The 232,824-nt window shown below is 42.7% G+C and overlaps 5 protein-coding genes across 12 annotated transcripts; 3 read left to right on the top strand and 2 right to left on the bottom strand.

Moving 5' to 3' along the window:
- The first annotated feature begins 16,860 nt into the window (after positions 1-16,860).
- On the top strand, positions 16,861-92,938 carry CABLES1 (Cdk5 and Abl enzyme substrate 1). The gene is made up of 10 exons (XM_075141989.1): positions 16,861-17,393; positions 53,985-54,056; positions 56,331-56,423; positions 63,501-63,578; positions 73,848-73,947; positions 75,474-75,630; positions 76,405-76,508; positions 86,405-86,511; positions 87,437-87,644; positions 89,214-92,938. The coding sequence occupies exons 1-10, from the start codon at positions 16,861-16,863 to the stop codon at positions 89,352-89,354; spliced, it is 1,593 nt and encodes a 530-aa protein (XP_074998090.1). The 3' UTR covers positions 89,355-92,938.
- A 13,269-nt stretch (positions 92,939-106,207) lies between these two features.
- On the bottom strand, positions 106,208-164,578 carry SLC35D4 (solute carrier family 35 member D4). 2 transcript variants are annotated; one of them, XM_075141987.1, is made up of 15 exons: positions 164,425-164,578; positions 162,027-162,073; positions 159,338-159,415; positions 154,874-154,955; positions 151,567-151,644; positions 150,134-150,159; positions 148,654-148,705; positions 147,437-147,485; positions 144,304-144,349; positions 143,237-143,272; positions 136,814-136,848; positions 135,476-135,545; positions 132,690-132,783; positions 110,334-110,398; positions 106,208-106,890 (listed from the first exon to the last, which is right to left on the bottom strand). In XM_075141987.1, exons 1-15 carry the CDS (start codon positions 164,494-164,496, stop codon positions 106,830-106,832), a joined length of 891 nt encoding a protein of 296 aa, XP_074998088.1. In that variant the 5' UTR covers positions 164,497-164,578; the 3' UTR covers positions 106,208-106,829. The 2 variants fall into 2 exon arrangements, with proteins under 2 accessions (XP_074998088.1, XP_074998089.1); XM_075141988.1 differs by having other exon boundaries at positions 150,134-150,156.
- Positions 164,579-167,965: 3,387 nt separating this feature from the next.
- RIOK3 (RIO kinase 3) lies at positions 167,966-179,207 on the top strand. 4 transcript variants are annotated; one of them, XM_075141983.1, is made up of 13 exons: positions 167,966-168,167; positions 169,256-169,377; positions 170,204-170,349; positions 170,477-170,581; positions 171,119-171,228; positions 171,953-172,096; positions 172,926-173,053; positions 174,216-174,404; positions 174,901-175,060; positions 176,050-176,130; positions 176,219-176,308; positions 176,660-176,767; positions 177,887-179,207. In XM_075141983.1, exons 1-13 carry the CDS (start codon positions 168,105-168,107, stop codon positions 177,986-177,988), a joined length of 1,548 nt encoding a protein of 515 aa, XP_074998084.1. In that variant the 5' UTR covers positions 167,966-168,104; the 3' UTR covers positions 177,989-179,207. The 4 variants fall into 4 exon arrangements, with proteins under 4 accessions (XP_074998084.1, XP_074998085.1, XP_074998087.1 ...); XM_075141984.1 differs by having other exon boundaries at positions 167,967-168,167; positions 174,219-174,404; XM_075141985.1 differs by having other exon boundaries at positions 168,165-168,415; positions 174,219-174,404.
- Positions 179,208-181,881: 2,674 nt separating this feature from the next.
- Positions 181,882-198,632, top strand: RMC1 (regulator of MON1-CCZ1). Of its 2 annotated transcripts, XM_075141980.1 has the most exons (20): positions 181,882-182,284; positions 184,577-184,653; positions 186,337-186,421; positions 186,792-186,848; positions 187,918-188,004; positions 189,205-189,345; positions 191,008-191,111; positions 191,588-191,677; positions 191,786-191,891; positions 193,263-193,374; positions 194,479-194,523; positions 194,941-194,994; positions 195,310-195,438; positions 195,775-195,881; positions 196,582-196,701; positions 196,883-196,960; positions 197,123-197,227; positions 197,313-197,381; positions 197,524-197,749; positions 198,455-198,632. In XM_075141980.1, the coding sequence occupies exons 1-20, from the start codon at positions 182,114-182,116 to the stop codon at positions 198,532-198,534; spliced, it is 2,043 nt and encodes a 680-aa protein (XP_074998081.1). In that variant the 5' UTR covers positions 181,882-182,113; the 3' UTR covers positions 198,535-198,632. The 2 variants fall into 2 exon arrangements, with proteins under 2 accessions (XP_074998081.1, XP_074998082.1); XM_075141981.1 differs by lacking the exons at positions 181,882-182,284; positions 184,577-184,653; positions 186,337-186,421 and having other exon boundaries at positions 186,787-186,848; positions 187,940-188,004.
- Positions 198,548-227,062, bottom strand: NPC1 (NPC intracellular cholesterol transporter 1). 3 transcript variants are annotated; one of them, XR_012672356.1, is made up of 26 exons: positions 226,837-227,001; positions 219,625-219,747; positions 218,260-218,366; positions 217,487-217,662; positions 216,386-216,553; positions 215,494-215,743; positions 213,458-213,534; positions 212,422-212,792; positions 211,816-212,042; positions 211,175-211,275; positions 210,112-210,214; positions 208,953-209,142; positions 208,357-208,539; positions 207,484-207,598; positions 206,537-206,664; positions 206,308-206,448; positions 205,653-205,742; positions 205,352-205,542; positions 204,443-204,558; positions 203,737-203,866; positions 203,144-203,344; positions 202,036-202,267; positions 200,801-200,914; positions 200,340-200,510; positions 199,841-200,003; positions 198,548-199,160 (listed from the first exon to the last, which is right to left on the bottom strand). XR_012672356.1 is itself a non-coding variant. In XM_075141979.1 (25 exons), the coding sequence occupies exons 1-25, from the start codon at positions 226,918-226,920 to the stop codon at positions 199,078-199,080; spliced, it is 3,864 nt and encodes a 1,287-aa protein (XP_074998080.1). In that variant the 5' UTR covers positions 226,921-227,062; the 3' UTR covers positions 198,548-199,077. The 3 variants fall into 3 exon arrangements, 2 of the variants coding, with proteins under 2 accessions (XP_074998080.1, XP_074998079.1); XM_075141979.1 differs by lacking the exon at positions 200,340-200,510 and having other exon boundaries at positions 226,837-227,062; XM_075141978.1 differs by lacking the exons at positions 200,340-200,510; positions 200,801-200,914.
- Between the last annotated feature and the right edge of the window lie 5,762 nt (positions 227,063-232,824).

The following is a 232,824-nucleotide window of genomic DNA, read 5'->3' as shown; positions in this document are numbered from 1 at the left end:
AAAGCAGCAATATTTACAGAAGTTTCTCCAGCTCGTGCACAGATGGTCTCCTACCGCTTGTGCTGTGAGAGAGCTCTCAGCGTGAGCAAGAAGTGCCCTGAATGGGGGAATGGCTCAGGTTATTACGGGGACAGTTTGCGTGCTTAGCTTCGGGTACTAAACAGTACAAAATAAAGCAGAGAGTATTTCCTACGAGTCCCAACGCATCTGTTTACTCTGAGCATCAAAACCATAAACAAGCACAGGGAAAACCTTCTTGCGAAAGCAGAGCAACAGAAAGCTTTCAAACCCTTTAAAATTCCTGAGATCATTTAAAATTACCCAGATCCTTTAAAATTCCCTTGAAAATTCCTGAGATGTGGCATCAAGCGGAAACGTCGCATCAGCACACGCCAGGATGACTGGCTGGGTTGGCTGAGATGCTGCTTGGAACAACAGATCCACTGCCCGACTGAGCGGAGACGGCAAACTCCACAGGTGATGCCTTGTGTCCTCCCACCAGGAAAACAAAAGACACAGTGGAAGCAGGTCGGCCTTACTGACTTGTCTGCCTTTTGGTCCCAAGTGAGACAGTTTCACTTTGCAAGCATTGCTAAGCGTGAATAGCTGGTCCACACTCTCACTTTCCCCTGCAAAGTAGCTTTTTTAAGTAACCTTTTTTAAGCGACGCATTGATATGAGGCAGTCCTGTCACATGAGATGGATGCACAGCTGGGGCTGTGACACGGTCCTGGGCTGAAGGTTCGGTTGCAGCCCTAGGTTGAAAAAAAGGGTAAGAAAAAAAAAAAATCCTTCCTGATTTCTAATGCTCTCCATGAAAGATGTGATGGGGAAAAAAATAAAAGGCGGCAATAAACGTGTCACTTCCAGAGGGCTGCTTTGGAGGTGTCCTTGGGGACAAGCTTGGGTTTACCTGGTGATGTTCGCAAGCCGGGCAGACAACATCACTGGGCCTTCTCTTTTTCTCCTGTTTGCTTCTGTCCAAGCTGTGCTCCTGCAGGTGCTTCGATAGGCAGAAAGCTCACTCGGTCGGAGTCCTGCCTGCAGGATGGGGACAGGCATCCGTCCCCATCTGCATCACACCATGCTGACATCCACCACCCACGTGCGGGTGTGACTATTGCTACTGCAAAGCAGGAATGTCCTCTGCCTCAGAGAGCTGTACCAGCAGGAATGTGGAGCACATCTCAACATGGTGGTCCCTCAGCAGAGACCACTTTTCAGCCCTCACTGACATTTTCAGCTCCCAGATGGATGCGAGTCAGGATTTAATTCCACCCAACAGCCTCATGATAAGAAAAAGATTAAAAGAGGTTATGTCTGGACCATAGTCTGGACGTATACTTACTCACACCTCACTAAACCACAGCTGTGACTTAAAAAGAAGAAAGAAAAAAGAAAGAAAAAGTATAAGAAAAGTATAGGAAAAAAAAAGTATAAGAAAAGAAAAAGTATAAGAAAAAGTATAGAAAAAGACAGAGGTAAAGTATAGCAAGCTGTTCTTCCCGCGGCACAGCATCCCGGCTTCCCACAGTTCGGAGATTTCCTGCACCAAAGGTTATGTCTGGACCATAGTCTGGACGTATAGCTTACTCACACCCTCCCCATGGAGGAGGGAGGCTTGTTCCCATGTGAAATAAGCAGATATCCCATGGAAGTACTAATGAGCAAAAGGTCTCTCTGGGACAGTGCTGTCTCACATGCCCCGACAGTGAGGGTTGGGAGCGTCCTGCCACCCTACCAAAGGGTCCCAGCTCGGAGCCAGCTAAAGCTCCAAGTCAGTAACAGTATCCCTGTGCTGGGCATTAAAGGAAATATTTCCATGTTTTCCTTTCCGACTGTGTTGAGATTGCCTCTGTGCTCTGGGGCTGCCTTAGCAATGCTTGCTCATGGCAGGCAAAATCCAAATCTCAGGTGATGTTACGTCCCTCCAAGGTCTTGCTTTAGGTCCCATCTTCATCAAGCAGAGGGAATGAGCTGTACCCCCAGCAGCAACTTGAAGGACAAGGAGCAGGCCAGCAAAAGTTGATGGTGTCCACATGGACTTGGGACCAACCTGGAGGTCCCAGTAGGATCTCAGGAGGCGGGATGGGGTTCAGCAGTAGAGAAGAGAGGTGCTTTTCTCCCTGCAGACTACACGGCCAGCACCACGCTTGGCCACTGCTGCTTTCTGCCAGCTGAGCTAATGTTAAAAGCATAGACTGTCTCCGTGAAAAATCCGCAGAGAAAGCGAACTTCTGCCATTACGCCGAGGAGGAGGAGGAGGATGCAATCCCCAGGGAAGCTCTGCTGGCAGCTGAAGTCTGCGCACCAGCCCTTACTGGCCGGGTTAGGCCAGGCAGGGGAGGAGGAGGGCTTCCTACGGCTCTTTATCCCCTCGGTTCGGCACGTGCATGGCTTCAGACACAGGCTTGGGTCTATGAAGACTAAGATTTGGTTTTAATCACGTCTTTAAGAGAATGTAACAAGAAGTTGTGAGCATATTGGTTTGAGGTATGAGTACCTAATGGAGCAAATACCAACCAAAACCGAAAGTGCTGTAATTAACTACTGTGTAACATCGGTTCATCATCACAGTACTTTTTAAAGTAGGGGGTTATCTACATATAAATCATAAGGGTATTTTTTAAAAAGGTAGTAATCCTAGAACATCTTGATTTGCTCTAGTGACGCATTCTGGAAGTCAAATTTCTATTTATTTATAGACAACCAAAATGAACATATTATGTCTGTTTTCATGTGGCAGGCTTAGAAAACAAAGAACAGCCACGGGAAAAGCATTTGTGAGGGAAAGTTACTGTCCTCTCACTGGGACTGCTCAGTCTGTGAGAAGAGAAGGAAAGGGGAGGGCAGGGCTATACATATATATATATATTTATTGAGAGAGAGAGAGAGAGATAGGGGTGTGTGTGTTTATTTTCATATATATATCTTTAAATATAGAAGTAAGAATCATAATCTCAGGAGAAACCAATATGAATATTTTTAGTTAACATGAGAAGAAATAATACTGTTTCTTAGGCTAGAAGGGAGCAGTGTGTGCTCCACGAATGCGCATGTCCTTGCTGGGAGCTGGAGGCCTGGACATTAGCAGTTCGTGAGGGCACGAATGACAGACAAATAAATCCAGGCCCCGGCTCCCACCACCATAGCTCCCAGCTACGTCCCCAGGATGCAGAGGGTGGCTGGGTACGGAGAGGTGCGCGTGGGGGGCCCGGGCGCTCCCCCAGCTTTCCTATGGGAAGCCTCCAGGGAGGCTGTGGGCTCTATAGGAGCCTTATATGCTGTGCTCTGCATTTGTGAAAAGCAATTATAAGGTCAATTACAATATTTTTCTTCTTTCCCTGTAACAAAGAGCATCCCTAAGAGAGAGCATCTCTTCCAAACTCCTTCGCTCTGCCGCATCCTCCATTTCGCCAGCTTTGGCTGAGCCATTCCTGAACAAACACCAGCCCCGACCCCCTCCCCTCTCCATCTGCCCCAATGGCTCAGCACCTCTGTAAGAAAATCTGTCATCACCTTGCATCACAAAAAATCAGCATCTAAAAATATCAGCTGGTGCTTTTATAAATAAGAAGGGAGGCCCGTCAGATAAAACCCGTCGGAGACCCGGCAGATGCTCAGTGCCCGCGAGTGTGGGCGGACGAGCAGTGGGCAGCGAGGCAAACCTCACGTGCAGCAATGCTGGCCGCCTTGTGGAGAACAAAACCCTCCACCAACTCTTCCAGAAAAAAAAAAAAGCCTTGAACAAACCAGCCCCGGGCCATTTCAGCCAGCGACAAAGCTAACAAGCAAATCAAACAGAGAAATATCCCAGCAGACCTCAACTGGCTGAACAAACAAACAGAGAAACTCAGGTTCCAAAGAGCAGGGGAGCTGGGTTATGAAACAAGATTTTTGACACAAAAGGAAGCTTACAGCTATCTCTGGTGATTAGACACGGAAGAGAAAGGTCGCTTTGGGTGTCAGGCCACACTTCACACGCACGGAGATTATTCAATCAATATTTGTCCTGGAATCACATGCGGTGGAAAAATTTGCAAGTGAATGGTCAGCAGAATTTAATGCTCGTATTCATTCATGTTGTGCTCTTGGACAGACATGTGTTTTTAAATCTAGCACAACCTAAGCTTTAGAATCCAGCAGGTTTTTAACCAAAATATAGGAAAATGTTGGAATTAAACACTGTTATTTGTATATGCCTTTCAACTACATCTTCAGCAGAATGAGGACCCCTCATCTATGATTTTAGAAAGGGATCTGTGGTAGGAGGGAGATTATTTGATTCTCCAAGTTCTGGACCTAACGGGAGAAATAATTTAGTTAAGGCTCCAGGAAGACAACCCTGTCCACAGAAATCTTCCCAAAGCAGAAGGGAGGAATTTGTTCCTGCCATCACTGTGTTCCATGGCCACGCCGCTGCAATGGCATTAGAGGTTTTATTTAGGGTCACAGCAGTAACAGCGGGAAGATACAATCCTCTGATGAACAGACAGCTGTTACCCCCTGCCTTCGTGAAAATGATGATCTCAGGTTGAGGATATTGTTGCCTTGAATCATCATATTTTTTTTATCCCCCCGTGAGTTCGCCTCAACAGATTGTTCGCTTATGTTCAGATCATAAGGTCGTGCCTCAATTCCGTTCCCCCCCAACAAGAGTCAAAGGAAATTTGACCGTAGGGGCCCTAACCATGGACTTTAGAATTTGGCTGCAAATAATGATGATTAAAACACAAACAAAACAAAATAAAACCAGACAAAACCCAACCCTCTTGCCTAGTGACTTAATGACAAAATACGCGCAAGGCACAGCACGACATCCAGTTCACTTCAGGTTGTGATATAGCTGATAAATATCACAGGGGCAGGACACCTCTAAGTCCTTAAAATAGTGGTTTTGTGTGAGTAAAGTGAGGTATTAGTGCTCTCTAAGATTGCGTAGGGGGTAATTTCAGCTGCACAGGGGATAGCCTGGGAGAGGAGAGCCCCATTCAACAGCACAGAGGTTTATAGAAAGAAGGCAAATACAGAGGCAGGGTGGCTGCTTCAAGGCAGAAGATTTTGGGAATAAGTTTATTTTAATAGCCTAGCTGGAAATTCACTGGAAAAACAGCTCCATCAGCCTTGGTCAGGGAGAGTGAGGGCAGAGATTGTGTTCCTCTGGCAGTCTGTCCTGCCGAAGCCCCCCCCGTGCTCCAGCACAAGACAAAGCATTGCCATCTCCCACATCCGATGTGCTTTATTCCTTGTGCGGCTAATGCAAAAGAAAAAAGCCTCTAAGCCGGTCACACTGTGTTAAAAGATCGCTTTGATGGGCTTCAAACAGCCTGCTGAAATCATCCGCTGTGCATGCAGGGCTGTGGTGCTTCCAGAGGAGATGCTGCAGGAGGGCAAAGGGATGAGCGGGGAGCACTGCCCAGGTCAGGGACCACATCCAGGGGAAAAGCTCTTTGTCCACATGGTGGGTGGAAACCCAGCAGACCTCACGCCAAGGGGACTTGGGTGCAGTCTTGCTTCTCTTGCAAACCATTCCTCTTCCACCTCCTCCCCTCCAAAAATGCTCACCCTCAGGGCAACGCTGACCCACGCCACTGTTGTTTGGGGAGAGGAAACTCCCTATACAAAGCAGGGCACCCTGGCACGGAACAGGGTTTATCCTGTGAATGGTGAACAGGGCTGGCACGTTTCACCCAGGGAGTTGCTCTTCCTAGGTTTCACCCACACAAGGCTATCGCATTTACATTTTGTAACACTTGCAAGGGAATATTCAAATGGAAGAGGGAAAAGAAAGATCTTCCCTGAACATGATCAGAACACCTCCCTTTTCAGAGCTCAGCCTGCTTAGCACCGAGTGTTACAGTGTCCTGCCTCACCGCGTGCTGTCCTCTGGCTCTGAATTGGGGCAAAACTGCATAGATTCGGGCACAATTAAAATGATGTTTCATGGGAGTTGCTCTTAATGCTCTGTAATGTACTTTCTTAAATAACCACACATTTGGCCTAAAATTACTTCGCTTGATGCCCTTTAAAAATATCCACTTTGGAAACAATTGCATGCTGAATTTGAGCACTTGAAGTTCTGGGACAAGTGACCCTACCTGCATTTGTCATCCTCTTACCTTTATGGGCCATCATCCTCCTGCTTCTCTCTGCAGTCCAGGTATGCTTCATATAGAGCAATAAAAGCAACATATCCCTCACCTACCTTGTTCTGGTTGGCAAGCAAATACTAAAGGCTCAAGACCAGCAGATGGTTATTCAAACAAATTCACATCTTATCAAGCCTACAAAGGATTAACACGCCCATGTTTTCACTGTGTGGTTCTCCTGTGAGCTATAAGACAGAAACTGCAAACGGTTGTTTCCAAGGGCACAGTATGCTTCATGATATATTATCACATATTATATTCAGTCCACTGAAATGCTGATTAGCTGTCAGTCAGTTTAAAATTCCTGTACCTTCTTAAGAACAGAAATAGGGAGCAGTGGCAGTGTTTAGAGCAGTAGGAAATTTAAACCAGGACGTTTCTTGAGATTAGAAAGAGGAATTTCAACACTAATTGAAGTTCTGCAATTTTTAAACCTTTCTTTACAGTCTGTTCCTCTTCACTCCTTTTTCTCACAAACATGTTTTCCACCCCAAAAAATAAACAATCACTCAGGTGAAACCGTACAGGGAGGTGGGACCTTGTGGCCCCTTGTGAGGTGCTGAGGTGACCCGTAACACCAGTACCGCATAATCCACTGCAGGCAGATCTCTCCTGAAATGTGCTTCAGGTTTCTCAACACCAAGCCCTTTTCTTGGAGGTTTTCACCGGTGTCTGAAATCTGCTGGGTCTTAGCACCTTTAGGACTTCTTAGGGTCATCTCACCATCATCCGTCCTAAGGATGACACGGGAACTGGCACACACAAGGTCCCTGTGCCTTCAGCAGATGGATGTATCACCTTGGCCACCCTCTGCACCTCAAGTGAGGTGCAAAAGGAGTTGTACTGACACTAGAGAATCAACAAGGGAAGCCAGGACTACGCCAGCAGAGACAAGACATAGACCAACTAAGAACAGAGCTAGAGAAGTTTCAGCAGTGGTTACAGGAAGGATAAGACCAGGACTGGAAGATACAATTCTGACATCCTTGTTTCATTTCTTTCCATGAGGAAACTGGTATTTCTGGACTCATAGTACCGGATGGGACATGATGGGACCACACTTGAGGTTTCATTTACATCTGTGCCCTTGATGTACAGCACGTCTGACTCCATTTAATTCTGTATTTCCCCCAACTTAGAAGTTTGCCTTGAAATTCGAGTCCCAGCCTACTCGTAACTTAGAGTCCGTTCATTCATTACCTGCTGGCAAAAAACTGCAGGTTAAGTTCTGTCTCCTTCATATCACTTACGGGCATAACAGCTACTTTGCTGGCAATTTTAACAGCTTGGAGTTAAAAATAAAGCACAGATACATTTGATCAGCTTCAGTTCAGGGAATGAACACTCAGGATATTGATTCAAAGAAGTATGGAGCTAGCTGCAGCGATCGTTCTGGTCTCTGACTGACTAGTCAGATCGACGCTTTTCTTCCCCAGAATCCCTTCTTTTCAAGTCGTATTTGACAGAGCTTTGAAGTTCCAGGGTTTTCTTCTGTAAGCATTGCTCCTGCTGCAACTCAACATTAAGGCAACATAAAACTCTACAATATACAACACAAGACCTTCTTTTTCAGAGGAGAGAACGCATTTAAGGCAAACATTAACATCAAGCCAGATTCTAATATGCTCCCTCACAAAGAATAGTACTTTAGTACTATTCACTAAATAGTACTACTTTAGTACTATTCACTAAATAGTACTATTTAGTACTATTCACTAAAGAATAGTACTTTAATCCAGCAGTAGTCCCATTAAAGCCTATGGGATTACTCTTGCAGTACGGTGCTTTTCAAAAGGGGTATCATCATTAGGGTGCATCTCTGGGAAGTAACACCATGGTTGCAAGAGGGTGCGAACAAGCTTTAACTACTGAAGATCTACTAGTTAGTCCTAATGATGGTTTGAACGTGGCTGATTGATTGATTGCATCTTGCCTCACTGGCAGAGTAGAAAAGTACTCTTTCAATTAGTTTTGCAAATGAGTGAATTTAATCAGAATATTGCAGAATACTTGATATTTGCAGAATATTTAGCTTTGTGCTAAACCACAAGTTTTTAGCCAGGAGTCACCTACTCTTGCTATAGAAGCCTCTTGCTTTGAGGCAGCCTGTTCCCATAGGAACACCGTCACACTGGCATCATGGAGATGGCTAAAACATTTCCGAAAACAGCCAGCAGAATAATTCTGCTATGTGTTCCTTCTCCTGCTCTAGTTTGAGCATATGTATTATGTCCTATTATATCTAGTTGGAATTACATCCCCGCAGGGCAAAGTGAAATATATATATACACACACACATATGCACACACACATACATTCATATATATTTTAATATATATACACATCCAAAATCTTGTTAATTCCTTTTGGTGTATCTCTCAACATTTCCTTTTTTCCTGAGGGACTGGCAAAAACCAGCCAACTCCAAAGACGTTGCAGTAAATTATAACTAAACTTTGGAAGGTTTAGTTGCAGTAAATTGGAACTAAACTTAAACCTTCACTTTGGAAGAAGGAAACACCAGTGTGTCAAGCTTCCCAACAGAAAGACCTGCAGAGACACCATATTTGTACCAAATGCCACATGCTAAGAGAGCTGCTCCCTCCTGCTATGTTGCCGTTTCTTTCTATTTGCTTTCTGGCCCCTAAATAAGTTTTATTTTGTAATAAATTTTACAGTGGATCTGACAGACTCTTTCCATCACTTATTTCTTCACAGTTTAATGGATATATCCTTTCCTTGGGGCTCAAGGAGGCTTGAATTTTAGTCTTTTGATTTGAATGCCGTCTCTCCTCCCTTACTTCTACACTTGAATGCTTCATTTATTTAAACAGCCTCATTGATCTCAACATGAAGATTATTACACCGAGGTGCTATTCAATTTGAGCAGAGACAGCAGAAGAATTTGGATCTGTCTTGCCAGGGGATCGCCTTTCCACTTATGTCATTTCCATTTGCTGCTTACAAAACTTTCCTGCTCAGAGGAGAAACGTATCCTGTTTAGACCAATTTTTAGCAGCTTTAATTTCTATCGGATTATGTGAGACGTGCAAGTTACGGTTATTCGGGCAGGGGTTGAGCTGCTGGTTTCCCCCCCGATGGCAGCAAGCCGTCCCCTGCCCCGAAGGCAGCCAGCTGCTCCCGTGGGCCCCAGCGCAGAGCTGGGGCACCCATGGCCATTCCTCTGCAGGTGAATTTGCTGTTCCTCGAGCCGGGGGCTGGACTCCCTCCCCTCCCAACATGAAGGCAAGCAGGAGGATTTGGGAAGTGCAGGCAGCAGCCCCAGACGAGCACCACGGCGGCGGCCCAGGGCTGCAGGGAGCCATGGAAGACCTCTGGAGGGCTGTGGTGGGAAGCCCGCGACCTGACCCAGCCTGCGATGAGACACCCCCCGGCCGGGCACACGCCAGCATCGGAGCTATTTTGGCAGCTCAGAGATTTTTTGGGAGAGGAGCTGCCCGCCATCCTCCTCCAACCCAGCCCGCAGCCGAGGCTGGCCCCACGTCCCCCCGCCACCAAGGCTGCCGCCATTTCACCTTCCTTCTCAACAGCTCAGTCGCTTCTGCCAGCTTTTCTGGCCGCTCTGTCACAGAGGCAGAGCTGACCTGGCTGGGTTTTACTATGCTAGAAATTTGCTGGTGGCAAATATTTACCCAGGAGTATTGCTCGGAGGATCCAGGCAGGACCCGTGCCCTGTCTGGGGGGCAAGGAGAAGCGGCTGCAGACCTCCCGGGCCCCCATGCAGGTGGCCCGAGGTGACAGGACACAAGGGTGCAGGCACAGGTTTTATTTCTCCCCTCTGGTTGCCTGCTTTCCACATTGGCCTGCGATGAGCACTACCCGCTGAGGATCTCCCGAAGTTAAAAGGGCTCTGAAACCTTCCCTGAAATTTCGGAGTGAACCGAGAGCAGTGCTCACAGCAGATCACGTTGCATGCAGACCAAAAAATGCCATTGAGCTGAACGCAAAACCCCAGCTCCCGACGCCAAAAAGTTTTCCGTTTGCCTCCTTCCTTCCCCTTGGAGTCACACTCCCTGAACTTAATATTTTCAAGAGGAGAAAAAAAAATCCTTTGAACTTTTTTTTCCTTTTTCTTGGATATTAAACATTTCCAGTCAAGCTGAACTCATAGGAGAGTCTCTGAACTGAAACACTCCACCAGCACGTCCCTCTGGGAACTTCAGATGTTATTTATTTAATGTTTTTACTCATTGAAGACTGTGTCTTAGAAGGTGTCAACAGCATTTTCACTCTCACCCAGCTCCTCTGTCTGACTGTCCTGTGAACTGGAGGATTTTCCTACCCTTGGCAGCCAGCAAACTGAAGGACTTGCTCACATGAATGTTTCAGAAACCTGCAGCCTGTTTTAAAATTATCCCGAGGCGATTAAAAATTAACAGACGCCGCGATGAAGACGGATGTTCTTCCAGGCTTCCCTCTAAAATCTTAATGTCCAGTGACTCTGTACTTGATTCCAAATTGTCTCAAAATGGTAAAGAACAGGATAAATCACAGCTGTCACTTAATGAAAACCTTAAAAAAGCTCTTTTTAGCGACCAGTCATTCTGTTCTACTGCAGTTACAAGTTGCTTTTCATTTACGCTGCTGCTTAAGTAGATTTCCAGGCAGACAGGACATTTGCCCATTCCTCGTTTCAATAAAGACTACTCCGTTTTGAACTTCACGCCTATGTTAACTTATTATGATACTGCAAAAAAAAAAAAAATCCTGTTTCACAGAAGAAAACTGCAGCAAGACAAGGACAAACAGAGACAGGGGTTGTTTTCTGTACAAGTGCCCACAGTTTTTGTTTTTCAAGGGAGGGAGGAGCAATGTGGCCCTGTTCCCGTTTAATCACTCCAGTAGGAGCCAGCAACAGCCACGTTCCAGTTGCAGTTCTGACATGGGCACCTTCCTTGTTTTGTCTAGCTGTCCTGCAAGCTCAGAGGCAGCAGCACCCAGTAAAACAGAGCTCCCGGTTTAGCGTGGGTCTTTAGGGAATCCAATAGCATACAGAGCTAACAAACAGCAGCAGCAACAACAAAAAAACTCAAAGCCAGCTTAAGTTGCATGAGGAACTTCAAAAATTCAAGCATGCAAAAAAAAGTGAGGAGGAATTCATGTTGGATGTGTAAGCCCTCAGCCCCCCCCATGTCTGTATGCATCAGACCCGAGGATGGTATCTTTTCCTCCTGCAGCTGCTTCCCTCTCCACATCCAAACAGGCTGGTCCCTCCTCTGCTCCGCTTGCCCGCTCTGCACCCGTGGTCCGGCAGCTGCCTCCGCCGCGCCCCAGAGCAGCTGGGAACAACCCTCCTAGCGCTCCTGTAGGTCTGGGGTCTGCATGTGCTCAGCCGGTTCAGCAAATGCAGAAGGTTGAAGTTTGCTCCATGAAGATATATCCTCACTGGCAGTTTTAGCTGCTAGGCAGGAATAAGTCCCCAGCTAGCATATGCGAGCTATGATTCAAAGGCTTAAAATTGGACAGAGGTGGGTGGATTTTGACAGGAAGGGCACCCCCTCCTCCTTCCCCAGCCCCACCTCAGAGACAGAAGCCCACCTCCTGAATTCTTGTCTCGGTGCAGGGATGCTGGGGTATTTCAAAGGAAAGGTCACAAGAATTTCTAATGTGGGCGAAGTGATGTGTTTTTCTTGGTCTTGCCCTTGGGGCTGGCATAACCATTTTGACCAAAGTTTCCCAAGAAATGTTTGGCCTGAATTGGATCTAGCATGGATCTAGCAATGGAAAATGTTAAGTATTCTTAATAAATGGCTGTTGCCACCAGGCTCACCTAAAGGCACTGTAAGCTGGAGTAATGATACAGATTCCAGTTTTGATTTAACTAGACTGCCCTAATTTCTCCAAGAGACAAACGACTATCAAATTGGCTCTACTGCCCATATGTGCACTACTAGCTTACTGAAGATCTCAGGAACCTTTCAACGCACACACAAACACCACGCATGCCGCACCTCTGACATGCAAAATAACTGGCAGGTTGGGTGCCCTGACCATCTACACCTCAGCTGGTCTGCAGAGAGACCGCTTCATCTTTGCTGAGGGCATCTGCTTCTGCACGTCCTGCCCCACAGTCACACACACTACTCCAACCATGATGTTAGGCGATCACAAATCTCTCCCACTTTCCCACTGCCATATATGAATTTGGTTTTACGTTAACTTGGTAATGTTGGCACCTACCCCGGAACGATGCAAGCAAACAAAGTTAGGTTCTTCATAGAGAGAGGCAAGTGTGGACCTACACCTATCCAAGGAACGCTGCTCTTCGAACAAGGTGACACTCATGTTAGTGTCAAGCTTTTACGTTTCCATTAGCAAAGGTGACTCTCAACAAGTAAAACACTCAGGCTCCTGAAAAATCACCAATGGGAAGCACAAGTACTTAGCATTTCTGGGAATCAGGCTAAATTTACAACAGACTGAAGGTTAGGGCCTGGCACCAAAACAGGCCTTGCTATCCAGATGCCGTATTAGTCTTTTGTAAAGAATTTGTACTGTCTTTATCCAATTTCCATTCTTAACTATGGCTCTCTGTGAAATGTGTTCAAACTCCCTCTACTTTTTTTCTGCCAGACACTCCTTCTAAGCAGAAGGATTATTAAATTCATATTCCAAGTCTTTCTCCAATGTTACAACTGCTTTCCTCTTTTGAAGTGCAATTCTCTTCCAAAAGGGACGCTGGGAAGCAAAGAAAAAGCCGTGTATAAAGATCGCACATTTCTTGTTTCTCCAAAGTCTTGCACAGCAAGAGTGCTCACAGGCTACGGGAAATCTGCCTGACTCTTGGGATCTGATAGTGATATCCATGACCACCGGTAATAATGATCTCTGATCTCAACTACAGGAGTGCAGAAGCATTATCTCGGACTACATCTTTGCCGAGCTTTGCATAACAGCATTACCTGATTGATCCTGGCAGTCAGAAAACAAGCCTGTCAAAATTACAAGAGGCAATTGCATTTTCTTTTTCTTCCACTAGCTGCCTCAGTTCTGCAGCTCTAACAAGTATCAGTGACAATAAGAAACTTGTTTTTGTCACTAAAGCAGGCAAGCACTATGCTGGGGCCACTCAAGAACTGGCCTGGTGACTCACGCTGGTGGCTCAGGACCAGTTATTCCTGTGGAGTTAACTCTCAGTATAATAAAAATCTTGCCTCTAACTCAAATTCGAGGTGAAGTGTTCGATTCACCTGCAAAGATATTCGCTTGCATTGCAGCAGGACTGCCCTTACACTAGTTACAGGAAAACCAAGACAATGTGAGGCTTCCACACTTGGATTAACTTTCCTCCGAAGGCAGGTGCACAGAGGCACCATTTCTACAATATAATTTCTCAGATTGGTAAATTGCGGAGCTTTCATTTTTGTCCAAACTCCCTCTACCCTCCTCAAGCTCTTTAAACCCACTCACCTGTGTTGACCGGCCCCGCAAATTCCATGTTGTCTCTGAACACCCACAACTGATGGGTCTCTCTCCCAGCTCTTGGGGCACTGGGTGAAAAAGCCATCATGCTCTACCACTCCTATTACCACTTCTCATCCCACTGCTTACATAAGCCTGTGACCTCTGAAATAAAAACATTTGCTTGCACTTGGGTAGAGCTGGTTGGTTGGAAGAGAATTCGGAGAGGGAAATGATTGAAAAAACAGTCACAGAAGCAAGCTTCCAGAATATGTCCTTTTGGTTTTCCTTTCAACTTTGCTATTTCCTCTAGTTAACCACTGGTTCCCCATCAAAGAAAAAAGTTTCAACTGGCAAAGTCAATTTGTTTAACATTTCCATATATCCTCCAGCAGACAGGACTACTGTAGCGCACGCATCTATAGTTTTGCTAAGCACAGATCAAAAGGACATAAGTAACTGGAAAAAAACATTCACCTTAGGTTGTGCACATTCATTTAAATTCACTACTAAATGTATAAATAGGTCTAAAGAACCTGGTATTTCTAAAGTGCCAATTATCTTTGCACTGTGGTACCCCACTTGCTATCAAAAATAGCTTCACTTGAAAAAGCCATGTTTTTCTTCTTGCATGTGGCTTTCTCAAATGGGTTTATTCTCATGTGCAGCGGAAGGGATGTTTTAGCCCACCTTCAACGTGATTTTTGGAAAAGGCAGTCCGTGCACACACAGTACCCCCAGAGGCGGCTGTGCATGTTAGACCACAGGCATCAGTTTAGGTCCACTGAGGTAGTTAGGCTGGTGAGCACAGACATGCACTTTGCAAAGGTTGCACTGGGGGACAAGGTGAGCTCAGCTGAATGAGCCAGGTTAGCAAAGACCTACGATTTACCCCGACCCCTCTAATTTGGATGCAAGAAGGCTCAATAAGCTCAACCATTCACATGAGCATTCCTGATCTCAGAGACAGTATTGTAAAAATCAGGTGCCAAAAAGCATCTGGACACAACTGTGGACAACGGGGGGTAACACTTTCCTCTGGACAGCTCTAGAGGAGCTCTAGAGCACAGGTCGTGGCTCCATTAAAAATAATGCTTATAACAGAGAGTGATTTATCCCATCACAAGGGTAATTTTGTGAAAGGCGTGCACACTTCTGCACTCATAAAAATTGTCCCAAGTTAGACCAACCTCTGGAACTCCAGCTGGGTTTGGTGGTGGTTCTCTTTCCCAGACCTATCTCTCGTGAGAGGCTGGATTTGGAAAATATGCTCCAGGACTCAGTTGCCATAGCAAGCTTTTGAGCTCCAGAGAAAAATACACACTGTGGCTGCTTCCCCTCAGAAATGCAAGAGGAAAAAAAATCCCAGTATATACCTTACTCGGCTGTAATGTGGGAGGCCTGAGTTTCATGACCTATCTACCATCTAGTCGTAGTCCTTGGACCAGAGGTCAGCATCCAGGGAATGCACTGTCCATCACACTACAGAGCTGTGACACTTTGGTGTGGCCCAGAAGCCCTCCTCCAAAAAGTCCTGAGTCCTTTTAAAAGCAGTACTGTCTCAAAAGGAGCCCGGAGCTCCTCCACGGGAGCTAAGTGCATCATTGCCCCAACACCAGACATCCTCCATCATTTCCCCTTCCCTTGCTCAGCACTTCCTGCTCAGGATGCAGCATTCTTACCGTGTAAGGAGCCCACCCCAGGGACTTAAAAGTTCAGGTTTTGTGGCACTCAGTGTCAGTAAAGGCCAAACTTTCAGAGATCAATCCAAGTCACAGAGCTCAATTCTAAAGTCACTGAATGCTCAGAAGGTCAGTTTTGAGAGGAATACAAACCTGGGTCTATAGCTTCCTCCAACATTAGAATTAGGTCCCCCTCTCTGACCAAACAATCTCGTTTCTTTATCAAATCAGCAAACTTCTGATAAAATCGTAGGGGGCACTGCAGTATTTGTGACAGTTTGGGATGACTGTAAATCATCCACCAACTATAACTGGAATATAATACAAGTCATTGTAATGCTTTATGAAGAAGGCGAACGTTGCTATCTTGCAACAACCATATGTTCTGCTGTTTGTATGTATCTGTTATCCAACCCTTACATAAGCTGTCGATGAAATTATCAATCCAGGACAAGAACACTTGTAGCACGGTTGAGTTGATCAAAACAAAGTAATGAAGAAATGAAGGAGCTTTATGCTGAGGTGGGACTGGCCGCTCGCCCTCCCCAGCCACAGCTGCAGGAGGAGAGAGCATGCAGACCTGCAGTCAGCCGCACAACAGCCATCACTTCGGAAAAGACAGAGAATACACAAATTCTGGGGCTTGGGCTACATACGAGAGGGCAAACTAAATACCTGCACTTTCCCTGCTGCAGGGGAGAGGGAAGGGTTGGGGAGGGGGTTGAGGGAAAGGCTGGGGAAGGGGTTGCCTTAACGGCTTAGGGAACTCCTGAGATGTTACACGCACACGCACGCCTTCCACTGCAGCAGGCCGCCCGTGCGAGCAGGGGCAAGCCAGGCTTGCCGCACCGGGGGACGCGCCGGGGGACGCGCCGCCGGCAGCCAAGCGCATCCCCGGGGGCTGACCTCCCGCCGCCCCGCCTCTCCCCTCCCGCCCGCCGGGGCGCCAGCGCCTGCCCCGGGGCACTGGCCCCCACCCGCGAAAAACAGCGGGGCAGCCCCCGGGCCGCTCGCCTCGGCGCGGCTGCAGCCCGGTGCCGCTCCAGCAGCCGCGGGCGGGCCGGGTCGAGGGGCAGCCCCCGGGTCCGGTGCCGCCGGTGCCAGGCTCCGAGGGCCATGTGCCGTGTACTACGGGCACAGACTCCACCTTCCCCGGCTCCCGCCCGCCCCCACGCATCCAGGAAGGGAAAAAGAGGAGGAGGAGGAGGAGGGAAGGGGGTGAAAGGGAAAAAAAAAAGAGAGAGGTTGAAAGGAGGGAGCTCGGCGAGACCCACCCTTCTCCCTCCTCCTCCTCCTCCTCCTCCTCCTTCGGGCTGCTGGCCGGGCTTTTGTTTTCCTCCAGCTCCCCGTTTCCCACACGTGATTGCCGTGGTACTGCACAGGGCGCTCGGCGGCGCGGCTGCACCTATAAATACGGAGCGGGCGGGCGGCGGGGGCCCGGGGCAGCGCGGCGCGGCGCGGCCGGGCGGAAGGCACCCCCACGCCACCCCCATGCACCCCGGCGGGCCGACGGCACCCATGCCCCGCCGCCCGCCCGCCTAAGGGGGAGGCAGCGAGAGGCAGCGCCCGGCCAGCGGGGAGGGCAGGGGAGGGGGAGCCGGCCGACAATGGCGGCGGCCGCCACCGCCGCCAGCCCCGGCAGTCCCGCCGCCGGGCCCCTGCCGCCGCCGGAGCCCTGCCCCAGGAAGGGGCCGCCGCCGCCGGGGCCGCCGCAGCCGCCGCCGGCGCGCAGCGACCCCCGCCGCAGGCAGGCCGCGCTCTCCTTCCTCACCAGCATCTCCCTCGACGGGCGGCCTCCGCCGCCGGGCAACGACGGCCCCGCCGCCAGGCCCCGCCAGGCCCCGCCGCCGCCGCCGCCGCCGCCGCGGTTGGGCAGCCCCCCGGCGGCGCCCGCCGAGCCCAACCGGGCCCAGGAGGAGGAGGAAGAGGAGGAGGAGGAGGACGCCTTCGCCGCGGTGCAGGTGCCGGCCGCCGCCTTCCTGGGCGCCGCGGCGGCGGGCAGCCGCGGCCGCCTCAACTCCTTCACGGCGGGGGTGCTGCCGGCGCCCTTCGGCCGTGCCAGCCCCCAGGGCTCCGCCGGCGGCGGCGGAGAGCTGGGGCAGCCCGGCTCCGCCGCCGCCTTCGAGCTGCAGCGGTCCCGGTAAGCCGCGCCGCGGGGATGATGGATGCGCGGGCTGCGGGGATGATGCGCGGGCGATGGGCTCGCCCCTCGGGAAGGGCGGGCACGGCAGCCGGGCGGCGGGGGGCAGCCGCGGGGAGGCCCGTTAGCCGCGGGGTGGGAGCGCCGGTGGCGCGGAGCCTCCCTCCGCGGGGCCGGGCGGGCGCCTGGGCGCTCGGCTGCCGGCTGCCCGGGGGGAGCGGCGGCAGCGGCGGAGATGCGCAGGGGCAGGTCTGCGAGGGTGCCCGAGGCTCCTGGGCGGCAGCGGGTTATTCACGGCTGGGCGCGAGTGACTGAAAGTTTCGCTCCTGCTAAGCAATGCAGGCGTAGGGCTGCACAGCCGCCGTCCCTTACTGCAGCCGAGCACGGCTCCGGAGCAGTTGACACCCCTTTCTGTGGCTGGTGGCGGATTCAGCCCGCCGTGCCGCCTGTCTTGCAGGCAGCAGGCTGGGAACCAACCCTGAGCCAAGTGCACTGTAGCCAGATTTGTAGCCCACAAAGGGGAAGGAAATCTTTCCATCGATGTGCATGGATTACGGTGTACGCGCACGGTGTAAGCAGCGTCTCACTACCTCCCTAAATAAGCTCTTTATCTACAAGCACTTCATGTTCCTCTGGGTTGTTCCTTGCCGCTGGGCACTCTTTTGCCTTTTAATTCCCACAGGAATAACCTCACCTGCTTGAAAAGCTAAGACTTTTCGCTAAGAAGGTGCAATCATGTAAAAATGCGCAAATGCATATGGATTAATTGCTCCACGGGTACAAAATCATCTTCCTTCACTTCTTCAACAACATACTCAGATATCAAAGGCGGGGGGTGTGCGTGAAGAACCAGGGAAGAAGCTGGAGGAAATGACTGCGCTCCCCAAGCCCACATCAGTCGCCACTCCCGCATTCCCCATTTGCCTCACTCCCTTCTTCTTTCTCCCTTGGACAAATAGGTAGACTTTGAGTCATATGTTATTGCAAGGGTTTATAAGGGTAATTGAGCATAGATCGCTGTAGAAGAATCCCTTTCAGAACCAACCAGCTTGGAGAAATTGGAGGTATTCCAGGAGAAAGTTGTCTTAGCTGTGTGCTCCACCGTTGGTTGTTTTTTTTTTCTTCCACGTGGATTGTATTGGTGGCTTTTTTGAGCCCCTTTTCAGGTGCTGTGCTAGGGAGCACCGCCTTCCCAAGTAAAATGCCTGCTGGTGGGTCCATCTCCTCCCAGTTATGTTTCTCTCAAAACATTTCCTGCAGTGATAACCCTCTAATTGCGGTGTGGATCACCAGCACAGCAACATGACACACACGCGCTTGTGCATTTTAGCTTGACATGGTCCTGCACACTGTTGCCCGTGGCCTTGTGAGTTAGGAGTGACCCACAGGCCATGATTTGGGAATTGCTTTTCTACTCTTGAACTTTTTACTTGTTGGTGATAATGTGCTTGGTGTTAGTGTTAGTGTTCTTAGTTAGTGTTCAAGAGACTGGATTCTCCTTGGCCTTCCAGTTAGTGAGTTTATTATTCATGCAGGATTCCTATGTCATCTTTCTGGATTCCCAGTGATCCTCCTTGGTTTTCCTTGCTTGCACGCTTTCATCATGCACTCAGTTCTGGGAAGAATGCTCAGATCTCACCTGTATCACTTCTTCCCTCCACCCATCATTGTTTTCACTTGCCCCTGTTTGCCACTCTCTGAATTTTTCCTTCCACAACCGATGCTTTTTTTTTGTTACGTGAGAACAGTGTGGAGTCTAAGAGGGAAAGGTAATTACTGTTTTTGTTTACAACCTGGAAATCCAGCATTGTGCAAATTTGGCTGTGCTGCTAGCATGCAAACAGGCTGAATAGATAGGCCAAGTCCATGGCAAGGGAAATCACCTAATGTGATTGTCAGGATGCTCCTCCAGTCCTGTAATGGGCTTCCTTTGTGCTGTGTATTTTCTTGTGATGTAAGATGTAAGGACAGTGCTAGCTCTTGAGAGCTAGATTTAACTGTGGAGGAGATTTCATAACTCCACCAACAAGTGTGAGGGTCTCTATTGTAGCCCTTGCTTACAGCTGGTGCTGGTGCAGGAGAGCTCTGGGTTATGCCCCTGGCTTTGCTGACTGCCGTGATGCTGCACATGTGCAGCCTGGGGCAGACTTTGGCCTGCCTTCAATAGATTTGTTTCTGTTCTGGAAAAGGTATGTATTTTTAAACATCAGGAACGGACAGCTGCGGACCATGGAAGTTGTATTGAGCGTTTGCTCCTCATCATCTCAATGGAAAGACATGGTAGGGACTCTGATTGCTGAGTTTGCTCTTAGCTGCACAGAAGATAAATTGCAGGCATGCACAGGGCTGGCGCAAGCCCAGGGACGGAGCAGACCTTCTGCTGCTCTCTTAATGGAGAGGAAGGAGCCAAATGCCCAGCACATGGCCTGCCCTTCTCGGCACGATGGGGTGGGAATCACAGCAGCTGCCCAGAGACAGGCATTAGCTCGCCTGAAGAGGATGCAGAGCGGAAAAGCAGAGAAATTTTTTTTGTAGTTCGTGTCTGCATCTGCTGTCTCTCTTCCCACCCTTCCGCTCTCCTTGCAGTGGGCTTGAAATTGAGTTTGATGCATCGTTTGACAGACTAGTCCTCTGTGCTGAGACACATAAGTTATGTTGTAACGTGAAACCGTTTTCTACTACAGTATCAGGCAGGACAGACTGCCTTATGTTGTTGTTTTTATTTAGTTTTGAGAAACCATTGTGAACATATAATCAGAATTTCCTGGCTTTTTTGTTTGTGTTAGCAGTTTGTATAATTGCGTACTAGTTTATATTTAACAAGGTTATCATTAATGTGGTTTGGGTTTGTGCTCTATGTGTATTCCCAAGAAACAAACGATACAAAAAAGGAACATGGAGCTTCTAGTGTTCAGAGGCTAGTATGTAATTATATATAAGTGGAAAAAAAACACGCTTGTTCAGAAGTCGGCTTGTTGATGCCAAAGGCTCCTGTCTAGTGCAGAAGGAGTTTGTTTCAGCTTTGTGGTGAATGGGTGGCTGAGGACATGAGACTGCTGGAAACTAGGGCCAGGTTCTGCCAGGTTTTCCTTCATGTCAAATTATAATTCGTTTTAATAGCTTCATCTTAAATTAGCGAGGAGCTCTATGGAACAAGATTTCAGCAACACTGGTTTAAAATAATTTCAGATCCTGTAGATTAGGTGATGGTCCCAGGTAGTTGTTTTTGTGTACGCCTAGAATTCTTGTTGCCATAGTTTTCTTCGGGAAAAATACTGCTGTTTCCATTCGTGAAGTTTCCTTTTCTACATAAGGCCTTTTCCAGCAGGCCGGGTGGCTAGAAACAAGTGCATGCTTTTTTGTGTTGGTTTTTTTGGTTTTTTTTTTTGCTAAGGAAGCAAATCACTGATTGGATTTGGGGTTTAAACATCACTTACAGTTGCATTTGTCTGTGTCGCTGTGTCAGGCTTCAAGGCAGATGGGCAGGAGAATTCCTTCTGGGAGCATCTGGTGCTGGGAAGGAAGCAGAGAGGAGTATCTGCTGAGTAATCACTGGGGGAGAGGTCCGCTCAAAAGGACATTGAAGTTATCGTGGTCCAAATAGATTTATCTTTAGAATTTGAAATTGACCTACAAGATAAGTCTCGTTTCCTGAGTAATTCTAAAATTAATTTATGATTAGTAAAGCTTGTGAAGATTTAGTTTGTTTCTACCCATTAGAAAATACAGAGCTGTGTATGGCCTCACTGTTCATCTTCCGGAGAGATGCAGTGAAGGGGGATGCTGGAATGGGTTGACTTGCCTGGTTTTTGTAGGGCTTGCAAAGTGCGATGGGTTGTTGGAGGTTGGAAGGCTCCAGGATGTTGCTGAGGAGCTGAATCCCACCCTTTAGTTTCATGGTGGAGGGCTGTGAGGTCAGAGCCCGGTCCTCCATGGCCTTGGGCAGGCAGTGCAGGCTCAGCCCACCACAGAAGATGCATCTGAACTGAACACGCCGGAGACAAAAGAAGAGTCTGTCAGAAACAAGTGTCTTACAAGAAGAGTCCTAAAAGAGGAGCAAAACAAAGAGCTGGGGGCACCGTCCACCCTGCAGGGTCATCCCAGCATCAGGAGTGGGCTTGTGAGAAACTGGAAGCACATCAGACCTTTTGTGTGTGATGGAGCCTCTGCTATTCACTGAACCTAAAGCCCTTCAGGCAGCCTGAGTTTCAGAATGATGTATACAAGAATAGCGTGAAAACAGCAATTTAATGGTCTGAGAGGTGAATGGGAAGTGCACATGCTGAACTAAGTCTTTTCATAGGTGTGTGACCTTGTATACCACTGACGGTTGCTGTCTTTAAAGAAGGGGATGCTTATAGACTTTAGCTGTCACTTCAGGAGGGTAAATGGCCTTCCTGCGCCACCCTGAAGAGGGGATGTTCAACAACAGGGTTAAGACTCAGGTAATAAGGGCTGTTTCACTGGTTGCGCCAGTGTCCTGCTGCATCTCTTTGGGCAGGTCCCTCATGGCCCATTTTCAGTGCTATAGGCCCTGCGTAAGTCTTTGACTCTGTTGCCAAGGGCTGCGCTGCCGAGAAAAGGACTTGCAGTCCCCATGCACGCTTGCAAGCTCCTCCAGGAGTCCTGTGAGGGACCCTGAGTGCACCCATGTCCTTTAGTGTGAGCACGCTGAGAAGCTAGGTCCTCACAGTCGCTTCGAGCTGTGCAGGAGCGGTCACTGACAGCCAGTGGGCTTTCTGAGCTATGCACGTGCTGAGCACGGCCAGCCCCACATCACGCTGACCGTCACCCATCGCTGTTGGTCTCTGCCTGCCTTTTCCCTTGTTCAGGGCACAGGTTTGTGCCTCCTTCTGTTGCTTCCTTTGAAATTTGTGGAGATGTGGTCATCTTCCAGATGTTAGCTGAAGTTGACCAGTGGTTCAGAAATCACTGCAATATGACGATGCACGGGCAGATGGACAGCATGGATGCATCAGCCTTGTTCCCTTAATACACAAAGCTTTTGAAAACAAATCCCACAGAAGTTTGCTCTGGCATATTTTAGGCTGTTATTATACTACTTAGCAAGCATCGCTGGCAGATAAAAAAGGTAATATTCATCAGACAAGGAAAAAAATCCTTTGCTGTCAATTCTGAAGAGGAGCTGGGACAGAACGTAGCGTTCATGACTACTAGGGAGTTAATTAGACACCTTCATAGAGGGCCAGACGCTGAGAGGGAGCTGCCTCTGCTGAAGCTCAGGACTCGGCAGGTTTCAGAGTGAGATGGCCTTAGAGCCGGACGGGTGAGAGGGCTCTGCCTGGGTGGGTGCTCATTAGCCCCCGTGAGAAAACCTGAGCTGGTGACACGTGAAGAGTCGTGTTCGTGTTGGCTGCCTTCGCTGGCCACCAGTTCAAAGCTTTCTAGGTCCGACCCCGCCTCGGGAAGTCCCGTGGTTATACTGCGCAGGTGCCTAGCTGGTATGCGGTGACCCCTCACTAGCCGTCAGGAGGGCGGAGGAGCGAGACATTTCAGCAGGTTTGTTTATGTGGTCGGTGCATTTCCATTACTCAATCTTCCTTTTCACCCTTTTCTTTACCGGCAAAGCTCCTGTGCAGGCAGCCAGACTGGCCCTTTTCCTTAGGAGCTTGCTACACAGCTTTCCTCTGCACAATACTGCTGCAAGCAGCTTGAAATGATGGAGGTGGGTAGCAACCATGTGAGTCACCAGCCCTCCAGACCATGACAAAAACATAGTTTGATGGTAGATAGATGGGATAATGACAGATCATAGTTTGATGACAGCTTTTGGATAGGAAGTATGCTTTAATCTGTAATTATTATGACTTTGAGAACTCTTCTGGTGGAGGATATAGCTTAGCTTGGAACAGTTCAAAACAGTTAAAACACAAATATGAGATTCCCAAGTGTGCTCTCTGAAAGGAAAAAAAACCCAACCCTCTAGTAATTCTGTGGCTTCCTCGTTTCAAAGTAGTTAATACCAGATGGGCTGTCCAGAGGCTCTGTAGAGTGGCGAGTGTGACAGGAGGTAAAGATGAGAAGCAGAACCAAATCCTGATTATTATTTTTTTTATTTCCCCCCCCCCGATTTCAGCTGTTTGTAGACTCTCAGGCAAGATCTCCACTACATGAACATAAAGGCTCATCTTCATAATTTAACCTGAAAATGCAGAAATTTGGTTTACATGTTGGGACTTCTGTACATTGAAACTTCATTAGACACCAACTTATCCCATGATAAATATGGGAAATCAGATTCTATTTGAGCCGTGCAAAAAATATCCACGAAATTCACCTCTGAAGATATGCTAATATTTCCAAAGATGTAATCAGTCCTTTCTGACAAACACTCTCTTCTACACCCAGGATTGCTATTGATGGCTGTGGGGCTGCCACCAGATACCAGGCTTAGCAACACAGCAGGTGCAGCAAGACACAGAGCTGGCTCTTTTCATAACCCAACTGAAAAAACCCGTGCCAGTTTGCTGTAAGAAGTATTATTCCTAGAAAATGGAAATGACATAATTTGGCATATGGAGAGTATCTATCTGCTGGCCTGCAGTTTGCAAATAACACGCTGAGAAATTTAAGGAATGGTATTTGATTTCATAAGAAGGGCTTAGCAGAAGTTTTATTTGCTGCAACGGTAGGGTAAAGAGCTCGGCAAATCAGTTAGGAGAAGAAAATTTCACCGGTGGTTGGAGAAAACACGATGTGCCAGTGGGAAACTTTTAGGACTCTGGGGGTTTGCTTTTTGGGCTGCAATATGCAGATTTAGAGAAGTACATATTTAAGGAACTGCAAGGTTCCTTTACAGGGGCTACTGTGTTATATTGGTAGCAACTGCTTTCCTGTCATGAATGCTAAATGTATTTTCTGTTCTCATGATGTATTTCAAAGTCAACACTGCTCTTAGCAGCTACGTTGCAGAGTTTTTGCCTAAGGAAGGTTTTCTATTGTGGAAAATTTAGAAGTGAATGAAAAGTGAAACAAAGGCTACCTTCCTTTCTAGAAGTAGTATTTTTTTTTAAAAAGCCTTTCACCCTGTATATGAATATAAAGGACAAGCATGTGTTCTTTGCAAGCAGTTGTGTTTTCCTCCATGTTGTTATAGATTACGCTAGCAATTTTGTGAAATTGAGATTTGGGGAAAAAAGATTCACTCACCACAACTGAAATGTGTTTTCCCCTGCTTGTCTTGGATGGCAGAGGAGGGTATGTCCTTTCTGACCCAGGATCCTGCAAAGCATGAACTGTACATTTACATATGTATAAAATTACTCAGTTAAATCAAGCACCAGTCTATAAAGTTATGCTAGTAAGTAAATCTTTGCAATATCAGGGATTTTACTGTATAATATTGGTAGGATTAAAAAATAGAAAGCTAGATAACTTTATTTAATAATTTTTCAGACAACAACGGATTGCATTTTGGTGTTCCTACAGATAATCATATTACCAAGGTAAATGTGATTAGGTTTTCAAATCTACATGCTGTCAAGGCAGATCAACATAGGCACATCAGTTTATGGGTAAAGGCATTCAAAAGAAGGATAAATTTTCCTGCAAAGAAAAAAAAAATCCCCTGATTTTGTGTAACACAAAAAATCTGTAAGGTGAATTATGCTGATTTCTTTCTGCACCACATCATGCAGCTGGAACTGAGCCACATGGAACGAACAGGGATGAAGCTCTTCAGCTTTCCCTTTCTCTGGGTTTTGGGTAGGATGCTGAGCACCAAGAAGTCAGTAGTGCCACTCGCTTTGCAGCGTGCTTGCAGGTAACTGTTTTTTTCAGCCATCTGCATGCTGTCTGCTGTGTGTGGCCTCGCCCATGACCGTACAGGACATATCTGCACATATTTTTTGTGTAGATACAAGGGACAGAGAAGCAATACTGGGATGCGGTGGTGGTGCCAGTGCAGCCTCAACAGGTAGCAACCACCAGGCGCTGTTGCTGTCCTTGGAGTTGAGCTTGTGCCTTCTGCAGCGTGGGAAGGCTGGTGATGGGTCTCTCTCTGTCCTTTCCCCTCTGTGGGGCATCTTTTCCTTTCCCATTTCAGGATGGAGAAAGAGCCACTGCAGGTAGAGGGTCAGCAACTCCCGGTAAGGAGAGCGGTTGGGAAACATGCGGGAGGCTCCAGCATTCCCAGCATCGTTGTTTCTGGTGGGTCTGCCATGCGTGGAAGTGCAGGGAGAGGTCCCAGCCCTCCAACAAGATTGGATCACACAGAGGCTGATATACCAGAAGGCAAGAGGAGGAGGTGAGAGACCCCAAGCTGAGCTGTCTCCCTGTCCGACAGGACGTGTACGTGCCAGCACGGTGGCATGGATTTTAATTTCATCACGATGAAAGGTTCAGATGTTATTACCATTGCTTTTTACAGAGATAACTCACAGCACTGGAGCAGCCTGTTCCCCACTGCGGCTGCTAGCAGAGGGGCGGGTTATAACCCCAGGGTGGTTGGTGTGCCCTTTGAAGGGTGCAAGCAGCACAGCTTCGCCAGCCTACTTCAGAGAGAGATCTGCTGAATTTTGGTTTCCTGGGTGCGTGGTGCTGGAGGAGGGGAGAGCAGAGCCTCACCACCCCAAGGACCTAGGATGCCTTCGGCACTCAGGGAGGACCCTTGTGTCACCTGGAGGGATGTCTGGTTTCATTCAGTACCCCCAGCACATGGAGAAAGGGGAACCAGGAGATGAATGTCACATAAGGCTCTTTGCTTTCAGGCCTGCATGGATCACATACATTTGTGTGTACATAAATACAGTCCATACCTACAGTTGAAGAAGCTCTCGCTATTCCTTGTTCACACTAGCATGTGCTAGGAACCTGCGTTTCCCACCCCACTGTATTCAGCCTGTCTGAAGAATGTAACAGAAAGCAGAAGCTAGATGTTAGCTATGGTCTGAAATGTGTCTTGAAAACATCTTATTCTTTTTTTTTTTTTATTTTACTCACCAACTTTATTCCTTGTGTTTTGTCTGTCATACTTCTTTACAGACAAAACTTTTATTTTCCTGCTGCTTCTGCACTTGCGTTAGTACCTACAGATCCAACAGAACAGGATATTAATTTCTTCCTGTTTCAGTCGAGGTTGCAATCAGCTACACCCAGGCAAATGCAGGGTGACAGAAGGATTGCCCATGTGTCCGTGGGGTGCGGTGGACTTGCACGGCAGGGAGTGAAGTCCTCGTTTAGGTGACAGAGAGCTACGTGAAAATGAAGACTCCATCTTGATACTTGGGACGTGGGCAGAGTTGAGCAGGCTTGGTAGTTACAAGCAAACATCGTAGTTCTCCGAATTGACTTAAGTGAATGATACTGTTTCCAGCTCTAAAACACGGAGGTGTTTTTTGGGTCACAGGAAGAGAGGAAAAACAGCTTTCAGATGCTACAGCGCAAAGTACGGTTTAATCGCTTGGGTAGGTGAGTCGCGCAGGTGCTGCAGCAGGTTATGTAAAAAGGCGTGGAAAGCTCGCCGTCTGCTATTAATAGTCTTGGAAGCATGGTCTTTAAAACACAAAGGTGTAATTACGTTTTCTAAAATGGAGTTCATATAACCTCCCGTCTTCAACCCATTTTGTATCTTAGGAATCTCCTTAATTTTATGAGGCTGTTCTCTTAATTAAAGCAAAACTGGGTTTGATTTTTAATTGCTGGTGTTTATTGTTTTGTAGAATGCCATCTTTTAGCATAACCTAATCCAGAAGAAGTGGCAGCTAAGAGGTGGTTGCTTAAAAAGGCAGAATTATTTACAGCAGAACACAAAGTGCCACTGTCAAGTACCTCCATCGTGACCTTTGAGATTTGTTTGTAAAATCCGTATTTTTCTGTGTGCATGACTCGCATCAAGATAAAATGCTTTCTATTTTAGAAGGCACTCCAGGTACTGCAGAACTCACGAGCAGCCACGCAAATAGTAAGTGTCTGCGCACATTTGTTTTAAGGAACGGACTTCACTGTCCAAGGTTTTTTGCTTCTGTTTGTCTTAAAGAGATTGTTATAAATACTGGTTTCTTGTTTGTTCATTAGTTTCCTTACTGATGTAAGGCTATTCAAGTCAAAGATAGTGCTAGGGTGTAACAAGGAGCAGAGTTGGAGCAAATGCATTTAAAAGTAAAAAATGCAAATTGTATGAATTTGCCAGCACCTTTAAATAGGCGCTTTCAAGGCAGTATTTTCTGTCGCTATCCTCATGCTCTGTGTGAAGGCTGAGTGGATGATGTGAAAGGAAATGTCTATCTTCTCGCAGTGAGTTCGTGAGCTCGCAAGCTTCCTTCTCCTGGAAGGATGTAGCCTTGCAGCAGGAGCGAGGATATTTTTTTATGGTGTGGTACCGATGCTGTGCTCAGTGCTGTACAAAATGCCGTTACTCCTCCATATCTCTTAGGAGCTAAGCCCAAAGCCCACGAACTGTTTTGTGCAACAGGGCACCGCGCAAGGGCGTGTGGGTTGTAACTGGAATTCGCTCCCTTGGGGAGGATGGGGTGGGAGCGAAGAGGCTGGAGTGAAAAAGCCCTTGTGAGCCACTGTGTGTTTGCAGAGGTCGTCGAGGCATCTGAAAACGAACAGGCTCTGAATTAATTGCGGGGTTGCTCAGGTACAAATGAGAACAGGATTAGGCCTGTCTTTTCTATTTTAGGTGCGGAGGTAATATTTCCAACCTGTCAAGCAATTGCGTATCTCGAATATCTTGCTGGATAAATAAATGCGATATCAACAGCTGAGGGTGGCACGGTCTTTTGTGTAACCGGTACTTGTCTCGCCGTTGTTGCAGTTCTCTGTTTTGTACGATCCCCAGGAATATTTCAACATGGTCTTGTCTGGGTTTTTTTTGTGTGTGTCATTTACATGTGTTAGAAGAAACACAGCTTTTGAGGGGCTCTTGACCCTCACATCCACTTTCCCAAGATCCAAGGTTATGGTAATGAAGACTTGACTTCACTTCTCCAGTGTTTGTTCTGAATTAGATGTCCGTCTTGTGTTATTCCAGCTAAAGAGAGCAGAGCAGTTGAGCAATTCAAGCTGGGATTTTTGAAGGAGCCTCTGAACCATGAATTTTGAGGAACTCTCTGAGCTCCTTTGCAAATCTCACTTTGAAAAGACAACATGTGCTTTTCCTTTACGGGTTTTCACAAATTTTGCTTACCGCACTGTCCAGACCTGTTCCTATTTGTATACTTGTCCTCCCTGGCATTTTTTTGAGGAGCAGTTGGCGTTTTTGTTGCGGACTGTAATTGTGTATCTGCTTTTATTTAAGTTAGCAGCACACATCTGGTTTAATCAGTGGGTCAGAGAGCTTGCTTTGTGCTGACACATTAATAGAAATGGACAAAAAAGCTCTTTATAAAACTTGAAATGTGACTTTGGAGGCCACAGCACTACTAATCCTTTGCATCTTAGCCCGTGGAGGGACGTGGGCCATAAGAAGCAGAAAATTGAGGTGCATGTTGTGCTTTCTGAACACAATGTGATTGCAATTCTCTGATTGCTCTTAAAGCTGTTGTTTCCACAAACTCAGAACAAGAGCAAAATTGGAATAAAGAGACACCTCGAAGGCTTGGTCGGCTCCTCACATGATGTGCCCGTACCATGCTGTGGGGCGGTGGTCAGTCCCACCGGGCTGCACTCTTTCTTGTTTTGCCCGAGCTGTTTAAACATCCAGTGCGCTGAAACAAAGCTAAACAAGAACCACTGGCACTATAAATTATTTAAACCTGGAGCCTTTGGGAGAGAATTGGGCCTTCTCCATCCAGAAGGGCCGTGTCTGTGTCAACACGCAGCACGACCCAGCAGGAGCGGGTCAATAGAGCCAGGAGCTTGGTGCTGAGGACCAGATGTCCACACTACGGACGTTCAGACCAGCTCTAGCCTGGACCTGTGGACTGGACACCCAGCAGTAGTTGGAGGACACTGTGCTCCTGCAGTGTGTCACCTGGCTTCCCGCCGTCGGAGGGGAAGCCCTCGCGCTGCGGGGCTGCTCCATGCTGCAAAGAAGAGCATGTCGTAAGCGGGCATGGTCGGGAGACTCGCTTCAAAAGTGTGCTTCTGATCCAAAGTCAAACATGGTGGAGATATGCCCGTAGAGTCTCAGTTCCCTGTTCTAGGACAAGGGGATTCATATTGAGCTAATTTAAGTTTCTCACACCCTTCCTTCCACTTGGGTTAATAGAGTTTTTGTTTGACCCTATGAATCAGATGCTTTTCCCCTAGCCATTTCCACTGGGAATTACTGACTTCTCTCTTTCCACTGGGAGTTTTAAAAAGATTTTGCTTGTTGAATCAGAGCACTGGGCATCTGTTTTCTTTTTACTGATCAGTTGTGGGCTTTCCAAGTCTTCATTTCGTAATGTGGTAAATTCTGTGAAAATTGATTTTTTTATTTATTACGGTTATTCACATTAACAGACATCTTTCCCGTCTGTGTATTGGAAAAGGTAAAACAGGAAAACCAACATTTCATAATTTTGCATCACATGTTGGTGGCAGTTTGTGAGCTTGATGAACACAGAGGTCTAATGTCATACCCAGCACGGTTTTACCCTTGCCCCGTGCTGTTTTTAGAAGCAAACATGCAGCAGCTGAGGAAGTAGTGGTTTCTGTTCGTGAGGTCTGGGGAGGAGGGTTCGTTTGTTTAATTAAATGAAAGAAAAAAAATCCCACTTTTATACAAAGTATAGCTAATTGCACTTCCAGTGGAAGCAATAAGGCAAAGTTTTGCCTGTGACTTCTATGTAAGTAGCTATCGAATGAGCCTTTATGTCGGGTCCCACCCGAGAATTGCAAGGGGGAACCACACCGAGGTTTCGCACAGAGGTCGAGGGTTGCGTTCCTCCTCCGTCCCTGCCGTCTGCAGCTCCTCACACGCGCGTTTGTGCTTCTCCCCTTTCCCAGACAGATGCAGGCAACGTTTGGCAAGTCCATCTATGCATCTATCTGTCCCTACCCATCCAGGCACAAAGCCATTCCCCTCTCCCCTCCACGTTAGACAGGCTCATTATTGTTCGGGTCTGAGGAGGCAAAGGATGACAGAAGCAAAACAATACAAATTTTGTATAATTGGCTGCTTTTTCTGCTGCTGTGGGGGCCGTGGGCCTCGTACAGAGACACTTCGTTCGAACTTCCTCCTCGGCAGAGACTTGCGGGGAGGAGGGAAGGTGCTGCGGGTGCTTGGGCAGACGGAGAGACAGCGGCAGAAGTACGGGTTTGGTTCCTTCGCCAGACAGATTCTTTGTAGGGTGCTGCTGTTTCTAAAGGAAAAATAGAGGCATCTAAGCCTCCTGTTTTCCAAATAGCAGCTAACAGATCCTGCCCAAGAGAGGAAATCGTCCCCGTTCTCCTTGTAGCTCTGTCACAGGTAACTGAATGCTGCTCTGTTAGCACTTGGTATCTCCCATTTTACTTGTTGAACTTGCACAGATCGTTTCCCGCTGTTGGGATCGAGTATCCCGATGAGCATTGCCGGGAGCGCTGCCGGCTGCCCCGCGACAGCTCCTGTGGGAGCGTCTGAGCATTGGCTGCAGCAAACCCCTGGTCCGCTCCCCTCCCCACCGCCTCCTTATGCCTTCTTGCTCCGGAAGGCTTCACTGCGGCACACGGATTATTTGGCCATCCCTTCTCTTGTGGACGTTGTTCTTGCGGTCTGCGAGGCTGCGTAGCGCCTGTTGGAGCATGGTGGGATGGCTGGAGCTGCCACTGTGAAGGCTTGAGATGTGCTTTACTTCAAACAATAGCTGTGTGTCCACATTATATTTGTCTTTATTAGTACAAACAAGGGTGTTTATTCTGTATTCATAGCTGTATTTATTCTTTATGAGGTACAGGAATAAGTTTTTCCAGTTGCTAAAACATGGGTTTTTTTCAGTCTAAAACTGCAGTGATTTTATTCCCAAATTTGGTTTTCAAATAATTTTTTTTTTCTTAAAAGCCTTCAAAGCATGGTATGCTTGTTGTGGTTAGGTGCAAAATTAGTTCAGATATAAGAAAACAAGGGAAGGAATTGGGAAGGGCAAATACTCAGTCCTAGGGCCTCTTTCTCTGTACCCTTCTGGCTAATATAAATGCAGAGAAATTTTTGTATGCAAGCAAGTTCAAAAGGATGCTAAACAGTTTGTCTTCATACATTGTAGTGTTGTCATCAGGATACTATTTTCTGTGTATTACTTACTTACCCAGATACTACTTTATATGTCATTTGAAAGCTTTAAGCTGCCAAAAATATGCTCAGTATGCTTCCTGAGCTCCTACTTAAAGCCAAAAGAAAGAGGTGTGTATTTACAGATAATAAAATGTATTGTTTTGGGGAGGAATATTGTTTCTCTAATTGCCTGTCTCATATCCTCCTTGGAAGATTAAGTATTTTTGGTAGCGGCTTTGTGGTCTATACCCTGTTTGCTTAATATCTGTCATAAAATGATGTAACTGGTACTCGCGCAGGTAGAACTTGAGCTTGCATTCAGCTCCCCGGTAGGGTATTGTAAGTGGGAAACTGTTGTGTATACATAATCCCATTAGGCAATATTGTTGTTAAAAATCCTTTTTTTTTTCCCTTTCCCCTTCATAACAAAGCTCCTAGGTCTGCAGTGAAGTGTTTTGTGACACATTTTTGAATGGGCCTTTTGCCCTGCTTTCAGTTCTTTAATGCAAGAAGCTTTACCAGGAAACAAGAATCTCTTTCTTCTCTGTCTGTGTTTATTCAGCTTGGGGCTGTGATGCTGAATATGCAGACAGACACACAAGTCAGATGATCTAAGATGCGTGGTATTATAAGGTTAGACATTTCACATGAGAATAATTTAACATCTGTATTGGAGTTATTACATCTGCATTTAATGTCTATGCCATCTAAATATGTCTTAATTACTTTTTTAAAACATAGATTTTTATACGTTTTCACATCCCCCAAGGCTGTTCTAAAGTAAATCTTCCCTTGCATTATATTTAGTTGCATCTTTTGAAAGAGGCGATTAGTTTGAAATAAGTATTTCTAAATTAGCTTTTGTCATTGAAAAAGGGCTGTATAAAAATGGAGCCTGATCCTGCAAACACTTGCAGATACGTTCAGTCTTACTCTCCCAGGTAACTCGCTGCCGTCGGCTTATAAAGTCATTGCCTAACACAGTCAAAATGAGCAGTTTCGTAGTTTCATTTGAGCACGAGCCCCATCAGCCGAGGTTTCCGCAGAAGTGCATCATTAGTCATGCAGTTAGTACCTTCATTTAGAATATTAAAGTGCATGAGGTTTTGCAGGATCAGATCAAATTAGTGGTATTAGTGATTTTTTCCAGTTATTAGTCTGGTATATTTTAAAATCTTGGCGAGAATGGGCTTTCAGTGGTCACCTTTGAGATGTTTCTGTAAATGAATGCATGTATTTAGTTCTTGTAATATTAAAAGCTGAATATAACTTACAGCAACCTAGGAGGGCACTGAGATTTTTTTCCAAGGCTTTTCACACTTTATATTGTCCTTTATATGCTTAGTCTTTAAAGGAGATGTGATGAGCTGCTGTCAGAATTTTTCCCATGTGGTTTTCTGTTTTAAGTTTTTTGTTGTCTATCTGATGTTGCTTATAGAGCAAAGACTTTTCTGCCTGAAGGTGCCTCTAGGTGATTTGGGGCAATTAAAGGGATTACTGGCCTCAAAGCAAATGTGCTCCCAAGTCCAACATTGTATTTCACAGCCCAAAGTATCACCTTAAACTGAATTAGCTGCTGATTTAAGCTAATACACAGGTCTGACTCTGCTCTCCTTTAACCTCACTTTTAGGTTTTTCAGCTTTCAGAAATACATAGCTTTTTAGATTGAATGGAGTAGGAGACCCAGATCCACTGCATCTGTCTTCAGGGACTCAAACTTTTTTCTTTTCTTTCTGCATATGTAAGTGCCTTCAGCAGAACTCAGTAATCACGTTTGAAAGGTAGCATATGCATGCACATCACACTCCTGGCTTGGGGAAACGGAGGAGCAAACAACAGACAGGGAGCCGCGGCTTAGCGGTTTTTAAGATTTTTAGTAGCTGTTTTAATTTAAGATTTTTAGTATGTTTTTTCATGATGGCTGGAAGCACTAGCAACATTTTTAAATCACATGATCCGATAAAGGATCCAGTATCTCCTCTCCATCTTTGTTGCAGAGAAACTTAATCCAGTATAGCCAACTTCAAAGTCTTGCAATGTATGATCGAGGCTTTTTAAAGTTCCTGGACTACTGGGATGAGGTGGAGATGCTGAGCCTAATCTCCTTGTATTCTGTCTTTTTGACAAAGTTCCTAACTTTCAAGATCAAAAAAAGCTTTAAAAAGATGCAGCCTTGAAGACCTACATACCAGACGGCAAAAGTAAGGCTCTTTAAGGATTCACAGAAATTCATAAATTTTTAGTATGTTTTAGCTTTGTATTTGTTGTTTAAACGGGTAAGACAGAGTCACAGGTCTCTCGTGCCTTCTGCTTTCGGAGAATCAGCAGTGAATACTGGAGGCACCGTACGCATATATTTTTTCATGGAGATAAGACTCCGAAAAATGCCGAATACCACCATGGAAGTAGTAACAGCTGTCCCCATCACGACGTTGCTTTTAGCGTCTGCCTTGGGACCGCTGGTCATGGGCAGATGCAGCTTGGGGCAGATGTGGGTACAGCACAGAGGGGTTGGGGCAGCTCGGGCACCTCGGTACGGAAGCGTCCCCCAGGAGTAGGACTGTCGGGTGAATTGCCTCTGCGCTGACATCTCCCGTAGCAGGAGCCAGGGTAAGGTAGATGTGAAACTGGAAAACAAGCCAACAGACCCTGACGATCAGCAATGCGATTCCTGAGTTTACAGGAGGAGAGGTAGGGAAATGCAAGGGGAACCATGCATCCTTCTGAGCGTCTGACTTTGTTCTCGCATCCTCACCCCTCCGGTGGTATCTGTGGGAAGGGTCTGGATACGGGGACCCCCTTTGTCCTCTTCTCCCAGAAATTTGTGATACTGAACTCAGTCAGGAGGGACTTACGATTTTTTTTTTTTATGACTTTTTTTTTTTTTTGCAAGGCAATTGCCTCCCGTTTCAAAAATGCCTTTCGCCTGTGGACATGACCCGGTGGCACTGTTGCCTGTCTCGACAAAACCAGCCGGCTGCTCTGGGGCATGCTAAATCCCCGACAGGTTGTTAACCTGTCACAAGACAGGGTGTCGTCTCCTGCTGGACCGAGATGTTCAAATCCAGCTTGGAGCTTTTTCAAAATTGCCTGTTTTGCACGAATACGGGTTTTGTAATGGTGTTTTATGGTCACACTGGGGGTGCGGTGCCTGCGAGTAGCTCATTGCCGGCTCTTGCTGAAACTAGTCCCGACAGCAGCCACCCGCTTGGGTTTCGGTGGCTGCGGGGCTGACTGCTGCCTGCAGTCCTGTCTTTGGGGGATGAAGCCAGCCATGAAGTGTCTGATTGAAATACCTGGGTTTGTAACTTCACAATTTTTGACAAGAACAGAATTACGGGCAATAGTAAAAGTACCTTGAAAACCAAGAAGTGGCACTGCAAAATTGTCACAGCGCATAATGTTGGGATGGGGGACAGAGCTGCCCCTTGTATTTGTGACCTTTATTTTTAAGAATTTTTCTCCAGTTGTTGTAGTTTGTGAATTGAAATAACATCCTGAATATTCATGAAATTGGGCAATGCCATGGCCAGCTCCCCAGTCCCTGTGGAACTGGATGGGGTTGTTGGCTGTAGTAGCTCGGGAGGTTGGTATTACTGAGCTTCCTTTCAGTTTGTGATTTTTTTAATGTATGTATGGTCTGTGAAATCATTTGCCCGTGCAGTCAGAGGTTAGAGTGAGCATCTTCCAGAGATCAAGGTAAATATTTTTAAGACGAAAGGCTTGATTCTGTGAAAAGCTTAATGGGCATTTAGTTATGCTCTGGAGTAGTTTACTGGGCTTCAAATGGGAGTTAAAAATCAGAAATGCTCGGAGTGAAGGTCGTCTCTGCGCAGGACTCTGCAGCCCGGCACAGGCGGCTGCTCCGGTGCTCCAGCTCCCCAGCAAACCTGGCAGGGACGGGTGGGATGTTTGCAAGAGTAAAGGAAGGTAGGGCTTTTTTGTCCATCTTTTTCCAGGACAGAGGAAAAGAAAGTAGCTCCTGTTTTTACTCTATGTGTAAAGGGGAGAGCAAAGCTTTCAGAGGAAATACAAGGTTGGGAAGGGGAAGCAGCCGTTTCCTTCTTCCTCCCGCTTTCCTCTTCACTTCTCCATCCCTCCCCCCGTTGCTGGGAGGATCTCAAAATGCTGTGGAGATTTGGGCTCAAGACTTATTCTGTAGTGAGATGTGAACTGGGAGACTGGTTGGGGATACGACTTCACGTCATTTTTCTGACGTTCGCCTTAAGTGCAGAGCTGGGAGCGGCGTTCCTGAGTCCTGCCCTGAAGAGGCAGTCTGCTGGGGTGTCAGCCTTTGTGTTGCCTCGGGAAGCTGCAATGTCGTTGACGTAAAAAAGTGTCTCTTGACTGTTCTCGTTTAAGAATAGGATAGATAATTTGGCGTTCCCCGTTTCAGAGAGTCGGTGCTCTGAGTTGCTTAGAAAGTTGCCATCCTTCAGCATGAAAACTTGCGTTTTTGGGGTGTGTGAAGCGACGTGCAGGCTGTTTGCCTGCAAATGAAACTAAGCAGGTTGTTCAAACGACCGTCAGGTTGGTCTCATCACTCTTTTTTCAGATGCTTGCGGCAAATAACAGGGAGAGCTAAATTCAAACTGACTCCTCATGAGAGAGGTAGGACAGCTCAGGAAATACACAGTATGCAGGATAAATACGTTGTTTTAGTGATGCCTTGGTACAGCATCACACTGTGGCCAGATGGGCAGGAGGAGAGAAACCTCGCCACCTCGAAGTGTTTGGACCACTTTGCAAAATACTTTGAAATTCACTTTTTTTCCTTTTCCATCCTCCACTGGCTTGCCTCACAGCAGTAGCAGAATACCTCCTGCTCCTCCTGTGGTGACAGCCTGGAAGTAGCTGCTGAAAGAGCTTCTAGAGAGTAAAATTGAGGGGTAATAGAGGATAGAGAACAGCATGGCCACGCTTCGTATGTTATCTGTAATGCCTAACAGAGCTTCTTTAATAGAAGAGATTTCTTCTCCGCTGTCCTTGTGTTAGTGGGGCACAAGCCTACAAGCAAAAAAATCTGGAAAAGTGAATATTAATGAAATATGTCATTAATTATAGCCAGAGCATGCTCTGGGAGAATTGGGTTGCATTTTCAGTGGATTTAAATATAACTTTGCTTATGCAATCCTGTTAAACATTGTTGCAGTATGTCACTGAGAAAACTCATTATATTTGCTATACAAAGATTACGACTTTGGAGGGGGGATTAAAGTTTTAGCGGTGGTTGCTGTCTTTCTTGTGGTCACAACAGCAAACTGTTAAATGTGGAGAAGAGGGGGAAGCTGTGGGTAAGCCAGATTTTCCGTCTGCCTGGAAACACAAGCTTTAATGCTGTTAAGCCAAACCAGAGGAAACTCTGAGCTTTTTTTCAGGAAGCAAAATTCTTCAGAGAGGTGACATGATCAAACAGTGGGAAACGTTTTTTTCCTGAGTATGTGTCTTTTAGATCATGTATGCAGATGAATATGTATGTGTGTGAGTGTATATGTAATATGAAAAAAAATAATTTCAAAGTGAAACGTTGCCTTCAGGCAAATCAAATTGCTGTTCCCCACAAAATCTGAGATTTTTTGATTTTGCTGAGAATAGTGGCTAAAATGAAAAGAGAAATGTTTTTTTTTTTTTTTGTAATTGAGTCAAAACCCTGCACACAACAACTAGCAGGAGCCTCTGCCCTGCGGTGCTGTAGTCTGTGTTCCTGACTGCTGGAACTGTTTGGCATCTTCAGCCTGAAGATTTTGCCCTTAGAGCTGTGTTATCCATTATTTTTGCTGTTACAAACGTAAGCATCTCCCTTTGGCCTGCTCATTTCTGTTAGCGAAAGTCTGAGCTCGTTGTAAGGGAAAGCAGGTCTGCCTTTGCTCGCAGCATTGGTGCACTGGGGTATGGCCGAGGGGGTTGATGTTCAGGTGCTGTTCTGCAATGTATTTTTTTCACACCAAGCAGCGCTTGTTTCAATAAGTCATTTGCTGACCTCAGTTAAAGCGATGTTTGCAGACAGATAGCTCTAATTGGACACAAGGCACCTGGTGTATCAGTGATTAAAAATAAGAAACATTATGACTAGTTATTGTATAACTCGCTTGAAACCACTGTATAATGATGGTACATTTGCCATCAGATTAGGTCATGAAGCAGCTTTACTGTAGCTTGGAAAATTAGGATCAAAAATAGTCCTCTGATTAAAACTTGAGGTTTTGAAAGCTCTTCAGAGAAGAAGGATGTGCAAATGCAGATGTATGGGAGAAATTAAGCAGTCTGGATATGCATGGTTCTTGAATTTAAAGAGAATAATTGATTGAACCACTATGCTAGCTCATTTCTCATAGCCACCCTGTCTTAACAAAGTTAAATGAAACATCAGAATGATCTGGGAATAAGTTGCCTAAAATACAATCCATAATGGGTCAATGTATTAACAGTGAATTTAGTAGTTTCTGTGGAAATGCAGTTGTTCTGCGTGTACCAATGTCAGCCTGCAATAGCAGTTGCTTGGTTTAGATTTATTAATTTCTCCCACATTTAAAAAAAAAGTATTTCATACACTTTATCACACATTTATCAGCAGTAAAATAATTTCTCTTTGAAACAACATTTGCTTTCTGATATCATCAGGAATTGATCTCCTCCTCCTCCTCCCTTCGCTGCAGCAGCGTGATTCCATCAACCTCAGGGCACCCTACGAGTCTCCTGCGTCCTGCCAGGCAGTTTTTAAACACCAGAAAAAAAAAGAACGTTTGAATTGATAAATAAAAATGATTAGGTTCTCATTTTGCTGCCGTTGTGTTGCTTTCTTTCCTTTGCGTCAAGCAGAAAAGCATCAACTGTGCTGGAGTTCTACTATCGGGTACCTAAAGGCTGAATCTGGTCAGTGTTGGGCACGGGCCTATTTTGCATCTGTATCTGATGAGCTTGAAGGAGTCCAGCCTCAACCTGTTCCCCGTGACTGTTTTAGATGCCGGCTAACTGGCTGAGTTGAAGGTGAGACTGTAGCTGCCACCGAGAAAGGCTTGGGGACAGACGGGAGCTACGGGAGCAGCTGACAGGGATGCAGGACCAGCAAGTCTGCTGCGGTGATTTGAGGATTGTTTTGGGCTGATCCCGTGGAGGACAGCAGGTCTTTTCCTCCCTCACAAAACCCAGTAAGAACTGATCACTAAGCGTTTTTTTCACTGTGTGCTTGTTAGCGGGATCGATTCCCTTACTCCCTGCAGGAGCCCTTCTGCTGGCATGATGCAGGAGGTGGGTAAATGGCTGAAGCAGCACGGTCCCTTTTGGTCACAGCATAAGTTTATTAGCATAAATGAGGCTGGTTAAACCAATTATGAAGCCGTAGTTTGCAGGAGGTCTAAGCGGGGGCTGACCTTTATTTCATTTAATCTTATTTTGGTGTCAGGATGTTTTGGTAGGTCTCTGAAGGTTAAGTTGTCCACGAGGACATTTTCTCCGCCCATCAAGCCTCCCGCCGTGGGCTATTCTGCATGTAAGGTACCAGAGTTTGATAAGTCTTAACAGTGTTCCCTTTTTAAAACCTCATACCCATCTTAGACAAAATTCAGTGTAGTGTGGGTTGGCATCTGTTTAACTGATGTCTGTTTACACCTGGCCCAAGCCCATTTTTGTATATTAAAAGTGATGCTGCATTGAAGGATGTGTTGCCTGTTGTCTATGATGTGGACGTGATTTATGGTACCGATAAAGGGTCATGATCATGCTGAATCCGATTGCCGCCTGGACACTTACAAGGCATTTGCTTAGCCTTGGAAAAGAGCGAGGAGCAGAGAATTACGGGAGAACATAGAATTAACTAGTGGGACAAACAAGCAGTGTCAAATACGATGTACCCCGAGCTCAAATACGATGTACCCCAAGCTCGGAGGTTAGCATGAGCCTCATGCCTATTCAGAAAATTGCCATGGGCTCGGCTGGAAAGCAACAGAAATGCTCCTGGCGATGAGCACGGTCCCGGCTAGCCAGGGCAGTCAAATTCCCGTGCCTGTTTATCAGTGTTCCCAAGCTGAAAGTGCTTCCTGATCAGCATGATAAATGGAGTTTTGCATGATAATTATGTTTACAGCAGGACAGATGTACTAATAACACGTCCCCTAAAGACTTCAAGTGAGCTATAAAAGAACCAAATCTCTGCTGAAAATGCTGGCAGCAGTAGTATTAATTGTGTAAGTTACAGCTGATAATTGTCTTGTTTCATTTGAATGAGGCAGTCAGCTATTAATGGCTTGTGCTCTGTAGTACCGAAACAGCGGACTGCGCAAAATTTGTCAGTCTGGATAATATAGTTATATATTAGCAATGCATCCTAATGGACATACTCTAGTGGCTAGGGAAGGGAAGAAGTGTTACAGTTAATTTCTAATGCTGTTTCATCTTTTATATCAAAATACTTGCTTATGTGCCTTCAGGAAGAGAACTTATTTTTCTTATCTACAAATTGTTTGATGTAAGACAATGCCTCCAGTAAAAAAACAAGTCCTCTTTGTGGTTATTGAGGATTGAAATGGAGAATGACTAATTAGCTGTCTTGTTCCACTTATCTCTTCCACACTGATGATACGAATGAAAATCTTACCCTTGTTTTTATATGTATGAAAGATCCCACTGTTCTGCAAATCTGTTACAGAGCATGCATAAGTATGCAAATGCATAGAGATATACATATATATATAAAAAAAATATAGACGTAACCTGAAAACCTGTTAGAATAAGTTATCAAGCCTAATTTTTTAAATAGCTGTAAAATGAAGTCCAAATCTATGATCGTACTAGGTATTGTGCCAGGTTTACAGTTAAATAAAGATATTGCAGGTAACTAACCAAATTTAAAACCCTCCTGGTCCAAATTGAATTACTTTTTGTGACATCCTAATTCATTTGCATTCCCAAAGCATGTTTCATTTCATCTGCGGTAAGTTGAGCTGCAGATAGTATCCCAGAGGAGCGCACTTCTAGCAGTCCTAACCCACATCCTTGCTCTGGCTGATTAATCTGTAAATCCTTCGAAATTTCTCTCCCCTGCTACTACATCAAAGCATCCCAGAGAAAAACATGTGAACAGAATCCTGAAATGTGTTCCCTTAGCATGCGAGAGACTCTGTGTGTGTTTCATTAGGCAATACTTGGAGGTTTTTTATGGGGAAACAGGTGGCTGACTTTCTAAAGAGTGCAAGATGTGTTCGTTGGTTAGCAAAAGAGAACTGATGGCCTGGAAAAACTGCCTGGAGATGCTCGGTAAAAATTGTCCTTGGTTCCTTGTAACCTTTCATCAACTTAATTCATTGCTAACGAGCTGCAAGTTCATTGCAATTAATTGCAGAGCTTTAAAATTGCCACTGAGTCAGATGACAAAGTGCTTGTTTTATGTTATCAAGAAAAAATCCTCCGACTGATGGAGGACTAGGCAGTAGCGCAACTCTGAAAAAAGTCTTGGGCCCCTTGTCTCTAAAGGGTGCCAGTGGAAGTGCAGTGATTTTGAGAAGGGAAAGGAAGGGGGAGACTGGAAAAACAGAAAATCTTTGTTAGCTTACATCCACATAGGTTTTATCCTTATGCCTGCTCACCCTAGGGAAATGGTAATATGTGATTGATTTGTTCCAGGCAGATAGGCAAAGCCATAAATATCAAATATATCAATTTCTGCATTGGCTTAGTGGTTTTTTTTTTTCTAAAGCCATCTAAAAAGTGCATGTATATAAACAAACGAAACACCAACAAGAAAAATACAAAAAAAAAAAAGGGTCTTGGCTAAAGAAGAGCTAAATAATTTTTGCGTCTATAGTCACGGCATTTGCCATCCAAAGGTCTGTTACTCTGCCTAAGGTTGTACTTAGCACAGCTACAGTTGTAACCACAACACTACTCGTGCCAGACCCTAGAAATCATTCAGACTAAGTCAGGGTACAGCACCTCAGCTTTGAGATGACCGACCACTGCATCGGCTCGGGTGTTTTTCAGGTCTGGTGCCGTGATTTGCTCCTGTGCTTCCCAGATGTTTGGAGACAGACACCTCGGGCAGCCAGCTTTGACTGCTGGGAAGTTTTGGAAATGTTGAGTGGTGTCTTACACCCTTCTAAATGCTTTGTTAGTAAAGCTTATGGCAATCCCTTTTGACAAGGGAGAGGTCCATCATCAAATGCGGGGTTGTGGAAGCCATCCCTGCCCCTGCTGAGCCTCGGAAGATCCATTAACAAACTGCCCCTCCTGGGACTTTAATGTCTTTTTTAGACTTTTTGCTCCCACCTCCTATGTGTGTAGGCCCCCATCTGAAATAATGTACAGGGTGTATAAACTCACCGTAGGCAGCTTAATGTTTGTGTCAACAATTTGTTTGTGATGGGAAGAGCTGGGTTACTCAGATCCTCCAGACTTCCCGTAAGGTTCTGGTGTGAACCTGATCTCAGTTAATCATTTCTACCAGAAGATGGGTTGCAACTATATTATTAATGATTGCTTTATCTATTTGTTTTCTTATATGCACTGTAGATTAGATCAGGTCAAGGGCTGAAGAGACATTTGAAGTGGGTCACTGTGACATTAGATGTAGGTCAGCCAACCTCTTCCCTTCTTCATTGCATAATACGAATGCAACATATCTTTTGAGTGTGCTGGGGAGAGACTGAACATGTCAGGAATCATCACTGGAGTTATTTGGTGCAGCAATCAGTGTGCTTTAAGAGGGCTGCCTGTTCTTGCATCTGCCTGAGCGACTGCCTCGGGTTCTTCTGGCACAGCATGGCTGTACGCAGATAGTGAACACAGCACTGACATGGGTGAACCGAGGCAGGGTAGCTCGCCAAGCACGTAAACACGTGCTGCCTTCTAATAATGCTGGGCTTAAAGCAGCCCTCTATACTGCACTTTTTTGGCCAGATTTGTCACTATGAGATGCTTTTTATTGCTCTGATAATATAAAATATCAGTAGACCCAGTCTAGCAGCGTGCTCTGGCAGCTTTCCTCACTTTTAGTGTGTTGATGAATCTGCTTTTAGAATAGAATAGAATAAAATATTTCAGTTGGAAGGGACCTGCAACAATCATCTAGTCCAACTGCCTGACCACTTCAGCGCTGACCAAAAGTTAAAGCATGTTATTAAGGGCATTGTCCAAATTTCTTGGAAGTTTGTTTTTCCCCCCAAGCTGATTGAAAACTGATATCTCAGTACTGGGTGTTTGCTGGCCAACCAATTAGTTGGCACCCAGAAAAATTCAGTCCTCTAATAATTAAGTAATTTACTAAGTGGGAGACTGCTCACATTACCAGAATAAGCATTATTTCTGTACATCTGATAATCCAGCACTTTGACAGTATGTGGGGAATATAAGAATATAAAAGGCCATCAATTTGGGACCGTTTCAGGTCCTCACATCCAGCTGTTTCTGGGGTGGCAGAGCAGCGCGTGTTCCCTGAGTGAGTGAGTGGGGACGGTGCCCTTGGAAGAGGCTGTTGCAGCAGAGAGTAGGGGAGATGTTTGCTGAGCCTCCGGCCTCTGCCGATTGCGGTGTACGCTCTTGGGGAAGTACTGATCCCGGGAAAGGCAGTTCCCCAGCCTGCAGATGTAGGCTGCATTTGCCAAGTCCATGAAAAGTTCATTAGGGTGATTGCTGTCGTGAAAACAGGCAGGGAGGCTTCTTGGCAAGCTTCTCTAAATATTGGACTCTACTGTACCACCTTAACAGTGAGCAAATGGTACAGCTACACAACCAAATGTTACCAATATTATCAGGATCCCCATAATAGTTGCTTGTTGGGAGTAGGGAGAAGTGAGTGTTCCTCGCGGAGATCCGACCTTTTAAATGTCACCTTCTAAACCATGATTAGTCTTTGTATGTGTACCTGTGATAAGCTGTACCATCGTGTTCGGTTCGTAGCTGGTCTTTCACCCTGCGGATCGTGCGAACTAAATGTTCTGAATGGAGTAAACTGGTTTCTGAAAACATTTAATTTTTCATAGAGATCTGTACCAGGAGAGAGCAACCTCAGGCTGGGGAGTGTGCCAATTACGGTACGCCGTGCTGAGCAAGGGACCGCAGAGAGGGAAGAAAATGATCTAATCCTCTGCCACCACCTATCAACCCAGTGCCCGCTAGCAGGAAGACGCCGTGCCCAGTCACAGTGGCAGGGAGGGAGGGAAAGAGGAGGGAGTTTGCTTCTCCCAGAGCAGTTATGCTGGTTGGCTCTGGGACCTGCCCCTGGCAAGAAGAGCAGGGAAGAACCGAGCTCTCTCTTGCGAGCCCCAGGCCCACAAGCTCGCAGGCGTGTTGAAGCAATTCTGCCGGACAGTGAGGATCTTCCTTTAACCTAATAATGGATCTTCTTGTACTGTTTTTGAAACATGTCTACATTATTGCAAGTACGTTTTTAAGTAAAGCATAAGCAAATGCAATATTTTAAGTAAATACGTCTTTTTGTACTCAAATGTCTTTGTCATTAACAGTGACTGTGCATGAACTAACAGGCAAGAAGGCATTAATCCCTGTGGATGTAATAATATTTAAAATTATGGCACTGGACTGTCTTGCATTATCACAGATATCCAAAAGTATACCCAGTATTGGATATCTAAGCTATCCAATATTTGACTTCTCTGAAGCGTATGAATTGGCTTGGGCTTTAGCAGCGCATGGCCAGCAAAAGGAGGGCATTGACTCCTGAGTATGTAATAGGATGGTGGGAGAAGTGCCTGATCCCAAGGGAATTTGTAGTAAATGTGCCCAGCACTAAATCCGAAGTATGCACCAGTAAACACTGTGATTGCCACCACCTGTGCCAGCATTCATATCTCATGCATGAAATGCCTCATGCTAGCTTTTGCTTGTTTGGCTTGGTCTTCATGTCCTGCTCGCATAAGGGACTTCCTTTTTTCCATCAAAAGAACTTTATCCAGGCAATTCATAGTGTCTAGGATACATTTCACAGCACAATACAGACATGGACCTGTTGGAGCAGGTCCAGAGGAGGGCCACGAAAATGATCAGGGGGGTGGAACACCTCTCCTATGAGGAAAGGCTGAGAGAGTTGGGGTTGTTCAGCTTGGAGAAGAGAAGGTTTCGGGGAGACCTAATTGCGGCCTTTCAGTACTTAAAGGGGGCTTACAAGAAAGATGAGGGCAGACTTTTTAGCAGGGCCTGTTGTGACAGGACAAGGCGTAATGGTTTTAAACTAAAAGAGGGTAGATTTAGACTAGATACAAGGAAGAAATTTTTTACAATGGGAGCGGTGAAACACTGGCAGAGGTTGCCCAGAGAGGTGGTAGATGCCCCATCCCTGGAAACATTCAAGGTCAGGTTGGACGGGGCTCTGAGCAACCTGATCTAGTTGAAGATGTCCCTGCCCACGGCAGGGGGGGTTGGACTAGATGGCCTTTAAAGGTCCCTTCCAACCCAAACTATTCTGTGATTCTGTGATTTTTTTTAGCAATGAGATTTAAGTGCCTGTTCAGATCTCTTCTAAGTCTAATGTTAAGATACAGGATTGCAGAATATGTTTTCCCAGATAGCACATGTGCATCTGGAGGCAAGACAGGGATATGAGTTTGGGCTGTAGGTAACCTAAGAAATACTGCAAATGAAATAAAGGAAAACAAACAGGAAAAGGCAGCAGTTTTAATTGCACAGGTATGTATGCCAGCTAGAATTAAAGTCTTTTTTTCAGATGACTTAGGAGTGCATATATGTGTTTCCATGTGTTATGGTATCTACTGCATATAGCCTTGACTTGCAGGTTACTTTCAGAACTTTGGCTGCTCTGAAATACAACATTATGGGATTTGATACTTTAAAAACTGGTTTTGCAGTGTGGCTTACTCAAGTAGTGTCCTCGGTTTAAGTGTTGATTCTTTGTCTGTTTTCTTAGGAATAGGTATCCTTAGGATGTGACTTTTAAGGAGCAACGTTGCTTGTGGACAGACCTAAATATTCATCATTTTACAATGCACAGAGTTTGTCAGGCAGAAACGACACGAAGAATCTGTTAGATTAATGTTGATCAGACAAAGGCTATTATGGTGTGGGTTTTACTGTAGAAAAAGGACATAAAGATGGAGAATTTGTATGTTCTTTGCAGTGCTATTGTATCTGCTTTAGCAAGCATTCTTGTTTTCATAAAGACCGATGATTAATCTTGTTGTTTGCTCCTTTGCTAGTTTTGAACGTCTTTAATTAAGCTGGTGCCCATTGATGTCTTACCATGATAATATGTGTTAGGTTATGAGGTAATGGCTGTTCTGAAAAATATAGCTGTGGCAGTGTTTGGGCATACTCAAAATAAATCACTGCGCACAAGCCTCCTGAAAGCTATCACGTTGCTGCAGAGTCAGTAAAGTGAAGACAGTGAATCTGTAAATCATTGGTTACAGATAACAGAGGATGTAGATTTTGGGCGCTTCAGGATCTGGAGAGCTCTGCTGTCTTTAAATGAATCTTACTGAACTGCAGCTGTAGCTCCTCATTATGGCTTGGGTAGAGCCAACAGTAGGAGGATTGGGTGCAGAGGCAGCTGCCTGCAGAGGGAAGATGGCAAGTTTCAAGCCATCAAGATCTGTCTTCGGTGAATTGGGAATCCAGCTGGGGAAGGTGAAAATGAAAGGGCCCCCAGAATCAACAACATGTGGTGATTGTTCTTCCATTCTCCCTAGACTCGATCTTGGTTTTTTTCCTTCACTAGAGATTTCATACCAATGCCTAATTTTGAATGCTTTTCTTCCCAGAATCGTGTCTTCTAGCAAGACTAATAATTAATATATCAAGTTGAATTGTGCAAGATGCTAAAAAAAAAAACCCCAAAACAGTTCTACCATACCTTCTGTTTTTCTGCACACATGCATATATACGCATTCACGCTATACAAATGCTTTGTCAGTGAACAGCTTGCTTCTCAGCAATTCTAGTGTAAGTCCCCTGTCTCTTCGCAGTGCTAGTACTCCTGATTTTGTATTTGGTATAACCAGACCCAGATGATCCCGCTGGGACATTGGGACAGAGCCATGCTAGAATTTTGTGGGCCATTTGAAGGATCATGTCTGTAAAGCTACATAATGATTTGTGAACAGAGCATTATGTCGCATTGCCACACTATGAAAGGTCAGCGGGATACTTCAGTATTGTCATGTTGATTTCCTTCCGTCTTTCTTACTGCTTTCTTTTTGTACTGTGTATTTGACAAGAGTATGATTTGTCATCCTACCTTCGGGATGGCAATGTAGGTATTTTTTACGTTGAGATGTTACGTGCAGACAGGTCAGCAGGCAGCGGTTCGAATGCTGTGTATTTCGAAGCTTCTGCCTTGGATATTGTGGGAGGATGAGGCTTGGAGGAGTTGGATGGCAATATAGGTAGGATACTCAGTGCAGGGGGGAACATCGGATTTGGGAGGAGCCTGACATGGAGGCATGTTCATGCTCTCCCCTCATCCCCTTGTTTTCTGCCTATCTTCCTGCTTACCCCGGAAAGGTTGATGGAGACTGAGGAGGCATTTGGCATGGCATTGTTCTCCTAATTATCGCTAGCTTAGGGTTTGAAGGTCTCTCTCTTTGCAATACGTATCCCAAGAGGAGCAGGTTGTTGGGGGTCCTGCTAGCTCAGGATTTCTGCGTCGGAGACTTTCCTTCACAGCCCACTGCAGAAGGCTGTGGTCTTAAACCATGTTTGCATCCTGCCTGCACGTAGGTGACAGCTAAGTGGAGGTCTCTTGGTATATTCTCTGTGTGTTTGGGTTGGGCTGCTGAATTAACAAAATAACCCATTTTCAGCGTGCGCCAGATGCTTTTAACTCCCGTTGTGGGCAGCCTTGCCAATGCACTGCACAGCTTGGAAGTTTTAAATCGAGTTTGATGTTCTTTGCAGAGAATGGCTCTGCTGCGTAATTATGATAGCACACAATTAAATACCGCTTTATATCGGTTTGGGTAGCTCCTGGAAACTCTGGTTCCCTTAATAATTTTTAATAGTCTCAGGGTTTGTTTTTCCTGTGTTTGTCTTCCTGTGATACTGGCAAAAGATAGGAAGAAAATGAGCTGGGACGTAAGAATCGCAGTAAAAAATTCAGAGGGAGAGCGAGAGGTGACTCATTAGCGGGTCTTTCATCTGGGTTCATGCTGGTTCATGGAGTCAGGGGTCAGGAATTGAATGGGAATTCGTACACAGCTGATGTCTTGTGTAATATTTCAGAAGAGTGTATTAATTGACGGCAGCTTAGCCTGGGAGTTTGGGCAGAGGCGTTCAGCCGGCAGGCTGAGGAAGAGTCGGAGAGAAGTGGCTCTTAGGTTTCCCCAGGGTGACGAAGGGGCTGGGGCTGCTGGGGACGGGGCATTGCCCCCTGCTGACTGCGTGCTCCCCTGGCCCAGGGGAGAGCCAGCGGCTGCGTTTCTGTTTATACCCAAATCCTGACTCCAAAGGACTTAGGGAGGAGAATGGTAAATGCACCTTATTCAAAACTCAGAGTTGCTTGGAAGAGGTGCTTGGCCAGCATGTGCTGAAGGGACTAGAATACTGAACAGCCAGGGTTTGTTGTGGACTATAGACCAGAACTGTGTTTTTATATATATTCTTGTAATATATAATATATATATTTACTTCTAATATTTTTTTTTCCATTCTAGCACCTAGAAGCGTGATCTTAGATCTCATTGAATACTCTCCTTGTTTTCCTTTTACTGTTCAAACCATTTTGGTGCTGGAGGGGACAATATGAAGCACAATGAAAAAACAGCCCTAGGGTTGCTGTTCCTGTAGAGGTAGGGTCAGGGAGGTGCTCTGCCTGGTTTGACCTATGGGAGTGCACGTCCAGAGCATGTTTTGGTAACTCCCCAGGGAGTGTTTGCAAAGGACTAGGTTGGCTTTTGGGCAACAGTAGGTTGGCTTTTGGGCAAGAGCTTCTCTTTGAGTCCGGAGCTGGCACCTTTCAGAAGGGTGGATGGATGGCAGAGGGAAACCCTCCACTTACACCTCTAGGCAGGCCCTGAGGTATCCTTACAGGTATCCTGATCTCATTCCCCATTGCTGCAAGTTTTATAATGACTTTCCTTTCACTCCCCTTGTGTACATATCTGGGGTAGTCTACCTGCATGTAGGATACATCTTTTGTTATGAAGGCACAGTGAAAATAAGGAATTCAGCATTTTCCAAGTGCCAGGCAGTCTTGTGCTTTTATGATGCTCCCAAGCCACAATATTAGAAACGCGGTTGTGACCAGAAGGTAATAGCCCTGATGTTTCTGCCCCGTTGGTCGTGTTCATGCACGTCCATTTTCCCTGGCCACCTGAAGGGAGAAGGTGACCCGGCGGGCACGTGAACTACCAACAGTCTGCAGCTGCTGAAACGTCTTTGCCCTCCCAAGTTCTCCCATCAGTGTTGGCGCAGTCGGCAGATGTTCAGATGATGAGCACTCGTGTGTCCCATCATCACCCCATCTCTGAAGGGGTTCAGTTGTCCCAAAGTGGAGAATCTCATCCTGAGGGATGCTTTTGTTCTGGGAGCCAGCGTCACCCACGGTACTGGCTTCAGCCATTGTAGGTTTGTAATCTTAACAGAAGCAGAGGGGATCTACACCCACAACTTTCACAGAAATTAGGCATATTTAAAACGCAGTTTTTTCTTCCTGGTTTTGTAGCTGTGCTAGAAAGTCATTACACATGGATTTATTTTTCCTTATCTCTTGGATTATCATCGGCTTCCTTCCTTCCTTCCTGGATGAATTTATCCAGTGCTCTGATTGCAGCTCCATTTTTTTATCACCTCCTGTCTATGGGGCTTAAGATTTTGTATGTTTAACATAATTGAGCTGAGTATTTTGCAACAATTGACAGTGAAGATAATTTTCCACAGATTGATGGGTTGGTTACAGTGAATCTTTTTGCAGTCTACTCAGTTCGGCTATTTGCTATTTTGGTTACAGACTTGCTTTATTTTATTTGTCCTTATATTTCTTTTTTTGTACTTGTATTTTATTTTCATTTTTGCAACTGAGCCACATATTAATCTGACTTTGGAGGGGGGGAACGGAGACAACATTTTAGGTTTTAAGAAACTTCCACAAAGATTCAGACAGCTGGTCAAAGATAAATCCAGTATGCAAACAGCGTCATGAATATTTTAGAAAACAATCATTTAAAATACCAGGGCATCAAATATCTCTTTAGTCTCTTTTTTTGGACTGGGCTTGGATTTGATTGTAGGGCATTGGTTATTTCTGGGCTCATGTAACAATTGCACAGGGAACAGGGAGGAAACAGAAAAAAATATTTTAGGTAGGTGTTTAAGGAAAGTGGTATTACATGATTTTAAAACAAAAAAAAACCCTGTAAGTTGCGTGAGACTGTGACTGACAATGTCCTACAGGGGCTGATTGTTAGAACTAGGAGGTCATCACCCTTCCAGGGCTAAACTGCTTTCTTCTGTGTGCTTGGGGGTGCGGGGAGAGAGGGGTGAGTTTGGTATACCTGGGATGTGGTAGTTAAACTAGGAGGAATTTTTTTAAGGCTTTCCATGAACTAGGAGAAATTAACATTTTTACTGAAACATCTTTAATTTTGTTGTTAAGGGCAATTGTATTTTAGTGTGTGTTAGCTGGCTGACATTTACTCTGCACAAGTTTTAAAGCATTTTATATTGAAAATGTATCTGCCTAAAGAGTTATCCCAAAGCCTGAATCCTGTATGAGTCACACAGTGCTATTTTGTTTTGGTCTGCATATAGATACTCTTCCATAACAATAGAAGGATTTTCCTCTAATTATTATTGAAATAGGACATTTTTTATTATAAAATAGGTATCGACACAGCTTTACATCAGAATGATGGTGATGTGTGATATAAAACAGTTTGGGTTATTTCAGTGCAAGTGTCTACATATACCAGCTGCTAGCACGTTAATCAATTTTTGAAAAATAACCCTTTCAGAAGTTGTATAGACAAGCCCTGACTGCTTGCCTGCAGAGAGAAAGATGGTAAATTAATTTAACTATTAAACACCAGTTGAGGTGGTTAATTTTTAATGAAGACAATGAAAAACTGGTTTTGCTTGTATTCCCTGGAACACCCTTTCAAAAGCTTTGTTTTTCCAAATTTTTTTTTTTCCTATGTGTGTGGTACAGGATATGACTTGGTTCACAGCAGGTAGGTTCATTAGTTGGCATTTCTGGTATAATATCCCGCTGTGGACAACTTATAAATATTGGTATTTAGGTCATCTTAATTAGGCCTCGAAATAAAGATGTAAGATAAAGTGGAGTAATTGCACATACTTCATTGCGGCTGAGCTTCTTCAGTGAAAAGAGGGTGCAATTCCTGGGCAGTATGAACTGATTTAAGCAGAGTTGCTGCAGATCCGCCTCACCGGTGCTCCTGTGGTTGTACAGGGAGCTGAACCGATGAAAATGAATGATTTTGGGGAGAGGTGAAAGATGGGGCAGTTTTCAGCTGCGTTAGGTGCTGTGCTGGATATCCCTGCTCTCACTACTACCGATGCCAGCACAGGGGGGAGGATTGGGCTGGGGCAGCCCCCATTTATATCATTGCAGGCTTCTGTGTGACCCATGCTTCTTCATTGCTGGTGATTTGGCGGGGTTCATCTGCTTTCTTCCTTCGTTCCTTCCTGGATGAATTTATCCAGAGTCATGCTTACATTCACATTAGTTCAGAGGGAGCTCAGGTATCGGTGCTCTTCTCCCAGGCTTGACTGAGCAAAGAGCTTCCCCCCATTCTTTGTGCAGACTCACTTGCTATGTTAGGTCCCCAAAATACTGCAAAGTCACTCCTGGTGAAAATCACTGTGAGCTCTTTTGTGCCAAGAGGGGTGGCAGCGATTCCCATCCCGCCTGTGTTGCATGCGAGGTTAGCAAGCAAAAACCAGGAGGCAGCATCCCGGGTGCTGGGTTTAAGAAGTTGCAACCAGCAAGGGATGCCAGAGGAATCTGAACAGTCAGCAGGCAACTGGATGACCAGTGTTTAAAGCTGCCCCGGAGCTGATGAAATGCAGTTGTGTGTATTTCTGCCAACCAATGCATCTGCCTTAATAACAGATGCAGATGTAGGATGTGCAGTCTTCAAACCCTTCTCCGCCAAGCCATTGGCAGTGGAGGATGGTGGGTCACTGGGCGAGGAGAGGCTTGGAGGAGGGTTGCGGTGGTGGCTGGATATGCATCTAGTGTTGTACAAGCGCCTTACGGCATCTAACAGGCAGCAAGGGGAAACACTGTGTGACCAGTTTGATAAACGTAATACGAAGAAGGTGGCAAGGTTGTACTGTTGTTTATCTCTCTTTGGCTAGCAACACACAAAGTATGCTTTTGGTGGTGTAACACCACAAGATGGGAAGGTACCATCATTTAAATGTGTTATTAAGCTAATAACATATAAAGAGGTATTAAAAAGCAACAGCTATCATCTGCTACATCAGTGATGCTGGTAGTTGAAACTTCCAACTTTTGTTTATGGACCGATGTAATTGAAGATGGAGGTAGAACTCCTCCTGACCTGAATTTCTCCCTGTGAGAACATCTCTTGTGTCCTCTGACTGTGGATGGAGCCAAGGGAGCACCCGTGGGCGCAGGAGGCAGATATTTGGTCTCTTCTTCCTTGTCTATGCCAGCAAATTCAGCACACCCTGAAATGCAGACTTTATTTTTTCTTAATATTTTGAAGGTGTATCCTATCATGTACTAAATCTTTTAAAATTCTCATTTAGACAAAACCTGAGGGGATTTAGGTTTACGTATTTTCCTAGGAGGATTATGTTTCACACTTAGTCGCTCTATAAGTTGTTTGAGGTTTTTTAAAATTATTTTCTAAGTACAGGAAAAGCCACATACACATTCAGACTGTCCTGAAATGTGTTGTCTGGGGTTTAGTGATAGAAATCTGGTGTTTGAACTAGTAGTAAACTGGATCACTGAACTCAGGGTTATTTTGAATTGAAAAACATTTCGGTAATCAGATTTGCAGCACGGCTGCAGGAACAGTTGTAGCAGCACAACTGGAAGGGCTAGCAAATTGCAAGAAGGATTAGAAACTGCTTACACTGGCATCAGAGAAAACAATTTATTGTGAAAATACAGCCCAGGAATAAATTAATGAGCACCCTTCCAAGCACAGTGGTGCTCATAACGCATTGAGATTCTGGAAACTCTTTACATGCAGATCAAGGGAGTAAGGCAGCTCAGTGGGAAGGATATTAAGGTAATTTGGAAAAAATAGTGGTAGTCTATGAGGACTTTTACAATTTAAGTTCACACTCATAAAATCACTGGCGAGGTGCTATACAGCTCAGCAATGGCCCCTCGGAGCGATGGGCGCTGGCAGTCCCCGTGCTAGCCGGCTGCTGCGGCACGGCGCCTTCGCTCCACTGGCTGCTGCAGCTGCTTGACACCCACCGACCAGGGTCGTTTTGATGATTGCCAGCTTAATTTTTCATTATGTGCCTGCAGGTGGGCTGTAGCTTACACATTTATTTTTTGTATTTACAGTGTTTTTTGGAGGGCTGGGTCCAGCTCCTTGTTTTGTGCTGCCATTTTTCCGTGACGGTAATTGCGGAGTGATCTCTCCCCGTCCTTATCTCACCCCACAAGCCTTTCGTTGTATTTTCTCTCCCCTGTCCAGCTGAGGAGGGGTGTGATAGAGCGGCTTTCGTGGGCACCTGGTGTCCAGCCAGGGTCGACCCACCACAGGTTGGAGGTTGTGTAGCAGCAATTGCTGCTAAAACCAAGCCTGTACCGGGGCTTCTTCCCTGCCGGGTAGGACAGTCGGAAAACTTGAAATGCTGAGATTTCCTTACTTCGTTTCACTGAAGGTGGAGGAGGGATCTGACTCAGCTGTAGAAAACTCGTTCAAAACAGGGCTAAACTCATCTGTGCTGCTCAGAGGGATTGTCAGAGCTCCCTTTTAAACTGCTGGTTTGTGCCCAGTGCTGCCGGCTCTGTCATCTTTCATCTCTCTTCGGTCACTCCTCACAGGAGTGATGAGGTGGACATCACTGAGAAATGAGTGGCATTTATTTGGTAAAAAGGGCAAGGGGCAAAGAGAAGTGTCCCCTGTGGCAGTGTGAACGACAGGCAGTCTCTGTAGATCTATGTCTGCATTATTTTATCAAAGAGCTGTACTTGTAGCATTGCAAGCTATACCACAGCAAATGTGGGACTGGTGTTAGGTGGGTGTTAAACCCTTGAAGGAAGGAAAACCTGAAAACACAAACTGAGGAGGAGCTGTTGGGGAAGTTTCGACTCCTGTTTTGCTATAGAAGCTTGTCTGGAGTAAGTTTGCTTCTGGTTGGAATCAAATTGATTTAGTAAGGTGAGCAGAACAGAACAAAACTGATTAATACCCAAAGGTATGGCTTGGCTAGTGAACAGCAGTTTGTGAGCTTTACTAAATAACAGCTCTGAGGACTTTCTCATGCCCTCTAACCCATGGTGATCTTTTGTGTTCTGTTTTCTCTGCAGACGTCGGCTGATCTCCCAGCGATCTTCTCTGGAGACTCTGGAGGACATCGAGGAAAATGCCCCACTGCGGAGGTCATTTTATTTACTCTCTCTCTGGTTACTTGTCTGTAAGGCAGGTGCGTGGACAGACTTGCTGTCCCTGCGCATGTTGGAAAGTAGCTGGGTGTTCAAGTTAAGATGTTCTTCGTAGTGGGTAAAGTGAAACCTCACGCAGCCTGCAAGGGTGGTAGGTGACACGAATTACACGTTCCCTGGCTTTAGGTTATTAAATAAAAAGTCAGTATTTAAATAAAATGTCAGGAAATAAAAAGTCAGGTTTGATTAATAGAGAAGTTTAGTTGTCACTAACAGGAATGACTAGCCTCTAACATAGTACCTTTAACAAGTAAGTACAGCTGGTTTCATAAAGTAAGCTTTTGAAGGCTAGTATTTTTAGTATTCTTACTTTTTATGGATTTTTCTCATTTGTTCTCTCAGCACACGCAATTTTATTTCGGTAACTAGTGTTACTGTCTTTGTGTGTTGGCTGGTAGGTTTGTGACTGCTACCTCACTAATAAATCTGCCCCCATCCTTGTTATATTAGCAGCTTCAGTGCGGTTTTATTTCTGCATGCAGGAGGCCACAGCTTCTCTGGGGACCGCAGTAATTAGTCAGTATGCAATCCTCTGGGGTGATAGAAAATGGAGCAACTGCTTAACAGTTCAGAAACGGGCTGATCAGCGATCTGACCGGTGCATGGTATGCTTCCCAGGTCAGCTGTTCGGCAAGGTGGCAGCTTGATTTTGAATGTCTCTTTATTTTAGGATGTGTAATTCAGCTGGTTTATATCGGTGTTTAGCTTATAGCCTTGTTTATCCACATGCAGATTGGCTGTCTCTCCTCACCTCGAAGCAAAGACTTGATAGCAGAGGCTGTACCAACTGGCCTATTACCAAGGCTTGATTATTTTTACAAAGCTTACCGTTGAATGCTTACCAGCATTTTATGAAGCTTTCTCATAAATTATTCAAACACGTGTAATTGGCAAAAGGTATAAACAAAGTATGGTTTGCGAGGCAGTATTTTTACTTGCTAATTTGCAGAATTGATGGTAGAACCTCTCTCTTGGTGGTATTTTCCTGTGAAGAAGCTAACAAGGCTAGTTGCAACCAGAGGGTGAGGGAATTTTGCTAACAGGAGGAAGGCAGAAATGGCAGACTGATGGGGTCCCCCCTCGGGGTGTGCCCATGCAGCCTGATGGCATTTGGGTACAGGAAACAGGGACCGGCAGTCCCTGGTGACTTGGGACCCGTGGTCTGTGGTTTCAGCCCAACAAAAGGACCTCTGGGGTTGGGAAGTTGCTGAGCTCTGCCTATCCGTAGGAGAGGATGAGAAAAATAGGTTAGGGAGGCTCAACGCAGAGGGACTGTGCTGGTCCCGTGCGCCGGCGGAGGATGCTTGTCCCGTAGCTCCCACGGAGGATGCGGCGGCTGCGGTCCAGCAGCCCCGGCCGCGCAGCGAGCGCAGGAGTTATCTCCGGTGCCTGCGCGTTGTGCCGTGCCTTCCGACAAAACAGCACTGAGTTGAAACAGAGAAAGCTTTCACATGGCGCTGTGGTTTCAGCTGATTAAAAAAAGCAAGGCTGGAAGCAGGGGGATATTGCTGTTTGTCTCATCTCTCCTCCCTCTGGCAATTTCTTTCTCTAACTTTTTAACTGCAATTTAAAATGTGCGTTCAGATGTAAAATGGATTTAAGGATTAATGTTTTGAAGAATGACTTTTTTTTTCCTGAGGTAATTTATTTTATTTTCAGTGGTTTTGTATGCTGTCAGGAACGTGAAAAGTAATATTTAGAGTCAAAAGCAAATAGGAATTATCCTTGCAAATGAGAGATTTAAAATCTTTCTAAAATTAAAACAAGAAAGAACTTTCTCAATAGCTCCTTTATCAATAGCTGAGGAGGATGCAAAAGTGTGGGTGTTGGTGTGAGTGGGAAAATCACATATTTACCAGGTTTTGGTTTAGTTTAGTTTTTTTTTCCTTTGAAAGCTTGGGCTAAGCTGTCACGGCAGATTACAGGAAGTTTTATTTTGCTGAGATTTTTTTATGATGTGTTTTTTTGCTTGAAGGGAGGGGTGGTGGTGCCTTTTCTTATTACTATTTTAAATATTCTTTTTTATTTGAGCTGTCGCATTTCCAGACTTATTGTCTTTATTGTTCTTGCTGATTCCTAACACAGGGTGACTTGAATAATTTGTCTCGTCTTTCCTTCCTGCCTTTGTGTAGACTTCTTGGCTCTACAGCAGGGAACTGAGTACTTCTATTTTTTTCTTTTTTTCTCCCCCTCAACTGATTTATTTTTCAGATGTCGGACACTCTCAGGATCACCCAGACCAAAGAACTTTAAGAAGGTTCATTTTATCAAGAACATGCGGCAGCACGATACCAGAAACGGCAGGTACTGTGCATGCAAAGGCTGCTTCTGCAACAGCAATCCATGGGGCGCAAGGGAAAGGGCAGGGTCAGCATCCCCGTGCAAGAGCACAGTGTGCCATTGCCACTTAACTGAATATATAGTAATGGGCTTTAAAATAGTCCGTGAAGGTGCAGTCTGCAGTGCACGCTCCTTCCTCAGGTGAAGTATGAGTCAATGGAAGTGCTAGCCCATGGATTTTTAAGACCTGTGTCTCCATAATACAAATAACTTGCGTAAAATGAAAATCAGTCGGAATAAACTAGGCATAATCTGGTTGCATTTCTTCGAGGGTAGTGCCAGGTGCTAAGTGTGAGAGGGGCACATGGCCGAACCCAACGGGGGACAAGTTTAGCAGTGGCTGAATGACATTTCAACATCTATTAGCGGGTATAAGGGTAGGCATCAAGCTAGCTGGGTTGTCAAGGCTGCCTGTGGCGGGAGGCTTACCGGACAAGTGACTCAAGAAAACAGCTTCAGGGAAAGGTATTAAGATTATCCTGAGTCTTACAAGATAAATTATAAACGTGACAGATCCCGATCGCACCATTGCGTCCTCCCGGATGCAAAGTGCTGGTTGGTATACGTGCAGCTGGGGATGGCTGTGGCAAGGTGAGGAGTGGGATCCTTGTTTCCAGGGCAGAGGCAGGCAGAGGGGCTCCCGGGGATGTGCGAGGGGTGCAGCTGCGCCCATGGCACACCGTGAGCTGAGGCATGCACTGCCCGGATTGCAGCCATAGGCACCGGTGGGACCTCTACAGCAGCGGTCGGCAGGGTCTTCCCATGCTGCAAAGGCACGGTGCCTGTCGTGGTGTTCCCATCAGCAAAATAGGTTCTTCATTGCAGTATCATCCAGCTCAGAAGTGAAACTAGCTCCTCCCTGCTTGTAAAGAAGACACCTGCCCTCTCTGTTTTTTTCCCAAGACAAACTCCCCACGTGATTTTATTCTTGTCCTTCCAAACTTGAATAGGTTTTAAATAGACTACCTGAACAGGTTGCATATAGACTAAACCATCCCACTGAGTGCTGACCCTTGCGCATACCTATTCTCATACAACTGCCGTGGGTGAGAACCACATATGTTCCTGTGGCCCCATTTGTGCACACAGCCTGTGGTTTCCATCAAACGTGGAACCAGATCAGTAGAAATTCTGACATTACATTGAACCGCAGGTTTTTATGAATTGAATTCTGATAGGTGTTACTTGGCTCGAGCAAAATTTTCCTCGTGTTTATTCTCACACGTACAATTAAATGAAGTGAAAGGTAGTAATCAGCATAAATATTGCAGAAGGTGGCTCTGAGAAACGACGGCTTTTAGAAACAGCTTTTATAGCAAACAGACACATGCAGAACTGTTGATTTAACTATTGTCTGACTAGCAGCTGATTATTGTCTTTATGACAAATACATGTGGTATCAAACGCTGCCCTCTAATTTTAGTCTGTTTTGTACATAAATGTATGTACAGTCTGGGAATTTCTTATAGCAAAAAATACTTATTCATAAAGTATTATACAAATTCCACAGAGAATGAGTAATTTCTGAGATGCATATATAAAATACATCCATAAACTTGATAGAAATATTACCTGCAAAAAAATGAATAAATATTTGGTTTCTGAACTCTTTTGTCCATCTGTTGCAAAAAAGTATTTGAAGGATATTTCCTAGCATTTTACCTTAGTTCATGTATCAGTCATTACTTCTGATAATATAACTGAATATTTTGCTTGCTAAGAAAACAGTGAGCTGTTCTGTTTTTCAGCTGGCTTCTTATATTTATCAGCAGACAGAGTTTTCCAGAACCATGATAAAGATCCCTTTACCTAGAACACAGACATACAATAAGAATAAGATACACAGTTTTGAAAATGCTTTTTGTCCTATGGACAAAAAGCCATAGCGATATTAGCTAAAAATAAAATGCAAAGTCAACACTTTGTGTCACCCCTAAGGCCAGCTAAGTCTAGCAGTAAGTAATCTGACGTTTATAAAAAATACCGTGTTTTTCCGAGGGGTCTGGATGCTGTTGCAGGCAGTGAAGTTAATAGGCATTCTGGATGAAAAGGACCTCTGGAAATTCAGGTGGATCTGCTTTATGTGTTCATCGTAAAATGAACGGAGTTTGAGTACCTTAAGACCTTTAAAGCTGGTGTCCTCCCTGGTTCCCTGTGACACGGAGGAGCATAAGTATTGCCATGGATAGAAAACCCTCCTGGGGCTCCTTCCTGTGCCTGGGACCTTGTCCCAGGCGGCTCATGTGTGACCGTACAGGACACAGGTGCTGAGCCGGGCTGGAGTCGGGCTCTCTGAGTTCTTTCCAAAAAACCCTGACCCTTCTGTCGCAGCACGTCAGCCTTTCACTTAACTTGAGGAACCCAGCTTTGAAAACATCTACACAGAATATATTTTTGCATGGTGAATTTGATAGCTGGGCTTTAAAGTAGCTAGCGCTTTCAGTGATGGTTTCACTGGCTTGTGACTGTGAGTGCCACAGCAAAGAAAACTGCAATGTGGGTGATAGCTCAGGGCCCCTTTCTCTGGTGACTGCCCTTATTTGCGGCTCTCAACCTGTAAAGTGATGTCCTTGTCCTGCGGCACTGAGAGCTCTTCCCTTCTCGGCCCCGGGGATGGCACGCGCTGAGCAACGATGCTCTGGGTCCAGCCTTCAGCAGTCCAGCAGCAAGGAAGGACCGGCTGTGGTTAAAATAAGACTTCAGCTATTTAGCACAGAGAAGAATCACCTATACACAGACCGCAGCTTATCAGCTAGTCCTCGTAAAGCTCCCTGTTGGTGGTTCTGTGCAGTGGTTAAACCGGTTTCTTCGGATTCGTAGGACGTGGCTTATTAAAGGAGCTGGAAAATTAGGTTTCCTGGACTGTGTTATCAAAGCAGTCTTGTAAAACAGCACAAAATAAATTTTCCCATTAAAAGACAAAGACAAGTTAACCCTAACATACAAATTAGCACAGGTAGCCACCAGCGTGTGGTTTCACGCACTTTACTCAGCATGTTTATTGGTGGTATCTTCCATAATCTGTGAAGCAGAAGATTTCCTATCTAGCAGAAACAGGCCACCAAAACAGCAACCTGAGCCAGTTGAACAAACAATTCCTGGTGAGAATGGGACAAGAACATTTCTAGAGTCATCCTATATAGCAGATATAAAAGCAGTAAAACAGTGCTCCCCTCCCACCTCCATGCCATTGCTTTCTCAATTTTTTTGTTAGTATACAGATCTAAGCCAAGGCCAAACACCACCCATAGGTCATGAAAGGTCTCTTTTGCTGCCCTTTTAATTGTGGAAATGCACACACATGCACTCTAAGAGGTTGACTATTTGCAGCATCCTCACCGTTCATAATTACTCTCAGCCATCTTCCAATAGCCCCAACTTGAACTTGGGAGACTCCAAAATCATGGCTGCTACCCAGACAGCATCCATGGCTTGTGTGTTCACCTTTGCATGCAGGGCAGCAAAGCCCTGGTAGTCAAACATCATCAATCAGATATGAGAAAAGAGGTTATAGTATTCCGCATGTATACGGTACATATGATGTATATCACATTGCCTGATCACAGCCTTTTGGTGCAACACAATCAAACCTAGACAGACGCTAAAGAAAACAGACATTATTCTTCTTCCAGTCAAGCAAATTACTGATTCTGTTGAGAGCCTTGTGCTCAGTAAGTTTTTGTGGTTTCATAGGATACACCTAATTAAAGAAATGGGAAGATTAGCTTTTACAGTCTCAGTTGCACATTGTCAGAGCTCTCTTGCAAAATAATGGTTGCTCTGAACCATAGTAATTAGTACAACTTCTTGGTGAAATGCGAGAATTAGAGAGTGAAAACCTTTTCATGAAGTAATTTTAAACACGTCTAGGTGGCACAATGGCAATCAGGGCACGTAAACCCACTCTGACTCAAGCTGCTTCTGATGTCAGAGGTAGCTCATTCAGAGCTGCGCAGGATCATAGACGCCCTTTGTTGAAGAGTTGAAATCCAGGAAAATGCTTTTCTCCCATAAACAATAACTTGATTTTCTTCAACAGCAACAGGCTTTCACCACACCTTCTTCTCCAAAGCATACTTTGTGACAAGTTTCTGGACTTTCTGCTCCAGCAAACCATTGCAGGCCCTCAGAATTTTTTTGCTTTCCATGCATATCATCAGACCTCTAAATAAAATGCCGTTTTATCTCTCCATGATGAGCTTCTGACCACTGCCCTCACTGCTTCTCTTCCAGTCCAGCTCCTAAGGCTGGTTTTGCACCGACCCCACCCTCCAGCAGCTCAGCAGATGAGGTTCTGTGGCATCCTGGCAGTGGAGGCCGTGGGCTCCTCTCCTGCTCTGCCTGGGAGATCTTTATGTAAAGAGGGTCCCCTGGTTTATGGAAAGAGAGGTAATACTTGGGTCCCCAGGGAAAGAGGTCTGAAAAAAATAGAGGCTGGGCTGGTGCTTTTTATTTCCTTTCTGGTCTGATTCCTTCTGATACACACAGCAAGTTTTCTGTGGTAACTTCCCACTGTTGTCTCTGCTTGTGGACATGGAAGCACCAGTTTGTTTTTCTTTAAGTATTAAGAGTTGGGGTTTTTTTTTAGGGACGTGTAGGGCGTTGGTGGAAGAGCTGTATTTCCAGAAGCAACCAGAGGGAGTGGGGGGGAATATGCTCAGTGGGTACCGTGGTTTTCCGAATTCAAAGATGCTTTCTGATGTCAGCCTTGAAATCTGTGCCAAGTTTCATACATCAGCAAACAAGGCTTCCAGTGAACAAGCAAGCTGTTGTGAGTAGCAACCATTCAGCAATAAGCAGTGGCAAGCACAAAATTAATCATACGCCAGGTTTTTTTGCTTGTGGATTGCCTTTCTTAAATGTGAAAAATTATCCCCCCCTGCTCTATAACTTACTGCTGCACCATGAGACCATCTTACAGGGTCTGAGATATTTACCATAGGTAAGGGGTGTTATAGCATTCAGACAAACAATGAAATCCTACTTTATCTGCTGCAGGAGAACTAATGCTGTATGCACGTTTATTATTAGAAACCCTCCTTTATTAAAGGGTAAATACCACTTTGCTTTTAAACATGCTTTTAAGGAAGAAAATAGGATTGCTATAACAGAACAATCCAGGAGAAGGAAAGTTGATCATTCTGCATTTTTCCAAGCATTACATGCAGCAGCTCTCTTGGGGATCTAAACCTTTTCCAAGAACGATGACTAAGCTGGTCCCTTAAGGAAAAAGTGTTTTAATAACAGCGTAACCGGTGCGAGATTGATAGGTGCATATGGTGGTTTTCGGACAGTAAAGAGCAAAATAGCTTGCTAGGGTTTGTTGTCCAACTTCGACCAGTATAGGACAAAGGATGAAAAATTCGGGTGAAATCCTCACATACAGATCTGTGGCACACAATGTCAGAAAAATCAAGGTTGGAGAGCAGAGTGAGGACGTGCAATAGCCCTGACAACCAGCCTAGCACTAGGTCCTAGAATTTGGATCACAAATGGAGCTTTTTAGAAAGGTAGAACGTCAATAAATTCTAACACTAATCAGATTAGAAGATGGCACAAATTGCCATCACCGTGTCTTAGAGGAATTTGAGGGGATGCAGCCTGTTGGCCAACTTTAGAGGGAAGATGGGTCTTTTTAGTGTACATTGCACAATTGTCGGTGTCCTGAAGGTAATAAGGAAAGAGGGTATATTTGTAAACAATCAGTTATTTATTGGCATTTTATATCTTACATCTTGATTAAGCTTCCTTTGGCTTCTTGCCAATCTGCTCTCTCAAAACTATAATTATGTAGCTGTTGGCAGTCCACGCAGTTTTATGGAAGGTGGGTCTTGACCTGAAGGTGGTTTTGATGTTGCTTAATGATATGTCAGTGCTTGATGGCTAAAGGTAATAGTGTGGCTGTAAAACAGATCGGTTGCTCTAAGGTATTTGATTTAATGCCACGCAGATGATGCAGAGATTTGGAGACTGGTTAAAAATACAAGGCGTTTGCTGGAAGAGTGGCCTGGATTCTGAGATAAGCTCTGTGCAGGCAGATAATGTATGCTTTCATGTAGCCAAATCTTGAGCTACCGGCCTATAAGGGATGAAGGCAAGCCATGCTTAGGGGAGGGATTCAGCCCTGACAGTTAGTGACCGAGATAGACGTGGCGCCGGAGGAGAAGGGACGAGGAGCTGTGGGATCAGTCATGCCTGAGTGCCAATGCAACATCATAGCCAAGAGGGCTGATGGGATTGCTGAGCGCAGAGGCTGGCGGGTCGTCAGGGCTAGGCGCTGATCTTAAAGGTAAGAGTGAAAGATGTGGTGTTTATATCTGGCATCTGTGCAACTGCTGAGGCCGGTGATACTGCCCAGAGACCAAGAAGGGTGATGGGGAAAAACTGGAGAAGACTCAAGGAGGAACCTGGAAAACAACGAAAGGATCTGAAAGCTTATGATAATAGCAAACTTCGACTTCATCCGTGAATCACGCTATTTCAGGAACGGGAAGCTGAAAATCAAGGGAGTCCTTCGGTTTAGCAAGAAGGGTCATGACCAGCAGCTGGAGATTCTTGTCCGATAAATGCAGACTCCAAGTCAGCCACAGAGTTGTGGTGTGCATCGCAGGTGGTTGTTGGTGTGTATCACCTGCGGTGCTGCTGGATTTGTCTGTTTAGTTTCAGCCATAGTGGTGAGTTGCCAGAACGGCTCCTGGCCTTTCTGAGTGGACTCCTTTCACTAGCACTCCTTTCACTAGAAAAACATCTATCCTGGATTCCAAGTAATGTATTCAAGATAGTCTTCCTAGAAAGTCTGTAGAGGGGATGGGACTCCACTACTCATTCGCTGTGTAATGTATGGCACAGGCTTCAGCACTTCTGTAAAGACTCAGTAGCACAGTACCCTACCTGTGATATAAAAAAGAGGAGGGAGAAAGGATACGTGATGGAAGTTTTATAATTATTAATTCCTCAACGGTAACATCTGTCGCTTTGCTTATTGTGGTGGGATTTTTAAATTTTAGTCTTTGATTTCTTTTATTTTCTTTTATATTTTAGAATAGTCCTTATCAGCAGCAGAAGATCCTTCTGTAGCATATTTTCAGTGCTGCCATATCGAGACTGTACCCAAGTCGGGTATGTATATTTATACATGTACTACATAGTCTTTCTGGGCCTGCATGTAGACCTGATAATGGACAACAGCATGATGGAGGTTAATGCTTCTACATATCTGCTCTGAGAAGAGATAAATGCACTTAGATATATTTGCCTTGTGGAACATTACCAGGTTGAAACTACAGTTTTCAGTCCCCAGTTTATTTATATGTGTTTGGTATCTTTGATTATTAAACTGGAGAAAACTACCCTCCTGAAATCAATGTTCTTCAAAAATGCACTGTTTTTATTGTTTCTTCTGACTTCACTCATCTTTGACAAAACAAGTACTCTAGACAGCACAACTTTTATAAGCAGTCTTAGCTTTCTCATTCTGCCACGCAAACATGGTGCTACTGTATCTAGATTTCCAGGACTGTAGAAGAATATTTGGATTTAAACATAATACCTTTTTATTGTACATTTAGCCGTTGGTCAGATCATTGAGTCAATGAAAACAGATTATTTTGGCCATAATACCATACAGGTTCTTAGCTGGTGTAAGCAACGTCCGTGGAGCTGCCTTGCATCCCTCGACGTGCTGAGACACTAGACCTCTGATAGAAAAGTTTATTCAGATTGAAGCATTTCTCCAAAGACTGAAAAAGCTTTTTGCTCTTGCGCTGAAACCGCAGAAGTGGAAGAAACTGGATTTGGCAAGGAGACGTTGTCTGGCAGGCTCTGGGGCGCAGCTTGCCGGGTGCCTGCAGAGGCGCAGCGCAAGGCTGGGAAGGGCAGTGCAGGTCGGCCGCAGCTCCGTGCCCCTGGGGCAGAGGAGTAAAGCGTGGCCACCGCAGCCGCTCGCCAGAGAGCTGAGAGGTGCCTGTAGTTGGGGTCGGCTCAGCACCTTCAGGGCACAAAATCTGGGGGAAATACTCAGTTATACCCACAAATCATCTAGGGTCAAATTTATCCAGGGCATAAAGGATGAATTTGGCTTGTATTGCTCAGCCATCTATTTAATTCTGGAGAACGATTTGCCACAAGCTGCTTGTGCATCAGTAATTCAAAACAAAGGAAAATTATTTTTAATGCACAAAGGAAAGGAGGTACCTTTGTAGGAGCGTTGACTTGCTCTCCTGTCTCTTACAGTAAATTTTTTTACTTAATGAAACTGGAATGACACATTAGGCAAATTCTTGACAGACTGGCATCTTTGTTCATTCTCCTTGGGTACACTGTCATTCATTTATGGTCATTGCCCTGCGGAAGTTGCCTCTTTATTGAAAATTGAATATATTTTGAAATGCTGATGACTGGTTATACCTTCTAAAGTACAGCAGTAACGAGCCCAGCTGCAAACCTAAATATTATTTCAGCATGTAATGTCTTGTACCGGGCTTGCGCAGCAAGAAGGGCATGGGATGAGAAGGTAGCCAGTGCCAGTACAAAACAATCCAGCCCTGTTCCCTTTGCTAAAAAGCCAAGATTTAAAAAAATGCCTCTGCCTTTCTTCCAGAGCATCAGAGGAAGAGAGAAACAATTCAGTGGCACCTCCTTCCAGGAACAGCTGGTGCAAAGAACAGATGAGGCAGTATAGCATAAACTGTAGCCGCTCTGTTCAGGCTGCACAGTGCTTGCTTACTTCGTTGCACGTTTTGGATGTGTGGTAGGAGGGGGGAGAGACACTGGTAGCCTGTTGAAGTGCGGTAGTGACGGCATCCTTTAGCTTTGCTTTCTCTGAGTCTCTGGATTGCTGATGTCTGTCCCCAGGCAAGACGTCCTAACTGGTTTACGTTCTGCAAACATCACTGAATAGTTTAGGAAAAGAAACAAATCGTTCCAGGGAACCTTGGGCCCGTCTGCAGTTAGGCTGGAGTAAGCCCTGGCAGGAGCGGAGTGGGGGAGATGTGCATGCAGGGGGGACTATTCCATGTGAGAGGAGCACAGGGTGGAGCTGCTGCTGCTTCTCCACTTCTGCTCCGACTCGCGGGCACAGCGGCCAGCGAGGAAATCTCCAGGCACAGCTGTGTTTTGGGGAGGGTGCCAGCCCCCGTTGTGTTGTAGGCAGCACAGAAGAGCTCTACTGTATCGATGCTGGCAGCTAAACTGTGCTAACAGATCCACTTAAGAAACTGATCTGAAAGGCAGTTCCTGCAAACACAGCTAAACTCTGCGTACTTGGCCAGGGTGGATGGGGCAGCATCGCCCCTCACCAACGAGGTGCAAGCAATGTACTCCAGGCTGAGGCCCTTGCTTGCCCACCTTCCATACTGAGGTCAAGCTACAATAGCAAGAACCCTCCCCAAGCCCCCAGACTCTGTTTTTGAGTGGTTGTACAAATACCAGTGGAAGTCAGGAGAGTGCGGGGAGGAGAGCCACAGAAGTACATGAGAGGATGAAGTTTGAGCTGTCCCCTGGAATATCTTTCCCAAATCCCCCTCCCCAGCAGCCAGGCAGCTGCCGGCTCACCGGAGTGCGGCTGGCAGCAGGCTTTCGAAGGGAAACGTATTCCAGAGCGGCACAGAGACTGCCAGAGGTGAATGGTAGTTTTTGCTGCCCGTGGTTTCAGAAGGCCCTTCTGGTGGTACTTGCTGGGGCTGAGGAGGAAGGACACCGTGTACCGGGGGAATTACTTTCTCTAGTTTTCTCTGTTACGCTGAACAGAAGTGAAAAGTACAAAGCAAAGAGTGACGTGCTGGGGAGAAAAATGTCATGAACAGAAGAAATCGCTAGAATTTTCTGCCCTCAAAATTTTGTCCATACCTGGTATCTAATTGAAACCTAATGCTTTAGCTTATAGTGCTTTTATGCAAGGGAAAAGGAGAGAATTAAAACTAAATTGACAAAGGTTTTGAGATGCGTTAACTCCTACTGGAGTCACTGAAAGGCAGGTACTTTTGTGGAGCTGGACCATAAATTCTCCTCTCTAGTCTGGCTATGTTAAGATTGCCCACATCTTTGCTGGTGGCACGAAGACAGGCACAGCGTCACCTGTTTCCATGGCCAAGAGTAGGGTAATGGGCAGGACCAGAGTTTGCTTTTCTTCCCCCACCTAGACCAGCAGAGCAGCTGCAAGAGCAGACACAGCCAGGTGAAAGCAATGTAAGGAAGGCTGTGCTGCAAGTCAGGAGCTGAAAGAGGTGCTGAGTATTTTGCCTGCTGGCTTCCCTTGGCCCCCAGCATCCTGCAGTGTTACAACCCAAGGTGATCAGACCCTACGCAGGGTTTAGTGGTAGCTAAGGGCAGTGATGAGAGGGTTGCCCTGTAGCACCTAAGGATTCGGCAACACGGATAATGCTGTCTGAATGCTTGGTTATGTTTTTATGAAATACAAAGTCGTCGTGTGATGCGCAGCTTAGAGATGAGGCAATTCAAGGGCAGGATCGGTTGTGCAGTTGCTACTCTTTTTTTCAATGTATTGGAAATCTTCATGGCTAAAGAGTATTCACGATCTGAATTTTTCTGCTGAACAAAATCTTGCTCACCTGTGAAACATGCCTGCGGTTACCACACAGAGATGTTGCGGTAACGTTTACAAACAAAACACATGCATGAGGAGATGCAGCAGTGATTACTGAACCTGTTTTACCATTGTGGAGAGGTACTTGTGCTTTATAAAAATTGTTTCTCCTCTCCTTTCTCATCATTCACTCATGTTATACTATGGATCATGTTGACGTCGCAATATTCTTTAATAATACTTACAAATTTGAAGCATCTTATGTAATGTTATGCTAATACTATTCTTCAAGTTCCTCTTTCTTATTTAAATATAATACTCCAAAAGGTGGAAGAGCTACTTTGTGAATGGTATTGAAACCGGATTTCTGGCTCAGCATCAGACTTTATTCTTCCTTGCAGGAGATGAGAGTTAATCCTCATCTAGTTCTGCAGATGGGCAGAAAATGGGAGGTAACGACAGTTACCAGAGGCGCGTCTTGTGCAACCCCTGAGCTGCTGTGGCTCACACCTCCTTTGTCAAAGGTTGTCACGGTGGAAGCTCACAGCAAGTGGGAGTTGAGCCTTGGTGCCGTTCCTCTTCCAGGATGGGGAGATGCCTTCGGTCACTAGCAAATAGCTGCCCCACCACACGCACGCTCAGCTCGTGCACGTACACACACATACTGACCTGCTCTAGGCCCTCAGAGGGGATTCTTTTCGTGGCAGACCAAGGAGTGGAGCTGCTTGCAGGTGGATTAAACAAGACTTGAAGGAATTATTCATTTGGAGATGGGCTCCAGATGGTTTGAGGTGAATTGGATTTCAGCCCTTTGAGCTAGGGATCAGACACAGCAGATACTAGCCTTTTAGCCGTTAGGCAAGGTCGTGCTCCAGGTGCTGGGATCGCTGCGCACGTCCCCAAAGAGGAGTTGTTACGGCCGGGCTCTCCCTTGCAGCCAGCACAGGGAACGTGCCTGCAGGTCTCTGCCCACCTCACTCCCCAGCACGGTCAGTGCAAGGGCGCTCTGCGGACCCCCTGTGTGACGCCGGCTGGGATGGAGGAGGACCAGGTTCAGCTTTGCCTCCAGGTAGCTACCAATGGAAAAGGCAGATTTCCTGGGCAAGGGAAAGAAAGGAAACCATTCTGCATTGCTTGCCTGCTCTTGGAGCTTCTCTAGGCACCGCTTCTCCTTCGACTTCCAAGGAGATGGTACAACCCTGGCAGTCCTCATGGATGTTGTCAGAGTCACTCCATATGGCCTGCAGGACATGGTGGCCTGCAGAAAGGCTCTGCATATGCTTGCAGCCAACTGAGAGCAATCCAGTTCTTGTTAGTATTTTAAGGTGCCTAAGCGTTTTCAAAAAAGACGACGGCAATGTATGTCTGTCACTGTTAGAGGTGTTATAAAGGAGGGAGAAGGTACCATATTGTCTTTCCCCGCAGGAAAAGAAGGTAGTACACTTAGTTGGGTTTACAGTTTTGTTGTGTTGTGGTTTTTTTTCTTTGGCATGCATCATTATGGTTCATAATTCAAAATCGTGTTTTTGAAAAGGGACTTTTTAGGCTTGTTTTTGTTAATGGCAAAAGCATTCACAGATTGAAATCATACCTGTTGTAATGATATTTTATTTTGTGATGTTGTAAGAACCCTTTAAGAGCTTCCAAGTTCCCGTGAAGTCCTGCCCAGAAGATGAATCTAGAGGACCTGGGGGAGGAGGAGAGCCGGTGGTGTTGCACGGATGTGGCACTGCAACACGACTAGTCTTACATTCGACTCCCAGCCGCTGGGCTTGCAGTGACTGACGGCCATTGGGGCTCTACACAATGAGCTGCAGGACAGAAAATCCAGAGCATCCAGCAGTGCGTGTCCTTATAAAACTGGCCAATTCACCTCGTCTTCTATTCTTCATGGCAGTGAATTCATTAAGTGGTTAGAAACTTACCTGCAGCAGGTATAGCTGCTGAATATCGCTGTCGTGACAAGAATAGAGGTATTTATCTGACTAAACTTGCCTCCAGTTAGGGGAAATATTACAATATGAGTAATCGAATGGATTGAAGCCCAGGAAACGGACCATTCTTCTGAAGTAAAGCAGCAAGTCGTTAGATAAAAAGAATTCGTGTTCTTCTCAGAAATGCTACAAACCAGCTTCATCCAGTTTCTAAAGATAAATCACTGCTGAATTTAACTTTGAATTGAACTAAGTGCTGGCCAGAACACTAATGAGTTCAATGATGCTGTGAGCAAGAGCTTTTCAATACCATCACCCCAAATAACATGTAGCCACGACGATCAATGAGTCCATAGGCCAGGCATTCCCAACAGCTTTCATTATCTAAATTCTGAGATCTTTGTTCGTTTAAACTGGCTAAGAAAGTTGTATGCAAAATGAGGCAAAAAGAAGCATTTTGGTGAGGTTGTCTCGCACGCCGCACCCCTGCCGTCAGTTATTTGGCAGGTCTGGTAACAAGCATTGCGGTGAGTGTGGAAAACCAGGGAATATTTATAGGAGAAATGAGAGCATCTAAATTGCCATAAGGATAGTCGCAATAATTATGCACACAGCAAAGCGGGATACTCTTGTTATGTCCTTCAGATTTGTTACCCAGTTCCTTGCTATTCTTCTCCAACAGATTTTTGTATGTGAGGCAATTTTGATTAAGTCATCAATCTCAAGCACTTTTCCTGAACATCTATCATTCCGTAGGCCTGGGGAAGAATAACTATCTGTTTTGAGACAATAATAGAGAAACTGAAATATCCCTGGTTTTCTTTACCATTGCCCATTTTCCTTGCTTCTCCCAAAGTGAACAGAAAACCAAAACCAAGTGTGTATTATTAGCTTTACAGAAACACGCATAAATCTGTTTTTTTCCCCACATCAGGACATTTCAAAACTAATCATCTCATGTATGAATTTTATAGAGCCACCGTTCTTCTTTTTTATGAGTTGCCCTGTTCTCCGCAAAAGCTAATAGGTTTAAATTTTGAACTTTTACTCCGTGTTGGGCAAAACATCAGGACAAGAGCTGACGTGCTGACACCTGAATCCATTTGGAGAGAGAAGAAGGATACTGGCCCATTAGAGCCATCTTCCCAGGAGTTCTTCCACCTCCTCTCCCTGTAAATTGCCGCTGGAGTTGTTGTTCTAGCAACACTCATGGCAATTAGGATCTGAAAGCTCTCGATCAGGCAGTCTCAGGCAGCGGGAGATCTGCTGCTGGACTGGTTGGCAGCACGTCTTTTCCAAAGCTGTCATTGTCCTTGTCCCTGTAAACAGAGATGATAAGTAGAAATTATTTACAGTGACGGATAAGAATAGTATCTTTTCTTCATGTGTCATGAACCACCTTTGCTTTTAAAATAAATCTTAACAGTCAGAAATCACTAAGCATAAAATATAGACACAAAAGGCTTACATCTCTAAATAACAATTATCAAGTTCCTTTTTGCAATAAGCAGAAGGCTTTTTTCATGTATCTAGAAATCTATTTAATATTTAATGGACTCCTAAATTATTCACAGGTTAAAGTGTTCAGCTGCTGCTGTCATTTAAAGAGCAAGTGCCCAGCAGGAGTCTTGCATGGGGCTTTGTAGATCACGTCAGAGCATAATGTTTGATTCATTAAAGAAATGTTATACTTCCAAAGGTAATAGCATCCAATTTATATTCTGTTAATCCTGGCCTGACTAATAAAAGGCATGGTGAGATGTCCTGTTTTGATTCCTGTCTACCTGCTCAGTAAAACTTCTCACTGTCCCACAACAAATTTGGGATCCCAAGTTACCTGGTTCTGTTCCAAGAAAACCTGTGAACTCTGTTAGGTGGAGAAACTTCTGTTTTTTTCTGCACTCCTGGATAACTAAAACAGTATGCTTAGTTTTGAGTGTAGTTTATAACACTGCTCAGCTTTCTGGAAATGGTACGCACGAATAGAGTATCTAGAGCTTGACATTGATGTAAATCAGGGTAACTCCCCAAACTTTGTCGGAAACTGGGATCTAGTTTTTTGCCTCCTAAGGAAATGTCATCCCTGAGCTTCTCATTTCCTCAAGCTTTCCCTGCTCAAATAAAGTGTAGTAAAAGGTAGTAAAATTAAGTTCCCATGATTTATTTTTTGCTTTTCGGTGTCTGCTCGAAACTCTTGAAAACTTTGTTAAAAAGCACTTTTGGAAAATAAAACAGGAAAATCAAAAATGAGGAAGAGGAGGAAGGAAGTTTTCTTCACTTAAAAGCCTCTTTGGCAAGGACCATCTTTCCTACTCCGCATTTTGTAAGCACCTTTTCCTACTGGATATTGATTTGTGCAGTTCCTCAATCCCATCGGTAATCTAAAGAACTTAAACACAGTGAAAGCTTGATTTTTTTTTAATATAAATTGCCTGCCCTCCGTATGCTCCTGCCCCGCGGGGCCATTGACCGTGGTGCCAGGGGAGGGCATGTGTCCCGAAGAACTCGGTGGCGGTGATTGGCAGCACTGGTGCGGTGGCTGTACCCAAACAACCGACCTGACTGTTCCCCAGGCACTATTCACCCGTTTGGAGAGGGCAAAGCGGAGGCATCCCCCAGGTCTTTCCTAGTTGCTCTTGGGATTTTGGGGGTGTGGGGAGGAAGCAGCTGTGCTGGGGCTCCCCCAGCAGCATGGTGGCAGCCCTTGGGCTTGCTCTCCCAGCAAGAACTTCGCTGAGGCTTTCGTGAACTTTTTGTCTGTAATAGGAGGGAGGGAAAAAAATCAAGGCTTGTCCTGCAAAAACTTGACTAGCTTGCTGTTGATCGTAGCGATAGGGAACTCAAAAAGGATACAGTAAAGTCGCCTAGGAATTTCTTGTTAGGTGGTCACTGAGATCTTTTACCAGTGAGAGGAGGATGTGTACAAGCTAGGATGAGCCTTTCCATTTATACGCTGATAAGAAACTGCGCATTGTTTAGTATTGATTTTCCTCAAGAGAGGAAGTTTAATTTTCTGTTTTATGGACAGTTTTCTCTCCAAACAGTAATATTTTATGACTCTGTTTTACAATGCAAGCAATCATATACTACCTAGAAATACAGAGCATATGTAGAGGAGGGGAAGACCCTAAGTAGCCCTTGCAAAACACCTAGGATGAGAGAGAATGACTGCAGTGTTGTTCACAGGGTCCTGAAGGTACAGTCGTCTTTAGAAACGTCCGAAAGATGGGAAAGTGGAGGCATTAATGTCCATCGATCTTCAGCTAATGTCCAGGAATCATTCCTGTGTGTGCTCACACGTGCCAGCTGACCCTGCTCCCAGAACACTGATTTCTTTTCAGTCCCCAGAGCTGCTCTTTTTTTTTTAAAGCTGCTGTGCTGACTCCTCAAAGGGTGCCGGATTTTCATTTGATGAATTGCAGTTATCTATCCTTGTCTGTTAATTGCGTGGAGAAATTTCTCTGTGACTTGTTTTCAAAGTCGTAACAGCATTATTTTTTACTCTATGCCTGTAAGGTTTTGTGTGGAAGGAAACTAAACTGTTCTGATACTATTTCAAGTAATCCAGATACTTATTTTCATTTCTGGGTTTGGGGACTTCCTCAGGTTTTGTGTTTGTTTCGTAGGTAAGACCTCTGAAATGGTTACTATTTGGCATTTATCTCTGTGAGAAATAGTTCCTTTAAGCACGTTCTGCGCAAGAGCGGAGAGGATAATCCCATGCCTCTGACAGAGGGTTATTTTTACATAATTATTTGTCCAGCCCCTCACTAACATGATATCAGGAAACGAGAATGATAATGTGACACTGTGCTAAGTGAACCCCAATCAAAAAACTAAGAGGACTTTGTTGGGATTAGAAACTTGATACAGTCTTTTCCTTTGCCGCAGAAGTATGTTTGCCAGCAGATAGACATGTTGGATTTTTCCAGCAGTAAGGTACATGATTTATTGGGGACTCACCGATTGCCATGTTTCAGAGAAATAAAATGAGTGACAGGTTGGAAAGGGAAGACAAGGAAAGGGGGTGTGCAGAGTCACAGTAGGAGATAGCCCGGCCCCGCAATCGGGTGAAGAGCCTGCAGGGCTTCTGCCTGCCTCAGTGTCAGCATCTCTCCCACACAGATTTTTAAGCACATATTGGACTTCAGCGGAAATCAGACGGGAAAATATTGCAAATTAAATAATCTGGAGTTGTATACAGCTGTCATTTGCGGAGCACAAATTTGCTCATAGTCTTTTTTACCTTCACTCACGTTTTGATCGTGAGGCTAAAGCATGGGGTACAGCCTGGTTGTCTCAGGCATCTCATTTACCTCCAAGTGTAAGATGCCGAGTGGGTCAGTCCTTCTAAAGTAGATCCCCAAGTTTCCATCCCGAAGGGATGGAGGGCTGGGTTTCTCCTGCCAGCCTCCAGCAGGAGGGTCACTGGGCTTTGGATACTCTCCTGCGCTCGGAGGAGCAGGAATCCCTCCCGGAGGCTTTCACGGGCAGTTACCTCTGTCTGACAGCGTAGGTGGGTGACAGCGGGACGTGGGTACATGCTCGGGGAGCATCCGTCTGCTGGGTACATGGCAGTCAAGTGTTCAAGCTAGATTGTTGGATCTCACCTGAAGTGTATATGACTTCCAGTTCCTTCCCAGTGCCAGGTTCTGTCAGAGGCACCCAATGATGGGGACCCTTACTCTGCACCATAGGTGGGGTATGAGGTGCAAGCTGGAACAAAGTGGGGGTTTTCTCTATAATATATTTTAGACAACGCAAGTGCTGCCCGTAGGAAAAGTTGTCTGGTCTGTGCTTTGCATTGGCATGTTTGGATTAATGCTGCTACCTTATTTCAGCATTGGGTGGTGGAAGGTGAAGAAGGCGTGTGTACTAAGAGCTGTTTCTGCTCTGGTTTCTGTTTCCCAGGGATATGAAGCTGGACGGTGGACGCCAGTGCCATTCTGCTGGAGTGTGTCTGAAAGAGATAATTGGTCTTGAAGGTGTGGAGCTTGGAGCGGACGGGAAGGTGGGGATGATTCCGTTCCTACTCCTTTAGCTTTTATGTAATAAGGGAAAAAATGGCTTAACTAATAACAAGCACAAATGTAAACATAAATTATAACATGCAGTGTAACACAGTAGTTAGTTAAAGCACAGTATGCTCAAACTGTAAATAAGCTTAGCAGAAATTCAGGAGGGCTGCCCAAGCTGTCAATGCAAACAACTCTGTCTCCTTGAAGAAATTTGCCTCTGGCAATATCTGAGTCTGTAAAGCATTACTGAATCGCGCAGCCTTCCCCTGGCTCTAGCAGGAGGTATCACTGCAGAGTGTATTGTCAGGGGCTTGAAAAGAATTTCTGGTGAGAGTTGTAACCTGTAATTCTGTTTGCTCTCAATTTTATTTAATAAAATAAATTTTGCTTAACAGTATATTTTTCCAAAGAGCAGGAAGACAGTAGTACAAATCTGATGAGTATTTCAAAATCCAAGAGTGCATTCACTTGAATAGAATAAGCAATTATGAATCTTTAGGGAGAGTGATCCATTTTAAACAAATCTATAGAGGAGAGAAAATTTTAATCATAAATGAAAATGTGTTTTGCTGAAAGCCTGATTTACTTTTTACAGTTCAGTTTACCCAGCCTGCTATCGTGTATGGATTTAATGGCGCTAGGTCAATGCTGCTACACATGTTGTGCTCACCTAACCAGGTGTCAGGCCAGACCACAGGCTGTAAATTCCTGAGGACAATCTGTCTGCTTATAAATAAATGAAAGCTCACAGGTTTTATTTGATACCTGTTCTGACCTCCTCATAAACCCGTCTAGAGTCTGAGACTCATTTTTTTTCTTCAATATAATGTTATTTTTGGAAAATAAACCTACGAGAAGCAAGGCGTAGCCTATTCCCTTCCAAGGGTACAAGCAGAGAATCAGTACGCTCTAAAAATAATTTTGTCACAAGTTATTCATTCACACTTAGTCCAAATTGGGAGGTAGTAAATGATCTCCCACAACCATTGCTGTAAACTGGAGCTCATTTACAACACCAATAAGACTCTGCCAGGCAAAATCCTAAAGGAGAAAAATACCAGAGAAGGTGCTTAAATTTAGCAAGGTTCAAGTGATTTGCCTCTGGCAGCTCTGTGCTGAGGGACCCGTATAGGTGATGCTGTTTCAGTAAAGAGGCAGCTGAAATCTGCTACGGAGGAGGCCCACTGAAAAAAAACCGACCAAACTGACAGATTTTTAAATCTGACCCTTGAGTAGGATTTTGTAAATCCAGTGTATTAGAGCTTGTCTGTGTGTGTTTGCGGTTTTGTTTTGTTGAAGAATTAATGCCTTTGCAAAAGCGTTTTTTGCATGGATAAACTGACTGCACTGAAGCAAATGTAGGTGGCTGGTGTTTATTCATCTGTGCCTAACTATTAAATCCAGAAAATCCTTCGCTAATTTGGCTTCCCTTGCTTCCAATTGGGATGCACCAAAGGCATCCCGCTGCGGCCGAGCTGGGCTGATAGTAACTGTCTGTCCATTCTGACTTTCTTTTTAGACCGTTTCTTATACGCAGTTCCTATTTCCCACCAATGCTCTGGGAACACGGAGAAACACAATAGACTCCACCTCATCCTTCTCCCAATTTCGCAATGCAAGCCATCGTAGCCTTTCTTTGGCAAGAGCTAACAGCACCCAGGGGAGCATTGATGCAGGTAACTTCTCAAGAAGCTTGTTTTAATATCCTTGCATAACCTGGTGATAGGCAGTTATTGTGAAGGACGGACATATGTAATGTTTTAGCCCCCTTTTTCGCTTAAATTAAGCAAAATGTAGTCTCATGTTGGGGGTGAAATAGAGCTCGTTCCCTGTTTGTTTAGCAAAGCTGGCTTAGGGGTGATGGAAAATTAAGTAAACAAGACTGCTGGTCATATTGACAGCCCCTGATGGCACTCGGCATGCCTCCGCCGGTCACCGGCATTGTTTGTTCCTCCCGCATCAGGCTCATCGTTACCTTCCTTTGCTATGGAAAATTTACAGGGGCAACACAGTAGTCATAAGCTGAAGGTGTAAATCATACTTGTGACCTTTATTAGGCTGTGTTTACAAAACCGGGCACAAAACATAAGCCAAAGCACTATATGCTTAAGATATTTTGGCATGTTAAATGAAACAAATGAAAACATCTGCATAAACAGATGAAAACTTGTTGCTGGGAATAAAAGTCATTGTGGAGCTTTATATAATTTTGCAGTTCTCTAAGCCCTAAATTCACATTTACCAGGTAATTCATAAGCTGTAGGTCTTCTGTATCTTTGCAAATTGTATTAGTAGAGTTTTCAAGATTCAGAGAAATCTTTCGACTCTTTCAAAAGTCTTGCATGAAGATCATCTTGTGCATTATCTGTGAACTCGTTTGCCACTTCTGTTAAGTCCAGAGGTTTCTTGATGTAAGGAATTCCTTTCTTATATTTACCGTTCTTTTATAGGTAGCGACCTGGGAGACTTTGTTGAATATGACCCAAATCTTTTAGATGATCCCCAGTGGCCATGTGGCAAACATAAGCGGGTTTTAATATTTCCTTCATATATGGTAAGTGATATGCAAAATTAGGTGTAGCACAGATAAATTTTGATAACAATATTTTGAAGGTTGAGGTTACATTTGGCCGTATTTTAAGAAGATTATTATTATTTTTAATCTACTAATAACAGCTGTTTGGAATGCTTTGTTCTAAATGACAGTTACTTACCGGGACATGTAAAAACAAACTCGTGGAGGTATTACAAAAGTAAACGCTTTTATTACCGCTGTATTTCATAAATGCTTTAGATGAAAGGCTTGTTCAAACAATGTGTTCATTCTCTCGCATTCAGAGGAAAATTTATACTTCCTCTAATTGGCATCTATTACAAAATAGGAGGATGCCCATTAGGGTTTTTCTGAAGTCATGAAGCTGCATTGTGTTTTGATGCTTATCATTCAGTCCTCGGAACAGCACTTCGGTGTCTAGTAGAGCCTTTGTTTCCCAGGTATTTATTTCACCATGGGATAGTCCTTCCTTTAATTGCAGCAATTACGAGCAGAGCCTGTGTATTTTCCACTATATCCAAACCCTGTAACAATAGAGACGCATAACTGTTCCTTCATCTGTACTCTAACTCAATGTTTTCTGTGGTAAGAGACTTCTGTAGCCTTTTTTCGGTTGCACCAAGTCTGTAGACTTTGGTGTGCTATTTTGGCAGGGCTCTTGCAAGATGCAGTGCTGTTGTATGCATGTGAGCACGTATCTGTCTGAATTATGCTTCCAAAGTAGTAGTAGGCAGCAGGGAAAAGCTGCTTTTTTTTTTTCCCCAAAGTGGCGACCTAGTACTCTTATCTATATACAAATAGGATAGGATTTGAAACACAGGTCTAAAGTGTTGTCCATGTCCTCACTTAACTTGGAACAGAGATATGATTTAAGAAACTACTAATGTATGTAAAGATACAGTCTTTGTAGGTTCTTTTCTGCACCCCACCCTGGTCTTTATTTGATAATAGGACTCTTGGGTGCTTCTTCTTCAAAATAAATGGATTTTACACGTTCCATGTAGACTGAAGCTTATCTCCTTGCTGGCAGGAGTGTTCTGCCTGTTGTACAGAAAGGCTTAATCGAGCTCTGAGGCTGTGTTTGTGCTAAATTTTCAAGTGGAAAGTCCAGCATGTCCTCTGCTTACTTTCAGCCAGTTTTACTTTTAGGGTTGGCAAGTTATTTTTTGGCTGCCAACCCACAAAATGTCAGCCTTTTATGGCAGCTACATCTGGGTGGGAAAATATTTGTTAGGTTTTGATATGGTTATTGTCATGGACAGGGAGCTGTCTTCCCTCAAACAGAAAGATGTTGTTAACTGGCATCCAAAGTGAACATAGCTTTAGCAGTCATGGTTGTGTTTCCAACCTTCCTCAGGCTGAGAATGTGCGCCAGCAAATCTCAGTCCTCTAGGATCACCCAAGGTCTTTGATCCCTTTTCAACTTGGTGCCAAGATGGACATGGTTGGGCCAGTCAAAATAGGACAGCCAGGATAGCGACCTGCAGGGGAGGTCTCCGAGGCTCAGGAGCGGGTGTTCAATGCCCTTCTTTTCCATATGCTGCTTAACCACAGCAATTGGAGGTACTTTTATTGCAATAAGGAGGTGACTGGGGATTTCCACTGTGACAGAGGTATGATTAGATGCTTTAAAGGTGAAAAATGGACTTCAAGGGCAATTGTTAAAATCAGGGTCATTGCTTGGCTAGAGTATATCTGCATTGACAGGGGTCTCCCTGCTTTTTCATTTTCTCTAGGGGTTAATTACGGCTGTGTCTGGAATTATCCCTTATTTCACATTTTGGGGTTTTTTGCCTGTATTTGCCTTCCAGCCATCACTTCTTCAGCCTGAGGGTCTGCAGCACTTGCGTCTCCCTCTCTGAAGGCAGGCACTAATATAAGAAAGCGCTGAAGGACATTAAGTGCTGTGTTTCTTTTGTTGGTGAGAATAACTGGCACGTGCCAAGAGCTCTCTTGGCCAAGGTCCAAGGATTTTGCCTGTCCGTGGTCGAAGCAGCATAGCTGTGATGCCACGCAGGAGCTGCACAGCTCTGCAAGAAACCGAAGAGTGGGTGGTTGTTCTTCAGGGCTTGGCTGAGAGATTTCACAAGGGGCTGGTGCTTCCTTCAGCCGCAAGAAGAGAGGAAAGGTAGTGTCGGAGTGTCCCAGGAGCTTGCAGGTTAAATCGGATTTTGCGACTCGGGCTGTGGGTAAGGAGGGTTTGTGCATCAAGCTGGTGAATATAGGGCCATATTGGCTATGTAGGAGAGTTTACTCGCGTCTATATTAGACTTTCCAGGCTCAGCTGGCATTCCCCCTCCCTGCAGTTCACATCAGTGTGAACAGGAGCATAATAGGCTGTAATTTCAAGTCATTTTCTTCCCCAAATACAAAAATCGGTGTATGCTGCAATTAATGCAAACTGCAGTCTGAGGCCAGCGAGAAACCTGTGGTTTTTCCCTGACCGTGCACAGCCATCGCGGTATTGAGAGACCTCTGCCAAATGACCGCAGAGCTGTAGAGCTGCTGTACACAGATTGAAACCAGTCTCTGGTCCTGAGCGGAATATAGCTGTAATTACTGCCTCTCGCAAGTGCCGGAGCAGCTGAGAGCGGCTCTGATGTCAGCGCCGAACATTTTCTTGTGTGTGGAGAGCTGCAGCTTGTAATTAAAGTTTCGTTCCTTGGCCAGCATTTAGCATTAACGCTTGGCAGCTGCAAGCTTGTAGATATTTCCCCCCGCCCCTTATGGATGTCAGAACAATTAATGGGGGGAAGGTGTGCGAGAGGAATGTGAACACATGGCGGTGTGGATGAGCGAGGCTGGATGCTGGGCTGCGGCGCTGACTGCGGAATAGGGCTACATGCACCGATATTAATCCTGGGAGCCCGGCTCGTGCTTTGCAGGCTAGGATTTCTCCCCTGGTAAAACTCTGTTGAGGTCTGTGTGAACGCTGCATCAGTAAACACTGCAGGCTTTATCCTGAGGCACAGGACAGGCAAAATGTGTGGTCCTGCTTGGATTTTACTCTGAAATACGTGCAGTTAGCACTCGAGCCTATGTTCGAGTTCCCTCCATTTTTGTGGAGCCTGAGTTTATCATCGCTGGCATTAACTTTGTAGTCTTCTAACTTTACTGGGCTGAATTAGTCCTGACTTGCAGAGGATTTTTAACTGCAAGTCCTCAGCTGTTTTCAAGGAGTAGCTGAGCTTCCTCCTTGAAGATAGCTGTGGGGAAGGAGATGTGCTTTCGGTTTGGTCTTTTCCTACAGCGAAGTTCCTAGCTTGAAAGGGTGTACACTTCCCTGTCGCATTTCTAAAAGTAAAACCCACAAACAGCCTGTCAGGGGATGATTCTGAAAAAGCAGCTTCAATACTTCCCCAACACAAACTCTACGGCTTCGGTTAATTGTGTTAGTCATATTTAAATTCTGGTCTACCCTGGAGAAATTATTTTGCTTTGTGTTGGCCTTGTAGGAGAGTCTACAATCTCTACCGCAATATAAACAGTAAGAGGTAGAAGAATTTTGTGCTGGGGGGCGGGGGGAGGAGGGAAACATCATGTCACGGTTAACAGATGTCTTCCTGGCTGATACTGCTAAAACAGGAATTCTTGCAGATTCTTAAATCTCTCTAGAATGGGAACTTTATCTACCAGACAGAGCAGTGATTTCTGTGCTCGAGTCTCGTGTTCACCAGGGTACATCCAAACTGTCGGTGCCTCCCTGGCCTCCTGCATTCTTGCCAGCAGAAACAAATTCCTGCCATGCAGAAGGAGAAGTCTCGCTCTGCAACAGGCATGAGGCTGACCCCGCAGTCCTGCTTTTGTTGGTAACACAGAAACACAGGAGCGTGTTAGCTGGCTGCTGTGCGCTGCCAAAACTTGCAGCAAAAGAAGAAAAGCCCAAATCAGTAGCATTTTGACTTTGAGTGACCCTTCTGTAATAACATCCCTGCAATATCTATCTATCCATGCCCAAGGGATACACTTGGAAATTGGTTTGGGTACTCAACTACAATTTCAGTGCATTGGTTTAATTATGTCAAAATAAATTGACAACTCTACGCTACTAATAAAAAAGCACGTCACAAAAGTCTGCAGTGCTCTTACAGCGGGCTGTCTGTCAGCCTGTATTTGCTAGGACTAGTGTCGAGCACAGCCAGGCTGCGTTATTAAATGTTAGTCCTCCAATGTGATTTTAAAATTAGAACTGCTTGCTGCCCTGGCCGTTTAGTCTAACAAAAGCCCTGCATGATGATATAGCGCATTCGGCCTCTCGCTCCCCTGTTCTGTCTTTCACAAGGAGCATCAAGGTCAGGAGTACTCCGCCATAGCCAGCGTCCTTCGGTGCCGTCACCCTATTCTTCGAGCCGCTTCCGTAGTTGTAAATTAAGCATCTCCAGACTGCTTTTTTATCAGCTGCTGACCTTGTATCCAAAAGCCTCAGGGAGCGGAGGATCACAGTGGTGGTATATATTCATATTTCAACCCTGTGCTCTATGCATTTGATGCTATATTTGGCTGAGACTCCAATAAACACATATTCTGTAACAATGACACACTGTATTAATTGAGAATTATTTCAGTGTGTTAACCGTATAAAATAAACTGGCATCCTTCCATGTACTTTAATTCAAAGAGGCAGTTTTGAGATTATTTGCTTTGTGAAATTCTAAATCTTTCCGTTTAAAGTCCTTGAATATTAATAACTTTCTAACAACGGAAACATCAGCTTTTAGTCTTCCTTTTCCTTTTTTTTGGGTGGTTTATTTTTTTATTATAAAGAAGGAATCTCTCCCATTTTCCATTGCTGTTTTAAGCCTCTGCTCTAGCAGGATTTCCTATTTATATGTATCTTCAGCCATAAGTATATGCATTAGGTTACTGACAGTTTATAGCTACATAGCTGGTCACCTATGGTATGCATTAAGGTGGCCAGGCAGTGCAGAGTCATTAACTTCTTTTCATTTGTTTTGTGGTTGAGGACTTACCATTGACCTACTGAAAATCTGTTAAAGGTATCAGTCTTCTGCCTGCTCTCTGTGAAGTAGATTTGTCAGAGGGTACACGGTAACGACAGCTGAAGAGACCCTATTGTATACCTTTCATTTTATTCACCTATTTTATTCTGATTTTATCCTTCTTAAGCGAGAGATAGAGGCATCCAAGGCTAGATCATCTTTTACTGGTAGCATGCCAAAGTAGGATTTATTTTCAACAATATTTCATCTTGCCAGTCTTTCCAACCATTTCAGGCATCCTCCCTCCTCCCGTATTTATGAAACTATATATACAGCTTTCCTATGAGAAAGCAGCTGCTTGAAAACGCTTGTGAATAGCACACAAGCTAACCTCCAAGTTCAAAACTGCCAGCCATGTAAAGAGTGTGCAGAGTACAGCCGTCGGCCGAAGCATTCATCCTGTTGTCCAGGCATCTGTCAGCTACCATATATCAAGGCTTTCATTTGTCCTGTGCAACTTCCATCGCCAAACTAAAATATACATACACAGATTTGTATACAGAGAACGTGAACAGAGCTCACGAAGGAGTATTGCTGAATACTGAAGTGAAATGTGTTTTGTGCAAATAAGCTGTGAGAAACAAGACAGATGTTTCTGGATGACAGAAGTTACAAACATTCGAGATTAGAGTATGAGAGGGACCGTTTGGTAGTTCCCAGTGCCTTGCTCGTGTGTCTGACAGCTCTGGGAGTGCAGAGTGCCTGCCTGGTAGGGAATAACATTATGTATACGAAAGAATGTTTGGATAGAAAAATGCTGTGCTCCTTTTAGGGAAATATTTGCAAACCCTTCATAAAATTTGGCGCATCGGTGTTGAACGGTGCTCCTACACGGGCAATACCAGAATTGTTCTGGACAGACAAAAATCCACGCCGTTTACAGTCACGTCTTCTCCTCAACGTGGCGGCTTCATTTGGGACTTGCAGGCAGCTCAAGCGCAATGACATGGCCTAAAACAGAGAAGAGAAGCGTAAACGCTGAGCAGAGAGCAGGCAGCGAAGGGTGACGTTAGGTCAGATCCCAGCTGGTCCTTGTGGGTCACTGGGCCACCCCAGAGGTTTCCTCCGCTCCATCCCTCGTGGGCAGGGGCAGCGGCGGAGGGCTGCTGCTCGGTGCCGAGCCGTTCGCGGGGTGCAGGAGGTGCCCTGGGCAGGAGCGGGGTCGGGGACTGGGATTTCTGTGTAGCCTCGTGGGTGCTGTGCCCCAGCCACGGCGTGACAGCGAGGGGGGTGCTCGGGTGCCTGGTCAGAAACACTTAGAAGGGGTGACTGATTTGGTCACTCAACAGGCGCTAATTCAGCATTGCTTTTAAATTACCTGTCAACAGATACACTCTTTTTTTTTCTTTGCTGCCTGCCTCTCTGGTGGGCAGGGTCCCACATGCACGCATTTCTATAGGCAGCAGCTGGGCAAACAGCATCCCACTGCTCAAAGTTGGGCTTCTGCAACAGCTACGAAAAGAAAAATCAAGGGGAAAAAAGAATATGATGTTGCACAATTCCTTTTCTTGAGAATAAGGGCAGTTAGCTGAGCTCTCCAGCATGGCACTGACAAGATGAGACAGCTGCCTTAGAGCCAGTGTGTTCAAACATGCTGCCGTTATCCTGTTACATGAATCAAAACCAGCACACACCAGCTTTCATCTGGATTTCATTATTGTGATTTATATCGTAGAGACTGTTGTCTTGCAGGAAGCAGCAGTATACCGGGGGGGAGAGATTCTTATCAGCAGGACAAAATTGACAAATCTCTCTGTTTAAAAATAGCCGTACCTCCTTACCATTTTCAGTTTTAAGCTGCCTGCTTATTCTCAAGCCTCTGAGTGCTTCGCTTTAAATAAAATTTTAAAAAAGAGCTTTCCTCCTTCTGAAGAGAATTTAGCTGAATTCTGGCAAATCTCCCACGGGCTGGAGGAGTCCCAGGTAAAACAGACGGTGCCTGCAGAGCGGCCGTGGGGAAAGGTGCACCCCGAGGGGCTGCTCCTGCTGTGTGGTGGAGCCCAGGGCTCACTCCCCCTCTGCACAGTCCCCCCCAAAGCTGGGGTCACACCAGCACCTACTGTTAGAGGTGAAAGCAACTGAAACTCGCTGTCTGGTGTAATTTCTGTGCAGCTGAGTCCGGAGGATGGTTGGGTTTCTGTCGTGCAGGCGAGGTTCGTGCGTGATTGCATCCTCCTCTGTGCGAGGGAAGGTGATTACCTGGAGAGAGCCAAACGTAAGTCTGACAGAAAAAACCATGATCACTTTGAGGGAGATAATTAAGATAAAACTAAGGAGCTCTGTGGTAATGGAGAGCAAACAGCAGGCAGTTAGGTTTGCAGTGAAGCACGAAATAAGGTGTCATGTAGCTTTGCACAGTAGCACCGAGCTCACTCTTTCCCTAGAAAACCAAAAAATGCTGGTAGTGACTAAAATCGTCTTTGGATTTAATAGCGGATAACCTTTATGTGCTTAGCGTCTCTTGACTCTGTAAGTAGGAGCGACATGGACCGATGCTTCTGTACTTTGAGTAGCAGATGGCACTGGTCTAAATTACGTTCTGTGGCTTGTTTCAATAGTCCTCTTATAGCAGTACTAAGAGGAACCCTCTTAATAACACATAAAACTCCCAGCGTATCTGTGTGTCAGAAGCACCCAACTTGCTGATGATCCTCTGGCAACAAAACCAAGGAGTGGGCAGGCAGGCAGCGATGCCCCAGGGAAAGAAAGGAGAGGAGTAACTGGTAAGATCTTCATTCTTCTGCTTCGGAGGGCTGAGCCCTGCCAGGTGAGACGAAGCACGTGAGAAGCTGTCTGTGACGAAGAGCCGTGGCCGCACGGGTGCATGCGTACATCCTTCCCACCTCAGCCAGAGTAAAACCAGGCAGACCCACACGTTCAGTTGAAGCCTTTCTCTCCAACCTGCGCTAGGGCAAGGTTTCTCCTCCCTGTCTTTTCCTCTCTTCCTTTTATTCAGGTGTGGTAGCGCGTTGCCTGCCTCAGCGTCAAGACAGCGTATGAATTTTTAACCTCAATGGCACTGCAGCGTCTGCCCGGACCTGCGCTGGAGCTCATCCATAGATGGGCATGCAGGGCAGCAGGGTGGCTGAAGAGGGTTGATGTGGCTTTCTCCTTTTTAATGATTTCTTACAACTGGCAGCTTTCCGTAATAGGACTGAATTTCCTTAATAAACTATCCCCTTTATTGAGCAAAATTTGGACTGGTGCCTAGCACGTAACTGTGTTGGAGGGGGCTTACAAGCATTTATACTTAGGAAAATGTCAGGCAACTGTTGTGCGTGACCTGCCCAGCAGAATTACCTGCCAGGATGTAGTGGGGAGTAATTTATCTGGACAGATGATGCTTCTCACACTGCAAATCAGATAGCAGAATGCCCACATTTTAAGACGTGTCTATGACCATAACAACACCCTGTGGCGAGAAGTTGTTTTTTTCCTCTCTATTACAGTATGTTTACCTCAAATATTGCTATGTGCTATTCAGGGGAAACACATGTTCTGCTTTCTTTTAAATTCCTATAATTATCCATTATTTCAGTACCATATCTCCTAAATAAAGTGCAGGAAAAGTTAGGTGTGTTTTAATCCCCTTCATGCTCATTTCAGATCCAGACAAGAACGTGATCAGATAACAAGAGTTGTCCAATTGCTCTCTAGAGCCCTTACGCTCTCTCCTCCCCCAGCCCTTCCATATACTATTTTAATTACTGAAAAAACCTGCAAGCATATGCAGTCAGTCTTTTTGGCTGATGTAGATTCCCATGAGGATATAATACAGCAAGGCTCCATCTTCAGCAAGGCATAACATACAAGTGTTTTGCTTGCCTCTTTCCACGTCTTCTTGTTTAGCGTTAACAGCCCTTTGCCATAATATAGGTTAATCATAAACAGAAATTAGAAGGGAAAAATTATTTTACTGGCGGGAGAATGCACTGCAGACTGCTGCTCTCCCACCGTCCGTGCTTGAAGCTGGCTGGGAGCTGGGTGCCTGGGGTTCAGGTTGTCCCCTGGCTGCCTAAGCTGGGGCTCCTCTCTGCTTCTGTCCGAGGGGCAGAACAGCCAAAGCCAGGAAGGGAATTGGCACATCCCCAAAATGAAGGTTGGTTTATTGTCCAGCTGATAGATTTTGGCCACGTGGGTGGTGACAGAGGATTTGGGTAAAATGCTTCCTGAATGAAGACTGAAGGAACGAGAGAAGTGCTGCACACCCATAGATGCGAGCGCTGGCATTGCAGTACTGGCCGGGAGGACCCTCTGCTACTTGGGGAAATTCTTTAGATTGTGACAAAAAGGAATAGCAAGCTCAACGTAAAGGAAATATAGACTGTACACTTTGAATGTTGTCCCAACTCAATATTTTTGTCCACTTATTGCCTAACTTATGACACTATCTTGCACTCTACTGAATGAATGTAGGCTAATTACCTATTTTATCACAAACCTACACTATGGCAGTCAAGAATTTGTACCAGTGGTTCCTCTGAAGAATCAATTTGAGAGAAACTCACAATACGTCTCAGAACCGCATGGAGATGTGCACACAAAATCTGGTCATAAATCAGTTACTGTGATGATTTTTTTTTGTTTAACAAGACTTCTCAGCTAGGTTTTATCCACCCACATTTAGCGTAAACTCACTCTTAGCGATACTTGGAGGGTGCTAATAAGGTATGTGGTGTTCTGGGCTTGTGCTGAACCGTCATCTCAGATTTCAGGTCACTTGTTCTGACGGAGGAGTCACAAACAAATTGTTGCCTTAATTCAGCCTTAATTTTCCCCTCTGCTGAAAGCATTGGAACCGATTGGCACTTGTAATGTATTCCTTGCTTTTGGGAACAGAGTGATCGTGTTTGTTACAAACTAAAAGAGCAATTCTCTCTTGACCATGTGTTACAGACCACAGTCATAGACTACGTGAAGCCATCAGATCTCAAGAAGGACATGAATGAGACCTTTAAGGAGAAGTTCCCTCACATCAAGTTAACCCTCAGTAAAATAAGAAGGTATGTTGCAAAGCTTGGTAAGGCTGCAGCGTGATGCAGCTGTCTCACATTTCAGTGCAATTGCTGCTGTACATGAGGGGAAGCACAGCACTGATTGATCTTCCAGGAGCAGTGACTGGCAGAGGTGCAGAATAAGTCAGGCGATTGCTTTGATTAGTGGGCTGAGTAAACAAGATAGGGGAACGTACAAACATGCACCGGTCAGGTGTCAGACACGGCATCTAATGGGATGAGGATGCAATCTGGGCATGCACTAATACTAAAATATCCAGAAAAATAACACAACAGAGTCTCTAAGCTCATGGCACTTGGCTTAAAAAGAGACTGAGGAAAGAGAAATGCTGACTTCTGTGCGTTGTCCAGAAGCAAAACAAGTGGTCAGCTTCACAGCTGAAGTTGTAGTATTCCATCACTGTTTCCAGTGTAGCAGGCTAGACATACTGCTTCACTGAAGTATTGATAATTTCATTTGACTGAAGTGGCCAGAAGGGTACTGAATCGTGTTGCTCTGTAACCAGACAATACTGCAGTACGTGGAAAGACTGTTGGTTTGGGTTTGACCAACCATAACCAGCAGCAAAGCTGCATATAGAGCACAAGCAATCAAGCTGTTGTTACTAAATAAATTGTATGCAGCTTAAGAACTCTGATTAAATATTGTTACTAAAAATGTCGAAGCTTTTCAGTTGCTTTTATAGTTTGACGCAACTATCTACTGGGGGCAGTGAGGGGGACGGGTGAGGTCAAAATGTGCTGTGAAATGTGTCCCCAAAACAGAGCATAAAGATATCTGCCCAGTAAATTACGTTTTCCTTTTTCCCTCCGTTTGACTAAGCAGGAATCTCTGAAACGATGACTGTTAGGGTGGAATGAGAAATGCTTTAAAACGCAGTTCACAGCATACTTGTCTGGTCTCTTTACTCAGCTTGAAGAGAGAAATGCGCAAGCTTGCTCAAGAAGAATGTGGTTTTGAAGAGCCCACAGTGGCCATGGCCTTTGTCTACTTTGAGAAGCTCGCTCTCAAGGGGAAGCTGAACAAGCAGAATAGAAAGCTTTGTGCTGGAGCCTGTGTTCTTTTAGCAGCCAAAATTGGCAGTGACCTCAGAAAACATGAAGTCAAGCATCTTATAGATGTACGTATCCATAGGTTTCCAGTGTTCCTTCTACGTGAAGTGCCAGTGCATGGTCTACGCAAGCCTGCTTGTCCGTGGTCATGCTCTCCTCTAGGTTTCCAGCTGTACAGCCAGCTAAATACCTTTTTTTGTTATACATTTATGTGGAAGTAGTAGTGATCAATGTCATTGCAGAGGCGTGGGAAGCTCGTTTGATGTGATTGAAGACCCTGGTGTCAGATAGTGTGAGGTCTGAGAGGTATCTGACCACCATTCTGTCAATATAAGTCAAAAGTTAACGCTCAGGAAATTCATTTTGCTTTTAATGATGTTTTCAAGAGTGTCAACAAGGACTCTCCTTTGAGAGGTAAATGCAGATACTAATTTCAGAGGGAGTCTAAAAGACTACCAAGTTTGTATTTCTTTCATCGGGTTAAGCTTTTGGGCAAGAAAATGTAAAGAAGTGTTCCCATTAGAATACCTCACCCCAACTGTTTTTTTGTAGAGTAAGGTGTTTGGTCTTCCACCCACTCCATATGAAAGAGTTAACAGAAGGGAGTGTTATTCCATAATCCGTTTGCAAGCACCGAGATACCAATCTGATTTAACGCTACAGAAGGTTAGGGCAGGTAGCTGGGTGCTTGGCTACAACCAACTCGCTCAGCTCAAGAGGCACGGAAACTTGGTTGGGGGGCAGAACTGGCCTCATGCCCTTCCGCCACGGTCACAGAGCTGGGTCGACAGCCAGTTTGTAAGAAAGCCCTCCAAATAACCGGAAAAAAAATCAACCCAGAGAGAGTGGGAAGATCTGGCCTCTCTTGCTGTCCTGAAACATTGGTCCAACTTAAGACACATTGAGCTTTTCAGTAGACCCAGTGGGCAGAGAAGTAGCAAGCTAGGGAGATCATAAGAGGACGGGGGGGGGAATATCCCCGAACAGCTGGTTGCCTACTTGTAGCATCTAAATCCAGTGAAAACAGCAGAGCAGATGGGAAGTTTAGTATGTTACAGGAGAAAACCAACCATGAAACCCATCTCATCCCCCTTGAGGATAGTAGTTTCTATTACTCACTATTCTTACGGTTGTTGCAGATGACACCTTCTGCCTCTGAGGTATTAAGATCAAATGTATCTAATTGTAGGAGAAATAATTTCCCCAATAGGGTGTTGTAACACTGTCTAATGCTGAAAGGAAAATTAATGATTTCAAGCAGCGCAGGAGGTTTGTGGGCAGTTACAAGACGCATGTCTTCCATTACACAAGTGATTTCGATGTTTGCATGAAGCCAGGAGTTCCCTCTTCCTGCAGTGGTAATCACTATGATCGTTAGAAGCATATCTGCTGGAGGTGGAATAGCATAGCTGGCTGAGCTTTTTAAGTTCACTTTCACAGTAAGGAATCAGTACATCCAGTTCATCCTGCTCTCATTTTCTAAACCTAGAGCCATGCAAGTCCAGCAGGGCAGAGGTTTAATGACAGCAGCACACATGTTTTGAATAATGTCCTCTGTAAGAAAGCACTAGAAAGTCAAATCCTCATTCACAAAGACTTTTTTTTATTGTTTTTTTTTTTCTCGACTGTCGTTGCAGAAACTGGAAGAGAAATTCCGGCTGAACAGGCGAGAGCTGATCGCTTTTGAGTTCCCGGTGCTGGTGGCCTTGGAGTTTGCTCTCCACCTTCCTGAGCACGAAGTGATGCCGCACTACAGACGTTTGGTGCAGAACTCCTAGCGCTGGCTGCCCTGCGGGGAAGGGGCTCCCGACTGTTCCTGCTTGGCTCTCCTGAGCCGCAGTTACTACTGGAAATGCAAAATCGGACTCCTAACACTTCACTCTCTCTCTCCCCAAAACAGTTTTTCCAGCAACATATAGGAAACACTGCATCAACCTAAGACTCTCAGCTTTGACAAATTTACGTATCGTTACTTTCTCAAAGCAGGTGAAGACTGAGCTGTTGGTAAATGGTTAACGTGCTGAAACTGGGTGGCGACTGACCCTACCTGTGGGGACTACAGCTACAAAAGTAGGCAAAAATTTCAAGGGCAGCCTCCATGACCACCCCTCTCTCCATCACACAAACCCTGGAAGCCCACGTGAGTGCATTCTCATAGCGCTTTTTCTACAGACCTGCTGCAACTTCCAAGAGGACTTCTTAACGTGAAAAAGCTTTTCAAGAGGATATCTTCACTGTGTCAAAAAGAATGTGCCAATCTATTTTTGTATCAGCAATTGAAAGTGCACTTTTTCCTGTGGGGTGTTTGTGTGTGTATCTGTGTGTGTGTGCGTGTGCGACACCGAACTGATCTCAGTCCAGGTGGTTGGCTTAGCTGTTTCCGAGTGTATCAGTTACCGATGGCAAAGATCAAGGTGACCTTACGTGTTTACTTCTTGAAAAACATAACTACTGGAAAAGTGGTAAACGGGATCATTTTTGGACACTTGGTATTTTTATTCTCTGATCTTTCCAACATTGTACCTTTGAAAGGATTATACTACTACTACTACTACTACGAGAAGGATCAGCAACTGACCTTGAGTTTTCAGTCATGTTTGTGATAAAGATGAAAGCATTAGTATGAGATATCCATGTCATGTTTTTTAAAAATATCTTGTGTTAAGCCACATGCATATTTTTAACCTTCGCACTTTTCCCACTGTGGAGATGGTTAGACTTGCACTCTGTAGTGTTGTATTTCTGTGCTCTATGTTAGAGTGCGTAATAAGCACATTTATTGTGCTGTATCTTAAAACAGTGTTTTATTAAAAAAAAAAAAGAGTAGGGCTCAGCAGTATAACAGGTGTCTTAAGGCTCCAACAGCAGGGGCATCAGCTATTGTTAAAGTCTTTGGTTTTTAACTAGAATTGACTGTGCAAAACCTAAAATCAATGCCCATTGAAGTTAAAGGCCCAGTTCCTTTAGACATTTCAGTACTGGAGTTTTACAGTAAAACTTCTTGCAGCTTCCCTGGTTCTGACTGGACACCCAGAAAGCTGGAGGGTTTCATCCAAGCTCCCCGGTGCGACATACACACTAAGCTAGCGCCATGCTTACGGACATCGTTCAGTTGTTGTTATCCTGTGAGATTACACCCCTGTCCAATCTTCTCCTGTGCTGGTTCACTTAACAAGCCTCGCCCTCGACGTGCCCCACACAGATCCGGTAAAGTCAAATACTTACAGTTACGGTATTTATAAAAAAAAAATTAAAAATCTCAAGCATGAGATTTTAGCTGAAGCCTTACCTCTCTAAGTTTGGGAGTGCTTGCTCAGAGTATGGAAAGGGCTTGTGAGCAGAACGTAGAGAAGTGGGACATACCAGAGGATGTAAACACACTAATGCTTACTTTCTTTCGCTCTCACTTTAATCAGTTTTATTATTTCCTTCAGTTAGGCCAGGAAACATCCAGTTTCTTTACCAGCTTTGACTCCTTTAAATTCTAGTATGAAAAATGCCTGCGTATATGATTGCTCTATAGGATCTGGAAAGATTACACATGTCAGGACAAATGGGAATTTGTTTGATGCTGTTGCTCTCCCTCCATTTTTAGGGGGAGGGTGACTATGCTAGCTTACAGTTATTATTAATACTTACCTAATTACTGATGAGATACATTCCAACAGGATTGGGGAGGAGAGGGTAAAGAGAAAAGCATTCACTTACCTCCCCGGTGCAACGCCCCATGCCGCTGCAACCCACGCGTCACTCGGCCGGCTGCGGAGCAAGGGGAGGGGGGCCCTCACCGGCACTCCTGCTCCCTCCTCCTCCTCCCGGCCCCCACGCAGCTAAGGAACAGAGGAGCCAAGAGCCTGGAGCGCGCCTAACGCCTACGGCTGCCCTGCTGGTTTATTCAACCCAAAACGGCAGTGTAGTGTTGACCTACGAGCCAAAATGGTCCGCGGGTCTGCCAGGAGGGCTTCCATCCTTGGCTGCATCCCTTCCCACCGAAATTGTGTATATACGTTCAAGATTTGCTTCTGATTGCAGAGATCTGTTTCTAATAGTGACCACTCAAGGCTAAGCAGAAGCTTTACTTTTCCGTAAAGGCTTCTACCTTTTGCTTTTGAGTCTGATTTTTTTTTTTTTATGTTGCTTTTATAGTATTGCAGGGAAAAGGCAAATTGTGATTGCAAGATGCAGACTAAAGAATGACAGTCTTACAGTAGTCTTTAGAGACGCTATTGAATCACGCTGTCACATCTTTTGTCTTCTGTGCTGCTACCCAACCCTGATCTACAGTTTACACAGATTTCTGGGATGAAATCTGATTGCTGGAGACCTTCTGCTTTTCGTTGTTGTTCTCGTTGTTGTTGTTTTGGGGGTGGGAAAGGGTTTCGGAGTGATGTTCAGTTACAGTTTGAATGTGGAATAAACACTTAAGATGGTGATGATGTTGCACTGTTCACTTAGGAACGTATATAAAGCCATATGATGCTAGATCTCAGAGCACAAAGCTTGGTCAGTACAATTAAGGTTAGGACAACGGGCAGGATTTGCCCCCCTTTCCTCCCCAACCCTGGGAAAATTCAGGCTGAAGTGGTAGAGGAAATCTGTACCAAACAAAAAACATGTTGATTGTTTGCCTTTGTCTTACATGGTAATGAGTGTTGATTTACAAATGATTTTAGGTTCAATTTTAAATAGTTTGGGAAAATAATCCATTCCATATCACTTGTTCTGTTTTGAAATTATATACCGTACACTCTACCATGCAGAGTTTATTCCTTTTCTAAAAAAATAAATAAAAGTTTTAAAAAAAATGAAAAACCCAGATTCTTTTTCCATACTCTTTTACATGTATATAAAATTATTCCGTTCTGTCATCTGTATGTGTCAAATGGGTTTGGTTTTGTCTTCCTCTGGGACATAAAGCTGCTTAATAATAAGCCAATGGTGGGATTGCCCAAGGGCCCTCGCCATCTCCTGGCATTCGTCTCCCTGCAGAGCCCTCACTTCCAGGATCTTTCCTCCAGCCAAGAGCTTAATCATCTTCTTCCCAGACCATTGTTTTGGGTTTGGTTTTTTTTTTAAGCCCTTCTTTTTGGCACCAGCTCCTCCTCCTGCAGCTGCCAGGCCCTGGTTCTCCCGGTCCAAACCCTCGGTGTGCAGAAGGAGGAGGCACAAGCAGGCTCCTCAGCATTGCTCATGTCTCACGACCCTTTGCTCACTGGAGAATTTGGGATATGCCACTTTGGTTTAGTCCAGATGGTAGTAAAATTTACAACTGGCCCCCGTACCAGTTGCAGTTCACAAGCAGCCGCTTCTGCTTGGGAGGCTGAAAGTTCAGTTTTGGACATTCATGTGCACACACACCCAATTGTCCACCCCCTATTGGCATTCAAGCGATTTTTTTCCACCTATGACACCCCCTAAATCCAACACCTAGCTAGGTGGTCTCACCAAACACCACCATTTATTGTGCATTTTCATTCCACATTAATAAAGTTATGCGAAAGATTTGGCTCCCTACCTCCACCCATCACTGTCTGGGTTCTCTAGAGACCCTCTGCTGTAAATCGTATTTGTGGCAATACGAACGTTAGCTGGATTTACACAGACCCCAGAACATACAAATAGACAGAAAAATGCTTTACTAATCATTTTCCAAAACTACTCACTAACAGGCAATGGCTTCTTTGGGATAGTCTGTAACGTCTTTAAATGATAAAACTTCAGCTAATTGCTCCAGCCTCCTAAAATATGGAGCCCACAGCATAAGTCTTCCCTGGAAGCAGTGAGTAGTTTGTTGGGAGATGACAACACCTCCCCACGATGCTAAAGGATTTTGGCACTGGGCCCCATATTAAACACTTAAAAAAAGAACCAGTTAAAAGTAGTTTAGCGAGGTGAGAGACTGAGCCATCACAGCAGCGATGCCACCACCCCTAGCTGAGACCGAAACCTGTCCCAGGTTGCACCTTTGGGGAGGGGGGGAAAGGAGAGTGGGAGGCAGGTTTGAACGTAATTTGTTCATCTTCCATTGTAAACTTTGTAATGAAGGGGGCGGGGGGAGAAGAGGAAAAAGAAACTTTAGGTGCATCCCTTCAAAGAAAGTTGCACACCGGCAAAAAGGCATTTCTGAAATCCTAAATCCTGTTCCTTTCCACCGACTTCACCGTGAGCCCACACAGCCAGGGACTCCCTGCCACAGCCTGGAGCCTGCTGGTCCGGCTGAGCTCAGAGGAGAGCTTTTCAGTCACTATAAACAAAAAAAAACCTTGCCCAGACCCCAACAGCAAATGCCAGGACCAACAGTGAGAGCAGAAGCAGTGCTTACAGTGTGCTACTGGGAAAGAGCAGGAGCTGTGATGCTGGAAAACGGCCTGTGTACCTTCAAAGCAAGGCAGGGGGGACCAAGAAGCTGCTGAAGTTGCTCTGACTTGAGCAGCAAACACTTCCTTCCCTTGGTGAGAGCTAAATGCTGGCTACCACCAGAAGTTAATTTACCCTTTCTACACGTTCCTCTCACGTGTCATACACCCCTTTCCATAATCTTGCCGAGCAACATCTTAAACCAGCTAGGACCCGTGCCCCTGCTACACTGTTTAGACAGATGCTCCAGGACTTAATTCCTGAAACCAGAAGCAGCCTTCCAGTTTGCAGTCAAATTTCATTGGTGACTAATTTATAACTTTTTGAACTCATGTCAGCATTTTATCTAACTTGAAACTAAAATCTTTCCCCTATGGGAAGTCTGGGATGGGGGGATCCTCAGCAGCAGCAGATACGCTTAACAAAGTTCTGCTATTTATTTAGACAAGATACTAAAAGGAGAGGCAAGAAAATAATCCTCTTCCAAGAGCTTCCATGTGAAGTGTTGCCTTGGCTAACATCAATGGGTACGTCCATCGAGGAAGAAGTTGTGCAAGCCAGGTTTCCAGAACCACTGACACGAGGCCTAAATTTTCCTCATTTTCAGTTCATCAGCACCCACGAGCTAGCCTTTACACTCCTCTCTCCTTCCCAACACATACAGACACAAAGGACAAGTTTTCGTCTTCCCCATTGCTTCCCTCTACCAAGAGCTGGAGGGTTTTTTGAGAGTTGACTGGGAGAGAGAGAGAGGATGAAGAGGCAGAAGGGGAGAATATAAAGCCTGGTTTGTTTACAAGCCAGTATTAAATCCTCCGTGTTCACAAACAGAGACTGGTTTACCAGGAATGGATTCCGTTCATTGATACAGGAGAGAGAATACTGGAATTTTCTTTCCGTTTTTAGACTAAGCTTTAGACAAGCTTTTCTTCAGCACTTGTAGAGGCTGGAGCCTTACAGCAAGGAAAGGTTTGGAGACATCTAGACTACCTCAAGCCACCTGTTTCTCCTCTGTTGCCACACCAATTATTTACATTGCCCGCGTGGCTGCACTGTGCTGGGTTTTTAGAAAGGACAAAGGCACCGTGTCGCAGCACGAGAACGGCGGTCGCAGCATCGGCTTTTAGTCTCACCAGAAGGCAGAAGGTTCCCCATACTGGTCCCTAAATTTCTGCCCATCTGTTTGCGTATCAGGAACCCCTGGGAGTGCAGAGGTCTCGGCTCTTTCTCCTTCTCTCACGCTGAGCCAATCATCACATACACACAAATTAAAATAAAAAGTAGGTAAGATGGCAAATCTCAACGTATTTATAGAATGCTAAAAAGAAAAAGCAAGCTTACCAAATGGTAAGCGCAAAAGACGCGTCACGTGCTGGTCTGCTCCCCCCTCGCAAGGAGCTCGGGTGGCAGCCCCCGGCTGGTAAAGCAGCACACTCGTGACGGCCTCCCCCCCCTTCCTCACGTCGACGTTGCCTCGACTGAACAGCCATTTTGGATGGGGAGAGGAGGTAACGCACCAGGAACAGACTCAGCAGAACTGCAGAGTCTGACAGGCTGTGTGAGGGAGGGAGGAACCGCTCACGAAATTATAAATACGCAGAAAACAATGGGAGTCTGTGGTTTCCGGCGGTATTTTCTGCTGGCAACCAAAGAAACCCAACTGTATTTTTTTTTTTTGTTAAAAAAGATAAAAACCTAATGTAGGAACATAGTAGCTGTAAGGTTTAAAAAGGTGGATAAAAGGCTTTTATTTCTAAACTGCTCTCATCCTATATCATCAGAGCAAAAATGACCGAATTGTTACCATCCCAGTTGGATTAACAGTCTAGACCCTGCTGTTTCCCCAGTCCCTCCCCACGTGCCGGCGGCTGGATGTCCCCGCGGAACGACGCGTGTGAACATCCCTAACCAGAGGCCTGAACCCCAGACACCGTCCTCATGTCCTCCCGCTTCTGTGGGTGAGAGCACCGCCTGCGAGGCAATCAACTCAATTAAACTGCCACGTGCAGTCCTTTTTAATCGGGGGAGATACTAGGTCTCTCTTCAGTGCAGGGCAGGAGCGCACGGTGGGCCTGGTTCCCACCTGTAGGCATTGGCTACCTCTTGGTTGCATGTTGGGGTAAGACCTGGCTGTGCACCCATCCACCGCCCATTCAGCTTTCCTTTAAAAGGAAACCCACAGCACTGGCAAGAAGGGTTGCAAGGAGCCATCAACACATTTGTCCACGTCAGCATCCCTAAAAGAAAAGGGAGAACTGAGGCATGTTAAAGACATGCCCACTTAAAGAAAGAATTGAAGCAATGACTACCCACTCATCATCATCATCATCATCAACATCATCTTCACCATCATCATCATCATCTTCACCTTCACCTTCACCTTCACCATCATCTCTTCTTAAAAAAAGCATCTCTTCTCCCACCAGCTGTGAGAGGACTAAAAGGGTGCTGAACAGCATGGTTGAAATACACTCATTAGCAACCTTCCTTCTGCCTTCAAGGCCAGCAGTGAGCTATTCAAAGAGGGATAGGTCTGTGCTCGGACCTCCCATGATGTAACCCACAAACTAGCCGCACTGTAGCTCCTCATGGAGCACAAGCATTTTAAAGAAACCTCTAAGCATGATTTAGACAGTTCAGATGGACAAAGTCCAACACATTTCCAAACATCAGTAGGTTGTTCCAATCTCAGTCTCTTCTAGTTGTGAGCATTTTTTCTAGCCAAAACTAGACCAACTCAAGCTTATAAGCAATTCCAGGGCATTTAAATGCACATCTTTCAAAATGCCTTCTTCCGGAGCGACATCCTCCCAGCTATTGTGAAACGTCCTCCTGTGAGCAGTAAAGACTGGACGCCAGTCAGCATCTGGGGTACTTCCGTGAGCAAAGATTACAACGCACACAAAGCCAACACCAGAACTGCAAAGTGCTCATCTCCCACGAGAGCCCGAGAGATTCCTTAATGATGTTTTCTGAATCCGAGACTCCACGAGCTGTCATCTGCCTTCCCGGGTGACCCGTATATCATCTTATTTCTGTACAGATTGAAGTTGAATTAAGACAACCTACATCATAGAAGAAAAATTGACTTTTTTTTGTCCAGTACCCAATCTTTCATTTCCTCTAACCTGAGAAATACCATGCCGAGTTAGACCTCTACCAGTCAGTGGAGCACACGAGGCAATGCATTCAGACGTACTCTCTAAGGAACATTTCAAGTATCACGGCTTAAATTATGGATCATGTAGATGGATTAAGAACTGCCAGATCCTGTTTCCTCTTTTATTCCTTGTTAGGTGCTTTTCGCTTGACTGCTGCTGTTTAGGTGTTTTGTTGTTGGGTTTTTTTTTTTCCTTTTGGTTCACCTTTTATTATTTCAATAAACGCGAAGAGAAGGAGAAGAAGCCGGTGCAGCGCTGGGAGTTGGGTCTGGCTGACTCTCTCACACGGTGCATCCGGAGCTGCAGACTCCACCCTTCGTCTGATTTATTTTAAAAGCCTGCTGTGTCCATTAATGGAAAATTGGACTCTGTTCAGGCTGTGATGGTGTCCATGGACAGGAAAATGGAAAGTTTCAGATTAAAGCTGCAGGAGGCCAGGAAGAGAAATATCTGGTGAATTTAATTGATGGTGGCAGCACAATTATTACGGACAAATATTAAAGAAATGGCAGTCTGTGACCCTAAGCAGCTCCTTAGTTAGAAAGATAAAGGAGGGTAGCATGAAAGTCTGCAAGGCCACAGGGCTGAGAAATTGAAATATTCCTCACCAGCGGGAAGTTCAGACACTTTGCAAACTTGATCTTTTGAACATATCCAATAGGACATCTATCACTGTGACATAAAATTTGCTAACCATCCAGGTTATTCTCTCCTTAATTTCTTAAAGATCTGAGACATACCTGATTACACTTGGGCCTCCCCTGCTTGTTTTTGTACTCGTGAAGACCTGATCAGACACTGGAGAAGCCCATCAAGGCACATGGGAACCCATCTACACCTGGGTTGCTGCTGTCCACAGAACAGAAGCCAGTAAATCAGTGAACAGACTTTTCAAAGCGCAACTGAGCTTAGATCCTAGCAATGGGATTCTTAAGGGGAAAATTTGATAAATAAAAAGCTGGAAAAACAAGCAGAATTGCTGCTCTTAAACCTACTGATTGATTTAATAACAATACTGTTCTAATATGATTTTTTTTTTGCAGTTAACAGTGTAGCAATAAAGTAAAAGAAATATTTATTTTTAGCATAACTGTAACTATGGTTATTTATATAAGACTACTATAGAATATAGGAGGAGATGAAACTAGTATGATGACATGGAAACTTAATGGATTCTACACCAAAAAAACCCCCAAAACTCCAAAACGTTAAAGAATGCGCCAGCTGAAATCTCATGCCATGGGCTTGCTTTATTGTTTGTTTTTAAACCATCACATGGAAAATGATGATAGAATTCTATAGCAGGAATATATTTTTGGAGTGGTCAAAAATATTTTGGAGTACTTTGTACCTTCCTATTAAGGCAAGATATCCGAATCTCCAGCCCATGAAAGAATTTGTCATGAAGCGAGTTCATGAAGTCTCTCAGAGAGACCAACGTGAAAGACATTGGCTCTTTAAGAGTATGTTCCCTTCTCTCCTCTCCCTAAAAAACATAAACACTTGCAAAACCCTTCCAGTCTTTACCTTTGGATGAAACGATTGAGTGGACTTGGAGCTGGTGCAATATAATATTCCATTAGTTTCCTCCTCCTAGCTGAAGTCACAGCCTAAGACATCCCCATCAGCACAACCATCTGTTTAAGGGAGTGTATCTAGCCTGAAGCCCAGACGAAGTGAATGGAGTATCATGATTGATTGATAAGCAGATTTAATTTGCATCAGTTTAAAAGAAGATGTGATTTTTTAACTCGCAGTGCAGAACACGGTAATAGACCCAGGTTTCCCCTAGTCTAGCAAACTCTCTCCGTTTTCCCATGAGCTGCTGAAGCCCCAGGTGCTGGCAGCAAGAGGTTACACCGTCATCTCAGCTGTTTTCCACTGCATTTACTCCTTTAAAACTGACTTTCTGTGGTTTCAAAGAGGAGTTTGAACCAGAATGGTGCCCTTGCATCACGTTTTCAGAAACAAGAAGAGTAAAAAACACGAGAGAGGTTTTGAAGGGAAAGGGGAAGATATTTTGTAGCTTTTACACCGATTTCTGTAGCAGGAGGTTAAGGGTTCCTCTGTCAAAATTTTCAGTGGCGTTGCCTTTGCAATTCAGCATTTGCTTTGGTGAACCACACTGCTTTTCTCCAAAGATTTCTGAATCCCAGAGGGTTTGTTTTATGGGTTTGTTTGTTTGTTTTAACCCAAAAGAAAACAATATAGTTGAGTTTTTTCCATCTGAGAGGCTGTGGTAAGCAACTTACCCATACAACACGGCTATTCACAACATGAGCCATTCAATTCTTTGCTCAGCAATTTTAATATTCCACTTTGAATACAGCTGAGCCACATGAAATTCTGTTGCGTAAGGCTCTCCTTGAAAGTAAAGATTTATTTTCTTTGGTTACAGCTCATGAAGTCTTGAGGCTACAGCCATCTGTGTTAATCTCCGCACAGTCTGTTCTTATTCATCATCAATAATAATCCCAAGGAGCACCCATGCTGAAGACAGTATGAACAGACAAGTATAATAAAGAAATAAAAGCTGCCTCGCTGAAATTTTTAGCTTCTGTGTCTATCCTACATCCTAATTCTTTGAATATAACTGGAGATGTTAAATGAGAGAAAACAATTAACTTTGCCCTGAAGGAGCATAATGTTTGAAAGAAAGTTCAACTCTGTTTTCTGAGCGGCCGTCGCTGGAGTGATTTGCAGATCTCAGTCTTTGGCAGTGGGACAGCCAGAAGCAGGGTGGCAAGGAGAAGAACTTGGATGCTGTTTTCCTCTGCCTGCCAAAATTTGTTGAGTGGCTTACACTACAGCTATTGGGGTGTTCTCCACTAACTGCTGAAGTTTGCTACGTAAGTAGACTGGGTCATTCAACTGCTGGCAAGCGAGATCCAGGGCAATGCCTGCAGAGTCGCATACGGCTTTACCTCTAGCTTGATCTCCAGTGACACCAAAATGGGGTTGGCGCTTCTGTCATTCAGCTTAAATGAAGAAACTCACTGTAAGGGCTGATTGCGCTGAGCACCCCTGGCAACATGCTGATAATCTTTTTGCTGGCACTGGACTGCCCGCAGGGTTGCAGACTTACGGGGATGGAGGGTCTCAGTTAAAATTTCTTCTGACTGCTCTAACCTGAATGAACTTCATTTGCTAACTTGGGAACTTGAGGTAAGGAGGAGGCATGGAGGCACAGGGACCCCTCCCCTCAGAAGGCAAAGAACAGACTGATTTCTAGGCATCAGTAAGGGAGAGGTGACTCCTTGAGAGAAGTTCTTCATGCCTTGTTTGAAGCCAAAGCTCATCCCTTCGTGTCCCAGAAGGTGCGTGACAGACAAACAACAAAAATCCTTTCTGGTTCCTGTCTCCAGCTGGGGCTAGAGGGGACGATTAGCCAGACGGGCTTAGTCTGCACAGCTTTCAAAGGAAGGTCTGAGAAATATTTGCCTTGCAGTGTTTCCCATCCCAATCAACGAATGCTTTCTGCTTTTGCGATGTGACTGCTAATTACAGCAGCGTTGTTCTTACAGCAGGCATTCGCAAATCTCCAAAACATTTCTGCTTAACAACAACTTCATGCTTGAACCATAGTCCTCTTAGCAGAAAATTTAACCCTCCTGCTAATCTATCTGGTGTTAGTGATACTCCTCCTGCTCTCAGGCATGGCAAATGGCGTTCCCAGCTCTCCACCCTTCCTTTCCATCTTCACTGCCTAATGGCTTAAGGAGCTTAACTCCAAGCTAGCAGTGTCTCAATCCGAATATCCATTTCCTCCAAACAACATCAACCCTTCTCCTTACCAGTTTCGAAGGGGTTGTGCTGGAGGCTTGTTTTATTCAGCCAGCTTGCCCAGCCAGCTTGCCTCAGGCAGGCGTTGTTCTTACACAGTATCGCAAGGCACTGGATGCCTGCAACCCCAAGCATAAACAAACTTGTTGGTGCCCCAGTGTTCCTCATCGGCAAGGGGTACAGAAATCAGAAGCTGAAGTGTAAACATGGATCAAACTCCTACAGGAAAATGGGCCTTACGTTTGCTTCCCAAGGTGTACTGACCTCAAGTACTTGAACCAACCTAAGTCTTAGGGTAGAGCAACCACCTCTTCACCAGCCTCATCTGTGAAAGTGCAGGTTTGCCTCCCTCTCGAAAGGACGTTTGTGGGGACTCGTGAAAGGTACAGGACCGCTGATGGCAAACAGGAGGAAGAAAACCTCGAGCACTCTCAGTTCCTGACATTACGCAGCACCTCCTACAGTCATGCCTGCGACTGCAGTGATGGGATTTCATCCATCGCCAGGCAGGAGTCTTCAGAGAGGCTCGTACCCCTTTTACTGTATTCTTCTATATACAGGCTTCTCTATACAGGCAACAAGCTGGCAATTGAACAAGTTTTGAGCTATGTTTTTAAATCTTAATGACAGACGGTAAGACAAAATATACTAAGCATGCTCTCAGTGTGGTTTTCAAAGAGGTTCTGTGTATCATCAAATCAAGAACTTAACATGCCAACTGGCTATCCCCACCTATTCTGGAAGCCAAGACCTATACTGAAAGGTAGAAGAGCACTGTGTGACTGCTTCCCATCCCAGACAGTAAGAAGGAGGTACACGCCCCACCTCGGTGGTCAAGAAGAGAGAGCACAACTTTTTCACCAGCACTCTTCCAAAAAATAGTCAATTTTCTAGCAGAAATCAAGGCTTACACAATGTCACTTTCAAAGCCTAGTTTAAAAAGGGTTAAGCTTCTCAAATGAGGGAATTAATATGGAAATGGTTACACAACCTTTATGGGCTCCTCTAATTCCTTTTTGGGACTAAACAGACATGTATTTGTAATATACCCTAATTAAAAAAAAACATGAACAAGCAACATATTTTTCAGAAGCAAATCTCTTCCCATTTTATCTGCTGGTACAAAAGTATTTCAGCCTCAATTATTTCAGTCCTGCCCCCAATCTCCTTCCCCTCACCCACGCCTTCTTTTCAAACAAAATGAGCCTGTCCCTGTGTCTATCGTCTGGAACAGGATTAAAGTTTCACACTGAGCCTGTTGCCTGGTTTGCAGTAGCAGATGATCTGTTTGAAAGCTTCTGCTCCGGGCAAGACAGATTTGCTACGGAGTTTTCTTCAATCCACAATCTCCTTTAGCTTACAAGGTAAAACAAAGCTGAAGGAAATCTTTCCTCAGCACTCAGTACAGCTCCCAGCAAGTAACTTTTCTACAATACTTAATAAAAGCATTCTTTTCAAAACATGTCCTATGTTGACATCACATTTCTTGAATTCTTCAGATCTTCTTGTTTGAGGGTGGGAAACAAGAACATAAATATATATATACACTCATCCACCAACTTGGACATAGGCGTTAAAAAGAGTAATAGTAAATCAGAACTCTATCCCTTACCGAGCATTTTGATAGGTCCATTGCTTTTTTTAAAAAATAATAAAAAAAGCTTTTCCTATTGCTTTTTGCTAAGATCACTTGCTCTGCAGATTTTCAGCTTCGGTATTAAATTGGTACTGAAAGATTGGCATAGATTCTCTTCCAACACGAAGTACAACAGCCACGCAGCAATAAGCAACAACAGAATCGCTTCAGTGGTAAGCATCAGGTTCATTTAATTCATTTAATAACATTTTCTGCCGGAAGCTATGTCACAGCCACCAGATCCAGAAGATGATTGTTTCAAAACAGCATCTCTGCTGCCTGCGTTTTAGTAACCCACCTGTGGTCAGCATCTATCAGCTTTACTATTTCAGCCTTCTTCCCACGGCAGTTGGCTTTAAGTAGAGGCTCTTTATCACGAAGGCCAGCCACACGCACGAGTCACACCCCTGCGGCAGATAATACAAGCCTTGCCCCAAAGCAATTACTTCAGCGAGAAAAAAAAAAAGACATTTGGAAAATAAAAGTGTAAGCAAGGTAAGATCAAAAAGGTATTACATGATTCGGGACCATGTTTGTCTGTCAGAGATCAAAACCAGTAGATGTGAAAACAGCCTCCAGGGACCTGCTGTCCCTCAGAAAGACCAGCACACTCCAATTTCTCTCTCTAGTCCCACATGCTGACGGCCCAAGAACTGAGGAGCCTTCAGTCAGTAGGTTCCTTAAATGATGGATACTGATAAACCCAGAGGTTCTTCCACCAGCTGAGCTACAGGCCCATTGCTTTGCATTCAGGCATTAATTAGTGTCATTGCATCTTTGCAACATAAAGGAACTCCCCCTTCCTCAGAGCTGTGTGTTTGTCACTTTGTACCTTTGACTGACTGGAAAAAGGTCAGTTAGATATAAATAATCCACCCTGTGCATATTCATTCTCTAAATTACTGAACATAACTGTTGCTGGTCTTGCAAGAGCCATCTTAAGCTTGAACTTGTGAGGTTTCCTGCTTCGAAGATCATTATAACAACCCTGAAGTGTGTTTTTTACCATGCAGTATCCCTTCTTCTGAGGCAGGGCTGAATTAAAGATCAGGCCGCTGCCTCCTCAAGAAATCTCGAGGTTTGTTCTGCCCCATCCCCTCCAGCCGCCAGCCTCCGCAAGCGGCCACTACGTGCCTGTCCTGCCCACGTTTCCCCTCTGCTGTGATGGCCTCCCCGCCTGGGGCTGGGGGAGGGATTGCAGCCGGGGAGCCCAACCAGCCCCTCTCTGTGTCTCTTCTCCCCTGGGTGCCGCTGGTGGGAATGCCCCCCTTCCCAAGAGCGGCTGGGGGACAGACTGGGGTCTTCGCGTAGGTGCGCTCCCACGGCTCCCCTGTAGATTTGTATCGCACGCCTGCTCTGAGCTGCCAGCTGAGATGTCATCTCAGGGCTGCAGCTCACCCTTCCCAGGCTGACATCCCCACCCTAGCACACAGGCATTGACAAAAGCACCACTTGTTCCAAAAGTCAGAAGCCCTCCAAAGGGCTCTCTCTCTCACCTCTTCCCCTACAGCAGGGCTAACCCTCCATCAGGTGGCTGCTGGCAACGACTGAGCAGCCCTTTGCTCGCAGGCACTCCCACAGGGGCGGCTGCCACGCCGGACCCCAGCTCTGCTGTCACCTCTGCCGTGGCCTGAGGAAGAAGAAAGCCAACCCATGCCTTTAGCACCTTGAGACAACTCCAGATACACAGATGGATTTCAAAGGCCCTGAAGCTCCACTTCCACCCTACTTTGAGTCTTCAGCAAGACTGACGAGCCTCGTGCTGGTCCGCAGGAGTCATCCTCACCTGAAGCAGGTCAAGTGGGTTCAGAGGGTGCCTTTTCTTCCCAGCCACGTTTGACAGGGAAGCCCAACTTCACTGTTAACTCTGCTTCCTTGATTTGCTTACGTGGCAATCAATTTAAACCTGCAGTATTTTACTTACATCAAGCAGAGTCTTAGAAATGCAAGCACATTGCGCAAAGGCGCAAAAATGAAAGCAGAAGCAAACAGCTCGCTGCTGTTTAACATGCATGAAGTTAAATAAAAAGGAAGTGGACTTACTATACAGGGAGATACTAATTCAGCAGCTGAGACTGAATTCCCCGAGCCCAGACAAGGTAATGCTTGCTGCCGCCAAACAACCTTCCCGCAGCCGCCCCAAGCATGCCCTCTGCAACCAAAGAGCTACAGCAACCCAGGCTGCTGATTTGGCCACTGGCTTTCTACTGAGACCCCCAGCAAGAAAGCAAATGGGTGTTCTGGGTTTTGGTACATTGCTATGAATAGCACAGACAAAAGAGAGGAAGAAAAAAAATCCAGACTGAAGCCCACTCTTTATAAAAAGTTATGCAAGAAGAGAGGTACACAATGAGCTTTTCCCCCAGCAAAGGTTCCAGCTACGATGGCAAAACCTCCACTATCACACAGGGACTCTTTCATGAGGTCTCCCAGGGTCACTAGTCACTTCAAAATCAGCAGAAAGGTGGCATGGCAAGGATCCTACCATATTGGCACAACTGGCTGGCCTGGCAGAGATAGTTGTCTGGCAAAAGCCAGCATATTCCAGCCATGACTCCCAGCACTGTCTGAATTTACAGACTGGAAGGCCATGAGGGTCCATGGCCGGTTGTGTCTTGGCTCACTGGGCATGAGTATGGGCTTAACTACCCATGCCATGTGGCTCATGTTGGTTTCAGGACTAGTGCTCAAGTTCAAGCACATGTTTCTTTCATGCTTGTCCCTCTCTCCTCCTTTTTTCCCAAACCTGAGTTTTACCACCTGGCAAGAAAATGGCTCACTCCAAATTCAAGCCAGAGCGTGACCCAACATACCTGGACAACACGCCTTGCAATTAACTGGGACAAGCTTAGGTACAATACAGGCCAGAGTACTTCTCCGAATTCTCTTTTTTAAACTACAGCATTTTTTTCTGAAAACCAACTAATCTTCACCTATGACTCTCCAGTCATAGAAATTTACTTCAATCCTTTGTAAAATTTACCTTTTTTGTTAAACTATGGTGTTTTATTTGAAGTTAAAATGTAGCTACACTTTAACACCCAGCTGGTGGAATTTGTTAGATTGAAGCAGATACGCCTCAGCTAACTGTAGCCTTCTAAAAGCCAGCTTTCTTGTCTAGACTAGTCACCTAATTTCCCATCTACAGAGAGATAAGAACTTCCAGAGGGTCTTTCAGTCACATTAACACAGCAATCTATTCGTGAAGAATCATCTCTGTGAGGGCGCCCCTCTCCTTCCATTGACTATGAAGGAAACTTTGTCAACTTAGATTAAGGGACTACACTTTAGATATCTAATGGCATGTGAGACAAGTCCCTCTCCTCATTAAAGATTTGTTACCAAGCTCCTTTTACCATGTAGACCTTCCCCACAATATTACAACTCATCATTTAATATTGATTTCACATAAATTGCTTTCCCAGGCACTAATATATCAAGACTAATTTCTAACAGCCATTAAGCAACCAGAAATGAAATTATTTTAAGAACTCTTGAGATGAATTGCTTTACACTCTTTATGACATTCATTCAAGGTTCATAATCTTTGTTGCCTCTTCCAATAATTTAAGAGACAAACCATTGCTGGGAACAGCACGAGTCCTTCCACGCCCTCCAGCTGATAAAAATTCGCAGTGTTCAAAAGAAATCTTGGAGAATGGGAGAAGGAAAAAAATACACAAAAAGCAATCACTACAGATATTGAGATTTATTGCTGATTTCCCCATTCTGCAAAGCTGTCAACCCACTGCAGTTCCAGAAGGGGATTATCTCCAGAAGCCCATGGCCTCGGTCACCGTGCCAGTTCAGACGACGTGACTAGAGACCTGTGTGCAGCAGCTTGCTGCTTACAGAACAGTTGGAGACAAAATCCATCCTTCCTGATCCTGAATTCATGGCAGGATCTGGGCTCTGACATTGTTTGGTACAACCTGCTGTCAGCTTCCAAAAAAACTGGGGGCATCCAGTGGGGAATGTTGCTTTTCCTGAGTTCAGTTCCCTGTGCAAGAAGGGAGGTTCTGAGAGGTTCTCACACAGAGCCATCAGCACGAGACAGTGCAGTTTTTCCTTTACCACATCCATCAGAAATAGTTTGTCTTGTGCTTTGAGGCAAAGGCTCCTAACCCTCCTGCCAACTATGCTGCTCTCTTACCAGCACTATTAATAGCATAGTTTTTCTTTCTTAATAAAAAAACAATAGGTCTCTTTCCTTGTGTTTGGTTGCACTTCTTCATTCCTGCTGCCGCATTTTATTCATGATAGGGTCTCTAGGCTGCAAGTCAGCTCTTTCCCAGCTGGTGAGATCTGGTTCCTCTTTATGTGCCTGTCCTTTCAGTGTAAACAAGCAAAGCTTCTCCAACTCCACTGATCACAAGGCTGTAAACAAAGTATACCACAAATTTAGCATCGGGCAAGTCCCTCTACTTGATACAATGCCAAACAGCACAACATTAAGAGAAAGGTATTATTTTGTCTAAACACATTTTTCAACCTAGAGACGGTAACCCAGGCGATTTTTTCATTTGTCTTGCTAAGAAAAGGCTGAAATCAGAAAAGTCTTATTTAACTGATCTCATCTCCTATATTTTAGGGCTGGTGGTATTCACGTGAAAATACACAGACAGAAATCTAGATAGAGAAGGTTGCACCTAGTTACAAGAATAGCTGCACACCCATACGCTAGCAAGAATAGGAAAGGAAGGGCAGGAGAGTTTGAACCTCACTAGGTTAATGATTCCCCCTTTGCAATTTCTGTTTGCGTTCTGTCCTGAAAACTTGCCACTTGACAAAGTCAGGAGGAGATGTAAAGCGTAGGTTTTGGGGACTGAGGAAATCGGGAAAAAGGATTTTGCTCTGGGGAGACCCCACTGGCATAGCGAGGCTGGTAGAAATTCCCGTGTTTGCTTCTCTTTGTGAGGAACCTGGTGAAAGAACCTGCCCCAGCCGAAACGGCACGTGTGCCCAAGCGCTTCCTCCCTGTGCTGCTCACAGTGCAGTGGTGGCACCAACGCTTCTCTCCAAGACTCAGACTAGAAGCAGGGCTCCAAATCAGGATGAATGGTTTTACAAACAAAGCCATTCACTGAAATAAGCTATCAACCCACTCAATCCATGCAATAGTTAATAATCCCCAAATCTCCTCTGCTATCTATCATAGCTGGCAGGAATGTGGTAGGATACCGACTTGTCTGCCCTTTTACAACAGTGCAAAGCTAAGTGTACTGACCTTTCATCTTAGCCTGATGGCTTAGTTAGCTTATGAAACAGAAAAGCTCCTTAACGAACTTTATAAACAAAACAAACTTCTATTAAGTTCATTTGTAAGTGGGCTTTTTTTTTTTTCCTTGGGAAAAAAAAACATGTAAAGCTGAAGGCTCTCTGGTCTTTAATAGCATTACATTCACTTAAACCTTAGCTTTGGTGAGCTGTTTTAAAAATCACATAATTGCCCTTGTTCCTGAGAGGAACAAACATTGTATAACAACAGTACAGTATCTTACAATTACACAGTAAACAGCCCTGGAAAGTAGGTGCTACAGACAGTCTGTAGACAGTCCACTGTAGAGACAGAATACCTTTGGATGTGGAATTATCAACAAGGAGCAAAAGGCTGCGAGGGCTGCAAGCTTTTCAAAAAGATCTAAAACACGTGAGTCTGCTTGCCTGTAATCACCAACAACCTCTGAGCACTTTTCTCTGGAGAGGGTTAACCCCCATGTCTTGCCTGGGTTTCAGCTCCAGTTATAAACATACCCTCTGCATTAATTCCTTTGGAAGCTAAGGTTGGATAATGTACTCTTTATCCTAAGGGAAAAAAACCACTGCATACAGGAGGATCTAAAACCACAGAGCCTTAGAAATTACTCAATTTTTTTTTTTCATTTCTATAGATGTGTTTTTTCTACAACGTTTTTAACAGAGACTTTAAAGAAGAAACCTATCTCTGATGTATCGTTCTAAAAATTAGACTGGCAATTCTGTACAAAAGATAGTAAACTGTACAGCCCTGTTCTGTAAAAAGGTGCCTGTGTCTAAATTGTTCTTTAATATCTTATGTCCTACATCAGAGAAGAAGAATCCCTTTCTGAAGGATTTGAAATCTCAGGTATCCACGTGCCCATGCAATCCAGATTAGTAGGCCAATAGAAACCATCATTATAACTTCAAAATGAAGCACAGCGAAAAACATGGCTAAACGCCAACCCTTGATTTACCTTCAATTTACCATCTGGCAAATCCTCCGGCTTCTGTTTATTGTGGGGCGACAGCTAACTGCATTTGCCCATCACTCAGAAATTAACATATGATATTGTCCATGACAACACTGGAGCAACACTAAAAAACTCAGTGATTAATGATCTCATGAGTGCTTTGCAGCTGCTATCATCTAACAAACTACTTGCAGAGCTTTGCTGATAAGCCAAGGCACTGCTGATGCACAAGCAATAACAGAACTCAAATAAATAAATAAATAAAATGGTTATCTTTTTGAATTATGACAATCAAAGCATAACAGTGGCCTAAGGGCTAAAGCAAAGTCTATTTTAAAGATACAGACGTGTTCATCATTTGTGTTATTTTCAGTGCACATAGGGCATGTAGTATGTGTGCAACTATACCGGTCCATGTGCTCACGTTAACAAAGGTACTCGTGATTTTTTAATATACATGTCCATGAATACACACATATTATAAAAGCCTACCTGTAGCATGCACATGGTAGACCTGCACAAATACATGTAAAACATCGTGAGGAATGGCAAGTTAATGGTCTAGACTAGGCATGGTTTAGGCACACTGATATTAGTTCAGCCTCTTACACACACAGGGCACATAAATGTATTTCAAGAGCTAAAAAAAAGTACACGTGACTTATTTTAGTATTTGAGATTACATGCGTCTAACATACATATGGGGATGCATATTCACACACATGTATATGGGGCTAATTTAAACTGAGATTCTCCTTCCTGTAACTTCTTTATCACACCTGAAAAAAGAACACGCTAATTCCATTCAGTGCAGAGCTGAATCTTTAAGATGGCAATAGGGGAGGGGAAAAAAGGAAGCTTAAAGCATTTCAAAAGTAAGCAGATTTGTATTTCCAACAACAAATCTGTCCTCAGAGATACATGCCTAACCCCGTGTTTAGTTTCTATTTGCATTGCAGAAGCATTTAGGAGCATCAGCCATGGGCTGGGATTCCCTTTCGCTGGGTGCTGTACAAACACAGACCAAAAACATTGTCTTTGACCAAAGCAGTTTGCACCCCAATCCTTTATATTATTATCTAAAAATTTCAGGTTAGGTGATCCATAATGCATGGTCACATGTCAAAAAATCCAGATACAGCTTTTGGAAAGGTTTGTTATCATTATTTCATTTTTCTACTATTTTCATTTTATGCGTTCACAGTACACACTGTTTTAGGGGAACTTGAATAGACTCTATTGGTTAAAAGGATGCTGTCACCAAACCATGACTCTTGTGTTTTATTTCCAATTCCACCACTAATTTATAGCATGACTTTGAATGGGTCATTTATTTGCCTATTGCATCCATTTGTCTAACTGTAAACCATGCGGAGTGAATTGCGGTGAGGCTTAATGTCCAAAATGTCCATGTTCTCCCACAGAGGCAGAAGAACCACTCTTCTATTTGTATTACTGTACTGCATCCATCATTGCACACCTGGTTCTCCTTACATGCAAAATATTACTGGGACTAACAGAACTTGACATTTTAAAAGTATTTCCACATGAAGCACTGCATGGAAATTCATTTTTACTGTTAAGAAAAAAGCTCACGTAGGCACTTACCAAGAAATTGTTAGTACATTGGCAGTCATGACAAAGAACAACGGTGATAAGCTAGCAGTGATAACCTGTTAAATTGAAAGGAAAAAAAAAAAGCACTTTGTGAACTTGTGATATCACAAATGAAAACTGAAATACTTTTCCTGAAATTAAATTTTTGCACGTGCAGTCATATTTTTTTCCTTTTCTTTTTTTCCTTTGTTTTCTTAACTATTAGATGCAGTACCTAAAATACATAGTCAATGGACAGGAGAAACCAAATGAGTCTCTGCTGAACAGTGAGACATTGCTAAACACGGAGCTTCCACTCCTGCCGGACCTTCCTCCCGATGTAAGCACAGAGACTACATACAGGCACCCTCTTTCCCCTCTGGCCAGCGGGAGGTTGGCCAGAAACAGCAGAAAAAGACCCAACAGCCAGGGACACAAGAGCTGCGCAGCCAGCTTAGGGCAAGAACCTGACCGTGGGGTATTGCTGGGAAAGCACATGCAAAACATGCTGCTCATTAGCCTGGGAAACCAATAGAGAAAATAGTAGGACGGTCACGCATCGCAGGTCAATTTTGATGCCTACAGAACCCGGGATATAGCAGAGGCAGGGCAGGGAAGCGGAGCAGAGGGTCCCTTATCACACATCCCAGCTGGCCTGGCCTGGAAACCTGTTAGCTTTTATTTGCCGACAGCAGAGTGAGGAGAGCAGTCAGATCCCAGGCTTGAAAAGTCTTATATTTCTGAGGAGAATGAGAGCTTGAAATGTGTTTGTGGGTGTAGAAAAGCCAAAAAAAAGGAATAGGGTATGGGGACAACGCAACTTCAGTAGGTTTGTATTACAAATCTCTCATTACACTAAGGTCTCCTGGGCAGAGAAGCTAGGGGCAAATGACTTTATATTTTCATAGTACTGATCCCAGAAACAGTAGATCCCGACGTACAGTGGTTTGTAACAGATCCCTGCCTCAACAGCTACGCAGCTACCACATCTGCAGCCTGCACGCAGTTTTGGACATTTTGTTGCCAGACGGATAATGTAAAATGGAAAGAGTTCAGAGAACAGTGACAGAGTCATTAGATGGAGGGATTGATTTTCAGTCAACAGTTAGGATAAGCAATGCCTGTGGGAAAGGAAGACTTGGTAGTGATTTACAAATACTTGGGAAACACAAGCACTGAGGAATGAAAGGAACTATTTAGGATAATACAAAATTGCCCAAGGAAAAAGATGAAAATTAAGAAACAAAACATTTAAACAATTATCAGCTAAGATTTCCTAATCGTTGTTTGTCTAGCTGACTCCCAGGGGAGACAGCAGAAACTTCATTACGTAATCTATTACTTGTTAAAACACTACTACATGTGCAGTAGGGAAGCAAATGCCATTTCAGAGCAGGCTCTGTGCACCAGACCTTGGACTAACAGTTTGTTAGTCAATACCCACTACATTTGTTATGGCTGCATTCTACAAGGCAGCGTTCTGAATCTGCCTCGAGTGTAATCATTGAAGGATCACGAGCAGCAGCGGATGAAGAAAAGGTGGTTGCACGTCCCTTCCAGCCCCACTCCAAGAGGTAGCTGGGGAGGGGACAATAATCTAAAGCTGGCAGTGAGACCGCACAATGGCAGCAAGCACCACACAGGAGCTCGATGGGGACTATACCTTGAGCGTCTCCTCTGGCCTACTTGGGGATGTTCTCTACTTTAGGGAGATTCAGGGATGCAGGAGATGGCTTTTTTCTTCCTAGGGATTACCATAAATAACACCCTGACTGTTCTTCATTTGCCTATAGCACAGGCACCTTGCAGAGAGAATGAGGAAGGAGACGGACTTGATCCAGGTAGGATACCACAAGATTGCAGATCCACTCCATTCCTGCACAACAATCAAATTGCCGGTGTCGATACAGCCAGAGACATACCTCCTGATACGAACTATTCATTCATCCGACTTAAGTATTTGCACACTGCCTATCACAGCAGCGTACAACATGGGCAACACCGTAAAGCTCCAAGCTAAGAGGAAAAGTGAGCTCCCACTCCAGGGGAAAATCAAAGATATGTATCAGCTCTACCCCCACAGCCTTGTATATATACATATAAGCAAACATATGACTAAATAGATGCACTCAAAAGAGACTAACAGAGGAGAAGTCACAGAGTTATTCTTCAAAACTCAAGAAGATGCTATTGCAACTGTCCACATTCAGGTCACACCTTGGCCTCCCTCATAGTCACTTGCAGCCAGAGAGAGCTGACGCCTACTCCAAACAGTGGAAGTTAACCATTCAGGAGATGAATCTTTCATGCACTTTACCTAAATACAGCTCCTAGGCTGGATATCCGTCAGTTCAAATGCAGCACTCTAAAATACATCCACATCTTTTTCTAGCAGGCTGGATTCTTCCCTTACACACCTTGCAGCAGCTGTGCTCACCTACAAGGAACTATTTCTCATTTACGTCGGTGTGAATGACTGTAGAATTAACTGCACTAAGCTTATCTTAGACTAATCCTAATCTATCACATAAAAATACACAATATTCACTACCGAGCATGCAAACAGGAACTAATGAAGGATGGCAGCTGTGGTATTTCTACAGAGCATTCTTTTCTTTAAGCTGTTCTCCTGAAAAAAACTGAAGTGCTCTATTTGAGAAGTGACACAAGTTAAAGTTGTGTCTCCCTTGTAGAGTCCTGCTTATTAGAAACTTGAGAAGAGGCCAACAGCAGAGAAACAGGCATTTAAGAACCCTCCGAAAACAGGCCTTATCAAAAACAATACACCATTCTACTGCGATCATCCCAAACCTCTGCAAAAATGCAGGCTGTAGCCTTTTGGACTATTACAGCAGAACACTGTTGTATTTTTGAAAAATTATGTAAGAGTGTCTCAGTGCCAAAGAGAAACAAAATGTGGGTTGGAAAAGCACATGAAGTAAGCATGTGGAAGAAAAAAAACAAAACAAAACAAAAGGACATTGCTAAAATGTCCACCTTTGACTGTTTATCTAAAAGAGGAACACATTTAAAAATGAAAAACAAGTTTTCAGGGAAGCTAACCATATGATTTGTTCCAGGGGAAGAATCTAAAGTCTAGGGACATAGTTCAGAAGGTAATTTTCCTTCAAGTACATTTCAGCATTTTCCAAAGTGTTTTAAGTGCACATTTAGTTTTTAAAAAAAAACACCTACATTGATGTTCTGAATGTCCTTTAAAAAAAACAAATCACAACACGCTAAGTGCAGTAATATCTCTTTCTTCACTTTAAAGGTCACAGTTGTCCTCCTAGGCATTCAGATGCCTTAGGAAAAGAATGAGCTTGCAAGACAAAAGCAAGCAAGTAAAAGGACAAACTAAAGTTAATGATTTCCAAATATATTTTGGTGCTGAATCTTTAAAACCAGGAGGTGGAAAGGAAAATTTTAATTAGCTATAACCAGCATATTTTGAACAAAGGTCCTCAAGATTTTGACATACAGTCTCTAATTCTACCAAACGATACAGACTGGGTGGTTGAACCCCAACGTTTTTAGAAACAGGAATAGTTCTTACTTACTTGCTTAAAGGAACTGTGACCAGGCAGTATAGCAAAAGCTATTTTTAAAAAACATTCATGCCGTGAACATTTCTACAAAATTCTGACACAGCTTTCAGTGATTAGGGAAAAAATCCAAGCATAGCATCATTTAACAAAACATTTCCATGTGAGCCAAAATCGTTCCTGAGAAATCATTTCAAACCTTTCCTTGCACAAAAAAAAAAAAGGAAAAAAGATTGTTTCTTAAAATAAATCACTCTAAATTTAATATGTCACTCCATTGTACTGTGGAAACAAGATCCATTTAAAGGAACACTTTATTAACACCTATTTGCTTTGATCTCAACTATTTCTATAGTTCCAATCACTGAATTATGTACAAGTAATTTTGTAAATAAACAAAAAACTTGGCATTTCAGAGTGCATTTGCTATCTCAATCAAAAACACTTCTAGCTCTTTACAATGTGTTTCAGCATTGAAGGAAATAAGCGTATCCTTGTGATGGATACTTATCTGAGGTCTGTGCATACGAGGAGAGTGGGCTGATCTCCACTGCTGGAGAACACATCTTGCAGAAATTCATCAGCCTGGCCCAACTTACCCTAGATGAAACAGCTTCTGCGGTAATGCAGATAGCCTGCTTGAGCTAGGACTGCAGATCCCACCAGGAAGGAGAAGAAAGAAGATTAGAGCAGCATCACTTCAAGCGCAGGGAGAATGCTGCAGGGCTGCCAGAACAAAGATTGGGCCTGAATAGTTAGATAACGAAACAGAACAGACGGGACTTCTTTACATAGCTACTCTAACACAGGGAGTGAACAAGAACCAGGAGAGAAAACAAAGGGCAACCCAGCCCTGTGGCTGGATTGTGCCACAGAGAAGGGTCTTAAAACAGCAGCCCTTTTACAAGTTTGTACCATAAGTGGGGTTGGACCCACCTAGAAACGGTGGGACAGCAGAAAAATACAGACTCATTTGTCACCTTACAACCTGGTCCCTAAAGAGGGAAACAAAGCTTGCAAGATCCCTGCTCCAGTTTCTGAATAAGAGCAACGTATTTCGAGGAGATTCAGTGATAGGAAAGACCTGCTCGCTGTAAACACTGAAACAGACACAGAAGAGGCTGAACTCATTGTACCTAATGACCATGGACATGAAAAAGCTCTAGGGTTTGTGCATCAGAGAAACCAGGGCCATCAAAGATAACTCATCAGAAGTTGGTAAGGCATGAACTATGGTGAAGCTTTAAGAACGGATCATGAGCAATCACTTAGGGGCAAAAAAAGTCTGTGTTTCCTCACTGGTGAAATGCCTATCTGAAAGGCTGAGCTTGGGATACTGGTACACCACAGCCTGGCAAAGCAGAGGGATGTGGGGCTCCAGAGTATTAACCCACAAGAAGTGGGACAGCCAGAAGTTTCAAACTTCTTCTTGGTTAGAAGAGATTCCCAGATTCAGTTCCCCACAAAAAAGGGTGAAAACTTCAGGCATTCCGATCATTCCGGGAACCAAAGACAGGCCCCGGGTGCCATATAACATCCCCCACGCTACTTACATCATCATTCACATTTAACAAGCTGCTCTGAAGGACAACACAGTGCCCAGCTTCAGGAAGGGAGAAGAAGGGAGTCAATTCCACAGGTCCAGAGTTTGCTCCTTATCAGGCTGAATTACTGGCAACAACAACGATGGCATCGTTGAAGTGCTGGGTAACAGACTAAGATTCATAAAGCAGAAATATCCTAATGTGTGGAAGAACTTGTTGCACAGTAGGGATAAATCCAGCACAAAAAATCACCCTAGGAAAGAATGTACTCTCATGCATCTGCATTTGTAAATTTGCTTTAGTGATTCATGAGTGGAGGGAGGCACTATTACCACTAGCTTTAAAGAGTCCCCAAGGAACTTTGATAGACAGACAACTACACAACTCATTATGTGAATGATCCCCTCCTTTCTCCTAATCACATTATGGTCAGAGAAGAAAAAATGTTTAGAAAAGAAAGCAAAATTTGTTTCATGAAAGTTGTTTTAAAAATTAGAAAAAAACTTAGAAATTAATTTAGAATTAGAAATTTATTTAGTTTTATAGATAACAAAATAAAAAATAAAGACTGTTTGGAGAATCCTTTGCTGAAGGACCTTAAGAACAGGCAAGATCACTGCTGAGCCAGCTTCCCTATTAGATCTATTTCTTGACCTCATAACATCAGAAAATTCTGGTAAGTCTGACATGCGGCTTGAAGACAGGAGATGGCATCCTCAGGGTTCCCAGTCCTTGACAAAGCAGAAACTTGGATCCTTTCAGATACAGAAATGCAGGATTCTGCATTCTTTGCTGCCTTGCCTTCTCCACTGACCAGCTGTGGTTATCCCATAGCCTCTGCGGTGTCAATTCTCGACCAGTTCAAGCCAGCCAGCAATGGTTAGATAAATATGTCATTCTTGACCAAGCTATCGTTGATCCCTTCTATCCCTGACTTTACAATTACTTTAGAGAAAGATTTTCAAGCTGCAAAAGCTGGCTGTAGGTTTTGAGTATCTAGCATTTCTGAGGTGTTCAGGAACATGTTGTTTATATAGCCAAGAACACGGATGAGGACATTTTCAAAATTTAGATTCTGATTTAATCTTCCTATCTGGAATGGAAAGATATAGGGGATTTAGTCCAGACATGACCGTGATTTGTTAATATTACAACTATATTTGTACATACCATATAAAAAGTATGTTTCCTCTGATTCACTGTTAAACTGCTAGAAAGTTAAATGTCATAGTTCTTGCTGTAAGTGAACACAGAATACTTTACAAAAGTTTTCCTTAGTTTGTGTACACAGAGCCAGTCCTTGTAACCTCACTTCCCCAAACTGCCAAAAACTCCGTCCTTACAAAAACGCGTATTTTTTCCAAAGACAGTGTTTTGAATCAGCTCATCAAGTCCACTCACTGTTCAAAATAAATCATTCTATTTATCATCAGGTCATCTTCTCAAAACATCAGGAAAAAGCTTCTGATGTACGTAACCTTTGTTTTCATTCTACTGGTGGAATTAAAGCAATGTCAAGCTTTTTATAGACATAATATTTGTTTTGTCCCTCTTCTGCATGTTTTAACCAGCTGCTGAGATAATCATCAAAAATCACCAGAGAAATGGATCACTGTTAGTGCCACTGAAAACAGCTACATCAAGATAATCCAGTACTACCAAAAAGGCAAAAATTACAGCAGGCAAACATCAGTAAGAACACATACTCTTTTGTTTCTTGAGGGAGGGCACTGAAACAATTTTCCAGATTTCATAGTTACATCTCTTTTGTATATATGTCTACTTGAGAATAAGCATATGTACATATGTGCACACAAAATGTTATGTCAGGTATGGAGATCTAGCAAAAATGAAACAAAAATCTTCAGAACAGGGATCTGTTAACGAACAGTTAATCTTTAAATGCCATCTGCTGTATTCATTAGTTCACATGAATTTTCTAAGCTATTAATACCATTCCTCCTTGTTTACATACCTTTTTCATCTCAGCTGGACTACAAGCTATTTCTATCTAGCTCTCCTCTGCTTTGCTACATCCAAAGTTAAGGCAACCAAACATTGCCAGGTGGGTAACTTGTCTGCACCTTAGCAAGAATACTTTGATTCCGAGGGACCCAGCAGCTACAGAAACTCATGAGCAAGGCATTGACTGGGACAGCCAAATACATGGAAGAACACCGAGGGACCTGGATCTCCCCTGTCTAAACCCTGACTAAAGCGGTCCAGCGTGTACTGACAAACCTTTCTGAAATAACCCAGACTTGAGAGGAGATCTTCGTAGAGCAGGTGCTGACTGTGAAGTTTCACAAACTGCAGAAAGACAGCAATGATCGACGAGAGGCACCAATGACCACCAGTAAGCTCACCGATTGTGGAAGGCTGGTACAGTCACTGGAAACCTGCCATGAGTCAGCAGCAAAAATCCCTGCTAAAGATGATAAACGTGGTACACATCCTCCCTCACAAGAAAGATAGGACTAGAACTAAAGTCAGGTACAACCAGATTGCTTGTAAATAGGGCAGGGAAAAATTAAATACAAAGAAAACGTGGAGAAAAAAAAAGAATATACTATTTTTCTCCCGTGGTCATCAATCAAAATAAAGCACCGTTAACAGCTGCAGATACTGTGCACAGGAGATCTCCTCCATCCTGCACAGTATCTGAATGAATCCTGCACGCAGAACCAGACCAGAATGAAACTAGCATTAACTGTTTAATTTCAGGTCAGCTTTGGGGATGATCTACCACAGAAATAAAAACTTCCCTGGAAGCTTTCGTGCATATTGCCTATTGCAATGAGAAGGCTTTCCGTGCAATCTGGCTCGCTTCTAGAGGCTTGAAGGCTCCTTGTAAACCATCTTTAAAGTGCCAAAGCCAACCTCTGGTTAAAAGAGATACAGCAAATGCAGGCAAAATTCCTCCAACCAACTCCCCTGTAAAGCCACCTTCCCCTAGATAGTGATTCAGTTGTATTAATCCACACATTGAAACAAACTGTGAGAGTTTTCAACGTTGTTCTGAGGGTCTGTTGTTACCAATCAAAAGGCAAGACAAAATATGCTGCTTAACCTAATGACTTCGTATGATAATACAGCCCCCTGAAGGAGCTGTACTAATAAATCCACAAACAAGGAAGGATTTTAAGCAGAGACACAGCTTTTTCCAAGGAAAAGTAATGAAGCTTTAGCCTTGAACCACCAAAATAATGGCTCTTCCCAAAGGAAACAGCAATGCCATCAACTCGCCTGAAAAGCTGAGCTGCCCAAACAAGGGAAAGAAACAATCCAAAGTGAAATACATTGGAGAAAAGGGGAAAGCAAAACAGGTTTCGCTCTCAATTCTGCTCATTAGTTTAAAGCTAACTTGAGCATGTCTACTGCATTACCCTCACAGCCTGACCAAAGCGCAGACATGCCCTAAGGGTTTTTGTTCCCTGAGACTTGAAATCTATGTCAGTCTATGAAATGGATCACTATCAGTGAACTGTCACTGATAGTCAGTCTATGAAATCAGTAGACAGTGCAATGAGTTTGTGCATTACAGCATACTTAGGTGCACACTGCTCATAGGTGGACTCTGCTCAGCTCTCCTGAAGGAAGAAAACCCTTTAACCCTCCCTTGATCAAGAGGAGCATGGGCCTGGCCAGTGTTATTACTAACATGGTAAGTGATGCTCGCACCATGGCAACGGTGGCACCATGGCAACGGTGACAGAGTCAGCAACTTCATGATCCACACAGCTTTGATCCAGCCACACAGAAGTTTTACCAGCAGCTGTAAATTTCTTTGAGATCCTTTATTTCATATTTGCCTAAATGCCTGCACAGATCTCCAGCTTCCCTAAAGCACATTTTTCTCAAAGGACGTTTGGTCACTCTCTTCTGCCCTTTCCTTATATTTTATTTCTCTTTATTTTTTTGAGCATTATTAAAACAATAATGGTAAATTCCACAGGTTCTTTAAGAACACCATTAGTTCCATGTATTGTGACTCAAAAGCAGCCACTGTTTAAACATGCCTTACCAGTCAAATGCCTCACGATAATAAAACTTAGTTTTAGTGTAAATGAATCTCTCTGCTTTTCATAGCAATTAACTTCTGACCCAGCTTAAAATCAGCTACATGTTGCATTTAAAACATAAAACATACTAAAAAAAGAGGGGGAGCGTAGATCAAATGACAAACACAATCAACAACCTGCCCTCTAAAACGTTTTCAGAACAGAAGCAATATAAATGCTCACCTCTAGCAAAATCATCAGATATTTTTAAGGTTGGTTTTTTTTACTTTACTAATACCCAAAAAAATAATCTCTGTATCACAGAGGAGTATATCTATATATCAGCTTTTCAATTGCTATAAGAAAGCAGATTTCTTAATTATCCCTAGTATGCATTTAGAGGGCAGATAATCCTCTGCATTTCTATGCCTAGATACTCATATGCGGTTCCAGTACTTCGGGAATTAGGTATCCATCCTCTACTTTCTATCGCATTTATGAAGATTTTTCTCAGTGCTGTTTTTCGTACGTTCTTTTAGTTTCCGGGATGTGATGACCAACACAACCAAGACACTGATCCTACAAGTGCAAGATTGAAGCAATAGGTGGTTGTATCAGCTTCCTTAAAGTCATTCAGCATCCTGTCTTACCAGATTAATGCATTGTCAAGGATTAATGTATAATCCTTTCAGATTAATATGCTACAGTAACTATTTTTTAACCCTGAGCATCATGTGAATGCCAAAAGAACTGCTGAATTGTTGTCTAACTTCATCATTCTTTTATTCCTCGTAAGACAAAGGTGGCCAAGCTATTGTTCTTGCACCGTATGCATCTCATTAGCAGTTTGGCTGCGGGAGAAAATGAGCCATTAGGGGATACTGAAGCTGTGGTTACTAGGTCATTCTGGAACCCAGCTGTATTTCCAGCCCCATCCTACAATGCAGAAAGGGCCCAAAAGAGCCCATCTGTCTCTTGCCTCTGAATCACTTCTAGAGAACCCTCTGCCTTCACCTCTTCAAGGTATGTGGCACCTGTCTTACAGCTTTCAGCCATACGAAGATTTTAGTGTATAGCTAACGGATAGCCTTTCTGGTTCTTGATGATACCTTAATTTCCTTGGTTCTGCACTGTCTCTTTCTTTTTTTAAACATTACAAGAGCCACTACAGAGAAAGATACAGCAATTATTTCATGTTGCAGAGACGCCTTACAATAGTTAAGTACAGAAAGTAAAGAAGGATGTGTGGGTTACTGAATGTAATTAATAGAATTTGTGTTAGAAAACTCTTTTATGAGAAATAGGATATCATGGTTATATTTACAATGATCAGACATGAACAGGACAAGACTTCTTCGTTTCAGAAAGGCCTACATTTATCAATGTATAAACGTATATCTATATACACATTCATGTATAAACACATACTATATATAGCACAGAAATATATAAACATACATCACTGATGAGATAGGACTGACCTATTAGAAGCACATCATAACTCGTTTTGCTTTCCTATAAAAAGTGAAAGATATCCTGAGACTTTAAAAAAAAAACCAAACCACCAAAACTCCTTGCCCCTTGTAAAATACTAGATTTGGTTGAAAATTATGGTAGCTATTTCTTTTTGGACATCAAGTAGCCACTCCACCCTACCTTCACTCAAACACAAACATCAGAGTTTCTGTCATAATAAAGAGAAAGCCAAAACAAGAAGCATTTGCCCTCTGCTACTGGAGATAATTGCCAAAACATACATTCCCCCTTCCTATGACTAATGAGATAGCTGGTGAAGTGCCACCAATCTTTACCCTATAAAGTGTACAGTTATAGTACAGAACTCAGTTTTAACAGTGCCTCTGTTCATATTTAAATATTTCTCTTAAATGTGACCACTGAAAACGTATTGCAGATACAGTTATTATTCTCAGTGTTCTGGTTCTGTATAAAGGAGACAAAGGGAAAACCCTGTACAATTCATGTACGTTCTCCCTGAAGCACGCTTTGCTGATATGGAAACACTATCAATCATGATTCAAACAGGTGTGCGTATATGCACCAGACTAACAGCATCTGTTCAGGTCAGTTCTGCAAATGAGAAGCACAATCCATGCAGCTGAAGCTTTGTCAAGCAAGGACAACAAAAGTCATTTAACGAGGGATACGAGAAGGCTTCTTTAGGCCAAATAATTTGGATTTTCTTTGACTTTGCCAAGAAGTGCTTTGTCCAATCTTGCTGTTGATGCGCGTATATTCGACCAAAAGCTGAAATATATTTGCACTTCCAGGCTATACCAAGCTTAAGACCCAATGCCTCTGTTTCCCGTAAATGTTTCATGCATTATAATGCTTAACTGTACTTTTTCTCTGTCATTTCAGTCTGTCAAGGAGTCTGTTTTCCTTCCATGCTGCCCCATTACTGCAAAGGCCTTAAACTGCTCCTGCCATTTAGTCTCTCCCTTGAAACCTCTGAGCTCAGAAGTTGACAGGGCAATGTGATTCATCATCTTGTTCTTATTTTATGAATCATTAAATATTTGTATAATGGAGTAATCATTGCAACAGCAACAGTGATGAAGCATTCTACCTATTAGGATCATGGACACCAACTGGAGTGGATCAAGGGTTTGTTTAATCAAGTATTGATTGATGGTAGAGAATTCAGGAGATTTTACGATCCTCCCCTAATGCAGCAAGTCTGCAGTCAATGTGCACATCAGAGAAAAGGATGGATCTGCTCCTTGACCTCAGTTGATACAAAACTTATATCCCGTGGCATGCAGTTTATTAATCTTTCCTCTTCTGTCCTAGAAAGATTTCCACATAATGTCTGCTTCTGCTGAAATTACTAGTGACCCAGTCACTGAAACCTTTTGAGCAGATGTGAAACTGTAAAAAATATACACCTCTCTTTACTTTTACTCAGTCAATTGTCTCAGTATTATCTTCTGTTTGATGCCCTGAATTTTACTGGTCAGTAATATGGTATACTGCATTAAAGAATTACTTCTTCTATCTGATTTGAAAAGTATTGCTTTTCAGTTTTGGGGAGTAGGCAGCTGTTGTAACGCTCTTCCACTGTAAAATACCGCAATAAAATACACTTCATCGTACGTTAAGCTCGGCAAGAGCTAGCCTTTCGGCATTCCAAGTTATTCTTCACCTCATCTAACCCTTATGAGATCATGAAATAGAGATTAAAGAGACAGAGAAGGCTGATAACCCAGATAAGACAACCACGCTTTTCATTGTCACACCTAAGTGTCAAATCTAACAGGCAAACTGACAGTTTGTTACATATATCTGGCACAAAAGGAGTTGGCTCCTTCGGAAGGACCAAGCTCAGCATCTGCCTCTGTCTATCTTCATCCCAAGTGCTAGATGCCAGCGGGTGGGCCAGTAGCCAGATCAGGCAGGAACTGTTACTATAACTGCCTTGCAGTATCAGGACCTCTGACTAAAGGTGGGAAAGGAGGCAATTCCAAACTCCTCACAGGTGGACCATGACCTTCCACAGGAGTGGCTCAGTGGTGGCTCAGCTGGCATCCAGGAGAAAACAAAAAAGCTGGTTCCAGCAAGCAGAGTGTAAAGTTCCTGGCAGTTGGGGTCCATGAAGACAAGGAAAATTGTCTTGAATTTCCTGGAGGCAGAATACATTGGCACTGTGGTGGCAGACAATGTTTTTAAGAATAGACCGCTTAGTGGCTGTGATAATTCTTCAGCATTTAGCTACTTTATGTGCACAATTTCATAATTCTTACCAAAGTCCAAATTAATCAGGTCGATACTTTTAACCCCTGTTAGTTTGTTCTCTCTCAAAGTGCAAGAGACCATAGTTCAAGGGACCACGACTTCTGAAAGAGAACTTCAACAGTGAGGTGACTAAGGCAAAAAATGGGGCCAAAGGCAGATATGTTAAAGGCTACATCGATGTGTTTCCATGCACCACAAGAACTGAATGTCTTTTCAAAAGTCAGCTGGACACTCAGTCCAAAGCCACGTGCTTAGTTGTTGCCCTATACCAGATAATACCTTCACAAAGCAGACCAGAAGGTTGACAGCAGAAAATATCCCCTGAGCAACCTGGGAAGCCAACAGTGAACTTTTCTTCTCCGCATAGACATCAGGTAGGTGAACACCCACCCAGCTGTGCACTCTGAAGCCACCTCCACAATTGGCTCAAATGACCCAGGTGGGGACTGGCCCGTTGTGCCAAGACTGATCATATCTGGAGTACCTTGCTGTAGAAGGGGGTGCTGGGTAGGATGCTGCACATGTTCTCAGCGACTGCTCTTTTCCATGCTAGATTGCCCGAAGGTCTCAGGCTTAACACTGCAGATTGAGGCTGTTAGTTCAAGACCTGTGTGTTTTTTGAGTGCATCTTCAAACCTCTTCTTGCCCCCACTATCACTGCTATAAGAGAACAGATTCTACGCATGTTGCTTTACTTATACGTGGAAAGCACAAATGTCGCTGAAAGGGTTCAATGAGGACGCCTAGCTTAAGGGGAATATTTTAGTGAAAAGCAATATAATGCATTTTTCCATTGTTAAAATCTATAGAAACACCTGAAGTGCTTATGTTCCTTGTCAACATTATCAGATGTAAAACATTTTTCTGTCATGACTAACTCAGAACTCTGTGGAGGATATCACTAGTATCAAAAATAGCATAGGAAACTTCGGGATGCGTAATCATGTATTTTTTAAAAATCTGTTAGCAAAAATAGCAAGTTTCCATCAACCTCTCTCCCGCGTGACACTTACAGTTTTGGTATTTCTGTGCATGTATAAATTCCATTTCCTATTGTATTTCCCATCTCACGACTCCTTTGGGAAAACCTAATTCATAAACAAATAATTCCCAGACCAGATAACTAAATCTCCCTGCTGACCCCTTTCTGTACAACCTAACAATAATAACAGAGACACAGTCTCTGCATTGCCATTCTCTGGTGTGTTTATGCTGTTTTAGTAATGATGTAATGGAAAGAAATCGACATGCTATTATTATTATTATTATTATGCTAAGGACTGCAAGGAAGAATTGGTATTCTTTAAGGTTTTATTTTTCCATTCAAAAACAAAAGTCCTTCCAGGGCTTTCTAACCATTCACTATCACAAAAGGTCAAAATATTCCAAGAGAAACCTTAAAAAAAGTGATACTTGAAAAAATGGTTTTTAAAACATTAACGCGTTAATCCATTTTGAGCAATGCCTTTCATGAGCGATGTCATAAGGTTACACACTTAGCCCTGTGGGCCTCAGCGGTCGCTGCGTGTCCTGTGCATGGGAAGACAGTGACAGAGGTGACTATAGTCCATCCCATTCCATCAAAAAGGGTGGGGCAGCCTGTGCAAGAAGACCCATTATAGCAACATGCATGGAGAGAAAACCGGATTCTGCCCTCTTCCTCTCCATGCTAGCCGTGGATAGGACGAGAACAGCTCACAGACATCTCCTGAGATTGTTTGAAGCCTACGATGTGGTATCCCTGAGCACCACATATTTCAGGGACAGGACATAAGCCATTCCGTCTGCCTCCCCCAGAGACCTATGGCTGTTTGCTGACTTTTGTTGAAAGTCAAAATCTAATCCTTAAACAGGTGTACAGAGTGGGACTGAGAAATGAACGCACTTGAGATTTTGCAAAGATTGGTTCTGAGCTGGGGAGGGAGAGGAAGAGAAAGACAGGAAGACCCATTTCAGACAGCAACAGCTCGCTAACAGGAGTTTCTGAAGAAAGCAACCTGGAGCGTGACACCAAGTGCCTATCAGAGAGGTCAATGATCAGGCTCAAGATTTGTGAGGCAGCCTGGAGACATTTTCACCCACGAAGGTTTTTAAGAATCAAAAAGGCAGCTTGCGATTCAGGTCGTGAAAAGAATCTTCCAGCAAGGGAGAAGAATGTGGCTATTTTTGCTCATTTTTGGAAGCCTAGCCTTAGCTAGCTTTGAAACCTTCTACATTAGTATGTTATATAGTGCACGGTTCTCCCATATAATTTTGGCATTTACATCAGTACATTAGCAATGGAAACGATTTCCAAAACAGTCCTCTTTCTTTTGTCTTCTCTTTGTCACACATATGATTCATCTCCCAGCCTCAGCTCTCCATATATAAGTAACTCCAGGAGACCAAATAAAAACATGGAAGACTAGAAATCTGTTACACAGAGGAACCAATGAACCTGCATCCTCTGCAATTCAAAATACTGTTAGATTTGACAAAATCTACTTTTAAATTGTCATTTTCTACTGTCAAGTATATAGAGATGGATTGTCAAGGGTAGGGATGAAAACGTACCTTCCAAAGACATACTCCAAGCTAGTGGTTCTGCAGTTAGCTTTACGTTCAAGAGAATGACAACACCAAATGTACATGATGCACTTCAAATGGATATCATGATGGATAAAAGGAAACAAACTAATTCAGAGCATCTCTTAGGGCTCAATCTATCAATTAATGTCTGCTGAGACTGGATTTATTACATCGAGCACAGATGAAAATTGTGCTGCGATACTATCCCCAAGTTGCAACACATAATTTTACGTACTTATTTGTGTGACCATGTCATGCCCAAAAGCTGTGTAGCTGCCACTTTCAATGGATACACAACTGCAGCCCTATACAACACCTCTTAATGTACATATTAAAATTTTCCATTACCTGGAGATTCAAAATCTCCAACAAGTCTCAGCTATTCTTACACGACAGCTTCCTTAATTTGCATTAATGCCCCCAGGGAGCCTGTGCTACTTATCTTAGTGGTCATGTAGCACACAAAGGAGTTGTTATGGAGACTGATGTCTTCCCAACAATTACATGGTGTAATTAGTTTTGGATGCTACAAGGTAACTATCAAGCTGTCTCCATGGAAACTACCCAAAAAACTATACTTTTAAGGTTTCAGCAACTGAAAAGGGTCTTTTTTATAGACCCTTACGATGCAGTTAAGAGCACACTGATTGCCTTATCTGCTCGTCAAGCTCAGCTGAGAAACACATTTTCTTTTCCAAAGAAAAATTTGCATAGTCCCCATGGTGACTTACAGAAATCAAATACATGTGTCAAGAATAAATGTACATATTTCATACAGTGAGGACCAACCACAAATCAATAAGGATTTTTACCATTTTTGATTATCTTTATGCATGTTATATGCATATCCACATGCATAAGAGCACACAAGGTGCATAGATGGGAGAAGCTCACTTCTACTTCTATGAACCCCTTCTTGGCATACTTGAAAGCTTTAGGGTCATGGAAACTCCCTCCCTCAGATTAAAGACGCACTTCAAACCACACTGGTGCCATAGAGAGCACCTACCAGCAAAGTCTGGTCAGGTCTAGCACACAATTCTGCCTCTCTCCCAGGACTTTGGCTTGCAGCTGCACAGTTTTTCCAGGTTGGGCGAGCACAGATCTTGAGACAGCCTTGCACATAGTACAGGACCTTTGCCGAATGAAAATGCACTGTGTTTATGGAACTCCAGTGGGAGTTTATGACATTTTTGCATAAAGCTTTATGAGGTCCAGGCCAAGAAAGCAATGTGATTTTCAGCCAAGAACCTCACTGTCACTTTTGCCTGAGCACAGCAGCATGCAAAGACGACACTACTTCAGACTACAATATAACCAAGTGGGCAAGTGCCAGATCACCAAACACATTCTTGTTCTGGTTATGATATATGTATAAAATTTTTAAACAGATTTTTTTATCCAGAATCCTCTCTCATTAGGGCAGAGATGAACAAGGAGAGGCATTTGCTTTAGAAGGTACCAATGGCAGGACTCTTTTAGAGTGGCACTTATTTCTGCAAGTAAAGAGCCCTCTGCAGAAGTGAGGAACTGACATTCTGGACCAGAATATTTTATAGCACTTGCATGCTAAGCAGCAGTGAGAGAGGAATTAAGAGCTATACAAATAGGAGCACATGATTTAGCAGAGGCTTTAAGACTGCAAAAATGTGGAAAAACATGAATTTATTTTATTTCTCTTGGTTGGTTTGCCCCTGGAATTGAAGCAGATAAAATTCTCATCTGAACTGCTATCTGTGAAGAGAGGTGCAGGGAGCATAACCAGGCTAGGAGCCCCAGAAGACTTGCAGTTGTGGCCTCTCCATTTTATGAGAAGCAGGAAAAAGAGAATTTCTGCTTTAATAAAAAACATCAGTACTTTTCCAATCTTTAAGAGGGATATCATCCATTTTTTTGCACTGACATGAAGATGGATCTAGTCTATCCGTTCTCTTCAAGACACCATGGGGACCAAAGAAGCAGATACACAGACACAAAATATAAAATCAAAGACTACAGGAGACATTCTGAATAGCTGTTATATATTTGGGGGGAGGACTAAAACTGCTGGGGTATAAGTACAGTGGGGTACAGTTAGGCACATAGGACCCACAGATAAGATACTCTTTCAGACGCTCCTGCAAAATTACTTTCGCAACATCTGGCAGCCGGCATTAAACATAGGGTGACCTGGGGCAAACACTTCTAAAGTTAACAAAGAAGGAATCAAAGCAGCTGTCAGGGGATGCTTTTATGTATCAGGAAGCCTCCACCACTGTTCAGATACACTAGAGATTACATAACGGTGCATGGGATGGCCACATAGAAGAAAGTTGCATACTCCCGATCAGATTAATCTAAATTTTCTTCCAACCAATGCATAAGAAAACCAGTGTAAAACTCAATGCAACTTGATTTCAGTTATCCCACCTCATTTATTCAGATGAAGGAGGAAGAAAGATCGAATCCAAAATCCACTGGCCTTCCCATTTATTCTTCCTCTTTGTAACAAGCTGTCTCAATAGGTTCCTACTGGAAACAAGCTGAATTCCCTACTACAAGTTTATTGGGATAACACTAAACACGATACAGGAATATGAATTTGTAAGTAACCAGTATCTTGCTGAAGAAAAGTTCTGATAAAGTTTTTTTCCCTTCTATTCATGATGTAAATTATTTCTGCTGCTTAACTTTTAGACACCCTAACAGGTTTCATCACCAGATATAGATTGGCAGCCTTAATCTAAACAAATTCACTGACAGCACTGTTAGAGCTCATTAGCGTTCTCACCAGATGCTTCTGTCTGTATATATGAGCATCTCCAGTTTTTCTTTCCAGTACATGACCCATGATACTAGCATAGCTTTCAAATTAAAACAAGAAATCTCAATACGGCTTCAAATCCTTGCTCTTCTGGGGATTAAATCTGTGCGAGGCTATGACAAAGCATTCCATGTTTCTTGGGCTTCTTAAAAGCATTTTTTTTGTTTTACAGATCACTTTAGTGATTTTTTGGCATTTCTTACGAATCTATACAGATATGACTAACACGCACACTATTTGCTTTCGCAGTAAAAGTGCAGAGAGCATTTGTCACTATCAATATCACACAGGACTATATACACAGATGAAACCTGTGCTTCGTCTGTTTCTGCACAAAGCAATGCTTTGACACGAAAGCTGTCAGAAATCATTATGGGGAAGAATTTAAAAACCTCATACAATGATTAAGTTGCTGCAGCCAAAGTAAGTATCATAAAAACAAGTTATGACCCAGCTCCAGTTTTTAAGTGAATGAAAAATTAGAGGGCAGGGAGGCCAAATATGTGGGCTTCACAAAGAATGTCTCCTTGAATCTGCAAAGCAGGCCCGATCAGATCTCATGGTTAGTTTATTGGTCTATCGGCACTTAACAAGAAATGAAGTGGTGGCAACGATCTCAGCCCCAGATCATCAGTCACATAGGTACAAAGCATCCAAATGGAAAACAGATTTTCTGATTCTCTGCACCTCCCTAGAGGCCTGCGCTGCTGTCTGAGGACTACAGCGTTCTCCTTTCTTGGCTCATTTGCAAGATAAACATATTCTGGCCTCAAATGCTGCTCCTTTCCAACTGCTGGTGAAAACTCCAGTCAGTCTGAGAGATTAAGAGGATGATCTAGGGCACTACTCAATCCAAGAAAAATGCTCATGTGGGAACGCAAAGCCGTTGTTGTGACCAGAGGGTTTTTTTTCCACTGGATCTCATTCTGCAAGTCCAGATTCAAATAGTTTATTCTTTATCCACATTAACTTTCTTCCTTTTTTTTTTTTAAAAGGGAGTCACACACTTGGATTTAAACAGATTTTTACAGTACTAGTTAAATACTGCTTTTCTGCACCTATGATGACTTAAGATAAGACAGCCCAGGCAATGTTGGGCTGGATCAGTATGTAGTTTTAACACTTCCAAACACCTGCAGGAAGCAGCATTAGTGATCAGCTAGATAGGACTCTTCCTAACTACCCCATATGTAAATTTATGGTGCCCTATAATTACAAGATACCTTGTGAAAATTTTGTTGGAGCTGGTAGGCAAGCTCCAGTTCAGCTCTTGCCTTCTGCCTATCCGTGTCTGTCTCTGCAGTCTCTTTTGACCTCCCTGTTCTAAAACTGATGTATAGTGTTTCTGAATTTTTCAAGCATTCACTGACTTCTACCCCAAAATCAGCTGCATTTCAGCACTTGGACCAGCAGTTCCTCCATGCTCCTCACACTGCCTCAGATGTGTTATGACTGAGGCCTAAAATCATTCTTACAGCAAGCTTTAAAACAGTAGTGAAAGACGTTAGGGAAACTGCTGATTTTGATAAAATTATTAGTGCTACAGACAGATCTCATGTCCTTATTACTTATTCCCCTCTTTGAACTCAAGACAAGACATATAATTTGAGCACTCGGTTAGAAGCTACAACAGGAAAAGGACTAATTTGCTCTGTTACAAAAACCTTCCTAAGCAAGATAATTAAACCAGGCACATTAACAAACACAGACTTTGAAGGCTGAAGAGCAGATTAAATTATCATAGTGACACAGGGACAAATCTTTAGTTGCTATAAAGGCACGTAATTACATTGACAACAGTGGCTAGAACAAACTTTGTTTAATTTATGTCTAGAGTTGGCCAAAACCCCACAAATCTAGAAACTGTTGAACTTTGGGAAAGCTTTCATCCAGTCCAGACTTTGTGGCTCTGATCCACTTCAGCTGGGAAGGACCCAAATCTGCTTAAAATATATTTCACAACACATCTTTGCCTGCATTTTTTTCGGATAGGTCATAAATACCACATGTAGAACCATTTCTCCTTATTCACAATACCTACTAGCAGAGCCAGCTACTCCCATCTCCAACCCAGAATGTTAAAAAAGAAAAAAAAAAAAAGACACAAGAACAAGCTTTAGATCAGTTGACTTTCTACCAAGGAGCAAGAAGAAAGCTAAGGTACTGAAATCTGCACAGTCAGAACGTGTGGAAGAAATCCAAAATGGTGAGAAACTCTGTGTGACTTGTACGGTATGGAACAGCTTGCAAAACACAAAACGAGCCATATCACTTCCTTCTTGTTATCCCCTGAAAAACCAAAGACTCATTTGACTACAGTTTCTAAACAAGCATATTATGCAAGTCTACGTTTCTTTTTTTGTAAGGTAATAGCTTCATTCACTGCAGTAGGAAAGCTGTGATCACAAACCACACAGGAAGGTTGTGGTTTTCAGATGACCTAGCTGAGACTGATGAAACTAAGTAAAATCTAACCAGGGAAAAGGAGTCTGACAAGCTCTTCTGACTGCATTTACCACTGATAATTTAACAAATGAGCTGTTAATAACTTAAATCAAGTACAGCCAGACCCTAGATCCATAGATAATAGGATAATTCCAGTAGCAATGGACCTCAGGAGGTCAGACCAGGTTGCTCAGGGCTTTGTCCAGTTGAGTCTTGAAAACCTTCAAAGACGGAGAACTGCACAGCCTCCCTGGGCAACCTGTGCCCCTGGCTGACTTGTCCTTGGGGTGAACAAGTTGTTCCTTATACCCAATCTGAACGTCTCTTGTTTCAACTTACGCTTGTTATCTTTCACGCACCCCCATCCTCCCCGCCCCATGCACCACTGTGAAGAGCCTGGATCTGTCTTGATAATTTCTCCATAGCTACTGGGCGGCTGCTGTTTGTTAGGTGCTCCTGAAGCTGTCTCTCTTCCAGGCTGAACAAGCCTGGTCCAGCAGCCGCTCCTCACAAGGCAAGTGCTCCAGCCCCCTGACTTTCTTGGCAGCCCTCTGCCGAACTCGCTCCAGTTTATCAATGTCTTCCTTGTATCGAGGTGCCTAAAACCAGGCTCCCTATTCCAGATGTGGTCTAACGAGTGCCGCGTAGAGGGGCATGATCACTTCCATGAATTTACTGCCTGTGCTACTGTTAGTACAACCCAGGATACTTTTGGCCACCTTAGCTGCCAGGGAACACTGCTGGCTCATGTTCAGCTTGCTGTCTACCAAAATCCCCAGGCCCTTTTCCACAGAGCTGCTTCCCAGCCATCCAGTCCCCAGCCTGTATTATTGCCAGGGGCTCTTCCTTCCCACGTGCAGGGCTTCACATCTGTCCTTGCTGAATTTTGTAAGATTTCTGTTGGCCCATTCCTCCAGCCTGTCCAGGTCCCTCTGGAAGGCAACCCTGTCCTTCAGCGTTGTTGACTGGTCATCCCAGTTCAGTGTCCTTTGCAAATGTGAGTGCACTCTATCACCTCTGATTTTTCAATAAAGATGTTAAACAGGATGGGTTCCAGGACAGACCCCTGTGCTACTCCAGTTGTCACAAGCCTCCAGTTAGAGTAGAAATCATTAACCTTCTGAGCCTGATCATCCAACCATTTTTTTACCCATCTAATTGTCTGCCCATCCAGACTGTAACAGTCTAATTTGGATATAAGAACATTGTGGGAGATACTATCAAAAGCCTTGTTAACATCAAGGCAAATGACATCCACCGCTCTCCCCTGCAACAATAGCAGTGGGAGTTCTGGTACTGAACTTCAGGGAACTAGTTTTAACTCTTGGCTCTGGGAAGACACACTGGAAACAACGGCTGGTGCACACACTCTCAGAAGGAGTATTCTTCTCCAAAACACCTTTGGAAAGTATAGATTTTTATTACTGGGATTCAGTAGGCCACATGCTTAGCTGCAATAATCAGCCCAACTCCGTTAAACTCAGTCTATATACAGTATTTCATCTCAGCTAATGATCCTGGCTTATTATGCACCTGATATTTGTCGCCTCAATTCTACGTGCAAAGAATTGCACAAATTCTTTGTGCACAAACAGGCCCTAGGAGCATCAAATAGGAATAGCACGGGAAACTAGCGAGATGCAGAAATTCCTCAGTTCTCCTGGAAGAAGCACAGATCCACTGTGTTCCTGTGACAGTCTTTCTCTTACCTTTGCAAGAAAACTCCATGCTGCATATTGCCCTGAGGTTGTGCTGCTTTTTAGCTTCACTGTGTGCAACATCAGAAAGAATCCCAAGAGTCCACTGCAAGGGATGGGGAAAGCTTGTTAATAAAGTTTCTTAATTTCAACTAAGCAACGTCTTATAGGTATCTTGGTTTTCCTAATGCAGAACTGAACAGTCACTCTTCAAGCAGCGTTAATCCCATTTGGAGAAAGAAAGCTGGTGGACAAAGAGCTTACATTATGTCCAGTACATCTCGGGTTTTGTTCGGTCAGTGACTAGAGTCTGAGTAAAGCAAGTCTGACGCTCTTATGGTTGGTCTTTAATGCACTTGCATAATCAGAAAAGTAGAGATTATTGGAAACATGAGGTGAAATATTAACTTCAGGCATTTAAATGGCTCTGAATAAAGGCAATGCTAATTTCAACAGGAGCCACACATGTTTGGCAACTAACTCACTTCAACCTCCACAGAGCCTTGAACTGAAAAAATAACCACCGGAAAGTTTCCGCCTGAAGCTTTCAAGCTGTTTAAACTTCATGAAGTCTAAGTTCCAATTAGGAAGTCAAATACATCTCTACTGTATAACAAATAGACAGATGACTCAGTAGTGCTGGGAACAGAATACTCCAAAGTTCTCTGCTGACGATGAAGTGAATTTTGATTCTCAAGTCATATAGGACAGTAGTCCCCAATGCTCCTGTAGCCAAAACTACTCTTAAGAAAACTCTGTTCCACATCTCACTGGACCTCCCAGAGCTTATAAGCTTTGGCTCTGGATTTTGTTTCACTTGTGACATACTTACAACCCACTGGTTGTGAACCAGTGAAATAGTGTAAACCAGCAAGCAGGGAATAAATAGAAAAGGACTTCAAAATATGTAAGGCACAAATTACTGTGTGGCTGGTTGAGAGGCATAAGAGATTACAAAGTACTGTGGAAAGCTGCATGGGAAAGGAGATAGGATCAACACAGCACACAGGTGGTGAGGCAAAAAGTGCCTTGGTATTCAAGGGTACGCTGTTCCCGATACCGATGCAATGCAGTTGGTGCTCTCTCTGCTATAGCAGGAAGGGCGGAAGATGGTGGCTCCCCAGGTCAGAAGTTCCATGCTGGGCTCCAGCACCTCAGTCAAGTGCTGTTCCCTGCTCAGTACATGTAGCAAAGCTGCGTCTCAGCCACGTGTCAGTACAGGTTTTTTTGATACACCAAACAGTAGGGTAAGATAACTGCCCAGGAGTAGGAGGTACTAGGGTTTCTTACACTGAGCCATAACACGAGACCCCAAAGGACTATCCGCTGTGCCTGGCACCAAGGAGGCAGATGCTGCTTTGATGCTAAAAGATAAGCCCAAACTCAGCTCCCTGTTGCAGAGGATGAAGTGCTGAACAGTAGAGCACTCCACCCTGAGAAATCAGTGAGTTCAATGAAGCAGCATTGCCCAAACTTTTGAAAGTCCAGCAGCTGGCTTAAGTTTGTTCCACATCTTCTGCCCTGCTGAGAAGGGCTTTTAGTCAGAGTGATTTGAAGCTGTTTAGTGTAATTCAGAGTGAAACAGCTAATTATAATACCTGAAATATTGATGTCACAATTAACACCGATTTATTTATTAAATAAATGGAGCACTTTGCACCTTACTGCTAACGCTTCAGACATTCTGCAGTTAGTAGATTTAGCTGCATCAGTTACCCTTACTTTACATTGTATAAGTTTTCCTCCAAATCCTTTATGTCTACAAAGACACCAAACTACAAGATGTAGGAGAGCAACTAAGATGCTTGTTTCTCCATCTAACTATTCCTTTCCACTTGCTGTAGTGTACAGTGCTATCTACTATACATGTACTGAAGCAGACATCCATTAGTGCCTGCAGTTAGACCTTGCCTTCAAGAAGAAATAGATTTCACCTACCTACCGTGGAACAACTTATTCATTAATATCTAATTGCAAGTTACTTGTAGTGTGGATAGTCCACCCCTGAAAAAAGCCAGTTTTGTACCAAAAAACTATGTACATAGGGAAATTAATTAACAATCATTTTTAATGTCCTCTCTTAATGGAAAATCCAGATACAATTAAGAAAATCCCTAACAATCAGGAAATATTTTTGCTATCAGTTAGCATGAAAATATTTTTCCCCTCTAAAAAGAAAATACTCTTATTTCAAGACTGGAAGGGAAAGACAGGAATAAATTTTTTTGAAATCATTAAGACCTATAGAAAACATATTTACATTGTCCTGTGAGAATTACACTACTGGGCAGAGAACTTTTGCTACTCAAAATAAAGGAACGCTTGTTAAAGCTTTTCCCTTTTACCCAAAAAAAGCATTCTGCCAAATAACAAGATGTAGAGGCAAATAAATCCATGTACACCCATATACTGCTGAAGACTAATACTTTGTAATCACTGCAAATAGCAAGTTTTACAAGGGCTAATCTGACTTGAGAAGCATTTGAGAGATGCTATTTATCAAAGCTTTGCTACTTTAGGTAAAAACTATTTTACTGGTGGCTGGAAACTCCCCTGATCAGAATGCACTCACTCAAATAAACACATATACTTCCAGCACATTTGAATCTCAGGCCTTCAAATGCATATCCACAGATATGTACAGATACATATTCTCTGCAGTTTTACTGGCTTATGCCAGCAGAAACTAGTATAACTAAGGTTTTGCATGCTCCAGAATTTTTAACTGAGAGTCAAGGTTGGAAGTCAGTGGGATCTCTTACTTTGACAACATTCACATCCTGTTATAGAGAGGTTACCTGGCGCAGCAGCTGCTATGAAACCTGTAAAAGTACAGGAATGGAAAGTCCAAGGCACTGAAGAGATCACCTGAGGGACAAAGCAATATACTCAATGGAACACAGGGGAAAAAAATTACCCACTATTACAAGCAGGGGAACAGCAATTACATGAACATTACTAGTTTAACATTCCTTTGAGACTTTACAGCTGGCTGACTTTTCATTTATGATGGTTTCCACATTTCTAGTGTGTTTAATGATTTCTCTCTGACCTTGCTTCTAGCCAGTTCCTGCCTTTGGCTGAAAAAGGGGAAAGGGATACGTAAGAGTATTCTTTGCTAGTATACGGAAGATCCTGCTTAAGCGACAGTTGCCAGTGGATAGACATGCATCATATCCACTTCTTTTATTACAGAGCTCGTGATAGTTCCTACTGAAGCAACAGGAAACACAGACATATGTTGGTTGCCTCCCCCTCTGGCATTTGAACTCTGTCACACAGAGCAAGTTGAGAGGTTTAAAAAAGTTCTCCCAGATCCAAGCAGAGCTCTTGAGTACTTGCATTTCCAGGAACCTGGGCCCGGGTTGTTCTTGGTAGCAATGATTCCCAGGAGTTCTCCGGCCTTCAGGCTCTGCAGATTCGGAGGAAGCTCCATCTTTCACACTTTGAAATGCAGGCCTGTTTTGCTTAACATGTCTGTCTATCCTGGTGGGGGAGTGTTATACACACAATATGCACCACCAGGCAAAAGGGGGAATTTATGTTTATTTAAATGCTTCTTCCTTTGTTTTTCTGACTGAGCAAATGTCTAGTGAAAGCAACAGATGATCATCTTTATCCTTCTAACTATTTAAACACCAGTATGACAGGAATATTAGCCACCATCAAATATTCAATTTCTCCATTTTTAGCCTTTGATCTTTTGCTACCACAAATCCTGCCATGGGCTCAAGTAATGGGATACATCTTATGAAAGCAACAAAATGAAATCTCTGCAGATCATTAAGGGCAATGCAGAGAAGGAAACTCAGTTCTATATGGACTGCTGGGACACTGCTCTGAAGAGGACATATTCATCTAGGGAATCCTTGTTCTTTACCATGCACCACCTCAAAAGCTGTTGTCTGTCCCATGCTGCTTCTTTGCAAAGGGCAGCTAAGAAAGGTATTAGTAAACATCATGCAAATTACAGTGTTATATACCCTCCTCTCCTGTTCCTACAGAATATCATATTATTGATCATATTCCTGTTGAATTCCAGGGCTAAAATCCTACAGGGTTTGGCCTCTAAAAACATGCATGGAAAAGAGAGGCAATATGGAAACCTAAAAAAGGAACAACTCAATCCACTTTACCTGCTGGATGGGATGCAGAGGCCAACAGCACCACACTAAAAAATAAAAAAAGATTAATTGTATACTACAGAATTTATGATATGGCCTGAGCATTATAAATTGACAGCTTTGTGTTTGTTTTTTCATGGTGAAACTTATTCCAGTTAAGCAGAACAACTGAGGCATAAGTATCAATTTGAAAAAAAAAAAAAAACAAAGTTGGTTGGGAAGGAATCTCCGGGGTCACCTAATACAAACTCTCACCTGAAGCAGGACTATCACCAATACTTGATTATGTCCTCTGTGGCTCTGCCTCAAAAAGGCAGGTCTCAAAAACGTCCCAGTATGAAGATTCCACGCGTCTCTGGGTAACTTGCCCCAGGGCCACCCTACCCTCCTAGAGAAGAAGTTTTTCCTGATGTCCCGTCTTTAAACCACCAAAGCTGCAATTTATGGTGGTTGTTCCATGTTATACCATCTGCCACTCCTTAGAAGAGTTTGGCTCTGTCATCTTTGCAACTCCATTTCAAGAAGGTGTAGGCAGTTGTTAGGTTGCACCTTGGTCTCCACTTTGCCAGTCTCAACAAAACTAGCTCCTTCAAACTCTCCTTGCAGTAGGCCATGTGCTCTAAGTCCCTGACAATGTCAGGAGCCCTCTGCAAGATCTTCAGTTTCTGAGTAACCTGCTTGAACTGGGAAGCCCAAAACTGAATAGAGTATTCCAGCTGCAGCCTCAGCAATGCTCATAATAACTTCTCTCGGTCTGACGGGCATGCTCCTTCTAATGTAGCCCAATACATGGTTTGCTTTAATTTGCCATGAGCATGCACTACTGCCTCATATAGATCTCAGCATTCACTGTTACCCCCAAGTCCTTTTCAACAGACCTGCTGTTCAGCCAGCTGGTGACCTCACTGAGACAGAATCTATAGAGAACTGTACTTGTGTCTCGACTTGAGTGTCTCTCTGTTCTAGAATTAACTTCAGCTGTGTGCGTACCAATGTCCGCTTTATAGGGATGTGCATATATTGCATAAGAGTCAAAGTTTAAAAAACCACATGTTCCAGTGTTAACACAGCTACTGTTTCCAAGCCTGCTCACTCTCAGTTGGTCCCAGTTCTCTACGTGACCAGGCTACTGCACTTGGTGGCCTGCCCTCGGCATGCTTTGATGAATCCCAGCGTCATTCGCAGGGACACCGGTAGCAAAAGGAACTGCAAAGAGCATGGCAATCCCGTGGCCAAGGAAGCCTCGAGGGGAAGCTTGTCACTGAAATCAGCTGTGGGAGACAACGGGCTGAAGGAGGAAACGGTTCATGAGTGACAGGCAGGTGGGTATTTTAGGCTTAACGTTTTATACGATGTCTTTGAAAGGCATCAGCTAGTACAGTATGTTCATATTGTCAATATTTATACCTGTTTTTAAAAGATGTGGTTGTCACAAAGATATTAAACAAGGCAAAGCAGATCACTTACAGGCAATTCCCCCCCCCGCCCCTCCTGCTCTCCCCACATGGGACACCAAGAGGAATTCACAATAAACAGGCCCAATTCCTCAGTTTCCTGGTAAAGAGAGAAAAGGAAGCGAAGGCCTATTGCCTTTGACTGAATAACAGAGAAAACAGGAGACTGGCAGGGCAAGTGAAACTGTATCAACAGTGATGAGAATTATGACCAAGCCATGTTTCTCCACTTTTACTTTTTGCATTATTAATTTTTAAACAAAAACCCAGTGAGATTGGGAAATGCTCAGAGAGAAACTTCCTTCTGCAACCAAGAGGAATTGATAACCCTACCAGTCATCCCAGGCCTCGATCCAAAGAAAACATAGGAGGAAAACAAAACCTTCTTTGTGAAGTGCAGGGCAGGTTAAGGCAAATGGGTTAGATGGCATTAAAGCTGTACTGTAACTCTGCTCTGAAGAGAACATCAGTAGAAAAGACACCATGATGTTGTAAAACCAGATTAGGTATTCAGAGGTTTCCAGCAGGACAGCCTGGACATCAAGCTGCAGCAAAAACAAAATCCCTGTGCCGGATTTCTCTGCTCCTCTCTCTTTCCTCTGTACTCAATACTGAGGGCTGGGTCACCCGTGGTTTTCTTCCTGGCTAAAAAGAGGTTTTGTCAGCAAGAACAGCAATTTATGCCTGCAAAGCTGCCCTTCCCTAATGCAGAAAATCTACTGCAGCTTTTTTAATTCACAAAAGTGACAGATTAGCAGCTCTTCCAGAAGCCAGATGTAGTTTAGCTGCATAGAGTAGAGCCTTTACCTCACACCTTTGTCAGTGCCATTTATTCACCATTTGAAACTCTCCCACTGTAAGTCTTTGTTTTCTCCTCACCAGTGACTGGTACGCTACCTTTGTGAACAAATATCAGACAATGACAGATACCGGGATGTACTGAAACCTTCTTCCAGGTTCTCCACAAGAAGTAATATATCTCTGCCTGCCTCAGCATAGGAGAAAGTCCAAGATGAGCCATTGACCCACTTCTAAGACACATTATGTATCCCTCAACATGCCAGGTAGACATTATTACCCACCCCTGCCTCACGCTACCCCTTGCCAGCTAGCTGCGGGGGGAGAAATCTGGCTCCCTCCTTAATAAAAAGTGGGGGACTGGAAAGGAATAAAAGAAAATGCAAGATTACTGGAAAAACCACTAGGAAATAGAACACTAATGCAGAAGGCAGAGTGCAGAGAAATACAATACTGCAGTAAAAAAAGGTGGTGGGAACAAGACTGGAGGATTAGAGGGAGATTCTTGGAAGCACATTTCCCCTCTTCTCTTCCTCCCCCTCCCTGCCCCACATGCTTAAACAAAAGGGAGATGGATGAACAGGATGGGGTTGGGCATTGAGAAGCAACATCACCCCTCCCTTCTCTGCATAGCACAGCTCTGCTTTCCCTCCTACACTTGTTCCTGGTCTGGCTCCTTTTTTAAAAGCCATTGAATAATCATGCTGTAAGTGATGAAGTGAGAAGAACGCCACACTTTCAACATCAGCAAATATTTCTTCAGATCTGTTTGGTTCTGGAAAGTTCCCATTCATGTACATTTGCTTAAGATGTTCTCCCCTCCCAAATTGTTCCAGATTTTAAAACAAGAAATAGTGCATGGCATGTAGGGACAGCATATGTTAGGAGACTTTGCTAATTTCAGTTGCACCTCTGGAAGTGTCCAACAGAGCCAATACAGTTAATGTTTCTTTTTAATCTAAATATTTTTTTTAATCTAATCTATTGGTATATTCTAACATCCAGTACCTTGGGGCAGAACTTTTAATCTGCTCTATCCAGGCATCTCTACACTCAGAGTACAACTGTGCTTTCGTACCGAACAGAAACGCTTTGAACAGCCTTTATTGTGACAAACCTATATATTTTCCTATGTATCAGGAAAAATTTCTTCACCAAAAGGGTTATCAAGCACAGGAACAGGCTGCTCAGGGAAGTGGTTGAGTCACCATCCCTGGAGGTATTTAAAAGACGTGTAGATGTGGCGCTTAGGGACGTGGTTCAGTGGTGGACTTGGCAGTGTTAGGTTTACGGTTGGACTCAATGATCTTAAGGGTCTTTTCCAACCTAAATGATTCTATGATTCTATGATTCTAAACACTTATCTGGCTGTGCCCACACAGCTGCTTTCTTTTCCGCGCACAGCCGCATGTCAGCTGTCTGATCTAGGTTAGAAATAAGGAGCTATAAAGGCTTATTGATAATAGTGCTAAGAGGAGAAAGTTGCACTGATACCACACTAGCAAGTTCCTTCATAAATCATAGGTCCCTGTACAGACAAGACCACCAGTACACGTTAGACTGTCCTGTTCTGGAGGTGGAACTGGGATCCTGTCAAGGCCAAAACAGTCCTCGAGAAGCCCTGAGTAGGGAAAGCAGCATATACCTTAACACCTGCTAAATCACAAAATTTAGTGCTGGGCACCCTCTGACAGGGGGTGCACACGTTTACAGTAATTCTGACCCAGAACTGCCCGTGAGGACTTAGCGCTTATTCAGAGAACGTTCAGAGTAAAATGCCCTCCACTCAGTGTGATTTAAAAATACTTTAGACTGTTTTCTACAAAAATTAAGCTTGTGCAATAAAGCTGTGTGTGCACATACATACATAGCTCTACATAGCTCTCAAACACGCTGACCAGCTTCATTCAAATTTGGGAAGTGACAGTCATCTCCAAGATAACTACATGCACAGAGGTCTCACAAAGAGACAAACGGCAGAAAGATTTCAGCCGCATTAGACATTGGAGGACCTTCACGGCAGTGGCACATCATGGAGGTCACAAACAAGGCAAGAGCTTCCGCCAAATTTCACACCCTTTGAAACATCATCCGCTATTATGACAAAACAAAACTCAGAAAGACATCAGATTTCAATTTATCCCATTGCCCATGGTACTATTTGTTTTCCCTAGACAAGACGAGCTCCAAATGCTATGGAGTGCGAGCTTCTCTAACATATAGAAATACACACATACCTACATATATAGATACATAGACATATAGATATCCACAGACCCAAGCCAAACAAATGAGCATCCAGTCTTCTACCTCCTTTAAGTAACCTATTTTCCAGCAATTGCTTTGCACCATCATCTTGCAAACTACATTGACCTTTAAGCCCCTTAATGGTGAAAATCTTTGCAAGCTTTGATAACATATTTTTGCTTTTAAGCAGATGCTAAAAAAAGCCATCTTCCAATTTGCACAATTCCATTGTTGGTTTTTTGTTTGGTTGGTTTTTTTTTCCCAAAACAACAGTTTTAAAATACCACCGCACTTCACAGTTCCTTAGCGAGACGTTTCTCCCTTTCAAAAGCCTCTAAATCAATAATACTTTCCATGTAACGTGGAACTCCTGCTCTCTGCTGGACACAACTCCACAGACTTCAAAGGATACCATCAACTAACACAGCATGAACCCAGCCCTGACTTTTCAATCAAAGCTGCAAAATTAAGACCTTCAGCCAAAATCTGAAGGTAAAGGTTCAGGCCCAGATGCAGTTTTCAACTTAAATGACAACTGAGAGCCACAGTCAGGCAAGTGCCAAACGAAAAATTGATTTTACTGCTTGTTTCATGATTCTCCCTTTAACACAGACAAATAGCTACAGCTCATTCAAGACTTCATGGGTTATTTCTGCACACAGCAGCGTATTTGCAAGTTCCATGACTAATTCTTCAAAACACTTTCAATAAACACAACTACCTTCTTTGAGTAAAATTGATTTGCTTTGCACTTCATAGTAGATGGAAAACAACAACTGACTTAAACAAGATCCTACTTCAAGCAAACTGATATTCAGATATTGTGAACACGTGGGACCCTGATGAATAGACACTGGAATCACAAAAACGCAAAATCAGAGGCCTGCATTACTTATTTATGGAAATAGGAGATTTGATTGAACTAAGATAGAAAGAGATACACAGTATTACCATGTTGATGATGCTCACAAGATAAATGGGAATTGAAGGGAAGTAACCGTCCTACAGTGGTGTCCCTGATGTGTTCCTATCAAGGATCTTTAATATGGTCATACAAGAACACACATTGACCTAGTTAAATGGATAAGCACAACTTCACTTTTGTTATGCTTATTCCTAGCTTCTGCACTCTCTTTCATTCCTTTTGACCATCCTTTCTTAGAATTTAGTATCTGTACTACATAGTGTTCCCACACAACTTCAGCTACCATTCCAAGAAAAGAAGTCAACATATACGAGACGTGATTATGGATGGAGGAGAATCTAGTAAAGTCTCTATATGCCTTGCTTCAAATAAAGCCTCACAAAAATCTACCAGAACCCATGCACACCAAATGTTCTGGCTTATGATGGCTTTTTGAGGAAAGGACTGACTTTTTTTTTTTTAATAAAAAAACCGCAGGGGAGTCTGGTCAGTGACTCAGGCTCTTTCGCTAACTACAAAATAACAAGCCACTTTTGTATCTCCAAATCAGAAAAACAACTGAAAGTCTGAATTACTCAATCCCACTAACAGCACTCTGAACAATCAGTTACTGCTTGTGTTCTTTGCACATCGTACTTTTGTAATCACTACCTCCCCTTCTGGCAATTTTGTACAAGTTTTATTTTCTGAAGTGGGGTATTGCCAGGGAGTTACTCTGTAAATATTATTTCTGGAAATGATAGATCACTTGTGCACATGGTGATTAAAAAACTCATAATTAACACCTCGTTACCTCCCCAGGTGTATATTGGCATGTTCACCTATAACCAGAGCCAAAAAAATTCAGCTGCTAAGTCATTCAGCTTAGCACTGTTCTTTCAGTGAATGTCCTGCTAAATAAATACATTTAAGTAGTGGTAGCTATGAGTTTCCTAAACAAGCCACAGCTGAAAATGAAAACATATACCACATAAAACCTGCTATGGTGTATCAAAGGCTTATTCATTTTACCTGAATACATAGTTGATGTACTGTTGGTCCAGATCACTGGGAGAGGAGGGGAAAAAAAAAAGTGTTCTTTTAGTAATGCAGTTCATTTGATATAAGAGATCAGTATATTAAGTAGTATTATAACACTGTAATATTACATAATATTCATATTCTATAATATATAACATTAATATTATATTTTACATGACACCATGTTACAATGTTATGTAATACTAACATTATATTATAATTATATACATTATAACCATAATCTATTAATATTATAATATTACCAATATGTTAATTGTCATATTAATTTACACATCATTTGCACATTATTTCTGTGGTTACTATGTCAGTGGGAGTCTCATTTAAAGTGAAGATAAAGTGAGACTGACTAAAATTTAGACCCTTTAAAAGGAGACAGAAAATGGTTTTGAAATAAATAAGCTTATCCGTATCCTATACGCACATGTATATTATGTACATATACATAATATGCAGTGGCAGCATATCCATCCCCATCCATACAGACAACTGCAGATTATAGACACTGCGAACATGTAATGCCACCTGCTTTCAAAACAAATATTGTCTGGCTGAAGTTCTAACATGCACATGGGATTAGTGCAAGGTTTCAAGGTTTTTAAGGTACTCAGCCATTCCAGTCCCGTGGCAAGTCACCAGCTGCTAAACACCTTCGAGACTGTGTCACAAAGGGAGATACTGACAGATTCAAACCATGCAGCTTTCAAGGCTAACACAAACTAACATTTCCTCTTAATGCCTGTGCCAATAATTAGGGGTTCTTTTTCCAGGACTGAGTCATCATCCTTTGATAATACACTGTTTAAAACTAATTCAGTGTTCAAGTTAGCAGTATAACTATCAATAACCACATGGTATTGTTATCAACAATAAATAAGACTCCTCTTGCAAGAGAAGTCATTAATGATTAACCAAGAGTGACCCAGCTCACACTGATAACACAAAGATCCCTACAGTTTACCTGACTGCTACACAGATGTGTCTCTAACCCTCTTTGATAGCAATCTCTTTCTTTTTAAAAGAATATGAAAACGCATTACCTTAAAGAGCTAGGTTTCCATAACTTGTGAAATACTTTGTAAGCCCCTGTAATTGAAATGACATGTGTAATTGCCATAACATGCAATCATTCTGACAAACAACAGCTTGTTTGCCTGTGGTACCGGAGACGTGGAACCCCTCTGAATTACAGTTTAGTAACACGGCACAAAGGATGCCTAAACCATGAGTAAAATGAACCTATTGCTTCAAATTAATGGTTTTCAAAGTGTTATCACCTCAGAGTACTGTCATGCTATGTGTTTCTGCTAGTCCTTCTGAAGAAGGGACAACTCCTAGCTAATGGCAACTACAAAGGAGAGAGAGAGTGTGTGTGGACATGTGTGTGTAAATACCTACAGAAAAGTGTCGCAGAATGGGTTCTTCAGCCCACCCCATTTTTTGGGTAACTTCTATGATGTGTTCATCTACGTAGACTCCTCCAGCTGTTGGCTCTGAGCCGTCTTTCCTGTTTAGAGTTCTCTCAGCTCTAGGGTCTCCAGGTTCTTTACATTCTTGACCTACCCACCTCTTGGTTAGCTCCCATTTCTATTCTGGGAAAAGCTTTAAGCACTCAAGGAAGGAACAATACAGCTTCAGGCTCTATTTTTTCAGACCCTTTCTTCAAGGCTTTGTGAGGCTTTTCTTGATTCACAAAGAAAACCAGAACATGAAAAGCAAATCCAGTAGAACACTATGTTATATATGTCTTCAATTCTGCCTCCATTAGCCAAGCTGAAGGGTAGAACACATATCCTTTCTTTACTGCTTTGTCTTGATTAACTGTGCGATAAGTTAGTTCATACTCTTCGCTGGGTAAAAAACTGGCTGGATGGCCAGGCCCAGAGAGTTGTGGTGAACGGAGTTAGATCCAGTTGGCGGCCGGTCACGAGCGGTGTTCCCCAGGGCTCAGTTTTGGGGCCGGTCCTGTTCAATATCTTCATCAATGATCTGGATGAGGGGATCGAGTGCTCCCTCAGTAAGTTTGCAGATGACACCAAGTTGGGCGGGAGTGTTGATCTGCTGGAGGGTAGGAAGGCTCTGCAGAGGGACCTGGACAGGCTGGATCGATGGGCTGAGGCCAACTGTATGCGGTTCAACAAGGCCAAGTGCCAGGTCCTGCACTTGGGCCACAACAACCCCAGGCAACGCTACAGGCTTGGGGAAGAGTGGCTGGAAAGCTGCCCAGAGGAAAAGGACCTGGCGGTGCTGGTTGACAGCCGGCTGAACATGAGCCAGCAGTGTGCCCAGGTGGCCAAGAAGGCCAATGGCATCCTGGCCTGTATCAGAAATAGAGTGGCCAGCAGGAGCAGGGAGGTGATCGTGCCCCTGTACTCGGCACTGGTGAGGCCGCACCTCGAATCCTGTGTTCAGTTTTGGGCCCCTCACTACAAGAAGGACATGGAGGTGCTGGAGCGTGTCCAGAGGAGGGCAACGAAGCTGGTGAAGGGCCTGGAGCACAAGTCTTATGAGGAGCGGCTGAGGGAACTGGGGTTGTTTAGTCTGGAGAAGAGGAGGCTCAGGGGAGACCTCATCGCGCTCTACAACTACCTGGAAGGAGGTTGTAGCAAGGTGGGGGTTGGTCTCTTCTCCCAAGTAACAAGCGATAGGACGAGAGGAAATGGCCTCAAGTTGCGCCAAGGGAGGTTTAGACTGGACATTAGGAGAAATTTCTTTACTGAACGAGGGGTCAGGCCTTGGAACAGGCTGCCCAGGGAAGTGGTGGAGTCACCATCCCTGGAAGTATTTAAAGGACGTGTAGATGAGGCGCTTAGGGACATGGTGTAGTGGGTATGGTGGTGTTGGGTTGATGGTTGGACTGGATGATCTTAGAGGTCTTTTCCAACCTTAATGATTCTATGATTCTATGATCTGTTTGCCCTTTCTTATAGCATCTTTATTCTGTGTTAGTTGATAGGAAATCTAATTACACAAAAAAACCTCAACAGTCATATCAACAACTTTCAAAAACAAGAGAAATAGAAATAAGCTGTATTTTAACCATAAATATTATGTTGGCACTTCCTACACATTTCAAGCACAGAGAAGAGGTCTCCTGAAGACTCTCTAAGCAGCTTTCCATCTCCGTGGCACAGCAGTGCTTTACAAATGAGACCTCTCAGCTTTGAGAAAGCAGTAACATCACTCGTTACAGCGAACAAGTATTTGAAGTGAAAAACCCTTAGCTTTTTGTTTTATCTAAATGAGCAAATGTTTACCATATAACACTTCCTAAAGGGAAAAAAATGTATTATTTCTTATCTGTATGTTAACAACATTTTCCAATGGGATCTCTAGACCTCCCTAGATACAAACACATATAAACACATAACCTCTGCCCTGAAAATTTCACAGTATGAATAGGCAAAATAAAGAAGGAATCATCCCTAATTTGCAGATAAGACTTAACATATGAATGAGTCACTCGCTAAGTCTATAGGACAGTTAAGAACCAAATGCAAGTCCCTTATTATCCAGCCTAATGCTCCAAAAGACACAAATCTCCTAGCTAAAAATTATTACTCTTGTTTTCTTCAGATTTTCTGGGTCTGGCTGTTTCTAGACTTTCAGGGAAGAATTATGATTTATCCAAATCAATGTTTAGTCGGAAAAAGACAAAAGAAAGTCTGACAGGTCATGCAACTCACTGTTAAAATTTTTTAAAAATGCATATGATTGCATAAAAACCCCCAACATTTCAACATCCTTCCTCTGGGAGTACATTCCATGATATTTTAGAATATTTTTATTGGTTTTTAAATAAAATCAGTGTGTGCAATAAAGCTCCAACTACAAGTTATTCCTTATTTTTTTTCATGTTTCTTCTCCCCTCAGAAAGAGGTGTCTCTTAGCAGGCAACCATCAAAAACTCCCAGAAAAGCTTAGTGCTGATTAAAATTGTATGTACATTTTCTCATCCGCTGTTAACTGACTGCAATATCTAGTTTATTCTGCTGTTGTTTTCAAAGTAGAAGCTATAAAAGGGACGCATTTTATCTTTACTGAGCTTCTGCATTCTTTCCCAGTGTTTCTTACATCAGGAACCTTAAATATCAGTAACTTCATAATAAAGCTGATTTGCTCCTCCAACACATTTACTCTTCCTAATTCTTCTTCCAAAAGAAAATTACTTACCAACACAGATCAAGTGAATTAGAGCCCATAAATAACCATTTGGATCAAACTGCAATAAAGAAAATCTACATAAATATATGCACGTTCATGTAAACATACGTATCGTTATTTCCCTGCAGTTAGCTTCACAAAGCAAGCACAGTGAGTGGGAGCTATGCTACAAAGAAAGAGAAGATGACTAAAGAAGACTAGGAAGACTGAAGTTTTTCCTGTCCCACTTAGAGACCTGGCATATGCCAGTTACCCAGGGTCTCAGCTAGTCTTGGCAAAGATAGCTCTATTTCTTTCAGATATGTACACCATTTTAAACCATCTGAGAACACGGACCCCAGTCTGTTTAGTCTTGTACTGGCAGTCAGGGAGAGGCAAGAGGATCAGAGGAACATCACTAAGGTTTTTGTCTTGTCTCTTTTCCCCTCTCAGCCCCTGCAGGAGCTAAGCAGTCTCTCTCCCCAAGGCTCTCACTAACCACAGAATATCCAAGAGTGCTTTAAACAGACATCTGCCTCTGAGCAAGGTGGGCTCTCTTCACAATCCATGGGGAAAAATAAACATTTTTGAGAGGAATTCACCTGGCATATTTTAGATGTCTGCTTTCAGGGGAGATGAATTATACACCAGAAGTTCCTGCTCTGCACCATGGACTATGAAGGGAGCTAGTACAGGTGCAACACTTCTGATGGCTACATTCGATCAGATGCATCCAGACAAGTTCCTAGATTCATCCCACCTGACTTCAGATATTAACTAAAGTATCTAAAACAAGGAAGTAGCCTTCCTAAGTCTCCAAAAGAGAAAATGACCTCCAAGGAATAGATCTTTGCTGGACTGAGCTACTCTCTGGAGGTACTTCCTTTCTTTCTCCAGTAGCTACAGAAAGCACGTAGAGTGATTACAAAGCTAATTTAGGAACCTCCTGAAAGTACACGTAATTAATTTAAACCTAAGTGATTTGCTCTAAGCCCTCTATGAACTCAAACTATGGTTTCCCCAGCCACCAGCTTCACCGAAGAGTGGCATGTCTGCACTGCTCAGAGGTTTTACCATGATGCAAACACATTAAAACCAGCAAGACTACCACACAGCAATAGGCAAAATTTACAATTCCTTTGCAAGAATCCCACCCTAGTTTGCAAGTAAAAGCTGCATCCCTCATATGCTAACAAGATGTCAAACATCAAGGTCTAACTAGAGCTGCTTTACAAAGCAGAGCTCACCTGTGTGTCACATAAAGGAAGGCACACTGCTGCAACCAGGAGGAACAGCACACTGTGGAGAAGAGAAAACAAACAAGTCCAAAAGCTCGTAACCTGGATTTGTACTCTCAGCAAAGTATAGGCAATTCCACTCAGTTTTACACTGACATTTCATTTGTTCAATTTTTATTCCATATTTTAAAAGGAATTTCTGCCACCAAAATTAGGTTTTACATCATGCATTCTTCATAACTCATACATAGCAAGGCTGTATGAGAGGAGAAGCAGCGCAAAATATGTCAGCAACGATGAAAACAAGTTTTGTGGTAGGGAATATTATTCTTCACTTGCCATTTGGCTTCCCTAGGCTGCTTCAGAAAGCCAAAATCAACCTGGCTGTGAATGGCTACCAAAAAAGTTCTTTCATTAAGGTGAAATGCCTATTACAACAATTCCAGCACAGGTGACTCCATTAAAAGTTATGGTGTAACTCCAGGACATAGAGCAAAGTGGGAGTGAGCGGTATTACGCTAGAAATGGCTTAAGGACAGCACAAGTCCTCCCCTAGTCCACTGACTTCGACTAAACAGATTCTTAACCTGTGGCTGAGTAAGTATTTCTACAGGCTACACTGAATACACTGATACGGAATTTCTGTGGACTGTCACTATCAATAATAACAAACATTTGCTTTTGCAGCTTATTTTCCTGCTCTCTAGGGGTATAGGAAAAGATAGAATAAAGATGATAAAAAACCTGGTATCCTCGACAATAATCCTGTGGTGAAAACAAGGCCACAGTAAGTCAGATAATGGAAACAACAGGTAGAAATTAGGAAGACGGTGCCTCTAAGTACACTAAATAATAACCCAATATTATCCACTCTAAATACAGCTAGCAGATTACAGAATGTGGAGGACAACAAATATGTGTTCTTCAAGGGGATGGGGGGCAAGAATGAAACTTTTAACACATCACTGGCCGACTTCTGTTTGTCCCTTTCTACCATCTTTTTGAAGCCTAACCAACTAGGGCCAATAAAGGTTGGTAGGTTGTGTAGCTTAATCTGAATGATTCTAGCAGAACTGGGTATCAGTCACCTTTTCTTTCTTAGGAAAGGCATTTTTAGCTATTTTCTATCACATTAATTATCTTTCTCTTACTATTTAAGATTACCCACTGGAACTGCAATCCTGATTTCTATCTCCTTTCCAAAACCATACTTACAAGCACTGCTTTGTTATTGAGGAAGACTGGCCTTCTGGCTTTTTTTATTTTTATAAGAAGAAAAAAATGTATCTATTTAAGCAATTGTTAAAAAAAAAAAAAGAAAATACATTTTAAAAATATTTAATTACTCCTATGTTGCAATTTAGGCTCACCGCCCACGGGAAAGTGCCTTACATTCTTCATTGTTTTGGTGTGCCATTATCTGAAGCAAATACAGAAGCTGGAGCCAAAACAAGTCTGAATCTGAATCTGAGCCATTTTAAAAGCTTACCTACAGACTTTCAGATGAGAGGTCTGCTGTAAAAAAGAAAGTATGATTAAAAAAATTAAAATTTGAAAATAAAAATGGTGAAATAGTGCTTTCTCCTTCTAAAACTAGGACAGTGATGACAGCTGATCTTACTGCACCAAACACATTAAAAATCCAGTGAGCAACATTCAACAGCCCACTATGTTTGAGCACAGCTTAGCAAATTTAATTTCAAAATAAGAACCAGGACTACAGATTAGCCTACTTCAACTTGATTTATATTTTCAGATTACTTACCAGTAGGTAAACCTAAAGCCAGACATGAACTTTATACCTGGTCCTCAAACTTAACTTGAACTATACCAAAACTATGTATCGTATGTACTCAAATACTGAGTATTCTTAATTAATTAGGTACTAACCCAGCCAAATCAGTCTTGGTCTAAACTCATGAGAGTTTCCCAATCCTTTGGTCCAAAATTATTCTGCAGAAGCTTTCCAGAAAAGACCTGTATTTGCATTATCCTTATCCGTAATGCTTTTGCTTTCCAAGAGAGGAGACAAACACATGAGCTAGAAGGAAAATATGAAACACTTTGACAGGGACACTAATCAGAGGACAATGCCACAGGGACATGCCATGGTACACACTGCTATGTCCCTTAGGCATAACCTTAGTGACCTCTTCAGTTTGTTAGGAGTAGCAAACATGGCCATTTATTTGTCTTCTACGTATACATCAGAGGTAATGAAAGGAAGATCCCTTCCACAGCAAGCCAGGGGCCACTGTAGAAACAACTTTGTGATGAATGATTTCCCAGTGTTACCTCACGCAGCAGTTCTCCGGTCAATTAGAAAACTATTTCATAGCCTAAAAAGAAGGGTCCCCAACGCAGTTTGTCAGAAACAAACCCAGCTCTTACTAAGGGAAGCAGGAATTACTTTCCTGACGTTAATAGGTCTTGGGACAGGTTCTCAAGCATCCAAAACAAATCCAAAAATGCACTGTTTTTCCTGCATTTCATGTGAAGATATGATCTATCTATAATCATATAATACATCAAATACTAGATAGATTATACTGGTCAGATCTAAGGACCCAGTCCTCCTCCCTCTGTGCTCAAACAATGAGATTCTTACGTGGGGCATGAGAGAAGGGCGATAGTAATTTTCAAAAGGAAAAAACAAGCAGGACCAAGTCAGTCTTAAAGATGCAGATCAAACTGTCAATACACAGTTTGCAGTGTTTCATCAACTAAAGGGGAAAAGAAAACATCAAGATAGATAATTGTCAACAGCAAAGCTCTCTCTGGGTCTCATTAATGACTAGCTATCACAGCGAGCCTAGAAAAGCATACGGCACTAATGCCTGTATTAAAAGAAATTAGGTGTCTTGTTATAGGGCAATTATATCAAGGAGGTACCTTGAATGTATCAATTAACAGATCAATTACCTCTTTCTGCACAAACTTCTGGAACCCACAGGTTATAACTTCTGCCGCGTTGTGCACAGTGAGGAACACCGGGATTGGCTGCCATTGGGAGAGAATAAAAACGCCCAAATCAACCCAGAACATAGGAAGGGGCACTCCTCTTAGGGACAGCTGTCCCACATGTTTGTGGTTTTGGGTTTTGTGTTGTTTTTTAAGCTGTAAACCCATGTCACATCTCCTAAAAGGGACTTAGACCCATTCCAATCACTATTACATGGCACAGGCATCTTTAAATGCAGACCCTGCTTGCTTCTTCTCCCACTTTTGAGTGCTCAGTCGGTTTGTTTGTACACAGCTACCTCGATGAGATTTACTCTAAGTTTCTGCCTCTAGTTTTGCCTCTTTGTTCAAATCACTGCATCCTCCACAGTAAACAGTTCTCATTAGTTTTCCCATCTCTGTCTGCTGGTACTAAGATACAGTGCAACAGAATTATGGGCAAGATGATTTTAGGCGATTGCTTTCAGTTACTGCTAGGAAGAGCTGCCCGAAATTAGGGTAGAAATGTAATAGTTCATGCACAAGTGATGTTGAAATTATACCCACTGAGGTATCTGGACACAATCCCAACATGAAATCATTAAGAAACAAACCCCAATGATAACAATAATGAATCAAACACCCATTGCCCCAGGCAAACCCAACCAGAATTAGTGGTTCATAATACTTCCTCCAAATCAGATCCATGGTCTCTCAGACAGTTGAAACAGAAGCAATTATCTGCTCCGTTTAAGATAATCCAAAGACTAAGGCAGTTTTAGGAAGCAGTATTTCCCCACTTGTGTATAGTATTTAAATCACACAGCAGAGAATGAGTTCATTTCCCAGTGATGTTGATACCTTTTAAGTATCAGGTGATGTAAGCAGCAAATATCTCTTAAATTTGACTTTGTATTCAGAAATCTGTATTTTCTGGATTTTTCTTTTCATTCCCATAAAGCTGGATAAGCATCGCTAATTAAACATTTTAAGTCATAATGACAACTTGGGTGGATCCATAAACACAACAGTTACACCAAGATAACTTTTAACACCTCTAAATTAGCAAAGAATGAAAATCACAGAAACACAACTGGCATGAAGTTGTCAGCCCCAGCTTCACAAATTCTGAAAACCAATTCTCAACCCTGTTGCTGGACAACTGAGAACATAAAACCAGAAGTATCTAACATAAGCATCCTGAGCCTGACACAATAATAGGAAATACAAGAAATAACTATACATAAGGAAAGTTGACAGCAGAATTTACATTCTTCCTTTTGTGAAGCCAATTTATTGGGTTTTTCTTTCCTCCCCCCTGCTTTTGGCTCTTCCAAATGTGTTTTGGAGCCAACAATGGCTCCAGTTTGCCTAGCCCAGTTAACCTTCTCCATATGTCTATTGTCTTTGATGTGAGTATTTCTTAAATTTGTGAGTGGGCTTAATGCTTATGAAAAGAAAGGTTTACTGGTTGGGCAGGCAGGGTGAATACACTCTGTACAAACCTCCCCTCGCAGCTCTGCATACTTTTGTTAATGCATCACAGTCCAGAGCTAAACAGCCCTCCTCCAGTTCCAGCCCTGAACTCCTGGGTAGGGGAGACTGCCAGCACCTCTCGGGAGAGGCACAAACAGAGATTAAGATTGTAGCCCTGCCAGTATACAGGAATGTTTGAAAGTGGGTCTCCCTGGCTTTGATCAAAAAAGTGCATGTAATTTCTCCTTTAGGAATTAACCCACTTAATTCAAATATGCTGCTGAGGTGAGCCAATTCAGGTACGAGTTTGGGAGAGACAATTTTCCTTCTCACTGTCTCATAAAATTGTTGTACGCAAAGTTATTGTAAGTAAAGCTTCTACGTAGGATTTAATTTAGCCCCAGTACAAGGCATTACATAGTAACTATGGCCTAAGACTACTTGTCCTTTTGTCTCTCCTCCTAAAATGGCCACAGAATTAGGCCTCTAGATCCCCATTCATGTACAACAAAAAGCCATTCAGAAATGGAAGATGCTTCTTAAGAAAGCATACAAATCAAAACCATTCACAGCCCCTCTGCCACTCCAGTGCCTCTCACTCTTGAATGACCAGAGCAGGGACGGGAGGGAAACAAGGTAACTTACGGGATGACTAGGAAGTAAGAAGGAATAGCAGAGAGGATGTGATTCATACCTCCTCCACCTCCCAGATGAGCAGACAGAAAAGATGCTGCTGCCAAGGCTTTTGCTGTTTCCAGACAGGACTCTCTTTAGGGATCTTTGCTCAGTTTACACCAGGGAAGCCCAATGGACCTTGCTTTAACAAGGAACCAAGAGGAAGTAAATGCAATCACCCCAAAACAGAGCTAATCTGAAGGCACGGGGCTTCTGAGCACATGCCTGTGCTTTCCAAATGTCACTTGGGTCTGAGATGAGGCCCCCGGGCTTGTTTGTGACGACAGAGACCTCCTGTCCTTTTCTGCCCTACCTCTCCACTGGGATGTTCAAGGGATTACTACAAGCAGAATCTTGTCAAAAATTCCCTTTTGATCCTTCTTAGGGCTTAGGAGCTGGCAGGAGCGAGCTGGCTCTGGAATTAGATTAAGAAGCATTGACAGAATGCAGAAGGGAACTAGTGCAGAATCTGGCCTTACAGACTGCATAACAGCAGTAAAATATTGCTGTTTTTTAAAAATTCATGTCACCGCTTCTTTTTTTGGTGGTGTTTTTTTTTTAAGAAAGACTATATCGTTTAAGTAAAAAGCATTCAACTTTAATGAAAGCAGATTTGATATCCTCTAAACATTTGGTAGGTTATTGTGATTCAAATGGATCATAAAACTGATTAATCTAACCTCTTCCCTAATCTCTTTCCAACTTTCAATTTATTTTTTCAAATCCTGTAAAGCATCAAAAGCCTCTCACTGGAATGGTCTTCGTCCTTTTCCTGGAAGGATTTCCCACAGATCCCACAGCCCCATTCCCCCTTTTGCAAAGTTACAGCTAGAACTTCTTCATCTTCTTCCCTACTTGCACAACTGAGACCATTGAGGATCTGTTCTGCAAAACACTGAGTACTCTGGAGAGATGCTGAGTGCTTTGGACTGTCATGGAAGTGTTTTTTGATACTGCTCTAGACTTCGTAGGATTGGACTGCTGCTCTAGCACCATTAACAATGTATGTATTATTAAACCCCTCCTCCCTTCTTTCCCCCCAACCCAGGAACAGCATTAAAACCTTGTATGAAGGGAATGTTCTTTGCTCATAAAGTAGAGGTAATAAAGAACTGACTTCTACTTGTGCGTTTCTTACCAATCTAGACAGTGCCCTAGAGCCAGCATAAATAATGCCAACAAACAGTATTGAAGCAGGAAGCCATGACAGGACTTCAGACCTGTGAAAACAATTAAAATCCCATTACTTCACCACATTCTGTTTACATACAGTCAGCAACAGTTGCTTGCAAGGAATATAATAATACATATATATGTACATATATTCCAAAGGTGTGCATGTTAAATTCATTGTCTGATTGTCCAGAATTCCTCCCATGTAGTAAAGAAGTCTAAGACAGAAATTAATCACTTCATCTAATGCCAGGTAGGAGCTATCTGCAGATATATTTTCTTTCTTTTACTCTTTCCCTGGCTCCTCTCCCTGCAAAATTGTTTGCTTCATAGCAATTACTCCTATTGGTTTTAAGGGAGAGAAATTTCAACTAATTTCCTTGATGTGCTGTAAAAGGAAGAAAAACTGACAAATGAAGGCAGAAAATGGCATACTTGCACAGACAGCACACATTTTCACTATGTACAAATACACTTGCCCACCCACACATTCATTTCTCAGCCAGATTTACAAAGAGATTCTTCCTAAAGATCAGATTGTCTCTGTGGGAGCCTGTCTCTTGAGATTTCCTAATGATACTCCTTTGTCTAAGCCAAACTCCTAGAGGCAGTTTGACAACTAATGGAAGAATGAAGTCATCACAGATTGATCTGATTTTTTTTTTAGCCATGGTTATTGCAGTAGGGTCAGGTTTCAGTTCTGAGAAGGGGCTTCAGAATTTGCACTTTTCCTTTTTTGGTCTTGGTACTTAAGGGGAAAAAGGGATCAGGTAGGTGGTAAATTTCAGAGAGAATAATGTAAGATTTTGAGCAAGGGAGGAAAGGAGTAGCAGTGATCTAAAGGCCTGATCCAAAGGCTTCCCAGGACTGAAGACACTGCTACCCCCATTCACTCTTCCCAAGCTTTGATCTAAAGTCAAGAAAATGTTAGTGAATAATGCTCATTCTCAAAACCAAAGCAAACTGCTTGTAGTTCCTTAATTTGGATTACACTTCCAACTAGCATGTAAGAGTTAAAATGTAATTATAGGTACCGCTACACTACCACACTTCATGGAACACAAGAAGAATAGACCACTAAACGATGAAATCAGAACAGTCTGAATGAAGATAAAACATGCCCAAAGATTCATGTAAACACAGACAAGGAAAAAAACCTAAACATCAAATTTCCTCTTTTTTTTATACATAATTTTCTAAGATACTTGATCAAAAACCCAGGGTAATGAAAATAGAGTCATCTTTAGATCCTTTCACTGGTATAAATATTTCTTCTGTTTTTTGGGATAGTCACCATCATTTTTTATAAAAACACTGTTCCTTTTAAGGTTATTGACTTCAACAGGAATTTCACTAAGACCAGGATCTAAAACTGTCATACCTCATTACCAACAAGTTCACATCAGGAACTAACAAAAAGACCCTCATCCTATTGGAACTGCAATAAATGGAAGAAAGGGGAAGGCAAGAAAAGAAAGGAGGGAAAGATGAAAGGAATACACAATGAAAACCGAATTTTCATTTAGAACATAACACTCTTTCATGTTCCCCACCACTAAATTCTAGGAATCCCAAATGTATCTTCATCTCCAATGCAATACTGCGAAGTGCAATGGAAAAGGACTTCGGATGCTTTTTCCATGATGCTAGGGTACAATTTTATGCTGCCAAGTGGGAATTTCAGGACTGAAAAAGAATTCATGGATGTTTGATGTTACACCGTCAGCACCAACAATCTGTCTCATATGTAAACCAATTAGTAGCTTCTTATGTTGGCAATACAGTGATGTACATGCAAAACATGAAAGCTCAGTGACATAAAAGAACTGATGAGCTTGCGGTTGTAGGGCTAGATCCAAAGCCCACTAAAGTCAATGGGTTGCTTCCCCTAAACCACACTTTGGAGCTTTGGTTTAAGCAAGGCTCTGAGCTGCTGCTTAGCTGTGGGAAAAATTCAGCACTACAAGAAATGCCAACCAGAACACATAGGACTTATGTGTCTACGAGGGTTAGGCAGAAGCTGGGCAGCAGATCGCAGCTCTGGAAGCATCATGCAGATGCTACACATATTCCTCTGTGCTCCACAGAGCCCTTGCTTTATATGCAAGTTTTGCATACAGTCACCATTCACCCTTTAGAAGCAACAATGATGGTGACAGTCCCTTACAACTGGGAGTACTGGGGGAAAGCAGATGAAAAGCAGGATATCCACAAAACCTAAGAGAAATTACTCCAAGTAATATGTTTTTATTTGGTCTTTACTGCGAAGCTAGTATTCCAGACTTTAGACAACGAGTGATGATCTCTATGTAATAAAATAATTCTGCTGATACACTTTGGGATAACCTGAACTGGCTCAGAAAGCATATGAGATCAGTCCACATGTCAGAAATACTGAGACTTTCTGGAAATAAACAAATAAATGGGTGCCAGTTTATTATTTGATGCATCACAAGACTGAGAACTGGATATGGTATTCTTAAGTATCCTACACATACACACACACACACAAAAAAAACCCAGCTTGATTCAGAGACCAATATTCTGTAAGGGGGAGGAGGGCAGACATGCCCTTATCCCAGTGGTAGTACTAAGAAAAATAACCTTTGGAGGGGGAAGGAGGTTGAGAGGAAGTGGTACACAGAAGCTTTGAGAGATTATGTTTGTTTGTTGGGGAGTTTTTTGGTTGGTTTGGGGGGGAATTGCAGGGTTTGTTTTGGTTTTGTGGGGTTTTTTTTGATACAGGAGATATATGCTACAAGTTCAGTTCAGCAAAGCATTAAAGCATGTGCCTAATTCTTCTGAAGACAGATTTAAACTCATGCTTAAGTAGTTGGCTGAATTATAGCCAAAACATGTCAATTAATTCCGGTCATTTCATTCAGTCTATTCTAGAACAGACATTCTGTATTAGCTAAACTAATGAAGAGGTTTCTCAAGATGTATTTTAATCACTTTTCCTACAGTGTGCTGACATCTAGTGGCCTGAAGTCTCCATCGTCAAAACACAAACTAATTTTTCACCAAATAAAAACATCCTCTTCAACAGCAGAAAATGGTTCTTGTCCATTATTTTCTTTAATGTCTTCCAAGTTTTGAAAAAATTAAAATATCTTTTCCAAGCTGGGGAAAAAGATTCAACCTCTTTAATTTCATGATTTAAAGCAAAAGTAATCATCTGATGGCTGTATTCCTTTGCCCTTTAGACTCTTCTGTCAAGTCAAAATCTGCATAACCAATATACATTTGATAATAACATATATATCAGTAACTGCCACTAAAGCAAGGTTTGGACCCTAATCCTGCCTCTACCAATATCATTGACAGCTTTTACACCAATATCCTCATTTTATCTACACTGCAGATGAAAGATAGGAAGTTAAATTCTGTTTCCATTTACAACTTGACTTAAGTTTCAGCGGTGATGTAGTCACTTGCATGGACATGAAAACAGAATTTAGTCTGGTTCTTCTGACATACATGCAGGATTTCATTCCAAATGAGGAGATTCAGTTTTGCAAGACAAAATCCCAAGCAGAAAATTCATCAGTTGTCACTTGCTAATACAGAATTGCTGAAAAAAGTTAGATTAGAAGGGGAACTCTGGCAGTCATCTAGTCCAATCTCCCCCAGCTTCAGACTCAAGTCACATTACTCAGGTCATTGTCCAGTAAAGTTCTGAATGTCTCCAGAGATCGAGATTCAACAATTGCTGTGGGCATACATTTTATAAATTATAACATTTTGCGAAATAAAAAAGATACACCATGTTCCATACCGCAGAATGGATCCACCCGAGCAGAGTACAGTATGCTGGACAACTCTTCTGAGTTGCTGTCACACTCAGTCTACGCAGATGACCTTTGTCTACAAAGCACCTTTTAATTTGGAGTTTGATTATTACATCAATCCTGCCTGCAATGGCTGCTTTTGCTGTGCGGTTATAAATGCTAGAGCTAGGCAAGGGTGAATGATTCCTATTTACGGGACACACTTCTTAGAGAAAAAGGCAGATCACATTTGTGGACTTCACTGCACTGAGGTTTTGGAGAAAGCGTGTGTCAACGCTCTTAACTATCATTACCAAGGTTTCTCTTATAATACTATAAAATAATCCAGTGAAGAGATGTGGACAGATGATTGAATAAGTTATCCTTACAGTTTTCACTAACGGCTATACTTTTTTGATTGTTTTACCAAGGTTAAATTGAATCTATTTTGTATCAGTAATCAGTTGAACTGTGTGTCATTGAACATTCATTAGGCTAAAACACAAGATCTCTCCTACACCTGTGAAGCAGAACACATACAAACACACACACCCCGACTTATATTTTAGCAAGTTAGTAACTTCCACAACCAACTTAACTATGTTGTAACCCAGCTACAGAAAATAAATATTTTGTAGATAGTGAAAATCCCACAGTACCTTGAACACAAGTTTATCTCCACCCAGCCCAGCTTCCAGGAGACATGAAGCAGAAGTCCACCCACTAATGTTTGCCACCTGAAATAGAAAAAAACCAGCACCTCTGAATTGTTTGTCCTTTTTAACCACATGGAGCATGATCTTAGAATCCATGGAATTTCTCACAGCACACCCATGACTCTAGTTATCTACTGTTTCTCCAGGTTACCAGGGATGCCACTATTGCCCTTTGAATCTTCCATTTTCATTAGAAATTCCTCCAAATTTTCTAATACTCTGGTTCTTCCACCTCCTGTTTCAAATGTTTTGTAAATTACCATCTACCACAATTACCTTAGTCATGTTACCAAATCCCCATTTTATCATCTCTTCCCACACAAGGTTTACAATACTAATAGTGATGTTACAGCCACGATGATCTGAAGATGCAAGTAAGGCAAGGTTTGTGACAAGAGATTAATATCTTTTCATACATAAACTGTTATTGTTAGAACAAATAAACATGATTTCAGGATTCAAAGACTTGCTTCAGCTGAAGTAATAAGCCTCAAGGATGAAGTGTGTAGTCCTAGTAGTTTCAAACATTAGCTCTATGACTTCCCATGGTTATTCATGCTGGGCTTAGATTACAAACTCCCTCAAACTCAGACTGCTTCGCCCCCCTGCCCTGCATCTTGTGTAGCAAGCACCAAGTGAAGTGTCATCAACAATAACATCATTATGCTGCATAAGCCTCTGATTCAGAGCCTCTAGAGAAAACATCTTTACAGCCAGATAACCTTGCATATACAATACTGCAGTTTTCTCATTGAAAAGGTATATAACAATTATATACATTCTGCATTGACTTATCCCACCATAAAGGTGTTCCTCAGTCTATTAGGGAAATAGTATGTGAGGCCTTAGAAATGCTTGCAGATAAGTTAAAATTAGTAATGATACACAGTGATTTTTTTTTAAGCTTTAAAACAAGTTATTAGCTTCCTTCTTGCTTAAGCTAGTGGTTTTCAGAGACATATTTCATGTTTCTTGGATCCTTGAACATCTAGCATAGCTCACACAGACGTACTATACTACGATGTTAAATCACATTTACATCTATAACAGCTATAGCTATATTATAATAGCTATACATCTGTAACAGCTATAGAAGTGGTTTTATTTATTATTCCCATTCATTGCAATGCATTTAAGCAATTATTTAAAATCTCTCTCACACATATGCAAATAAACAAATATTCACTCTATGCAGTATTACATACAGTTGGACAGTGTCAAAGAAGAGTGAGCTCATTGCCCAAATGGGTATGATGAATATTCAGCGCTACTATCACAGCTCACTTCACCTTTTTTAGATGAGGAGCATATAAGAGCTTAAAAGCCAGGTATCCCTGATGTTTGCTGCAGGCTTGACCGTGCCCTATTCCAAGCCAGTGATGAATTCCCATCAACTTTATTGTGAAGAATTTCCTCTTGTCTCAGGTTTTAAGGACAGAAATTGAAGTTAGTAACAGTTCCAGATACTTAGCCTATGCAATATAGTCTTAGATTATATAGGGAACAACAGCAATGACAACGAACAATAACAGCATGAACTGAGAATAACACTCTTCTCCTCCTTTGCTCATCTGTCATAGCTCTAAATGAAAGCGCATCTGAGCCACTTAATTTTCAAGGAAAGGTCACCTTTAAAAGCCAGAACTTCTGGAAAAATACTAAGATGCGGAGATGCATTTCCACATAACAGAAAAAGGAAATAACTGTGGTAACACAGATACCACAAGGCAGTTGCTTGCCATTGAAATATGCCTTTTTACTGTTTTACCACACTTGCATTTTACATACATTACTCAAAACCCTTTCCTCATATGATAAAAGCCTTGTCCAAGAGACAGTCTCTGTGTGTGTGTCGGAACTGAAGAAAGCATTCGTTGCTTATTTAATAGAGCTGAGTACACTCAAAGAAAATGGAGATTCCCAAGGCAATTATTCCTAGAGTTGTTCGCAGTCCTGGGGCTGCACATCAGGCAAAAATATAAGCCATGCTAAGCAGCAGTAAAGGAATTAAAGATATCCAGTGTCTTCAGACTTTACCATTACCTCAAAAGAACAAATAGGGGAAGTCTTGACTCTAAGAGGCCAGATTTTCACTAAATGTCTCACAAATCATTAACAGCACTGATGGTACATATGGATATTTGACAATACATTAAATTTCTTATTACAATCACTAAGGTATGATAGTGACTCGTGATGCAGAGTTACAACGAAGGCTAAACATGAAAATAAGCATCATGGTATTTGTGTACGCCTAAACATGGGTTTGAGGTTGGTTTTCATTAGCATAGCGAAAGAATGCACTACAACTGCACATTATCCATGAGTGCCATTTCCACAGAAGACAGGCTGTACTCCAATTGCTACTTTTCTATGCTGAAGCATAAGACTTTCAGAAAAAATGAGAAATTATGGAGTCTATATATATCTTAATTACATCACCATCATGATGTTTAAAAATTAAACAAGACACATTAATGAATGCTTTACTAAGGCCTCATGAAGTATGTTCTATAGACAGCAAAAGCCAGTAATGACAAGAAATACTAAAGTTAGCTTCAGCATGGAACAGCAAGACATTTACTGATTAAAGTTACTTTTCAAACAACTGTATTCTTAAAATGGTACTTACCCTTGGAAAAGGGTAGGGTAGGTAAATTTCAGGACAGACAGGACATACTGGAAAACAAATACCAAATTAATGGACATCAAACACCTACAGAGTTATAACATCAACAAACAATCACGAGAGCAACAAACCACAAAAAGTTTCTACCAAAATAAAGAAAAATAAAAAGGAAAAAAAAAGGTTTCAGTGATTTCTCTTCCCATGCCAGAACTGCCGGATGCTGCCCCAGTCACTGTGGAAGGTAGCAGACACTAAAGTACATGAGGTATGGAGTGGACACGCTGAACGATGGAGAGGAGGCTACCTTCTGAATTGCTCTTTCACTTTCTGAGCACTCTCCATGCATCACGCTGAATGAGAAAAGGATTAACAGGAACAAAAAGACATAAACACTTGTCAATTAAAACCGTATCATACCACAGAGGCAACCTTTAGCAGAATCAAGACCAATAATCTTAACATAATTGTCTCCTGATGATTAATTCATCTTAGAGACCTAACATTCTGGTCACACACCATTTTGTGTAAAATATTAAGCAGTCCATAAAGCCCTTTGGAGATGTAATATATGGGGGAAAAAAGTAAAGCCTCTCTGTCATTGCTTTAGTATGTTTTGTCAGGATCTGCATGTATGGAACCTAGTGTCTTTTCCCAATATATATGTATATATGCAAATATGAGGCAGAAATACATATGTCTTTTGATGTGTATATCAGGATCTAACAACCTCCTGTAATTAAGTATACAAATACTGTTTCTGCAAAGGAGAAGAATGACTGAAGCTTCCTCAGAGGAAAGGTACCTGCCACTCCTTCCAGGAGCCAGCCTTTGTCAATGGCAAAAGGAGAAGCTGAAAGCTTTCAACAGAGAGGAAACTGTGCTGAGCACTTTTCAAGGTCCAGTTTTTAGGTGTGAGGGGTGTCGCGAAGAAGCTGGCATCAATATACGGAGACAAGGCATGTTGATTCACAAAGGGTCATGTTACACCTACACTTGTCTGAATTGCCACATGGGTTTTAAGTCAGGACGATATACCTGCACATGTCCATACCCCCATTTGCATTTACATACCACCTGCAACAACTGAAAGGTCTATATTCTGGTTATTTTTAACCTTATTACACTAAAACCTACATTCAGGCTTGAAAATGGAGGAGGCCCTATGTCAAAGTCCTTCCAACTTCCTCTCAAGTATAGTTAAGCCAAGTACCTTTTCCAATGCATGATGCAATCTGGCAGCTCTTCTAGACCCTTTCTGTTTAACTAATCACTGCTCCTAGCAGTCTGTCAAATCAAGTGTATTACCTCTCCCTATGAACTTTGCTTAGCGTCTGGACTTCAGTCTACTTCTGGGCATCCTTTATAGCAAGTGTACCTTTGAACAGAAACCAGTGGCCGATGCTGAGATGAGATTTCATTTTCATCTCCAAAATGTTGCTTTTCTCTAATTCTCCTCTGGAAATCCATACCCTAGTTGCTTCAAAAACATAATTTCTTTCAGAAATCTGCACCAGAAACACAGACACACTCTAATAAATAGGACAGCAAGGAGTAGTTACTCTATCTCCTCCTCCCAGAGTGCACAAACTACTTAAACTATGTTTAAACCATACAATTTTATCCACAATGTGGCCATCTTCAGCCTACTTCTCCTTCTGCTTGGGCCTTTCAGCAATACCAACAGGCAATTGAGTTGCACAGTCGAAGAGACTTCATGTCCTTAATTTGCAGGTTAATTAAACTGTCAAAGGGTCCATGGAAGCCAGTATTTGTTTCACTACTACTACAATGCTTTGAATATTTCAGATTTTTCCCTTGGACACTTGGTATTATTGTTCCAGTTAACAGATCTTCTTTTGTGAATGACCGTGCATTCAGCGTTGCTAGATACCCACTAATAAAATACATTCAGCATCACTGATGCTTTCAAAGCAGCGTAATTTCTGGCTCTGTAGCTAACGTTTCATTCGTTTGAATAATATGATGTTACCCTTTTTCTTTCCTAAATATGCCAGTATTGAAACGTATGTGTCGTGGAAAGGTAAAGATGTCACACGCTGAGAAAAACGAGACTAGCAGAAGACAGCTATACTCCCAATTACGAGTGCACACGGGGACTTTGGGCTGAAATGCCAGGGGTTTTTTTCACTCGTGGGGTAGTCCTCCTCCGGGAGGGGCTGACCCGCCGGCTCTCCCTGAGCAGGGCAGGGCAAGCAAGAGGGCACCGTCCCTCCTCCACCTCTTCCTCCTCCTCCTACTGGGTCGCTGCACTCACCTCGCCCTCAGGCGCAGCCCCCCGTTCCTGCTACAGCGGATCAACTGCCCAGCGCCCCCGCATTTCACTCCGCCTCCCCCGGCCCCAGCCCCTCCGAGAGCGGGGTGGCTCCGCGCCCGCCCTCACCTTGTTGGTGAAGCAGGACGCCAGGTAGAAGAGGCAGAAGGCGAGGCCGCCCGCCGGCCTCTTCAAATACATCTGTCACCGCGGGCCCCGCCGCGAACGCCCCGCTGCGCGGGCCCGGCCGGCGGCCATCGCAGCGACACGTAGGGCCGCGGCCGCGCCAATGGGCACCGCCTCCTTAAAGGGCCGTTGCTGCCGCCTCGCGGCCGTGCCTGCAGCCCTGCCGAGGAGGGCGGGGGTACCGGTGGGGGAAAAGCTGGGCGTAGGCCGGCCATGTACGCTCGCAGCCCAGAAGGCCAACCGTGTCCTGGGCTGCATCAAAAGCAGCGTGGCCAGCAGGTGGAGGGAGGTGATTCTGCCCTGCTCCTCTGCTCTGGTGAGACCCCACCTGGAGTCCTGCGTCCAGCTCTGAAGCCCTCAGCACAAGACAGACATGGACCTGTTGGAGTGGATCCAGAGGGGGGCCACAAAAATGATCAGGGGGAAGAAACGCCTCTCCTATGAAGAAAGGCTGAGAGAGTTGGGGTTGTTCAGCCTGGAGAAGAGAAGGTTTTGGGGAGACCTAATTGCGGCCTTTCAGTACTTAAAGGGGGCTTATAAGAAAGATGGGGACAGACTTTTTAGCAGGTCCTGTTGTGACAGGACAAGGGGTAATGGTTTTAAACTAAAAGAGGGTAGATTTGGACTAGATCTAAGGAAGAACTTTTTTACGATGAGGGTGGTGAGACACTGGCACAGGTTGCCCAGAGAGGCGGTAGATGCCCCATCCCTGGAAACATTCAAGGTCAGGTTGGACGGGGCTCTGAGCAACCTGATCTAGTTCAAGATGTCCCTGCCCACAGCAGGGGGGGATTGGACTAGATGGCCTTTAAAGGTCCCTTCCAACCCAAACTATTCTATGATTCTGTGATTCTATGATTCATCGGTGATGTGTAAATTATAAATATCCCAGGGAGGTAGAGAAGCAGTGAAAGACATGCCCTACCTAGTCACAATTACTGGGTGTTCTTTCATTATGGCCTAGGTAAGCCTCATCCCAGCTCTGGTATTAGCAAGGCCCTATCTCTGCAGTTCCCACCTTGACTTTGCTCAGGTAATGCAAAGTACAGGGTGCTCTCTGTACACATACACCTTATTTTTAGAGGACAGAGCAAAGCAGCATAAATAAGGAACTGAACATGGCCTAAACTGGGGAGTGAGGGGGGCACGAACTGGTAGACCAGAGGCCAAATCCAGCCCACAGAATGAGCCCATCTAACCTCCTATGTTTAGCCTCAAAAGACAAAAGTCAGCAGACAGAGCGCAACAGCTGCACGGTCTCCACTGCACCGAGACAAATTCAAGCATTTTGGTCCATCAGATGCAATCTGTCTGGTTTGTAAGGAGATGGCCCAAAACAGACATCGGATTTCCAGTGCTGAAAGGTTTGGTCCATCCAGGCCTACAGAGATTACTGACATGCCACCATAATGGATGCGGAAGAGATGGCAGGATAGGGGATACAGCATTTCCACTTTGCAGAGCTTGTGTTTATGTAAGCATGTCAAATGTGTATTTTACAAACAAAGCTATAGTTTGCATTGTGCCAAAAATGCAGCCTGTAAAGCCTTAAAAAAAGAGTAAGAAAAGTTTACAGGTATCTACAAAGACTAACGTAAGCATGTGATAAGAATACTTTTGACTTTTTATTTTAGTGGAGTATCATTTTCATGCAAAATACTACAGTGATATCTCTCTGTTTCTTGCAGTACTTATTATAAGTGGGAGACTCGGGCAAAGATGATATATCCTCCTACAGCAAAATGCAAAGGCAGGTTGGAATTCTTGTAAGCCTCTCACAGTGAGGGATTAGGAATGAAGATATAAACTTCTGCCAATGTTGTTTATCACGACTAACTTGAATTACATATTAAGTAATTGCTATACAGCTTTGGAATTATTTTGAGTAATATGAAGGGAAGTTTCTGCTCTATTTAGATTTTTAACTATTTTTTTAGGAGATGTGAATGTGTGGTAAATGATTTTGTTTACGTGTCATTTTACAGAACATTTCTTCTTAATATAATTCAGTTCAAAGCTCGATCCATCCATCCATATAAGAGGTCATGGGATCAAGGCCTCATCAGGTAATATTTAAGAGACTAATATAGAATACTTATTTCTGAAAATTAAAAACGGAATAAAAAGACAGAGGAATATTAAGTCATCGTTAATGTCTTTTTGAATCAAAAATTACCAAAACCCATTTTCTTAATCAGTGCTTGCACAGCTGTGCTAGAGTAATGATTTTCTTGGGGCAGCAGGACATTGCTTTGACATTCTGCTCATTTATAAAACTGATAAATTTAGCCAAAGAAGATTGAAGGGGGCATGGCAGCAATCTTCACACCCCAAAAAGCAGCTGCAAAGGGAAAGAAATAATCTCTTTCCAGCAGGGCTAAGGGCAGAGAGGATAAGAACTACACTGGTACGGCATCACCAGCCTAAGCCACCCTCATGTCTCCATGGCACATGCCTGCGTCGTGCCTGCAGGCTGCGCGTAGCTGAGGCAGGCGTTACGACCGGCGTCCCTACCCTCTTCCAAACCGTCTGCCCTTTAGTTGGGGACTTCCTACAGTAATGAACTCTGGAACAGATTCTCTTGGGAGATTGTAATGTCTTACGTCATTGCAGGTTGTTAAGGACAACTTAGATGAACTCCGGCCGACAAAGATGATTCTTGCGTGCCTAAGAGTCGACAAGAGTGGCGTTTGCTGGGCCTGCGCCGGCAGCGTGGGCTTGGCTAGATGCGTAACAGGGAACTACCCTGAGCTGGCCGGGGGATGCCGCAGGGGCTGTGCGACCCCTTACCACTCCTCCCGCTCTTGGAGCCAGCCAGCTTTGCTAGGCGGGTTTTCTGGTTGTGGACAGCGGCTGTGACGGCACAGTAGCCTACATTTGCCGATACCTCCGAGAGCTGGTGGTGAGCCAGGCCTGAGGAGATTCCTAGGCATCGCTTCCTTCCTCTTGGGAAACTTGCTCGAGCAGCCGTCGGACAGCCACTGTGTTGTAGCAAAACACTATCAGCCAGTTGCCCCTGTCCTGCAAACGGGGCATTTTAATCACAATACTGTTTTCCAGATAAACATTACATATAAAACCGAGGTGTAACAGGTATCAGATCACATGCAAAGTATTTAAATTTGTATTTACAGTGACTAATGGGATCAGGATCCAATTAATTTGTTCGCTTATGTTTTTTTTTTTCCCCCTTCCCGTGGTTACTTCCTTAGATAAAAGCAAACGTCACCTCATCTAATTTCATCCTCGTTGTTTTTATCTCAGCCAGCTCCCCGGCGGCCCGGCCGCCCCGCGGGCAGGCTCCCTGCGCTCTCGCACCCAGCGCTACCCGTTAGCTCCCGGGGTGCGGGCGGCCCGCCCGCCGCCCTCTCCACTCGCAGGCGGCCCCGAGGGGCTGCGGGCTCCGCCGGTGACCCCACAGCCACCCCGCTGCCCCGGTGACATCACCGGAAAGGCGGGTGATGCCCCGCGCCGCCGGCCAATGGGGAGCCTGATGGCAGGTGACGGTAAGAGAGAACGGGGGAGAACCCGGAAGGCTTCGCATTCGGAGCGTCGCTGCCTTGAGGAGAGCCCCCCTCGCTGCTGTCGCCGTGCCGCCCGCCCGCCCGCCCTTGCATGCGCAGATGGACCCGGTAGGAGTCGCCGCCGCCCCCGACGCCGGGCCGGGCCCCGCCTGGCAGAGCAAGGTGAGCGCGGGCGCAGGCCCGGCGCGGCGGCCGCCGGGCCTTAACGATGGCGGCTGGGCGCTGCCAGGCCTTGGCGGCGGCCCGCGGGGCGCTGTCCGGCACCCCACGGCCGCCCGCGGCACCTCGACCTTCTGGGGCCGTAGAGGTGCGGCCGCCGCTGGCCTGGCTCCTCGGAGGAAGACAAAAGCATATCGGGGCACGGTCACCGTCTCCGGCCGACCGTCGCTGACGGCAGGGGGGGCAGGCACGTAGGTAACTCCGGTACGCGGCTGCCCTTCTTCCGCTCGCCTCCTTCCGAGCGGGCCGAGGCCGTCGGGAGGACGCTCCGAGGTGGTGTCAACAAAACAAGGGTCACAGTTATTTGGCAAACAGCGCTTGGCTCCGCTGCCTCAGTGAGTAACGAGCCGCGCTGGACAGGGTATGGCTATGGCGTGGTTCGGTGCTACCAGCAGTTGTCTTCTTGGTGGAGGGAGCTGCTGTTGGACCCTGATAAATGAGCTGCTTCTCTCCAAGCTTTGTTGGTGAGCAGGGAATTGGATCTAAGTGAGTTTGGTTACCAAGGCGGTAGGCAGTGAGTCACAACTTGGTTGGATTTATTATTCCTCAACCCCTGTCTCCCCAGGCAAAGTTGTGTGCGTGCTTCTGTGTTTTTGAGGGGATGTTTATGATGGCTGTCCTTTCAGGGCTTTAGAAACGGGGTAGGAAGCTGTGCATAAGCCATTAACGTTGTGTTATTCCAAGAGAAGTTTACATAGACTGTGTGTACACTTGTAAGCAAACTTTCAGGGAAGGCTTTGCCCCTGTCTTCAGAGGATACTGACACTGACAAACTGACTCTGCCCCTCCCTCCCCCCCCATTAGTAAGTGACCATCAACATCCTTTCAATCACAGTTCTCTATTGAGTTTATGAAACTACTGCTTGAGGTATTTTCTGTACTTTAGTTCATCAAAGTTCCCTAAGTATCTGCGTAAGACAAGCTCTTATGTGATTACATGAGCTTATTTTAGAGCCAGTGATAGCTAATTATCCTGATGATTGTGTTGCCACTGCATTTCTTGCTGACTTGAATAAAATGTTTATTTACAGTGTCCGTGGGGAGCCTCTAACACAACATCAATATCATGTTCCCTTGCTGATGTAATGAGTGAACAGTTGGCGAAAGAGCTGCAGCTGGAAGAAGAAAATGCTGCTTTTCCTGAAGTGGTTGCGTAAGTTTAAATCCTGGATTAGTGATCTCCATAGTTGTGAAGCCATCTTCTGTCTCTTGTGCGTTTTCTTAAAATGTGCTTAATGTGTAGTGACATAGTAAATGCTTTGCCTGTTATCTCCTAACTCTGCTGCTTCAGGTATTTTTCAGTGAAGATGGCTTCCCCAGTTTAAACTCTTCCTCAGATTCTCTTCTCTGTCACCCTTCCGTCTTTCTTGATATTTTCTTTGCATTGTTTTGGGTGCTTTAAGCCAGTCTATAAGCTACGTTTTGAGAAACGACGTCAGAAATTTTTTTTTTTCTTCCCTTTCTTGTTAACAATGTACAATGTTATTTTGATACTTGTCAGGTGTATCACCTTTATTCTCTCAATACTTGGAAGCTCTAAACATAGACGAAGAGCTTACTAGTTCTAAACTCACACAGATTTTGCCTGCGGTCTTTTCTATGAAGCAGAGCAAAGCAACACTTTTTTTTAAAATTTGTTTTTATTTATTCATTTATAAAAATACATATATACACATACACCTGTGTGCCTTCTTTCTCTTTCATGAAGGGCATCTTAAAAATAGAGCCTAATGCTTCTTACAGAATGGTAAACAAGTAAAAGTTTAAGTAATATTTGCATTGTAAAGGAGTGGCAAAGAGAAATGAAGTCATGCTCTATTAATATTTAGTGTTGGCTTGGAGGGGGGAGTTGAGATACATTAGTTTCTATGCAGCTCTGCATGAAGTCTTTTGTGTAGAGTGATGAAATGGTATAAAGTGGTGTTTCTGCTTAGATTACTGTGTTTAATTTTTTAAATTTCTGTTTTCATTTTACATAGCGTTGCTGAAGGACCATTTATTACAGGAGAAAACATTGACACTTCTAGTGACCTAATGCTAGCTCAGATGCTGCAGATGGAATTTGACAGGGAATATGATGCACAGCTTCGGCGTGAAGAGAAGAAAATCAATGGAGATAGCAAAGGTACCCTCATCAGAAGAAATATTTTTGCTTTGGAGATATTCTTGGCACTCTGCTCAAGTTGACAGAGCTGTGAGGAAGTAGCAAATCCCTGATAATCACGACGTGCTTATTTGTTTTTTTTCTCAAGTCTCCATATCCTTTGAAAATTTTCGGAAGGTGCATCCCTATGACAGTGACAGCTCAGAGGATGAGGTTGATTGGCAGGATACCCGTCATGATCCTTATAGAGCAGGTATGTGGCAGTTTGAAACAATACAATTTCTGCAGTTAATAGACCTAAGAATACAACATAGTTAAATTAGTTTTTTTGAACATAGGAGATATACCACTTGCATGTAAAATCAGGTCACTTAATTGGGAGTGTTATGTAGGAACTTGGGCGGGTAACTTCAGGCTTCTGTCTGCCAGTACATTGGCTTCGGTGGCTGAATCTGACAAAATAACTATTGTACGTGGAAAGTATTGTGGGATATGCACATCTGTCATCTACATTAGGCTAGGGGCGTCTGCACATGATATCGAATATTCCTGTCTTTAACAGGCCAAAAGTGTGTCTGACAGCCCAGAGAAGACATAGAAGTCATAACAAAGCAAAAGAAGCTGTCATGCTTAGGATAAGAGAAAACTGCATAAAGACCATACAATTGAAGTATTTTATTCTGTTTAATAAATAAAATTATATGTTACTTTTGTAGTCATTGTACCTTTACGAGCATTAGTTATGTTTGTTTAGATGTAAAGTTTGATTTATTTTTCTCACTGCTGGCAGATAAACCTACTACTACACCAAGAAAGGGCTTCATAGGAAAAGGAAAAGACATTACTACTAAACATGATGAAGTGGTATGTGGAAGAAAGAACACTGCTCGCATGGAAAATGTAAGTGAAAACTTAGGGAAATTTATTTTGTGTATAAAACTGGAATGCTGTAATTCAACCAAAGAACTAATGCTTGTCCATTTGTGCTACTGTATACGGTGCTGATTATTTTCTTTTTTCATCGAATGAAATCAATGCAGCGTTTGGATTAGTTATTCAAATTGGCAGTTTGAGTTGTGCGGGTTTTTTGTTTAATAATAGTTTGTTAATGACCACGATTCAAGAATTTGCACAGAACTGTTATGGCCAAACAAAACTATCAGCAAGTTTGGTACACAGGCAAATAAAACACCAAGGCTATTTTTGAAAGGCATAGCTATTGTGTAACCTAATTTTTTTTTTAATTCATCTTGCCTGATAAGCCAAGTAACTTATTTTCAGTCAATTGTTTGACTTACAGCTTTTCAGTCTGTTTATCCATAGTACATACCTTCCTTTTTTTTTTTTTTTAATGTAACTGGTGCAACTTCTGCAAATAAGGAAATGCTGCAAGTGCTATTTTTACAGCATGTTAGGTAATCTCATATCAATTTGGACAGAACTTTGAGTCCTGAGTTTAGAGAGATATGTTTTTTAACATAGTGACAACATTACACAAAGTGGGTTTCACATAGGTCCTAATCTACCCTAGGTTTTTCCAAATCAGAATGAGAAAATTCTGCTTGTGCCAACTTTTGGTGTCTGCTAGTAACAATGCTTAAATTTCTATTATTTCTACTTGTAGTTTGCACCTGAATTCCAAGTTGGGGATGGAATTGGGATGGACTTAAAGCTGTCAAATCAAGTCTTCAATGCCCTAAAGCAACACGCGTACTCTGAGGAACGTCGAAGTGCAAGACTCCATGAAAAGAAGGAGCACTCCACTGCTGTATGTTTTTAATAAAGTCTCTCTATATACTTTTTATCTTGTGTAACAGCTGAACACTGTTTTGGTAATTTCTTGAAACATTCAATTTTTACTAAAACAGTTAAGTGATACTATGTTAGCGTTGCTGAAGGAGATGGTATCAGCCAGCTCCTACTAGAAAAAGGCTGTCTTTATCTGAGCTGCATTACTGTGAGAACCGTATCAAAATAAGAGCAAGCGGCTTCCATTTTTTTCTCTTTGTCTTTCTAAACTTGTCTCTTAATGAGCTACAATGAATAAACTGCCTAGAAATTATTTATAGAAACCATCCAGAGGACTAATCCTCTGCAGTTGAACCATGTGGCTTCAAATATCTGTCTTCATCACACGTTTCAGGAAGATGAGGTGACAAAGTAAACGCTGACTTAATAATTTAGGAAGTCAGTTCATACGCTTTATGGGTGAGTTTAGAGCAGGGTCTCTGGTAATTCCTGCTGTGGACTTCTTCAAATCTGGGTGTTTCACTTTATTTTATTGTTACTGATATAAAAGGAATATAATATTTCGGATATTTTGAGTCATGATTTGTAAAAACTTCTTGAAAACACTGTAGAAAGTGCTCTTGAGCCACAGTCTGTACTTTCTGTGGAATTGGTAAAATATTGTATGTGCTACACAGCTTTGCTTCATCTGTTTCTTTGGGTTTTTTTTTCCTCTCTATCAATTGAGAGAATACTCTTAATACATTATTCTTTCCACCTAGTTGAACACTTGGGGTACATAAATACTCTAAGCTCACTGTAAAGCAAAGAATTATTTAATGAATTGAGTATTCATTTCTTGCCTGTAGGAGAAAGCAGTGGATCCTAAAACGCGTTTACTTCTGTACAAGATGGTCAATGCTGGGATGCTGGAGACCATCACAGGCTGCATCAGCACAGGAAAAGAATCTGTTGTTTTTCATGCATATGGAGGAAAGTAAGTATATTGTTTGTTACTGACAGTAGCTTTAGGTACCAGAGATGGTATAAAAAGCAGAAACCACAAAAATATTTAAACAATCTGCATTTTTTTCATTCCCAAGACTTAAAGTTTGTATTCGTGTATATGCAGATAACAATAAAATCTGAAAACCAAATGGTAAAGTAAAAAAATCCCCACTTTCTTTCTTGTACACCATTTAATGAACAGGCACAAATCCACTATAGCTTTCTGTGGAAAAATATGTACTGCTTTTATAAAAAAGAAGTCTTGAGATTTTGAGGAGCTCTTTCCACTGACCTGCCCCAGACTACAGAGCTGTCATGATGATCTTAGGCTACCTGAAGATTGTCTTTCCATACAGATCACTGTATTACCAGATTACCAGCTCCATCTGTGCAGTTCAATGGAGGTGCTGTTTGTTACTTTTGAGTTGCCTTGAGAATAGTGTTGGGATGCTGTTCACTTTGCAAATCATGCAGGAGCCCAGTTTTAAAGACTACTGTGCTGGAAGGATTGTAGTACATTAGTAGTGATTGCATTGAAACACCACTAGTTTGAAGTGAGTTAAGAAAGAACTAATAAAAACCAGATACAGATACTCTATTTAGAGATGTCAAGATTGAGGCAAGTTTTGCGTGGGGAGAAAAGATGCGCCTTTTTTTTTTTTTCTTTTTTTTTTTTTTTTAAACTGACCTTTGCTTGAATGATGTTCAGGAGTGTTCTTTTGCTTAGTATTATTCAATGGGCAATATCTTTGTGGTGCTTAACAAACCATTGTGGTACTACCATTATTGTTCTAATGAAAGACTTTTTTCACTTGTAATTTCTTGAAGCGAGTACGTCCATTAACAGGGCTGTTATTAGCTATGACATTTGAGTAAAATACTAACAAATTGGGAGATGGAACCTATTTGGTAAGCAACGTATAATCAAAATGCCAAAACTCAAACATTCATATATAAGCTTAATCGGAGAACTCTTATAAAATTAACTTGCATTGGCTTCCAAATTTGATAGAAAATCAGATCTTTTCCTCTCGTATATTAAAAATTGCTATATCTCGCAATATTTAAAAAAATAAAAAAAACAAAACCATGCATTTGCTTGTAAAGATGTGAATAGTTAACTTTGTTATATATTTGACTTTTTCCATGAGAAGTGCAACTGAAGATAAAGTTATACCTCCAGAATGTGCCATCAAGGTGTTTAAAACAACTCTTAATGAATTCAAGAACCGTGACAAATACATTAAGGATGACTACAGATTTAAAGACCGCTTCAGTAAATTGAATCCACGAAAGATTATTCGTATGTGGGCTGAGAAAGAAATGCATAACTTAACAAGGTAAAGAAAAAAAAAAAAACAAATGGTAGTTGCCAAATGCCTTTCAGTTTCCTGTTCTCTGTTTAAGGAAGATACACTACGTATGGGTAGAAGTTTAGTTTTGATTTTTAGGCTAAATATACAACCTGGCACAGATTGAATAAGCCTCTGGTTTCTTACAGTTTAATGAATTGTCAACATCTTCAGTGATTTGGCAGCAGGATTTACAAGCCCATGAAGTTAACAGGCTCTAGCTGTAGGAGTGATTAGTTTTCAGTGAGCATTTTTAGACCCACTTATGACTTTAAGATCTGAATTTTCCTATGTGAAATACTGTGAAATATATACATTTATTCAGTTTTCAGTTTGGCCTATTTCAAAGACTTTTTGACTCTGGATCAAGTTTCTCATACACAGCTCTCCTAAGATTGGAAATGAGCAAGCAGGAACTAGAACTGTCGGGTTTTGGGGTTTTTGTTTTGTTTTTCTTAATCAGTGTCTATTTTCCGATCCACAGAATGCAAAATGCAGGAATTCCTTGTCCTCAAGTGGTTATCCTTAAGAAACACGTCTTGGTTATGTCTTTCATTGGCCAGGATCAAGTCCCAGCTCCTAAACTAAAGGATGTAACACTTAGTAGTGAAGATATGAAAAAGGCCTACTATCAGATTCTTAATGTAAGACAATGCTGATTTCTCCTCCACTTCTGGGTTGTGTTTTCTTTTAGGGGAGTAACTTAAAGGACAAATCAGCATTTATTTACTTTTCAGGATGCTTGCATCACTTTCAAGATATGGAGTCCAAAGGCTTATTTTGCTGGTGTTTAATATGTGACTTAGAATAAATAAGAAATTATGCACTAAAAAAAAAAAAAATTGAATCTGAGTAGAAAACATGCTGGAACTTGATGACAAACAGATACTTAGCAGCAGAGGAATTATGAGCAAGTAGTCCTCCTTTTATAGAAGCAGTATGTGGTTTAGAAAGTTCTCTGAAGTCTTTCTGGGCTTACCGAATGCTTAGTTTACAATGCTTAAGACCCCCCTTTTTAGCAAATCTAGAAATCAGAGAATGAATTAGAATATTGCATGGTGGATACTTTACTTTCCTATTATCTGCTGTAATTGGTTCAAACATGTACCTGCTAACTGTTTACTCGCTATTACATTATCTTTATTACATTTATATTAAAAAAAACCCAACCAACCAATCCAGCAGCTTGATAATATGAATGGTCTGTACCTCAAATCTTGAGACCAGTAGAGCAACACAACCATATTTTAAGTGAATATGCATACTAGTTAGGATTCAGTATCTAAAACTGTGACACTTCTTTCCTGTGTGATAGGGGTGAGAATGACAGGTATATTTAAAGAACATGTTTATCTGTCTCATGCACTTGGACTGGTTGGCTGAGCTGACATGAGTTTACCAGACTGATTCTTCTGACTTGCCAAAGCTAAGCTCAGTGATAAAAGCTTCGTTTGCTGGCAGTTTACCAAAACTGTGATTCCCTGTGTGGAACTTTAGTGAGGACCTGGAAAAAAAAATGATGTAAATTGGGTGGGTGATTGGGGAAAGACTTTTTTTTTTGTCATAGTCATGCAAACGATATTTATTTGGAGTATAGCATGCTTCATTCATTAATTAATTTGCTTCCTTGCAGATGATGCAACAGTTGTATAAGGAGTGCAACCTGGTCCATGCAGATCTGAGTGAATACAACATGCTTTGGCATGATGGGAAGGTGAGCTTATTCTTAATGTGGGAAGGAAAGGTTCCATCTAATGTGAAACATTAATACAAAGTGAATTGCTGTCTCTCTGTGACTACAGGTCTGGCTTATCGATGTCAGTCAGTCTGTGGAGCCAACCCATCCTCATGGACTTGAGTTTTTGTTCAGAGACTGTAGGAATGTTTCACAGGTAGGACCTCTTCATCTGACAATCCTCTGTTATGCTGAATGTTTTCCAAGATAAAATCAATTCAGAGCTAACTAAAAATCAATCAATATAACTCCATAAAAAATGATCACCACCGCATATATGTGTAAGATTACTCTTGCATGTTTTCCATACTGATGGTGTTCTTCTCTGAAAGGGGAAAAAGTGTGGTACCACTGGAACTTAAAACTTCTTTCTGTTATTTTTATCTGTAGTTCAACAAAAGCAAAAACATCATTTTGACTAAATACTATAATTGTACCTTGGGGAAGAAAAAGGAATATTTTGTTTTGTGTAGTAAAGTGTTCAATGTGTGCTTTTTATATTGACTAGTTCTTCCAGAAAGGAGGTGTGGCAGAAGCACTTAATGAACGTGAACTCTTCAATGCTGTCTCAGGTTTAAATATTACAGCTGACAATGAAGTAGACTTCCAAGCAGAGGTATAGCTTTCTCTGTGTCTAACATTTTAATTTGGTTAGCTATAGCAGCTATTGTAATACCTTAACTTTCCATGTTTAGTTTGTACGATTAGTGTGTGTGAGTATAATTTCAGCAATCATTTTGCATCTCTTTTTCAAAACTTGATTATTTCAACCTAGTACAAACATTTTCAGACATTTATAAAAATAAGTTGTCAAACATTTCCATATTTACTAATTAAAGTAAGGGCAACATGGCAATTCTACTTGATTCCTAATGACAGTGTAGGCTTATGCTAGTCCAGCATGCAGTAGGTGGGAGCTTGAAACTAGTTAACTCCTGGGGTAGGTCCTCAAAGTGAGGAAGAGATAAAGGGAGCACAATGTCACTGTTCCACGATCCTTATGTATCAGTTAATCAAGCAAAAACAAATTCCCTCACAGACTGTGTTGTGACCATTGGGGTGTGGGGTGGGTTTCTTTTGTTGGTGGTGGTTTATGTCATCTTTTGTGCTTGTAAGTTTTATGGGAAAGACTTACACTGCTGTTTACGTAGAGATGAATTTGAGCAGCCCATCCTTGAACTTCAGGCTTTGGCTTTAGTCGCTAGTAACTAAAATTATCTCCCCTGGAGTACAAGAGGAAGTAATCCAAACATAACAATCTGAAGATCAAAATAACATACTGTACTGTGTTATCTTGATTGCACAAAACATTGAAGTATAAGTCTTTAACTTTCACGGTTAAAAATGGTTTCAGCGGATTTGTAATCTTAGTGTTACTTGGAGTTTCTCCAATGCTGATGGATCGGCTGAATTACAGTAGAGGTGTTTAGAGTTGGAAAAAGGGACACTTCTGTACTTCTAAAGAATCATCCAGTCCTCCCTGCAACTCGTGCATTTCAGTTACATAGCGGGAAACTATAAAGGAGTGCTACTCGTTTTACTAACTTGTTGAGAACAGATGTTTAAAGCTGTATTTCCAAAGCACGTTGCTCCACAGATGTGGCTGAATCATTGAAATAGCAATATTGTATATACCTGATCAGTCATCTAAAGCTACCTTTTAACACTGTTCAGAAACATTCTGGTGCAGGTGTGGTTTTATGATTTCAGCATGGATTTATTTTTGGCTCTCTAGATTGAAGCTTTGGAGAAGATGAATGAAGATCATGTGCAGAATCATGGAAAGAAACTGTCGATGTTTTCAAGCGATGGAGACCCACCTATATATGATGAATAGCACTGAGTGTATAGCTGCTAACGAAACGAAACACAAATTTACTGCTTCTAACTATGTTGGTGCAGCGGTAAATGTCAACTACCAATGTCAAGAGAGAGTGGTTGACTGGGAATACCAAAATGGAAGACACAGTGAGCATACAGTGATGCCTCAGTGGTTTTTTTTTCTTAACTTAGCCCAGACACTGGCTGGCAGTGTGAGAATGGACGTCACTACCTCTTCAGATGGTCTGACAACTTCACCAATTGCCCAGTTACGTTAGACTAATGTAGCTGAGGTGGTCATATTTTGCATGATTCAGAGCTTATATGTTTTAGTTTTAAAAAAAAAAAAAATTTAAATCATCTAGATCATCTAAAGTATTTAGTGGGAAGGCACACTAGGAGAGTCCCTCTTTTTTTTCCTATTGCTACTTGAAAAACTAATTAAAAATTGTGTATGGACACAATATTGGTGAACCTTTCATCCTTCTCCACCAAGGGCAAAATGAAAAGTCAAACTATGCACTGCAATCATACAAAAATGTTAATTTAACAAACCAATGTCTGTATATATGCAAAAGTCTGGACCTTTTTGTTTGAAGCATATGGAATGTGGCTCTATCTCTATAAATGCAATTGGGTATTACATGAGAAACAGATTTGAATCCAACCAGCAGGGGACTTCTTTGGTGGCATGCCAGGAAGTTCTGAGGGCTGCATCCAAGTTGCATAACAAAGAGTAAGTTCGGTTAGTACAAGGGGTTCCAAGAACTTAGTGCAAGCAAGCAAAAAAAAAAATCTCTATAATAATCCTGTCTCTAAACTGAAATTCTGGGTAGAGCATCAAATAGTCTTACTCACCCCAAGATAATCGTAGACTATGAAAAACAAATATTGATCATCATTATTTTTAAATGAAGCTTTTTGCTTACAAGTGCAAAAAGAATACTCAAATTTGTCTTTTTCTCATGCTTTTATTCTTAATGTCAGTCTTTTTATTTTAGCAAGTTCTAAAAATCTAGCAAACACATTGAAAGATGAACTGATGTAGTGGGATGGTTTGGAATTAAAATCTGATCAACTTTTTAACTGATTGCTGTTTCTAATGCTGCTCTCTATCAAGCAGAATATAGTGTTACTACATGTGACATTCTCACAGTGTGCTGTGGAAGTGATTTTTTTTTTTAATTTTTTTTTTTGTTGGAAAACTGGTGGTGAAGTAAAAACTTAAGATCTTGTGGTGGTATTCTTGCGTGGTTCTTTGCATCGGCCTTCATTGATCATCAGTGCTGTGCTAAAGCAGAGTTAGGGTAGGACTACACTAATTCATTATAATGATAGAAAAATGACTGTTTTGGTGGGTACTACATAAACAACCTTGACGTTTTTGCCAGTTTCATCCCAGTACTTGGATCCTCTTCCCTTTTCTAAATTAGACAATTGCCTTGCATTTACCCCTTACTTTTGAAATAAAGGAACTTATATCTTTTGGAGACTTAAGTCTATTCCTAATTGCTCAGTGAAATAATGGTATTGGGGAAAGAACAGACTAGGTACTGAGAGGGAGGTGCTACAGTTACCTAACCCCTTCAGGAAGGCCAAAAGCTTCTGTTGTCAAATATAACCAAATCTTCCTCAAAGCATTCAGAGGAGAAGGCTTTTAAAAAGAACAGCATAGTCCTATTCTAGGCTTTTTACAAGTTTCAATACTCTAATTCTTAGAGAAAAAATTATCTCAAAGCAGTTGCTAATGCCTTCCAATGTGCTTGTCTAGGAAAGATGCTGATTGTTAAGGGTATTTGCATCAAGTGAGGGGAAGGGAGAGAGCAGAAATAAGGGGAAGTGAGGGGAGGGTGTTTCTGAGCTGTCATTTGAAGCGGAGGAGCTTGCTTGCATCGTTGTGCTTGAATGGAAGCCTCAGTTGTTACTGTTATTTTTAATTTCTTTCTAAAATACGTCTAGCACAGATTAAAAAAAAACCACGCAAAAAAACAAACAAATGAAGCAACGGTCTTCAAGTCTGTGATTTAAAGCTACTGGGCCCGATTATATTGCCTCAACATCTTTTCACTTCTAGCAGTAAAATTGGCTCAGGAATTTGCTTTGAGATTTTAAGACATCTAGGCACTTTATCAAGTAGTTGAAAACAAGGAAAATGTTGCTAAAATAAGCATTTTCTTGGACTTCTTTGAAATAAAAGGTTCTAGGATTATTATTAAGCAAATAGAATCTCTTAGAAGTAAATCTAGGTTTTTCATTGTTAATTAAGCCATTAACTTTTCTGATATAATGACTATTCTAATAGCCAATTCTAAAACTACCACAATAGTTTTGAGTTGTGTGTTTATATACTTGCCTGCTGATTTCCCCCCCACATACCTCAGTTTCTACTATCTTAATATTCCTATTGCAATTACAGAAAGTACTTGCTGTCCTGTAGGGAAGTCGTAGAAGGTTAAATGTCAGCAGAATTTCTTAAATTTTGGCCTTGGATTAATTAAACTTTTGGCTAACATGCAGTGAACTTTTTATTTTGTAAAAGATTATAAACTTTAAGGTATTCTAATCGCTCTGGAAAGACTCGTCCTCTCTGGCTAACATAGAATTGATCTCGCAAGAGAGTTCTGCAGGACAAATAGCTTGTTCTAATTCCTAGTTGTGAATTCAGGTTCTCTAGTCTGATGTGACATTGTTGCAGTTGGACTAACTGAGTCACAAGTCAGCGAGCAGTTGTTTGTGTGATACTGTGTTAGTATCTGGTAATTAAATTTGTATTTCTCCTGTAATAAATTGTGCCACTCCGGTCTAATCTGAAAACTTTTAATTTGGTATCCTCTCTGTCTTTTTTTTCCCCCCGTTTTTTATTTCCTTATTTCCCTTTCTGAACCTGATGGTCAATAAGCAAATAGGTAATTGATGATGTTCTCACACAATTTCCGAATTATACTGTAGGTTTTGCAACTAGTGAACTAAAACATTAGCCACTGCATCAAAAACAAACAAAAAAACACCAAACAACTTCGCTAGTTTATTGTCAAAACTAAAATACAAATAAGCATAAATGCTGAGAAGCAACCCAGACTTTAACTTCAATAATGCTTATTAATATTGTTCCTGAAATAAGGACTGTTTTCAGAGTATAAGTTTAATTTCCCTTTCTGATCTATTTTACAACTATTTTAGTAGGCACTAAAAGCGGTTTCATGCACAAAAGCAGCATCAACGGTGACTGCCTTTCGGTCATGATGCAGTGGAGTGCGGACAAATTAAGGCAGAGCTGTGAAGTAGTTGGTTCCTTCCTCCCCTTAGAAGTTTTGTGGGGTTGTTTGTTTGTTTGTTTGCGAAGCACTATAAAAGGCTGGGTCAAGCCTATTTGTCTCCTGCACGACGTGTCTCGGCTGCAAGCATTTTCCTCCCAGGCGGCTGGCAAAGCGACCGGCTCTTTGTCCAAGGGGCCCCCCGCAGGTACAGGAAGGGACTCCAGCGTGACGCCGCGCTGCAGAGCGGTCCCACGCCGGCGGCACCACGGGCCGCTCTCCGGGAAGCGGCCGGCTGCCCCGGCAGCAAGGCGAGCTCGGGGCGGCTGCGCAGGCCCCGCGCCTGCCTGTCCGGCCGCCGCCTGACGCGCACCTCGGTGTCTCCCCGGCCAAGATCCGGGTCCCGACACCTGCCCGCGAGAGGCCCGATGCCGCGGTCCCGCGGCCTGAAACACGGGGCGAGGGAAGGGGCGGGGGCCGCCTCAGGGCGCGGCGCGGCAGGATCTCCGCCCACCCAGGCCCCCCCGCCCGTGGGCGCTAAGCGGGGAGGTGCCACCGTGCCCGCGGAGGCGAACCGGCGCTGTGAAGAGAGCGGAGGGGTGGGCGGGGCAGCCCGGGGCCCCGCCCCCGCGCCCTGTGGGGGAGGTGCGCGCCCGAGCGCGGGGCGGGGCCCTTTCATCCCTAAGCCGCCGCTTCCTGCCGGCCGCGGCGGTCACCCGCGCGCTCCCCCCGGTGCTGCTGCCTGGGCGCCCTGCGCCTTTAAGGCAGGCCGGTTCCGCGTCACGTGTGAGGGGAGTGTAAACAGGAAGCGGCCGGCCGGCCCGGGAGGTGGGGTGGGTTCGTCGGGGACCGTTGGCGCCGGGTGACTTGCGCCGCGAGCCGCCGCCATGAGCCGCGAACCGCCGCCGGGGGAGGAAGAGGCGCCGGGAGGAGGAGAAGGAGAAGGGAGAGCGAGAGCCGGGGAGGGCGGCTGCTACCTGGCGCTGTGCGCGCGGCCCGTGCACTTCGAGAAGGCCAACCCTGTCAACTGCGTCTTCTTCGACGAGGCCAACAAGCAGGTGAGCGCGGCGGCGGCGGGCCCTCCCCGCGGGGGCGGCGGGAGGCCGCGCTGCCCCATCCCGACAGGCTGCCGCTGCTGGGCGGTGTTTGTCGGCTGACGGATTGTCGCCTCAAGAGCTCGGCCCACCACCTCCCCCGAGGCTGCGTGAGGGAGGACCGCTGCCTTGTGTCAGGCAAGCCCCCAGCCTGCCGTGGTGGGCGTCTGGGGAGAAGGAGCGGCTGGCGGATCCTGGGCACCCCCTCCGTGCCTCGCACGGCTCTGCAGGCGGGGGTCGCGGCTCCGGGCCTGTTGCCTCAGCCTTTCCCGCTGCTGCTGCTCTGTTGCCTCTCGGAGAAGAAGGTCTGGAGGCTCTCGTGCCTGCGTTTGGTTTCCTCCCCTTTCCTCGGCTGCTGAGCATGAAGCTGGTTGTTCCCCTTGTGGGGAACTGCTACGGTGCGAGGTCTGGCTGCTGGGTGGCTGGCTCTGAACCTGTCATCTTGCTAGAGACGGTGGAAATTTTTTTTCTCAAATGCATCAACATGAATTTCACCTGCCTTTACTCTCAGTGCTGTAAGGTCTTTCTGGAATTCTTCAGAATCAGCACTTTTTCTTTCTATTCCAAATGTCCCCACAATACTGGCAAATTTTGTCACTTCACTGTTACCTTCGTTTCTCTGATTTTTTTTTTTCCCTTTCAATTCCTAAAGTTCAGTATATTCATAAAAATTAATATTTGTACCTTTACTTGTGGCTCGGACCTGAGTGGACACTTTGCTTTTCGTTTCTTGGCTTTAGTTCTTTTAAGCGTGTTTCTCCTTAATATCCCTATGGGCTTCTGAATACTCAACTCAGAAACATCCACAGTCTGTTATGAGGCTTATATAGATGTGGAAACATTCCGCTTTCTAATTCCTCTAACCGTTCTGTGTCCTCAGCATTCACAGAATTGAAACGTTCAAGCTTTCTTCCCCATATAAATGGCATGGTTTGCCATGTGCGGTGTGGACGTGATCAGTGGCGTATTTGGAGATGGGGGAGTATTTCTGGGATGTGTTTCTTGCTGTTGCACTCTCTTTAGAATTATTGGTGTCCTTTCTCTTTATAAACCTTTATAATCCTTTACGTACATTTTGAGGGCCAGCTGAAATAAGATTACTTACACATGCCTGTCAGGAGACACTGTATCATGGTGTGGATGTGATATAACTACACGGAAACCAGTTTTTAAGAGCTCACTTGAAAGAAACTTATTTTCCACTGTAAATTTAATTCTCCGTGTTTTCTTGCTACTCTAAAATTGTTTAATTTCCGATGTGTCTCTAAATGATTTGTAACCAGCATTTCAATGACAGTTTCGTGCGTGAACAGCCTTCTGAGAAATCTGTTCTTGCTATCTTCTCATCTTGCAAAGATTAAGAGAGTATTGCGTTCATTTTCTATCTACATCAATATTAAAAGTAGTTAAACTAAGTATTTATCATTCTAGTAAGCCTGTGGACTTGCTTGCAATTAGTAGTCTTGTCACCTGTATTCCTGCATGACCATACTGCACCAGTAGCATGGCTAATATTACAAAACAATATATCTGTTATTCTGAGACTGGATCTGCGTGTCTAGTGCTTTTACATGTACAACAAGTAAAATAAGGCATCTGCCTGACTTTCTTTTTCTAAGCCAGGTAAAGTTTGTAACAGCATGTTACATTTTTTTTAATGTTATCTTATTCCAGCTCAGTGCTATAGCTCTAGCAGGTTTTATACACATATATGTGCACTTGGGCTAAAGGAATTCTTTAAGTTATTAGTGTAAGTCGGCTGAAGCTTCTTAGATACACGCAAAATTGCAGATTGCTATTAAAGTATTCCTATCTAATAACATGTTCTGACAAGATCAAGCTTCTGGGTCATTGAGTTTCTCTTCCCAATCCCCAAGCTGATTTCCTTTTTGTTTTAAACAATGCCCTGATGTCTCAGATACTTTTACTAGTACCTGACTTAGGAAAATATGAATATTTTTTAAAAAAAAAAAAAGAGAAAAGTTTATACAGACTTTTACCATTTTACCTTGCCCAGTAGTTAGAATATGCCTACAAGACTGTTACAATACCATTGGAAACCTGTCAACTTTAAGTAAACTTGGAGCTCCAGAGGAAGGAATTGATTATTTACTGAATCTCAGTGTGAACTGGCAGATCTGTGTAAGAATAAAAATTGTGTCTAGCAAAAATTTAAAGGTATGGCTTATAGAAAAGAAAGCGTGCTAAGGTTATGATTTTGAATAAGCTACAAATACATTCAAAACTTTTTTATAGGTTTTTGCTGTTCGATCTGGTGGAGCTACAGGAGTTGTTGTTAAAGGTTTGGAGGATAGAAATCCCATTTCCTTCAGGTAAGGCACCTTCATCTTTGTTGGCTTGAGATAGAATTCTGCAATCTTAAAATTATGTGGTACTTAATCCTGATCAGGCATAAAACTTACAAGTAGTTTTGATCAGACAGTTGTGATCTTTTTAAACTAAAAGAGGGTAGATTTAGACTAGATACAAGGAAGAAATTTTTTACGATGAGGGTGGTGAAACACTAGCACAGGTTGCCCAGAGAGGTGGCAGATGCCCCATCCCTGGAAACATTCAAGGTCAGGTTGGATGGGGCTCTGAGCAACCTGATCTAGTTGAAGATGTCCCTGCTCATTGCAGGTTGGACTAGATGGCCTTTAAAGGTCCCTTCCAACCCAAACTACTCTGTGATTCTATGATCATCTTTTGATTTTGTTCTTAGACATAATCTTGCAAATAAGATAGCATGCTTTGCCCTCATGAATTTGTAGTCTTCTGGGGAAAAAAAAGTTAGTAGGCTGTGGCTTTTTTTTTTTAAACAGCAATGCTTTATTAAAACACACTATATATGTGAGAGAGTGTGGAGATTCAAACTTGTGATTCCTACAACAGCAGTGACTTATTGAAGGCTGCAGTTTAGCAAGTTAAACAAAATGAAGTAAGCTTAAATGTGTAGAGAACCGTAATTTCTGAATTTCACGCCTGTGATTCAAGCACAGTGTTTCCTACATGTAGGTTTCTTGCATTGTTTCTTGTTTAATCTAAATTGTCGTCTTTTATATTTTCTGGTTTTTGTTGAAATGTTTTTTTGCAGAATCTGGCAACAGTACTTTCAATGAAACTACTTTGTCTTTAGAAAACTATTTTATATATGCCTCTGTTAAGAGCAGTGGCTCTTTGTACTCTGCTGTAAGGAAGAGTAGTAAGGAAGTATTCTTTTGCTCAAAGGTTGCTTCAATCCAGATATGGATGAAACAATTTGTCAGGTATTACGTGGGGCCTGTCCTGAAAGTTCCTGTTTTTATTTGACTTTTTAATTTGACTACCCTTGTCACAAATCCTGAGAGAGCTGAAAATACTCAGTGAACTTCAGGAGGTTCCACAGTTTTCCTGCTTGACTATCTAGCTCTCTTTGTGTGGACTTAATAACGTATACTGGGAATAGAACTACCTTATTCATGCCAATTGTAATGATGCTTGTTTGGTAAGAATACATTTTTTATTTTTTCAAATGGTGTGAAAACAGCCTCACTCGCCTTTAACATCAGAACTTCTTCTAAAGAATGTGTCCTAACGGGGAAGCGAGTAGGCTTGGGTCACTTAGCAGTAGTTCTGGAAGTAACGGACCTGATTGCAGGATGTTGGTGAGTGTCACAGAACTCCAGACTCACTGGGACAGAACTGAGAACGCAGGTTTGAATAGTTCCACAGTCTTCCAGTTCCACATCATAGGCCAACAGAGTTGAGCATTTGTAGTAGCTTCAGGTGCTAATTTGTGTGATCTTAGCCATGTTTCTGTAACGGATGTGTTCAGGACTTCTGAAGAGTGAACTGCCATTATCTTCCAGTCTGAATTTTGAATCCTGTACTTGTCTGGCAACACTCATAATTTATATTCAAAAGCATTTGCATTACACTTTTTTCCTCTTCATTGTCTTTTTGAGGGTGTATTATAGAATTCCGTAAAAAAACTATTTCAGACGATATTTCCATAACTTCTTTTTCTTTCTGTATAGGATGGAAGACAAAGGAGAAGTGAAGTGCATCAAGTTTTCCTTGGGGAACAAGATACTGGCTGTGCAGAGAACTTTGAAGAATGTGGTAAGAAACTTACACCCTGCAGATGGGGAATTGGAGCTGGAAATCTTCTCTACTTACAGTACCAGAGTAGAAGCCTCTGAGACAAAATTCAAGAGGTCTGGTGGCTAACAACAGCTGTAGTGAAAATTCCTGAGAGGCTGAACAGGGACCATTGTTGTTTTGCTAGTATCATCATTTAAGAAAAAGCGTGGGGGGAGCCAACGGCTATAAAGTATTCCCTGGCAGGGGTGAAGTGGAATACAGTAAGTCAAGTTTTCTTCTATATATCTCATCCAAAATAATTCGATAAACTAATATCTAGTCTTGTGTCTATGTACATATCTTGTCTATGCTTCATAATTGCTAACACACTTCACGGGCATTTTTGCAGGATTTTTTGAATTTTATTCCAGATAGCCCTCAGCTAGAATATACACAGGAATGTAAGGTAAGTTAAATGTCCAAAGCTTATATGCTTACGTGAAACTCCAATGTTAGTTACGCTGGTGGCTTCTGCTCTACAAGAGAACTAATTGAGATACCTTCCAAAACACTAACATGAAGTAAATGAGATATGTAGTTACTACTATCTGTCTGAGTTGAGGTAAATGAACAGGTATTAACAATAGCATAAAAAACTTCCTGGTCCAGTCACTTTAATTCTTTGCTAGAAAGAACTGGAAATGCTGTGGAGGCAACAAATGTCAAAGTTTGGGAAGGAGAAGACACAAAGTGCTGATGATACAGAAACAGTGGACAGTAGCGATACTAATGCCAGATGGTTAATGTGGGTGTTTTACCCTAATTCCACTGATCAGTGATAATAAGCTATTACTAGTTTGAATACTGTGTTTGGTATTTTTAAACAACCCTTCTAATTTTTTGATGATTATTTTACCAGAAACAAGTACCATTGTCATTGTTTGGTACTTTCCAACTTTTAACGAAGATAAATTATATTTTGGAGTAATAGAATGCTAAAGTAAATTTTTAAACATCTGATTTGCACAGATCCCTTTATTCCTATAGACTTTAAAGCTGGAGCACTGTCTGCTTCATTATTTAGGATTATGTGTTTGAGTAAACCATTCTAGTAAAGCATTTATGGTAGTGTTCTGAATGAAGTCACAGCAAATATTTCCACTTAGTTCTTGATTTCTGTCCAGAGAAGGAACTGTCTCTTCATGTCAGGAATTGGTTGAATTGGCAGCATGATTTGAACCAGAAGAACTTGGTTGTATTCGGGGGGAAGAGAAAATCTGACTGTGTAATAAACTTGTAAATCTTACATGCTGCCAAAAATTCAGGTCATTCAGTAGTTGTGTTCATACATAGTTTTGGGAGTCTTTACAAAAGTACCTGATGCATGCTGGGTGTCTAGTGGCCAAAAGCATTAACTCTAATGATTGGATAACTAAATTGCTTTTGGTCTGGTGTTCTTCATTTAGTAATATTAGCTTATCTGAACAGTTAATTTTTCCAAGTAAAAGAGTGTTTGTTTGCTTGTTTGTTAAAAGACAAAGAATGCCAATATTCTAGGATTCTGCTGGACAAGTTCTACAGAAATCGTCTTCATCACGGATCAGGGAATTGAATTCTACCAGGTAATACAAATAACTCCTGTAGGACATATTTAGAGATTTGAAAATGTAAATTTGTCACAGTATCTTTGAATTCCTTTCTTCTAGCTCTCTAATTGAGAAAGTGCACTACTAAAAAAAGAAATTCTGCTGTTTTGTTTGCAGACTACGATTATTTTTCTTTGAGAGGAATACATTTTTGGGGCAGAGGGAATTTATCATTAACAGATTATTTAGCACAGCTAACAAAGACCCTGTATAAAGGAGTACTGAATTAAGCCTTGAGAACTCTAGATTAACAGATGCTCTTGGCTTGTATGGAAATGAGTATTTAAATCTAACATGAAATATCACTTCATGCAAAACAAATCAGCATTGGGGAGGGTGTGTGCATGCTTAAAATGCAGCAAAGGACAAATAATTAACTAGATAGTGATACCCTTCTGCAAATTGGCAGCTTTCTGCTATGGTGATGTCATTGTCTGAGTTCCTCTGTGTTATGTGTAATTACCTTTGCGTATGTTTTTGAAGAAATCTCATGAATAAATAGCCCTTTCTGACATGCATGATGAGGGACATTATAAACTTCCTCTGAAGTTGTGCACTTTCCAATAGTTCCAGTCCTGGAGCTAAGACACGGTGTTTCACATAATTACTGTTACTAATAACTAGTACTAAAGAAAGTAACTGAAAAAGCAGCATTATTTCTTGCTGATTGAGGGGGAAAAATATATTTGGCACCTAAAAGGATTATGAACGTCAACCCTACAGGTAAAAGGACCAAATCAAATAAGTGTGTTTTTGAGCCCTTAAAATGAAGAGAATCAATTTATATACTGTCTTAGTTTTTAAAATAAAAGATTAAGGAAGCTGGGGAGTGAAGGCAGCAGAGATATTGTAATGACTTTTTAACGAAACTTCGCTAGTTGTGTCAAGCTAGGTGTTTTCTCCATTATGGACAGAACTTATACCCAGATCTGGATGAGGGGGAAGATACAGCACCTTTCAGCTCATCAGAATTTGAGGAGGACTTGATTTGCATTTCCTTAGCTACAGTAAATTGGAGCCTGAGCTGTAATTGTCAGGCTTCTGATTTTTAATACTAGCACTGTAAATGCCCTTACACTTAATTGTTTCTCACTTAACATTCCTAGCTACTGTGTAGTACCGTTTATGCTGTTGGAATCCTGATGGTAATATAATGCTAATATCCTGTGTTTCCAGGTATTACCAGAGAAACGAAGTTTAAAACTTCTGAAGAATCAGAGTATTAATGTCAACTGGTACATGTATTGTCCAGAGAGCTCTGTTATTCTTCTGTCGACCACTGTCCTTGGCAATGTCCTGCAGCCATTCTATTTCAAGGTAAAGGGATATGTTCCAAACTTTTCATTTTGTGTGCTTCCTTTTTTTAGGCTGCTTCTTCATTCAAATATTCTATTGCTTTTCCTGGATTTCTTCCGAGAGGTGCATGTATTCACATCCTTGTATGATAATAAGCAAAGGACAAAGGAAAAATCTGTAAGGTAGTTCCTAGGTGTTGGCTTAAAATTAAGTAATTTGCTCTTTCTTATGTCCTCTTTGGAAAGAGGTGTGTCCAGCTAATGTTAGACAGTTGACCTTGAGAAAGGAAAAAAAAATTAGTGACCCAATATTTGACAACTTAAATATCTTTCAAGAGATCTTTTTTCACTTAAATAAGTATGTATTATTTACTTTTAATATGGACATTTGCACTCTGTAGTGTGATAATACAGAAAAAATAAGGGCCTTTCACTTGTGATTATAATTACAGCCTTCCAAATGTGTGTGGATGAATTTGAAAAAGAAAGAAAAAAGGTAGCACTTAAGAAACAACTATGGTCCCAAGCATTTTGTGGCTGACTTTTACAGTATTTATTTCCCTTGGTGTTCTTCCCCGTGGACAACACTTAAGGTTACTGGGAAAATAGTTTTCTTTTTGGCTTGGAAAAAGTGTGTAGTGAAAACTAGAATCTGTTTTAAGTTAATCATGCATTAAGATGATTTTAAAAATGAGGAAAAGAACTGCAGCATTCATCTTGTTTCTTTCAAAGGGCTAGGAAGATTTCTCTGGTAGTGTAAGGGAAGAGATTAAAAAGAAGCTTATTCAAATGGGTTTCCTGTTTTGGGATGATCTTGTGTAGGGTCTGTGCTGGATCCTGAAATTATGTTCTCTTAGCTGGCTAGGTAGAACTTACTAGCCTCTCACGGTTTTCTTTTTAAGGACTTAGGTTGGTCATGCTTCCCCCTCCTTAACATTTTGTGTCAAGTTGTAGTTTGAAGCTAAATAATTTTTATTTTGTGTTCAGAAGGTAATCTTCAAAGATTTCCTGAGAAAGGTACTGTACTAAAATAATCTTTGCAAATAGAGCTCTAGCAAGGGAAATATTTCTGTAGTGTTCACACATGACACTCAAGAATGAGTTAATGAGAATGGGAAGTGAATTTCAGTAGAAGCTTTGGAAACTGAACACTTGATATAAATTCTATAGGAAAAGAGGAAGAGGAGAGAGGAAACCTTGGGCAGGAGCAAGGGCATGCTCCAAGTATAAGGTAGATTCTGGAGTTAGCAGGAACAAAAGGAGACTATGTCTGGTAGGAGGTACTGATATTTTCCCCTTCCCAGTAAGCAGTTATTTAAGAGTTGGAGCGTACGTTTTGCTGGGATAGAGGAAGGAAGTCACGAGAACTGCTGTTTAAGATCCTCAGGCCAGTTGTAAATGGGATTTGCATCCAAATTTGTCTTTACTTAATTAAAATGGAAGTGGTTTTTGCTAGCTGAAGCTGATCTTATAAAATTAAGATGATAAAGCTGCTAAAATTATAAAACCAGAGTATGTGTTTAGGATCACAGTAGGGAAAAAAGTGTCAAATCCTTTTTCTCTTTTTGGCTATCACCATTCTTCACCTCATGAGGGTGCTATTGATACAGCGTTTGATTAAAGGTTACTTGAGACCTTTCTGTTTCAAGTCTTAACAATGGATTTCTTTGGGGTTTTTTAACAGAGTGGAACAATGTCAAAACTATCAAAATTTGAAATCGAGTTACCTGCAGCACCCAAGTCCTCCAAGCTCAGCCTTTCTGAAAGAGATATTGCTATGGCTACAATGTATGTATCTTAACTACTCAAGTCTTTCTTGGAAAAATATGTCCATTTGGGAATGCTCAGAGAGGACAAGAACGTTAACATGGTTGCACTCATTTCTTGTTTTAGCAGTACTACTGCTGTAAAGTGCTTCAGTTACTGCCTTGAACAAAGCATCTAAACAACTCTCTTGGGGCAAGGTGGGGAGGGGAAGCTGACTGAGAAGTCTTGCATGAAATTGTTCTTGATCAGTACAGAAATTTTGAGAATGTTTCATTTTTTAACTGATACGTTGGTAGAGTTGTTCTTAGGTGCCTAACTTGTGTGAGTATAGGCCATGCATTGTGATTTATCAAGTGCTGTTTTAGTCTTTCGCTTTTAATTGATTGATTGCCTGACTGAGGTAATGTCACATATTCTTTTAGGATAAAATGTATGGCTCTAACAGACTGGTAGAGCTCTTATTTGAAAATAATGCTTTAATCCTGTTGTCTTGTTAGATATGGGCAGCTTTACGTTCTCTATTTGCGGCATCACTCAAGGACTTCCAATAGTACAGGAGCAGAAGTAGTCCTCTATCACTTACCAAGGTAAGAACAGAATGAAGAACATTAGTGGCAATTCACATCTGTGTAAGGGACTTCTGATTTTCTAGTGTAAATAGACTTACTGACTGGTTCTCATCTCTATTTCCATAGAGAGGGCTCCTGTAAGAAGACACATATTTTAAAGCTGAACAGAACTGGAAAGTTTGCACTGAACGTTGTGGATAACTTGGTGGTAGTGCATCATCAGGATACTGAGGTCTGATTTATTTATATTATATTGTGCCTTACCCTCTAAAAGTTATGGGCAGATTTTAATAGCAGTGCCTGTTAACTCTAGAAAATATTTTTGTATGTGCTTAGCTTTGCCAAAAGCCGGAGTATTTGCAGGAACAAAACCATATAAGAGATTCAAAGTTATCCTTTTACGTTGTTGAGCTAACATTTAATCAGGGCTGTTGCTAATGCCTGTTTTTTCATACACTTTTTTTTCCTTGTTTCCTATGATATTCTGCTGCTGCACTGTGTAGGCTTTTAAGGCATTATACAAAGAAGTAAAGTTAAATTGGATACTAAATTATTAATCCTGGGAACTTCTCATATTACACACATTTGAGTGATCAGTTTCTATGACACAAACTTACGCTCTTTTAGGTTGAAGGCCTGGATCTACAAAAACTTCTATGAATACCAATGATCTTATGCATATGGTAGCAATAGGTAAAACCTGCTTGTCTGTAGGCTCAGTAGCAAGGCTTGATCAGTGGTAAAGCTAAAGTGATACTTTGCTCTTAACTTGTGGAAAGGCTTTGGCTTCTTGTATTATCTTTTCTTGAGCAGCTTCAAGAACTGGGACCTGTATCTCATTAGGATGATTAGTTGATGTTTCAGTTATAATTCATGTTAATTCTACACATTAGCATTCAACCCGGAGCACTTATTTCCCAGCATTTCAGTCAAGCTATAAACATGTAACTATGTAAACACAGAAAACAAAATCAGACTGAATAGGGTAGATGATACCAATAAATGAAGTTATGTTTCATTAGCACTGAAAGTGAAGCAAATTTCTGCTGTGCAAGGCTAAGAATGTTGTCCATACTGGGTAGGAGCATCAGTGACCCGAGTTGAACAAGACTGAATGATAGAAGTATGAGGGTATCATAGCAGGATGCAGAATTTTCCTCACAGTTTCTAATGTCCATAACTAAGCAGTGAGTTTTATATGAATCTCTTATAAGGGGGTGTATAAGACAGACCAAGAGAGACTTCTTACCAGGGGCTGTAGTGACAGTTCAAGGGGCAACTGTTTTAAACAGAAGGAGGGTAGATTTAGATTGGATATAAGAGAGAAATTTTTCGCAGTGAGGGTGGTGAGACCCTGGAACAGGTTGCCCAGGGAAGCTGTGGATGCCCCATCATTGGAAGTGTTCAAGGTCAGGTTGGACAAGGGCTTTGAGCAGCCTCATCTAGTGAAAGATGTCCCTGCCCACAGCGCATCCCTTCCAACCAAAACCATTTTATGATTCTTATGGAGACCACAAGATGGAAATGTGAAAAGCAGCCTGAATACATGTAAACGGGTGGTAATTCACATTTGTGAATACTAATTTCCTCTTCTTAATTGCAGACTTCAGTTATCTTTGACATCAAGCTAAAAGGAGAATTTGATGGGTCTACTACCATCCATCAATTTGTACTTCCACCTCGATCAATACAACCCTATCAAATACCTGTAGCAGGTAGAACTACTATATAATAAATATCCTAACACTGTTACCAAGATTATATAAATGTAACAGCTGGCATACAAGAATGCTTCAGTTTTTAGGATGCTGGTTACTAACATTTCTATTACACGTATTTAGGAGAGGGTGAGGAAGGAAAGAAGGTAAGAAGGAATTGAGCATAAATTTGTGTTCCAAACTTGTGCGTACTACAGAAAAGTAAGAGTTGCTCTTTAAGGTGCATTAAGTACTTTGCTTTTACACTTCAAAGTTGTGGTTGGTTGGTTGGTTTGGTTTTTTTGGTCACAGCTATAAAAGCTTGTATGTGTACTCAAAGCACTTCATGCTTTTCTGGCTTAAGTCATGACTATTTAACTTCCTAAGTTACATAAAGAGGTTGAAAGACAATCCAAGCTTGGAATCAAGTTTAGGACCAGTTTAGAGGCAATGCTAAGATCAGCGTTAGGACTTCAACACTTCTTTTTCTTGGATTATCTTTCCATTCTCCTGTCCTAGAAGTGTAGCAGATAATTACCATCAAGCTGGAAGTAGCTAGAAATAGTCTGAGCGCAATTCTACTAGCATATGGCAAAGCAGTGTAATTCTCTTTATAGAAGAGAAAGATGCTTCTATAGGAATGATTGCACCTTAAAAACTCTTTAACATCTGAATGTTTAAGTCAAGTCACTAATACAAGTATGACTGATAAATCTGTAGGTGGAGGTTTGTATTAAACACAGGTTAGGATCAGAAAGTACAAACCAGTCTTGCTTTTTAAGAAACTGAAGTGATTACATATAAATACAGCAAATGGAATCTATGTATTTAGAATTATAGTATGAGAGATGGAAGTACTTCTGCATGCATGATTTCACTTGGCTGAAAACCAAAACAATCATGTTTTGAAGAATTTGTTTGCCTTCTCACAGTGTCAGATTTTCTTTGTAGATGATCTGGCTACACGAGTAGGTATATCTTTTTTGCCTGCATGCTGTAGGACTGCTAGACACATTACAATCCATACTTGCCTTTTCAGTGTAAGCTTGTAGTTTTACTTTGTTAGTATAGGAGAGCTGCGAAAGTACTACTGTTCTTCACCTGATGTTAATTTTTCTGCAGGTCCAGCTTCTGTGACCAGTCAGTCTCCTGTTCCATGTAAACTCTGTATCCTTTAAATACTCTAAAAGTGCAAGAGCCTCATTCTATGTACCAAGCATGGAAGAAGCTAGCATTTGTTACCTTGACCCATTAAATCCAGCTTTAGCCGATTATGCATATTTACTTCAAGACAAAATAGTATTCTTCATAAAAGACTGTAATGCTTTCATAGAGTTGTAAATATGGAAATCTAGTATAATACAATACCACATTTCTTGGTCATTTGAGATGCATTTATGAAATTACTGAATAGGTACACCATGAAATTGAAGACATAATTCCAAGAATATGGTTCAAGACCTTACAAGAAAGGGGGACAGTAAATGAAAGTATGTTAACAGGATCTGCTTCAGTACAGTAAAGAAATTTAGTAGCAATAGTTTAGAATCAATGTTAATATGGATGTTAGGACTTAACATTTAGATTCTTCTTCTTGGATTGTCTTTCAACCTGATATTATCATCAGTGCAAGTGAAGGTAAGCGGTGAGCTGTTTGAGCCTATATACTCGGTGTCAAAGGGTGGCTAGTTTAATACCTTCAGCGCACAAAGCAGCTTAAAACAAAGCGGCTAAGCAGATGTACCTGGCAAGATGAAAGATGACTACTTTTGGTAGTGATAACTGAGGATGACCATATCTTTACTACAACTTTTCAGGAGTAATGCTGCTCCAAAACATAGACTTAGGAAGGCAAATAAATCATAATCTAGATGTGTTCTCATTTAAAAAGTTGGATGTCTAGGCTATACTAGACAAGGCAATTCACTTTTCATTTTACTCCTTCAAATCAAGGTTACCTCTGGAGTCTTCAAGTGAAACTTGAACCTGTAGTTAACCTCTTGCTAGATAAAGGAAAACTAATGGATTTCCTTCTCCAAAGGAAAGAATGCAAAATGGTTATCCTATCTGTATGCTCTCAAAGTAAGTTCATGCGCTTTGTCTGTCTCTTGAAAGTACAAACTTAAAAATGCTCACACAAGTTAGCTGGGCTGTTTAGATTTGAGATCACCTCTGAAGCTAGCTTGATCCTGTAAGATGTCATTTGTCTAGACTACTCTCAGTCACCATTCTAAAGCAATTATTTAACAGCATGAAATAATTCAACTCCCCCCCCATTTAGTTAAAATACATCTGACATGACTGTGTTTCTTTAAAGGTTAGAATCAAGTTTAGAGTAGAGATCACCTTTTGAAAAAGGCAACATTAAAGCCCCTTGTTACCTCTCCTCATAGTTCTTTTTTCTTTTTATCTTTCCAGTGCTCAGTGAGCCAGAAAGAGGATCACTGTCTGTGATTGCAACTGTTTTTGACAAACTGAATCATGAATATAAGAAGTACTTGGAAGCTGAGCAAAGCTATACTATGGTAAACCATGTTAGCTACAGCAGCTAACACCATGCATCATGGTGAAGGCATGCTCTTTTCTACTTGGGAAATTCAGGCCTACCCCAAGGTCCTGGCTGCCTCAGGCTCACAGTAGAAGGTCTGCTGTGCAAGGTGCACTAAGACTCCCCACTTAGCACTCTGTTGTGGCAGATGCTGCATAGCTCATCTCCAGTGTGACAAGTAACAGCCCAGTGCTTGAAAGCAGAAAGAAGGTAGAAACTCAAAAAGCAACTTGGAATCCATAACTATGAAAATAGTTTCCAAACCACTGATTTCACAGGACACTATACCACTGCACAACATATGCAGCCCTGATGCACCTCAGAATTACTTCTGTTAAAGTACCAAGTTCAAGCACTAACTCACATAGTACAGCTAATACTTAAAAATCCTTCTAAAGTTGCAGGCCTGCATCAACATAGTAAGTTTGATTCATCTCCTGGCTTTGCAGCATATAATAGCAGCTACATTTATATAAATTTTAAAAGCAGTTTTAAATTTAATACAAAAGCCTACACTGAACAGAGTGCATCTAGTATAACATGACCACAGATGTGAATTTGCTCAGTAACAAAATATGTTTATAGTTATGTTCTCAGTGGAAAACAGTCTCTGTACAGATGAGTGACTAACTGTACTACAACACTAGTTTTCTTTTAAAAAGGCTTTCTTCTTGTAGGTGGTAGAAGCAGGCCTGAGTAGAAGTAATCCACTCCTGAAACGTCCAGTCCGCACTCAAGCAGTTATTGACCAGTCTGACATGTACACACATGTTTTATCTGTATTTACAGAGAAGAAGGTAAGTTAATTTTAAGTGCTAGTATGTCAGCAGTCTCAGAGCAGCAAACAAACTGACTGCTTGAAACAGCCTGCAGAAGGCTTTATTGTCAGGATTAGGGTATTTTGATGCCCATTCTTACAGGGTTGTCATTAACAGGGGAAGCTGTGCAAGTTCCACCTAACACTTTTTTCTTGTCCAGGAAGCACCTCATAAGTTCACTATAGCAGTCTTGATGGAATACATTCGCTCTCTTAACCAGTTCCAGATTGCAGTTCAGGTAAAGTACTTACATGCCAAGTATATTGTGTCACTCCATGAAATTATATGGAGTTTCAGACCAGTCTTGGTCATGTGCTTAAGTCCTACACAATACTACCTTCTAGATTATAAAAACTAGTATTGAGACATGCCTTTGATGGTCTTCTTCCTGCATTCACAGCACTATTTGTATGAGCTGGTCATCAAAACCCTTGTTCAACACAACTTGTTCTACATGCTTCATCAGTTTCTGCAGTACCATGTGCTCAGTGATTCAAAGCCTTTGGTATGTAAGACAAGTTGCTTCAATAAGTTAGTGATGGAGGTGGGAAGTCTTCAGAATTGTAAGGTTATTTCTACTTTTGCCCTAGGCTTGTCTGTTACTGTCCCTGGAAAGCATTTACCCTCCTGCACATCAGCTCTCTCTGGACATGTTAAAAGTAAGCATTACAGACTATAGTAACTCCATGTCACATGTGGGTTAGACTTGTCAAACAGCTTACCTGACCAAGCTTGAAGTGACTAGCTAGCATCTCAGACATTTGTAGAATCATAGTCTTACAGCTGTGATTGACTTCACAGAGACTTTCCACAGCAAATGATGAGATAGTGGAAGTTCTGTTGTCCAAACACCAAGTTTTGGCTGCCTTGAGATTCATCAGGGGTATTGGAGGACACGACAGCATTTCAGCCCGCAAATTCCTTGATGCAGCAAAACAAGCAGAAGATGACATGCTTTTCTATACTATATTCAGATTCTTTGAACAAAGAAATCAGCGGTTACGAGGAAACCCTAGTTTCACGCCAGGTAAGCAATAAGACCAAGATACTCAGTTGTGCAAACAGAACTAAGACTTGTTGCACTTCCACTCCAGCCGACTCTGTATTATAAGATAAAAGCCTTGGTGCATTCTAGCCTGTTCCAAAGTTAACTTGTCTTACCCCTTTGTATACTGTAACCAGGAGGAAAGAGATTGAGCCAAACAGGAACTTGCAGATTAAGCCAACCTGTTTGGCTTGCACCACTTAGTTTAGCAAAGCCATTATCTCCAATTAGTGCTTTCTCCTGAAGCCAGGAACTGGGTCAAGAAACCTTTGAGTTCAGTTGTCTGTTTCCACAGATTACAAAAATTCAAGGCCTGTTTTATCCTACAGTTCCTCTCACTTTAAAAACCAAGCTAAACTGCTTGCACTGGTGACATGTTCTTAATCACCAGATAGTCTACAGGCACAGAGTCCCACTCCAAGATCTTGTATCTTGACAGTAAAGAACTCATGGATATGAATCTGCTGGTTAGATACAGGAACTAGATCAGACATCTTCACCACAAGAATACTTGTCACAGGACTGGATACCTCAGTATTCCACTGCTTTAAAATTGTTAAACTCCTTTACTCAAAGGCAATAAAGATAAGAATTAGTACTTACAAATTGAGGTAAGTGAAACTACACAATCTTGCTTCTGAGTTTTAAAGTTAATGTTAATTTTTATTTTGCCCCCCCCGCCCCCAGGTGAGCACTGTGAAGAACATGTCACCTTCTTCAAACAAGTTTTTGGAGAACAAGCTCTCATGAAGCCCACAACGTTCTGAAAGACTCTTCCACTGAAATGTATAAACTTAATTTATTGCATTTAAGTAGATTTTTGAACTACAAAATTACTATTTTATAATAAAGTATATACAAGACATTTTGGCAAATAGTACTAAAAATATTATAACTTGTGATGGCTTCCCCCTAAAAATAGAGACAAAAATTGCATTGACCTGCATTTAAAATTAGTGTCAGTGGTTTAGCAGTCCGTTCTCGTACACATCACCTCAGTTTCATTGACAAAAAAGCTATTCAGCTGGTTTAGGTTTCTAGAAGAAAAAGATGCAACCTCTTGAAAACAGAAGTGTTTTAGTAGTCTTGTTAGCACATCTAGTTTTAATAGTACTGTTACATGAGCCACACGGAGCATTCCCTGAGTTTAAAGCTATGTCCAAAGCTGCAGCTGGTATCTTCCAGTTGAATCTGTGCAGGAGTCAAGTCAGTGGTGGTTACAGTGTGATAGTCATAGAACATCGCTGCGCTTCAGTTCTTAAGTTGGGCCTAAGCCACGGTTCATGAAGTCCACTGAACACTGCTAAAAACTAGAAGTAGAGGAGTCTCTCCCGTTCTGTACCTCTGGTCCTCTCTTGTGCAGCACGAGTTTTAGCTTTATTTACTGATGGGCCTAAGCGAGAGAAAACAGTTATTCCAAAGTCTCAACGTTACAGCAGATCAGTCAGTCATCAAGAAGCATGCATCTTAGTTGTTTATGTCCAGCTTAACATTGATGAGGCTTCAGAAACATGTTTCTGCTCAGCTGCTAATAGCTGTCACCAGCAGCAAGGCCAGTAGGTGAATCCCCATCAGTCTTAACCCCCTTAAGTAAGGCTCAGTTAAAGTATGCTTTTAAGAACTACACCATAGGCATGAATTTCCAAATTCAAGAGGACAGTGTTTGGGCCATCCTTACTGCAAAGCAGGATCGCTTCTGCGAATGCAGGAACACTGTCCCACAGCAGGTTTGTTGCTTTCACCCACCATCCTGTCCCCAGGTTTAGAGACATTAATCATGCTGCTCTGTTGGGCCACATGGGCCTAGGCAGCCACCTCCCGGAAGAACAGCACAGTGCAGCCACCGGGAGCAGGCTGTGGTTGCTTCAGTTCAGCATGCCTCTAACGGAGAGTTTGCACTGCCACCAGTCAACCCTTGCTTTCCAACAGACCAGCTATGTGAGTGACAGAGAGGCACATTCAAATACTGCTTATTAACCTTGCAATTCTTCCTATTTAATGGAGAGAAAGTGTCCGCAGGTACCAAACTATTTTTGTTTGAAGTGCGTTTTAGAGCAGACTGTCACATCTTACCTATGTAACTAAGCAGAACTGGAAGAAATATTAGTCCATGTGTTGCTCCCAGCAGAACCATGGCTAGATACATCCTGAAGTAGAATATCTTGAAGATTTGAGATTTGGAAAAAGCCAATACTACAATTCCTACAAATTTGGTCAGTGTGATACCACTGAAAACCTGTCAATAAAAAATGTTTTTAAGTGATAAGTAGGGCTTTATATAATCCATTTGCTTTAAGTATTTAACATTTGCTAAAATTCTTATGTAATTTGCGGCTTCTACATGCAGTATACCTCCTTACCTGTTAGTGCTTAGAACCAAATCCAAGACCTACCCAGGAGAAGAGTTCAACTTCTTGGTCCCACTAGAACCTGACACCACAGGCCAGGCTCAGTATGATTAAAAATCTACTCTAATCTGTACAGCCACCTAGTTCTAGTTTAATTTTTCCTTCAGGTAGATACAGATGAAAGCCATTACTGAAGTAACTCACATTCCAGTGAAGTTTCTTACCTGGGTCCAGTACGTGTATCACCAGAACAGTCTATTCCAACCCCATCCAGGTTGCTTATCTTAGTCTAAGTGACATGACAGTACTGCCTAAATACTGAGCCCTGCTTGCATTCCCAAAGCTTCAGTTGCATCCCACATTCAGAACAACCTTGCCTAGTCATCTCTGAGTATCTGAAAGAGAAGCACTTAAACTTCAATGGGACAATTCAAGGTTAATCCAAACTACAAGTTCAGCTAAGGCTTTTAGCTCTGTTCTCTGCTATTAGGTAGTAGTAACATCAGACTAAAAATTCAGTCTTGATCACCCCTATTACTAGTAGAAGCCTAGGTTGACTCTAAGAGTTTTAACCAAGTATTTCAAAAATAAAAGGCAAGGCCATCCTTATGACTTAAGGATATTAGTATAGTCTATAAATTGTAACTTGGCTACTCATTTTCCCCTCCATACAGTAGATACTTACTGAACTGCCCATGTGAGACAGAGCTGCTTCTGCACGCTCTACTCTACTGCCCTTGGTATTAACAGTGAATGCTCTTGTAATGTGACTGCAGAATTCCACAGCAATACCAGAACTCTAGAGAGTGAAAAGAAACATACATGAAAATATCATTTAGATGAGCACTTTGATGGTTAAGGTCTCTACTTGAAACTCTAGCCAGACTAAAGAGCTTCAAGCAACTGTGTTCGGTTCCCAGGGTTAAAATGTCACTGGAAGGTACAAGCTCAGCACTACTTGGTTACTAGAGGCTGTACAGGTACTCTGTGGCTTTTTACCACCAGTCATTATTAATGGACAATTAGTCTGATTAAACAGGAATCAGAACAAGAGATCGTTTTGGAGGACAAAAGTTTCTTGATGTTGAAGAAAGCTGGCTTCAATACAGTGCGTGCAGTGAACACTGACCACTAAAATCACTTTACAGATATTAGCTGCAATAACATTGCTTAGAGTAGACACGCTGATTTAGTATACATGCTGATTTGATACCATAAAAATTCAGGCGAGTTTAACACTAATCTTAAAAACAAGCTGTTTAAGTAGTCATTTACAACACTGATTGAACAGTTGCCAAATCTTACACTTATCTAGCAGGTAGACTTGCATGAACATATGCCTAGTTGTAACATGGGGCAACAGTTTACTCTTTTGTAACTTTCTCAGATCTGCAATGAATCTCTGGAGAGCAAGGTAAGCCAGAGCTCCAGCACTCAGCTATTAATTACTAAGCTCTGGGGTGTTTCACCAAGGCACTCTCTGCCTTGGTTTCATCCATTTATGCAGGAACAATACTGGTGCTACCATGTCACAGATCTAACTCTGTAAAACAAATACAGTAGAAGCCTCAACACTAACCTATGTATCCTTACCTTAGGCATGAATAACCTCTGCAGATGTGCAAGAGCACCTAGCCCATATAGTAGCAATACAACTGTTGCTGCAGAACAGAAGAAACCACCACCAGATGCAGTATAGCTTACAGTTCAATTGCTGCATCTTATCAGTACTAGGACTAGTTGTCAGAATAAACCTGTTTTCTACACACCATCTAGATGCATTAAGATAGTTCCACTACTGTTAAAATGCGTGTTGAAGTTTAGTAGAAAATACTACTCAGTATCATGAATATATACATAAGACACACAGAACTGTTCAAGACTTGGAAACAGAAGCAGAGGGATATCTTGTTAACTTACCATGACAAGATTTACTAATGAAACTGCATTCAAGCTGATGCCCCAGAGCCACATCACTCCAAACATGTCGACAATTATCATAGCAATAGTTACTGCAACTACAACAGCAGCCCATACTTCAAAACCAAGCAGCACAGTTGTCACCAAAAATATTGATCCCAAGGAAATGCAGAGGTTAAAGATAACATCATGCACAATTGTCAAGTATTGTTCATAGAAGACATAAAACACACTGTGGAAAGAAGAGAAGTTGTAGTTAGCCATCTTCCTTGTTATATGCTAATATTAGATTAGCTTCTGTGCTAAGGATAAAGTAGTTCCCTCCTTACAGAAGTCACCAACAGGAACTGGCTTCCTAGCATCAGTGGAATGACTCCTACGGAACACTGGCTCTTATATGACAACTCTTCACTAACACATCAAATAAATGTTATATCTGGAAGTCAGGGCAATTCCCACACTTCAGTGTAAGCAGCTACAGTAGTTGCCAGAAGGTAGTTCCTCAGATCGATTGTGGTATCTGCAGGAACTACTGCAGAGGGTCTGAACTGACTCATTATGCAGTGAGACCATAAGGATGGACAGGATTCTTTGAAGCAAAGAGATTAGTATTTCAGCTGTACAGATACCAATTCCAACTCAATTTCATTGTGGTACTCTTATAGAGAGTCTTTAGCATGTTAATCATGCAAGCATTAAGACAAGCAGTACTTAACATCACTGCTGCCTTTGTTTTAAGTTTAAATAACTTAAGTTTGAAGTCAATACATTCACGTTACAGCTTGCAACGACCCGGGTCAACATATCTGCTTAAGTTAGAACTATTAAACCCTACTATGAAAGCTAGGAAGTGCCCGAGTTGAAGCCAGAGCTACCTTTGTGGTGAAGGACAGGTTTCTTGATTTAAGTTAGTTATCAACCACAGTAAAGGGAAGTTAGTGCTGTGGATGCAAGTATGTTTGTGGTTTTACTAGACATTCCAGTCTCTATATTACCTCCTGTTAGACAGAACTCAAGACTCAAGTCTCTAAGATGTTATTAACCAGTACCTTTTCTCAGTTCCTCAAGTTGAGTATTTGTCACTAAGGCAAGAAAGATCTAAGCATACCTGTAAGGAAACACCCGGTAGTTCTTCTCTTTGATGCCCATGGTTTCAGTAATGTTATCTGCTATAACCCGAGCTTTCTTCATAGCATCAATAAAATCAGATGATGTTTTCAGTACAGTATGGTAAGTCATAAAATAAGTAGCTCCAATATCAGATTTGTTGTTTATAAAGTTGACAGCAGAGTTATATGCAGCATGTCCTCTATATAAACATAGTAACATTTTAGATGTCAATGTCAGTGAGCACCATTCAAGTTTATTAGTTTTTATAACTTATAATCCTGTTTCTAACACTTTCCAAAACTGATAAAAGCTTCAGAGCACAATACATTTCAAGATTGCACAGGATATACTAGAACAGACTGACTATAGAAGTTGTCTCTCTTTGTCAGGGGAAAGCTGATTAGCTGATGATGCACTGTTTTCCCAGGTTTTTTTTCAGAAAATACTATAGAACAGGTGAGATATCAATCTTTGTATACCTTTCAGAAGGACATTAGAAATCCAACTTTGCAGACATAAAAAAGTCACACTTCCAGAGCAAGTATCTTTGACAAACTGGTCTAAGCAAGACACGTAGAATATGGCTCTTACCCTTTGCCACATTTAGGATTAGGGTTGTCCGATAAGAACATTGGCAAAAATGTCATGAAGTCTTTGCCCTGTGGCCTCTGCTTGCCTTCTTGAGTCAGCGGTCGACAACGAGTGCAGGATGGATCAGTGACTGAAGAAATACAGGAAGAAGGTCAGCTACAGGATGAAGTATTCTTGATAACTAGTCGCAACACTAGTAACTTCTGACTTGCAATATTACAGGATACAATTCCATAAAAAGCATTTTCACTGATGAAATAACTAATCAACCCTGAAATTCTGTATAAAATTTGTAGTCCTTTATTTTTATTTATTACTACTAAGGCAAGGGCTACCAGAGAACTCAGTTACTTGTGCACTATCTACATTATGATGTAGATGAGAATTATACCAAACTGAAGGATCCAAAAAAAACAGAGCAGTAAGTTTGTGTGCTCTAACGAAACCAGCAGAAGGATCAACATTTTTATAAGAAGTTATTTTTTGAATAGTCATTACACTGGCTGTCTAGGTAGGCTGTCTTCAACCTGCAGCATTCCAGTAGAATGTTTAAGTTCACTCAAACAGCAGTTCAAGTTAGAGAGCAACTCAAGAGGTGCCTGCTCACAGTAAGAGCTATTCACTTGACTCATACCGTGATAAAATGTTTTGGCTGTGAAACTTGTAAACCAAGCTAATGCCCTAGCAACAAGATGGATGCTAATACCTGAAGCATTGCAAAACTGTCCAGTGGTATTGTAGACTCTGCAACAGGATGACTGCGGCTTCACCCAGTCAAAGTAGTCATCAATCCAGGATGATGGGGCATAGCCTATCCTCGTGCTAATAAAATAACATAACCATCACCAGTAATTTTATGTTTCATTCCAGAACACACCCCTTGATCTCTCCAGTGCTGACTTACTCCATGTCAACTCATTCTGGTCCAAGCTACTTAACTCTCCATGTAGCCCCCTGCTCCAGTACCCCATTCAAGAGCCAGTCTTGCTCGTAACATTGCAGTTAGCAAACAGCAGGAGCTTCTTCCATGCATTCAAGTTCCACTGCCAAGCTCAGCTTTCCATTCCCCTGTCCACTCTGTGCCCCATCCTATTCCAGATATTGTTGCCTCAGTTTTCAACCAAGGCTCCTCCTTCAGTTAGGCTGAAGTAAAACCACCGAACTACAGTGGAAGGAATCAGGAAGAGATTCTTCAGTTGTTAGCTACTGAACTCCAGATGCAATTCCTGCTTAGCCTTGCTAGGCTAGGATAGTTTATCCACCAAGTTTAGAAGCTGAGCATAAAAGTCATTTTCCAGGAGAGCTTAACCATATTGAGAGGTTTTCAAGAGTTTTTCTTCCTACCATTCCCAGATTCCTTGAAGTATCAAGCCCCTTTTCCAAACCCAAGTACATCAATATATCCCACCAGTCCAGAAAGGTTGTATCCTCATTCTAGGAGATTGCCACAGCTTCTTCCCTCCCCTCTACCCTCCCAGAACCACAGTATAAAGCAAGTACAATAGCGTGTCAGTTGTACAATCTACAGCTGAGCCTGAACTAAATTAAAAGGACACACTCTGGTCAGCTACATCTCTTCCATGTGACTATGCAGAGAAAAGCATGAAAGACTTACTAGCTACCAATTTCCGCAGCATTGAAGACTTGCTGGACAAGTGAATCATTATTACATCCCATTCCACCACACACCATGTTCTGCCCTTCCAAAGAGGTGTAGTTGTGCCCTTCTTCTAGGACGAAGTAGACAGGAGGCCCTGCATGCAGGTACTTGCTGAGCTGGCTGAAGTAATCCATTACATAGGAGTCCTTAAAGGGGAAGTTTTGAGTCACTATTACATAATGTCGAGGTAGCCCAAGATACCCAGGTTTCGATTCAGCCACAAATTGCTGAAGAGCGACATGATCTTAAGACTTACATCTGGCATTGAGAGAGACTGATCCAGTCCAATCTCTACATTGTGCATAACTGCTGTACTGAATGACAGAACACCCACAAACACTGCTATCTGCAAAAAAGCAAATTCATGGAAGTGAGAACTGTACAGAAACAACAAGCAATAGAAGTCATTTACTAAGTTAATAGCAACCATGCAAAGAGGCTCTAAGTATGCTACCCAGGCTTAGTACAACTCTAGCTACTCAAGAGTTCCCTCTGGAGGTCTAAGGGAAAATTTATATTTAGAAGGCAGCAGCAAAATATATGCCAAAACACCTTCTGTAAATAAGCACAGTAACCTCAAAGTGAATCACAGATTCAGCAACACTAATCTAGATTAATGCAGTGTAGGAGCCAACATGTGATGATTTTTGACGTATGCCTAAAGTGATTTGATTGTTAGTAATACAACACTCAAATCTGGGCTTTGGACAACCCAAGGTCAAGCCCCTTATTTACTAGAAATACTCTTGCAGTTACAAAAGCTTATTCCAATACTAATGCTGAAAGCAAAAATCCTAGAAGCTTCATTTGTTTCATTGTGTTGAAGATTTTTCTTCAGTATAAGACCTTCAGGCTCACTACACTTTTGCTCAAGTATAGATGACTGCTTACTGTAAACAGAGTATACATACTACTATTGGTCTCATCCAATCCTTAAGCAGATATTGAGAATGCAGATTTTTGAAGAACTGAAATAAGATGCTCTCAGAACGTTGGACTCCGCTCATTTCTTCATTGCCTTTGATGCAACACAGAATATCCAGTCTATTCCTCTGAAAATTGATTAAATGCCAGACTTAACACAGTTCTGCAGAAGGTGCCATCTGTATTACGCTGCAGTTACAGGTGCATTTAACTCACCTCTTGACGCTTAATATCCAAGCCCAGGAGACTTACAAAGCAAGTGACTTGAAGAATAAAGTCTATGAGCACAGCCATTCCAGCAAAAAGGGAGAATGTCCGAACCGCTGGCATCGTAGACAGTGTCCCTGAAAGAAGTGACCCAGTTTGTTAAACAAGCAGGCTCCCTTCTCTTAGAAATGCATGAGCATTTTCTAGACAGATATCCAATTTAAGTGTTAGCAGGACAAAGAGCCTTTCTCTTCAAAGTAAAGAAAACAGCTGATATAAGCCTGGCTACAACTGCTGTCATTGACCTGTTCAACAGCATTAAGGCTGTGCAAAAAAGTGACTAGCTTTAAGACATTTCTCAATTCCAAAGTTACTAGTCTTGTGCAGGCTGCATAAAAGGCTAGTTAAGGAGTGCTGTGAAGTAAGATCTTGCTTCAATATTAAGCCACTCAATGCAAGTTGAACCAATGGCAAATTACACTCCAAGTAAACAAGTTCATTATGAAAGAAGGCCAATTTATACTTGAAGGGTAACAACATAAGATACGCCTCTAACACATACTGTAAGAGCAAACCTCAAACATAATCTCTCATAGGGGCATTTTTCCAAGCAGCAGCAAGATGAGTGAATGCAATGTATGAACTAGTACATCCTGATATTTATATATTACTAAGGTTAAATTTAGATTTGTCAGTCACTACAAATCAGTAAAAAGCTCCAGCCTTTCAAGCTGAAGAGCTTGACAGATTCAGAATTACATCTTTTTAACTGTGCCAGTCTCTTGAAGTGCTACAATGCCCATCCTCAGCAGAGGTCAAGTTAAACTTGATATAGCAACGAACAACTAAGTTAAACTCCCTCTACAAATTCTTGCTTTGTTTTTATATTTCAGTTATGCATTTCTTCTTGCAACATGCAGGTATAAGGCCCTTAACTTCAAATATTGAAGTCTTACCAAGAAAAAATGCCACAGTCTCCGAAAAAGATGAGAGAAACATACTGGGTGCCACATCTCCCAAGACTCTGCCAATCTGTTTATCCAGAGTTTCACCCTGAAGGCGCTCATCTCTCTGTTTTAAGGCAATAATTTATTATAATTAGGAATCATACACTTCAGAAAGTGCTTTCATTTGGCTTAAAAAAAAAAACAACTTTCAAACATCCAAACCTATCTTCTACAATTTTCACTGCATTAACATGAGTTAGATTAAAAAAAAGCAGAGATTCTCCAACACAAAAGCAGTATGAACATCCCCTGTTGCCTTGCTTCAAACTTAAAATACAGTAGTAAGTTCAGTACTTTAGCAAAAACCACACACTTGCCAGAGCCAGTGCAAGTTTCAGTGGGTTATTGAGCCTGTCAAATTAGAAAGCCAATTACCCACTCAGACTTAGTGTCAAAAGTTCCTGATCTGAAGGGTGTAGTTTAGTCCACGATTCCTGCTCACAATACACTAAAATTACAAGTGATCAAAGTAGTAGTCAAGTTCTACAACTACCAGAGAAGGACGTTAAAAACATTATTCATTTGTACATCATTAGAATGTGCATCAGAAACCATGTTAAATGAGCTTGCTATCAACCAGCAGTAAGAAAAAGTAGATGTTTTAATATTTGGGGGGGGGGGGGGGGGGGGGGAGAAAGGGAGGGAGGGGCAGGGAATGTACGTATAATCTTGGCTCTCTTCGAGACCACTAGATACCCTGTGAGAGTCCAGAGCTGCTCAGACTGGGCTGAGCACTGGAATGCAGACGACTTTCTGCTCCAAGTTAACAGCCTTCAAAGATAACAGGCACATTTAGAAGAGTCTGTATAAAAGAATACATACCTGAAGTGTCTGAACTATAATGAAAATGTTGTCCACCCCAATAGCCAGCACCAAGAAGGGAATTACTTCTATCACAATCAGTGTCAGTGGGATTCCAAAGTAGCTGAAAATGCCTACAGAACATGCCACCGAGCTCAGTACAATCAGGATGCCTGCAATGCCCAGGGAGATCTTTGAATCCACCTAAAAAAGTTGTAATGACTGTCAACCAAACCAGCATCATCACACAGGACAGATTTTAGCAAAGGTAAAAACAATATTCTTACATTTAGTGTAACTAGTAGAAAGCTTACTTCTCGTTCTTTTGAAGATCCAGATTTAAAAAAAAAAAACCTTGAAGCTATAAGCCTTAAAGCTTAAGTTAACTGCACATCTCAAGTGAAAACAGACTTAGTTGAGGCTATGAAGCACACAAATTGTCAAGTATGACAAGAAGGACAACGCTCCCCCTAGTTCCTACCCAAGGAGGGCTCAATGCCTTAAGACAAAATTGTATATGAGCAGCCTGCAAAAATATTTCAGTCACTTAAAGCTAAGAAAAACTAGTCAGCAAGCTGTAGCTTCAGTATTTATAGCAATGAGAACTATACACATACCAGCAGTCTTCTACAGCTCTGGATATGTCCCAAAGCTATGGAGATGTACACAAACATTACAATATAGCTTATCAACACAGTGCCAATATCACTCTTGCTTTCACGATTGATTTCATCTTCAATACTCCGTTCCGCAGAAAATGATATAGTTAAGTTTGGATTATCATAGTTCTTCAAAAAGTTAATAAACCTAAAAGAAAAAAAAAGTCAGTCACACTTTAAGGCATAAACCATCTTGTATAAGAAATAGTTGGAAGTCATCTGAGGGCAAATTTAAATTATCTGTGTGGTACAAGAGTGTACTGTGGCCAGGCAGTATTTTGAGGGACATTCCTCAATTCTAAAAGAGGCTGCTGACTACATATCCCTAGAACTCTACTCCAAGCACTAGAAATACACTATGCTGAAATACTTTCCACGTTCTCTCCAGAATTTGAGGACAACCAGGTATCTTGCATAAGCATAAACTATTTCAAAGCATAAATGCAGTTTTCCTCAAAGCTAGACCTAGAAGTACATGCATGAAATACGACTGCAGCTTGCTTACAGTACTTGAACAATTTATTAGCCCTCATTTCAGTTCCCCTAACTGAAGAGAAGTGCTTGTGACACAGGTAGACACTAGTTACACTTGTACTTAGTCCAGACTTTCAAGTAGAGTAGTTTTTATCCGAACTGTTAGCCAGAGCAGCTGGCCTGTGTAAGCCAACATCAGCTCTTCAAGATGGTGAAGGGGATGAAAGCTTTAGATCCTCATCTGGAAGGCTTCTGTAAAAATTGCAGTTTAAGGACTACAGGATAATGCTGGACCTTTCCACTGGTGGTAACGGTCCAGTAGATTGGAGAGTCTACCCGTGTAATTCTAGCCAAAGTGAAATACATAAAATCCTTTCTAAAGTAACTTATCAGCAAGTACTACTGGACTAGACAGGTTCTAGTCTTGTTAGTGACCATCTCCTCAAAGCAAATGCAGTATGCCAGATAAAGTGAAAGTCTTATGACCAGTATAGTCTGTCCTTAACAGGTGTTGCTGCTTCTCAAAACATCCCTGTAGTTATACTGAGAAACTGTTAGTGCAGTACAGGTGTTTTTCATGTATCTACATTTAAAGGCTGCTCTAAGTAATGTGTGCATTTCAGAATACAGGCAGCCTACTTACTCTTTTTCCCAAGCCAAGGCTTTCATTAGCTTTCTTGAGTCATTGTAGTAGTTGTTGACAGGAAAAGTAATAACAAGAGCTGTAGCATTATTATAATTATCATCTATAGAGTAGGAAAAAAAATTGTCAGGCATTATGAAATGGAGCTTACATTCCAGTATAGGCAGGTACCAAGTTCAACATTAGTACTGTCCGAAGCAATCCCATCCCCACAACTCCATTAAATGCAATCTGTTTAACAACATTGAGTCCTCAAAAACACTACTGAAATAAGAATAGACATTACTGAAATAAGAATGGAAGTTGGTAAGCACTCCAGATTATTTACCATGTTCATGGCACCCCAACATTAAACTGTTGCATGGTTAGACAAGGGGCTACTATATAACCAGTACTTAACGACTTTCCATCTAGTGAGATAACAGGATGTGGTTTCTTAAACATGGTGCCTCTTGCATACTTAGGTTTTACTGAAAGCAAGTACAAAAATCTATAGTTTAATCAAGTGCTTGTCCTCAAAGGCTGTTTTAGTACATTTGTGTTTGCTATATTCAATTAAACATAACTTGACAGATAAATTGCTTCAACAAAATTCTGGCTTCAAAATAATTATGAAAGGGTTTCCTTTGTGATCATCTTTATCTATTCTTAACCGCTCTGTCAGAGCGGTATCAAAACTTTATTCTAACTCAAAAGCAAAATACATGCATAACCCAGCATGTCAACTTGAGATACTTCATATCTTTATCTAGTCTCCAAAAACTAAAGATCCTTTAGCAGGCCCAAAGTAGACCGAACATTTGCATACTTGTCAATAAGACAAGTATGTTCTAGTAATAGACTACTCTGGAAGTGCCAAATGCAAGCAGTCTGCCTCCAATCTCTGCACTGATCTACTGAAAAGTTATTTAAAATATCCTCACTTACTGAAAGTTTAACAAAATTCCGGTTTCTCTGGAGTGCATTTAAACATGCGTTGAATGAGAACGCACCTTTAGTGCCAAAGGCAGCACACAAGTACGTACTTTCAAGACTTAAACTGTAACACTGTTTTGCCACCTACCATCATATCCTCCCAACACCAGCCATGGAAATACAGGTCCACCAAATGTTCCTAAGCAGGGATCGTGAAGCGAGCTTGTGTCATTCAGTGATGCTGGAGCCCTAAAAAGATCACCAGCAATAATTGTTAGCTTCTGCTTGACAACTAAGACACAGCACCACAGGACAAAAAAGTAAAAAGCTGTTGTGTTATAACTGACTATCAAGAGAGAAATGATATAAGACTGCTAGTGATCCATTGCCTTGTGCTATGTTTGCTTTGAATTTAAATACACTTTTAAAGGCGACTTCCTTATAGCTTCTAAGACAAGGAGTGACTTCTACCCAGCTGACCTATAAACTGAAGTGAAAGCTTAGAAACTGTCTTCTGTATCAGAATTCTACTTCTCAGAAGTGTTTGAAACGTGGTTAAGGTACAACAGAGCCAGTGTCTGCACCAAACCAAGCTTAACCTGAAACCTGATTAAAATGCAACTCCTGCTGAAGTACTGAGACAAAGAAACAGAAGCAATCTATACTAATCTGCAGTTCCACATAGTATTGCAAGTTTAAAAAGGGGTAAGAAAAGGTTCAAGGGGACAGCAAGAACTAGCTAGTTTTGTTTGCCAGCAAGTTAGAAAAACACATAATCATACTGCTTACCGAACACAGTATAAGAAGTGACTGTGGTAGTCAGCATAGGTAAAGAACTCATCCCCAATAGTGTGATCTAGTACAGAATGACTGTTCTGAAAGTAGTTGAGTACACTCAGTATAGTGCAGTTGTTGTTGTAGGGAGCAAGAGGAGCCAGGCAAATGTCTTTCAGCATTACAGTCTCATTGTCAAAAGAAGCAGTTATGTTGACAATAGCATCCTGCAAATCCAGCACCTTGAAAAAAACCAAACCAAAGCACAGTTTAAGAGCAGCACATGAAAGCATTTCCCTTGCAAGACAGGACTTAAGTGCATGCTATACTTCTGTAAGTTTCTAAAGGCAGTGGCACACATCAATAAAAGCACATGACTAAATTTCATTATTTCTGTGTTCACACAGAATACTTACTGGGACTTAGCTTGCAAGTCTACCTCTAACAGAAGAGGTCAAAAGACAAGGTTTTCAGCAAAAAGCTTTTATAATAAAACTAGGATTTTTAATATGAATGAGTGATTGTTTTGACGGATGCATGGCATTACAGACGGAAGCCAACTCCATATGGTTATACCTGTTAGGTATGTTTAGGTCTTTGCTCTTGGGAAGTCCCAATTACCTGATGGAGAATCTCTTTGCTAAGTGGAGGCCCAAAAGGTACATCTGCTCCTGATGGGTAAGGTGAATAGGTGTCTGGATGGCTGTTTGGTGCTTGAATAATAAGTTGCTCAGTACGAAAGAAAGGCCCAAAGTGTGTGTCAAAGTACTCTTTCTCCTTGCGAGCTTGGCTGCTTGGGGCTGACCAGAGATCTACAGGGTTCGTAGTTGCTTTAACGTATACAAAGCCTGAGCAGCACATTGCAATGAAGACCACAGAGAAGAGGATAACAGGACGTGGATTTCTGACACAGAAAGCCCCCCATGATGTGAATGTCATCCTTAGGCCATTCTCCAACCTTTCACCAAGCCTTTCACCACAGTTAATTTTCCCTGTAAGAGCAAGAAGTAAACAGTAAATGTTTGAGAAGTCAGTTAAGCAGCATTTTCTTTAAGTCTGCTAGGAAACATGAAATTTTATTCTAGCTCTGTTTGCAGTAAGCACCAGAAGCTATGTCTACACTGACAATCAGACCCAAGGACCAATCCTTGATTGAGGTCAAGGGGGCAGAAACCCCTTGTACCGAACACTGCCCCTTCTAATGCAAAATTATCTTTGACAGCAGTAGGCACAGCATATAAAGGCAGGAAGCAGCCAAAAGTTACATAAGCATTAAAATGAGCTACCTCAGCTGCTACACAAATTAAACTACAGTTCTTTCACGGCATGCTTTGAATGGATACAGGGATGGGTCAGAACATGATCAAATTGATTTTAGCATCATGTTGCCCCCTTCACCCCCAGCTACAAAGCACTCCAGAACTTCCATTAGCATAGCTAGACCCATAAACTGTGGAACTAGGGCTTTCAGCATCCAGCAAAACAGGGTTAAGTACTACTCTAAAAGAAGAGAGATACTGGCCAAAAGACTGAAATAAAGCCCTATAAGAATGGACTATATAGCCTAACAGAGCTAAAATTCCAGAGCCCATCCACAGGAAGGGGATGCACTTAAGCTGAGTTTCTAATAAATCTATTACTCTTATCCAAGACATACCATTGTCACGATGAGAATTCACAGAAAAGGCTATATTGCTGTCAATTGGTGTGTACTCTGAGACAAAGTGACGCCTCCTGCAAGACAAAAAGCTATGTTACCCTGCTCCCCCCAAAAAGGTATCTTTTGGGGTTTGTACAGTAAGAATAGAGTCCAATGCTAGTAATAAATTTGATATTTGACTCCTCCAGAATCTATAGGCACCGCAGTCCCCCTACACCCATCCACTCAAGAACGGCAATCTCCAGCTTTATGATCCTTTGGAACAATGTATAGCCACGTCAGCTGTCTTAATAAACTTTACCAGCTTGGATCAACCACACGTTCTTTACGCACATTTAGAAGATCAGTAACATTAACAGCACAGAGAATCTCTTTAAATTGGTCATCACTTAAGAATGAAAATATTTGCAAGAGATTTCTATATTAGAAATATTTTACTTCATTAGTCAAACTGCTTAAGTTACACTTACTTAGCCTGAAGAAAGGGGGAAGTGATGAAAAAGGAAAGTAAAGTACTTTCTTCCTGTCCTGAAGACAGGCAGGTTATAGCACAGAATACTTATGATAGACCTATATTGCTTACACCTTATATTCCTGATATCCAGAGCAAGAGATAAGTTCAATAGCCTCTTTATGGTAATCTAATCAGACCTCCAATTATGGCAGGATGTTTTGGGCTATGAACCAGACATCTCAAACACCCTTACCATTTCATGTAGTTTACTATGCATGTTGCCCAGTAAGGTAAGGCTGCTGAGCATGTCATAAGTTTGTTGTACCCATTACCCTTTTCCACACAGATTTAATTCTTATTATACAGCAATTTCAGATCCCTGGTCATAACTGAACAATATTAAAGTTGCACTGAAAAGTACCAACATATTTAAGGATATTAGATAGTGGAAGCCTCTGGAAAATGCTATTAAGAAATATTAATAGGTTTCCACTGCTCCAGATTGCTAGCACACCCACACCAAAGCATTTACAGTTACAGTTACTTGTGCGATTTACTAGTGAGTTATCACATAGCACAGAGAAGCTGGCTTGCTGTCCCTTTACAAAATGCAATGATTACTGGAAGCTCTGCTTTTGTTTATTTTTTTCAAAACAGGAGACTAAAGAAAAACATTCATGACTTAATTTGCAATAGGGCAGTGATTGTTTGTTACAAGTATTAGTCTGCAGGAAAACTATGTTATGATTGCATGTTGCTGCCAATATTAGATCTTGGCCTCTCCCACTGATCTTGAACTGAATTCCTACAATCCCATTATCTTTAAGTCAAACTTCCAGTGATTCTTTCCCCCTCAGCCACATCTCCTCACAAAGTATGGTGTGCTACATGTGCAACAAAGTGTTTAACAACAGCCAGAAGTAATGGAGGCTGTAATGAAACACTGCATGTGATGGAGAGGCCTGTTTACCACTGGAATTTTCCAGCTCATTCCGATTACAACTTAAGGAACAAGTGATTTGAGGAAGAGAACAGGACTGCATTTTTACTCAGCCATACAGGTTCTCCAAGATATTAGTTTATTAGTGTACTAACCTAGTCTTAAGCATTGTAAAACTCTACAGCTTCTAGAGAAGTTTGACATTTGAGTATGAAGGCAATTCACTGCTCCTGGAAGGCAGTGCTCTGGTATCTTAATGCCTACCATTCAAGAACAGACACAGTTCAACTGAGACTCTACTCTTTACCACAAAGGCTTAATGTCAACCAGATGAAGCAGATGCATGCATTTCCCCAGACTTTTGCATACTCTCAAGTTCTTGCTTATGGAAGTTGTAGATTTGTGTATTTGATCCTGGGATGCTATGAGAGTTGCGCAGCAACTGAACCAACGTCTGCATTCACTTTCTACCACATGGTTTTAGGTGTTACAACACTCCCTGTAAGTATAAGCATCTGCCACAGAACATGACTTTTGGATGGGTGATGAAGTAGAGACATAAGCATTCTGTCCTGAGCAAAGGAAGTTTTTAGGGAAAAGGCAAGTGACTTTCAGAGCTGAGAATTTTGAATGCTTTACCTGTAACACCAGACTCCAAAAACTAGTGCAAAAAATATGAGTAAAAATCCCATGTAGGAAATCCACATGATGACATACACAGCATCCAAGCCAAACAAAAGCCAAGGAGCAGGCAATGGAGGGGGCTGAGGTTTTGGACCACAAACAATTGAACAGTCCTGACAGCTGCATGGTCCTGTCGAATCATCCATAGACTCATTACAGCCTTTGGTAGCATTGTTCATAGGATTCATTCCATGGACAGGAACATCTATGACAAATCACAAGTTGCACAGACGGTTTACTACCAGGTAAAAATTCAGATCTTCACAACACAAGCTTCCCTGTTAAATGAGTTAATTCTTCATATGAAAGCCACTAGCCTCCATACAAAGCAGCTTTTCTTGGTCTTACAGCTGAAGAAGCCACTGCCTTTTCCATAGCAGATACCAACTATTTACAGTTGTCTACTAATTAAATGCCTGGTCATGTTTTAGAACACTTCAGTCTGTAAAACTAATAAGCATATACTTCTATCATCCCAGCAATGATTTGTCATCCCCCTCATCTGTTCAGACTGTGAAATCTGTAACAATTTCCTTATAAAGAAATCACAAAGGATCAAGGTACTGCCCTAGCTTCCCAAGGAATACAAGCTATCCAGTTGCCTAAGCTCAGTCCATCCCTTAACAAGTTTTAGAGATCTACACAGCAAGAAGTGGCATACAAAGCAAGTGCAAAGCATGACTTCCAAGCAGAAATCAAAAAAGGTAATGAGTTTATCTTACATTGCTTTGAAAGCCTCTGACTACAGACATTCATTGCTGGGCAGCTGTTTAACAAATCAGCATACTAGCTGTAGCACATAGCCTTTGACAGAAGCTTCAATGGCAAGGACTATTCAGTTTCTTACCTGAAAAGATAGGAATAATGCTGAAAGGAGTTTGTCCATTGTCTTTACTAAACATGTACTCAATCCAGTTGGTCGCATTGCAGTCCTTGACATCCTTCCCACATAGCAGCCCCAGTGCTTTAACATTACTTGATGGAGCCTCCACATCTTTGCAGGCATTATACATTGCTAGGAAGAGTGCATGAAGACAGAAGAGCCATTAAAGCAATGTTATGATAGGCAATACTTGGAATGCTCACTTAAATAATTAAAGACTCACCAAGTTCAAAGACCACGATTAGAGCTTTCAAGAGGAAACATCTTAAGATAGTGAAATAGTGCTTTCAGTTGTATTTACAGTATTCAAGGTTGCAATGCTTTGTTACAGTTATCTTACTCCGAGTAGGCCACCTGAATCTGCATTACACTAGAACCTACTTTACTGTTTCCTCTCAAACGGTACTTAATATAAAGATCCTTTCAGGGAAAGTTATGACAAATATTTAAGATACTTTTGACCTATAGGCCATATATGACTTCCAAGTGTCTGATAACTTGATTAAAGGTTACTGCATAAAGTGTACAAAGACTGAATTAATGCTTCAAGCTTGCTATAAAGCAAAAAAAAAACCAAAAAATACAACCCAAATTTGTTTGTTCTTAGAAAAAAATCTTTGGATTTGACAAAGGACTAGAACAGTCCATTTCAAGAGGAGTGAATGCCTCTTAGAGAAACACTGTAGTGCACTGTGTACAAACTTTACTATCATACTTGCCAGACAGTTTCAAAATCAGGTAGGCTTCGGACATTCAGTATTTGGCAACAACTTTGTTTTTCTGAAGTTAAAGTCATCAGGGTTATCAGCTATTAACCATTTGTATAGATGTCCAGTCTCAGCTAAGTCTTCAAAAACAGTTATTAACAGTATCAGTGTAATGTCTCCTACCCAGGCAGAAATTAGTGTTCCAGCAGTTTCAAGGGGGTCCTACCAGTACCTATTTGATGCCTCAAGCTTCAAAAGACAGTCAAAGAGATGTTTCCCCCTCCCAATTCTTCCCGAGAAAGCACTGGTCTTACTACCTTGACAAAAGCCTAGGTAAATTAACACACTGTTCACTCACCATTTGCAAAGCGTTCTCCAATAAAGTACTGCAGCTCCGTGATGCTACTTTTGTTCTCTTTTAAAATTGGATCATAGTAAGGTATGGTGCTTGTAACATTCAAAAAGTCAGACTGATTTGGACTGCAAGTCAGTTCACAGAAGAGGTTTATCAAGTTGTAAAAACACGATGGACATCTGGGCAGGAAAGTCAATGAACAGCAATAGATTAAGAGGTAAAGATGCAAGGCATATCTGATTTGACCTACACAGCAAGTGTAAACATTCTGCTTAGAGTGACAGAACAAAATTCAAATTCTGCAAGATTTTAATTAGTAATAAAACATAGTTGGTGCTTAAAATTGCTTAACACTCATCAGTAGCATCAACATCATTCACAAGCAAAATTGCCTACCTCAAAGAGCAGATACAAGCAGAATTTGACTAGAAATTGAAGGAAAAGTTAACTGCTGCTAGCAGGAAGACTTTGTTAGAACAAGAAGACTGAACAGTACTTTATGTCATCCTCTTCTGAAGGCTTCATTACAAATAGAGTAGCTTGAGACAAACTAAGGTAATATTTATTCTACCAACTAACTCGATCCAGACTGCAAGTAGTTGTTTCATGAAATTAAAGCCTCCCAATATGGACGAGGAAGTCTCTCCAAGAGCTTGCTCCAATAAGCCTTTAAATGAAATTACCACCTTTTCTACAGTCTACTTGAACAGAAGAGCCTTATTGTGCTTTCTTATTATGTTACAAAGCTCTAGTTGCTTTGCCATTCATTAGCATACCTGGAGAGAAACTGCAGAGGCAGCTGCAAGTTGTTTTTCAAAGTCTGAAGCTGACGAACATCACAGCAAGTGCTAACATTGCCGAAGAATAAACCTGGACAGAGTTCCTTAAATAAAAACAGTATTGAGATCAGTGGGAAGGAAGGAAAAGCATGTTCAAGACTTCAGAACTCATTATAGTTATGGGTTCTGCCTCAGCATACTTCAGAAGACAGTAGCTGTTGCTGTGGGAGATCCATAGAAAAAAAAAAATCAGTCTAGCCAATGACATTTTTTAGAGAATAAGGAGAAGAATCACTTCTTTTATTCAAGGCATCACTTCCTTTTAAAAAGCCCCTTCAGATGATCTTTAGTCACCAGGGTCTATATATAGAATGATAATGGTATTTGAGAGTCTACTAGTAAGAGGACAACACATGTTTATCCAAGTTGAAAGTATTCCTGCAGCTTATCCTCTACTACCTTCCAGACAGTATCAGATTTCTCAGTCTCAGAAGGCAAGCCACTAACCACAAAATCATTGATTACCTGGAACAGCTATTTCATGTTCAGTTTATAGTAAATGCATTTGTCTCTTCTACAGGTATAACTGATAGTAACATATAAGAACTTCAGAAACAGTACAAAATATGTATTTAGCTCACCCACATATTTAAGACACTCCTGCCACCAGCCAAACCATTGTTTAACTCTATAGCTATTTCACACTTTAAAGCTTTGAAATATCATCTGCCAGAAGGCAAGTCTGGCAATATCATCCTATATTGTGAATCAAATCCACAAACTCTATTTTGACTTCGGTTTTGTTCACTTTGACAGCTGAAGTCCAGATAAGGAGATATGGTTTCACACTAAGCACAGCTAAGGAGACTGAACTTTGTCCAAGTTTGCTCCATTTGAATGAGTGTCAGTTACCGCCTTCCTATTAAAGGAAGAGATCAGGAACGATCATTTGATGGAAAACATAGTTTAGTCTTGTCCTTTAGAGATCAGAAGGGCATAACTGTGGAATGTATCGTAGTTTGGAAAAGTCCTGAAAAAAACAGTCTGACTAAAGAGTGCTCAAACAGAGAGAAAAATATGCAGGAAAGTGAATCAATCCTATATTTAAGGTTACGTTTGTGAAAGCCTGTAATCATATGTGTTGGAGACTTCCCATATCTCTGAACAGAAACTGAGGTATATTACCTTCACACAGCTGGGGCTACGAGCTCTGCCTGAGAAATCAGAGATAATCTGTTCACTTTCTCATCAAGTTAGGACAACAAAGCTAAAGGTCATAGTGCAGGCCCAACAGAACCCAATACAGAACTCTAAAGTGTAGGAGAATTATTTTTTAGCAGCAGACCTCCAAAAGAAGCTCACCTGCATTAAGTCATAGCCATCCTCCGGTAGTGCTATTGGTGGTCCGTCATATGCACAGTTGTATCTCTTGTCTCCAGAAGCAACTCCACATTCCCCATACCAGACACACAATTGTGGAAGTACCTAATCAACGCGAGATAATTGATTAACTGCAAGGAATAGTTGCCAAATTCCTCAGCTATTTTAGAGTTTATGTGCTACCATTCCAAAAGTCATTTACAATCCAGATTAGACAAATTCCTGCTATTTAAACATCAGCATGTACTATATAAAACACTCATTAACAAAAGTATGTTTTTGACATTGTGCACATCACCACTGATCTTCAGCTCAGCTCCCCACCCTTCCTTGCCCAGTCGAGAAACAGGAAGTGTACTGTCTATAGTTAAGATGAAGTACAAGAGTTACTCAAGAAAAACCTAAATCAATACTTGAAAAGCATCTCCAAATACAAGGTGATGTAGAAAATTTGTTCATGCAAGACAATGCATATGATTAGTGGGTTAAACTGTCACTTTAGAGCACATGAGTCAGTGTACATGGAGAGAATGTATTGATTACATGCAATATTTCAGTTCTTCCTGCCACCTTTTAATCCTTCTTGCAAACTCAGTCACCTACAGTGACAGATTGAGGAAGCAGCAGTATAAAAAGGATTCTGAAGCAGAACTTCACAGCTCTGCACTTGCCATAGAATGCCATGTATTGTCACAATCTTAAAGGATGCTCTCCATCACCACATTCAATAGGCATGCAACATTTAAATGGGCTTACAGTGCTAAGTAAAAAGAAAAAAGCTTCAAGTCTCATTTTAAAGATATTTCGATTTAAGGGACTATTGGAAAATTCAGAAATTGGTTCTTTATTATGTGCATAAAGTAAAGAAAGGATATTGAAAAGGACAATGGCACCTTGCAAACCTTGTATTTCTGTTCAGTGGTACTGACACTAAGACATCTGAAATGCTAAACCAAAATATTTATTCTGAAAATTGAAACATTTAATGCAATAACAAGTTATTTACAGGACAAGCTTTAAGACAGCTCCAAGGTTTTCCTATGCACCTGGGCTGCAAGCAGAAAGCAGACTGCACAAACATTTACTACACTTCTGCCAGTTCTGATCAGAAGTTTGCATGGTACAGTTTGAGAGATAACTGACCTATTTTTATCTCCTGAACAACCTTGACTTAGCATTTGTAGAAACACCATATGCTTACACTGCAAGGACAGACTGCTGTGCTTTGTGCTTGACCATGAATAATATTGTTTACTGACCAGAGAGGCCCCTGAAAGGCTGTATTCATAACACCCAAGAGCTACCCAGAATTACAATGCCTCCACAACATCCATTTTTGTGCTGAACAACACTGACAGTTCTTCAAAAAGTACATCAGTAATTGTTTTTTTATCAGGGACAATAACCATCACCTGTTAGAACTGTTGTCTTTTTAACTTAACCTAGGCAATATGGCCCGATTCAAAGTTACTCACTGTAAGCCAGGTTCAAAAGCCAGTTTAAGTACCACTCATCCAGATCACTATTTCATTTGTCTACTCTAGCATTTCTTCTAGCTAAACCTGTAATCAGCTGCTAAGTATCACCATATTCTTACATACAAGTTGGAAAGCACCCCTTAATACTGCACTTCTAAACACTGAATGTTTTAACACCAGCATAAGCCAAAAAGTTAAATTCCCATAACTTGGAGACTATTTACAGAAACTACAGAGATTAATTTGATGCATGAACAAATTTACAAAGAATGTAACACGTCCTTGATGCAAATTTAGAAGTCACTATCTTCACCTCTGCTTCCTCACACTTGCATATCCCAGTTTTAATAGCAAACAATCTACTAGTGGGGAAAGAAGATGTTTTGGTGTTTGTACATACCAGTGTCAGAAGTGAATTAATCATCTCTTCAAGAGGAAGCACAGATTCACTGCTATTCTTGCAAAAGGGCAAAGAATTTTGAACTGCTTACTACAGCCCGTGAGAACAGAATTAGGTATTTCTTCAATATCAGGCTGGCTTCCATGTTTAGTCTAGAATGGTTTGTAATCATACTTTCTATGAACACTTTCTAAAAAAACACTTTGTATGGTTCATTAAGTCTTGTTATCTAACACTTCTTTATTTTTAAAACCCACAAAATTATCAACCTATCAATCTTTTCAGAAAGATTTAGCTTCTTCCAGAGTGGAAAGTGCGGTAAAACCGGTAAAGTAGTTACCAGTTACAAAAAAACTTATCAGGGCACTTCTTACATAGAAAAACTTAAATTAAGTGTCAGGCTGACTGACAGTTCTATTGTTTTAAAAGTGTTATCTGTATTTCAAGGTAACACTTCCTTGGTTATAACTACACAGATACAAAATAAAATACAAGTGTATTATGTCTATAAATTTACCTACAAGGCTTTTTGCATCATTTTCAGGACAAAACATAAAGGAACTTACTTGCACATGACACTTGGTCATGCACCAAAAAGTATACAGCTAAACACACAAGAAAATAAAGCAAGATGAGGTGTTTCGGCCTACTGTTAGTTTACACTTGTAATTTGAATAAAGAATTTAGAATCATGTTACTGAAGTTCCACATCAATAAAACCTACAATGGAAAAACCAACATGTTTATCACTCAAACTTTCAGCCTGTTTAGAAGAGCTGAACAGACCAGTTACTTTAACTACTAGAAGAGCATTTAGACCTAGAACTGCAAGTTTGAATACTCTATTTCAGTATTAACACTAAGAATTCAATTTCAGGGACAATCTAAGATTAGGTATTTTTGCCATGACCTAGCAGGATCTCACTTATAAAAGTCTGAATTTGTTCCCTGAACTGGTAAGCTTTGGTGATCCTTGATTTACAGTGGTTGAACCCAAGTCAATAAGCCTAAAAAACTCCAAATCATTCGAAGTCAACAGCCTGAAGTCACCAACATAGCTCTCAGAATCAGCAAGTCAATAGCATGCTCATCACCGAGTCAGCCACAAAATACGGGAGAGGGCTGGTCTCCTATGATTCAGGCAGTATTCAGGGATACTACAAGTAACTAAGTAACTACTCCATTACCACTGATAAGATATAGCTGGAAGTTCTTCTCCCAAAAACCCTCTAGTAAAAGCTAGAGTAAGTTATGGAATAAGACAAGTACTTTGCTCTTTCCATTCTTTCAGAAGAACACTCCTACACTGGTAGGAAGAGATACGGATGAGTAAGTGTGGTTGTAAATAAGCCACAGTTAACAAAGCCACTGTTTGCAGAGTCAGACTTTCAAGTCACTTAAGATTTGGGTGAACAATCATCTTTCTTAAATGGGTGAAAGCCCTCCTAGCCCCAAAATTAACAGAGAAATGCTGTGTTGAACCCAACAGCCTTCTAAACAAGGCAAGATTCTCCATAAGACTAACACAAGGTTGGGTTTGTTTGTTTGTTTTTTAAAAAAGATCACATTACTAAGTGCTCCATATTTTAAAATGGGACTTTCCTAAATACTTTACAAAGCAATAGCAACATAACCTTAGATTAAGGCTGTTCCCTCCTGCCCCCAGCACAGCTTAGAAACCATCTGGTAGTACACTAACACCAGCCTTCAGTACATCCCCAGAGTTCAGAAAAGCATATTCCTACTTCTGGTAGATGTATTCTGTTTGAGGAGAAATTTCACCTCAGGTCAGAGCTCCAAGAGCCCTAATAAAGAACTTGCACATGAGCAAGTATGGGCATTTCATGACTATTAACATTCTACAAAGGTTCTGTTACAGCTTTCTGGTTCCCAGGCATTATCATTTGTTTGTAATAAAACTAGTGTTCCAACAGATCATAAACACATTTACTTCAGTCCAAGTTTCTTCAACTGCATGTTGAAACAAATCAATAATCTTCAATGCTTCCAGCAACACTAGCCATCACCAACAATGAATATGTAGCTGTTAAGCAGAAAGAACAATGATGATGTTGTATACAGAAACAGCAACTATTTGTAGTCTTGCAAATACCAGATGACAAGGGAACGTTGTTTGGCTCTCCAAATTAAGATTACTAATGTATGGAAAAGGCAACAGCATCAGATACAGCTGTTTCCCCTTCCTTCATCTAGGGTGGTACATCTGGGATCTTGCAGAGCAAGAAGAAACATTCCGGGAAACAGCATACTCTTCCCCCTGACTCCCTTAATATCTAGTCCACACTTAATAGCTGATATTGCCCACTAGGTTGAGAAATTGAGTTCTAACGAAAAACGATACCACATTACCTTTAAAAAGTGGCAAGACTGGTTTATGGAAACAGGTGACCAGGTCAAGTTTGCAGATCTGCCCTAGAAGTTGCATGTTACCTCACAGCCCTCCCCATGAGAGGAGGAGGTCCATGGACTAAAGGAAACTTTACAGGTTTAATTCTTACTCTTACTTTGTCTCTTTCAGTAACTTTTCAAAGGCAGCTACTTCAGAAACAAGCTTTATCTGCCAAGCTCATCCTGTTCCTTTGCTCATAGGTAAGGGACTGTTCCCTTTCAGGCAGAAAAATCATTAGCTACTCCTGGTCAGGAAAAGCAAGCCCCAGTTCTGGAGTTATCCAAGCACACTTCACATGTCACAGGAAAGTCAAGGTCAACTAGGAAGAGAAAGCTGCAATAATGGTAATAGTTCAGTATCTGTGGGAGCAAGCTGGTGTCAGCTGACAATGATTTATTGGGAAAATACACTTACTGTAGGCATGATCAGAAAGCACAGGGCCCCCAACTAGCAGCTGTCTGCAGCTAAGGCTATCTGCACCAAAATACCTCTGATGCCCTGCAGGGGAATAGTAATAATTCTGCACAACACTTAGATTGTTTTGTCTACTGCCCAGCAAAGTACTATTCATTCTACCAGTCATTTCCTTCAGTTATCTCTCCCCTTTTAAGAAGGCTTCCTCACTTTCCATCCAGAAAGACTACGAATATGTCACTACTTAAGTTACTTCCTGGAAAATCAGGAAAGTGGTCACTGTCTTGTTCTGAAGCTACACTGCCATCCCTGTCAAGCAAGTTGCTCCACACAAGCATTTCAGAACTTCGTGCCCAAGGTTAGGTAACACCGCACTGCAGGCCACTTGGCAAGTTTAAGACAGAGCAGCACCTGCCATTAACATCTTCCCGTAGGATTTCAGAAACTCAAATATATCCTTGGGATCCCAGATGCTGATAGGAAACCCGTGTCCAACCTTGCTTAGCAACTAATTTGACAGTCTATGTTTTAGTATAATTATACAAAGATCAGCTGAAACAGCTGCCATTAAGCACACAAGATGCCATCCAGTAGAGCAAGATGTTCATAACAGAACAAGAACAGTTTCAAGACTTCATCGTCCTGTAAGTCCACATTCAGAAACAGGACTAAAGGAACCATGATTTTCAATGTAGTTCTTAGATGGTATTAATGGGTAGTTAACTATCAACTAGTAACAGGTTAGCTAGCACAAGTCTTATACCATGCACTGTTCAGAGTGAAAAGATACATCTGTACAGGCTGAACATTTCAAGCTCATTGTGAAAGTGTACATAATGGAAGGATTGCAAACTGAAATGCCACTCTAGTCCACAGACTTCTTTAAGAAGAAGAAACATGACATATGGCACTTCAGTTTATACACACCACAGCTGAAAGCATGAAAACATTACACTACCAGTATACTTGAGGGAGAGAACAGGTTCACCTTCACAATGCTGCTCTTCTGCAAACATCTAACATTACGTAGGCTCAGTCTAACTGAAGGACTAGCTCCTCTTTGAAAGATATCAAGGTCCACTTTGTGCAGTGTTAGGCTGTAAATAAGAGTTAATGGCAAAAAAAAAAAATCAAATTTTGCCTTCTTACATTAATTTTGCCTTCTTACAAAACCAAAACCTGCATGTTTAAAGTCATTTTGCAGTGTTTACTTCTTAGGGACCACAAAGCCACATCCTCTACAATGATCCCCTAAATCTTAGGGGAACTTGTTTAAAGCTCCTCTAGCTCAGTATTCTTCTGTCACCTAAAGGAAAGCATCTTGTCATTTCCTTACCAGCATAGGACACACCTCATTTCTACAAGATGGTATCTCCCTCCAAAAACATTACACAAAGGAGTGTTGTTACGGTGTGAAGTCTATTACCTACCTACCTGGAGATCATGAGTCATTACTAAACAACCAGCTTCTCCAGTGGTAATAGAAGAATTAATTCCTAGTTTTCTGTTCAAGCTCTTTAAAGGTTGTTTAAAGTGGATACGAGAACAGAACCTCAGTGCACACACACAGGATGACAAACTTGTGAGTTTAAAAAGGATTAAGCATAAAACTTGACCTAGAAAGTATGTTTCCAAGTTGGTTAGAGAGGAAAAAAAAACTCTAAGGCTTACAAGACACTCCTTGTTTCTCCAGAGGAATGTGGAGTATCTCACTGCTATCTTGGACTACAGCATAAACAAAATGTGACCAAGAAGAGAGAAGTGAAGGTTTTACACTATTTTTTCCTAAAGTATCAAGGAGTCCAACTTATTCTAGTCCTTAAGTTTAAGGAAATGTGTAGTCTTAATCTTGGCACATCAATAAATAGCAGATCTTACTACACACAGCCTATTACTTCCAGGAAGCTGTCACCTAGCACAAGAAACACTCTAAGCAAACCGAACCAGACACAGAACATATGCAAGCCTCTGCAGGAACATGTGACTGCATGGCTACTCACATGCACAGGGCATTGCATAACCAGGGCATACCACAGGAACGCGGCACCCCGGGCAGCTGCTGCGGTGTGCAATCGCAGGGGACTGGGCAGAAGTTGAAGTCTGCTGAGCCCGAGCAAGCCCGCTTTCGCGCCGCAGGTGCTCCCAGGCCGGCCTGCTCTGTCACCGGGCTGTGCCGCCCGGCACCGAGTGGAGGAGTGAGGGAAAGGGGAGGAAGAGCCCCACCGGGGACAAGGGGGGGACACCCCCGTACCACGCTTCAGCCCCGAGCCCAGCGGCCTAACCGACGCCTCGCGGCTGACAGGACAGCCGCCTCCCTCGGGCGGTTTCCCCGCCCGGGAGACCCCCGGCTTCAGACAGCGCGGAGAGCCACCGCGGCTCCCCCCAGCCCTGAAGCAACACCCGGGGGGATCCCGCTCCCCACGGCGGGCACCAGCCGCTCCCTCTCCTCCCGACGGTACCAGGAGGCCCGGCCTCCCCCGGGAGGGACTCACCCGCACGGGCGACAGAAGCAGAAGGAAGAGGAGGACGAGCAGGCCGAGGCCGCCCCGCCCGGGGCTGTCTTGCGGGCTCCCCATGACGGCACGGGCAGGGGCGCAGGGAGCCGACAGGGCTCTCGGCCGCAGCAGCGAGAAAGAGGCGGACAGAGGAGGCGGAGGCAGGCGAGCAGCCAGCCGCGCCCGCGCAGGTCCGGAAGGGCCGCTCTCGCCAGGCCGGGCGGTGCTGCCGGCCCCGCCGCCAGACCCTTCGAGGAGCGGCGGGGGGGGGAAGGGGTGCCGCGCCCGCGCGCCGCCGCCAACCGCCGCCGCCGCCCCGCCCCCGGGCACCGCCTCCCCCCGGCGGCGGGGCGGGGCCGCGCCTCACGCCACGGGCGGGCCGCGCCTCAGGGGAGGCGGTGGCCGTGGCGCGGTGGCGGTGTTGGGGCTGTCTTGCGGGGCGGCGGCGGGACGCTCGGCGTGGTGTCAGAGCGAAGCTGTGCGTCTCCGGAACGGAAAATCCCGCCTATGCTGCGGCAGCAGGCGGTCAACGGCTTTGTATGGGCGCGGAAGTGTTAATCACGTAGTTTGTAAGCGTCGGAGTGGCTTTAAAAATCCTGGCTTTGACAAAAGCCTCCTGATTTTGCTTTAAAGTTACTAATTCATTATTTCCAAGCGTTAGGCTGACAGTCCTGTGTACTATTACCGTGCAGCTGCAATAAATACAACTCCCAAGCAAGGCGGGTCAGGCTGCGCGGTAGAAAAACGCCGTCACGGGGCTTTCGCCGCTGGTGAGTTCGGCTGGCGGAGCCGCGGCCGCTGCACCTGGCCGGCTGGCATCGGGTGGCCCGGCCGATGTTGCCGTCAGCGGTTCTGGGAGTGCTGGTTGTACTCTGCCGCTCTGTTGGGATCTGTTTGGATCCGTTTGGAGGAAGAACACTAAAATTGTTAGTGCGTCAAGGTGCGACGCGTCCGTGCAGTCTCTCTGTGATTTCTCCACTACTTTATTGCCTTTGCGGCTGGGTAGCACACATTGCGCTGCTGGAATAAAATATGTAATTTAGCTGATATTGCCATCTGCTGACAAAAATGCAGGTTAGTCTTGGTGTCATTTTGGCTAATTTATGTTGGCCGGGGACCTCTGGAGGGTCACACAGTCCAACTTTCTGCTGAAAGCAGAATCCAGTTAGGTCAGGCTGCTCAGGGTATTGTCCGATTGTGTTTTGAATAGCTTCAGAGATGGAGATTTCACAGCCTCATTGGCCAAACTGTTCCACTCTTTCAACACGCTCACAGTAAAACGTTTTTTTTTTCCTGTATATAAAGAGATTTTCCCATGTTCCAGCTTGAGTCTGTTGCCTCTTGTGCAGTCACTGTGCCTGCCTGAGAAGAGCATGGCTCCCCCTTCTCTGCATCCTCCCATTCGGTAGCTGCAGAGAGCAGTAAGATGTCCCTAGGGCCAGCTTTCTGCTTAGGGCTGAGCAAACAGCTCATGTGCTCCAGCAGCCCCAGCAGTCGCAGTGGCAGTAGACTACTCTTGCTCCAGTTTCTCAGTGTCTTTGTTTTTATTCTGGGGAGCCCAAACCTGGACACAGTACTCCAGATGTGCTCTTACAAGTCCCAAAGAGAGAGGAATAACCCCAATCCTTGACCTACTGGCTACCCCCCTTGCTGATGCAGCCTGCTGACTCGTGTTCAGCATCTTGCCCAGCACAACCAGCCTGTTCTTTTCTGCAAAATTGCTTTCCATCCAGTCGCTGCCCAGCTTGTACTTTTCCATGGGGTGATTGCATCCTAGGTGCGGGACTTGGCATTTGGCAGATGCTAAACAAAGCTAGAGTAGCTAAAGTTATATTGTGTTTTAATTTTGACATCATAAATAAAAAATTTATTCAACACTATGCAGTGTGATCCTAACAGCAGGGGATCGAGTTGCCACATTTTCTAGGGACTCCAAATGAGCAGAGGATGCAGTAGGCATAACTTGCATAGCTAAAGTTAAAAAAATGCAAGAACCTTGTTTCAGTGCTTGTGAAAAAGGTGAAGGATAGCAAAACTGACTAAAACAGAAGTGGCATTTCCTTTCTGAATGAATTACATAGAGAAGAAGTGATTTAAGAATCATAGGTGAGAGAGAACTGATTTATAACGTTGCAAAACAAGCAAAAGGGAATCTATTGCAGTGACAACTTCCACCATAAACTAATTAAGTCCGTAACATCACACTTGTATACACCTACAGTATAAACAGAGAGAAGAGGTAGTATTTTAATATTTATCTAAATCTCTGATGGATATCTGTATTTAGATGGATGCCTAAATTCACACGGTTACTCCAGTGCAATCCCTCAGAGAGTGCTGCCTTTTTGCACTCACAAGCTAAAGTGAAGTGGTATAGGTGTGAAGACTAATTAACAAACACTGATCAGACTAAGCCTATCTTTGGTCATAGAGATTTCTGAAATCTTGCGTAATGGCAGATGCAGAAACTCAAACATGTATCTGTTTTTATGTTGCCCCTGTACACTGGCAACCAGCAGACCAGAGCAGGGTATTCCTTCAGTCCTGCTGCAGCCTTCGGTCTTCGTCACGGCTGCGTGCCATATTCAGGGGGTGAGCATGCAGAGCTATCTCTAGCAGCTCCCGGGCATTTAAGTGTAGTTGCATGAGTGTTATCGATGATAAAGTTGGCACTTGAAGATGACAGTCATCTTAAAGTTATCTCTTTCCTTCTGGGCAGGGAAAAAGTAGCCCTGACTAGTTAACCCAGATCAATGCTGCCAATCTGTGGTACACACAGCCCAGAAAAGACCGTTCCCACTGCCAGCTGCTCTCGCTGAAGAACATTTATCAAGTTATGTCTTGTAGGGTTCCCTTTTAAACCCAGGATCATGCATCAGCTGTTAGAGACTGTCCACTTGGAAGGCTAATGGGGAATACTTATTCTGGTTCTCAGCAGCATACACAAAACTAAATTTTGCTGCCTGGAAGAAGAAACCAATATTAATTCATCGTGTAGGATGTCACTTGGTGCCTCCATGACACCAAACAAGTCATTTAATTGTCCATTAGGACCAAATAAGTTCTTTCCCTCACTGGATACCGTGAATGGTGTAAAGGTGCCTGCCGGGAAGCTCATGTAAAATAACCGCCTGCTTTATTCTGTTCTACGTCTTTGATGAAAAGCCCTGAGCGTTGCCTTCAGAGGTGTAGGCCTTGCTGTGTATCCATCGCTTTACTCAATGCAGAAGTGAAACCCGTGTTGCCGCTTCCACTAGAAACTCAAGCGCCTAGTGGTGATGACCTTGCAATTTCTAAATGGCAGTCTGTTTGAAGAATTACTTGCGCACACAAGTGGAAACACAGTACGTGATCGCTTTGCAGCAAAATCAATTAAAATGTCCACTGCTGTTTATTCTCCGTAATTTTGAGCCTTTATTATTTCTATTGCGATAGCACCCAGAGGCACTTGCAAGAACTGGGAGCTATGTTAAGCAACACCCTGCACAAGCACATGGGAAAGCGGGATATTCTCCTCGGACCTCTTGCAATCTGTGTGAAGACAAGCTGCAACAGGTGGATGAGAAGTTCCACCCAGTTTCTCACACCTCCACTTTTTTGTAGAGCCAGTCCAAACCACTATAGCTTGTTCCAAGAATATTTTTCGAGCCAAACCAGAATAATACTTGTCCTAAACAAAGCTGGTGTTTCCTATTTGGCATTGTAAGCAAATCATATTCTTTTCATCAAGTCTCATTTGTCAGCCTTCCTCACTTGTGGAGGCCCGCTTGCTTTTTAATTATACCCGCCTCAATGTATCTATTACTTTGGGCAGATGTTCTTTGCTTCAGACTTTCCATATGGGATCAAATGAAACTGAGGGGGCTGAGAGCCTGATGCTGCCAGTAGTCACTTAAATATATATGTAGTATGTCAGGTGATGCTGAATCAAATCTTTTTATCTTTTTATCTTTTCATTTTTTTATCTGCCCTAGTGTATTTTGATGGCTGCTCTACCAACCTGTGCTAGTGTGTCCCTATCTGACCTTAGTAAGTCCTATAGTGACTCTTTAAGATCACATCCTTTCTGCATTTACCATTGAAGTCACTGAAAATTGTTCATTTTTATTACAATTAGGCGAAGTTATTTATTGCCTAATAGCAAAAGCTTGGGACTTGAATTCAAAAGATTCAATGTTTGACCTAGTTTTGCTACAAACTTGCTGGATGATCTGGGCAGGTCCCAACCTCTCCCCTGCAATTTCTTCTGTAAAGGAGTGCCAATTGCATGGCAACACATGGTCTAAGAACTCTAAAACCAGGTGTCAACTGGTGAGCTGTTGAAGGAAAACGCTGTAGAAACGCAGCTTATTATTGCAGCAGAGTCCATAGACATGTTGCACTTGTTGCTGTGAGCAAATAGGTGCAGTGTGTACTCATGCCAGAAACTGCGCGTAAGCACTGATATGCTAACAAATTCAAGGTTTGACCTGTTAATGGCTGTCTATGGTTCCTGGTTTGCATTAATGTCGGTTTACTGAGTCCCTGTGAGCACCACCACTGCCATTTGCTGTCGAAGTGGAGAATATAGGCAGAACTGTCACAGGGGAGTCCCTAAGGGCACTACCAAAATCTGACTTGGCAGGAGGAACAGAAGACAGGTTTATGAGCCACAATTCACCTGAGGAACAGCCTGTTTATGGCTTGACTGGAAGACATTTTGTCAGTTTTATAACAGTTTGTCCCAGTGAGTAGGGTCCAATGCAGTAGCATGGCCAAGGGAGTGCCTGCAGAGACTGTTCTTGGAGTCTTCAGAAAGTGGAATGGTTCTGCCTCTTCATGCGATGTAGTCCAGACAAGCAGACCCACGAGGTTCTGGTATGATTTTTCCAAGGGGATTATAGAAGCCTATACCCACATGCTGGATACCAAGTATCTATGCGTACCTGTATACCCCACAACAACACATCTGTGCAGTACATATGAAATTGCAGTCTGTTTCAGGTCTGTGTTGTAGGTTAGTGTCATGCTCCATCTGTGCATCCAAGCCAGTGAAACATTTGCCATAGCAAAAAGTTGCATCCCTTGTGTCGTCCTGACCTAGCTGTGTTCCCCACCGGCACATCCCAGCTTGCTCTGCTGATCCCTGCTCCCTGGCAAGGTGCAGCACTACGCAGCCCTTCTGCCAGCTCTGAACGAACTGACTTGACATTAAAAGCAGGACATTAAAGCATTAGTCCAGTTAAAATGCCTTGTCAACATCGTTAGAGCGAAATGGATTATTTAAGACAACTTAGGTTATGTGTCTCAGATTTCATTTTGCCATGCAGCTGCAGCTACAGTTGCTAGGCATATGGTCTTGTTATTGACCTCATGAGAGTTAGCATCTCTTTAAATCACTGAAGAGAAAAAGCAAAAAATGTATCGATTCATGTATTTTAAGATCAAGGAGACTGTTATGATCACATAATGTTAATTCCTGCATATCATATAATTTCATCCAGTAATTCCTGCATCAAACACAAAATGTCTCAAGTGAAACTCAACTTTCAGAATGAAAAGTAATCGTTTTTTAAAAAACTCAAATGATGAAGGAATCATCTCAGCAATTTGTTTCAATAGATAATTATCCTCACTCTTGAAAATCCACAGGTTGATGTTTGAATTTGCCTAGTTTCAGCCTCTTGACACTGTTTTGTTATGCTTTCATGTGCAAAATTAAGGAGTTTTCCACTGCCAGAAATCATCCTTTGTAGTGATTTATAGAATCATGGAATCATAGAATCATTAAGGTTGAAAAGACCTCTAAGATCATCCAGTCCAACCATCAACTCAAAACCACCATGCCCACTAAACCATGTCCCTAAGCGCCTCATCTACACGTCTTTTAAATACTTCCAGGGATGGTGACTACACCACTTCGCTGGGCAGCCTGTTCCAAGGCCTGACCACTCTTTCAGTAAAGAAATCTCTCCTAATGTCCAGCCTAAACCTCCCTTGGCGCAA

The sequence above is a fragment of the Calonectris borealis genome, chromosome 2 (assembly GCF_964195595.1).
Source record: "Calonectris borealis chromosome 2, bCalBor7.hap1.2, whole genome shotgun sequence".
Taxonomy (NCBI): Eukaryota; Metazoa; Chordata; class Aves; order Procellariiformes; family Procellariidae; genus Calonectris; species Calonectris borealis.
The sequence above is the reverse complement of the archived record's forward strand: the minus strand, read 5'-3'. Positions and strand labels throughout refer to the sequence as shown.

What these genes read in the sequence shown, in the direction of transcription:
- RIOK3 (XM_075141983.1), top strand. Translation starts at nt 168,105, where the DNA reads ATGGACCCGGTAGGAGTCGCCGCCGCCCCCGACGCCGGGCCGGGCCCC. An exon ending in TTTCATGCATATGGAGGAAA is followed by an intron (nt 173,054 to 174,215) that starts GTAAGTATATTG and finishes TTTTTCCATGAG; the next exon opens with AAGTGCAACTGAAGATAAAG. An exon ending in AAGTAGACTTCCAAGCAGAG is followed by an intron (nt 176,768 to 177,886) that starts GTATAGCTTTCT and finishes TTGGCTCTCTAG; the next exon opens with ATTGAAGCTTTGGAGAAGAT.
- CABLES1 (XM_075141989.1), top strand. Translation starts at nt 16,861, where the DNA reads ATGGCGGCGGCCGCCACCGCCGCCAGCCCCGGCAGTCCCGCCGCCGGG. An exon ending in CCAGGGGAGCATTGATGCAG is followed by an intron (nt 75,631 to 76,404) that starts GTAACTTCTCAA and finishes GTTCTTTTATAG; the next exon opens with GTAGCGACCTGGGAGACTTT. An exon ending in TAATATTTCCTTCATATATG is followed by an intron (nt 76,509 to 86,404) that starts GTAAGTGATATG and finishes CATGTGTTACAG; the next exon opens with ACCACAGTCATAGACTACGT.
- NPC1 (XM_075141979.1), bottom strand. Translation starts at nt 226,920, where the DNA reads ATGGGGAGCCCGCAAGACAGCCCCGGGCGGGGCGGCCTCGGCCTGCTC. An exon ending in GCAAAGAGATTCTCCATCAG is followed by an intron (nt 212,043 to 212,421) that starts GTAATTGGGACT and finishes GTTTTTTTCAAG; the next exon opens with GTGCTGGATTTGCAGGATGC. An exon ending in AGAGCTGTAGAAGACTGCTG is followed by an intron (nt 208,540 to 208,952) that starts GTATGTGTATAG and finishes CAACTTTTTTAG; the next exon opens with GTGGATTCAAAGATCTCCCT.
- SLC35D4 (XM_075141987.1), bottom strand. Translation starts at nt 164,496, where the DNA reads ATGTATTTGAAGAGGCCGGCGGGCGGCCTCGCCTTCTGCCTCTTCTAC. An exon ending in CGTCCTGCTTCACCAACAAG is followed by an intron (nt 162,074 to 164,424) that starts GTGAGGGCGGGC and finishes TTTGTTTTCCAG; the next exon opens with TATGTCCTGTCTGTCCTGAA. An exon ending in TTCCTTTATGTGACACACAG is followed by an intron (nt 147,486 to 148,653) that starts GTGAGCTCTGCT and finishes TCTTTATTGCAG; the next exon opens with TTTGATCCAAATGGTTATTT.
- RMC1 (XM_075141980.1), top strand. Translation starts at nt 182,114, where the DNA reads ATGAGCCGCGAACCGCCGCCGGGGGAGGAAGAGGCGCCGGGAGGAGGA. An exon ending in AGGGAATTGAATTCTACCAG is followed by an intron (nt 188,005 to 189,204) that starts GTAATACAAATA and finishes CTGTGTTTCCAG; the next exon opens with GTATTACCAGAGAAACGAAG. An exon ending in TATCATCAGTGCAAGTGAAG is followed by an intron (nt 194,995 to 195,309) that starts GTAAGCGGTGAG and finishes CTTCAAATCAAG; the next exon opens with GTTACCTCTGGAGTCTTCAA.